General features: G+C 48.1%; 4 protein-coding genes across 9 annotated transcripts in view; 1 reads left to right on the top strand and 3 right to left on the bottom strand.

Moving 5' to 3' along the window:
* LOC137355983 (autophagy-related protein 2 homolog A-like) overlaps positions 1 to 48,435 on the bottom strand; it is a 109,149-nt gene extending 60,714 nt beyond the window's left edge. Inside the window, 14 exon segments of the mRNA XM_068021686.1 lie at positions 2,038 to 2,214; positions 2,966 to 3,064; positions 4,184 to 4,343; positions 9,449 to 9,728; positions 10,508 to 10,592; positions 12,108 to 12,259; positions 12,797 to 12,958; positions 14,323 to 14,419; positions 15,649 to 15,843; positions 16,288 to 16,474; positions 23,402 to 23,504; positions 24,817 to 24,966; positions 27,423 to 27,585; positions 48,127 to 48,435. Coding sequence (XP_067877787.1) covers positions 2,038 to 2,214; positions 2,966 to 3,064; positions 4,184 to 4,343; positions 9,449 to 9,728; positions 10,508 to 10,592; positions 12,108 to 12,259; positions 12,797 to 12,958; positions 14,323 to 14,419; positions 15,649 to 15,843; positions 16,288 to 16,474; positions 23,402 to 23,504; positions 24,817 to 24,966; positions 27,423 to 27,585; positions 48,127 to 48,294 — 2,178 coding nt within the window. The 5' untranslated portion in view covers positions 48,295 to 48,435.
* A 56,357-nt stretch (positions 48,436 to 104,792) lies between these two features.
* Positions 104,793 to 194,394, bottom strand: nxf1b (nuclear RNA export factor 1b). 4 transcript variants are annotated; one of them, XM_068021487.1, is made up of 22 exons: positions 194,163 to 194,394; positions 173,380 to 173,478; positions 160,734 to 160,929; positions 144,357 to 144,501; positions 142,669 to 142,752; positions 139,989 to 140,093; positions 139,360 to 139,440; positions 137,893 to 137,962; positions 136,419 to 136,507; positions 135,965 to 136,072; positions 133,015 to 133,124; positions 129,642 to 129,678; positions 129,139 to 129,207; positions 126,518 to 126,573; positions 123,161 to 123,268; positions 121,851 to 121,909; positions 117,553 to 117,668; positions 111,777 to 111,819; positions 111,606 to 111,678; positions 111,044 to 111,229; positions 105,791 to 105,851; positions 104,793 to 105,134 (listed from the first exon to the last, which is right to left on the bottom strand). In XM_068021487.1, exons 1-22 carry the CDS (start codon positions 194,188 to 194,190, stop codon positions 105,090 to 105,092), a joined length of 1,968 nt encoding a protein of 655 aa, XP_067877588.1. In that variant the 5' UTR covers positions 194,191 to 194,394; the 3' UTR covers positions 104,793 to 105,089. The 4 variants fall into 4 exon arrangements, with proteins under 4 accessions (XP_067877588.1, XP_067877589.1, XP_067877590.1 ...); XM_068021488.1 differs by having other exon boundaries at positions 111,044 to 111,226; XM_068021489.1 differs by lacking the exon at positions 173,380 to 173,478.
* A 1,027-nt stretch (positions 194,395 to 195,421) lies between these two features.
* LOC137355982 (protein RD3-like) lies at positions 195,422 to 241,589 on the top strand. The gene is made up of 3 exons (XM_068021685.1): positions 195,422 to 195,491; positions 233,944 to 234,261; positions 241,298 to 241,589. The coding sequence occupies exons 2-3, from the start codon at positions 233,966 to 233,968 to the stop codon at positions 241,587 to 241,589; spliced, it is 588 nt and encodes a 195-aa protein (XP_067877786.1). The 5' UTR covers positions 195,422 to 195,491; positions 233,944 to 233,965.
* Positions 241,590 to 276,274: 34,685 nt separating this feature from the next.
* stx5a (syntaxin 5A) overlaps positions 276,275 to 288,358 on the bottom strand; it is a 61,206-nt gene continuing 49,122 nt past the window's right edge. For 2 of the 3 annotated variants that reach the window (XM_068021734.1, XM_068021732.1), the window contains exons 5-11: positions 287,317 to 287,387; positions 286,353 to 286,469; positions 285,739 to 285,795; positions 284,028 to 284,112; positions 281,722 to 281,822; positions 280,802 to 280,923; positions 278,020 to 280,156 (exon numbers count right to left, since the gene is read on the bottom strand). In XM_068021734.1, the coding sequence (XP_067877835.1) occupies positions 279,997 to 280,156; positions 280,802 to 280,923; positions 281,722 to 281,822; positions 284,028 to 284,112; positions 285,739 to 285,795; positions 286,353 to 286,469; positions 287,317 to 287,387 (713 nt within the window). In that variant the 3' untranslated portion in view covers positions 278,020 to 279,996. Of the gene's footprint in view, positions 277,778 to 278,019; positions 280,157 to 280,801; positions 280,924 to 281,721; positions 281,823 to 284,027; positions 284,113 to 285,738; positions 285,796 to 286,352; positions 286,470 to 287,316; positions 287,388 to 288,358 lie in introns of those variants that run through there. The other variant, XM_068021733.1, reaches the window with a different exon arrangement.

Below are 288,358 nucleotides of genomic sequence, written 5' to 3'. Positions count from 1 at the left end.
TGAAGGTTCACTCGACTAATTCAGGGGATGAAGGGCTTCTCTTGTGAAGAAAAGTTGAACAGGCTGGGCCTATACCCCCATTGGAGTTTAGAAGAATGAGAGGTGATCTTATTGAAACATATAAGTTCCCGAGGGGACTCGATAGAGTGGATACCGGGAGGATGTTTCCTCTTGTGGGGGGAGACTAGAAGTGGAATCACAGTTTAAAAATAAGAAGTCTCGCTTTTAAGACGGAGATGAGGAGAAATGTAATTTCTCAAAGGGTGATGAGTCTGTGAATTCTCTTCCACAGACAGCAGTGGAGGCTGGGTCATTGAATTCATTCAAGGCTGAGTTAGACAGATTTTTGATCGACAAGGGAGTCCAGGGTTATGGGGGGGCAGACAGGAAAGTGGCGTTGAGACCACAACCAGATCAGCCATGATCTTATCAACTGGCGGAGCAGACTCGAAGGGCTGAATGGCCTACTCCTGCTCCCAAGATCAAGAAAGATTGGCCATGTGGTAGATAGCGAGGAGGATAGCTGCAGGCTGCAGGACGATATCGATGGACTGGTCAGGTGGGCAGAAAAGTGGCAAACGGAATTTAACCCAGAGAAGTGTCAGATAATGCATTTGAGGAGGTCAAACAAAGCAAAGGAATACACAATTAATGGGAGAATACTGAGAGGCGTGGAGGAAGTGAGGGATCTTGTAGCGCAGGTCAACAGATCCCTGAAGGTAGCAGGACAGTTCGATAAGGTGGTTAAGTAAGCAAATGGAATCCTTTCCTTTATTAGCAGAAGAACAGAATATAAGAATGGGGAGGTTATGCTGGAACCATATAAATCATTAGTTAGGCCACAACTTGAGTACTGTGAGCAGTTCTGGTCACCTCATTACAGAAAGGATGTAACTGCACTAGAGAGGGGTACAGAGGAGAGTTACAAGGATGTTGTCAGGACTGGAAAAATGCAGCTATGAGGAAAGACTGGATAGGCTGGGGTTGTTTTCCTAGACACAGAGAAGGCTAAGGTGAGATCTGATTGAAATGTACAAAATTTTGAGGGGCCTGGATAGAGTGGAAGTGAAGGGTCCATTTACCTGAGCAGAGGGGTCAGTGACTCGGGGGCACAGATTTAAAGTGATTGGTAGAAGGATTAGAGGGAGATGAGAAACGTTTTTCACCCAGAGGGTGGTGGGGGTCTGGAACTCACTGCCTGAAAGGGTGGTAGAGGCAGTAAACCTCATTTCATTTAAAAGGTACCTGGATGTGCACCTCAAGTGCCGTAATCTGCAGAGCTACAGACCAAATGCTGGAAAATAGGATCTGGCTGGTGGCCTTTTTTTTTTTACGGTCAGCTCAGACACGATGGGCCAAGTAGCCTCTTTTTGTGCTGTAAACTTTCAATGATTCTATTCTATGATTCCAAGTCCTATGTTCCTAAGGGAGCTTTACTCTGTATCTAACCCTGTGCCATACCTGCCCTGGGAGTGATTGATGGGGACAGTGTAGAGGGAGCTTTACTCTGTATCTAACCCCGTGCTGTACCTGTCCTGGGAGTGCTTGATGGGGACAGTGTAGAGGGAGCTTTACTCTGTATCTAACCCCCGTGCTGTACCTGTCCTGGGAGTATTTGATGGGGACAGTGTAGAGGGAGCTTTACTCTGTATCTAACCCCCGTGCTGTACCTGCCCTGGGAGTGTTTGATGGGGGACAGTGTAGAGGGAGCTTTACTCTGTATCTAACCCCCGTGCTGTACCTGTCCTGGGAGTGTTTGATGGGGACAGTGTAGAGGGAGCTTTACTCTGTATCTAACCCCCGTGCTGTACCTGTCCTGGGAGTGATTGATGGGGACAGTGTAGAGGGAGCTTTACTCTGTATCTAACCCCCGTGCTGTACCTGTCCTGGGAGTGTTTGATGTGGACACTGAGTGCCAGCAATGACATTTTGATGGACAGAATCAGATGAGCAGATGATGTGCTGATAACTACAGAATCAGAAGGTGCGGTTCACCCACTGACTTCAGGACAAAGCCCGGACCGGTGTTCATCTCACCAGCGTTTGCTCCGATGGCCTCCTTTGCACCGCCGGAAGCTCCTGCCCTTCCGCTGGCCGGGGGTTGAGCAGGAAGTCCGCTCTGTCCAGGAAGCCGAGGTCGATGTCCATGTGGGCCTCCTGGAGCTCGATCAGCAGCTCAGCACTTCGCTTCACGCTAGGTTTCCGGCGGCTGCCCTGAGGGGAACCCAGACACAGTCAGCGACGCGTCACAGATACCAAGCCTGCGTCCCTCCGCCTCCCCCCACCCAACCCCTCCCCAGCCTCTCTCCAGAAACACCTCTCGTTCTCTCGGCTTCAGCATCCTTCCCTACTAACTCGATTACCCTTTGCAGAAATAAATTCTCCCAGCTTCCCGTCTTACTCCGAGCTTACCCCCCCACCCCCCCCCCCCCAATACATATAATTTATTGGATATCATCCGTGGCTGAGTTGGTCGCACTCTCGCTTCCGAGTTGAAGATCGTGGATTCAAGCCCCATTTTAGAGGGAAAAAAACCACGGCTGACATCGACAGTGTCGGTACCGAGGGTAGGGCTGCACTGTCGGAGGTGCCGTCTTTCAGACGTGACGTTAAACCGAGGCCCCCGTCTGTCCTCTTAGGCGGATGTAACAGATTTCACGACCACTACCGGAAGGAGAGAAGGGGGGGGGGGGGAGTTCTCCCCGGAGTCCTGGGCTCAATATTTATCCCTCAACCAACGTCACCAGAACAGATTAGCTGGTCATTATCACGTTGCTTTTTTCTGTGTGGGATCTTGCTGTGCAGCGGTTGACTGCGCATTTCCTACATTACAACGGTGACTGCACTTCAAAAGTACTGCATTGGCTGTAAAACGTTTTGTGGCATCTATATAAGCGCAAGTCTGTCTTATTTTCAAATCAGCAGCTCGATGCTGGAAATCCCCGAAAGCTTGCTTCGACGTTACCTTGGCTGCAGTCCTCTGGGTCAGTCTGTAATGGATCTGGGCGCAGGGGCCCGTGCTGGACCCACACGCTAAGGGGGAGGCCTTCCTGAACATCAGCAGCTGGATAAGAAAGAAGAGGGAGAGGGTCAGGATAGGAGGTACAGATGGGAACATAGGCAATTGGAGCAGGAGTAGGCCATTCGGCCCCTCGAGCCTGCTCCACCATTCAACCAAATCATGGCTGATCTACTCCAATGTCAGGGGAAACATCCTCCCTGCATCGACCCTGTCGAGCCCTGTAAGAATTTTGCACGCTTCAATGAGATCACCTCTCATTCTTCTAAACTCTAGAGAATACAGGCCCAGTCTCCTCATAGGACAATCCCACCATCCCTGGAAACCATCTGGTGAACCTTCGTTGCACTCCCTCAATGACAATTATATCCTTCCTTAGGTAAGGAGACAAAAACTGTACACAATACTCCAGCTGGGGTCTCACCAAGGCTCTAGACAATTGCAGCAAGACTTCTTTACTCCTGACTGACGTGAGTGAAGACCAGAAATCCTGCTGGACGTCGGCTGGCGGTGGGGGAGGGAAGCAAATCCCTTGAGGTGCGATGCTTCCACAGTCGATTAGCCTATCAACACACCCTGTATGAGTAATGGATTTTGAAGGACGGTCAGTGCAAACTGTAACCCTTCGGGACGGGAAGGTGTGGGGGAGATGGAGGAGGGAGGGTCAAGGCGGTGCGTAGATGTCCTCTTTCAGACCACACTGCCAGGAGGAGGTAGTTGGAGCGGAGATGTGCAGGACTAACTCAGGGCAACTCCCAACGGGGACGGAACACATGCTGGAGAATATATCCGCTCGCTTTTGTCGTTTTTAAATAACAGTTAAGGCAGGGATCATGGTTAAACAACATGAGTAGATAGCATTGAAAAAGGACAATGCGACAGGATATTGATAAGGTAAAGAATGAGCTACAAACCCAGCCCAGTGTCCCAGCTGCGTGTCTTAGAGTGAGCCTGAGGGCCTCCCGTTAACTATTAACGGCGTGTCTGACCGAGCTCACATGGGCTTTGATTAATAAAATGTCAAATAGACGTCTCATGTGTTAATTAGGACCCAGAACTCAACACACTGTGTATTTCACTATTGACCGAATTTAATAAAAGGCGTGAGCCAGACAGACTGTCAAGCTCCTGAGTGATGGAGAACGGTCAGAGGATGCCACTCACCTCCGTGTACTCGGCCGCCCGCCGCCCGGCCGCAGGTCCCGGTTGGGGCCACAGGCACTCCAGGATCTCCAGCGTGCCGAAGCAGGCGTCCGCACTCAGCAGCTGCACACCTCCGCCCACCTTCTGCTCGCACGTCAGCAGCACTGCACTGCCCGTTAACCTGGGGGGGAGGGGGCACAGACAGTGACATCGAGAGCGTTAGCCATGAAGGTCAAACCCTCCAGGTACAACAACAACTTGCATTTACACAGAGCCGTTAAGGTCGCAAAATACGCCCCAAGGCACGTCACGTCACGGGAGCACGCTCGCCAACGGCCCACGTAGCGAACAAAAGCTCGATCGACGAGGCAGGTTTTAAGGACCGTCTTAAAAGGAGGCGGAGGGGTTCAGGGAGGGAGCGCCACAACTTCGGGCCTCAGGCAGCTGAAGGCACGGCCGCTAATGGTGCAGCAGTTAGAATCGGGGATGCGCAAGAGGCCGGAATTGGAGGGGTGCTGAGATCTCGGAGGGTTGTGGGGCTGGAAGAGGTTACAGAGATAGGGAGGGGGGGGGGGGAGCCGAGGCCATGGAGAGATTGGTGTTACCAGATATCAAGGAGTTACAGATGCAGTGTTTCCACATGGGAACAAACAACATAGGGACATAGGATTAGGAGGTGTAGGCCATTCAGCCCTTCGAGTCTGCTCCCCCATTCGATAAGATCATGGCTGATCTGGTTGTGGTCTCAACTCCATTTTCCTGTCTGCCCCCCATAACTCTTGACTCCACGGTCTATCAAAAATCTATCTAACTCAGCCTCGAACAAATTCAATGACCCAGCCCCCACTGCTTTCTGGGGAAGACAATTCCACAGACTAACTCTTTGAGAAAAAACATTTCTCCTCATCTCCATGTTAAAAGGGAGACCTCTTATTCTTAAACTGTGTCCCTGCGTTCTAGTCTCCCCCACAAGAGGAAACATTCTCCCGGTATCCACTCTATCAAATCCCTCAGGATCTTATGTTTCAATAAGATCACCTCTCATTCTTCTAAACTCCAACGGGTATAGAACTATAGAAACATTGAAAAATTACGGCACAGGAGGCCATTCAACCCATCGTGTCTATGCCGGCCGAAAGAGAGCCACCCAATCTAATCCCACCTTCCAGCACCTGGTCCATAGCCTTGCAGGTTACAGCACCTCAGGTGCATGTCCAGGTACCTTTTAAAAGAATTGAGGGTTTCTGCCTCCACCACCATTCCTGGCAGTGAATTCCAGACACCCACCACCCTCTGGGTGAAAAAGTTTTTCCTCATGTCCCCTCTAATCCTTCTACCAATCACCTTAAATCTGGGCCCCATGGTAATTGACCTCACCGCTAGGGGAAACAGGTCCTTCCTGTCTGCTCTATCTAGGCCCCTCATAATTTTGTAAACCTCTATTAAGTCACCCCTCAACCTCCTCTGTTCTAAGGAAAACAACCCTCGCCTATCCAATCTTTCCTCATAGCTGCAACTTTCAAGCCCTGGCAACATTCTTGTAAATCTCCTCTGTACTCTCTCCAGAGCGATTATGTCCTTTCTGTAATGTGGTGACCGGAACTGTACGCAATACTCCAACTGTGGCCAAACCAGCATTTTATACAGTTCCAGCCTTACATCCCTGCTTATGGATTCTATACCTCAGCCAATAAAGGAAAGCATTCCATATGCCTTCTTCACCACTCTATCTACCTGTCCTGCCACCTTCAGGGACCTGTGGACATGCACTTCAAAAGGTCTCTCACTTCCTCTACCCCTCTCAATATCCTCCCGTTTATTGTGTATTCCCTCGCTTTGATTGCCCTCCCCAAGTGCATTACCTCACACTTTTCTGGATTGAATTCCATTTGCCACTTTTGCGCCCACTCAACCAAACCATTGATATCATTCTGGAGTCTACAGCTATCCTCATCACTATCACCTACACGGCCAATTCTTGTGTCATCAGCAAACTTCCCAATCATGCCTCCCACATTTAAGTCCAAATCATTAATATATACCACAAACGGCAAGGGACCCAACACTGAGCCCTGTGGTACGCCACTGGAAACAGCTTTCCATTCACAAAAACAATTCAAATATCACCATCTGCTATGGTGGGATTCAAACCCATGTCCCCAAGGGTTCAGAGTGGGCCTCTAGATTACTAGTCCAGTGACATTACCACTATGCCACCGCCTCCCTATAGGCCCAACCTGTTCAACCTTTCTTCATAAGATAAGCCCTTCATCGCCTGAATTAGTCGAGTGAACCTTCTTTGATCTGCTTCTAATACAATTATATTCTTTTTCAAACAAGGAGACCAAAACTGTACACAGTACGCCAGGTGTGGTCTCACCAAGGTACTGTACAGCTGCAGTAAAATGTCCCCACTTTTACACTCAATTCCCCTTTGCAATAAAGGCCAACAATCCATTTGCCTTCCTAATCACTTGCTGTACCTGCATACTAATCTTTTATGATTCATGTACCAGACCACTCAGATCCCTCCACAACACCGAGTTCTGCAATCTCTCTCCATTTAAATAATATACAGATTTTCTATTCTTCCTGCCAAAGTGGACAAGTTCACACTTTCCCACATGATACTCCACCTGCCAAATTGTTGCCCACTCACTGAACCTACCTATACCCTTTTGTAGACTCTTTACCTCCTCTTGACAACTTGCTTTCCTTCCTATCTTGGTGTCATCAGAAAATTTAGCAACCATACATTCACTCCCTTCATCCAAGTCATTGATATAAATTGTAAATAGTTTGAGGCCCCATCACTGCTCCCTGTGGCACTCCACTAGCTTGCCAACCCGAAAAAGACCCATTTACCCCGACTCTCCACTTTCTGTTCGCTAACCAGTCCTTTATCCATGCTAATAGGTTAGCCCTACACCATGTGCTCCTATCTTTGATGATTCTACTAACCTTTGATGTGGCACCTTAGCAAATTGCTTTCGGAAATTCAAGTACACCACATCTACAGATTCACCTTGCTTGTTACTTCCTCGAAAAACTCTAATAAATTAGTTAAACACGACTGCCCTTTCACAAAGCCATGTTGGCTCTTTCTGATCCCATTATGATGTTCTAAGTATCCTGCTATAACCTCCTTAATAATGGATTCTAGCAATTTCCCGATGACAGAATTTAGGCTAACTGGCCTATAGTTTCCTACTTTCTGTCTCCCTCCTTTCTTGAATAAAAGTGTTACATTTTCTGTTCTCCAAACCTCTGGGACCCTTCTGGAATCTAAGGAATTTTGGAAGATTATAACCAAAGCCTCTACTATCTCTGCAGTCACATGTTTTAAGACCCTACGATGCAGTCCATCTGGTCCTGGGGACTTGTCAGCCTTTCATTCTAATAGTTTTCCCAGCACCTTTTTCCTAGTGATGGTGATTCTTTTAAGTTCCTCCTTCCCTTTCACCTCTTGATTTTCAAGTATCTTTGGGAGGTTTTCTCTGTCTTCTACAGTGAAAACAGACACAAAATACCTGTTCAACACCTCCACCATTTCCATGTTTTCCATGATCAATTCTCCAGGCTCACCCTCTGGAGGACTAACACTAGCTTTAGTTACTCTTTTCCTATTTAAATACTTGTAGAAACTCTTACTATCTGTTTTTATATTACTAGCTGGTTTTCTCTCATAGTCTGCTTTGTCCCTCAATTATGTTTTCACCTTTCTTTATTGGTTCTTAAAATCTGTCCAATCTTCTGATCAACCACTAATCTTTGCAGCTGTGTACAGTGTTTTGTTTAATTTGATACTTCCTTATTTATCCACAGATGATGCATCCTTCTCAAAGAAACTTTCTTTCTCACTGGGATAAATCTTTGCTGAGATTAGTTAAATATCTCCTTAAAAGTCTGCCCCTGCATCTCCGCTGTCCTACCTTTTAACCTAGTTTCCCAGTTCACTTTAGCTAGCTCTGCCTTCATACCCTTGTAATTGCCTTTATTTAGGGTACAACATTAGTCTTAAACCCACACATCTCCCTTTCAAACTGAACCTGAAATTCTATCCTGTTATGATCACTGTAGCCTCGAGGCTCCTTTACCATGAGGTCATTAATTAATCCTGTCTCATTGCACATTACCAGGTCTAGAACAGCCTGCTTCCTAGGGTTGGCGCTCGAACATACTGCTCTAAGAAACTGTCCCGAATGCATTCTATGAACATATTTTCCAGGCTACCTTTGCCAATCTGATTTATCCAATCTACGTGTAGATTAACGTCACCCATGACTATTGCGGTACCTTTCTTACACGCCCCATTTATTTCTTCCTGTATACTCTGTCCAACAGCGTAGCAACTGTTGAGGGGGGGGGGCCTATAAACTACTCCCACAAGTGCCCTCTTACCTTTCCTATTTCTTAGTGCTACCCAAGTTGAGGCTCCATCTTGTTTTTCTGTCATCTCTCGCCACTGTACTAATGACATTCTGAATTAACAAAGCTACCCCACCTTTTCCTCGCTTCAATATTCAGGTCCCAGCCTTGGTCACTTTGCAACCATGTCTCTGTAATGGCCATCAGGTCATGTATATTTATTTCTATCTGTGCTAACATTTCATCCATTTTGTTATGAATGCTGCACGCAATCCAGAGATTATTACCTTTGAGGTTCTGCATTTTAATTTAGCCCCTAGCTGCTCATACTCCCTAAGCAGAACCTCTTTCCTCGTCCTATCCATGTCATTGGTACCCACATGGACCACTAGAGCTGAGGTTAACAAGTGTCTTAAGAGCAGGCTTCAGGATTACGGAGGGTTATGATAAGAGAAACAGCAAGAGATTGTTTCCACTGGTCAGTCAGGTAATAAAGAGATGGGAGCGAGCAGGTGTAGGGTGAGACTGGGTGGGATAGCAAAGGCTGTGGGGAGTGAGGGGAAGAGTGGGATTAGACTGGGTGGGATATTAAAAGGTACAGGGAGTGAGTGGGAGTGTGGGATACGATTGAGTGGGATATGAATGAGTGGGACATGCAGTCCTTGTGGGCTGAATGGTCTATTTGTGCATAGGAGCCACTGGAGAAAGTTAAAGAGCAGGGAGGCTGGTGAAATTGGTCCTCTCTAACCAAGGAGAGGCTGGGACAGCTGTAACATCCCAATATTTGTCCTGGCTACGTCAGGTGCTGAGGGACTGAGCGTGAGGCTTTCCTGGTGTCAGCAGCTCAATGATCTGTCACCGTTACAACTGCTGCAAAGTTTTAATGCGGTGAATTAACAAAGTCTCCCCGGCCCGTACCTTAAGTTATTGTGGAGGCAGGCCTTCTCAAACTGGCCCCTCAAGTGGGCAAAGTCTCGCCCCCCGAAGATGCTGTCCTTGAAGTACGCCAGCTCGGCGAAGTAGTGGCTGGCAGCTGTGTGGAAGCAGGTCCCGGTCCCGGACAGGGGGTCTGACGGTGCAGGGGGCTGCGCCAGCTTTGGATCCAGGTGTAGCACTGTGGCTGTCAGACCTCCGAGGGTTAGCCTCAGCAGGAGCTCAGCCTTCACGCTGTCCAGGGACGGAGGCGGCTGGGACTTACCTGGCAGGAGTACAGTCAACAGGTTTAGACAGTCGGGGGATGATGACCCCACTCCTGGCCCCCCACAACCACTTAAAAAGGTCCAACCGCTACACCAGATGACCCCGCATCATCTCACCATCACCCTCAGTTCCATGTCTCACCAGGATTGCCTTCAATTGCTGTTTGGAGAAAGGTCACCCCCCCCGCACTCCCCATAAACACTTGACTTCAAATCAGACAGGCTTCAGCCCATTGTGTCCAGACTAGCTCACTGCAAGAGCCCAAACTAATCCTACTGCCCCACGCTCTCTCCCCATATCCCTGTATCAATCCCAAACTAATCCCACTGCCCCACGCTCTCTGACCACAGCCCTGTATCAATCCCAAACTAATCCCACTGCCCCGCTCTCTCCCCGTAGCCCTGTATCAATCCCAAACTAATCCCACTGCCCCACTCTCTCCCCATAGCCCAGTATCAATCCCAAACTAATCCCACTGCCCTTCTCTGTCCCCATAGCCCTGTATCAATCCCAAACTAATCCCACTGCCCCACTCTCTCCCCATAGCCCAGTATCAATCCCAAACTAATCCCACTGCCCCACTCTCTCCCCATAGCCCAGTATCAATCCCAAACTAATCCCACTGCCCTTCTCTCTCCCCATAGCCCTGTATCAATCCCAAACTAATCCCACCGCCCTTCTCTCTCCCCATAGCCCTGTATCAATCCCAAACTAATCCCACTGCCCCGCTCTCTCCCCATAGCCCTGTATCAATCCCAAACCCCAGCTCTTACTAACCTTGCTGTCTGTGTATGGACTGTAAACTGGGGAGAGTGGTGGGGAACAAGGGGCTCCCATAGCGACGCGGGCTGTTCATCAGGAGCTGGAGGATATTAAAAGAGAAACAAGTCAGTACAACAGTGCCTGGAATGTGTGACTAAGACGTACAAAGCAGGACGGTCGCAGGTCTCACCCGGCTCTGCGCAGAATTAACTGAGGCAGCGGGTGCCTCAGTGCCTTTAACACAGGCTTGGGGATTGACTTGGGCTTGTCCTGGTCTGATCAGCTCAGCATCACAACCGTATCTGAGCCACACACCAAGCACTCGAGAAAGGCTTCAATGCAACAAAAACAACAGGACAATTCCACTCATTTCACACACGTACACAGTTCCTGAAGCAAACCCCTACAGAGTGGCAAACAGTACAGAAACCAGGGCCGGAAATACAAAGGTGGCTCAGTGGGTAACATACCCGCCTCTGAATCAGAAGCTCAAGGGTTCGAGTCCCACTCCAGCGACTTGAATATAACCCAAGCTGACACTCACGGTACAGTACTGAGGGAGTGCTACGCTGTTGGAGATCCTTCTATCGAAGGAGGACATAAAAGATCCCAAATTTTGAAAACTGGCTGTGGCGTTTCCAACATTACGCTAGTGACCACACTTCAAAAGTACTTCATTAACTGCGAACCACTTTGGGATGTCCTTTTGAGGACGTTATCTTGTTATCATAAAATTAAGTACAGTGCAGTCCTGTTCACGTTCTCAGTTTCCCCATGCACAGCACCCGGACATCACCGTGCAAGTCGCCCCCTCAAAGACGCCTCGCGCGCACCACTCCGCGGGAAAATACAAGGGTAGCGCGCACAACGCAAAGAAACGGTTGCCCCTGCAACCCCCACCCTGTGCTCAGGTGGACGAGGAGTCTGTATGTAATATTACTGACCCTTTACTCCCTCGCACAGAGAATTGGCCAAGGATCAATAATGGTGACAGGCAAACTACTTTTTCCAGATCCAGTTTTTCCATTCCACAGTCCTCGTCTCCAACCATACTGTTTATTCACTGTGGATCGGTGGAAAGAGGCAAGAAGAGTCTTTCCATAAATGAAAATAAGTTAAAAGAGAAAAAAAAAAACACGGAGACAAGGTGAAGCTAGGACAGCACCAAGTTTACATTGGTTAGACCACACTTGCAGTTACTGTGCCCAGTTCTGGTCTCCATATTATAAACAGGTTATGCAGGCGCTGGAGACAGTGCAAAATAGATTTACAAGCAGATACCAGAACAGAGAGGTTACACCCATCAAGGCTGGGGCTCCTTATTCTAGAAAAGAGAAGGCTGAGGGGTGGCCTGTTTCTATACTATACGACTCTCTGCTCCTCCAATTCGCATCCCTGATTTTCATCGCTCCACCACTGACGGCCGTGCCTTCAGCTGCCTGGGCCCTAAGCTCTGGTCTTTTCTCTCTAAACCGCTCCTGAAACTCTTTGGCCAAGCTTTTTTTTTTTCCCACCTGCCCTAATATCTCCTCACGGTGTCGATTTCTGTGGACTGGCCCGTGGATGTTTGTGCGGTGGAAAGGCTGCTATATAAATGCGAGGTGTTGTTACTTACGCCTGCCCCCAGCGAGGGGGGCTGTGGAGAACAGCTGCTGTAGTCGCTGCGCATCGAGCTTTCCAGGTCCACGTCTGACAGCTCGCTCGCGGACTGCACGGAGGCCACACTGCTGGTCATTGCAGCCATGGAGTAAAACATCTCCGAAGGCACTGGCGACGGGAACACGACATTTACAACACGAGGTTAGACAGCAGGCTCACGCGGCCCCATCCGCGCTACGTTGGCCAATCACAGCCAGATCGGCGGCTCCCACTGGTTCCAGCGGGGACTCGGTTGGGGGGCTGTGCGGGCGTGGAGGTGGAGGCGGGATAAGCTGGCAAAATTCCAGCTTCCGATTATCCGGCAATTCTGGGGCACGAACGGGACTGGGATCGAGCGCCATGCAGCCCGCGGTCAAGCGGCCTGCAGACGCAGCGGAAAAGCGCTCCCGCCCGTGGCGGGCGCAGGAAGCAGTCAGCTGTCGAAGGCAGGGGATTTTAATGTCCGACTGGGGTTCGTCAACACCCTGAACCCCCTCCGACCGCCCCCCCCCTCCCCTCCCCTCCCTCAAGGTGGGCGGGGGCCTTGCGGCGCGCTTCTCCCAATCGCCGCTCTGCCCCGTTCATCCACCTCGGTTCGTAAAAGCTGGCTGATCCAAACCGTGGCGCCAGAGCACACAAAAAAAAAAACCAAAGACGGCTCCTTACCCCCGTTCTCCGCGCCTGCAAACGAGTCCAGCTCTTGTCCCTTGGGGTGCCCCAGGCTCTGGCCTGAGTGAAGCTGCTTGTTGAGGTCCTGCTCAATCAGTTTGAAGTCCTCGGGGTCCAGTGGCCGACTCTTGCTCAACTTCTCCTTCAGCCCGTTCACTTCTGCGTCAGGCCGAGAGCAGGCGGGAGGGGTGGGGGGGGGGGTGTGGGGAATTTTAAAAAACATGCGTTACACACCACACGGCATGGCGGCAGGACGTCGAGCCAGAACAACGAGCCAAGGAGTCTGGAGGGGCTCAATCCCCACTCGGTGCCGAATGAGCAGAGAGTCTGCAGCCGTGGTTCAGTGGGTCTCTCTGCCCTCTCGCCCGAGACAGGAGGTCCTGGGTTCGAGCCCCACAATCCAGGCCGAGACTGTCGGTGCAGTACAGAGGGATTGTACTGCATTGCCTCTACTTGAGGGCCCGGGCCAATATTTATCCCTCAACTGGCTGTGAAGCACTTTGGGACGTGAAAGGCGCAAGATAAACTTAAGTCTTATTACCAACTAGCCTCAGTGTCACTGGCCTAGGGAGAGACATTAATGCTGGGGTCCTCTCTCCCGATTGCCAGCCTCCTGCAGTAAAGTGCACGCGTGTGGACACTATGAATTGGGCTCGGACAAAGATACCGTACGTTCACTTGAGTAGAAAATGGAAAATGCTACATTGGTGATGCAGGAAGCACTCTTCCAAGGTTGAGGGAGCTTTACTCTGTATCTAACCTTGTGCTGTACCTGTCCTGGGAGTGTTTGATGGGGACAGTGTAGAGGGAGCTTTACTCTGTATCTAACCCCCGTGCTGTACCTGTCCTGGGAGTGTTTGATGGGGACAGTGTAGAGGGAGCTTTACTCTGTATCTAACCCTGTGCTGTACCTGTCCTGGGAGTGTTTGATGGGGACAGTGTAGAGGGAGCTTTACTCTGTATCTAACCCCCGTACTGTACCTGCCCTGGGAGCGTTTGATGGGGACAGTGTAGAGGGAGCTTTACTCTGTATCTAACCCCCGTGCTGTACCTGCCCTGGGAGTGTCAGTACCTGAGTGCAAGATTTCCAGTCAACATTACTAAGGTAACAAGTAGAGGAGTTGTCAATGTAGGGAAATTCCACTAACAATAATTAGCCTTTCAACTAAGCATACTGCAGACGTCATGAGAAATCCCCAAGTATGTGGATGAAAACCTACACAGACTGAACAAAAAAGTCTCTTCTGACTGCAGGATACCCGGCCGACTTAATGCTTTCCCAGAGCCAGGAGATCGCAGAGCGAGACTCGGGCTGTGAGTGGGCTCGCTCAAGGATACCTCCCAATTGCTGAGATCGCCAAGAACTCCAGCAACGAGGCAGCCACATTTGGCGGGACATAAACGCCCGATATTTTCACAGGCGGATGGTTTTTTAATATCGGGAAACATCCGCATACTTTCAGCGTTCCTTTCAGTCATTGTTGAGGGAAATCTCTGGAACCCTGATTGCACGAGGAGCTCACCTGAGAGATTAAGTGCACTGAATAAATCAGCCAGGTTGAAGATCTGCTGTGGGCTCAGGAACAGGTGTAGTGACCCCATCTTCCCATCTAATTCCAACTGGAGGGAAAACACAGCAGTCAGCACAGGTCAAAGGAACAAACAGAACCATTATTTCACTGCTCCCTCGTCCTGCAATATTTTAAGGAACCAAGGAGGGAGTTCAGATACAGATCAGCCATAAACTAACTGAATGACGGAACAACTCGAGGGGCTGAATGGCCTCCTCCTGTTCCTGTGACATCAGATCTTTTGATGCAAGTCGAGTTACATCACGTCTACAGCACAGAAATAGGCCATTCGGCCCAACTGCTCCATGCTGGTTTTTATGCTGCACACGAGCCTCCTCCCACCCCCTCCTCATCTCCCCCGATCAACATCTCCTTCTATTCCTTTCTCCCTCATGTGTTCACCCAGTTTGCCCTGAAATGCATCGATACTATTCACCTCGACCACTCTTACATCATCTTATATTTATGACCTCGAGGCTTAGTCCCTCCCCACAAGTGGAAAGAAGTCAACACCTACCCTACCAAACTCTAACGATCCTGAAGACCACCATTAGGCCACGATCAGCCTTCTCTTCCTCGAGGAAGGAGCCCCAGCCTGTGCAGGCTTTCCAGATCATTGTATCCTTTTTCCGTTCTGATTCACTGAGCAGGCTGTGTTAAAGCCAGATCAGGGTAAACCCACAATTTCTATCCGGTCAACACTTCATACATTGAGTACAACAAGGGACCGAGTGTACAACATAATAGTTTTTTTCTCCTCTGATGCACTTACACCCCATGGCATTAGGCACTTTTATTGTGGGCTCAGTGCCGCAGCCAGCTAATTAAAACCAGCACACAGCCCAAAGGGACTCCGCCTTTGGTTACAGACGCCCATAGTAGGGGTGGAACGCCCCCAACTCCAGGGTAGCCGCAGTTACCGAACCCTTTCTGGCTGTACAGTTCCAGAGGCCTCAAGTGCCTTTCAGGGGAAGGAACCTGCCATCAGTGTTGGACGACACAGTCGAATCTTAATGCCCTCGGGGCAAAAGGTGCAGCTTCTCTGACAAAGCGACACTAACCTGCCCTTAAAGGCTGACTTGCCTTCCATGACATGACTTGCATTTATTACCGATCGTAAAAAAAAAACCTACTGAAGAAATGGGGAATTCTCAGGTTGTGAAATGCGACGTGGAAGTTTCTTTTTCTTGAAGGACGCCCCAGCTGCTCGTGGGGCAAGGGGGCACAGAACCGCACTCCCCCCACCCACCCCCCAACTTCCCCACCCCCGCCATTCACCTTAGGCCCAGGGAGAGCGTCGTTTTGCTTGAGTTTCACCGTCATCTCCATGCACCCCGTGCAGCTGCCGATCTGCGTCGGGGGCGAAGGTGCCGCCGCGGAGCTCCCCCCTGCAGTCCTGCTGCTCGTTTCAGGAAAAGAAGTCGATTCTCCGGCAGACGATCCCATTTGCCGCGGGGCGACGACCGACACATTCTACGTTTCCAAAAAAAAAGAAAGTTTTAAAAAGGAGGAGAAAGCGCTTCTGGCAAACGCGGGTCAATCTTGCCCACGGAATCTACCTCACGAGAAGCCAGCGGCCCTTTAATTCAAGGGAGCGTTTGCCACATAAGCTTGGGGGGAATAAAAAGCACAGGGAGGTATCATAAACCTTCACGGTCCCGGGAGAATGCACAAGACCCCGGACATCGCCTCTTCAATTGCCCTGGCCAATATTTATCCTGCTGAGCATTCTTGTGGGATCTTGCTGTGTGCACACTGCCGTGCCTCCAACATCAATGGCTTGCGTGTCATAAATCTTTGAATGCCTCTACACCCGTAACTTTATGTTAGTAAGACCTAGCTTTCCCCTTGTTGGTTCCTGGTGCCCAGGGGAGTGGGGTTTCTTTGTTTCTCCAGGGCCCCAATGAAGATCCTTACCTGCGGGATAGGCGGCGAGGCCTGGGGTTCCCTACGCTGCTCCTGGATCTCCTCGTAATGCAGCAGCACCCCGGAAAACTGCAGCACTTTGTGAACGAACGCGGGAGGTTGGTGGATGTCGATGGGAATGGGGTCTCTCTTCGAGATGCTGCCCGAGTCCTTCACAGCTTCGTCACAGTACTCCAACCTGCCAACCCCGTTACAGAAACAGACACAGAAACATTTCATAGTTTTCAAATTCATTTTGCACTCATTAATCTGCAGAACAGAACTCTTTCCATTTCAAGCACCCAGTGCCAGCATCAAACACTCCCAGGACAGGTATAACACAGGGTTAGATACAGAGTAAAACTCCCTCCACGCTGTCCCCATCAAACACTCCCAGGACAGGTACAGCACGGGGGTTAGATACAGAGTAAAACTCCCTCCACGCTGTCCCCATCAAACACTCCCAGGACAGGTATAGCACGGGGGTTAGATACAGAGTAAAGCTCCCTCTACACTGTCCCCATCAAACACTCCCAGGACAGATACAGCACGGGGATTGGCTGGGCAATTTGGAACACTTCCTGCCAGCAATCAGGGGGAGCAGCTGCACCTGCACTGCAGCAACTGGGGAGAGGAGACTGGAGTAATTGGAGAAAGTGGAGAGAGGTGAATACAGAGTGGAGAGAAACCATAAAGGAAGGCTGCAATTGTTTTGGAGAGGTGGGTGTCAGGGCACCTGAAGAACTCTTAAGTTTGGACTGTTTGGGGGAGGGAGAAGAGGCCGGAAGACTTGGGTGGGGCTGCCAAATCCAGTAGGGGGCCCCTGTATTTATATTTGCACACAGGGAGCTCCCTCCCCACCCCAACTGCCTGCTCGGGACAGCTGGAGTTGCCCGGGTGAAGACTGTCTTGTTAAAAGCAGAAGAGGAGAGTACCGGGCGGCTCCAGCCATTCCGGGCGAAGAAGTCTCCCCCAACTGGAAGACAACAAACAGTTTTGGACTAATTGTTACAAATGTGCTCCAACTGGCAGTTGGATCGAACATCCTTTTCAGCCTTTCTCTCCCTTCCTCCACTCAGTCACCTCAGTCACCTATCCTCCCCTTTTCCTTTACCTTCCTACCCCTATCCTCCTCTATTCCCACTCCACTTTGTTTACAGTTTGTTTGTTTTTTGTTTCAATTGTGTAAATTTGCTTTGTTTCTTGGGGGTGGACGTGGCTCTTAGACCCCATGGCAAGCCCTCCTTCGCCGGTGGCGGGGCCTTCCCGTACATATGCTGCTGCGGCTGCACCTGTTGCCCCGTCACCGTTTGCTTTATTAACATCGAAGCATGGAGTCAAGAGCTACGTCCACCCGAACATGACTATAGAGGCATGCGTGAAAGCAATGGCCGAGGTTGTCGGCCCTTCGGCCATTGTTGCAGCCTCTAAAATGTATGGGAAGGCAGTGTTATTCCTGAGGACCAAGCGGGCGGTGTCCCTGGCTCTGAGCAAGGGGCTCACCGTGGGCGGAACCTTTCTGCCAGTGGACCCCCTGGTGGGCCACTGCGCAAAGGCTCATTCTATCCAATGTCCCGCCCTTCATTCCTGGTGAACTCCTCCTTCCCCACCATCTGGGGGAGGTAAAGAGGGGGCTCACCCCAGTTCCGCTCGGTCTTCGGGAGAACAGCCTCCGACACGTGTACTCCTTTCGCCGCCAGTTATTCATGCAGCTGGCGCGGGAGGAGGTGACAGAGGGCCACTTTAATGTAGAGTTCCAGGGGACGGCCTACCGCGTCTTCTGGAGCTTGGATGGGGTGCGGTGCCATGTCTGTAAGGGGGTGGGGCATGTTCGTAAGAACTGCCCCAACCTCCCGGCTGCCAACTCCAACTCGGCCCAGGGTGGCGCCGCTGCACCTCCTCCCACCCCCCCTACACCTCCACCAGATACCATTCAGTCGGTACCGGAGGCTGTGGTTTTCAAGGCCTCTGGCAGGGAGGGGGGTGACCGTCCAAATGGAAGGAAGGAGGGGAGGAGAAATAAACATCGAGAGGCGCGTCCCCTGGACACCGTGACACTACCCGAGTCTGAGCTCAGCACAAAGCCCGATCTCGGGGAGTCAACTTGCCCCAGGGCTGGGCTCAGGCCCAGGGTGAATAAAAAAAAAGAGTGCGGAGGCCTCTGATGACATGGAGGTCTCTGAGCCTCTGCAACCAACTGGGAAAAAGAGAAGGCACCCCTCCACAGAGGTGACAAGGGGCCCTGAGGCGCAGGGTCCATCTGTTGGAGGGGAGCTGTCTCCTGTTTCGGGTCCCCAGGTTTCCCCTACCGCCACCACCAAGGCGACAAAGTCTGGGCAGGAGCTCCCTATTCCTCAGGATGGAGTGGAGGGGGAGACACCTGTACATGTGGCCCCTCCAGGGGAAGCCAGTGGAGCCCTGCTTGTTGTGGGGGAGCCTGGGGATGCCGCCCATTCCGCCACTGCCACTGGGTCGGGTGCCCTGAGTAGAGGGGAGGGTGGGGCCCCAAAGGGTCGGCCCTCCCAGCCGGAGTCCACCACCAACCAGGACACACCCAACCCGGTTGGAACCGAGAATGCTGCCCCATCTGCTGGGCCTGTGGGTGCTGGCGGAGCGGGAGATGGCCTCCTCTCTCCGTCTCCGGTCTTGGCTCCGGCTGGATTTCCGCAGTCGGGAACTTCTGTCTCCCCTGGACCACGCATTGGCCTGGGGACGGAGGTGGAGGGGGGTCCTGGGCTGCTGGTACCCACAGGCTCCAGTTTCACAATAGAACCCAGAGAGGACTCCTGCGCGATCAATCCTGGGGGTGGGATCGTGACGGAGGCGGGATCAGCTGGCGCGGCCGGGACATGCGCCCCACAGTGTGTGGTGGATGTGTCGGCCGTTGGCGGTGACGACCCGAAGGAGGATGGGGATTTGGTGTGGGGCACGGAGGATGATCTTGATTCCATCGCCAGTGAGGTGGTGGAGTCCCTCGTGCCTCCCACCGAATCTCCTCTCATCCCCACGGCGGAACTCTGGGATTTCCTTGCGGCTTGCAGGGGTTGCCGCGATAAAGTTCAGCTGGCCCTCGGCCATTGGTCGAATCTGGCGCTGATCAGACAGTCCGTCCGGGCCGCCCTGAAGAAAGCGGGCAAGCGCGCGGGCGTGAAACTGGTTGAGAGGCGCCGTTTTAATGTGTTCCTCAATGGGTTGCTGGGGGAGTGGAGGGCCAGGTGCACTTCCACTCCCTCCTCACAGTGAGCTGTTGGTGACGGGTTTTAAGTACCTTTGACATGAAGATAACCATAGCCAGCCTCAACATCAACGGCAGCAGGGGGTCTCACCGCAGATTTCACAATCTCTCAGTCCTTAGGGAAGGGAGATGCGCGGTGAGCTTTCTGCAGGAAACCCACACCGTCCCGGGAGACGAAGCCACCTGGCTTCTGGAGTGGCAGGGTGGGGTCTACATGAGTCACCTCACCCCTATTTCTAGTGGGGTGGCTATCTTGTTGGCCCCGACTTTTCAGCCGGAGATCTTGGGGGTCAAGGAGCTAGTGCCGGGCCGCTTGCTCCACCTTGCCGTTCGCCTGGGTAGCGTGCCGCTCCACTTTGTGAATGTGTACGTGCCCAGGCCCGGCGCGTTGCAAGCGCGCTTCATTGAAGAAGTGTCCGCTCTCTTGAGCTCCATCGATAGCAGCGAGCGCATCATCCTCGGGGGGGATTTTAACTGCACCCTCGAGGTGGGGGAATCGCTCCGGTCCCCAGCGCGGCCAAGCGTCGGTGGAGAAGTTGAGGGGACTGATCAGCTCCCTTAACTTGGTGGACGTCTGGCAGAATCTCCATCCCGACTCCAGCGCCTTCACGTGGAGGTCTGGAGGAGGGGGGTCGCGAATCGACCGCCTCTACATTTCGCAGGCGTACGTCTCCCGCGTCTCGGCAGCCTCCATGCGGCTGGTGCCGTGCTCGGACCACCACCTGGTGTGGGCGGAGTTTACTCCGCTCCGCACGCGGGCGGGGTCCGCGTACTGGCACTTTAACAACTGGCTGCTGGAGGACGAGCGATTTCGGGACTCGTTCTGTCGATTCTGGGCCGACTGGAGAAGGAAGCAGGGGGGCTTCGCCTCCTTGAGGCTATGGTGGGATGTGGGCAAGACTCACATCCGCGTCTTCTGTCAGGAGTACGCGAAGGGGTCGACCAAGAGGCGGGAAACCGAGATCGGGCGCCTTGAGAGGGAGGTGCTCGACTTGGAGTCCCGCCTCGGTCATGCCGTCGTGGACCCGGCCCTGTGGCAGGCGCACAAAGAGAAGAAGGGCGCGCTGAGGGACCTGCAGCTCATAGGGTCCCGAGGCGCGTACGTGAGGTCGCAGATCCAGATCCTGGAAGATTTGGACTGCGCCTCACCCTTCTACTCGCTGGAAAAATGGCGGGGGGTCCGTAAGCAGCTCGTCGAGCTGCTGGCCGACGACGGATCCTCCATCACGGATCCGGAGGGAATGGGCCTCCTGGTCCGTACTTATTACAGTGCGTTGTTCTCTCCGGATCCGTCCAGCGAGGATGCGCGCAGAGTTTTGTGGGAGGACCTGCTGCAGGTCAGCCCGGAGGGCGCCGAAGGGCTGGAGGCTCCATTCACATTGGCGGAGTTGACTGGCGCCCTCCACCAGCTCTCGAGGGGCAAATCCCCAGGACTGGATGGGTTGTCCGTGGAGTTCCTCAGGGCGTTCTGGGACGTCCTGGGGGACGATTACGCACGGGTCCTGGGGGAAAGCCTGGTGACCGGGGAGATGCCCCTCTCGTGGCGCAGGGCAGTCACCGGCCTGCTGCCGAAGAGGGGCGATCTCCGCCTGCTTAAAAACTGGCGTCCGGTCTCCCTCCTCAGCACGGATTATAAAATCTTTGCCCGGACTATGCCTACCCACCAGGGCTCCGTGCTGGCCCACATGATCCACCCCTACCAGTCCTACACGGTCCCGGGCCGGTCCATCCAGGACAACATCCACCTGGTCCGGGACCTGATCCATCTTTCCCAGAGGACTGGTCAGTCGGTCGCCTTTCTCTCCCTCGATCAGGAGAAGGCATTCGACAGGGTGGATCACGATTACCTTTTCGGAACTCTGCACGCTTTCGGACTCGGGCTGCATTTTGTGGCCCGGATCAGACTTTTATACGCCGCCGCAGAGTGTCTAGTCAAAGTTAACGAGTCCTTGACGGCGCCCCTTCGCTTTGGGAGAGGAGTGCGTCAGGGATGCCCCATGTCCGGCCAATTGTATACCATCTGCGTGGAGCCCTTCCTGTGCCTGCTTCGCAGTAGGTTGACGGGATTGGCTCTGCGCGAGCCGGCCATGCGGGTCGTCCTCTCGGCTTATGCCGACGACGTGCTCCTCGCAATCACAGATCCCGTTGACTTGCGGAGGATGCGCGACTGCCAGCAGACCTTTTCTGCTGCGTCCTCCGCGAGGATCAATTGGGAGAAATGTTCCGGACTCCTGGTTGGTCAGTGGCGGGTGGACTCCCTGCCGGAGGAGATGACACCTTTTGCGTGGAGCACCACGCACCTCCTCTATCTGGGAGTCCACCTTAGCCCCGCTGAGGAAGCCTGGCCGGCAAACTGGCAGGAGTTGGAGGCGAAAGTCACTGCTCGGCTGGGGCGCTGGACAGGACTGCTCCGAGTGCTTTCCTACAGGGGCCGAGCGCTGGCCATAAACCAACTGGTGGCCTCCATGTTGTGGTACCGGTTGGTCACTTTGGCCCCGCCCGCTGTATTTGCCACCAAGATCCAGAAGAAACTCGTCTATTTCTTCTGGGGCAAGAGGAAACACTGGGTCTCTGCCGCGGTCCTGAGTGTCCCGATCAAGGAGGGCGGTCAGTCGCTGGTGTGCGTCCGCACCCAGGCTGCGACTCTCCGCCTTCGGACCCTGCAGAGATACTTGTACGTCGAGCGTTCTCCCAGATGGTGTGCGCTGGCGACGTATTCTTTCTGCCAGTGTCACTGCCTTCAAGACGACACGCAGCTCCCGGTGGAGTCCGTTAGCCGTGCTTCTCTGAGGGAGTTGCCTGTCTTTTACCAGGATCTATTCCGAGTCTGGAACATGGTCGCCTCCAGTCAGGGCGCTCCCCCGCCGGCGGAGGAGAGCGCCTCTGCTGTCCGGGCGGCCGACTCCGGGGACAGTCCGGCGGGTGGAGGAGTAGCCGAAACCCCCGGGACGCCCCTCACTGCGGGTGGCGAGGGGGCTCGGGAGTGCGGGGCGATCCCGGCTGAGCTGACCCCCGCTCGGCCGGAACTGCTCATCGGACCCAGGCCCCGAAACCCTCCTCGGGAGCCGGTCCCGCACAACCCGAGCCGCCTCTCGGAAATGCCCTCCGTGCCATTCCAATCGGCGCGGAGGGGTTTCCTGTACGGGCTGCTCCTGCACACTCTCCGCTTCCTCGCCCTCGTCAGCCGGCCGGACACGCCCTGGCGGTCCGCGTTGCCATCTGGCGGCGAGGGGCAACCCCGATGGAGGTCTCTATACGCGGGAGTCTTCCCCCTTTACATCGGGGACCTGGGATGGAGGGTGCTGCACAGAGCAGTCCCGTGCAATAGACTTTTAAGTAGGTTCGCGGACTCCCAGGCCGCCTGTACTTTCTGTGGCCTGGACGAGTCCGTGTTCCACGTTTATACGGAGTGTGCGAGGTTGCAGCCCCTCTTTGAGTATTTGAAGGGGCTGCTCCTCAAATTCTGGCTGCACTTCAGTCCTACGCTCCTGATCTTTGGGCACCCGGTGCGGAGGGAGGATCTCCTTGTCGTTCTGCTCCTGGGCCTGGCCAAGGTGGCAATTCACAGGTCCAGGTTGCGGGCCAACAGGGGTTCCGTCCTCCCCGATTGCCTGCCCCTCTTCCGCGGTTACGTTCGCGCCCGGGTGCCCCTGGAGAAGGAGCACGCGGTGTCCGCCGGTCCGCTTGAGGCCTTCCGCGACCGGCAGGCACCGCAGGGACTGGAGTGCATCATTGATGCCGAAAATGGCATTTTAATTTGAGTTTTTTGTTTATTTCTGTTTTTAATAAAGTTATTTTAAAACTGTAAAAAAAAACGGTATCCTATCCAGTTGCTGAAAATCCATTCAGAAACGTCATTCCCTCCAATACTGGAATAGTCGATTTACTGACCTTTTAATGTGCACTTCCAGGGCAACTCCAGTCCTGGAGCCGTCAGGAGTGTGTTCCACCCGAACTATTGTGTCGAGGAATGTTACTTTTATCCTCCGCAAAACTGTTTAATCAAAAGAAGAATTGACAAAGCTGATTTAGTAATAAAACTTACCACACAGAGTAACAATACTGTCTAACTGACAGCTTCGAGTCTTAGAGTGGGACTAACGCTCCAATGATTGTACTGAGAGAGTGCTGCACTGTCAGAGGTGCCATCTTTCAGATGAGATGCCCAGCCGAGGCCTCGACTGGTCTATTAGGTGAATGTAAAAGATTCAGTAGCACCATACGGAGAAGAGCAGGAGCTATCTGTGGTGTTCTGGGCCAATATTTCTCCAACCACGATCACTAAACCAGATGGTCTGGTCATTATCACACTGCTGTTTGTGGGAGCTTTCTGTGCCTGTAACCCTTTACTATCCCACCCAGACTAATCCCACTCTCCTGCTCACTCCCCTTTGATGCTCTTCTTTTTCAGTAATCTAATTCCCTGGTAATGGTGGTGGTATATCGTAGCTGAATGAGGAAAGAGGCGACACCCGCCCATCTGAGTTGGGACCTTGCCAAGATTCCCCGGGTACACTGGCAGAATATGCCACCACGGCCGGCCACTCACTTCTCACCACCCCAGCCCCCGTCATCTGTCACCCGATAGGAATTTCTGTCTGGCAAGCAAGATGTCCCCAGCCGAAGGGAAACTGATCCAACGTGGGAGAGGTTCATCGTGGCCGTGGGCCCTGTAGCTCGCGAGGCTCCCGATCTATCAGCTGTGCCAAGTCTAACGTCCATCACCTCACCTGGAGTTGTGCAGTCAGGGAGGATCCCAACCTCTCGCGTCTCAGCCCCCGGCTCAGTGGAATTCCTCTCTCGCCTCCGAGGCAGAAGGACGTGCGTTTTCGAGCCCCACTCCAGAAACCTGAGCTCATAATCCAGGCCGACAGCCCCCTGTGCCAGTACTGAGGGAGCGCCGCACTGTCGGAGGTGTTTCGGATGAGACATTAAACCAAGGTTCCGTCTGCCCTCTCAGGTGGATGTAAAAGACTCAACAGCCACTATTGGAGGTAGAGTGAGAGCGGGGTGGGGGGGGTGGGGGGGATTCTCCCCAGTGTCCTGAGGCCAATATTTATCCCTCAACCAACATCAGTAAAACAGATAATGTAGTCATTATCACACTGCTGTTTGTGGTAGCTTGCTGTGCGCAAATTAGCTGCCGTGTTTCCGACACTGCAACAGGAACTACAAAGACACCTAACTGGCTGGAAAAGGCTTTGCGACATCCTGCAAGTTCTTTCTTCCACAGTTGGGAACCTGTGGGGGTTGGGGGATGGGGTCAAATAAACGGAACCCCAAACAATGAGCTTTCCAATGCTTACCCGTTTCTATGGTCTGTGCAAACATCTCGAGCCCCTCCAGAGGCTGGGTGGGCTCCTCCGGCTCCTCGGCCTGCTCCTTCAGGCACTCCTTTGCCAGCTGCATGCTGGTTGTCATGCATGACGACCAGCTGGGAGACTCCGTCCCTGGGGCTGCACGGCAGAGAGTTAGCAACAAAAGTTAGCAACGCCCCGAGAGGCGCCTTCCGCAACACGCAACCAAAGGCAAGACACTGCGGATGCTGGAAATCCAAAATACGCAGAACGAACAGCACGGAACAAGCCATTTGACCCATACCGAGGAGGGTAGAAATCGGAAACGCTGCCCCGAATGTACAGCACAGAACTCCATTTACCCGTCAATGCTCTCCATCCCTCGATACCCTCACCCAACAAAAATCTATCCATCTCACTTTTAACATTTTTAATTGACCCACCGCCGGTCTCGGCAGCTTTTTGGCGGGAGAGCGTTCCAGAGACTCCCCTTTGCGTGAAGAGGTGCTTCCCAATTTCCTGAATGGCTCTGGTGAATGTGACGGCTGAGCTCAATCCCCCTTTCCACACGTCCGCGTATACAGGGAGGGCGGGGAGGCTGAGGGACAGCTAAGATCAGGGACCAAGCGCCGCACCAGGAGCAGGGTGTGTTTACTCTTGGAACCTTCGGAGGTTTGGGTGGGACTGTGTGTGGCTGCGGGGGGGGGGGGGGGGGGGGAAGAGAGGCAGGCTGTATAACGACTGCTGAATGTATTGCACACGTGGTAGCCACTGATGAGAGTTACTCAGGATTATATTGATGCTACTTCACAGACCAGTCAGCATCTGTGAAGAGAAAAGGCTCTTTTCTTGAGAAAAGGGAAACCGAAGGGGTGAGCCGAGAAAGCTCTTTAAAATTATGAAGGAATTTGACAGGGTCAACATAAAGAAAATGTCTCCACTTGCGGACAAGACCAGAACTAGGAGCCATCAATATAAACTTCTTTACCCAGAGAGAGGGGAGAATGTGGAACTCGCTACCACGGGGGGTGGGTTGGTAGGATTAGTATCAATGCCTTTAAGGGGCAGCTGGATAAACACATGAGGAGGAAATGAATACAAGGTTATGTTGATAGATGAGATAAAGTAGGGTGCTGGTTATATCTGGAGGACTAGAATACAGGGGGGTAGAAGTCAGGCTTCAGCTATACAAAGCCCTGGTTAGACCACACCTGGAGTTACTGGGAGCAGTTCTGGGCACCGCACCTTAGCAAGGATATACTGGCCTTGGATGGAGTGCAGTGTAGATTGACCAGAATCATACCTGGACTCCAAGGGTTAAATTACGAGGAGAGATTACACAAACTAGGATTGTATTCCCTGGAATTTAGAAGGTTAAGGGGAGATTTGATCAAGGTTTCCAAAGATATTAAGGGGAACTGATAGGGTCGATAGAGAGAAACGATTTCCGCTGGTTGGGGAGTCCAGGACTAGGGGGGCAGAGTCTAAAAATGAGAGCCAGTCCTTTCAGGAGTGAAATGAAGAAACACTTCCACACACAAAGGGTGGGAGAAGTTTGGAACTCTCTTCCACAAACGGCAATCGATGCTGGATCAATTGTTAATGTTAAATCGGAGATTGATAGATTTTTGTATTAAGGGATATGGGGCAAAGATGGGTATATGGAGTTAGATCACAGATCAGCCATGATCTCATTGAATAGCGGAACAAGCGCAAGGGGCTGAATGGCCTCCTGTTCCTATATTCGTAGGAGACTCCGATGGAGCATTAACACCAACATAGATCAGATGGACCGAATGGCCTGTGTCAGTGCTGTAAACTCGATGTATTCCTCAGGACTGAACACACTGCGCCGCACATCTTTGCTCAGTCAGGCGCCCGACACCTGTGTAAAACCCAATGGCACATTTAACCCGTCTGCAAACCAAACCAGTGGGAAACGGGCAAGAGTCTCAGTTTACCAGATACAGTGGGCATACTCTCAGACAGCCCAGAGAGCTCAGGTGAAGGGTAAACCACGGCTGAGGCTCGGGTGAGCGACTGCTGGAATTTAAGCAGGCCAAACTGCACGGGCGGCCGGTGACACGTGAGCGGGGATGCTTCGCAGCGGCCCTCTCCCCGACTGGCAGTGAACCACACCGAGCGCAACCTTGGGAGTCCCGACTTGACCACGAGTTGTGCTTACGATCCTCGCCAACACCCACCACCCACCCACCCCACCACCATCAGATCCTGTCTACCACAAACCGTCCACTAACACTTCCGTTACATTGCTGTGACCACTGACTGAACAATCCCAGCTCCCAGTGGCTGGCCTAAGTCTTTAATAAGCAAGGTTTGACTTCCATCTCTTCGATCAGATCTCGGGAGTCAGCCCTCACGCATCCACCCCCACCCCCCCCTCCTCCATCTCTCTCTTCCCCAAAGGAGGGGTATTAGACACCAGAACAGATTCGAGTGCTTGTTCTTAGGAGGCAGTGACTAGGAGCACCTTGACAGAATCACAACCTACCAGGAACGTGGGGGGCGGGGGGGGGGGGGGGGGTGGGGGGGTTTGTCCGGCCACCGTTTCCTCCCTGGTCCCTTGTTTTATTGTATCTCGGGCTGTCACTCACCGAAGCAATACTTGGGCCTGCACGTCACCTGCAGGCCCGTCACTTCCACGGTGCAGTTCTCAGTGATCAGGGCAGACCAGGGGATGGTCACCGAGATGCTGCTGATGAAGCCGTCTGTGATCTCCAGTGGCGCGCCGAGCGAGTCCAAGAATTCATTCAAAGACTGCAGAGCAAAGAGAGCACCTGTTACAGCAAGGGCAGAAGTCGCATTTATCAACGCCTTTAACAGAGTGAAAACATCCCAAAGCACTTCACAGAATCGGACAACATTTGACACTGAACCACATGAGCAGATATTAGGGACAGGCGACCGAAAGCTCGGTCAAAGAGGTCGATTTTAAGGAGCATCTTAAAGGAGGAGAGAGAGAGGCGGAGAGAGAGAGAGAGGGGCGGAGAGGTTTAGGGAGGGAATTCCAGAGCTTAGGGCGCCCAGGCAGCTGAAGGCACGGCCGCCAATGGTGGAGCGATGGGAATCGGGATGGACAAGAGGGCGGAATTGGAGGAGCGCAGAGATCTCGGAGGGTTGTGGGGGCTGGAGGAGGTGACAGAGATAGGGAGGGGCGAGGCAGTGGATAATTTGAACACAAGGATGCTTTATCGTGTTCAGGGTGCATGCCCGATGACCAGAGGAGCTACTGTAATTGGTTAACACCCTGCAATGCTGAGCACAACCACTCCCTTTCCAAAGGCACCCTCCATTTGTCGGCAGGCTCGTCGACCATGAGGAGAATGACAGCAAAGCCAGGTCATACGGACAGACACCTGCATACATGCCCCTTCCAGCAGAGCAGACTACATGGTGGTCGGGAGCTGGCGCCCAGGCTCCTGCTGCAACTGTGCTTCCACTCACTCCTCCAATACCCAAGGACACTAAGCCAAAGAATATGATCCCAACAGCTGCCCTGACCAAAACCAGTTCACTCAGCAAAGATCAGGAGCCCGACCTCGGACTGTCCGGTCTGCTTGGCTCTGTGCCACACCAGGTAGGGCATTTCGAGTCATAGAGTTATACAGCACAGAAACAGGCCCTTCGGCCCATCGTGTCTGTGCCAGCCATCAAGCACCTATCTATTCCAATTTCATTTTCCAGCACTTGGCCCGTAGCCTTGTATGCTATGGCATTTCAAGTGCTCATCTAAATACTTCTTAAATGTTGTGAGGGTTCCTGCCTCTACCACCCCTTCAGGCAGTGCGTTCCAGATTTCAACCACCCTCTGGGTGAAAATTATTTCCTCAAATCCCCTCTAAACCTCCTGTCCTTTCCCTTAAATCTATGCCCCCTGGTTATTGACCCCCCCGCTAAGGGAAAAAGTTTCTTCCTATCTACCCTATCAATGCCCCTCATAATTTTGTATACCTCAATCAGGTCCCCCCTCAGCCTTCTCAGCTCCAAGGAAAACAACCCTAGCCTATCCAGTCTCTCTTCATAGCTGAAATGCTCCAGCCCAGACAACATCCTGGTGAATCTCCTCTGCACCCTCTCCAGTGCAATCACATCCTTCCTATAGTATGGTGACCAGAACTGTACACAATAGTCCAGCTGTGGCCTAACTAGTGTTTTATACAGCTCCATCATAACCTCCCTGCTCTAATATTCTATGCCTCGGCTAATAAAGACAAGTATCCCATATGCCTTCCTAACCACCTTATCTATCTGTGCTGCTGCCTTCAGTCATCTATGGACAAGTACATCAAGGTCCCCTGGACTTCCTATGGTCCTACCATCCATTGTATATTCCCTTGCCTTGTTAGTCCTCCCAAAATGCATCACCTCACACTTCTCAGGATTAAATTCCATTTGCCACTGCTCCGCCCATCTTACCAGCCATGCTATATCGTCCTGTAATTTAAGGCTTTCCTCCTCACTATTTACGACAGCACCAATTTTCGTGTCATCTGCAAACTTACAGATCATACCTCCTTCACGTTTAAATCATTAATGTACACTACAAACAGCCAGGGTCCCAGCACCGATCCCTGCGGTACACCACTGGTCACAGGCTTCCACTCGCAAAAACAACCCTCGACCATCACCCTCTGCCTCCTGCTACTGAGCCAATTTTGGATCCAATTTGCCAAATTGCCCTGGATCCCATGGGCTCTTACCCTTCTTGACCAATCTCCCATGCGGGACCTTATCAAAAGCCTTACTGAGGTCCATGTAGACTACATCGACTGCTTTACCCTCATCTACACATCCAGTCACCTCCTCGAAAAATTCAATCAAGTTGTCCATTTGACAAATGCATGTTGTCTATCCCTGATTAATCCTGCCTCTCCAATTGGAGATTAATCCTGCCCTTCAGAACTTTTTCCAATAGTTTCCCTACCACTGATGTTAGACTCACTGACCTGTAATTAGCTGGTTTATCCCTGCTACCCTTCTTGAATAATGGTACCACATTCGCTGTCCTCCAGTCCTCTGGTACCTCTCCTGTGGCCAGAGAGGATTTGAAAATTTGTGTCAGAGCCCCTGCTATCTCGTCCCTTGCCTCACATAACAGCCATGGCCTGGGGATTGATCCACTTTTAAGCCCGTTTAAACAGCTAATGCTTCCTTCCTTTCAATGCTAATATGTTCAAGTATATCACAATTCCCCCTCCCGACCCAGGTAGGGTATTTAGCTGTCAAATCAGCAGGACAGGTCATGAGGGTGGGGTTGGTAAGAACAAAAAGTTGACACGGATAGTAGATAAGCAAGGGAATAGAGGGAAGTAAATCTGGAGCATTACTTTAGATAAGGAGAGGACAACTGAGGGGACAGAGGTTCAAAATAGTAATTTCACAAGTGAGGGAACACAGGTTCAAAATAATAATTTCACAAGTGAGGGAACACAGGTTCAAAATAGTAATTTCACAAGTGAGGGAACACAGGTTCAAACCAGTAACTACACAACTGAGGGAACACAGGTTCAAAATAGTAATTTCACAAGTGAGGGAACACAGGTTCAAAATAGTAATTTCACAACTGAGGGAACACAGGTTCAAACCAGTAACGACACGACTGAGGGAACACAGGTTCAAACCAGTAACTACACAACTGAGGGAACACAGGTTCAAAATAGTAACTACACGACTGAGGGAACACAGGTTCAAAATAGTAACTACACAACTGAGGGAACACAGGTTCAAAATAGTAACTACACGACTGAGGGAACACAGGTTCAAACCAGTAACTACACAACTGAGGGAACACAGGTTCAAACCAGTAACGACACGACTGAGGGAACACAGGTTCAAACCAGTAACTACACGACTGAGGGAACACAGGTTCAAAATAGTAACTACACAACTGAGGGAACACAGGTTCAAAATAGTAACTACACGACTGAGGGAACACAGGTTCAAACCAGTAACTACACAACTGAGGGAACACAGGTTCAAACCAGTAACTACACAACTGAGGGAACACAGGTTCAAAATAGTAACTACACGACTGAGGGAACACAGGTTCAAAATAGTAACTACACGACTGAGGGAACACAGGTTCAAACCAGTAACTACACGACTGAGGGAACACAGGTTCAAAATAGTAACTACACGACTGAGGGAACACAGGTTCAAAATAGTAACTACACAACTGAGGGAACACAGGTTCAAAATAGTAACTACACGACTGAGGGAACACAGGTTCAAAATAGTAACTACACAACTGAGGGGACACAGGTTCAAACCAGTAACTACACGACTGAGGGAACACAGGTTCAAAATAGTAACTACACAACTGAGGGGACACAGGTTCAAACCAGTAACTACACAACTGAGGGGACACAGGTTCAAACCAGTAACAACACGACTGAGGGAACACAGGTTCAAAATAGTAACTACACAACTGAGGGAACACAGGTTCAAAATAGTAACTACACGACTGAGGGAACACAGGTTCAAAATAGTAACTACACGACTGAGGGAACACAGATTCAAACCAGTAACTACACAACTGAGGGGACACAGGTTCAAACCAGTAACTACACAACTGAGGGAACACAGGTTCAAAATAGTAACGACACAACTGAGGGAACACAGGTTCAAACCAGTAACTACACAACTGAGGGAACACAGGTTCAAAATAGTAACTACACGACTGAGGGAACACAGGTTCAAACCAGTAACTACACAACTGAGGGAACACAGGTTCAAAATAGTAACGACACAACTGAGGGAACACAGGTTCAAACCAGTAACTACACAACTGAGGGGACACAGGTTCAAACCAGTAACTACACAACTGAGGGAACACAGGTTCAAAATAGTAACTACACAACTGAGGGAACACAGGTTCAAAATAGTAACTACACGACTGAGGGAACACAGGTTCAAACCAGTAACTACACAACTGAGGGAACACAGGTTCAAAATAGTAACGACACAACTGAGGGAACACAGGTTCAAACCAGTAACTACACAACTGAGGGGACACAGGTTCAAACCAGTAACTACACAACTGAGGGAACACAGGTTCAAAATAGTAACTACACAACTGAGGGAACACAGGTTCAAAATAGTAACAACACAACTGAGGGAACACAGGTTCAAAATAGCAACTACACGACTGAGGGAACACAGGTTCAAACCAGTAACTACACAACTGAGGGAACACAGGTTCAAACCAGTAACTACACAACTGAGGGAACACAGGTTCAAAATAGTAACTACACGACTGAGGGAACACAGGTTCAAAATAGTAACTACACAACTGAGGGGACACAGGTTCAAACCAGTAACTACACAACTGAGGGGACACAGGTTCAAACCAGTAACAACACGACTGAGGGAACACAGGTTCAAAATAGTAACTACACAACTGAGGGAACACAGGTTCAAAATAGTAACTACACGACTGAGGGAACACAGGTTCAAAATAGTAACTACACGACTGAGGGAACACAGGTTCAAACCAGTAACTACACAACTGAGGGGACACAGGTTCAAACCAGTAACTACACAACTGAGGGAACACAGGTTCAAAATAGTAACGACACAACTGAGGGAACACAGGTTCAAAATAGTAACTACACAACTGAGGGGACACAGGTTCAAACCAGTAACGACACAACTGAGGGAACACAGGTTCAAAATAGTAACTACACAACTGAGGGAACACAGGTTCAAAATAGCAACTACACAACTGAGGGAACACAGGTTCAAACCAGTAACTACACAACTGAGGGAACACAGGTTCAAAATAGTAACTACACAACTGAGGGAACACAGGTTCAAACCAGTAACTACACAACTGAGGGAACACAGGTTCAAACCAGTAACTACACAACTGAGGGGACACAGGTTCAAAATAGTAACAACACAACTGAGGGAACACAGGTTCAAAATAGCAACTACACAACTGAGGGAACACAGGTTCAAACCAGTAACTACACAACTGAGGGAACACAGGTTCAAAATAGTAACAACACAACTGAGGGAACACAGGTTCAAAATAGTAACTACACAACTGAGGGAACACAGGTTCAAAATAGTAACTACACAACAGAGGGAACACAGGTTCAAAATAGTAACTACACAACTGAGGGAACACAGGTTCAAACCAGTAACTACAGAACTGAGGGAACACAGGTTCAAACCAGTAACTACACAACTGAGGGAACACAGGTTCAAAATAGTAACGACACAACTGAGGGAACACAGGTTCAAAATAGTAACTACACAACTGAGGGAACACAGGTTCAAAATAGTAACTACACAACTGAGGGAACACAGGTTCAAACCAGTAACTACACAACTGAGGGAACACAGGTTCAAAATAGTAACGACACAACTGAGGGAACACAGGTTCAAAATAGTAACTACACAACTGAGGGAACACAGGTTCAAACTAGTAACTACACGACTGAGGGAACACAGGTTCAAACCAGTAACTACACGACTGAGGGAACACAGGTTCAAACCAGTAACTACACGACTGAGGGAACACAGGTTCAAACCAGTAACTACACGACTGAGGGAACACAGGTTCAAACCAGTAACTACACGACTGAGGGAACACAGGTTCAAACCAGTAACTACACGACTGAGGGAACACAGGTTCAAACCAGTAACTACACAACTGAGGGAACACAGGTTCAAACCAGTAACTACACAACTGAGGGAACACAGGTTCAAAATAGTAACTACACAACTGAGGAACCCAGGTTCAAACCAGTAACTACACAACTGAGGGAACACAGGTTCAAAATAGTAACTACACAACTGAGGAACCCAGGTTCAAACCAGTAACTACACAACTGAGGGAACACAGGTTCAAAATAGTAACTACACAACTGAGGAACCCAGGTTCAAACCAGTAACTACACAACTGAGGGAACACAGGTTCAAACCAGTAACTACACAACTGAGGGAACACAGGTTCAAACCAGTAACTACACAACTGAGGGAACACAGGTTCAAAATAGTAACTACACAACTGAGGGAACACAGGTTCAAACCAGTAACTACACAACTGAGGGAACACAGGTTCAAAATAGTAACTACACAACTGAGGAACCCAGGTTCAAACCAGTAACTACACAACTGAGGGAACACAGGTTCAAACCAGTAACTACACAACTGAGGGAACACAGGTTCAAAATAGTAACTACACAACTGAGGGAACACAGGTTCAAACCAGTAACTACACAACAGAGGGGACACAGGTTCAAAATAGTAACTACACAACTGAGGGAACACAGGTTCAAAATAGTAACTACACAACTGAGGGAACACAGGTTCAAACCAGTAACTACACAACTGAGGGAACACAGGTTCAAAATAGTAACTACACAACTGAGGGAACACAGGTTCAAACCAGTAACTACACAACTGAGGGAACACAGGTTCAAACCAGTAACTACACAACTGAGGGAACACAGGTTCAAAATAGTAACTACACAACTGAGGGAACACAGGTTCAAACCAGTAACTACACAACTGAGGGAACACAGGTTCAAACCAGTAACTACACAACTGAGGGAACACAGGTTCAAACCAGTAACTACACAACTGAGGGAACACAGGTTCAAACCAGTAACTACACAACTGAGGGAACACAGGTTCAAACCAGTAACTACACGACTGAGGGAACACAGGTTCAAACCAGTAACTACACAACTGAGGGAACACAGGTTCAAACCAGTAACTACACGACTGAAATCAGGATGTGGTTGTTCATATTAAAATAAAAGCAAAATACTGCGGATGCTGGAAATCTGAAATAAAAACAAGAAATGCTGGAATCACTCAGCAGGTCTGGCAGCAACTGTGGAAAGAGAAGCAGAGTTAACGTTTCGACGTTTCAGGTCAGTGACCCTCTGATGAAGGGTCACTGACCCGAAACGTTAACTCTGCTTCTCTTTCCACAGTTGCTGCCAGACCTGCTGAGTGATTCCTGCATTTCTTGTTTTTATTTGTGGTTGTTCACACCCTGAATGTGAACAATAGATATGTCGAGGGATCTCCCAGATAGAGCAGTGGGGGCAAAAAACTCAGGATCATTTTAGCACCATCAGATATAATGAGTGGAGTGTAAGGCTGCTCTGGGTGGTCTCAGATGTGCCGACCCATTTTGATTCAGTTCCTATCCTTCCCGACCACGCTTGGGGCGGAATTCTGTTGCATAGACAGCAGTTGGCCACAGAAGGCTATTCGACTGGAAGGTTCGTCGCTGCTGAGCTCAATCTCGCCCTGTGCCCCCTTGTGTAAAGGTCAGGATCCTTCCCCCGCTCCCCCCCCCCGCCCAATACCCCACCCACCCGCCAGCCACTCACTCCACTCCAGCTGAGGTCAGTTCACCCATCCCGGCTGGGACTGGAAGTGCGTCAGATTTGGTTGTGTATTTTGTCACTGACCCACTGGACGGGGGGGATGGATGGGGTTTGGGAAAGAGAGGGGGGGTGGGGTGTGGGGTCAGTACACCAGCTCCAACATCAGTCCTAATTATTTCTCTCCCTCGGAAGATGCGTTCAAGGGTTGATGTGGCTGCAGCTGCCGAGCACATGTTCCACATGCCTGACAGTTCAGGATTCAGGAATGCGTGTAAACATCACGCAGAGTGCCTGACCAAAGCTAAGGTTGGGAGGGAGGGGGAGGGGTAGAGGGAGGGGGGGGGGGGGTGGAGTGGACGTCACAGCCCACACACGAGCAAACATCATATGGTCTCCTCAAACTGAGCCAAGTCAACCTCCGGAGCCGAGGCTGTCACTACCCAAGCAGCAGAGAGAGCAAAACAAGGTTACATCACCCAACCACCTGCACCGTGACCCAAGCAGTGATTCAGTGCAGCTAAAGTGGAGCGGTGGAGCGAGACTCAAACCAACAAACTTGCGACTCAGAGGGGAGAGCTGCTAACCAATGAGCCACAGCTAATGAGCGACGAGTCTGGGCAACTGTGCGTTGGTGGGCTATTTGACCGCGGAGGCATCACCGCTGAGCCCACCCGCTCCGCGCGCACTCACTTCAGGACACTGTCACCGGAGAGCGATCAGGGAACAGAGACCCTGGCTGAATCATTCCCAATCCCTGCCCGTGCGTGGGCGGGAGGGAAAATTAACTGACGCCAACCAGAACAGGGAGAAAAACTGGGATCTTCCTCGGGTTGGCACGCACCCACCAAGCCCCAGGGAAGGACCTTCGGACAGCTCAGGTCCGAACCTCAGGGAAAACCTCCTCTGCCAGGTTAAACTGGTGTGGGGCAGAGGTCACTCAACAGCCTTTAAGATCATTAGTTTGACAGAAGACATTGTCCCGGCCCTCGCAAATATTGACTTTTTTGTAACTTACCTACCGACTGAAAACTAATCTTGTAATGACTGTTTAATTCTCTCCCTGCCCCCACCCTCCCCAGTCTGAGCCACAAACACAACGGAGGTTTCATCTTCACCGTAAATATAGATCAACAACGGCACAGGGGCACAGCAACAACTGAAGCCAGGTTTGGCAAAGGATTCACTGGCTGGGGGGGGGGGGGCGAGAGCAGATAAAAGAGCAAGGCTGACTACAGCCTGCGGGCAGGGTTCATTACCTTGCTCTCTGAGACAGGAAGTGCTGAATGCAGGCACAGCTAAGCAACAGATGAACAAGCATTAGACTTTTCAAAAGACAAGTTTCAAACTGTTGACGAGCTACCTCACTAGCAGTCAAAGAACAAAGAACAGTCCAGCACAGGAACAGGCCATTCGGCCCTCCAAGCCTGCGCCGATCTTGATGCCTGCCGAAACTAAAACCTTCTGGACTTCGGGGGTCCGTATCCCTCTATTCCCCCCATCCTATTCATATATTTATCAAGATGCCTCTTAAACGTCGCTATCGTACCTGCTTCCACCACCTCCCCAGGCAGCAAGTTCCAGGCACTCACCACCCTCAGTGTAAAGAACTTGCCTCGCACATCCCCACTAAACTTTGCCCCTCGCACCTTAAACCTATGTCCCCCAGTAACTGACTCTTCCACCCTGGGAAAAAGCTTCTGACTATCCACTCTGTCCATGCCGTTCATAACTTTGTAAACCTCTATCATGTCACCCCTCCACCTCCGACATTCCAGTGAAAACAATCCGAGTTTATCCAACCTCTCCTCATAGCTAATGCCCTCCAGACCAGGCAACATCCTGGTCAACCTCCTCTGTACCCTCTCCAAAGCCTCCACGCCCTTCTGGTAGTGTGGCGACCAGAATTGCACGCAATATTCTAAGTGCGGCCTAACTAAAGTTCTGTACAGCTGCAACATGACTTGCCAATTTTTATACTCTATGCCCTGACCGATGAAGGCAAGCATGCCGTATGCCTTCTTGACTACCTTATCCACCTGCGTTGCCACTTTCAGTGACCTGTGGACCTGTACGCCCAGATCTCTCTGCCTGTCAATACTCCTAAGGGTTCTGCCATTTACTGTATACCTCCCACCTGCATTAGACCTTCCAAAATGCATTACCTCACATTTGTCCAGATTAAACTCCATCTGCCATTTCTCCGCCCAAGTCTTCAACCGATCTATATCCTGCTGTATCCTCTGACAATCCTCATCACTATCCGCAACTCCACCAACCTTTGTGTCGTCCGCAAACTTACTAATCAGACCAGCTACATTTTCCTCCAAATCATTTCTATATACTACAAACAGCAAAGGTCCCAGCACTGATCCCTGCGGAACACCACTAGTCACATCCCTCCATTCAGAAAAACACCCATCCACTGTTACCCTCTGTCTTCCATGACCGAGCCAGTTCTGTATCCATCTTGCCAGCTCACCTCTGATCCCGTGTGACTTCACCTTTTGTACCAGTCTGCCATGTCTTGTCAAAGGCTTTACTGAAGTCCATATAGATAACATCCACTGCCCTTCCTTCATCAATCATCTTCGTCACTTCCTCAAAAAACTCAATCAAATTAGTAAGACACTACCTCCCCTTCACAAAACCAAGCTGCCTCTCGCTAATAAGTTTGTTTGTTTCCAAATGGGAGTAAATCCTGTCCCGAAGAATCCTCTCTAATAGTTTCCCTACCACTGACGTAAGGCTCACCGGCCTATAATTTCCTGGATTATCCTTGCTACCCTTCTTAAACAAAGGTACAACATTGGCTATTCTCCAGTCATCTGGGACCTCACCTGTAGCCAATGAGGATGCAAAGATTTCTGTCAAGGCCCCAGCAATTTCTTCCCTTGCCTCCCTCAGTATTCTGGGGCAGATCCCATCAGGCCCTGGGGACTTATCTACCTTAATGCTTTGCAAGACACCCAACACCACCTCCTTTTTGATAATGAGATGACTGAGACTATCTGCACACCCTTCCCTAGGCTCATCATCCACCAAGTCCTTCTCTTTGGTGAATACTGATGCAAAGTACTCATTTAGCACCTCGCCCATTTCCTCTGGCTCCACACATAGATTCCCATCTCTGTCCTTGAGTGGGCCAACCCTTTCCATGGTTACCCTCTTGCTCTTTATATATGTATAAAAAGCCTTGGGATTTTCCTTAATACTGTTTGCCAATGACTTTTCATGACCCCTTTTAGCCCTCCTGACCCCTTGCTTAAGTTCCTTCCTACTCTCTTTATATTCCTCAAGGGCTTCGTCTGTTGCTAGCCTTCCAGCCCTTACAAAAGCTCCAAACTCTCCGACTCAAGGTGCCTCGCACACACACACAAAATAAAAAGAGGGGAACGGGCGGCTGCGAGTCCCTCGCTGAGGGATTCAGCCCCAACGACCTCGGCTTCGGGAGTGTCAGCGAGCTGCGATGCGGAGATGGGACAGTTCTGCACCAGTCAGGGCTGGCCGAAGACTATTCTAAGGTGTCAGCCGCGACTGAACTTGACTCTGAGGCAGAAGGTTATGGCTCCAGGGACCTGAGCAGAAAGTCCAGGCCTGACACTCCCAAGTGCAGCGCTGAGTAAAAAAATTCCACAGCCACTATTGGAAGGAGAGCAGGAGGTGGGAGTTCTCCCCGGTGTCCTGGGGCCAATATTTATCCCCCACCCAACATCACTGAAAACAGATGATCTGGTCAATATCACATTGCAGTTTGTGGGAGCTTGCTGTGCGCAAATTATCGTGTTTCCCACATTACAATAATGACCAGTTAAAGCTGTTTTTGTGATAATGATATAATTCGCATATCAGAGCCAAGGAAAGCAGTCAGTGAAGATTCAGTGGAAGAGAGAGGGTCCGGGGTGGGGAGAAGCGGAGCACATGGTTCAAAATTAATGAAAGATTGTTTTCAAGGGCTAGCGAAAGGGTCACAAGGCTAAGACACATCACAAGATGATTGAAGGGGAAGAGGAAATGGTTTCACTCCAAGAGTTAACAGAAGAGGGAATGCTTCATAAGGGTGTGGGTGAGACAGAGATTAGAATATCACTGAAGAGGGAGTGGATAATGATTTTAAAAGGAAAATTGGAAAGGGGGATTAGCGTAGATGGACCCAGTTATCAGCTGAATGGCCTTGAGGTGCAATTTCCACATCCTTTCTCTCCCCAGACAGGGTCAAAATTCTCCCCAGCCCAATTATACTGTCCGTTGTGGTATTATTCCCTAATCACAGCTTTCCCGTGTACTGCTCTGACCCCCAACTCAATCCCGAATCCATCTCACCTCCACAATATTGACCCTACCTCAAGTCCCACTGTATCCCAGTTTTTAACATCAACAGACCTGTCCCCACCAGTAATGTTCCCCAGTGTTATACAGTGACAGACCTGTCACCACCAGTACTGTATCCCAGTGTTATACAGAGACAGACCTGTCACCACCAGTACTGTACGCCAGTGTTATACAGTGACAGACCAGTCCCAAGTACTGTACCCCAGTGTTAGACAGTGACAGACCAGTCCTCACAAGTACTGTACCCCAGTGTTATACAGTGACAGACCTGTCACCACCAGTACTGTACCCCAGTGTTATACAGTGACAGACCTGTCACCACCAGTACTGTACCCCAGTGTTATACAGTGACAGACCAGTCCCCACAAGTACTGTACCCCCGTGTTATACAGTGACAGACCTGTCCTCACCAGTACTGTACCCCAGTGTTATACAGTGACAGACCTGTCCTCACCAGTACTGTACCCCAGTGTGATACAGTGACAGACCAGTCCCCACAAGTACTGTACCCCAGTGTTATACAGTGACAGACCTGTCCTCACCAGTACTGTACCCCAGTGTTACACAGTGACAGACCTGTCCTCACCGGTACTGTACGCCAGTGTTATACAGTGACAGACCAGTCCCCACAAGTACTGTACCCCAGTGTTATACAGTGACAGACCTGTCCTCACCAGTACTATACCCCAGTGTTATACAGTGACAGACCTGTCCTCACCAGTACTGTACCCCAGTGTTACACAGTGACAGACCTGTCCTCACCAGTACTGTACCCGTGTTATACAGTGACAGACCTGTCCTCACCGGTACTGTACGCCAGTGTTATACAGTGACAGACCTGTCCCAAGTACTGTACCCCAGTATTATACAGTGACAGACCTGTCCTCACCAGTACTGTACCCCAGTGTCATACAGTGACAGACCTGTCCTCACCAGTACTGTACCCCAGTGTTATACAGTGACAGACCTGTCCTCACCAGTACTGTACCCCAGTGTTATACAGTGACAGACCTGTCCTCACCAGTACTGTACCCCAGTGTTATACAGTGACAGACCAGTCCCCACAAGTACTGTACCCCAATGTTATACAGTGACAGACCTGTCCTCACCAGTACTGTACCCCAGTGTTATACAGTGACAGACCAGTCCCAAGTACTGTACGCCAGTGTTATACAGTGACAGACCTTTACCCACCAGTACAGTACCCCAGTGTCAGACAATGACAGACCTGTCCACACCAGTACTGTACCCCAGTGTTGTCAAGTGACAGACCTGTCCCCACCAGTACTGTACCCCAGTGTTATACAGTGACAGACCTGTCCTCACCAGTACTGTACGCCAGTGTTATACAGTGACAGACCTGTCCCAAGTACTGTACCCCAGTGTTATACAGTGACAGACCTGTCCTCACCAGTACTGTACCCCAGTGTTATACAGTGACAGACCAGTCCCCACAAGTACTGTACCCCAGTGTTATACAGTGACAGACCTGTCCCCACCAGTACTGTCCCCCAGTGTTATACAGTGACAGACCAGTCCCAAGTACTGTACCCCAGTATTATACAGTGACAGACCTGTCCTCACCAGTACTGTACCCCAGTGTCATACAATGACAGACCTGTCCCCACCAGTACTGTAACCCAATGTTATACAGTGACAGACCTGTCCCCACCAGTACTGTACCCCAGTGACATCGTGACAGACCAGTACCCACCAGTACTGTACCCATTATACAGTAACAGACCTGTCCCCACAAGTACTGTACCCCAGTGTTATACAGTGACAGACCTGTCCTCACCAGTACTGTACCCCAATGTTATACAGTGACAGACCTGCCCCCACCAGTACTGTACCCCAGTGTTATACACTGACAGACCTGTCCCCACCTGTACTGTACCAGTGTTATACAGTGACAAACCTGTACCCACCAGTACTGTACCTCAGTGTTATACAGTGACAGACCTGTACCCACCAGTACTGCACCCAGTGTCATACAATGACAGTCCAGTACCCACCAGTACTGTACCCCAGTGTTATAAAGTGACAGACTTGTCCCCACCAGTACTGTACCCCAGTGTTATAAAGTGACAGACCTGTCCCCACCAGTACTGTACCAGTGTTATGCAGTGACAGACCTGTACCCAACAGTACTGTACCAGTGTTACACAGTGACAGACTTGTCCCCACCAGTACTGTACCCCAGTGTTATAAAGTGACAGACCTGTCCCCACCAGTACTGTACCAGTGTTATGCAGTGACAGACCTGTACCCAACAGTACTGTACCAGTGTTACACAGTGACAGACCTGTCCCCACCAGTACTGTACTCCAGTGTTATAAAGTGACAGACCTGTCCCCACCAGTACTGTACCCCAGTGTTATACAGTGACAGACCTGTACCCACCAGTACTGTACCCCAGTGCTACAGTGACAGACCTGTCCCCCCCCAGTATGGTACCCCAGTGTTATACAGTGACAGACCTGTCCCCACCAGTACTGTACCCCAGTGTTATAAAGTGACAGACCTGTCCCCACCAGTACTGTACTCCAGTGTTATAAAGTGACAGACCTGTCCCCACCAGTACTGTACCCCAGTGTTATACAGTGACAGACCTGTACCCACCAGTACTGTACCCCAGTGCTACAGTGACAGACCTGTCCCCCCCAGTATGGTACCCCAGTGTTATACAGTGACAGACCTGTCCCCACCAGTACTGTACCCCAGTGTTATAAAGTGACAGACCTGTACCCACCAGTACTCTACCCCAGTGTTGTACAGTGACAGACCTGTACCCAACAGTACTGTACTCCAGTGCTACAGTGACAGACCTGTCCCGCCCAGTACGGTACCCCAGTGTTATACAGTGACAGACCTGTACAAAACTTCAATCAAAACCACCAAAAAACATATAGTCAAGATCACACTGCTGCTTGTGGGATCTTGCTGTGCCCAATGGTCTGCAACATTTCCCACAACAGTGAGGATACTTCAAAAATACTTCATTGGCTTCATGGAAGTCACATGAGAAGTGCAACATGTTATCTACCCTCCTCTCCCCTAGCTTCTCCTCGCCATCCGACCCATTTCTGCTGTGCACGAGGAATGCAGTTGAAATTCGACTGGGTCGTGCACCACCCGGTGATACGGTACAGCAAAGCCGAACGTGACTCAGCTATTGCCGTCCCGGCAGAGCTCGGGAAAAACACACACTCCCGGCTGTAGCCGTTTGTCCAGTCCCGTCCCTCTGCTCCTGAGAGACCCTGCCCTCTCTCAGCGGGATACCGACCGGACACTCATCTCGAAACGGACCCAGTTTCACAACACCTTCACCTCGACGTGCTGGAGAACAAAGAACAAACTAGATCTTCCTTCGCGCCTTTCCGCACCTCGGGACATCCCAAAGTGCTTCACGCCCAACCAAGTACCTTTTGAAGTGTAGTGACTGTTGTAACGTGGGAAACGCGGCAGCCAAATTGCGCACAGCAAGATCCCACCAACAGCAAAGTGATAAATGGCTACATAATCTGTTGCAATGAAGCTGGGGGATAAATGTGGGTCCCAGGACACTGGGGAGAACCCAGTGAAACAGCAAAATAATAATAAATTATCTGCATTGAATAATGCATCCCATCAATTTATGTACATCTGCATGTCTGTATCCATATTTATTAGTTTATAACTTACATTAATCTATTGGTAAATCTGCCGATTGACATAAATAATTTATATTTATGAGATATTAAATTGTTTATTCATTCAGATATCTACTTTCAATTTAATTTACTTCCAGTAAAAATTGTGTTTATCAATTGATCTTTAAATTAAGATATTTATTACCTAGTGTTTATTAATTTCTGCAAAATTGATTTGTTTAACTACTATTTACATGTTATTCTATGACCTGATTAATTCACCTTTTGTTTTATTTGCTGTAAATTCATATCCCGAATTTACCTAATATAGTAGGCTGATTAATTCACCTAATTTCATAGAATCATCGGATTGCAGCCTGTCAAGTCTTACTCTCCCAGTGCCACTCCCCTGCATTTTCCCCCCTAACCCTACAAATTCTTTCACCAGATAATTATAAAATTCCCTTTTGGAAGCCCACCCACGTTCTCAGGCAGCGCATTCCAGATCCTAACCATTTGCAGAAACGTTTTTCCTCGTGTCGCCACTATTTCTTTTGCCCAATCACTTCAAGTCGGTGCCCTCCAGCTCTTGATCCTTCCACCAATGGGAACAGTTTCTCCCTATCTACACGGCCAAGACCCCTCATGATTTTGACCTCCTCTCCTCGAAGGAGAACAGCCCCAAGTTCTCCAATCTATCCACGTAACTGAAGTTCCTCACTCCGGAACCATTCTCATGAATATTTTCTCTCCAATGCCTTCACATCCTTCTGAAAGTGTGGCGCCCAGAATTGAACGCAACAGTCCAGTTGAGGCTAAACCAGGGTTTCTCACAGGCTCATCACAATTTCCTTGCTTTTGTACTCTATGCCTCTATTTAATAAAGCCCGGGATCCTGTAAGCCTTATTGAACACGTTCTGAACCTGCCCTGCCAGCTTCACTGATTTGTGCACATATTACCCCTGGATCCCTCTGCCCCTGCACCCCATTTATAATTGTGCCCTTTATTTTATATTGCCTCTCCTCGTTCTCCCTACCAACATGCATCACTTTCACAGTTCTCTGCATTAAATTTCATCTGCCAGTCGTCTGCCCATTCTACCAGCCTGTCGATGTCCTCTTGATTTGAGGAATGCATCTATTGATTATTGATCTGTGAACTGACTGATTATTGATCTGTGAACTGACTGATGATTGATCTGTGAACTGACTGATGATTGATCTGTGAACTGACTGATGATTGATCTGTGAACTGACTGATGATTGATCTGTGAACTGACTGATGATTGATCTGTGAACTGACTGATTATTGATCTGTGAACTGACTGATGATTGATCTGTGAACTGACTGATGATTGATCTGTGAACTGACTGATGATTGATCTGTGAACTGACTGATGATTGATCTGTGAACTGACTGATGATTGATCTGTGAACTGACTGATTATTGATCTGTGAACTGACTGATTATTGATCTGTGAACTGACTGATTATTGATCTGTGAACTGACTGATTATTGATCAGTGAACTGACTGATGATTGATCTGTGAACTGACTGATGATTGATCTGTGAACTGACTGATGATTGATCTGTGAACTGACTGATGATTGATCTGTGAACTGACTGATGATTGATCTGTGAACTGACTGATGATTGATCTGTGAACTGACTGATTATTGATCTGTGAACTGACTGATTATTGATCTGTGAACTGACTGATTATTGATCTGTGAACTGACTGATGATTGATCTGTGAACTGACTGATTATTGATCTGTGAACTGACTGATTATTGATCTGTGAACTGACTGATTATTGATCTGTGAACTGACTGATTATTGATCTGTGAACTGACTGATTATTGATCTGTGAACTGACTGATTATTGATCTGTGAACTGACTGATTATTGATCAGTGAACTGACTGATGATTGATCTGTGAACTGACTGATGATTGATCTGTGAACTGACTGATTATTGATCTGTGAACTGACTGATTATTGATCTGTGAACTGACTGATTATTGAACTGTGAACTGACTGATTATTGAACTGTGAACTGACTGATTATTGATCTGTGAACTGACTGATTATTGATCAGTGAACTGACTGATTATTGATCAGTGAACTGACTGATGATTGATCTGTGAACTGACTGATGATTGATCTGTGAACTGACTGATTATTGATCTGTGAACTGACTGATTATTGATCTGTGAACTGACTGATGATTGATCTGTGAACTGACTGATTATTGATCTGTGAACTGACTGATTATTGATCTGTGAACTGACTGATTATTGATCTGTGAACTGACTGATTATTGATCTGTGAACTGACTGATTATTGATCAGTGAACTGACTGATGATTGATCTGTGAACTGACTGATGATTGATCTGTGAACTGACTGATGATTGATCTGTGAACTGACTGATTATTGATCTGTGAACTGACTGATTATTGATCTGTGAACTGACTGATGATTGATCTGTGAACTGACTGATTATTGATCTGTGAACTGACTGATTATTGATCTGTGAACTGACTGATTATTGATCTGTGAACTGACTGATTATTGATCTGTGAACTGACTGATGATTGATCTGTGAACTGACTGATGATTGATCTGTGAACTGACTGATGATTGATCTGTGAACTGACTGATGATTGATCTGTGAACTGACTGATGATTGATCTGTGAACTGACTGATTATTGATCTGTGAACTGACTGATTATTGATCTGTGAACTGACTGATTATTGATCTGTGAACTGACTGATTATTGATTTGTGAACTGACTGATTATTGATCTGTGAACTGACTGATGATTGATCTGTGAACTGACTGATGATTGATCTGTGAACTGACTGATTATTGATTTGTGAACTGACTGATGATTGATCTGTGAACTGACTGATGATTGATCTGTGAACTGACTGATGATTGATCTGTGAACTGACTGATTATTGATCTGTGAACTGACTGATTATTGATCTGTGAACTGACTGATGATTGATCTGTGAACTGACTGATGATTGATCTGTGAACTGACTGATTATTGATCTGTGAACTGACTGATTATTGATCTGTGAACTGACTGATTATTGATCTGTGAACTGACTGATGATTGATCTGTGAACTGACTGATGATTGATCTGTGAACTGACTGATGATTGATCTGTGAACTGACTGATTATTGATCTGTGAACTGACTGATTATTGATCTGTGAACTGACTGATTATTGATCTGTGAACTGACTGATGATTGATCTGTGAACTGACTGATGATTGATCTGTGAACTGACTGATGATTGATCTGTGAACTGACTGATTATTGATCTGTGAACTGACTGATGATTGATCTGTGAACTGACTGATTATTTATCTGTGAACTGACTGATGATTGATCTGTGAACTGACTGATGATTGATCTGTGAACTGACTGATGATTGATCTGTGAACTGACTGATGATTGATCTGTGAACTGACTGATGATTGATCTGTGAACTGACTGATGATTGATCTGTGAACTGACTGATGATTGATCTGTGAACTGACTGATGATTGATCTGTGAACTGACTGATGATTGATCTGTGAACTGACTGATGATTGATCTGTGAACTGACTGATGATTGATCTGTGAACTGACTGATGATTGATCTGTGAACTGACTGATTATTGATCTGTGAACTGACTGATGATTGATCTGTGAACTGACTGATGATTGATCTGTGAACTGACTGATGATTGATTTGTGAACTGACTGATTATTGATCTGTGAACTGACTGATTATTGATCTGTGACCTGACTGATTATTGATCTGTGAACTGACTGATTATTGATCTGTGAACTGACTGATTATTGATCTGTGAACTGACTGATTATTGATCTGTGAACTGACTGATTATTGATCTGTGAACTGACTGATTATTAATCTGTGAACTGACTGATGATTGATCTGTGAACTGACTGATGATTGATCTGTGAACTGACTGATGATTGATCTGTGAACTGACTGATGATTGATCTGTGAACTGACTGATTTTTGATCTGTGAACTGACTGATTATTGATCTGTGAACTGACTGATGATTGATCTGTGAACTGACTGATTATTGATCTGTGAACTGACTGATTATTGATCTGTGAACTGACTGATGATTGATCTGTGAACTGACTGATTATTGATCTGTGAACTGACTGATGATTGATCTGTGAACTGACTGATGATTGATCTGTGAACTGACTGATGATTGATCTGTGAACTGACTGATTATTGATCTGTGAACTGACTGATGATTGATCTGTGAACTGACTGATGATTGATCTGTGAACTGACTGATTATTGATCTGTGAACTGACTGATGATTGATCTGTGAACTGACTGATGATTGATCTGTGAACTGACTGATGATTGATCTGTGAACTGACTGATTATTGAACTGTGAACTGACTGATGATTGATCTGTGAACTGACTGATTATTGATCTGTGAACTGACTGATTATTGATCTGTGAACTGACTGATGATTGATCTGTGAACTGACTGATGATTGATCTGTGAACTGACTGATTATTGATCTGTGAACTGACTGATGATTGATCTGTGAACTGACTGATGATTGATCTGTGAACTGACTGATGATTGATCTGTGAACTGACTGATGATTGATCTGTGAACTGACTGATGATTGATCTGTGAACTGACTGATGATTGATCTGTGAACTGACTGATTATTGATCTGTGAACTGACTGATGATTGATCTGTGAACTGACTGATTATTGATCTGTGAACTGACTGATGATTGATCTGTGAACTGACTGATTATTGATCTGTGAACTGACTGATGATTGATCTGTGAACTGACTGATGATTGATCTGTGAACTGACTGATTATTGATCTGTGAACTGACTGATTATTGATCTGTGAACTGTCTGCTTTCTCTATTATCTAGTCCTGTTCCTCCATGCAGTGCCTCTTACCCAGACATCGAGCTGGACATCCCTGAGGCGGCCGCTGCCGTTGTACAGGTCCAGGCTCAGCTGCTCCAGGGTCAGCCTCTCCTCCAACAAGTGGCCCAGGTAATGCTGCAGCAGGTAGCGGCAGGCCCGCTTCTTGATGGAGCTCGACCAGGGGAAAAACCATGACATCTTAGCAAGTGGCCCCGGGCCACCACCAGCATCCCCCGCCGACCGCTCATCCACCGAGCGCGGCCACCGGTTAGAGTGTAAACAAGCGGCGCCCACTCCACACCGCCGCCATTGCCCTCACTGCTGCTCTGAGCCCTCCTCCCAGCCGCGCAGGCGCACTGCCCTGCATCCGGATGGGCGGGGCCGGCGACATTCGCTGCTCCCCCTGCTGCTCTGGAGGTTGAATGGCAACCACTGGTTAATTATAGGCACCCGCGCCCCCTGCTGCTCTGGAGGTTGAATGGCAACCACTGGTTAATTATAGGCACCCGCGCCCCCTGCTGCTCTGGAGGTTGAATGGCAACCACTGGTTAATTATAGGCACCCGCGCCCCCTGCTGCTCTGGAGGTTGAATGGCAACCACTGGTTAATTATAGGCACCCGCGCCCCCTGCTGCTCTGGAGGGTTCATGTACTGCAACCACTGGTTCACAGAGAGACAATGATAGAGAGGGCTGCACTGTCAGAGGGTCAGTACTGAGAGAGTGCTGCACTGTCGGAGGGTCAGTACTGAGGGAGTGCTGCACTGTCGGAGGGTCAGTACTGAGGGAGTGCTGCACTGTCGGAGGGTCAGTACTGAGGGAGTGCCGCACTGTCAGAGGGTCAGTACTGAGGGAGTGCTGCACTGTCGGAGGGTCAGTATTGAGAGAGTGATGCACTGTGGGAGAGTCAGTACTAGGAGAGTGCTGCACTGTCGGAGGGTCAGTACTGAGGGAGTGCCGCACTGTCAGAGGGTCAGTACTGAGGGAGTGCTGCACTGTCGGAGGGTCAGTATTGAGGGAGTGCTGCACTGTCGGAGGGTCAGTACTGAGGGAGTGCTGCACTGTCGGAGGGTCAGTACTGAGGGAGTGCTGCACTGTCGGAGGGTCAGTACTAAGGGAGTGCTGCACTGTGGGAGAGTCAGTACTGAGAGAGTGCTGCACTGTCGGAGGGTCAGTATTGAGGGAGTGCTGCACTGTCAGAGGGTCAGTACTGAGGGAGTGCTGCACTGTCGGAGGGTCAGTACTGAGGGAGTGCCGCACTGTCGGAGGGTCAGTATTGAGAGAGTGCTGCACTGTCGGAGGGTCAGTACTGAGGGAGTGCCGCACTGTCGGAGGGTCAGTATTGAGGGAGTGCTGCACTGTCGGAGGGTCAGTACTAAGGGAGTGCTGCACTGTGGGAGAGTCAGTACTGAGAGAGTGCTGCACTGTCGGAGGGTCAGTATTGAGGGAGTGCTGCACTGTCGGAGGGTCAGTACTGAGGGAGTGATGCACTGTGGGAGAGTCAGTACTGAGAGAGTGCTGCACTGTCGGAGGGTCAGTACTGAGAGAGTGCTGCACTGTCGGAGGGTCAGTACTGAGGGAGTGCTGCACTGTCGGAGGGTCAGTACTGAGGGAGTGCCGCACTGTCGGAGGGTCAGTACTGAGGGAGTGCTGCACTGTCGGAGGGTCAGTACTGAGGGAGTGCCGCACTGTCGGAGGGTCAGTACTGAGGGAGTGCTGCACTGTCGGAGGGTCAGTACTGAGGGAGTGCTGCACTGTCAGAGGGTCAGTACTGAGGGAGTGCTGCAACTTAAGCAAGGAGTCAGGAGGGCTAAAAGGGGTCGTGAAAAGTCATTGGCAAACAGGATTAAGGAAAATCCCAAGGCTTTTTATATGTATATAAAGAGTAAGAGGGTAACTAGGGAAAGGGTTGGCTCACTCAAGGACAGAGAAGGGAATCTATGTGGGGAGCCAGAGGAAATGGGCGAGGTACTAAATGAGTACTTTGCATCAGTATTCACCAAAGAGAAGGACTTGGTGGATGATGAGCCTAGGGAAGGGAGTGTAGATAGTCTCAGTCATCTCATTATCAAAAAGGAGGTGGTGTTGGGTGTCTTGCAAAGCATTAAGATAGATAAGTCCCCAGGGCCTGATGGGATCTACCCCAGAATACTGAGGGAGGCAAGGGAAGAAATTGCTGGGGCCCTGACAGAAACCTTTGCATCCTCATTGGTTACAGGTGAGGTCCCAGAGGACTGGAGAATAGCCAATGTTGTACCTTTGTTTAAGAAGGGTAGCAAGGATAATCCAGGGAATTATAGGCCGGTGAGCCTTACGTCAGTGGTTGGGAAATTATTAGAGAGGATTCTTCGGGACAGGATTTACTACCATTTGGAAACAAACGAACTTATTAGTGAGAGGCAGCATGGTTTTGTGAAGGGGAGGTCGTGTCTCACTAATTTGATTGAGTTTTTTGAGGATGTGACAATGATGATTGATGAAGGAAGGGCAGTGGATGTGAAGGGCGGCGCAGTGGTTAGCACCGCAGCCTCACAGCTCCAGCGACCCAGGTTCAATTCTGGGTACTGCCTGTGTGGAGTTTGCAAGTTCTCCCTGTGTCTGCGTGGGTTTCCTCCGGGTGCTCCAGTTTCCTCCCACATGCCAAAGACTTGCAGGTTGATAGGTAAATTGGCCATTATAAATTGCCCCTAGTAGAAATGTGGTAGGAATATGGGATTAGTGTAGGATTAGTATATATGGGTGGTTGATGGTCGGCACAGACTCGGTGGGCCGAAGGGCCTGTTTCAGTGCTGTATCTCTGAACTGAACTTATCCATATGGACTTCAGTAAAGCCTTTGACAAGGTCCCTCATGGCAGACTGGTACAAAAGGTGAAGTCACACGGGATCAGAGGTGAGCTGGCAAGATGGATACAGAACTGGCTCAGTCATCGAAGACAGAGGGTAACAGTGGAAGGGTGCTTTTCTGAATGGAGGGATGTGACTAGTGGTGTTCCACAGGGATCAGTGCTGGGACCTTTGCTGTTTGTAGTATATATAAATGATTTGGAGGAAAATGTAGCTGGTCTGATTGGTAAGTTTGCGGACGACACAAAGGTTGGTGGAGTTGCGGATAATGATGAGGATTGTCAGAGGATACAGCAGGATATAGATCGGTTGAAGACTTGGGCAGAGAAATGGCAGATGGAGTTTAATCCGGACAAATGTGAGGTAATGCATTTTGGAAGATCTAATGCAGGTGGGAAGTATACAGTAAATGGCAGAACCCTTAGGAGTATTGACAGGCAGAGAGATCTGGGCGTACAGGTCCACAGGTCACTGAAAGTGGCAACGCAGGTGGATAAGGTAGTCAAGAAGGCATATGGCATGCTTGCCTTCATCGGTCGGGGCATAGGGTATAAAAATTGGCAAGTCATGTTGCAGCTGTACAGAACTTTAGTTAGGCCACACTTAGAATATTGCGTGCAATTCTGGTCGCCACACTACCAGAAGGGTGTGGAGGCTTTGGAGAGGGTACAGAGGAGGTTTACCAGGATGTTGCTTGGTCTGGAGGGCATTAGCTATGAGGAGAGGTTGGATAAACTCGGATTGTTTTCACTGGAACGACGGAGGTGGAGGGGCAACATGATAGAGGTTTACAAAGTTATAAGCGGCATGGACAGAGTGGATAGTCAGAAGCTTTTTCCCAGGGTGGAAGAGTCAGTTACTGGGGGACATAGGTTTAAGGTGAGAGGGGCAAAGTTTAGTGGGGATGTGCGAGGCAAGTTCTTTACACAGAGGGTGGTGAGTGCCTGGAACTTGTTGCCTGGGGAGGTGGTGGAAGCAGGTACGATAGCGACGTTTAAGAGGCATCTTGACAAATACATGAATAGGAAGGGAATAGAGGGATACGGACCCCGGAAGTGCAGAAGGTTTTAGTTTCGGCAGGCATCAAGATTGGCGCAGGCTTGGAGGGCCGAATGGCCTGTTCCTGTGCTGAAATGTTCTTTGTCTGTTCTTCGTCGGAGGGTCAGTACTGAGTGAGTGCTGCACTGTTGGAGGGTCAGTACTGAGGGAGTGTTGCACTGTCGGAGGGTCAGTACTGAGGGAGTGTTGCACTGTCGGAGGGTCAGTACTGAGGGAGTGCTGCACTGTCAGAGGGTCAGTACTGAGGGAGTGCTGCACTGTCAGAGGGTCAGTACTGAGGGAGTGCTGCACTGTCGGAGGGTCAGTACTGAGGGAGTGCTGCACTGTCAGAGGGTCAGTACTGAGGGAGTGCTGCACTGTCGGAGGGTCAGTACTGAGGGAGTGTTGCACTGTCGGAGGGTCAGTACTGAGGGAGTGCTGCACTGTCAGAGGGTCAGTACTGAGGGAGTGCTGCACTGTCGGAGGGTCAGTACTGAGGGAGTGCTGCACTGTCAGAGGGTCAGTACTGAGGGAGTGCTGCACTGTCAGAGGGTCAGTACTGAGGGAGTGTTGCACTGTCGGAGGGTCAGTACTGAGGGAGTGCTGCACTGTCAGAGGGTCAGTACTGAGGGAGTGTTGCACTGTCGGAGGGTCAGTACTGAGGGAGTGCTGCACTGTCAGAGGGTCAGTACTGAGGGAGTGCTGCACTGTCGGAGGGTCAGTACTGAGGGAGTGTTGCACTGTCGGAGGGTCAGTACTGAGGGAGTGCTGCACTGTCAGAGGGTCAGTACTGAGGGAGTGCTGCACTGTCGGAGGGTCAGTACTGAGGGAGTGCTGCCCTGTCGGAGGGTCAGTACTGAGGGAGTGCTGCCCTGTCGGAGGATCAATAGCGTCTCTCCCACACACACCGATTACTGGCTGTTGGCTCACAGGTAACATTAGCATCTCAGGGCCTTCAAGATTTAGTAGTTAGTGTGCGTGTGGGGAAGGAATGCTATAATTAGCCTCAGAACCCCTGGGATGATGCCACCCAGTGATCACCTTTAGGCAGGTGCGTGAGGGGCAGCAGCTGGCTCTGCTGTGACGCTCCCCATGGCTGATTAGCCCGGCAAGTCCTGAAGAATGGGCATTTGTGGATTGTCACCCTCACACTTGTGGAACGAGGGTCAGGGGAAGAGAAGGGAAACAAGGCAGGCGACAGGAGAAAAACGACACCGGCTTCAGTTGCGTCTGCACATTTTAATTCACCTCCTTTGCTGAATAAATGTGTACAGTTAACCCTAGCCCTGTCAGCAGGGCACATCCCGGGCTGAGGAAAGTTCAATCAATTCATCACCTTTCACCCATCCCGCAGCAACACCACCCCCGCCCCCCCCCCCCCCCCCCCACACCCACCGACAGTCTCAAGCATCATATTGTGCATCCAATAAATACCAGCCAGCTTCACGACCCCAGCTTTGATATTCAGCTGTGTCTGTTTTACTATCACTGTTCCCGTCTCTTGTCTGTCTCGCTCACACAGTGCAGCGCAGTCCTTGAAGCCTGTGTCAGCCCCGATTTAAGATTAATTTGGGTCGCAAACCATTCACGTCAGTTTTTTCTGCACGCGTAAAGGACGGTGTGTTCTGCTGAACACGAATTCGACATCAGCCAGAGTATGACTACGTTGTTTTATACTCGAATCATAAATTATTTTTTCACAATCATTCACTTTTCTCTCTCGTCAATGCTTCTATCCTCCTCTGCGACGTGCAGCTTGCGGAGGAGCTCCTCATCCAATCGGCAATTCATGTGTCAGCCTGGACAGAGAGGGTCAGATATTCAACTGTGGCAGGCATCGCCACCCAACCCAATCCTTTCCCCCACCAGACACCACATACTCTTTCCAACAGGAGTCACTGGCGCAAGGACCTCAGGCCGATTTCCAATACCTCCCCACCACCCAACTCTCCCGCCCGCCCGCCCCCCCCCACCCACCAAAATCCAGGGTCCTGAGGCCAATCACCACCCTGAGGCCTCGAAACAGTCTATAATTTTATATCTCGAATAAACAGCTGCTGCTTTAAGGGGACAGGATGGACCCTGAGGGTCAGGAGACAGAAGTCGCCTTTGTTTGGCCACAACCTATTAAAAGGGGGGGGTCAGCACGGTGCAGGTTGCACACAGGCACTTAGCCGCACGCTGACCTGTGCCTTTAATTAAAGGGGGCAACGCCAAAGCCAGCACTGGTGGAACTGTGCAGGTAGGTGTTGCAGGCTCAAAGGGCCGACTGGCCTACTCCTGCCCCTATTTTCTATGTTGCACCGGGCGCGGTCCCACGCAATAATAGAAAAAAGGTTTTCTAATCACACCTTCGGCCTTCTCAAGTCAGGATGATGAGATGATGATGATGAGAGATACAGCACTGAAACAGGCCCTTCGGCCCACCGAGTCTGTGCCGACCATCAACCACCCATTTATACTAATCCTACACTACCATATTCCTACCAAACATCCCCACCTGTCTCTATATTTCCCTACCACCTACCTATACTAGTGACAATTTATAATGGCCAATTTACCCATCAACCTGCAAGTCTTTTGGCTTGTGGGAGGAAACCGGAGCACCCGGAGAAAACCCACGCAGACACAGGGAGAACTTGCAAACTCCACACAGGCAGTACCCAGAATCGAACCCGGGTGGGTGACCGTCTCTAACTAGGCTGGGCAGCCGCGAAACAGAACGCGAGGTGGCAATGCAACTCCACAGCTCGAGACCCGCCTGAAATACAAACTGCTCCTTAAATGGGGCAAAATAGGTGGAGCCAGGAGTCAAGGGTCAACACAGCCGGCGGTAAGCCAGCGAGGGGATCACCGCTTGTGACGAGAGACGTTACCAGTAATTTCCTTTTCCTTAAAAAAATTAAATATTAAATAAATAAGTAGCTGCACACGACTGGCAACGAGGGTCGTCGCTAAAACCTTTGCCAATGAACAGGCAGGCAGCCATTTTGAATTCTAAAATGGCGGCTCTGAATGGCGGTCTGACCGCCCAGCTGTCTGAGCTGCCCAAAACCACGCGTAGCTCCACCTTCGTGCGGCTGCTCTCCGCTCCCCCCAACTCCCACCTCCCCTCCCCCCCCCCCCCCCCCAACCCTTTAGCTACCCTGCGCTCTTCCACTGTTCCCCCACTCCCGATGCCTGGGGAGCCAAGCAGCAGCAGGGCTCACCATTTAGGCTTCTCGCTCTTGCCAGTATACCTCCCCCGCTGAGGTACCGGTCCCTGGTGCCTGTGTCTCCATCAAACACTCCCAGGACAGGTACAGCACGGGGTTAGATACAGAGCAAAGCTCCACATTACATTACAATTGAACAAGTCCCTTTCTTCTCCCAAATGTGCGTGCAAGACATCTCACGGAGGCGATGCTTCTCTTATAACGCCACAAAAACTAAAAGAACGGATGCTTGTTCCATTTCAAGAGGGTTGCGTGCTCTGTGTCGGAGACTAGCCGTGGTAGATCAGTAAGAAAGCAAAGTCCGGCACCAGGCAACTGCGTGTCAAGATGATGCAGGTGAATAATGTCCGCATGGTGCTTCTCAGAGAGATTTGGTTTGTTGTCCGCCCCTTTCAGCAGCCCAGTTCACCTGGGGAGGGGTTATCCTTCCTGTGGGAAGTTACAGGTTCTGCGAGAGATCTAGGAGGTATTGGTTACCCAGGTCCATGTTGAAATCAGCAACAGTGAAATCGACCTCGATCTCGTCCACCGGGTATCGAGCGGGCGCGCCCACGCTCGGGGAGCCCGCCACGCAGCACCAGTGGCCATGCGCCAGCGGCGCCTCCAAGCCTGCACCGTACCCGACCGCGCAGCTCGGTGCAAAAGCGTCACATTCCAGCTTCAGGCTCTGTGGAGCAGGAGGGCAGTGGGAACCGACCACTGGGCAATGGCCCACCGGGAGGGCATTGGGTCTGTGCATCACGTCTGCCAGGGGCCGCCGGGTACTGCCAGTGCAGGGCCCCTGGTTGGGCGCCGGGGCGGCAGTGTTGGGGTAGTGCAAGGTGCCCGTGGGCAGCTGGGTCTCGAAGGCGTTGCTTGTCGTGGGTCGCCCCCGCTGGTGGCTGCCCGCGGACTGCCTGCTGTAGCGGGCTCTCCGATTCTGGAACCAAACCTGTCGGAAGAGAAACAGACATGAAATTGGCAGGAGGCCCGTGACCTGTGACCTCGCCCATTTCCACCGCCTGCCTCAGCTCATCGACCTCTGAAACCCTCATCCAGGCCTTCGTTACCTCTGGACTCGGCCACTGCAATTCACTCCCGGCCGGCCTCCCACATTCTGCCCTCCACACACTCCAGCTCATCCAAGACACTGCTTTCCCCGTCCCTAACCCGTACCGAGTCTCGTTCGCCCGTCACCCCCCTGTGCTCGCTGACCGACACTGGGCTCCCAGTCCAGCAGCACCTCGATTTCAAAACACTCATCCCTGTTTTCAAACCCCTCCATGGCCTCACCCAGGGGCAGGGGGGTTATTATCGACTGGACGGGATGTAAACGGGATTTCCACCGATCTGCAGCAGTCTGTGGGTAGGATCCAAGGAAATACCCACTATGTTCGGGGCAGAGTTTCAGGGTACACTTATCCAACCGACCCTTCCCCATTCCAATCCTCCCCCCACCCAACGACTAGCCCTTTCTATATCCGGCAGTCCTCCAGCCCCTCTGCCTGGCTGGCGTTAGTCTCGCCCCAGTCACCACCCTTCATCTGAGCCACTTCGAGCCCCCAGCGCAGAGATCTGAGCCCCAAAACCCAGGCCAATGCTCCCGGTGCCAGTACCGAGGGAGTGCTGCAGTGTCGGAGGTGCCATCTTTCGGGATGAGATATTAAACCCGAGGCCACACCCCCCCAGCCCCCGTCTGCCCTCTGCTGGCAGGATGTAAAAAAAACGCGGCCACTATCGGAAGAAGAGCAGGGGTACTGGAGGGGGGTGGAGTTCTCTCCGGAGTCCTGGGGCCCATTATTTACCCCCTCAACCAGATTATCCGGTCACTATCATTGATGCATGTGGGATCTTGCTGTGTGCCAACTGCCGCAGTTCCTGAATTACAACAGTGACTGCACTTCATTGGCTGCAAACTGCGATAGGATGTCCAGGAGGGGGTGAAGGGCGCTACCGAAATGCAGGTCTTGCTTGGCGGTTGGCGAGGAGGCGAAGAGGCAACTGAAATAGTGATGCCCATTACAGGACTATGGGGGTCCTCTGGTGGGGGCGGCTCCTGCTCCCCGATCACAATCCAATGACGCGTTTCGGGCAGTCGGAGCTCAGGATGGGGCTTGGCAGCAACAATGGCCCCTGGTGGTTTCCTAACTCACTGCCACTCACACTGGGAGAATGGATCCGAGAAAAACTTCAGTTCCCTGGATATTTAGAGAAGCTGGGGAAGGTTGAGAAATTTGTTCGAGGTGTTCAAAATCATGAGGGAGCTGGACGGAGTAGGTAGGGAGAAACTGTTCCCATTGGCGGAAGGATCCGGAACCAGAGGTGATTGTGAAAAGGCAACACGAGGAAAATCTTTTCAGGAAATGGTTAGGATCTGGAATGCACTACCTGAGAGTCATAGAGTTATACAGCACAGAAACAGGCCCTTCGGCCCACTGCGTCCATGCTGACCATAATGCCTATCTATACTAATCCCACCTACCTGCATTAATTCCATATCCCTCTATGCCTTGCTCATTCAAGTACCCGTCCAGATGCCTCTTAAATGTTGCTACTGTTCCTGCCTCCACCACCTCCTCAGACAGCTCATTCCAGATACCCACTATTCTTTGTGTGAAAAATCTACCCCTTTGATCCCCTTTAAACCTCCTCCCTCTCACCTTAAATCTATGCCCTCTAGTTTTAGTCACCCCTACCATGGGAAACAGACTCTGGCTATCTACCCTATCTATGCCTCTCATAATTCTATATACCTCTATCATGTCCCCTCTCAGCCTCCTTCGCTCCAGGGTAAACAGACCCAGCCTATCCAATCTCTCTTTATAACACAAGCCCTCCAAACCAGGCATGATCCGTGTGAATCTTTTCTGCACCCTCTCTAGCTTAATCACATCTTTCCTGCAGTGCGGCGACCAGAACTGCACACAGTACTCCAAATGCGGCCTAACCAACGTTATGTACAACTGTAACATGACGTCCCAACTCTTGTACTCAATGCCTCAGCCGATGAAGGCAAGCATGCCATACTCCTTCTTCACCACCCTGTCTACCTGTGTTACCACTTTCAGGGAACTATGTACTTGCACCCCAAGGTCTCTCTGCTCAACAGCACTCCCCAGGGCCCTGCCATTCACTGGATATGTCCTGTGACGTCGGGTGAAGGCAGATTCAATCAAGGCTTTCAAAAGAGAACTGGATAATTCGCCGGAGAGAGAAACTTTGCAGGGCTACGGGGAAAAGGAGGGGGAGTGGGATTAAGTGAGTTACCCTTGCAGAGAGCCGGCACAGACAGGAAGGGCCGAGTGGCCTCTTTCTCTGTTGTAACCGTTGTATGAATCTTTGATTCCATGTATGGTCAGAGAGGGAGCAAATAGCCAAAATATTCCAAAGGGAAGACGAGACTGGTAAATCCGTCACCCCCACGGATGCTGCAGTGCCGGTGTGAATCTCAAGTGACTCTGTCACTGCCCAGGAGTGAACTCGGAGAAAGCCCGAATGATTAAAATCTGATTAAAGTCAAAGCAGGGCTGTTAGACACTCAGCATTATAGACTGAGAGATCACACAGACTGTCCCAGAACACACTGCCCAATACACACTGTCCACACTGAGTACACACTGACCAATACACACTGTCCACACTGAGGACACACTGACCAATACACACAGTCCACACTGAGGACACACTGACCAATACACACTGTCCACACTGAGTACACACTGACCAATACACACTGTCCACACTGAGGACACACTGACCAATACACACAGTCCACACTGAGGACACACTGACCAATACACACTGTCCACACTGAGGACACACTGACCAATACACACTGTCCACACTGAGGACACACTGACCAATACACACTGTCCACACTGAGGACACACTGACCAATACACACTGTCCACACTGAGGACACACTGACCAATACACACTGTCCCCACTCAGGATACACTGACCAATACACACTGTCCAAACTGAGGACACACTGACCAATACACACTGTCCCCACTCAGGATACACTGACCACTACACACTGTCCACACTGAGGACACACTGACCAATACACACTGTCCCCACTCAGGATACACTGACCAATACACACTGTCCCCACTCAGGATACACTGACCAATACACACTGTCCACACTGAGGATACACTGACCAACACACACTGTCCACACTGAGTACACACTGACCAATACACACTGTCCACACTCAGGATACACTGACCAATACACACTGTCCCCACTCAGGATACACTGACCAATACACACTGTCCACACTGAGGACACACTGACCAATACACACTGTCCCCACTGAGGACACACTGACCAATACACACTGTCCCCACACAGGATACACTGACCAATACACACTGTCCACACTGAGGACACACTGACCAATACACACTGTCCCCACTCAGGATACACTGACCAATACACACTGTCCCCACTCAGGATACACTGACCAATACACACTGTCCACACTGAGGACACACTGACCAATACACACTGTCACCACTCAGGATACACTGACCAATACACACTGTCACCACTCAGGATACACTGACCAATACACTCTGTCCACACTGAGGACACACTGACCAATACACACTGTCCACACTGACCAATACACACTGTCCCCACTCAGGATACACTGACCAATACACACTGTCCCCACTCAGGATACACTGACCAATACACACTGTCCACACTGAGGACCCACTGACCAATACACACTGTCCACACTGAGGACACACTGACCAATACACACTGTCCACACTGAGGACACACTGACCAATACACACTGTCCACACTGAGGACACACTGACCAATACACACTGACCAATACACACTGTCCACACTGAGGACACACTGACCAATACACACTGTCCACACTGAGGACACACTGACCAATACACACTGTCCACACTCAGGACACACTGACCAATACACACTGTCCACACTGAGGACACACTGACCAATACACACTGTCCACACTGAGGACACACTGACCAATACACACTGTCCACACTCAGGATACACTGACCAATACACACTGTCCACACTGAGGACACACTGACCAATACACACTGTCCACACTGAGGACACACTGACCAATACACACTGTCCACACTGAGGACACACTGACCAATACACACTGTCCACACTGAGCACACACTGACCAATACACACTGTCCACACTGAGCACACACTGACCAATACACACTGTCCACACTGAGCACACACTGACCAACACACACTGTCCACACTGAGGACACACTGACCAACACACACTGTCCACACTGAGTACACAATGACCAACACACACTGTCCACACTGAGTACACACTGACCAACACACACTGTCCACACTGAGGACACAGTGACCAATACACACTGTCCACACTGAGGACACACTGACCAATACACACTGTCCACACTGACCAATACACACTGTCCACACTGACCAATACACACTGTCCACACTGAGGACACACTGACCAATACACACTGTCCACACTGAGGACACACTGACCAATACACACTGTCCACACTGACCAATACACACTGTCCACACTGACCAATACACACTGTCCACACTCAGGATACACTGACCAATACACACTGTCCACACTCAGGACACACTGACCAATACACACTGTCCACACTGAGGACACACTGACCAATACACACTGTCCACACTCAGGACACACTGACCAATACACACTGTCCACACTGACCAATACACACTGTCCACACTGAGGATACACTGACCAATACACACTGTCCACACTGAGGACACACTGACCACACTGAGTACACACTGACCAACACACACTGTCCACACTGAGGACACACTGACCAACACACACTGTCCACACTGAGGACACACTGACCAATACACACTGTCCACACTGAGGACACACTGACCAATACACACTGTCCACACTGAGTACACACTGACCAATACACACTGTCCACACTGAGGACACACTGACCAATACACACTGTCCACACTGAGGACACACTGACCAATACACACTGTCCACACTGAGTACACACTGACCAATACACACTGTCCACACTGAGGACACACTGACCAATACACACTGTCCACTCTGAGGACACACTGACCAATACACACTGTCCACACTGACCAATACACACTGTCCACACTGACCAATACACACTGTCCACACTGAGGACCCACTGACCAATACACACTGTCCACACTGAGGACCCACTGACCAATACACACTGTCCACACTGACCAATACACACTGTCCACACTGAGGACACACTGACCAATAAAACTGTCCACACTGAGGACACACTGACCAATACACACTGTCCACACTGAGGACACACTGACCAATACACACTGTCCACACTGAGGACAAACTGACCAATACACACTGTCCACACTGAGGACACACTGACCAATACACACTGTCCACACTGAGGACAAACTGACCAATACACACTGTCCACACTGAGGACACACTGACCAATACACACTGTCCACACTGAGGACAAACTGACCAATACACACTGTCCACACTGAGGACACACTGACCAATACACACTGTCCACACTGAGGACAAACTGACCAATACACACTGTCCACACTGAGGACACACTGACCAATACACACTGTCCACACTGAGGACACACTGACCAATACACACTGTCCACACTGAGGATACACTGACCAATACACACTGTCCACACTGAGGACAAACTGACCAATACACACTGTCCACACTGAGGACACACTGACCAATACACACTGTCCACACTGAGGATACACTGACCAATACACACTGTCCACATTGAGGACACACTGACCAATACACACTGTCCACACTGAGGAAACACAGACCAATACACACTGTCCACACTGAGTACACACTGACCAATACACACTGTCCACACTGAGGACACACTGACCAATACACACATGCCACACTGAGGACACACTGACCAATACACACTGTTCACACTGAGGACACACTGACCAATACACACTGTCCACACTGAGGACACACTGACCAATACACACTGTCCACACTGAGGACACACTGACCAATACACACTGTCCCCACTCAGGATACACTGACCAATACACACTGTCCCCACTCAGGATACACTGACCAATACACACTGTCCACACTGAGGATACACTGACCAACACACACTGTCCACACTGAGTACACACTGACCAATACACAATGTCCACACTCAGGATACACTGACCAATACACACTGTCCCCACTCAGGATACACTGACCAATACACACTGTCCACACTGAGGACACACTGACCAATACACACTGTCCCCACTCAGGATACACTGACCAATACACACTGTCCCCACTGAGGACACACTGACCAATACACACTGTCCCCACTCAGGATACACTGACCAATACACACTGTCCCCACTCAGGATACACTGACCAATACACACTGTCCACACTGAGGACACACTGACCAATACACACTGTCCCCACTCAGGACACACTGACCAATACACACTGTCCCCACTCAGGATACACTGACCAATACACACTGTCCACACTGAGGACACACTGACCAATACACACTGTCACCACTCAGGATACACTGACCAATACACACTGTCACCACTCAGGATACACTGACCAATACACACTGTCCACACTGAGGACACACTGACCAATACACACTGTCCACACTGACCAATACACACTGTCCCCACTCAGGATACACTGACCAATACACACTGTCCCCACTCAGGATACACTGACCAATACACACTGTCCACACTGAGTACACACTGACCAATACACATTGTCCACACTGAGGACCCACTGACCAATACACACTGTCCACACTGAGGACACACTGACCAATACACACTGTCCACACTGAGGACACACTGACCAATACACACTGACCAATACACACTGTCCACACTGAGGACACACTGACCAATACACACTGTCCACACTGAGGACACACTGACCAATACACACTGTCCACACTCAGGATACACTGACCAATACACACTGTCCACACTGAGGACACACTGACCAATACACACTGTCCACACTGAGGACACACTGACCAATACACACTGTCCACACTGAGGACACACTGACCAATACACACTGTCCACACTGAGGACACACTGACCAATACACACTGTCCACACTGAGTACACACTGACCAACACACACTGTCCACACTGAGGACACACTGACCAATACACACTGTCCACACTCAGGATACACTGACCAATACACACTGTCCACACTGAGGACACACTGACCAATACACACTGTCCACACTGAGGACACACTGACCAATACACACTGTCCACACTGAGGACACACTGACCAATACACACTGTCCACACTGAGCACACACTGACCAATACACACTGTCCACACTGAGCACACACTGACCAACACACACTGTCCACACTGAGGACACACTGACCAACACACACTGTCCACACTGAGTACACACTGACCAATATACACTGTCCACACTGAGTACACACTGACCAACACACACTGTCCACACTGAGGACACAGTGACCAATACACACTGTCCACACTGAGGACACACTGACCAACACACACTGTCCACACTGACCAATACACACTGTCCACACTGACCAATACACACTGTCCACACTGAGGACACAGTGACCAATACACACTGTCCACACTGAGGACACACTGACCAATACACACTGTCCACACTGAGGACACACTGACCAATACACACTGTCCACACTGAGGACACACTGACCAATACACACTGTCCACACTGACCAATACACACTGTCCACACTCAGGACACACTGACCAATACACACTGTCCACACTGAGGACACACTGACCAATACACACTGTCCACACTGACCAATACACACTGTCCACACTCAGGATACACTGACCAATACACACTGTCCACACTCAGGACACACTGACCAATACACACTGTCCACACTCAGGACACACTGACCAATACACACTGTCCACACTCAGGACACACTGACCAATACACACTGTCCACACTGACCAATACACACTGTCCACACTGAGGATACACTGACCAATACACACTGTCCACACTGAGGACACACTGACCACACTGAGTACACACTGACCAACACACACTGTCCACACTGAGGACACACTGACCAATACACACTGTCCACACTGAGGACACACTGACCAATACACACTGTCCACACTGAGGACACACTGACCAATACACACTGTCCACACTGAGGACACACTGACCAATACACACTGTCCACACTGAGGACACACTGACCAATACACACTGTCCACACTGAGGACACACTGACCAATACACACTGTCCACACTGAGGACACACTGACCAATACACACTGTCCACACTGAGTACACACTGACCAATACACACTGTCCACACTGAGGACACACTGACCAATACACACTGTCCACACTGAGGACACACTGACCAATACACACTGTCCACACTGAGGACCCACTGACCAATACACACTGTCCACACTGAGGACCCACTGACCAATACACACTGTCGACACTGACCAATACACACTGTCCACACTGAGGACCCACTGACCAATACACACTGTCGACACTGACCAATACACACTGTCCACACTGAGGACACACTGACCAATAAAACTGTCCACACTGAGGACACACTGACCAATACACACTGTCCACACTGAGGACCCTCTGACCAATACACACTGTCCACACTGAGGACCCTCTGACCAATACACACTGTCCACACTGAGGACCCTCTGACCAATACACACTGTCCACACTGAGGACCCTCTGACCAATACACACTGTCCACACTGAGGACACACTGACCAATAAAACTGTCCACACTGAGGACACACTGACCAATACACACTGTCCACACTGAGGACCCTCTGACCAATACACACTGTCCACACTCAGGATACACTGACCAATACACACTGTCCACACTCAGGATACACTGACCAATACACACTGTCCACACTCAGGATACACTGACCAATACACACTGTCCACACTCAGGACACACTGACCAATACACACTGAGGACACACTGTCCACACTGAGGACACACTGTCCACACTGAGGACACACTGACCAATACACACTGTCCACACTGAGGACACACTGACCAATACACACTGTCCACACTGAGGACACACTGACCAATACACACTGTCCACACTGAGGACACACTGACCAATACACACAGTCCACACTGAGGACACACTGACCAATACACACTGTCCACACTGAGGACACACTGACCAATACACACTGTCCCCACTCAGGATACACTGACCAATACACACTGTCCAAACTGAGGACACACTGACCAATACACACTGTCCACACTGAGGACACACTGACCAATACACACTGTCCACACTGAGGACACACTGACCAATACACACTGTCCACACTGAGGACACACTGACCAATACACACTGTCCCCACTCAGGATACACTGACCACTACACACTGTCCACACTGAGGACACACTGACCAATACACACTGTCCCCACTCAGGATACACTGACCAATACACACTGTCCCCACTCAGGATACACTGACCAACACACACTGTCCACACTGAGTACACACTGACCAATACACACTGTCCACACTCAGGATACACTGACCAATACACACTGTCCCCACTCAGGATACACTGACCAATACACACTGTCCACACTGAGGACACACTGACCAATACACACTGTCCCCACTCAGGATACACTGACCAATACACACTGTCCCCACTGAGGACACACTGACCAATACACACTGTCCCCACTCAGGATACACTGACCAATACACACTGTCCCCACTCAGGATACACTGACCAATACACACTGTCCCCACTCAGGATACACTGACCAATACACACTGTCCACACTGAGGACACACTGACCAATACACACTGTCCACACTGACCAATACACACTGTCCCCACTCAGGATACACTGACCAATACACACTGTCCCCACTCAGGATACACTGACCAATACACACTGTCCACACTGAGTACACACTGACCAATACACACTGTCCACACTGAGGACCCACTGACCAATACACACTGTCCACACTGAGGACACACTGACCAATACACACTGTCCACACTGAGGACACACTGACCAATACACACTGTCCACACTGAGGACACACTGACCAATACACACTGTCCACACTGAGGACACACTGACCAATACACACTGACCAATACACACTGTCCACACTGAGGACACACTGACCAATACACACTGTCCACACTGAGGACACACTGACCAATACACACTGTCCACACTGAGGACACACTGACCAATACACACTGTCCACACTGAGGACACACTGACCAATACACACTGTCCACACTGAGGACACACTGACCAATACACACTGTCCACACTGAGTACACACTGACCAACACACACTGTCCACACTGAGGACACACTGCCCAATACACACTGTCCACACTCAGGACACACTGACCAATACACACTGTCCACACTGAGGACACACTGACCAATACACACTGTCCACACTGAGCACACATTGACCAACACACACTGTCCACACTGAGGACACACTGACCAACACACACTGTCCACACTGAGTACACAATGACCAACACACACTGTCCACACTGAGTACACACTGACCAACACACACTGTCCACACTGAGGACACAGTGACCAATACACACTGTCCACACTGAGGACACACTGACCAACACACACTGTCCACACTGACCAATACACACTGTCCACACTGACCAATACACACTGTCCACACTGAGGACACACTGACCAATACACACTGTCCACACTGAGGACACACTGACCAATACACACTGTCCAGACTGAGTACACACTGACCAATACACACTGTCCACACTGAGGACACACTGTCCACACTGAGGACACACTGACCAATACACACTGTCCACACTGACCAATACACACTGTCCACACTGACCAATACACACTGACCAATACACACTGTCCACACTGACCAATACACACTGTCCACACTGAGGTAACACTGACCAATACACACTGTCCACACTGACCAATACACACTGTCCACACTCAGGACACACTGACCAATACACACTGTCCAGACTGAGGACACACTGACCAATACACACTGTCCACACTGACCAATACACACTGTCCACACTCAGGATACACTGACCAATACACACTGTCCACACTCAGGACACACTGACCAATACACACTGTCCACACTGAGGACACACTGACCAATACACACTGTCCACACTCAGGACACACTGACCAATACACACTGTCCACACTGACCAATACACACTGTCCACACTGAGGATACACTGACCAATACACACTGTCCACACTGAGGACACACTGACCACACTGAGTACACACTGACCAACACACACTGTCCACACTGAGGACACACTGACCAATACACACTGTCCACACTGAGGACACACTGACCAATACACACTGTCCACACTGAGGACACACTGACCAATACACACTGTCCACACTGAGTACACACTGACCAATACACACTGTCCACACTGAGGACACACTGACCAATACACACTGTCCAAACTGAGGACACACTGACCAATACACACTGTCCACACTGAGTACACACTGACCAATACACACTGTCCACACTGAGTACACACTGACCAATACACACTGTCCACACTGAGGACACACTGACCAATACACACTGTCCACACTGAGGACACACTGACCAATACACACTGTCCACACTGACCAATACACACTGTCCACACTGAGGACACACTGACCAATACACACTGTCCACACTGAGGACCCACTGACCAATACACACTGTCGACACTGACCAATACACACTGTCCACACTGAGGACACACTGACCAATAAAACTGTCCACACTGAGGACACACTGACCAACACACACTGTCCACACTGAGGACACACTGACCAATACACACTGTCCACACTGACCAATACACACTGTCCACACTGAGGACACACTGACCAACACACACTGTCCACACTGAGGACCCTCTGACCAATACACACTGTCCACACTGAGGACCCTCTGACCAATACACACTGTCCACACTGAGGATACACAGACCAATACACACTGTCCACACTGAGGACACACTGACCAATAAAACTGTCCACACTGAGGACACACTGACCAATACACACTGTCCACACTGAGGACCCTCTGACCAATACACACTGTCCACACTCAGGATACACTGACCAATACACACTGTCCACACTCAGGATACACGGACCAATACACACTGTCCACACTCAGGACACACTGACCAATACACACTGTCCACACTGAGGACACACTGTCCACACTGAGGACACACTGTCCACACTGAGGACACACTGACCAATACACACTGTCCACACTGAGGACACACTGACCAATACACACTGTCCACACTGAGGACAAACTGACCAATACACACTGTCCACACTGAGGACACACTGACCAATACACACTGTCCACACTGAGGATACACTGACCAATACACACTGTCCACATTGAGGACACACTGACCAATACACACTGTCCACACTGAGGACACACTGACCAATACACACTGTCCACACTGAGGACACACTGACCAATACACACTGTCCACACTGAGGACACACTGACCAATACACACTGTCCACACTGAGTACACACTGACCAATACACACTGTCCACACTGAGGACACACTGACCAATACACACTGTCCACACTGAGGACACACTGACCAATACACACTGTCCACACTGAGGACCCTCTGATCAATACACACTGTCCACACTGAGGACACACTGACCAATACACACTGTCCACACTGAGGACACACTGACCAATACACACTGTCCACACTGAGGACACACTGACCAATACACACTGACCAATACACACTGTCCACACTGAGGACACACTGACCAATACACACTGTCCACACTGAGGACACACTGACCAATACACACTGTCCACACTGAGGACACACTGACCAATACACACTGTCCACACTGAGGACACACTGACCAATACACACTGTCCACACTCAGGATACACTGACCAATACACACTGTCCACACTGAGGACACACTGACCAATACACACTGTCCACACTGAGGACACACTGACCAATACACACTGTCCACACTGACCAACACACACTGTCCACACTGAGTACACACTGACCAATACACACTGTCCACACTGAGGACACAGTGACCAATACACACTGTCCACACTGAGGACACACTGACCAATACACACTGTCCACACTGAGGACACACTGACCAATACACACTGTCCACACTGAGGACACACTGACCAATACACACTGTCCACACTGAGGAAACACTGACCAACACACATTGTCCACACTGAGGAAACACTGACCAATACACACTGTCCACACTGAGTACACACTGACCAATACACACTGTCCACACTGAGTACACACTGACCAATACACACTGTCCACATTGAGGACACACTGACCAATACACACTGTCCACACTGAGGACACACTGACCAATACACACTGTCCACACTGAGGACACACTGACCAATACACACTGTCCACACTGAGGACACACTGACCAATACACACTGTCCACACTGAGGACACACTGGCCAATACACACTGTCCACACTGACCAATACACACTGTCCACACTCAGGATACACTGACCAATACACACTGAGGACACACTGACCAATACACACTGTCCACACTCAGGATACACTGACCAATACACACTGTCCACACTGAGGACCCTCTGACCAATACACACTGTCCACACTGAGGACCCTCTGACCAATACACACTGTCCACACTGAGGACACACTGACCAATAAACACTGTCCACACTGAGGACACACTGACCAATACACACTGTCCACACTGACCAATACACACTGTCCACACTGAGGACCCTCTGACCAATACACACTGTCCACACTGAGGACCCACTGACCAATACACACTGTCCACACTGAGTACACACTGACCAATACACACTGTCCACACTGAGGACCCACTGACCAATACACACTGTCCACACTGAGTACACACTGACCAATACACACTGTCCACACTGAGGACCCACTGACCAATACACACTGTCCACACTGAGGACACACTGACCAATACACACTGTCCACACTGAGTACACACTGACCAATACACACTGTCCACACTGAGGACACACTGACCAATACACACTGTCCACACTGAGGACACACTGACCAATACACACTGTCCACACTGAGGACCCTCTGACCAATACACACTGTCCACACTGAAGACCCTCTGACCAATACACACTGTCCACACTGAGGACCCTCTGACCAATAAACACTGTCCACACTGAGGTAACACTGACCAATACACACTGTCCACACTGCGGATGCACTGACCAATACACACTGTCCACACTGAGGTCCCTCTGACCAATACACACTGTCCACACTGAGGACCCACTGACCAATACACACTGTCCACACTGAGTACACACTGACCAATACACACTGTCCACACTGAGGACCCACTGACCAATACACACTGTCCACACTGAGGACCCACTGACCAATACACACTGTCCACACTGAGGACCCACTGACCAATACACACTGTCCACACTGAGTACACACTGACCAATACACACTGTCCACACTGAGGACACACTGACCAATACACACTGTCCACACTGCGGATCCACTGACCAATACACACTGTCCACACTGAGGACCCTCTGACCAATACACACTGTCCACACTGCGGATCCACTGACCAATACACACTGTCCACACTGAGGACCCTCTGACCAATACACACTGTCCACACTGAGGACCCACTGACCAATACACACTGTCCACACTGAGTACACACTGACCAATACACACTGTCCACACTGAGGACCCACTGACCAATACACATTGTCCACACTGAGGATACACTGACCAATACACACTGTCCACACTGCGGATCCACTGACCAATACACACTGTCCACACTGAGGACCCTCTGACCAATACACACTGTCCACACTGAGGATACACTGACCAATACACACTGTCCACACTGCGGATCCACTGACCAATACACACTGTCCACACTGAGTACACACTGACCAATACACACTGTCCACACTGAGGACCCTCTGACCAATACACACTGTCCACACTGAGGACCCTCTGACCAATAAACACTGTCCACACTGAGGTAACACTGATCAATACACACTGTCGACACTGAGGACACTCTGACCAATACACACTGTCCACACTGAGTACACACTGACCAATACACACTGTCCACACTGAGGACCCACTGACCAATACACACTGACCAATACACACTGTCGACACTGAGGACACTCTGACCAATACACACTGTCCACACTGAGGACCCACTGACCAATACACACTGTCGACACTGAGGACACTCTGACCAATACACACTGTCCACACTGAGTACACACTGACCAATACACACTGTCGACACTGAGTACACACTGACCAATACACACTGTCCACACTGAGGACACACTGACCAATACACACTGTCGACACTGAGGACACTCTGACCAATACACACTGTCCACACTGAGGACACACTGACCAATACACACTGTCCACACTGAGGACACAGTGACCAATATACACTGTCCACACTGAGGACACACTGACCAATACACACTGTCCACACTGAGGACCCACTGACCAATACACACTGTCCACACTGAGTACACACTGACCAATACACACTGTCCACACTGAGTACACACTGACCAATACACACTGTCCACACTGAGGACACACTGACCAATAAAACTGTCCACACTGAGGACACACTGACCAATACACACTGTCCACACTGAGGACCCTCTGACCAATACACACTGTCCACACTCAGGATACACTGACCAATACACACTGTCCACACTCAGGATACACGGACCAATACACACTGTCCACACTCAGGACACACTGACCAATACACACTGTCCACACTGAGGACACACTGTCCACACTGAGGACACACTGTCCACACTGAGGACACACTGACCAATACACACTGTCCACACTGAGGACACACTGACCAATACACACTGTCCACACTGAGGACAAACTGACCAATACACACTGTCCACACTGAGGACACACTGACCAATACACACTGTCCACACTGAGGATACACTGACCAATACACACTGTCCACATTGAGGACACACTGACCAATACACACTGTCCACACTGAGGACACACTGACCAATACACACTGTCCACACTGAGGACACACTGACCAATACACACTGTCCACACTGAGGACACACTGACCAATACACACTGTCCACACTGAGTACACACTGACCAATACACACTGTCCACACTGAGGACACACTGACCAATACACACTGTCCACACTGAGGACACACTGACCAATACACACTGTCCACACTGAGGACCCTCTGATCAATACACACTGTCCACACTGAGGACACACTGACCAATACACACTGTCCACACTGAGGACACACTGACCAATACACACTGTCCACACTGAGGACACACTGACCAATACACACTGACCAATACACACTGTCCACACTGAGGACACACTGACCAATACACACTGTCCACACTGAGGACACACTGACCAATACACACTGTCCACACTGAGGACACACTGACCAATACACACTGTCCACACTGAGGACACACTGACCAATACACACTGTCCACACTCAGGATACACTGACCAATACACACTGTCCACACTGAGGACACACTGACCAATACACACTGTCCACACTGAGGACACACTGACCAATACACACTGTCCACACTGACCAACACACACTGTCCACACTGAGTACACACTGACCAATACACACTGTCCACACTGAGGACACAGTGACCAATACACACTGTCCACACTGAGGACACACTGACCAATACACACTGTCCACACTGAGGACACACTGACCAATACACACTGTCCACACTGAGGACACACTGACCAATACACACTGTCCACACTGAGGAAACACTGACCAACACACATTGTCCACACTGAGGAAACACTGACCAATACACACTGTCCACACTGAGTACACACTGACCAATACACACTGTCCACACTGAGTACACACTGACCAATACACACTGTCCACATTGAGGACACACTGACCAATACACACTGTCCACACTGAGGACACACTGACCAATACACACTGTCCACACTGAGGACACACTGACCAATACACACTGTCCACACTGAGGACACACTGACCAATACACACTGTCCACACTGAGGACACACTGGCCAATACACACTGTCCACACTGACCAATACACACTGTCCACACTCAGGATACACTGACCAATACACACTGAGGACACACTGACCAATACACACTGTCCACACTCAGGATACACTGACCAATACACACTGTCCACACTGAGGACCCTCTGACCAATACACACTGTCCACACTGAGGACCCTCTGACCAATACACACTGTCCACACTGAGGACACACTGACCAATAAACACTGTCCACACTGAGGACACACTGACCAATACACACTGTCCACACTGACCAATACACACTGTCCACACTGAGGACCCTCTGACCAATACACACTGTCCACACTGAGGACCCACTGACCAATACACACTGTCCACACTGAGTACACACTGACCAATACACACTGTCCACACTGAGGACCCACTGACCAATACACACTGTCCACACTGAGTACACACTGACCAATACACACTGTCCACACTGAGGACCCACTGACCAATACACACTGTCCACACTGAGGACACACTGACCAATACACACTGTCCACACTGAGTACACACTGACCAATACACACTGTCCACACTGAGGACACACTGACCAATACACACTGTCCACACTGAGGACACACTGACCAATACACACTGTCCACACTGAGGACCCTCTGACCAATACACACTGTCCACACTGAAGACCCTCTGACCAATACACACTGTCCACACTGAGGACCCTCTGACCAATAAACACTGTCCACACTGAGGTAACACTGACCAATACACACTGTCCACACTGCGGATGCACTGACCAATACACACTGTCCACACTGAGGTCCCTCTGACCAATACACACTGTCCACACTGAGGACCCACTGACCAATACACACTGTCCACACTGAGTACACACTGACCAATACACACTGTCCACACTGAGGACCCACTGACCAATACACACTGTCCACACTGAGGACCCACTGACCAATACACACTGTCCACACTGAGGACCCACTGACCAATACACACTGTCCACACTGAGTACACACTGACCAATACACACTGTCCACACTGAGGACACACTGACCAATACACACTGTCCACACTGCGGATCCACTGACCAATACACACTGTCCACACTGAGGACCCTCTGACCAATACACACTGTCCACACTGCGGATCCACTGACCAATACACACTGTCCACACTGAGGACCCTCTGACCAATACACACTGTCCACACTGAGGACCCACTGACCAATACACACTGTCCACACTGAGTACACACTGACCAATACACACTGTCCACACTGAGGACCCACTGACCAATACACATTGTCCACACTGAGGATACACTGACCAATACACACTGTCCACACTGCGGATCCACTGACCAATACACACTGTCCACACTGAGGACCCTCTGACCAATACACACTGTCCACACTGAGGATACACTGACCAATACACACTGTCCACACTGCGGATCCACTGACCAATACACACTGTCCACACTGAGTACACACTGACCAATACACACTGTCCACACTGAGGACCCTCTGACCAATACACACTGTCCACACTGAGGACCCTCTGACCAATAAACACTGTCCACACTGAGGTAACACTGATCAATACACACTGTCGACACTGAGGACACTCTGACCAATACACACTGTCCACACTGAGTACACACTGACCAATACACACTGTCCACACTGAGGACCCACTGACCAATACACACTGACCAATACACACTGTCGACACTGAGGACACTCTGACCAATACACACTGTCCACACTGAGGACCCACTGACCAATACACACTGTCGACACTGAGGACACTCTGACCAATACACACTGTCCACACTGAGTACACACTGACCAATACACACTGTCGACACTGAGTACACACTGACCAATACACACTGTCCACACTGAGGACACACTGACCAATACACACTGTCGACACTGAGGACACTCTGACCAATACACACTGTCCACACTGAGGACACACTGACCAATACACACTGTCCACACTGAGGACACAGTGACCAATATACACTGTCCACACTGAGGACACACTGACCAATACACACTGTCCACACTGAGGACCCACTGACCAATACACACTGTCCACACTGAGTACACACTGACCAATACACACTGTCCACACTGAGTACACACTGACCAATACACACTGTCCACATTGAGGACACACTGACCAATACACACTGTCCACACTGAGGACACACTGACCAATACACACTGTCCACACTGAGCACACACTGACCAATACACACTGTCCACACTGAGGACCCTCTGACCAATACACACTGAGGACACACTGACCAATACACACTGTCCACACTGAGGACACACAGACCAATACACACTGTCCACACTGAGGACACACTGACCAATACACACTGAGGACACACTGATCAATACACACTGAGGACACACTGTCCACACTGAGGACACACTGATCAATACACACTGACCAATACACACTGTCCACACTGAGGACACACTGATCAATACACACTGTCCACACTGAGGACCCACTGACCAATACACACTGTCCACACTGAGGATACACTGACCAATACACACTGTCCACACTGAGGACACACTGACCAATACACACTGTCCACACTGAGGACACACTGACCAATACACACTGTCCCCACTGAGGACACACTGATCAATACACACTGTCCCCACTGAGGACACACTGACCAATAAACACTGTCCACACTGAGGACCCACTGACCAATACACACTGTCCACACTGAGGATACACTGACCAATACACACTGTCCACACTGAGTACACACTGACCAATACACACTGTCCACACTGAGGACCCTCTGACCAATACACACTGTCCACACTGAGGACACACTGACAAATACACACTGTCCACACTGAGGACCCACTGACCAATACACACTGTCCACACTGAGGACAAACTGACCAATACACACTGTCCACACTGAGGACAAACTGACCAATACACACTGTCCACACTGAGGATACACTGACCAATACACACTGTCCACACTGAGGATACACTGACCAATACACACTGTCCACACTGAGGACCCACTGACCAATACACACTGTCCACACTGAGGACACACTGACAAATACACACTGTCCACACTGAGGACCCACTGACCAATACACACTGTCCACACTGAGGATACACTGACCAATACACACTGTCCACACTGAGGACCCACTGACCAATACACACTGTCCACACTGAGGACACACTGACAAATACACACTGTCCACACTGAGGACCCACTGACCAATACACACTGTCCACACTGAGGATACACTGACCAATACACACTGTCCACACTGAGGACCCACTGACCAATACACACTGTCCACACTGAGGACCCACTGACCAATACACACTGTCCACACTGAGGACACACTGACCAATACACACTGTCCACACTGAGGATACACTGACCAATACACACTGTCCACACTGAGGACACACTGACCAATACACTCTGTCCACACTGAGGATACACTGACCAATACACACTGTCCACACTGAGGACACACTGACCAATCCACACTGAGGACACACTGACCAATACACACTGTCCACACTGAGTACACACTGACCAATACACACTGTCCACACTGAGGACACGCTGACCAATAAACACTGTCCACACTGAGGACACGCTGACCAATATACACTGTCCACACTGAGGACACACTGACCAATACACACTGTCCACCCTGAGGACACACTGACCAATACACACTGTCCACACTGACCAATACACACTGTCCACACTGAGGATACACTGACCAATACACACTGTCCACACTGACCAATACACACTGTCCACACTGAGGACACACTGACCAATATACACTGTCCACACTGAGGACCCACTGACCAATACACACTGTCCACACTGAGGATACACTGACCAATACACACTGTCCACACTGAGGACCCACTGACCAATACACACTGTCCACACTGAGGACACACTGACAAATACACACTGTCCACACTGAGGACCCACTGACCAATACACACTGTCCACACTGAGGATACACTGACCAATACACACTGTCCACACTGAGGACCCACTGACCAATACACACTGTCCACACTGAGGACCCACTGACCAATACACACTGTCCACACTGAGGACCCACTGACCAATACACACTGTCCACACTGAGGATACACTGACCAATACACACTGTCCACACTGAGGACCCACTGACCAATACACACTGTCCACACTGAGGACACACTGACAAATACACACTGTCCACACTGAGGACCCACTGACCAATACACACTGTCCACACTGAGGATACACTGACCAATACACACTGTCCACACTGAGGACCCACTGACCAATACACACTGTCCACACTGAGGACCCACTGACCAATACACACTGTCCACACTGAGGACACACTGACCAATACACACTGTCCACACTGAGGATACACTGACCAATACACACTGTCCACACTGAGGACACACTGACCAATACACTCTGTCCACACTGAGGATACACTGACCAATACACACTGTCCACACTGAGGACACACTGACCAATCCACACTGAGGACACACTGACCAATACACACTGTCCACACTGAGGACACACTGACCAATACACACTGTCCACCCTGAGGACACACTGACCAATACACACTGTCCACACTGACCAATACACACTGTCCACACTGAGGATACACTGACCAATACACACTGTCCACACTGACCAATACACACTGTCCACACTGAGTACACACTGACCAATAAACACTGTCCCCACTGAGGACACACTGACCAATACACACTGTCCACACTGAGGACACACTGACCAATACACACTGTCCACACTGAGGACACACTGACCAATACACACTGTCCACACTGAGGACACACTGACCAATATACACTGTCCACACTGAGGACACACTGACCAATATACACTGTCCACACTGAGGACACACTGACCAATACACACTGTCCACCCTGAGGACACACTGACCAATACACACTGTCCACACTGACCAATACACACTGTCCACACTGAGGATACACTGACCAATACACACTGTCCACACTGACCAATACACACTGTCCACACTGAGTACACACTGACCAATAAACACTGTCCCCACTGAGGACACACTGACCAATACACACTGTCCACACTGAGGACACACTGACCAATACACACTGTCCACACTGAGGACACACTGACCAATACACACTGTCCACACTGAGGACACACTGACCAATATACACTGTCCACACTGAGGACACACTGACCAATACACACTGTCCACACTGAGGATACACTGACCAATACACACTGTCCACACTGAGGATACACTGACCAATACACACTGTCCACCCTGAGGACACACTGACCAATACACACTGTCCACACTGAGTACACACTGACCAATACACACTGTCCACACTGAGTACACACTGACCAATACACACTGTCCACACTGAGGACCCACTGACCAATCCACACTGAGGACACACTGACCAATACACACTGTCCACACTGAGGACCCACTGACCAATACACACTGACCAATCCACCCTGTCCACACTGAGGACACACTGACCAATACACACTGTCCACACTGAGGACACACTGACCAATACACACTGGACACACTGACCAATACACACTGTCCACACTGAGGACACACTGACCAATACACACTGTCCACACTGAGGACACACTGACCAATAAACACTGTCCCCACTGAGGACACACTGACCAATATACACTGTCCACACTGAGGACCCACTGACCAATACACACTGTCCACACTGAGGACACACTGACCAATACACACTGTCCACACTGAGGATACACTGACCAATACACACTGTCCACCCTGAGGACACACTGACCAATACACACTGTCCACACTGAGTACACACTGACCAATATACACTGTCCACACTGAGGACACACTGACCAATACACACTGAGGACCCACTGACCAATACACACTGTCCACACTGAGGATACACTGACCAATACACACTGTCCACCCTGAGGACACACTGACCAATACACACTGTCCACACTGAGTACACACTGACCAATACACACTGTCCACACTGAGTACACACTGACCAATACACACTGTCCACACTGAGGACCCACTGACCAATACACACTGTCCACACTGAGGACACACTGACCAATACACACTGTCCACACTGAGGACCCACTGACCAATACACACTGTCCACATGAGGACCCTCTGACCAATACACACTGTCCACACTGAGGACCCTCTGACCAATACACACTGTGCACACTGAGGACACACTGACCAATACACACTGTCCACACTGAGGACACACTGACCAATACACACTGTCCACACTGAGGACCCACTGACCAATACACACTGTCCACACTGAGGACCCTCTGACCAATACACACTGTCCACACAGGACACACTGACCAATACACACTGTCCACACTGACCAATACACACTGTCCACACTGAGGACCCTCTCACCAATACACACTGTCCACACTGAGGACACACTGACCAATACACACTGTCCACACTGAAGACCCACTGACCAATACACACTGTCCACACTGAGGACCCTCTGACCAATACACACTGTCCACACTGACCAATACACACTGTCCACACTGAGGACCCTCTGACCAATACACACTGTCCACACTGAGGACCCTCTGACCAATAAACACTGTCCACACTGAGGAAACACTGACCAATACACACTGTCCACACTGAGGACACACTGACCAATACACACTGTACACACTGACCAATACACACTGTCCACACTGAGGACACACTGACCAATAAACACTGTCCCCACTGAGGACACACTGACCAATACACACTGTCCACACTGAGGACACACTGACCAATACACACTGTCCACACTGAGGACCCTCTGACCAATACACACTGTCCACACTGACCAATACACACTGTCCACACTGAGGACCCTCTGACCAATACACACTGTCCACACTGAGGACCCTCTGACCAATAAACACTGTCCACACTGAGGAAACACTGACCAATACACACTGTCCACACTGAGGACACACTGACCAATACACACTGTCCACACTGAGTACACACTGACCAATACACACTGTCCACACTGAGGACACACTGACCAATAAACACTGTCCCCACTGAGGACACACTGACCAATACACACTGTCCACACTGAGGACACACTGACCAATACACACTGTCCACACTGAGGACACACTGACCAATACACACTGTCCCCACTCAGGATACACTGACCAATACACACTGTCCACACTGAGGATACACTGACCAGTAGACACTGTCCACACTGAGTACACACTGACCAATACACACTGTCCACACTGAGGATACACTGACCAATACACACTGTCCACACTGAGGACACACTGACCAATACACACTGTCCACACTGAGGACACACTGACCAATACACACTGTCCACACTGACCATACTGAGTACACACTGACCACACTGAGGACCCTCTGTGCAATAACAACAGTTTGAATTTATATAGCAGCTTTAATGTCTTATAATGTCCCGAACAGAGGCACTATAAAACAACATGTAACTCCGAGTTACATAAGGAGATATTAGGGACAGGTGACCAAAAACCCAGTCAAAGAGGTCGTTTTTAAGGAGGAGAGAGAGAGGCGGAGAGGTTTCGGGAGGGAATTCCGGAGCTCAGGGCCCCCCAGGCAGCTGAAGTCTTGTCCGCCAATGGTGGAGCGATGGGAATCGGGGGATGGACAAGAGGGCGGAATGGGTGGAGCGCAGAGATCTCGGAGGGTTGCAGAGATAGGGATGGGGGTTAGGCCGTGTAGGCAGTTGAAAACAAGGATGAGAATTTTAAAATCGAGGACCGGGAGCCAGTGTAGATCAGCGAGCACGGGAGGGTGGGTGATGGGTGAACGGGAGCAAGTTCGGACACAGTAGGGGGGGGGCAGCAGAGTTTGGATGCACTGAAGTTTACAGAGGTTGGAATGTGGGAGGCCATCCAGCAGTTTAGTTTAGAGATACAAAACTGAAACAGGCCCTTCGGCCCACCGAGTCTGTGCCGACCATCAACCACCCATTTATACTAATCCTACACTAATCCCATATTCCTACCACATCCCCACCTGTCCCTATATTTCCCTACCACCTACCTATACTAGTGACAATTTATAATGGCCAATTTACCTATCAACCTGCTAGTCTTTTTGGCTGTGGGAGGAAACTGGAGCACCCGGAGAAAACCCACGCGGACACAGGGAGAACTTGCAAACTCCACACAGGCAGTACCCAGAATCGAACCCGGGTCGCTGGAGCTGTGAGGCTGCGGTGCTAAGCACTGCGCCACTGTGCGTTGGTCCAGCCAGGTCGAGAGGCAACAAAGGCACGGATGAGGGTTTCAGCTGATGAGCTGGGGCAAGGGGCGGAGACGGGAGATGTTACAGACGCACAAGCGGGCAGTGTTAGCGATGGCATCGATATGTGGTTGGAAGCTCTCCTTGGCTCCACTATGGCACCAAGACGGCCCACAACGAGGGAGCTTCTGATTGCTGGGACTCAGTGCCACGTTGGGTGGCGTATTCATCCGCTGAGCCAACAGGGCAACATGAGAAATCGGAGCAGGAGGAGGCCATTCGGCCCCTCGAGCCTGCTCCGCCATTCGATCTGATCGTGGCTGATCTTGGGCCTCAACTGCACTTTCCCGCCCGCTCCCCATATCCTTCGATTCCCGGAGAGACCGAAAAGCCGTGAATCTACTCAACAGCGGAGCATCTACAAACCACTGGAGTCACAACCCTCCGAGCTAAGAGATTTCTCAGTCCTAAATGATCGGTCCTGTATCATGAGACTGTGCCCCCTGTGTTCTAGATTCACCAGCCGGGGACTGAGGGGGGGGAGACAATCTATCAGTGTCTACCCTGTCAAACCCCCTTCAGAATCTTGTATGTTTCAATGAGATCACCCCTCATTCTTCTAAACTCCAGAATACTGGCCCAGTTTACTCAACCTCTCATCAAGGGACAACCCCCTCGTCCCAGGAACTGATCTAGTGAAGCTTCGCTCTACTGCCTCCAGGGCAAGGAGATCCTTCCTTTCATATGGAGACCAAAGACCTGGATGTGTAACCAATGTAATGCTGGGACTGGTCGTCAAGGGTCACTGAGCGGGGGGTGAAAGGCCGTAGGGTCAGCACTGAGTTTGTAATCATGCTCTTATCTAAAGGCTGGAGATCTCCTTACGATAATCCGGGCATCATCAACATTGAGGGCTTTGGATAGAGTTTCCCGTGTCCAGACGTTGGGATATTTACAGACCGCGTAGGCTTTCTCCAGAAGGTTCTTCTGCCAGCTGTTGTACTTGGTCCGCTTGCGTCTCCGGGGCCCGTTAACTGCGGCCTGCGGAGAGGCCATGAGGGCGGCTTCTAGAACAAGACAGGAGTGTCACGGTCAAGGGGAGGCTCACAGGTACATGCCAGCGTGGAGCGCAAATGCAGCACTGATCAGCCCACCCTCCGGCACGTACTCACTCCATTGAACCCCCTCAATCCCACACTCACTCCATTGAACCCCCTCAATCCCACACTCACTCCATTGAACCCCCTCAATCCCACACTCACTCCATTAAACCCCCTCAATCCCTCACTCACTCCAGTAAACCCCCTCAATCCCTCACTCACTCCATTAAACCCCCTCAATCTCACACTCACTCCATTAAACCCCCTCAATCCCACACTCACTCCATTAAACCCCCTCAATCCCACACTCACTCCATTAAACCCCCTCAATCCCTCACTCACTCCATTAAACCCCCTCAATCTCACACTCACCCAATGAAACCCCCTCAATCCCACACTCACTTCATTAAACCCCCTCAATCTCACACTCACTCCATTAAACCCCCTCAATCCCACGCTCACTCCATTAAACCCCCTCAATCTCACACTCACTCCATTAAACCTCCTCAATCCCACACTCACTCCATTAAACCCCCTCAATCTCACACTCACTCCATTAAACCCCCTCAATCCCACACTCACTCCATTAAACCCCCTCAATCCCACACTCACTCCATTAAACCCCCTCAATCTCACACTCACTCCATTAAACCCCCTCAATCCCACACTCACTCCATTAAACCCCCTCAATCTCACACTCACTCCATTAAACCCCCTCAATCCCACACTCACTCCATTAAACCCCCTCAATCCCACACTTACTCCATTAAACCCCCTCAATCCCACACTCACTCCATTAAACTCCCTCAATCCCACACTCACCCCATTAAACTCCTCAATGCCTCACTCACCCCATTAAACTCCCTCAATCCCACACTCACTCCATTAAACCCCCTCAATCTCACACTCACTCCATTAAACCCCCTCAATCCCACACTCACTCCATTAAACCCCCTCAATCTCACACTCACTCCATTAAACCCCCTCAATCTCACACTCACTCCATTAAACCCCCTCAATCCCACACTCACTCCATTAAACCCGCTCAATCTCACACTCACTCCATTAAACCCCCTCAATCCCACACTCACTCCATTAAACCCCCTCAATCCCACACTTACTCCATTAAACCCCCTCAATCCCACACTCACTCCATTAAACCCCCTCAATCTCACACTCACTCCATTAAACCCCCTCAATCCCACACTCACTCCATTAAACCCCCTCAATCTCACACTCACTCCATTAAACCCCCTCAATCTCACACTCACTCCATTAAACCCCCTCAATCCCACACTCACTCCATTAAACCCGCTCAATCTCACACTCACTCCATTAAACCCCCTCAATCCCACACTCACTCCATTAAACCTCCTCAATCCCACACTTACTCCATTAAACCCCCTCAATCTCACACTCACTCCATTAAACCCCCTCAATCCCACACTCACTCCATTAAACCCGCTCAATCTCACACTCACTCCATTAAACCCCCTCAATCCCACACTCACTCCATTAAACCCCCTCAATCCCACACTTACTCCATTAAACCCCCTCAATCCCACACTCACTCCATTAAACCCCCTCAATCCCACACTCACTCCATTAAACCCCCTCAATCTCACACTCACTCCATTAAACCCCCTCAATCCCACACTCACTCCATTAAACCCCCTCAATCCCACACTTACTCCATTAAACCCCCTCAATCCCACACTCACTCCATTAAACCCCCTCAATCCCTCACTCACCCCATTCAAACCCCTCAATCCCACACTCACACCATTCAACCTCCTCCATCCCTCACTCACCCCATTAAACCCCTCAATCTAACACTCACCCCATTAAACCCCTCAATCTAACACTCATTCCATTAAACCCCCTCAATCCCACTCACTCCGTTAAACCCCCTCAATCCCACACTCACCTCATTAAACCCCCTCAATCCCACTCACTCCATTAAACCCCCTCAATCCCTCACTCACCCCATTAAACCCCTCAATCTAACACTCACCCCATTAAACCCCTCAATCTAACACTCACCCCATTAAACCCCTCAATCTAACACTCACTCCATTAAACCCCCTCAATCCCACTCACTCCATTAAACCCCCTCAATCCCACACTCACCTCATTAAACCCCCTCAATCCCACACTCACCCCATTAAACCCCCTCAATCCCACACTCACCCCATTAAACCCCCTCAATCCCACACTCACCCCATTAAACCCCCTCAATCCCACTCACCCCATTAAACCCCCTCAATCACACTCACCTCATTAAACCCCCTCAATCCCACTCACCCCATTAAACCCCCTCAATCACACTCACCCCATTAAACCCCCTCAATCACACTCACCTCATTAAACCCCCTCAATCCCACTCACCCCATTAAACCCCCTCAATCCCACACTCACCCCATTAAACCCCCTCAATCCCACTCACCCCATTAAACCCCCTCAATCACACTCACCTCATTAAACCCCCTCAATCCCACTCACTCCATTAAACCCCCTCAATCCCACACTCACCTCATTAAACCCCCTCAAATCCCACACTTACTCCATTAAACCCCCTCAATCCCACACTCACTCCATTAAACCCCCTCAATCCCTCACTCACCCCATTCAAACCCCTCAATCCCACACTCATCCCATTTAACCCCCTCAATCACTCACCCCATTAAACCCCCTCAATCCCTCACTCACCCCATTAAACCCCTCAATCTAACACTCACCCCATTAAACCCCTCAATCTAACACTCACTCCATTAAACCCCCTCAATCCCACTCACTCCATTAAACCCCCTCAATCTAACACTCACTCCATTAAACCCCCTCAATCCCACTCACTCCATTAAACCCCCTCAATCCCACACTCACTCCATTAAACCCTCTCAATCCCACACTCACTCCATTAAACCCCCTCAATCCCTCACTCACCCCATTCAAACCCCTCAATCCCACACTCACACCATTCAACCCCCTCCATCCCACACTCATCCCATTTAACCCCCTCAATCACTCACCCCATTAAACCCCCTCAATCCCTCACTCACCCCATTAAACCCCTCAATCTAACACTCACCCCATTAAACCCCTCAATCTAACACTCACTCCATTAAACCCCCTCAATCCCACTCACTCCATTAAACCCCCTCAATCCCACACTCACCTCATTAAACCCCCTCAATCCCACACTCACCCCATTAAACCCCCTCAATCCCACACTCACCCCATTAAACCCCCTCAATCCCACACTCACCCCATTAAACCCCCTCAATCCCACTCACCCCATTAAACCCCCTCAATCACACTCACCTCATTAAACCCCCTCAATCCCACCCACCCCATTAAACCCCCTCAATCACACTCACCCCATTAAACCCCCTCAATCCCACACTCACCCCATTAAACCCCCTCAATCCCACTCACCCCATTAAACCCCCTCAATCACACTCACCTCATTAAACCCCCTCAATCCCACTCACCCCATTAAACCCCCTCAATCCCACACTCACCTCATTAAACCCCCTCAATCCCACACTTACTCCATTAAACCCCCTCAATCCCACACTCACTCCATTAAACCCCCTCAATCCCTCACTCACACCATTCAAACCCCTCAATCCCACACTCATCCCATTTAACCCCCTCAATCACTCACCCCATTAAACCCCCTCAATCCCTCACTCACCCCATTAAACCCCTCAATCTAACACTCACCCCATTAAACCCCTCAATCTAACACTCACTCCATTAAACCCCCTCAATCCCACTCACTCCATTAAACCCCCTCAATCCCACACTCACCTCATTAAACCCCCTCAATCCCACACTCACCCCATTAAACCCCCTCAATCCCACTCACCCCATTAAACCCCCTCAATCACACTCACCTCATTAAACCCCCTCAATCACACTCACCTCATTAAACCCCCTCAATCCCACTCACCCCATTAAACCCCCTCAATCCCACACTCACCCCATTAAACCCCCTCAATCCCACTCACCCCATTAAACCCCCTCAATCACACTCACCTCATTAAACCCCCTCAATCCCACTCACCCCATTAAACCCCCTCAATCCCACACTCACCTCATTAAACCCCCTCAATCCCACTCACCCCATTAAACCCCCTCAATCCCACACTCACCTCATTAAACCCCCTCAATCCCACTCACCCCATTAAACCCCCTCAATCACACTCACCCCATTAAACCCCCTCAATCCCACACTCACCCGATTAAACCCCCTCAATCCCACACTCACCCGATTAAACCCCCTCAATCCCACTCACCCCATTAAACCCCCTCAATCACACTCACCTCATTAAACCCCCTCAATCCCACTCACCCCATTAAACCCCCTCAATCCCACACTCACCCGATTAAACCCCCTCAATCCCACTCACCCCATTAAACCCCCTCAATCTCACACTCACTCCATTAAACCCCCTCAATCCCACACTCACCCGATTAAACCCCCTCAATCCCACTCACCCCATTAAACCCCCTCAATCCCACACTCACCCCATTAAACCCCCTCAATCTCACACTCACTCCATTGAACCCCCTCAATCCCACACTCACTCCATTAAACCCCCTCAATCCCACACTCACCTCATTAAACCCCCTCAATCCCACACTCACCCCATTAAACCCCCTCAATCTCACACTCACTCCATTGAACCCCCTCAATCCCACACTCACCCGATTAAACCCCCTCAATCCCACTCACTCCATTAAACCCCCTCAATCCCGCACTCACTCCATTAAACCCCCTCAATCCCACGCTCACTCCATTAAACCCCCTCAATCCCGCACTCACTCCATTAAACCCCCTCAATCCCACACTCACCCGATTAAACCCCCTCAATCCCACTCACTCCATTAAACCCCCTCAATCCCACACTCACCCGATTAAACCCCCTCAATCCCGCACTCACTCCATTAAACCCCCTCAATCCCACTCACTCCATTAAACCCCCTCAATCCCGCACTCACTCCATTAAACCCCCTCAATCCCACACTCACCCGATTAAACCCCCTCAATCCCACTCACTCCATTAAACCCCCTCAATCCCTAACTCACTCCATTAAACCCCCTCAATCCCACGCTCACTCCATTAAACCCCCTCAATCCCACTCACTCCATTAAACCCCCTCAATCCCTAACTCACTCCATTAAACCCCCTCAATCCCACGCTCACTCCATTAAACCCCCTCAATCCCACACTCACCCGATTAAACCCCCTCAATCCCACTCACTCCATTAAACCCCCTCAATCCCTAACTCACTCCATTAAACCCCCTCAATCCCACACTCACCCGATTAAACCCCCTCAATCCCACTCACTCCATTAAACCCCCTCAATCCCTAACTCACTCCATTAAACCCCCTCAATCCCACTCACTCCATTAAACCCCCTCAATCCCTAACTCACTCCATTAAACCCCCTCAATCCCACGCTCACTCCATTAACCCCCCCCCCCCCCCCCCCTCCCCGGGACAGGACAGGGGTTGGGAAGGTGGTGAAGTTGGGAGTTGCAGTGAGGGAAGAGAGACGGAGACGGGAGAGACAGCGAGAAAGCGAGATGGAAGGAGAGAGGAAGAGAGACAGAATGGGGAGAGAAACACAGAGTTGGGGGGGGGGGTGGTGGAAGAGAGAGAGAGACAGACAGAGAGCGGGGTGGGGGGAGAAGAGAGAGAGAGGGAGCAAAGAGACAGAGTGGGGGAGAGAGACAGACAGAGAGCGGGGGTGGGGTGGGGGAAGAGAGAGAGAGGGAGGCAATGAGACCCTAAATGGGAGAGAGAGAGAGAGACAGAGCGGGGAGAAAGAGAGAGAGAGGGAGAGGTACAAACTTCAGGGAGTAAACTGAGTCTCAGGCTGGAGTCTGAAACTAACCCAAAAACTTCATGGAAACGGCCTGGAAACTCACTGAAAGTGACTCGGTATAACTCAAAGCCAGCACCCAAACATTTTCTTTTTTGGGGGGGGGATGTGAAGGGAGGGGAAAAGAGACCATTTCACACATTTTAACTTTAAAGCTAAAAGCATCATCCTTCCAGGCAGAAAAAAAACCAGGAGGCTGATCTCAACTCACCCATCAGCGCTATCCCTTCCTCCCTTTCTCTCTCCTGCCTCTGGTTGGGGACATTGTCCAACATCCTGTCCTGGAGAGGGTTGGTGAATCGGAGTGACTGCATTCTCTGGCCTCCCTGTGTCTGTGACTCACACCTGTTACAGAATCCCCAGCATGTCTTCTTTATATGGGGAGTCAGGACAGGGACTCCCAACAAGCCAGGACTTGATGTACTGGTGACTCTGTCCCCTCCCCTTTGTCGCACCTTGTGGGTCTAATCCACAATGAGAGACAAACAGTCCTGAGCCAGAGAGAGAGAGAGAGAGAGAATTTCATTCATGAGAAATTAGACACAGTAGTCGAGAGCCACACTGGAGAGGGTTCCTTTAATGTGCTCTGTTACAGAATGAATGTTCCCTCTCTGTTTTAATCATAGGATGGTTCCAGCACAGAAAGAGGCCCTTCAGCCCGTCGCGTCCGTGCTAGCTCTCAACAAGAGCAACTCACCCTCATCCCAATCCCCCACCATTCCCCCACAGCCCTGCAAATTCCCTCTCTTCAGATATTTATCCAATTCCCTGTTGAAGGTCTCGATTGAACCTGCCTCCACCACGCTCTCAGGCCGTGCGTTCTAGATCACTGCGTGAAAGTTTTTCCTCATGTTGCCATTACTTCTTTCACCAATCGCCTTAAATCTGCACCCTCTGGTTCTCGACCCTTCCGCCAATGGGAACAGTTTCTCTCTCTCTACTCTCTCCAGACCCCTCCTGATTCTGAACACCTCGATCAAATCTCCTCTCAACCTTCTCTTCTCCAAGGAGAACAGCCCCAGCTTCTCCAATCTATCCACGTAACTGAAGTCCCTCATCCCTGGAACCATTCTCATGAATCTTTTCTGCAGCCTTACCATCCTTTTGAAAGTGCGGTGCCCAGAATTGGACACAGTACTCCAGTTGCGGTCAAACCAGTGTTTTATGAAGGTTTATTATTACTTCTTTTATTATTTTTCCCAAGATTTATTAACTAGAATGGGGCCAGGAATGAGGGTCTTCAGTTAATGTGGAGAGGCTGGAGTAGCTGGGATTGTTCTGCTTAGAGCAGAGAGGCTAAAGGGGAGATTTAATCGAGGTATTCAAAATGTAACAAAAAGTTTTGAGTGAGTAAATAAGGGAGGGACGGAGGAGAGAGAGAGAGAGATGGAGAGGGAGAGAGAGAGAGAGAGACAGAGGGAGAGAGAGAGACAGGGAGAGAGAGTGAGAGAGAGACAGAGACAGAGAGAAAAGACAGAAAGAAAGACAGGGAGAGAGACACAGAGGGAGAGCGAGAGGGGAGAGAGAGAAAGGGAGAGAGAGAGACAGAAAGAGAGAGAGAAAGACAGGGAGAGAGAGAGACAGAAAGAGAGAGAGAGACAGAGAGAGAGAGAAAGACAGGGAGAGAGAGAGAGACTGAGGGAGAGAGAGAGAGGGGGGGAGAGAGAGTGAGATAGAGAGACAGAGAGAGAGTCAGAGAGAGAGACAGAGAGAGACAGAGAAGAGAGACAGAGAGAAAGACGGAGAGAAGCAGAGAGACAGAGACAGAGAGAGACACAGAGACAGAGAGAGACAGGGAGAGAGGCAGAGAGACAGAGACAGGGAGAAAGACAGGGAGAGAGAGAAAGAGACTAGGAGAGAGACAGAGAGAAAGACAGGGAGAGAGACACAGAGACAGAGACAGAGAGAAAGACAGGGAGAGAGAGAGACTAGGAGAGAGACAAAGACAGGGAGAGAGACACAGAGACAGAGAGAGACAGGGAGAGAGGCAGAGAGACAGAGACAGGGAGAAAGACAGGGAGAGAGAGAAAGAGACTAGGAGAGAGACAGAGAGAGACAGAGACAGAGAGAAAGACAGGGAGAGAGACACAGAGACAGAGACAGAGAGAAAGACAGGGAGAGAGAGAGACTAGGAGAGAGACAGAGACAAAGACAGGGAGAGAGACACAGAGACAGAGAGAAAGACAGGGAGAGAGAGAAAGAGACTAGGAGAGAGACAGAGACAGAGAGAAAGACAGGGAGAGAGACACAGAGACAGAGACAGAGAGAAAGACAGGGAGAGAGAGAGACTAGGAGAGAGACAGAGACAAAGACAGGGAGAGAGACACAGAGACAGAGACAGAGAGAAAGACAGGGAGAGAGAGAGACTAGGAGAGAGACAAAGACAGGGAGAGAGACACAGAGACAGAGAGAGACAGGGAGAGAGGCAGAGAGACAGAGACAGGGAGAAAGACAGGGAGAGAGAGAAAGAGACTAGGAGAGAGACAGAGAGAGACAGAGACAGAGAGAAAGACAGGGAGAGAGACAGAGAGACACAGAGACAGAGAGAAAGACAGGGAGAGAGAGAAAGAGACTAGGAGAGAGACAGAGAGAGAGACACACACACAAAGAGAGTGAGAAAGGGAGAGAGTGAAGAGAAACAGTAAGATGTAGCAGAAAGAGAGGTGAAAGTTGGAGTGGGGACAGAGCAGCAATGTGGACAGATGAGGACGGGAATCAAGCTGTGAATGTTTACAGGAACTGATCCTCTCCCCAGTCTGGATCGAGGTGGTATTTTACTCATCTTCCTCCTCCGAATAAAGAAACATCCCAAAGTGCTCTAAAGGGGTCAGTGCAATCCCAGGGCACAGAACAGGAAGATCCCAGCCTGAGAGTCAGCTGATCTGCACAGAGGAGGGGAGGTTGTGGTGGATCAGGTTCTACAATGGGCCTCAGAAGCCCTTGATTAGGGGGTCAAGCTCGGGGTCCCACTTCCGATCACTGTCTGGTGGTTCGCTGTAGGACAGTGTGCGTGTGTGTGTGTGTGTGTGTTTTGTTTGTCATATCATCCCCTCGACATTCCTGCCTCAGCTCATCCGCTGCTGAAACATTTGGTTCCTCCAATATACTCCTGACCTCCAGCTTTGTCTGACTGTGTTTCAGTGAAGGGTCGCAGAAACCTCCTCTAAGCTAACATAAAAACACGTTGTAGCCTCATGTGTCCGACTGTGCAGCACTCCCTCAGTGATGCAATGGGAGCACTGGCCTGGATTATAGTTTGAGTCGAAGAATCCTCAGAGGCAGCCCCATCTCTAACCTTTGGCTCCAAAGCGGGTAGGTGTTAATAACTATCCTTCCCACAAGTAGATATTGCTAGTTAATGACAGCAGGCTGACAGACGCAGCCAGGAGTTCAGACTGTCTGTCCCTAGCTCAGTCTCTGTGCTTGTCTCGCTTGCAAGCCAATTATTTTCACCCCTCAGCTTTCCTTCCTGAAGGTACGCCTTGGCTTTCAGACTTGCTGGAGTGTGGGGTGCGTTGTTACTTTACCCCTTGTGGCAACCCAGTTAGCGTTAGTGGGCTATTCGACTGTGTAGGGCATCGGCCGAGCCCGATCCCCTTTGCAGTGTCAACACACACAGACTTTTCCAGTGGAGGTTATTGGACAAGACTCCCCTCCCCTCCACCCACGGCATTGTCGTTACGAGAAGCCATGAGTCGTCGTAAAGCAACACCCTCCTCCCCCACTACCCGAACCACCCCAGCCAGTTGAGATGTGCAGACTCATGAATGGGATCTGGGGATCATTCTGGCCTGGGTGACATGGCTGTTCATCCTCCGAGGGTTTGGACACAGTAAGTAAAGAGAAACTGCTTCCAGTGGTTGAAGGGTCAATAACCAGAGGGCACAGATTGAAGGCAACAGGCAGAGGAACCAGAGGCGACAGGCGGAGAAACTGGTTAACGCAAAGCATGGTCGGATTTGGAATGCGCTGCCTGATAGGGTGGTTCGGACAGATTCAATAGGAGCCTTCAAAAGGGAATTGGATAAATACTCGATGGAGAAAAGATTGCAGGAATAGCGGGAAAGTGGGGTTACTGTTGGAGAGGGCTGGCGCAGATCTGATGGGCCGAATGGCCTCTTCCTGTGCAGTGCTATTCGATAATAAAACATGCAGTCACGCAGTCCAACAGTCAGCTGAAAGATTAAAGAGGGACTGGATGGAAAGGGGGTGAGAGCTGTTTACGCAGAGGTCGGGTGTCATGGGGGCGAATAAATGTGGACCCAAAGAAGAGGGAATGTAACAATGGGCAGCCTCACTACAATGGGGCGTGAGATAAGACAGACTGGTGGGACTCCTTGATAAGGTGTCTAATCAGTTTAAGTGCAGGGGAAGACTCTTACACAGGATTATCTCAGAAAAAAAAGGAGCGGTTTCCGAAATGGAGCCGTTGCTCAGAAACCCATGTCCCTTGGCGACTGTGGGAGGTGGGCAATCATTCGCCTTGTTCCCCTCACTGCTCTCCCAACTCCCCCCACCCCCCCAAACATTGTAGTTCTCCAGCACCCTCCATAAACTTCAGCTCACCCAAATCTCTGGTGCCTGTATCTTAACTCACGCCAGGTCCCGTTCACCCACCACCCCACTGTGCTCGCTGACCTACATTGGGCTCCCAGTCCAGCCGATGCCTCGGATTTAAAAATTTTCATCTTCGGTTTTTCAAATCTCTCCAAGGCCTCACCCCCCTTCCCTATCTCTGTAACCTCCTCCAAACCGACAAGCCTCCGAAACAAAAGGAAACCGGAGATGCACACAGGCCAGAGTTGGATGAACGCAAAGATCTGGGAGGTCTGCAGGAGGTTACAGAGATAGGAAGGGGCGAGGCCACAGAGAGATTTGAAAACAAAGATGAGAATTTTTAAATCGAGTTGTCGGACTGGGAGCCAATGTAGGTCAGCGAGCACCCGGGGTGTTGGGTGAACGGGACTTGGTGCAAGTTAGGAGACGGGCAGGAGAGTTTTGGATGACCTCAAGTTTAGGGAGGGTAGAATGTGGGAGACTGACCAGCAGTGCGTTGGAATAGTCAAGTCTAGAGGTAACAAAGGCATGTTAGCTTGAGCTGACTAAGGGTAAAAAGGACCAACGTGAACAGACACGTTTTGACATTATTTTACCCTCAGATTTCTTAGCTTTGAAAAGTCAACGGCACACAGCATAAATCAGAAAGTGGAGACACCAGACTCAAGTCCCAGTGTAAACAAGTCTCAAAAATACAAGGAGGTGTGAATGGGCCTTTGAAACACAAGTCTGAAGAGAACAATGTGATCTCCAGCACAAAACCAACAGAGGAATAAAGCCCAATGCAGATGCAAATGTGGACATCCTCAGCGGCTAATCTGCTGTTAATTGTATCAGTTAATGATTAGAGATGCACAATCTGGTCTGTATTACTGCAAATAAATGGTAAGAAGTATCTGACTCATTCTTTTTTCGGCCTCTATTGCTGTTCATCAATGATGGATTTTCAGTTGTGCCCAAGGCAGACCCGAGTTGGCCATTCCACAGTAGCATGTCCCTCTGAAAACTCTGCTGCCCGTGTCCTAACTCGCACCAAGTCCCACTGACCCATTACACCTGCTGCGTTCGCTGACCTACATTGACTCCCAGTCCTGCTACGCCTTGATTATAACAGTCGCATCCTTGTTTTCAAATCCCTCCATGGCCTCGTCCCTCCCTTTCTCTGTAATCTCCTCCAGCCTCACAACCCTCCGAGATCTCTGCGCTCCTAATCCTGGCCTGCGTACCCCCGATTTTAATCACTCCACCATTGGCAGCCGTGCCTTCAGCTGCCTGGGCCCTAGGCTCTGGAATTCTCTCCATAAATCCCTCTCTCCTCCTTTAAGATGCTTCTTAAAACCAACCTCTTTGGCCAAACTTTTGGTCACCTGTCCTAATATCTCATCTGACTCAGTGATGAATTTTGTTTGATTACATTCCTGCGAAGCACCTGGAGACATTTTACTATGTTTAAGGTTGTTGTGTAAGGTTAGCAGTTGGCGTGTGACAATCAGTATCAGTGCCCCAGAAGAGCAAAAGAAATCAACCAAGGTTCCTGCCACTGGACAGTAATCTTTGCTTGAAATTGCCCTCAATTCTGACCTCATCTAACAGTCACACAGTAGGGGTAAAGCCATGGCTCAGTGGGCGCTGCACTTTCTACTCGTCTCGGAGTCAGAAGGGCGTGGATTCAAGACCCACCCCAGAAACGTAAACCCATAATCCAGGTTGACACTCCCAGTGCGAGAGGTGCCGTCTTTCGGATGATGTTAAAACGAGGGCCCCGTCCGCACTCGCTGGTCGATGTGCACAAACCTACAGCCACAACCGGAAGAGCAGCAGTGGAGTCCCCTACCCCAGAAAAGTATCCCTTAACCAACATCACTAAAACAGATGAACCGGTCACAGCTGTTTGTTGTGCTCAAATCTGCTGCCGCATTTTCACAACGGCACTGCAAAAAGTACTTCGCTGGCTGTAGAGCACTTTGAGACTTCCTGGATTCTTACTCTCTAACGGGCTCGGAGCCCCGGATGCTTTATCCATACCCGAAACCACTGAGCCCTATTTCAGTATCCCAGCCATCATCCTGGCTGCAATCAGCTAACTCAGCACAAAATGGGGCTTGAGCCTGGGCCCACCCTGCTCAGTTTGGCTTGACTATTCCCGTGACCAACTCAGAGCCCCAGAGGAGCCTTTGCCAAGCTAACCAACCGTGGAAGGCACGACAAATAAACCTGATACCGTCCTCAACTGCATTTCAACCTGCATTAATGGGATGAGAGTAGGGTCTTCCCTGTCTATTGACACCCTCAACAAACTGTAGTCATCCAATTGCCAACGCCGCTGAGAAATGCTAACAATACAGAACAGGGTTGGACAATGCAATTTAACCCTCAAAAGGTTAATAACTGCAGTTGTGTGATTGAGACACCGCCATTTCTCTCACCAGTCTCCCTTAATAACTGAGTTTAAGAAAACGTTTTAATGCTTGGCAGGGTAGGGGAGATGAGACCATTATTGCTATTACAGAGACTTGGTTGAGGGAAGGACAGGATTGGCAGCTAAATGTTCCAGGATTTAGAAGCTTCAGGCGGGATAGAGGGGGATGTAAAAGGGGTGGGGGAGTTGCATTACTGGTTAAGGAGAATACCACAGCTGTACTGCAGGAGGACACCTCGGCGGGTTCGTGCAGTGAGGCAATATGGGTGGAGCTCAGGAATAGGAAGGGAGCAGTCACGATGTTGGGGGTTTTCTACAGGCCTCCCAACAGCCAGCGGGAGGTAGAGGAGCAGATATGTATACAGCTTTTGGAAAGATGTAAAGGTAACAGGGTTGTAGTGGTGGGTGATTTTAACTTCCCCTATATTGACTGGGACTCACTTGCTGCTTGGGGCTTGGATGGGGCAGAATTTGTACGGAGCATCCCGTAGGGCTTCTTGAAACAATATGGAGATAGTCCAACTAGGGATGGGGCCATACTGGACCAGGTATTGGGGAATGAGCCCGGCCAGGTGGTCGAAGTTTCAGTAGGGGAGCATTTCGGGAGCAGTGACCATAATTTCGTAAGTTTTAAGGTACTTGTGAATAAGGATAAGAGTAGTCCTCGGATGAAGCTGCTATATTGGGGGAAGGCTAATTTTAACAATATTAGGCAGGAACTGAAGAATTTAGATTGGGGGCGGCTGTTTTGAGGGTAAATCAACATCTGACATGTGGGAGTCTTTCAAACGTCAGTTGATTAGAATCCAGGACCAGCATGTTCCTGTGTGGAAGAAGGATAAGTTTGGCAAGTTTCAGGAACCTTGGATAACGCGGGATATTGTGAGCCTAGTCAAAAAGAAAAAGGAAGCATTCGTAAGGGCTGAAAGGCTAGGAACAGATGAATCCCTTGAGGAATATAAAGACAGTAGGAAGGAACGTAAGCAAGGAGTCAGGAGGGCTAAAAGGAGTCATGAAAAGTCATTGGCAAAAAGGATTAAGAAAAATCCCAAGGCTTTTTATATGTATATAAAGAGCAAGAGGGTAACTAGGGAAAGGGTTGACGCACTCAAGGACAGAGAAGGGAATCTATGTGTGGAGCCAGAGGAAATGGGTGAGTACTTTGCATCAGTATTCACCAAAGAGAAGGACTTGGTGAATGATGAGCCTAGGGAAGGGAGTGTAGATAGTCTCAGTCATCTCATTATCAAAAAGGAGGTGGTGTTGGGTGTCTTGCAAAGCATTAAGATAGATAAGTCCCCAGGGCCTGATGGGATCTACCCCAGAATACTGAGGGAGGCAAGGGAAGAAATTGCTGGGGCCTTGACAGAAATCTTTGCATCCTCATTGGTTACAGGTGAGGTCCCAGAGGACTGGAGAATAGCCAATGTTGTACCTTTGTTTAAGAAGGGTAGCAAGGATAATCCAAAAAATTATAGGCCAGTGAGCCTTACGTCAGTGGTAGGGAAATTATTAGAGAGGATTCTTCTGGACAGGATTTACTACCATTTGGAAACAAACAAACTTATTAGCGAGAGGCAGCATGGTTTTGTGAAGGGGAGGTCGTGTCTCACTCATTTGATTGAGTTTTTTGAGGAAGTGACGAAGATGATTGATGAAGGAAGGGCAGTGGATGTTATCTATATGGACTTCAGTAAAGCCTTTGACAAGGTCCCTCTTGGCAGACTGGTACAAAAGGTGAAGTCACACGGGATCAGAGGTGAGCTGGCAAGATGGATACAAAACAGGCTCTGTCATAGAAGACAGAGGGTAGCAGTGGAAGGGTGCTTTTCTGAATGGAGGGATGTGACTAGTGGTGTTCCACAGGGATCAGTGCTGGGACCTTTGCTGTTTGTAGTATATACAAATGATTTGGAGGACAATGTAGCTGGTCTGATTAGTAAATTTGCGGACGACACAAAGGTTGGTGGAGTTGCGGATAGTGATGAGGATTGTCAGAGGATACAGCAGGATATAGATCGGTTGGAGACTTGGGCGGAGAAATGGCAGATGGAGTTTAATCCGGACAAATGTGAGGTAATGCCTTTTGGAAGGTCTAATGCAGGTGGGAAGTATACAGTAAATGGCAGATCCCATAGGAGTATTGACAGGCAGAGAGATCTGGGCGTACAGGTCCACAGGTCACTGAAAGTGGCAACGCAGGTGGATAAGGTAGTCAAGAAGGCATATGGCATGCTTGCCTTCATCGGTCGGGGCATAGAGTATAAAAATTGGCAAGTCATGTTGCAGCTGTACAGAACCTTAGTTAGGCCACACTTAGAATATTGCGTGCAATTCTGGTCGCCACACTACCAGAAGGACGTGGAGGCTTTGGAGAGGGTACAGAAGAGGTTTATCAGGATGTTGCTTGGTCTGGAGGGCATTAGCTATGAGGAGAGGTTGGATAAACTCGGATTGTTTTCACTGGAATGTCGGAGGTGGAGGGGTGACATGATAGAGGTTTACAAAGTTATGAACGGCATGGACAGAGTGGATAGTCAGAAGCTTTTTCCCAGGGTGGAAGAGTCAGTTACTGGGGGACATAGGTTTAAGGTGAGAGGGGCAAAATTTAGAAGGGATGTGCGAGGCAAGTTCTTTACACAGAGGGTGGTGAGTGCCTGGAACTTGCTGCCGGGGCAGGTAGTGGAAGCAGGTACGATAGCGACGTTTAAGAGGCATCTTGACAAATACATGAATAGGATGGGAATAGAGGAATACGGTTCCCGGACGTGCAGAAGGTTTTAGTTTAGGCAGGCATCAAGATCGGCGCAGGCTTGGAGGGCCGAATGGCCTGTTCCTGTGCTGTACTGTTCTTTGTTCTTTATTATATTTAAAAGACAGGTAGATGTTAATGTGAATGTTAGGGAACTAGAGAGATGTGCTAGTTAGAAGGTTAAAACTAGAGGGGTGGCCTTTGAAGGGAGAGCTAGGACCTGAGATCTGACTGGCCATTTCATTTAGGTCTCTTAGAACCATCACTAGTACTTTCAGCGCATCATGTGGCAAGAGTTCAAACACAGCTCCCATAGTAAACAAAAAGCTCAATCGGACTGTACTATAACCATGTTACACAGCCAAGAGAGCTTGATAGGATCATGCTGTACCCAACTTAATACACAGCCAAGACAGCTCCATCAGACCATGCAGTGGCCATCGTGCCATCCAGCTCCCATGTCCCAGGTGTCTGCTGATATTAACGCTGCCGTAAGGGTGGTCATAACCCCCAAAAACACCAGAAAGATCTTCTGATCTTGTACAAAAATAAATCCAGTCTTAAGTAATGTCAGAAAAAAAACTTTTATTTACAAACTAATCACCCTTAATATTTGCTTTCCAAAGTCAGGAGAAAATTACAATGTAGTAAAAGGTAGTTTTACAGTATGTGGTCATGGAGAGCTGGTCATTGATGGAACAAGAGCCAAGTTTCAAAATACTACATCCAATAACCATCGAGCTTTTAACATTTCACATCAAGATGCCCAAACACAAACATGAATTCTCAAATAAAAATAAGGACACACACTGGACTGTTACATTAAAGACTGCATTTTCAGTCAATTAAAAAGGGGTGTGCGAAATTTCAGCAAAACTCACGCAGTGGTCTGAAACTGGGGAAGTGTCTGACACACTGTGGGAACAGCAGCAAACTGAAGATGGAAGGTGAACAGCAGGAAGCTCACAACAGGATATCACAGAACATTGGCGGCATGCTCAGGAGGATGTTATGGGAGGCACAGCTGAGTTTTGTTAAGAATCACTACTCAAGCAACTCTCAAATTCCCATGCCAACCATGACCTCGATGGAGAGACAACTTCAAAAGTGATTCGGGAAGATCAGCAAATGATTTTAAAAGAAGTCCGCAATGGGGGAATGAAGGGTCCAACTGCAAAGTTCCACCAATAGTTGATAATTACACACACCACTCAATCTTCATCTTCAATTCACTGGAAACGAGTTAAGGATCCAACTGAATCAGCACAGTGTGGAAGTTGATGAACCCGGTCACGTCCTGTGATCTTTTAAACAGTAACCTGTACGAGGCTATTCCTATGCCTACAGCTGTAGGAGACGGTAAACATTTTCTATTTTTCATGCTCCCACAGAGATGTAACTCCAATCTCTGCTTCCAGTAACTGTCACCTTCCATCATAAAGAAAATGCATTCAATGAACCTTTTAACTTTCTTTTTGGGGGGGGGGGGGTGCATGGAGGAAAGCATACATCGCGCAAATGAGAAAACCACAAAACTGAGGAGTCAAAATATGAGCAAAACCCAACAGTACTACAAGACTCTGGCAGCAACCTTCCTCTCCTCCACAGATCAATTGTCAGCGGGTGGTTTTCAAGCTATTCCAGAGTGTTTTGGTGAAAGACTCTGGTAATTAATTAAATGACATACCAGGAAGAACTGAAGTATGAAAACAAACCAGGGATGATGCAGTAGTACAAAGCATAAGAGCACCAGCATATAGTGAAATAGGGCAGGTTGAAGCCACCCTCCATTCAGCTCCCCATGTGAGCCAGGTCACATTGCGAGACACCAAGCAGAGACTGTGGCATCTCCCAGAGTGACTAAGGGATGGAGGTGGTAATCCATGGTTGGATCAGTCCCCGGCAACCTCTAGCAGTTCATGCCTCAGCATGGCACAGATAGCAGCCTGCTGCTGCCCTCTAAACTGCAAGGTGTCAAGGCCAGGCAGGGAAAGAAAAAAAAAATAGAAATATGTGGGAAACCTAATCCCAATATAACTCCTGCCCACCACTCCATGGGAAAGATAATAAATCACACAACAGTCCAATGTATGTCGCCTACACAGTACACAATAACAGGCACCATCCATTCCATTCTGCTGGCTAACAGGCACCAAAAGTGGTGTTTTTCTTTGATTCTCTCTTCCCCCAACCCCTGCTGCAATTTTTAAAGTTACTTCTATTTGAAGTCACTCCGTGCAGTGTACACCTCCCTGATCAAAGCAATAGCAAGAAGCCTGCTCCCAGACATCTGCCAATCTCGCTCTGTATCCAGATGAGGTAGGGGAAGGGGGAGAGGGGAAGGGGGAGGCACTAGGATTTCCTTTCACAGCTCCGGGTTAGACCTCCGCTTGCCACATCCCCAATGGAAATTGCAAAGATGGTGCATGGCGGAATCGCAGGCCCCAACACACCCGAGAAAGGACACCAGTCCACTGGTGACATGCCATCGAAAGTCTGCCGACGAGGGTGGAGACACACTGGCTGAAGTGAGTCTAGCGTGGAGCCTGATGTAGAAGAAATATTCACACAGTAAACGTGTATTGCACTACTTTATCAGGTGAACAAAAAGAGGGACTGCTTTGAGAATATAGTGTCACTTCCTGTTGCATTGGGCTTGCATTTCAGGGTATATGGATACAAGATCTCTCGGTTTGAGCACTCTGGCCTCGACCAAGAAAAATTCCAACTTCCAAACCATTTCCGAGACTTTCAATCATCTCTGGAGGTAACGGTAGGTAATAAATTACAAATGGTGAATGCTACATCTGAACAAGATTTTCTGCAAGATGACTGTGTTGCTTCCTAGCTTTCTTACCCTTTTTGAGGCACAAGTACTGAATCTAGCAGTTGAGGTTAACGCCATCCTTCAACCACTGAAGAACATTCACAGTAGAAACCTTCTGCAGAGGAGTTAAGAAATAAAGTTGCAGGCTACTTCTCTCACTCAACAAACAGTTACGACATGAGGAGAACGCACTGCCTATGAGCCGATGTGTGATAGATGGCATGAACCCACGGACAATAGATTTTTAAAAAAATACAAGAAGCCTTCTGTTCTTCACAATGATGAGAGCAGAAAGGAAGCAGGAATCACTCAGGTGACTCAGCAGTCTGAGGGCAAATATCTACATGGCAAAGGGAGGAGGGGTGGCTAGGCAAATGGCAAATGTTTGAATATGGGCTTTTTCTCGCCTGCTAATTGTCAAAATAATATGATAACCATTTAACCAACAGGAGGGAATGCACATAATATCCACAATCAACACAGTCAATGGTTTGTCATTCTCAAAGTATGTTCCAAGCTGGAAATGTTGTGGTCCAAACCTTCCCCATTCACAGATGGCAAGGACCTGCTCTGAACCAATAAGGAGTGCAGGCACAGAAACTTTTTTTTTGGTATACAATTCACACAAAGCATCAACAACTGCGTCAGGCTCTGTGGAACCCAACAGAAACTGGGCAGTGCCAATCACAACACGAAAGCTCTGAACTATGTACACAAGACTGTGTGCATTCTATTCATTTCATGGGATGGGAGAACAAATCTAATGTACAACTAGTAAGCCATCCTCTGTCCAGCCAGGTACAATATGAAACATATGGTTATGTTTCTACTTCTTCTGTTTAATAATTCACTCATATTACACAGTTGATTGAGTATTGATAGTAACATTTTCACTGCAGCGTTGAGATCTGAGCAAGCAGCGGCTGGTAGTTTCAACTTCTATTTGCAAGAGATGGTTGACCACTGTGCCAAAGCAGATCAAAGTAAGTGCTGGATGCAACCTATTAATCTCTGTGCCACATAAGAAAATCAGCTGCTAATGCAATGGCCAGAACATGGGTGAGCTTTTCCATTCTTGGTTCTCCCATAGATAAATAACCCTTTGGAGATATAGTACAACACGCAAAACATTCCTTTTGGGGCAGAGTGTGAAAAGTATTAGGTGTTACAGTAATTGTGCCTTTCAGAAGTATATTTTCATTTGGAAACAGCTCATTAACAGGAACATACCATTTCGTGGATAAGCATCAGTCAGAAGATTTGTTAACAAACCTTCAACCAAATCAAGTCTTTTTAGATTTTCTGTGATTATGCAAAGAGAAACTGTACCACTGACCAATAACTTTCATCAGCACCTGGGAAACACAATGTCCTGGTATTGGGATGATGCATTCCACATTTCTTTCATAAGCATGGAAAGGCTGTTACAAGTGACGCAATCTCACTATGTTCATTAGTAGCTCCAGATATCAGACTGTCGCGCACGCACACACATACACAGTTTAACACCAAAAGAATTTCCACAACCCAACCAGTCAGGCGATGGAAATGACGAGAACTGCAAAAGAATGAACCCCATCAATAGTTCTTGGAACAAAAGGTGTTACAAGATGTCCTGTGGAAACTTGCTAATGTAGCAGTTTGACAATACACCGGTTGCACTGTTAAGCTGAAGATGCTGCTGATTTATGCTCTCCCCACTTCAATGTCACTCAGCTGTAGTGCCCCCATTGCCTCCTATGATTGAATAAATGACCGACATTCGCCATCCAGGGATTGGAGGCATTGGTTCAAGGTACTAGTATCAGAGGGCTGTCGGCACCAGTGGTATTGATCACTGTCAGTAAAGGAAAGGGGGGGGGGGGGCGGGATTTGCAGCGAAGGCACATACAGGACTAGCAGTCTTAGATTGAAAAATCTAACCTGAGTGACATTGAAGTGGGGAGAGCATAAGTCAGAATGGCTCAGATATGTCAGGGACGATGGGGAACAGAAATGCAATGGACCTGGTCTGAGAATAAGGGACGAGAGGAGGGAAAACACAGTCTAACTTGTTGCAACTTAGTGTGTTTTGTTTTAAAAGCATGCACCCAAATTTTACAATTTCGATGGGCCCTTTTATAGGTGGGTCAACCAGCAGCTTAAGTTCACTTTCTCATCTGCTCTTCAGCCTGGCTTCTGCGTCACCCCACCACCTCAACAATAAAGGAAAAGGATTAAATGTTGGAAATTTGAACCAGTTCTAGCCAGGGGCTAGATCAAGGATGCCACTTGTAGAAGTGAGCTTGAAAGATGGTAATTGTGTGTTTGAAAACTTTTTCATTACTGTGAATAAAAGGAGCAAAAAAAACAAGGCTTTCAAGATTAATAAAGGAAATGAAGTAAAAGCTGAGATAGTCCGATTATTGGGAGTGACCAGTTTCTGCTCGTTTTGCACCCTCCATAACTCCCTCCCACAAAACAGGTCTGAAGTTTGGGGTCCCCTGGACTTTGTGTCTCTCTCTCAGTTCGCACAAAGAAAACCTTCCGACTGATTGGCTACTCGATCAAAAGTGCAATGAGAGCCCGTCTGTGCCGGATTGGAACACTGAAGAGCCTGGAATTAAAGCTTAGAGAATAAGTATGCTCAAAATGCTCAAATGACTATTTTTAAAAAAAAATTCTTTGGGGGAAAATGCATGGGCAGTTTATCAACGACTGGTTTGTTTGTGTAAAAATTATGTCAGCAGTACAAGAGCCTAAATTAGGCTGGATACTTCGGTCAGTCTGAAGTTAAGATGCTGTGCTGCTTTTTTTTTTCAATGTGATGGTTTTCCTTTCCACTTTATGCACAGGTTCAAACTGACCAGAGACAGCTCAGCAGTTCAGGCAAAGCCTGTTTTGGTTTGGGACTGGGCAATCCAGTGCTGGCGATTTTCGTAACGGAAAGTGGGCAAAGAGTACAGTTTTCAATGGCTGCCTTTAAAAAGATAAAGTCTTGGGACTAGGGTAGAGGATAGCAGCTCCAATTTAGTCAAAGCCCAAAGAGTTGCAGCTTGACTGAGAACAAGAATGGGCACTGCGTTCATTTGATCACCTCCACTCACCAAAGTTACTGGACGACCCAGCAAGCTCAGTCTCCTGAATGAACCAACTCTGGAAAGTCCATCATCGGCCCATGCGGAAAAGAAGATTTATACTTCCATATTACTCATGAAGTTCAACAAACTGTTTCTCCCCCCACCCCCCACCCTACTAAAAAACCTATTTCAAAAACACTGGTACAACATAGACTATACACAGAAATCAAAAAAAAAAAATTACATGGGACCTCAAAGACAACTATGCAGTCCGGCTTAGAAATGCCAACTGCAGTGCATTAGTTTTAAAAATCATGTGTCCTGGTGGCAAGAAAAGTTCACATTATATTCAACGAATAATGATTTATACTGGTTTTTAGCTTTTTAAAAAAAAAAAATCCAGAGTTCCTGCTGCAAAGGCTTTAAATCCTTGGATCTGAAGGGGTAGTGTAATGCTTGCTTTCTTCATAGCTGCTTCACGAACGCTATTTCAGGAATTTTTCCTTCGGCCTGGAAAAAACCACAGTTAAAACCACAAAAAAAAGTGTAATGAATAATTGAGGAGACTCTGTTCACAGGTGCCACTGCTCAGAAAAACAGCGTCACAATCATACAGTGACTCAAGAATTGTCTCTTTTTTCTATTGCCCTCTGGCACTTTCCAGAGCTTCTATTTTCCTCAGCCAGGAGGGCTTCTTCTGCCCCATTGACTACCTACCGGGTTATGCATTGCACCATGCCATCGCAAGCTGTATCTTCACTATCAACTGAGTGGCTTGCCAGAGAATGTGGGAAATCACCTGTGAGAACTGGGCACTGCTGAAGGTTCAGAAGCAGCCTTTCCACAGCTCAAATCCCTGAAAAGCGGTGCACAGTCTTAAGGATCAGTGAGTTAGTCACCGGAGGGACCTTTAAGGTAAAATTACTGCTCCAGTAACATGTGACATAGAAGTGAAAGAAAAAGGAATCATCTCACCCAAAGGGAAAAAAAATTCTACACATTCTGTAAGCAGGAGAAACTTCTCAGGCATGGGGGTTGGAGAAACTAAATTAAACCCTAGGTTTTACCTTCGAAATGGCTCAACCGGATTATCCCACTGGACACGAAAATGTTTTCAGGAGGTTTTGGTCTCCAATTCGGCAGCTCAAACATTTTAATAAACTAACCTTAAGCTGTGTGAAGATTAGCGCAGCTTGATTGAAGTCCCATTCGTTGTCTTGCAGGCACCTAGAGAAACAGAAGAAAACAAGATTTTGGGGTCCAGTAATGGGAAGATGAGGGAGCAGGAGTGGAGAAAACACTCAAGACACAGGTATTGGCCAGGTGCAGCCTTCCACAGCATACGGGGCAAACAAAAAGTGATTGTAGGATCAACAGGAGACCATTCAGCCTCTAGAGTCAGTTCTGTCAGTCATTCAGTGAGATCACAGCTACTCTATATCTTAACTCCATCAACCCATCTTTACTCCATATCCCTTAATACACTTGACTCGCAAAAACCTTAGCAATCACAGGTTTAATATTATTAACAGAGCATTGACTGCTTTTTGTCAGAGTGTAGCGTGTTCCACACTTCTGCCACCCTTTGCCACACTGGCCTGGCCCCTTGTCCTGGACTCCTCCACCAGCTGAAAAAATTTCTTTATCTACCCTACCAATTCCTTTCAAAATCCTGGAAACCTCAAACACATCACCCCTTAACCTTCCATATCCAGGGAATACAAGCCTAGTTCATATAATATATAAAAACAAGTAGTGCTGGAAATACTCAGCAGGTCTGGCAGCATCTGTGGAGAGAGAAGCAGAGTTAACGTTTCAGCTCAGTGACCCTTCATCATCTTGTTTTTATTTCAGATTTCCAGCATCTGCAGTATTTTGCTTTTATCTGACGTTACATAATCTCTCCTCATAGTTTAACCCTTAGAACCCTGTGAACATTTTTGTGAATCTGCACAGCACTCCTTCCAAGACCCAATATGTTCTTTCTAAGGTGTGGTGCCCAGAACTGTACACAGTAGTCTAGATGTGGTCTAATCAGGGCTTTGTATAGTTGTGGCAAAACTTTCTCCCTTTGATATTCCAGTCCTCTAGATGTAAAGACTAATATTCCATTAGATTTTTTGATTTTTTTTTGGACCTAGCCACTACATTTTTGTGATCTGTTAACATGGGCCCCTAAATCTTTTTGGACCTCCATTCCTAGCTCTTCACCATTTAAAAAAATACTCGAATCTATCCTTTTTTGGTCCAAAATGCATCACTTCACACTTAACTGTGCTGAAATCCGTCTGCCACGGTTTTGTTTATTCAGTTAATCTATCAATTTCTCTTTGCAATTTTATGCTCGCATCTAACTACTCACTATACGACAATTTTGGTGTCATCGGCAAATTTGTACATATGGCTCCCTATTGTCATTATTAAATATAGTTGATAGTTGAGGTCCCAGCACAGATTTTTGTGGGACAGCACGAGCCATATCCCTTCAATTCGAGTACATAACCATTATTATTTATTCTGTTCTCTACTGCCTAACCAATCTCCTAATCAGGTCAATAACTTTGCCTTCAATTCACAGCTTTAATTTCACCTTTCAGATTCTCTCCAATGCAAAACATGCTCTGTGATCTAAAGATCTTTTATTATGACCAGGCACCTTAAACCCAGGCTCTGAATTTCAATCCACATGGAAATATGCCTTGATTTTGGCAGGCAGGTCGACTAAACAGCTATTTATATTATTGAAAGCACTGTAGTCAGCTAACTCATCCATAGGAATAACATGATTCTCAGGGATTTTATATAGTTTTACAGCACAGGAACATTTGGACCAACAGATCTATGCCAGTGTTAATGCTGCACACAAGCCTCCTCTTCCTATTAGCATATCTTTCCCTCATATATTTATCTGGTTTCCCCTTAAATGCATCTATACTATTCAACTCAACCACTCTCTATGGTAGCAAGTTCCACATTCTCACCACTTTCTGGATAAAGAAATTTCTCCTGAATTTCTTATTGGATTTATTAGTGACTATCTTATATTTATGGCCCCTAGTTTGGACTCCCTCCAAAGTGGAAACATCATCTTTACACCTAACCTAGTGAACCCATTCATAGACCTCAATAAAGTCACCGCTCAATTTTCCCTTTTCTAAAGAAAGGGGCCCCCAGCCTCTTTTTATTTATCCTGGTGGTTGTTAGATTATCTTCTTTTTTTTAGATATACAGCACTGAAACAGGCCCTTCAGCCCAACGAGTCTGTGCCGACCATCAACCACCCATCTATACTAATCCCATATTCTTACCACATCCCCACCTGTCCCTACATTTGGGGCAATTTATAATGGCCAATTTACCTACCAACCTGCAAGTCTTTTGGCTTGTGGGAGGAAACCGGAGCACCCGGAGAAAACCCACGCAGACACAGGGAGAACTTGCAAACTCCACACAGGCAGTACCCAGAATTCCTTTAGTAACAGTAACTAACATCTTGCCAATTCACCTCTACCCTACCCTACATTCACCTCAAGCCATAGCTGCCCCATTGGGCTGTCTATCTCACTGTGTTGCCTACTGCCATTTTCCCCTTGTACCCTGGCCTTTCAGGACACAGATCTACTGTTGCTCCACTCCCACTCTTCACTTCACTCCACTCCTGGGTCATTAGCTCCCTCCCAGCCTGGCATCCTACTTGATGCCATCCTTCGAAGTAGCGACTCCATGTCCTGGCTTGCAGCACTCTGGGCCTAACCCCATCACAAACAGCCCCACCTTCAGCCTGCAACAAGCAAGGCTGCTGGAGATTCAATAGTTTTTACTGACATTAAGCTGGCTAGGTTCAGCAGCCCTCAATGAACTGGGTGGATGTCCAACATGGATGGGGATTAGCTGAGATAGCTCCCCTTGTTATACAAAAGCCTAGAAGAGTCAGGTGATAAGGTTAGGCAAGTAACAGCAAACACAAAACCCAGTATCTATCAACTGCAGAGATACCAGTGAGACGGGTTTCATTCACGTGGGTGCCGATTCTGAACTCTTACTTCAAAGACTTCAAAGTGGCAAATGGAGGTCAGATCTTGGCTGATTTTACACCCAGTAAATTATTAGACATATTAAGTCTAATTTGTTTCAGTTTAAAATGTAATCTATATTGATTACGCTCAAGATAAGCAAAGCCTCATTCACTTTAAAGAGGTTTATGATTGGTCTCATTCTTTTTATCGCTTCCTGATGTTGACAGTTCTGCACTGGCCTGGGTAAGGATGAGCTTTGGGGAACAAGATCTGTTCTTCTCTGTTTAGGAGCATAAAGACCTGCAGTAACAAGCTTTCAATCCACATTATCTGCTTGAGGCTCGCATGTGGGCACTTTCTCTACTTCCACTGTGAAGGACCTGTTAGTGACAAGGGTCAACTGCTGGGTTATTCCCAGCTCACCGACACTAACTGCAAAGCCCAGGACACCCATTTCTATTTGTGCTGGGGTTTCTTTCTCACAGGCTAATTGTGTTTGAATTTCATGGTTCTGGAGGTTCAGAAAAGACTGCTGGCACTGTTGCCTCATTTGTAGATAAATGCTAAATCAGCACAGCTAGACTGATTATTCCACAGCTTCAGATATACCTGAATTAATTAAAACATTGATTTAAAGTTTATATGCAGCTCATGGTAAACTTTATATGTGACTCAAAACAATATGCATAAAACTTCTCAAGATACCAGAAATCAGAGTGCTGAAAAACTCCAAAGCTTTAAAATGCATTTCCCTCTTCTGTCTGATTGAAAAGGACAATTAACAGTACAATAACATTGTTTCTTTCAATCACTGTGCTAGCCACTCCTGACTCAGCACTAAAAATAATACAGTAGTTGTTTACTTCAGCCTCCTGCTTCAGTGAAGTGTACTAGACAGTGGTTGAAGGCGCAATTTGTCCTAAATGGTGCAATTTACACCTCTGCACAGCAGTACTTCAAGGGATTATCCCTGTCTGCTAGAGAAACAGGATGTGCAAATGACAACGTTGCAGAGGATGATAACTGGAGACTTAATTTAAGTAGCTGTCACTGCAGCAAAACCCTGAATCATGAGATACAAAAGCAAAATACTGTGGGTGCTGGAAATAAAAACGGAAAATGCTGGAAACACTCAGCACGACAGACAGCATCTGTAGAGAGAGAAAGAGAGTTACTGTTTCAGGTCAATGACCTTTCATCAGAACTCCCAGGCTGTACTAACTAAATAGATAAAAACAAGAAATGCTGGAACCACTCAGCAGGTCTGGCAGCATCTGTGAAAAGAGAAGCAGAGTTAACATTTCGGGTCAGTGACCCTTCTTCGGAACAGATGCTGCCAGACCTGCTGAGTGGTTCCAGCATTTCTTGTTTTTATTTCAGATTTCCAGCATCCGCAGTATTTTTCTTTTACTAACTAAATAGATTTTAACCCACTGGAGGCTGGTGTGCGGAAAGGAGTAAAAACATCTGCCAAGAGTTGCCATTCCTGATTGCTATTTCAACACTTGCTGGAATGTGCATCACTCTGGGGGAGTGTGAATGGGATCTGGCAGATTCCCCCGACGGAAAAATATTCAACTGAAGGTGAACATAACATGTTTTCCTCAAGTGCTACACGAGTTTCACAATCTGTTAAATGGAGAGGCTCAGTGAACAGATCCAAGTTTTGAAACCTTAAGCATTAAACAATTTCATTCTTTTTATTCCAGTCACGGTCATAGATCTAACAGCAGAGAGAGAAGTCATTTGGCCTGTTGTGCCTGTGGTGCCCAATTTAGTCCCATACAACAGCTTTCTCCCCATCACTCTGCAAATTAGTCCTCTTCACATACATGTCCAATTGCCATTTGAAAGTTCATGCGGAATCTGATTCCACTATCCTTTCAGGTAGTACGTTCGCAATCTTAATAGTTTCCTGTGTGAAAAAATTTCTCATTTTCCCCCCTAATTCTTTTGCCAATTATTTAAAATCTGTCTCCACTGGTAATCAACTTGCCAGAGGAAACAGTTTTTCCCTACTAGCTCTGACAAAACACCTCAACATTTTTAGCAGCTCTATTAAATCTCCCCTAACCTTCTAAGGAGAACAAATCCATGATTCTCTAGTCTCGCTACCTAGTACCATTCTAGTAAACTCCTCTGTACCCTTTCCAAGGCTTTGATATCATTCCTAAAGTGTGGTGCCCAAACTGGACACAATATTCCAGTTGGGGCCTAACTATAACATTGTAGGACGCAGTGAACAATTTGACAATACAAAATAAATGGTTAAAAGTGACTAATGTCTAAACTGATCTTAAACAAGAGCTTAGTTTCCTCTTATATAAACAGAGAAACTGAAGTCAGAAGTCAAACAAAGCAGACAGAAGGGCCTGGAGCTCCCTCACGAACTGTAACACTCACTTTTGTGACCATTCTATGTTCATGCCTGACTGCAGTGAGAAAGCCTGCAGCATTTCCTGCTGCGGAGCAGTGAGCGTGGGCACCGGACTGCTCGATGGCGTGGGCGCTGGGGTCACAAAAGCTTTGCGGATCTCCTCGGTGGTGGCATTCCTGATGAACAGCTGGTCATTCACAATGCACAGCCTGCTTAAAGGAACAAGGAGGGGAAACAACCCATTAGTACCAAAACAAGAAAGCTGTGACTTAGCATCTACATTTACTCCCTTATTAAAAGCATCAATATTGAAAATCAAATCTAAAAAAAGAACAGAAAATAGTGGAAATGCAGCAGGAACAGGAAAGGTATGTGTTCTGGCTGGAGAACTCACTTCTAATGAAGGTGATGTCACTTGTAGCATGAAGCCACATTTGATCTCTCCTGAAAGCTCACCACACTGCTGTTTACTTCCAGCATGTTCTGCTTTTATTTTTGTATTGCTTCTCCCCTTTAAGCCAATTGTACCCTAGGTTCAGTAAGCATGTGCTAGCTCAGAAAATACAAATTTAAATGGAAAAAACTTACCCTGCGTTCCCAGCAGGCACAGCAATGAACACTCTTGAGAAAGCCCTCACAGACTCCCTGGATTTACTATCGACTGAGGGAAAATTAAGGTTTTTAAAAGGGTTACTTGCCAAGAGCTTGAATAAAAAGTTCTTTTTAAACTTAACTCTTAAATTTATTAAGTTTGCATACCTTCTTTGAAAACTCCATGTACAGTAAAACAGAGCAATGTATTCTGAAACAGAAACCAAAGGTTAATATATTACATACTATGTTACATGGACCAGCTGTGGCTCAGTGGTAGCATTCTCTCACCTCGGAGTCAGACAGTTGTAGGTTCAAGTCCCATTCCAGAGAGTTGGATACAAAATCTAGGCTGACACTCACAGCACCCATACTGAGGGAGTGCTATACTGTCTGTACTGTACTGTGCTATCTTTCCAATGAGACATTAAACTGAGGCCCCATCTGCCCTTTCAGGTGGGTGTAAAAGATCACACTGGCCACTATTGGAAGAACAGCAGAGGGGTTCTCCCCAGTGTCCTACAGCCAATATTTATTCCTTAACCAACATAAGTAAAAACAAATGATTGGGTCATTTATCACATTGCTGCTTGTGGAGCTTGCTGTGTGCAAATTGGCTGCCACATTCCCTACATTACAACAGTGACTATACTTTAAAAGTACTTCACTGACTGTAAAGCATTGAGATGTCATGATAGTCTCTGTGTCTTGCTTTCTTTACATAGCATTTAGAGTACTGAATACTGTGAATTATTAAATGCAGTCAGACATCGCGTTAAAGGCCTGCTACCCAACGACATGTGTCTGGTTTGGGTCAGGTCAGGTCGCACTTCCGGGTCCAGCATTCGGGCTCGGGTCGGGTCGGGCCGGATCGGACTCACTCCATCACCACCTCAGGTAAGTGACTTTAATGTTAATTTACTTTTTGGACTTTAAAAATGGTTTTGCTACAGTTATTTTAAGCTTGTGCAGGTAAGGAACAAAGTGAAAAACGGAAGGTAAGTTAACTAATGGTGGGGTTGGGTCGGGCGCGGGAAAAAATGGAAGGACTGGGGCCGGGTTGGGCTCGGATGGGGTTCTGTTGGGCTCGGGTCGAGTCTCATTTGCAGACCCGAGCAGGCCTTTACATCGTGTCACAATACAAATGAAGTGCATCATCTGCAGCCCAGGGAAATATTGAGCCATATAGACCAGACAGTCCCAGGGGCTCTCTGGCAAGGTAGCAGATATCAAGACAGAATGGTAGTTTTGACAGGAGTTACATGTCAGTGCCCCCCAGGCTACGAGGAAAAGATTAACAGGAACAGTAGCAGAGTGGCAATGTTACTGCACAAGTATTCCAGAGGTCCAGACTAATGCTCCAGAGATGAGAGTTCAAATCCTACCATAGCAGCTGGTGGAATTTAAATTTAATTTATAAAAATCAGTAATGGTGACCATGAAACTACCGGATTGTTGTAAAAACTCATCTGGTTCACGAATGTCCTTTAAAGAAATCCACCATCCTTCGTCTGGCCAACATGCAACTCCAGACCCACAGCTATGTGGTTGACTCTTAACTGTCCTCTGAAATGGCCTAGCAAGCCACTCAGTTGTAGCAAACCGTGACAGAAGAGTCAAATAAGATTAAAACCGGATGGACCACCCAGGATCTACCTAGGCACCAGAAACAACAAAGGCACACCCTGCCCAGTCGACCCTGCAAAGCCATCCTCACAAACATCTAGGGATTTGTGCCAAAATTGGGGGAGCTATCCCACAGACTAATCAAGCAACAGCCTGACAGAGTCATACTCTTCCGAATTATACCCAACAGCCCAGATTCCTCCATCACCATCCCAGAGGTTGCGGCACAGTGCTGTACAGTCAGGAGGGAGTGGCCTTGGGAGCCCTCAACGTGGAGTTCAGACCCCATGAGGTCTCATGGCATCAGGTCAAACATGGACAAGGAAACCTCCTGCTGATTACCACCTACAGCCCTCCCTCAGCTAATGAATCAGTGCTCCATGTTGAACATCACCTGGAAGAAGCACTGAGGGTAGTAGGACCCAGAATGTACTCTGGGTGGGCGAGTTTTGATGTTCAACACTACGAGTGGCTCGGTAGCACCACAACTGACTGTGCTGGCTGAGACTTGAAGGACCTATCTACCAGGCTGGGCCTGCAGCAGGTTGTGAGAGAAAAACAAGACGGAAAATCCTACTTGACCTCGCTGTCACTGATTTACCTGTTGCAGTTACATCTGACCATAACAGTAGGAGTGACCAGCCCACCTTGAGATGAAGTTCCGCCTTCACAACAAGGATTCCCTCCATCGTGTTGTTTGGCACTACCACCGTGCTAAATAGGATACTTTCAGAACAGATCTAGCAGCTCAAAACTTGGCATTCATGAGGCGCTGTAGGCCATCAGCAGCAGCAGGATTATTTTCAACCACAACCTGTAATCCCATGGCCTGGCATATCCCTCACTCTGCCATTACCATGAAGCCAGGGGACCAACTATGATTCAATAAGGAGTGCAGGAGAGCATGCCAGGAGCAGCGCCAGACATATCTAACAATGAGGTGCCAACCTGGTGAAGCTACAACACAGGAGTACATGCATGCCAAACAGTGGAAGCAGCATGCTATAGACAGAGCTAAGTGATCTCACAAGCAACTGATCAGATCAAAGCTCTGTAGTCCGGCCACATCCAGTCATGAATGGTGGTGGATATTTATCCAGAGGAAGCTCCACTAACATACCCAACCTCAATAATGGCGGAGCTCAGAACATCAGTGCTAAAGACGAGGCTGAAGCATTTGCGACCATCTTAAGTGCTAAGTGGATAATCCATCACGGCTTCCTCTTGAGGTCCCCAGCATCACAGATGCCAGTTGTCAGCCAATTCGATTCACTCCACGTTAGATCAAGAAACAACTGAAAGCACTGGATATAGCAAAGGCTACTGGCCGCTGACAACATCCTGGTTGTAGTACTGAAGATTTGTGTTCCAGAATTTGCCGCGCCTCTAGCCAAGCTAGTACTGTCACAGCACTGGCATCTACCCGGTAATGTGGAAAATTGCCCAGGTATGTCCTATCCACAAAAAACAGGACAAATCCAATCTGGCCAAATACTGCCCCATCAGTATACTCTCGATCATTAACAAAGTGATAGAAGATGTTGTTGACATTGCTATCAAGCAGCACTTAACTCACCAATAACCTGCACACTGATACTCTGTTTGGGTTCTGCCAGGGCCACTCAGCTCCAGACCTCATTACAGCCTTGATCCAAATATGGAAGAGAGAGCTGAATTCAAGAGGTGAGATGAGAGTGACTGCCCTTGACAGAGTGTGGCATCAAGGAGCCCTAGCAAAATTCAAGTCAATGGGAATCAGGAGGAAAACTCTCCACTGGTTGGAGTCATATCGAGCGCAAAGGAAGATGATTGTGATTGTTGGAGGCCAATCATCTCAGCCCAGGACATCGCTGCAGGAATTCCTCAGGGTAATGTCCTACGCCCAACCATCTTCAGCTGCTTCATTAATAGCCTTCCCTCCATCATAAGGTCAGAAGTGGGGAAGTTTGTTGATGACTGCACAGTGTTCAGTACCACTTGCAACTCCTCAGGCACATAAGTCTGTGTTCACATGCAGCAAGACCTGAACATATTTCAGACTTGGGCTGATAAGTGGCAAGTAACATTTGTGCCACACAAGTGCCAGGCAATGACCATCTGCAACAATAGAGATTCTAACCAACTCCCCATGACATTCAAAGGCGTTACCATTGCTGAATCCCCCACCATCAACATCTGGGGGTTACCAGTGTCCAGAAACTTAACTGAGTCGCCATATAAATACTGTGGCAACAAGAGCAGGTCAGAGGTTAGGAATTCTGCAGCGAATAACTCACCTCCTGACTCCCCAAAGCCATTTCACCATCTACGGGGCACTAGTCAGGAGTGTGATGAAATAATCTCCACTTGCCTGGATGAGTGCAGCTCCAAGAACACTCAAGAAGCTCGACATCATCCAAGACAAAGCAGCCCGCTTGATCTGCACCCCATCCTCCACCTTAAGCATTCATTCCCTCCACCACCGGCACATAGTGGCTGCAGCGTATACCACCTACAAGGCGCACTGCAGAAACTCGCCAAGGCTCCGTCGACAACACCTTCCAAACCCGTGACCTCTACCACCTAGAAGTAGTAGGGCAACAGATTCACGCAAACACCACCAGCTGTAGGTTCTCCTCCAGGTCACACACCACCCTGACTTGGAATTATATTGCTGTTCCTTCACTGTCACTGGGTCAAAAACCTGGAACTCCCTCACAGCACTCTGGGTGTACTGACACCACGTGGACTGCAGCAGTTCAAGTAGGTTGCTCACCAACACCTTGTCAAAGGCAGTTAAGGATGGGTAACAAATTATAAATGAATTTTTAAAAATTAAGCCAAGTTGGATCGTTGCACTTCACTGGAAAGGGAAATGTCAGCAGGATGAGGGAGGGCAGGGTGATACTTGGGCTGTACAAGTTCTCAGCTAGGAAAAAAACAGACCGGAGAGTTTATAAAATAACCTCATTCTCCAACTGCAGCATAAGCCATGCCATGTATTCCTAATCAATACATCCACGTCACTATCACTTTTGTAGCAAAACACAAAGCGACCTATTCTCTCGTAGAACATTTCATAAAATTCACAGCTGATCAAAAACTTAACCAAAACGCAGACAAAGCACAAAAAATGAAATAAAATTGCCAAAGATGAGGGAGAGGCAAGCAAAAGGAAGATGTGCAAAACAAGCAGAAGAAAAAGAAACCCAAACAGGAGACACAGAGTGTGCTCCTGTTAAATCACACAGCAATTCCTTCATCGCTGGGCCAACATCCTGGAACTCCCTGCCTAATAGCACTGTGGTAGCACCTTCACCACATGGACTGCAGCAATTCAAGGAAAAGGCCTACCACCACCTTCTCAAGAGCCAACTCGGGATAGACAGGGATGCCTACATTCCAAGAATTTCTTAAAAAGAGAAATAGGATGTGGATCTGCATTCTAGACAACAAAGGTAAGCAAACAATGGCCGCTTTGTGAGGGTATTTCCGATTTTTGCTTCTACCAACAGCTTTCGGTCAAATGAGCATTCTTGTTGAATCACATCCACTTCAATTATAAAAGAACATGAAAAATAGTGTAAATATAGAGCAGAAAGGGGCTCCTCAGTCAGTAAATAGATCACAAATGCTGGTTATGGGTTTGTTGCAACAAGGTAAAACAGGGAAAGGGCAGGTTTGGGGCTGATGGGAAGCCTTTTCTCACATGGAGAGTGAGCAATACCTGGAATGGGTTCCGTATGGGGGAGTGGAGGCAAAAACTGGAACCACTCGAGACAGGGAAACTAAGTTTCTATTAGTTTGATTAGCTTCTTGTCCATAATTATCTTCGTGCCAACCCAGTGAGCGACTGATTCATACAGAGCAGCAGAATCCCAGGTTTGATTCCCAGTCTGTGCAGTTACCTGCTCTCAGCCAGGGCAGTCGCTGACCTCAATTCTGAGTTAGGGTAGAGGGGAAGAAAAAAATCAGGGGCTCCTATTCCCGATCACTATTCCATGAATATTGCTGGAACGCTCATTTGGTGAGACAGGACCAGGCTCAGATGTGAGGCAGCTAGAAGTCAAACAGCTCATGACACTCAATACATCTACTAACTTATGCCAACGGCCACTCAGTTACAACATCAACCCCCATGTAACCATATCGCAGCAGGACTGAACACCTCCAGGAAGGAGGGAAGAGAAAGGTAACAGAAGATTCTGATCCACATCCTTTGGAAGAGGGGTAGTTTTGGAATGCACTGGAGAGCAGCTGATTTCATCTCAGTTAATGCCAGTGAATAGATTAAAGATTTCCCAGGGAACTTATACAGAACAAGCAGCTTTTCACTTACTGTTTGTGTGCTTACATCCACCACAAAGGAGGCTATGTCATGTTGTGTCTTTGGGAGCTCGTTGAGAAAGGCTACAACATTTAGTCTGGTGTGCTTCAGCAGCTTTGCCCGAAGTGCTAGGGACAAAAAAAGGGGAGAGAAAATTAATTGAAAGCTATATCAGTTATACCTAAAGGAGGGGGTCCAGCTGGAATTACAGAATAACGTGCACTAATTCTTGAGTTATGCAGGTCACACTTGATCTAAGGTGTATTCTGTACAGACACAGTGCCTCCAAGGTTTATAATTACAGTTCTGTATCAAGCAGCAGCCTGCCACATACTCCAGCAAAAGCACACAGCCTTTTGGCAGCAATTACAGTGAACTTGAAAGTAAGGACATAGAAACTGTTACAGAAAGCACAATTCTCACTGCCTTCAGTAAAGGAGAAGTTTTGTTTTGCACTTTAAAATGAAGTTTTTGAAATACATCCTCTTCCTGGTAATCTTATACCGACTCTCCCTGTGCAGCAAACTCAAAGTTCCCAAAGTGGCATGACTGCAATCAGGATTTCAGGGGAGAACAGCACACCTTAGCACTGTATGGTGGAGCATTGCACATATGGAGTTTGCTTTCCAGTCAAGATTTACAGGATGTAGATTAGTCAGAATATTCAGTCCCAAGAGATAGGGTCAGAGGCTGCACTACCACATTAGAGAACAAGTATCTTCCACTCTGCATCTCACTGCTCTCTACTGCTGCGAGGAGATTCTTTCTAAGCATCATCAAATGGAAGCTTTTTAGAAAAAGACTACCAAGAACATGCCTCTAGTGTGACAGTTAGATCAGCTCGGTGGCACACACCTGCATAATGCCAAGGAACACTATGGCCTTAGCGAGTAACTTTCAATGAAAATGACAACCCTAATTTCTGCAGGTGTCTGGACTCAGCAAATGGGAGCTTGCACCAAAACACCACATAGGAAAGTACAGGCCTGAGGGAAAAAAACTCTACAGTGCACCCAGCTGCTCCCAAAAACTCAGTGTCAGCTGCGGCTCGGTCAGTAGCACTCTCGCCTCAGTCACAAGTCCCACACCAAGGCTTGAACACAAAAATCAAGGATGACAGCCCAGTGGAGCGTTGAGAGAGAGTGCTGCACTGTCGGAGGTGCTGTCGTTCTGCTTGCTTGGGTGGATTTAAAAGATCCCGCGGCCAGTAGGGGAATTATCCCCGGTGTCCTGGCCAATAGTTATCACTCAATCAACCAGCACAAAACAAATTATCTGGTCATCATCATATTGCCGTTTGTGGCAGCTTGCTGTGCACAAATTGGTTGCAGCGTTTCCTGCATTACAACAGTGGCTACACTTCAAAAAGTACTTAATTGGCTGTAAAGCACTTTTGGACGCCCAGTGGTCATGGAAGGCGCTATATAAATGTAAGTCTTACTTTTGTTCTTCTTATAGCCACAATCTTCCATTCCTTCAGATATCTATCTCTCAGTTAAACATTTTCACACTCTTTAACAGTCTATTCCACACATTCATCATCCTCTGCATTAAATATTTAAAATCTAAACTGTCTATGCACCTTTCCTTCATCTAAGTGGGACCCCCATGGCACCTGAATCCAGAGACTGTGGCAATTTCATAGTACAGTGGTTCAATTTATTGATTCCTTCAAGGGTCTTGATCACCTCCCTTCAGCATTCTCTTCTCCAGAGAAAACCAGACTCTTCACCCTCAGAGTTCAGGCACTATAAGCAAGGTATCAGGTAGTTGCTCTTTCTTGCCACGCCCTCCCCCACCCCCATCAATGCCTGGATATCCTTGCGGTAGCACCCAGTACTGCAAGTGGGAGCTCCACAAATAACCAATCTTAACAGCGTTGACATAAAGGATGCAGGAAGAAAGTTCCTTGACTTGAACCACTGCGCAGCCTGGCTGCAGGCACACAAAGCAGTTTGCACAGCGTTTTGAAACCATTTAATCAAAAAGCCCTGCATGCACAGTCTGTTTATTTGCTTTTAAGACATGAGTCTGAAGGACTTTGCCCTAGTTGCTCTGCATCATGGAGCTGCTACGCTATATCACATAGGCAATTGGCTGGAAAAAACTCACCAAGTCCAATGGTGCAACTGAACCAAAATGAACAGCCACTAATTGAGATATTTAACTGCAAGCTCATGATTTAACCTCCACAGATATTTGTTCAGTGACCTCACAACATGAGGGTAGGCAATTCTGACTGATGATATAAGCAGCCACTACTTAAACAATATATTAATGAGTAAAATAATATCCTTAAACCTAATTCGGAATTCTCTACAAGGCTTTTATTTCTAAAAGGAGCCGTGGCACTGTTATTTAAAATAACAGATGCAACAGTACAATGTATTGGAGTCCAGATGCTAAGTAGCATAGACAGGTATTCCCCAGGATCAATCCTGCCAGCAGAGCGCGGGGCCGTGGGAACACCGGACGCAGGGGAGAGGGGTTGCAGGAAGACCAGGTGCTGAAGGCTGATACAGGTAAAGGGGAAGACCTGATAGTAATCACCCACCCAGCTTCTCAGTTCAGAGCGGTGAAAGAAAGGGGTAGAAAAATTGCAACTTTTCTATTCTACCTATTTCTTCATCCCATTTTAAAGACATTGACTTCTCACTCAGATGCGTTCAAGAGGCACTGGTATCCTCCACTATTCCAGTGCAATGCTAGTCCGTCAGCGCAGTCAATTTAAAATTCTCCTCTTCTACTCTCTCCAGCCCCGGTGGATTTACTTCCTCTACCCCATCCTTTGGTCCTCTGATTCTAGCCTCCTGTGAATCTTTTTCCTCCCCATTTATTGGCAGCAGCATTTCCAGTCACCTGCTCTCAAGAACCCCTTCGCCTCCCTCCTCTCTCCCCCTCTAAAAACCTGCTCACTGACACTCCTCCTCAACTCTCTTCCCTGGGCTTGGCATTTTCTGATTACTATTTTGTAAAGTGCATTGATATATCTTGTAAATTGAAGGCACTATACAAGAGCAAGTTTCTGTTTTAAGCAAATGTAAGGCTGTTCAACTATGGAGGGCATGACAGTGGAGCCTTATCACACCTTTATCCCACATACACAGCACACTAGATAGTCGATTGGAAACTAGACTAATTTTCATCTCCTTAAACCAAATGTAGCCCATTCCTTCCCAAGAGATTAATAATCTCTCCAAAGACCAGGCAAATCTGGGACCTTCCTACCTTTTATGACTCAGGGAGGAAGCACAAATAACAAAATCAATTACCTCAACGGGTAAGTGATGCAGTATTGAGCCTTAGACTGTACTGTTTGAGACTGGATCCCCTGGGCTGTATGGAGTTAGCTGATCTTACCCAGGGTGGCTACAATTGGTCTCAATGCACTGCAACAAGGAGGCAGAAAAACAAGAGTCACCAGAGTTCTCGTGTCTCATCGCTGTCAGGGACCCTGAGTGCAAAGTACCTGTGTGATTACCGGATAAGTAAAGGATTGCGATACCCTAATGGTGGAAGAGCCTGCAACATTCACACAAGGACGGCCACTTTAGCAAGGAAGCAAAGACTGGTCTGAGTCAGCATTTTCCGGGGAGCCAGAGTGAAGAAAAAACTTGAAGCTTTTTCAACTTTTCCCTCATCAAAGGATAGATTATTCTATCATGGGTAGAGTAGGCAGATAAGATTGCTGTTAATAGAGTACAAATATATCCTGTAAGGCACAGATTCCATCAAAAACAATGCAACATTTCAAAATACAGAGGCTGGGGTTTGGAAAGTGACGTGAGATACAGCAGTTAATATGAAACCCAAGTTTAGAGTAGGTACAAGTGGATGGACATGCTATACAATAGGCATTTGCATCCTTGTGCTGGACTTTATCATCTGCTGCCTTGATAATCTAGGTGCTCTGAAGCTAAATGACTCAAAAAAGAAACCATACATTGAAAGAAGACATGATGCAAAGTTGACCTTAAGATTTTTTCCTAAAAGTGTTATTTTGTTTACAACTTCATTCCTACATTAGCCACATGATCAGTCCCAAGAATCTAAACCAGAACTTGTCTAATTCAAATAGGGCCATTGTTAATTGCCTAAACAAAGCCTTAACAGTTTGTCATCTGTGCCAGCTCTTTGCTGCAGCTGTCTAACACTGATCCGACAGGAGGTTTCATTATTTAAAATCACAAACCAAGATGGACTCAAAACTGAAAATGTTTTCCTACGCTAACTGATTTGTATTTCATTTTTCACAACAGAGGGGCCAAAACAACGAGTGCATTTGAGAACAAAAGTAGCATTTCACTTACTTGGGTCCTTGAGTTTCCTCACATTTCTACTTTCCTTGAAATACTCTCCCAAACTGCTCCTGTTTGGACACAACAAATTATTTTCAGGACATTGAAGTGCAGCTCATGCAAGATGAGAGATAATAATTGCCCTAAGTTCTTTTCTTCACAATACCACAGTAGCAATATGTGGCACAAGACAACTGTAATTTAAAAACCAGCCGTTCCTTCATTTGAGAATCTTTACATTCTCCTCTCCTCCTCTTTAATCTCCATTTACTACTGTGGTGCACACTAGGTTTTGAGAATGTCAATGTTCCACACGACCTTTCTTTAAATGCCCTTCTTCACACAGTGTTGGGTGAGATAGGCAGTTTTAGCGTTCCCACATCAGCAACCAGTGCTCATTGCCCTAACATGATGGGTTTAAGTTCAGTGACTTGCCATATGATCCCAGAAAGGTCCAGCACTGGCTGGCACAGTACATTGGCACACCACAGTACCACGCAGCTTCTTTCCCCTCCCGCCCAAGATGTCACATTCAGCCCAGTCGAGGGGTTAGAGGATGCAGCTTTGCCAGGATCTTGTCTCTTGTTCGTGAAGCTGTGGACAAGTGATTGAAAAACTGACAATTGCAAATAGCTCAGCGAGTCTATCCAGAGAGAAAAAGAGGTGTCAGGTTCGAACAATGTGTGACCATTGATCAAACTTTGCAGAAACTGGCTGATCAATAGATGTCCTGAGGCAACCCACTTTCAATTGTTCGTCCCTACACCATGCAAAGGTGCCCAGCAAACCCCCTCCCCACCTGTGCAGAGGGTCTCAGCCCCTCCACACCACCCCCCCTGCACAGGTGCCCGCCCCTACCCCAACCCTGGGGAAAGGTGCCAGGTCCCTTCCCTCTCCTGCGCGGAGGTGCCCTGTCCCTTCTCCCCTTCCAGAGGTGCCCCGTCCCTTCTCCTCTCCTGTGAAGGGGTGCTTGGCCCCATTTCCTCCTCTGTGTGGAACTGCTTGGTCCTTTCTCCCCTGCGACGAGATACTCAGCCTTTTCCCCCTTCCAATAAGGGCCAGTGCCTAATCTCCCCCTCCTTCCACCCCATGTAGTAATGCTTGGCCTCTCTCTCTCCTCCACTACCCCCCCATGTCCACACCTCCTCATGTGAGGAGATGCCTGGCTTTTGCTTAACACCTGTCAGGTATTGTTTAACTGAAATTGGGAACTGTGTGTGTTGGTGATGGGATCACAAACCCTCCCCTCCCCATGGTACATCCCAGCACAATGTGCATAAATTCATTTTCACAGGAAAATACTTTACTTGATGTTAACAAACCTGGCAGGGTTCTGTGGAGAAAAGGGAATACTCAGTGAGCAGCAGGCTGTATCGTGGTAGGCATCCAGCAGCCCTTGCCTGTCTGTTGAATCATAAACTGAGTAGTATCTGCAAGGTAAGGAGAACAAAATAAAGGAGAGGAAAACATGGCCTTCCCCCTTGGTAGGTCAGCTTGGGTAGGGTTAGGAATGAGGCTGCAGTCCTGTGTTCACAGAATCACAGAATTCCTACAGTGCAGAAGGCGGCCAATCAGCTCATCACGTTCACACTGGCGATCCGAAAGAGCAATTCACTTAGTGCCATTCCCTCGCCTTCTCCCCGTCACCCTGCACATTCTTCCTTTTCAAATAACAGTCTAATTCCCTTCTGAATGCTTCAATTGAGCCCGCCTCCACCAAACTCTCAGGCAGCGCATTCCAGACCTTAACCATTTGCTGCGTGAAAATGTTTTTCCTCATGTCGCTTTTACTTCTTTTAACAATTACTTTAAATCTGTGCTCTCTCGTTCTCGATCCTTTCACGAGGGAACAGTTGCTCGGTCTTCTCTGTCCAGAACCCTCATGATTTTGAAAACCTTTATCAAATCATCTCTCAGCCTTCTCTTCTCCAATGAAAACAGTCCTAACTTCTCCAATCTATCTTCATAATTGAAGTTCCGCATCCCTGGAATCATTCTCGTGAATCTTTTCTGTACTCTTTCTCCAATGTCCTCACATCTTTCCTAAAGCGCGGTGTCCAGAACTGGATGCAATACTCCAGCTGAGGCCGAACTAGTGTCTTATACAAGTTCAACATAACTTCTTTGTTCTTGGACTCTATGCCCCTATTATTAAAGCCGAGGATACTGTATGCTTTATTAATCGCTCTCTCAACTTGTCCCGCCATCTTCAATGACTTATGCACATATATACCCAGGTCCCTCTGCTCCTGCACCCCCTTCAGAATTGTATCCTTTATTTTATATTCTCTCTCCATGTTCTTCCTACTAGATTCAGTTCACATTTCTCTGCATTGAACCTCATCTGCCACCTGTCTACCCATTCCACCAACTTGTCCACATCCTTTTGAAGTTCTACACTATTCTCCTCACAGTTCACAATGCTTCCATATTTCATATCATCCACAAACTTTGAAATTGTGCCCTGTACATCAAGATCTAGGTCCCTAATATATATCAGGAAAAGTAAGGGTCCCAACACTGACCCCTGGAGAACTCCACTACAAACTTTCTTCCAGCCAGCAAAACATCCATTAACCACCACTCTTGGTTTCCTGTCATTTAACCAGTTCCATATCTACGTTGCTACCATCCCTTTTATTTCATGAGCTATAACTTTGCTCACAAGTCTGTTATGCGACACTGTATCAAACGCCTTTTGAAAGTCCATGTACACCACATCAACAGCATTGCCCTCAACAACCCTCTCTGTTACCTCATCAAAAAGCTCCAGCAAGTTAAACATGATTTTTCTTCAAGAAATCCATGCTGGCTTTAATTAACCCGCATTTATCCATCGGACTATTAATCTTGTCCCAAATTATTGTTTCTAGAAATTTCCACACCACTGTCGTTAAACTTAAGGGAGATGGTGGCGTACTGGTAATGGCACTGAACTAGTAATCTAGAGGCCCGGGATAATGCCCCGGGTTCACAGGTTCAAATTCCACCCTGACAGCTGGAGAAATTTAAATTCAATTAATTAATAAATCTGGAATTGAAAGCTTATCTCAGTAATGGTGCCATGAAACTATGCTGCCTCAGCTGTTTCTTGATCTAAAATGAGGCGCTAAATTAATGTGAAACATGAGGCAGTCTCGTCTGCAGACTCCTTTACACCAGGAACTTGTCGACAGACTTTTTAAACTGACAGACCAATCAACTTTTGAGCACAGAAACATCTTTGGTACATTTCAAGCCAGCTTTATACATTAGCAAGACATATAAATCCAAAAATTTGTTTCAAAAAACCTCTAATTCCTGGGAATATTTAATCCCTTATTACTTCCATGAGAGGGGAAGACAGATCATCTGCTGAAATCTTTTCTAGTGCACACATGACTACACATCTAGCTTTGAACTCAATAGTTTCTTATTGGCAGTGGTTGCTCAGTAATTCTCCAGGCTGGAAACCCAGTTTTGGATAACAACTTGGATAAATACAGCACCTTTAATGTAATAAAGCACCAAAAAATGCTTTACAAGGGCATTATGAAAACAAAATTCGACAACATGCCATACAAGGAGATATTAGGGCAGATAACCAAAAGCTTGGACAAAGAGGTAGCTTTTAAAGAGCGCCTTGTAGGAGGAATGAGAGGCAGAGAGGGAATTCCAGAGCTTAGGGCACATACAGTTGAAGGCACGGCCACCAATGGTGGAGGGATGAAAATTGGGGATGCACATCTGGCCAGAATTGAAGGAGTGCAGAGACCTCAAAGGAACATAGGGCTGGGGGAGATTACAGGAAGAGGGTGAGTCCACGGAGGGATTTAAAAACAAAGATGCCAATTTAAAATCGAGGCATTGTCCAGCTGGCAGTCAATGTAGTCAGTGAGCACAGGCATGACAAATGAATGGGACTTGGAGTCCGGTTAGGAGAGTGTTGGAATAATCAAGTCTAGTGGTAGTAAAGAGTGGATGAGGGTTTCAGCAGCAGATGTATCAGGCAGGGGTAAAGCCTGGCGATGTCATGGAGGTAGAAGTAGACATAGACTGGGCAAAATGTGAGAGAAATTTAGTCGGTGTCACCTTGTAAATGACCACTGGGAACTGCTAAAGTGCAAGCTGGGGGTGACCAGATCTTTAACTCGGAGGCCTTGGCTGAAGAAGAAAAGCTCGATGCACAAGCCAGCAACTTGTACCCAGGCACAAAATATAATGGGTCAGCAACACCCAGAGCACATGACTGGAATGAAATCTGGTTATACCTTGGTTCAGAAATACCAAAATAGATGTCACAACAGGGTCAGATGGACAAAGAGCTTTGTACAGAAAGCAGAACAAAAGATGAAGAAAATACAAAGCACACTCAAAATAGGTAACTTGGTTGTTGACCTTTACTGTTTTTAATATCAGATTTCTACAAGAGCTTTATTAAACCATGACTTTCTCTTGCTTGTGCTTAAACCTGGTTCCGAGAACAAGGTGAAACAGTTTCAATGCAACTTTTAATGCACCATTCCACCCAGTTCAAATCAAAGATTCAATGCTTCAGGCAACAACTGTCCTGAAATTGACAGAAAGAAGAGAATTAGGAACTTATCTGGCACTAAAAGAAAAACTTGATAAACAGGAACATTTATCAAATGTACATCAAAGTTTACCACAGATACATATGACAGCCCATGGGTACTTACTGCTGAATGAAACGTGATACGAGCACCTTGATTTCATCTGTACCAAAGTAACTAGCCTGTTAAAGGGAAACAAACAGCAGCTTAAAGACCACATTGATACTGTGCCCAGCGCTAATAATCACCAAGACTCTTGCAGAATCGACAACTGTGATTTGAAGACACCTTGCTGAAAAAAACTTGCATTATCACAGCACTTTTTATTTATTTGCAGCATGTTCCAAAGTGCTTTATGACCTATGTATTATTCCTGAAATACACATTGTTGTGTAGGCAAATAAGGCAGCTAATATGCACACAGTAAGATCCCAGAAACAACAAATGAATGATTAATCTGCTTTTTGATGGCATTGTTTGAGGAAACAATGTTGACCAGGACACTTGGAGAACTCCCTGCGCTAATTGTGCCATGGGATCCTTTACATCCATCCGACAGGGCAGACAACATATTTGAAAGAGTGCCCATCCGACAGCAGCGCTCCCTCAGTACTGCCCCTCCGACAGTGCAGCACTCCCTCAGTACTGACCCTCCGACACTACGGCACTCCCTCAGTACTGACCCTCCGACACTACGGCACTCCCTCAGTACTGACCCTCCGACACTACGGCACTCCCTCAGTACTGACCCTCCGACACTACGGCACTCCCTCAGTACTGACCCTCCAACAAGTGCAGCGCTCCCTCAGTACTGACCCTCCAACAGTGCAGCGCTCCCTCAGTACTGACCCTCCGATAGTGCAGCGCTCCCTCAGTACTGACCCTCCGACAGTGCAGCGCTCCCTCAGTACTGACCCTCCGACAGTGCAGCGCTCCCTCAGTGCTGACCCTCCGACAGTGCAGCGCTCCCTCAGTGCTGACCCTCCGACAGTGCAGCACTCCCTCAGTACTGACCCTCCGACAGTGCAGCGCTCCCTCAGTACTGCCCCTCCGACACTACGGCACTCCCTCAGTACTGACCCTCCGACAGTGCAGCGCTCCCTCAGTACTGACCCTCCGATAGTGCAGCGCTCCCTCAGTGCTGCACTGGCAGTGTCACTCTGGATTATGGGCTTGAACACACAACCTTCTGACTCAAAGAGAATGCTACTGACTGAGCTAAACTAAAGCTTCATTGTGAAGCATTCCGCTGCTTTTAGCAGCAGGGTAGGGAAGAATACCTGACAAAATAATTAAGCAAAACTAGAAGGACTGCAAGCTAAATAACAAATTTTTGGAATTCTATTTAAAAAAGGCTTACATTTACACAGCAACTTTCACATCGTTAGGATGCCACAAAGCACTTTATAGCCAATGATAGACTTTTGGTGTGTTATATTGTAGGAAATGTGGCAGCCAATTTGCAAACAGCAAGCTCCCACAAACAGCCATGTAATAATGACCAGATCTTCTGTTTCTAGTGTTGTTGGTTGAGGGATAAATATTGGCCCCAGGAAACTGGGAAGAACTCCCTGCTCTTCTTCAAACAGTGCCATGGGATCTTTCATGCCTACCCGATGAGGCAGGTGGTAAAGCCTGGCTACCCGACCCGAACCTGACCAAACCCAATGTGTCGGATTCGGGTTGGGTCGGCTCTGTATTTGGTGACCAGCATTCGGGCTCGGGTCGGGTTGGGCTGGACTGTACGGTTTTGTTTTGGTTTTTTTTTGTTTCAAAAATATGTTTGTTATTGTCGGGTCGTGCATTTAAAAAAAAATTGAAGGACTCAGGCCGGGTCGGGTTTTAATTTTATACCTGAGCCAGGCTTTAGCAGACAGGGTTCTGGATTAATGTCTCATCCAAAATGACACCTCTAACAGTGCAGCATCCCCTCAGTATTACACTGAACTGTCAGTCTAGATTTTGTGCTCAAGACTCTGGAGTGGGGCTCAAACTCTGGCTTCTAGAAAACGGAGTACATTTCAACAAGACACAGCATTGTTGGAAAATCTTACCAAAAAAAAAACACAGAAATTCGGCACAACCATCTGACATTTACCCTCCACATAAGCAAACAGTTGCAATCGCATTTACCCACTCTGTTCCAATAACCTGGTGTCTCCTTTTTCTTCATCCACCTATCCAATCAGATCTTAAATGCTGACTGTTTCTGTCTCAATAACTATGGAAGTCAATTCCACAGCCTCAAGTTTCTCCTGACCTCTGCTCTAAATCTCTTCCATCAATGGCCCCTCAACCACTGGAAACAATCTGCTATCTACCCCGCAACACTTTTCATAATGTGGAAGACTTCTTTCAAATCGCCCCACAATCAGTATTATTCTAATAAGGCCACAATATTCAAGTCTTTCTTCATATTTGTATTTCCTCATACCAGGCAGCATCTGCATTGTACCTTCTCTAAAGCCTCAATATTGCTCCGAGACTGTGAAGCCTAACACTGCACACAGTACTTTACTGAGGCCTTATTAAATAGGATTAGTGTTACATCTTGGCTTTTATATACTATACCCGTGATAAAGTCTATAATTCCATTATCATCTTCTTGCTCTACCTAGTCAGCCAGAGGTGCAGTGAATCTGTATCCCCAAATCTCCTTAATCTTCTACAACAGAGTCTACTTTAGCTGAAGATAACCAGTAACATGCACCATCTGTCTCTATCAAAGCAGTCTATTCACACCATACCTTGCATGAAGGAAGTGTGGTTGGTGTCTCAACATCAAAGGAAATTGGAGGAGGGAGCTCATGGCCGTCCTATAGATAGAAAACCAGGAGAGAATCAGGAGAACCCGAGATAGTAATACAACACAGAACTGTACGCTTTAAATATACCTTCCCATTACCAACCCACCCAAAGCTATCTAAAAAAATCTAATGAATTTTACATTGACTTTGTAAATGGGCCCAAGATCCTTTCTATGTTGTCTGTGAGCCCGCAACTGCTGCATTTAAAATTTAATTACAGTCCAACATTACTAAATTGGAATCAACAGTGCAAGTGGCTGAAGTGTCAATATCCAGGGTAAAAGCTCAGCCTGGACATGAAAATCAGCCCCTTACACTGCAGCAAAATCCTTCCATGTTTGACTTGTTAGCTCTTCGCTCAACTCCCAGCTTTTCAACCCCGACTCTCAGGAATACTTCAAACCCTGCATTAGTCTAGAGAAACCCACAAGTGATGTACTCACCAGTCTGAGTAACTTTGGAAATTTTTCCCTGACAGCACTGTCAAATATTGCGAAGAGGGAGAGAGGTGAAACAAACAAAAGGTAACAGCGTGAGAAAACTTTCACGGATGCATGACCAATAGAGTGGCCCCAAAGTTGAATCCTCCTCCGCCTCCCCACAACACACCCCATGCCCCATGAGCCGCATATACCGAACGACTGATTAAAACAAAACCTGTCTATTTATCAAACCTTTACTGAGCTAACCAATGTTAAACATGGATGCGCGAGACCACAGAAGTTCCTTCCAAGTCATGAGAGGTTTTTCAACCAGTTCCTCAACCAGGAAAGGCACCTCAAAAATAGGCAGAATCTATTTCAATTGTTTTTTTGGGGCGGGGGGAGGACACGTGGAGAATGCCCCTTACATCAAATTAATTTATAGGGAAGTTCTTAATAACTGTGATCATTCCAGTTAATTAATCCTGGGCTCAACTCAATGTTTTGAAATAGAACCACCAAACTAACAAAAGATTTAAAGATCTTGACTAGTGCTGCCTTTAAAACTGATGGGACATCTGATTTTTCCGCAAGTCATTTACTACAGTTAAAATAAAGGCCATTTAAACCTCTGGATCTTCTTGCAAAAACCTAAAACCACGTTCTACTTCCACGCATAAAGGCTTTGTCCTTGCTTGGCATCCTGTAACAGGTTAATCTAACAGCGTGAAACAATAGTCAGCTGATGTCAATTGTTTGAACATAATTCTGTCCGTCATCCGAACAGTAGATCCAAGACAGCTCTATTAGATTATCCACTTACATCTGGGGTAGGTTTCCCGCTAGGCAGCGTTTAGTCAGCAGACTTGCCTTTTTTAATTGTTTCAGCAGCACTATTTTGCACAGTAGTTTGCGCAACTGTACAATTCCCTTTTAAGAAAATCTGCAATGGGATATGGAAGCTATTTTTTTTAAAAAGAGATACAGCTCCTGGATTTCTCACAAATCATCCAATCAGAACACTGATTTTCTTCTTCACAGTGGCAGGTTGCACATGCTGGAGCTCAGGGTCAATGTTTCAGTGGAGGAGCAGACAGGGTCTAGGGTGTATTATTCGAAGCGATTCTGCTGCTTTGGGTCTGGACATCCATCCATTAAATACATATATTTATGTATATGTGCTATATATTAATGCATCATCTATAAAAATCAATGTTTTAAAATATTGCAAAAATTACACATTAGAAGTTTTTATATCAACAATTAAGCCTGTTGTGACAGTAAGCTTTTTGTTGGTCTATTTAGGCCATATTAAAAATGACTTCCAAAACCTCAAATTCGCTAAGCAATCTGCAGCACATTAACGTAAATTACTCCTGGCTGCATGGAAGTAAAGAGTCTCTACACATACACTTGCAAACTTTCAGAGTGATCAGCAAATTTAACTACAACACATTGTTTTCAGCATTGAATCTCACTATTTTCATCTGGCTCTGGTTAATTAAAAGTAGCAGACTCAGATTTTTTTTTAAACAAATGCATGGAATGGCTAAATTATATCACCCATTTTAATGCTGGGGAGTTTATGTCGACTTGGAGCCATTCCACCTGCAATCACAAACCCCATTCCAGCAGCTACAATGAACACCAACAGCCTGAAATTCAATTCACTTGCCAAATGAAAACACAACAAACTAGCTTCACAGTCATCAGTTCAGGTAAATAATAGTAAAGTTAAGTCTTGGATGCATGTAATTTTTACAAATTAGACCAACTAAAAGCAGAACTGCCCTCAATCTCTCTCATATTCAGTTCCGTCTACTTACCAAGCTATCACTCACCTGCAGAGGCGACATTTAACAGGATCAATGTTGGGGAAAAGAGATACCAACACTATGGTTAGTTGGGATTGGGTGGGGAGAAGGATTAAACCAATGTGATATCATGGAGGTGCTAGTTACCAACTCCGCCTAAGTTACTACTGCACATCAGGAGTGATTAAAAATTAAAAATTAGTTGGTGAATCTAAATTTAAAAACACAAAAAAGGTCTCAAAAAGGGACAGAGCAACATAACAAGCAAAAAGACAGTGAAAGAGTGAGAGAACACGAACAAAGGCAAAGTGAGATAATAAGGAAGAAGTTAAAGAGGATGAGGGTAGAACGGAGATCTGTTGTCCAACGCACATCTAGTTATCCAATTACCAATATTAACATTGGTCATACTGAATTACATTAAAATGTTTTATGTAAGCAATTACTGATGTTTTGCACCAAATTAATTGTGATATGCCTCAATGAGCTCTTCCTCCTTCTCAAAGGCAGATTTGTTTTTAAATTGTCTCCAACAGACTATACTTTAGCCTGCCCACAAACTTGGTATTTGACTTTGTCAAAAAAAAAACAAGGTTGTATGCAATGTGCAAACTGTATAATTTTCCTCCCATCAAGTTGCATTGCCAGGCAAAACTCTCCGACCAAACTCTCCCAAGTCAGATGCAAAAGCCAAGAATCTGCCAAAGCCACATGACCACACATCACGATTCTGAAGGCCAATACACGGCTGTGCCTGTCTTAGGTTGCCCCTCTCCTGAGGAATCTTACCCGTCACTGGCTAACCAGCCTTCTTCATTGGCCAATAGGAGAAAACATGAACCCACTTCACAGATGCAAGGATCGACACAGACGATGGTTCAAGCCTTTTTTTTAATCCGTCGAAATACAACTGCTGTTGCAGACTTGCAACTCAAACTCTGAGGTAAAGTTACGGAAGAGTGGGCTTATTTGTGTAATCATTGGCTTTTGTGATCATTCAAGGCCTTTTAGGAATGCAAAGTGTTTGCTGAGAATCTTTGGGTAAACAACAACTTTGAGGCTTCAGACACATAGCATTTTGTATCCTCTGTAACTACAGCATCACAACACTCAATTTACTCGTTGTAAAGTTGAACAGGAAAAAAAAAGCACAGCTAAGGTGCGTTTGGACTGCAGTCCTCCCATTCTGATCCCCAAAAGGAGAACTATTAGAGATTAGTCCACATCCTTCACCACTAACAGATGTTATTTTGGAAAAGTTGTTAAAAATGGAAAAGACTTTTTAATAAAGAAAAGGTTCTTAGCTTGCACACAGACCTGTTGGGAAAAGTATTTAATTTGCATATAAAAAGTGTACATAACCACTTAGGTTATACATTTATACATGAAACACCTATATCACATCTAAATTAACTATATAAAAAGTAATGCTGAAATTCCCCAATATTACTGAAATTCCATGTAAAGAAATTAGTGAGAAATTAATTACTTTTAAATAGAAGTAAGTTAGGGAAAAATATATTGTGTTCCATTTGTGAGGCGCCCTGGAACAAAACCGGAGCAAGGGGTCCTCCACTGACCTGACGTACGTAGCCTGATCCCGGAAGCTGTCACAAAGAGGGTTCCCATCCAACCATAGCTCTTCCAGCTTGAAGCCTTTTATTTTATCCAGATCTCTTTCGGATTTTAGCTAGAGAGAGATTTATTTTGCATTGTTCTTTTAGGTGACCGCAATAATTTAATCTATATACTAAAAAAGCCACTACCTATGCTTCTTAAGCACAGTACTCAAATAGCTGTGCTACCTACGTGCTTGAAATTTCTTCAATTTGAGAAGTCAAAATTTTACAATAATAAATCTGTTAAGCTGAAGGATAGACAATGCTTAGTTTATCAATCCAAAATCCTTTCGAAGTATGTAACTCTACGATTCCACAATGCACAGCAATAGTGACAGACATGAATTCTCCTGTACACAGGTATGATAACAGCATAGCTGCACCCAGGAGTAACAGTGTATACTTTATCTTGTAGTTCACGTTTAGAAAAACTTCCAATGTCTTTTTCTATCAGTTTCTGAAATTTCAGCAACCTGAGTCGTTAAAATAACAGCAAATAAAAGGCAATGGTTAAAAACTGCAGCGACCACTGAACTTCAAAACTATCAGGGTATGTTTGAGGATCAGGAATTTAAACTGAAGTTACGATGCAGGAGACTGACCAGGTGGTACTTTAAGTTTGTCCATCATAATGCAAAGCTACTTATTAAAAGAATAAATTTTCAGGAGTTCCACTGATAAAGTGCTGTTGGAGTCAGCAGCAAAAGCTGTATTTGTACATTTGTAGGAAGTTCTGCTTCAGCAGCTTTGTAGCACAAGTCCAACACTGCTTTACTACAAATTAAAAGTGAATAGATATTAGCCTATCATGCTTAAATAATACTCTGAAACTGAGATTTACTCCAACCCACCCACTACCTTGACTCACACCGGGGGTATATCTCCAGTGCTGGAAGTCTACGGTTACATTGGCCAAGTGGCCATACCCATGCATCAGCCTGAACAGTATTGACAGGTTATTCAATTAGAGTCATCACAACCAGCCAACCAAGCACGTGCACATTCCAGGGGTCCCTGGAGAGCAATCAGATTTTGACCTCTCTCTTCAAGGAGCATGAAGGTCAATTGTAGAGCCCTTACTGTTGTTGCCAGTGGAGATCAGCTAACTCAGAATAGACCAGGGAACAAAGCATCAATTTTGCTGTCTGTGTGGGTCAGCTGCAGACTGCATTAACCATAATAGAGCAGCTATGCTGCATATTTTACTTCAGTCTGTAATCCAACTTTTATGATGCAGCTACACATGCCTCATCAGTCGAGATTAGAGGTTCCAAAACTAGGTCAGGCACCCACTTCAGCATGGGGTGGGGGTCAGTTGCAGCAGGGAGGGGAGGAGGAAGACAGGCTGGGATAAGAGAAAAGCATATGAGCCCAGCTGCTCAGTCCCCTCCAGCATCATGTTCTCAGTGTGCTTCCTCTTATTGACAGTGAGCAGCCCTCACCCCAGCCATCACCAGCTTTGTGGGCAAGAGTTTGAGAGTGTTATTTGGCACGATAGACTAGATTTTAGTTAGTACTCTGAAAGGTACTCAAAACCATAGCAGTTATACAACAACCATTGTACACAAAGGACTAGTCTTCTTTAAATAAAAGAAATTTTTTACAATGTAATACACCAATAAATGAAAACTGAAGGTGGCATATTTTGAAAAGCCCGGGTTTTCTGATTGGTGTTATTCAATGGCTGGATTCTCATGCTGATATTACAATTATCATAAGATCTAGGCTGATATTCAGTTTGAAACTTCATCACAAGTAACAGTTTGTTCTGCTTTGTCTTTTTAAAAATATTTTTAAATGATCTTCAATGTTAAACGTAACATTAATCATTGAACTCTTAACTCTGTGGTTGCAAACTGTTGCAAAGGACTGCAAAAGTCTGAGAGATCAGATTGACGTCTGGGTAGTATACAGTTACCCGCACTTTGACCCTTCCTAGTCTTCACCCCCATTTCAAGAAGAGTTGGGTAGAGATGATATTTTAAACTAATATAAAGTAGGTGTTGCTTATTCCAGGAAACAAAATTGCAAAAATGTAGCTGTCAACTTTTGCTGGGCTACTTGGCAGTCACACGTGACAAGCTCAATGAACTTACAAAGGTTAATATTTTCATTACAGACAAGTAGTTTTTCCCCGAAGTGTCTTTTGCTGTGGAGTAGGTATACGCTGCACCATAACGTAACTACACTCCTGATATTGTCTTCGGTCATTATGTACTGTGAAATGTTGGATCTAGAAGTTCAGGATATAATACCGGATGCCAATGTCTCTTTTTGCACAAAACTCAGTCGATACTTTTCGCCCAAAAGGTAGGCTAATGATTCAGAAGACTCTGTCGTAAAGGCCACGACTGAACCTGATTGATGCTACTGCTGACTTTTTTGAGAAAGAGAGTTTTAAAGTCATGCCTCGAACAATTCTTGCTATCAATTCAAAAACACTTTTGTAAATTGTCACAAACAGCTGTCAAGATATCTGCTTGCTTTGCCTCAACGCATTTGTGAGCAATTGTTTTTCTCTTGCTTATTTCCATCAAAAACATATTAGAAGCTTCTTGAACACAAAGTTGTTGTAGCTTGTCCAAATCAAACAGATTCTACAAAGCATTCTTACATTCAAGTTTATGCAGCAGGATGGTAGTGATGCTGTGCTACTAATGTTGCTTTCTGTTATAAGGAATAGGTTACATCAGCCCAAAAAATCTTGTTGGTCTAGGCAAAATAAAAATACTGTTTCTTAGAAGAGGGGAAGGGACAAGGGAGAATCAATGAATGAAAAGGGGTGGCAGGGGTGTAGTCAGTGATAAATGTTCAGGAACCTCTGCTCTAGGTGGTCTATAAATGTCAATCGTCACCAGCCACACAAGATACATAACTAAGCTCTTGGCCGGTACCACAAACTCATACTCACCTCATTTCTGGAAAGGTTCAAAATTTTCAAATTGGGAACTTTGGTAATCAGGTCTGCCAGGTCATCCAGCTTGTACAGCCGGTTATTGCCCAGGTTGAGAGAGAGCAGCTGCAAAACAGAACACGAGTTACAATGCCACTTTAAAATCATCTAAGAGACAATGAGACGTTAGCAGCATTCAAAAGAGCAGGGCTGACAGGCCTCTGCATCACTTGTTTTAATGAAATAATCAGCAACGGCCTGTTGGTTCTGTAAAAGAAATTATAGTATTACTAGACTTCCTTGCTAAACCATTACAAATGCTGCTGCCATGCTTACAAGGTAAACAAGTCTTGCAAAGATCTCCTTCACAGGATTTAGAAATGCCAGAAATTAGCTGCTTAAACATTTCCATCGTAATAGAAAATATAAAGATAAGCATCCCTCCTCTCAAAATCTATCTGCACCTGCGTACCTCTGGAATGTTTTCTTCTATTATTTTGATGACCACATTCATGGAATTCCTTCTGTTTAAGACCACTTCAATATTCTGGGAGATGAGATCTGAACAACCAAACAGAAGAGTTGCTAAGAATCAGAAGCAGCAATTATTACTAATCTATGGTCAATGTGCTATAAAGCTAATTGCTTCCCCAGTTTAATAGGCTGCAATATGTAAGTGTGTGCACCACCCAGCCACGTTGTGCCACCCAACTCAATTCCTTGTCTGTGCTGGGTTAGCTGATCTCAGCCTGCACAGCAATAGTGGTAGAACAAACAGCCCTCAGTTCCCTAGTCGCTGGGAGGGGCTGGCTGGGAGACAGGCAAATTTGGGAGGCTGGGAGGAAGCAGTGTCTCCTCTGGGCCCACAAACAGTGCTGTAAGGCACTTGCCTTTTCCACGAACACAAAAAGCAAAATACAGCACATGCTGGAAATCTGAAATAAAAATTTGCAGGGTTATCGACCTGAAATGTTAACTTTGTTTCTCTCTCCACAGATGCTGTCAGACCTGCTGAGTATGTCCAGCATTTTCTTACCTTCTCTAAGAAGCAGTTACATAGAAACATAGAAAATAGGAGCAGGAGTAGGCCATTTGGCCCTTCGAGCCTGCTCCGCCATTCATTATGATCATGGCTGATCATCCAACTCAGTAGCCTGTTCTGGCTTTCGCCCCATACCCTTTGATCCCTTTAGACCCAAGAGCTGTATTCTTGAAAACATACAATGTTTTGGCCTCAACTGCTTTCTGTTGTTCCGAGGCCTAGAAAACCCACCCAGCCAGAGTTAAACCCGGAAGATAGGTTAAGTATGAGGCACGCAGCCTCCCTGTAATATTTAAATGCTCAATTCTTCGCCTAGGGAGCAAGTTTTTTCGAGATGCAGCACTGAAACAGGCCCTTCGGCCCACCGAGTCTGTGCCGACCATCAACCACCCATTTATACTAATCCTACACTAATCCCATATTCCTACCACATCCCCACCTGTCCCTATATTCCCCTACCACCTACCTACACTAGGGGCAATTTATAATGGCCAATTTACCTATCAACCTGCAAGTCTTTGGTGGTGGGAGGAAACCGGAGCACCCGGCGAAAACCCACGCAGACACAGGGAGAACTTGCAAACTCCACACAGGCAGTACCCAGAATTGAACCCGGGTCACTGGAGCTGTGAGGCTGCGTTGCTAAGCACTGCGCCACTGTGCCGCCCATAAGTTGGTTGTTCACCTCTATTGAAACTGCAAGTGGGTGGGATGGAGTCAGGTTTGAGATTTCTTATATTTTAACATCCCAACTATTTTTTGGGGTTAAAAATTATTCCCCAAGTATGTCAAGTGGATTTCAACAGTATTTTATGTAAAATTTTCCCAATTATGCATGATGGTGTGAAGTTGCAACATATGAAACCCTTAAACAGATTAGGTAAAACAAACCCCAAATCCATACCTGGGTCACTGCGAACACTGTTTAAGTCTAGGGCCTGCTGTGATCCATCGTAACGCTTACTCATACACTGCTGCAAAATAAAGGGGGTTTAAGTAAAATAAAGAAACTGACACAGATAGTTTTCCAAAGTGATAAACTTATTGCTGAGCACAATTTAAAGTAACACCAGAAGCTGCTACACATCAGCCAAGAGTTACTGAGCTCTGGCTGAGTTGGAAAGCAAAACAACAAGCTTTTCCTCCAAAGGTGTCATCCTTGGCTAAGCAGCACCAGTCGTCTGAGTTTGAAGGTTCCTGTGTCACTGTAGGAATTAACCTACAATCTAAGCAGAACTCCAATGCGGTAATAAGAGATGAGACATTGTCAAGTGCCGTCATTTGGATGAGGCGCTAAACCGAGGCCACACCTTCCCCTTTGAAGACATCAATAGATACCATGCAACTATGCAAAGTGGAGTTGGGAATTTTCAGTGTGTCCTGCCAATTTGCATCCCTCAACCAAATACAAATTAGCCGTTCCCTTCCATACAAAGGGGATCACAGCTCTAACCCCTGTCACTGCTGTTTATGTACAGAATTAGCTGCCACGATTGCCTATAAAACAGTTATACTTCAAAAGCAATGCATTGGCTCTGCAGTGTTTTGATGGATGTGAATGATGCTGTACAAATGCAAGCTCTTTTCTTTATCTGCAAACCTTTGTTACTTTCTGCTACTTGATCCATGCAACTCCTCCCAGTCTGATCTACCAGATGTGTGTTACAACTGCATTAAAAAAAAATCACTGTTTATGGGGTGGGTTTGTCAGGTTAAAAAAAAAGCAATTCTTCCAGCAGAAACTATGGTGTTTTGTAAATTTGAATTTCAGCTTAACCATTTTCTAGCAAGAGCCGAAATGTATTTTTAAACAAAAATTTCACAGAATTTCACTTTTCAGTGACTCCATGCAAACTTTTCATAGAAAGACAGACATTTAAACCCTCAAGTCTATTCTACCAATTACATCATTGCTAATCCATATCAATTTCTCATTTCCCCTAGGATTGTTTTTTGCAAATTATCTTAAATCTGTGTCCTCTGGTTACCCACCCCCGTTAATGGAAACAGTTGCACCTTATCTATCAAAACTCTTCAGAATTTTGAACACCTCTATTAAATCCCCCCTTAACCTTTGCTGCTCTAAGGAGAACTCCAGCTTCTCAAGTCTCCATATAACTGAACTCACACATCCTGCATACCACTCTAGTAAACCTCCTCTGCACCCTCTGCAAGACCTAGAGATCCTTCTTAAAGTGTGGTGCCCAGGATTGGATAGAATGCTCTAGCTGAGGCCTAACCAGTGATTTATAAAGGTTTAAAATAATTTCCTTATCAGGTTGCTTACAAGTTTCCTTATTTCTGGATATCATATTGTGATACACTGCAAATTGCGTGTAGATAATCCTCAGCAGTCTGTGCATTCTCTTACCTTTATGTGCTCAATTTCCTCTAATTTGAGCTCATTTAAAATGGAAGATGGCGGCGGCGAGGGGTTTATTATGATTCCCACCTGCAGGAAAAGAAAATTTTTGTTCACAACAATCACTTATAGAATTCACTGCAGGTTTGTAATGGTAAAGTAAATGGGAAATAAGGAGTTCTCTGAAATGTTTTTCTTACTAAACCAATCACTTAGCACAGCACTGAGACAGATAGAGAGAGCCCAGCATTAGTCTCTGGAGTGTGCAAAGTAAGCTCATCTCAGCCACGGCAGCACGCGGGAAGCTGCAGGTGGCTTTGGGATCATCTAGAAGGAAGAAATGGCAGCTAGCGCTTCTACTTGTTGCAAACCAACGATGTAGACTGAGGACAGGATAGGACATGGCTGTGCTGACCTCCACGCTAGACTAGCCTACTGACACTCAACTGTGGGGTGGTGCTCAAATCAGTGCCAAATCTTGGGCTTTTCCGCTATGGTTCCACAAGAAGAAATCAGGATCTGCCAACCTCACTTCAGACAACACAGCATGCTTCTGTATGATCAGAAGGGACTGTCTTTTAACATGGGTAAAGTACATTACATCATTCTCACTGTCAGTAATATGCAAAACCATATACCCGGTACAAATCTTTGTCAACAATTCTTTTTGATAGCTGCTTTAATGCATTTGCCGTCGTAGAATCTTCGACGTAGAACACTGCCTTATTACCATCATAATGGAACTGTTGAAAGAAAATATTCAATTACTGTCCACTAGTGGTCAAGCCCAGTAAGTCTCAATTCCTAAAGTGCAGAAGAGAATACAAAGTAAATGAGTCATAAATGTCAAAATTGTTCAGCACTGAAGGCTATTTGGCCCATTGTGCCAGTTCTTGCTCCCACTTCCCCACAGCCCAGCAAATTTCTCTTTTTAAGTATATAGTTAATGGTCTTTTCTAATTATTAAATGTGCTTCCACCACACTTTCAGGTATGGCATTCAGATCATAAATTGCTGAGGCCTAATCAATGATTTCATAACTGATAACTTTCTTGCTCGTCCTGAACAACAAGCCCATTTTAAAAAGACTCAATTGAAAAGCCTTGAACATTGAGATTACTGTCAGGTGTAGTACATTGAAAAGTAAATTTCAATGCAGATTAGACACTTCACAGCCTTCAGTACATATACACACATTGCACATTATTTGAAATACATAAATGCGAAACTGGCCATCTCTAGGAACTTGTAAACCATACAAGTCTTTGTGCATTTAATTTAATTACATTCCAATCGCTACCCTGTTGCCTCAATGCAACACATGGCATGGTACTGAGCCATACAGACCAGAACGTTCCAGGTTCATTGTGCTCAGACAGCTAGATGGAGTATGGTAGAATGGGGAAATTCATCCAGATTACTGCCCTGTGACTGGTGCTGAAAAGTGAGCACATCTAGACATGAACGAGGACCCGACTAGGTTCAGCTGAAAGTTCCCACTTGCTCATTGGGCAAGGTACTGATGGGTTGCAGGCACCCAGGGAGCTTTACACCGGCAGAGTCATCTCTTGCATCAGAGAAAAAGGTTGGCAGAGGCAGCGGGGATTAGTAGAGAATGCTGCACTCTCGACCAGAGATGTTAATTTGCAGCCGTTAGGCCATTTTTTGCCTCCGGCCCTGGGGAGGTAAAAAAACAGGTAACTAACTATAGGCCAGTAGCTTGACGCCTGTCGTGGGGAAGGTGTTAGAATCAATCATTAAGGAAACTATAGCTGGGCACTTAGGTAAACTCAAGGTAATCGGGAATAGCCAGCATGGTTTTGTGAAAGGAAAGTCATGTTTAACCAATTTGTTGGGAGTTCTTGGAAGGATTGACATGCGCTGTGGATAAAGGGGAGCCCGTAGACGTACTTGAATTTCTTACTTGTAGACGTCTTGGATTTCCAGAAGGCATTCAACAAGGTGCCATATAAAAGGTTATTGTGCAAAGTAGGAGCTCATGGTGTAGGAGGTAACATATTAGCATGGATAGATGATTGGCTGGCTGGCAGAAAATAGAGTATGTGTAAATGAGTCCATTTCTGATTGGCAGGATGTGACAAGTGGAATCCTGCAGGGATCTGTACTGGAGCCTCAACTTTTTACAATTTATATCAATGACTGAGATGAAGGGAGCGATGGCATGGTAGCTAAATTTGCAACTGACACAAAGATAGTTAGGAAAGTATGTTGTGAAGAGGACATAAGGAGGTTGCAGGCCAATATAGATAAGTTGAGCGATAGGGCAAAAATCTGGCACATGGTGAATAATGTGGGAAAAAGCAGAGTATTGCTTAAACAGAGAACGACTACAGAATTCTGAGGTGCAGAGGGATCTAGTGCACGAGTCACAAAATGTTAGTATGCAGGTACAGCAAGTAATAAAGGCGGCTATACAGGGCATTGGTGAGACCACATCTGGAGTACTGTGTACAGTATTGGTCTCCTTATTTAAGGAAGGATGTAAATGCATTGGAAGCAGTTCAGAGAAGGTTTACTAGACTAATACCTGGAATGGGCGGGTTATCTTATAAGGAAAGGTTGGACAGGCTAGGCTTGTATCCGCTGGTGTTTAGAAGAGTAAGAGGCGACTTGATTGAAACATAAGACTCTGAGAGGTCTTGACAGGGTGGATGTGGAAAGGATGTTTCCTCTTGTGGGAGAATCTAAAAGTAAGGGTCACTGTTTAAAAATAAGGAGCAGTGTTGACCTATCAGCAACAAGGATTGGTGATGAACCAGTAGACTGGGCCCTGTCGACTGGCATTCGTCTGCTTTCTGATTCAGCAAAGTGTCTTGCATCTCTGAGCTTGTATTGGACAGTCCTGCAGGTGTTTCGGTAGGTATCATGCTTGGATAGTGATGACTTGTCATTGAGATAAGCCCGACAGAGATGATGTTTCTCCTCTAATAGTTTCTGGATCACTTCTTTTTTTTCTACATCACTCGCAAGCAGTCAAACTCAGCACAATATGCTTCCTGCTCCTCATCTGAAGACACCGACACTTGCTAGGATACCATGTACAATGATGGCGACATACTGTTGATCCATGTCAGGAATTAAGGTCAAGCTCAATCTATGTTCTGCCCAAACTTCCAAGCCACCCAGTTTCCGGCAGGAAATACTGAACAATGAACAGGAGTGAAAGTGCATGATATCTTCCATTCTTACTTATGCCTTTTACATGTAACTAACTGATGAGAAAAATCTAATTTTACTGGTATTATTCTCCTGACATTCTAGCTTGTTCTACATAATCACAACTGCCACGATTCCTACCTGGACAGGAGTAAAGGGAACACTGCACATATTATGTAAGTTTGATAAAAGCCAGGACTTTTCATATTTCTTTCCAAAGGGAATCTGATGAGAAAGCAAAAGTATTTAACCATTAGTCAGAGTCAACGTTTAACAAGATTCATTTTGAAACCCTTTTAAATTAACATTTACTTGCATAAATATAATAGTAAAATGGCACAAACACTTAAAATGGATTGCTATGTAATGCCAAAGTTTAAACTTTACTTAAAACATCAATTAATTAAATGTGGAACGAATACAGTAAGTTTATTGTTGAGTCACTTCTCTGATGGCTGAGTGGGTAAATGAACTTCACAGATGTTGTATATTGTGTATTAATTGTATGCACAAAGGTACCCAGCTTCATCCCTAGTCTGTGCTGCATTAACTGGATATAGGGTGCAACAATGGATCACAACATCACAAACATTTGGGGGTGGGGGGGGGAGGATGGGGGAACCGAGGAAATCATGCAGGATCCCCTCATACTTAATACGCCCATGTGCAAATGTTAAGTCAGTGCAGGATCAGACCCAAATAAAAAAGCCGATGACTATCTGGGCTTGCACCTTATTTTTATACATTCTCAGGATGTGAGCAATCACTGACAAGGCCAGCATTTACTGCTCATCCCTAGTAGACTGCAGCGCAAGGCACACTAAGTCACTTCAGAGAGCAGTTAAGAGTGAATCATGTTGGTGAGAGACTGAAGTCACATATCCAAAATTCGACAGCTTCCCATTCACATTTACTGAGGCTTTTTTTTTTACTTCCAGATTTTTAAAACTGAATTTAAATTCTCAAACTGCCACAGTAGAAGTAGAATAAAAGCAAAATACTGCAGATGCTGGAAATCTGAAATAAAAACAGGAAGTGCTGGAAATACTCAGGAGGTCAGGCATCTGTGTTTACAGATTTAGGTTACAGACCTAAAACATTAACTCTGCTTCTCTCTCCACAGATGCTGCCTGACCTGCTGAGTATTTCCAGCACTCTGTTTTTATTACAGTAGAAGTTCTCTGGATTATTTGCTAAAGCCTCTGGATTACCAACACAGTAACATAACTACTACACTACTGTACCCTGTAAAATGGAAAAATGGTCACTTGTAAAAGAGGTGCTCACAGAACTGCACCCCAACACAAGTCACTGTCCTTTAGGATTGGAAGGGATAAGGTTGAGAGATTACCACTCATATTTCAATACAATTCAGCAGGTCCAGTAGTGGAAGCTTTCCAGTGCTTGCCCAATAGAAACCAGGCTTGAATTTCGGGTCGGCAAGACTGATCCTTGCTGGCCCCTATTGAGTTAATTGTATTTCTTGGCATGGGGGGGGGGGGGGGGGGGTGGGGGCATCCCAACTTTGTTGGGAGTGAGGCAGCAGGGAGAGAAGACAGGTGCTGTCTGATGCAAACTACTGCAGCATTGTGGCTACAGGAAGATGCATGGCAGCAAGCAGTCTGCAAGTGCACAGAGTTGGAAAAAAGAGCTCTCCGCTGGAAGATCAAAACTGTTACATTACAACTTCTCAAAGGAAGGCGATTTACAGAAAAAAGGTATCATTTTGCCTAGATTCTCATAGATGCACACACATCCACGTAGCAGTCAAGTTTCAAATGTACATAACAGAAAAACAAAAACAGGGAACTCCCAAAATAAGGACCTACAATGATTTTAAACCAGTTTCGCCGTGTATTGGTACTTGCACTCCTCTCTGAATTTTGCTTCACGGTAACCTGAATGCTCGAGGGCCCTCCATCGCGATCATGCCAGCTATCCGGTCGACGAGGTGGTCTTGAGCCATAAGGCATGCTGAGGATTAAAATAGGGATTAAAAAGTCACAACATGCAGGACTAAACATTTAAAATCAGCTTTGTTGGAGATTGCTTACTATATCACAATACCATTACACAAATACAGAAAGCTTCAGAAAATAGGGAAATGAGCACTGCACAGTGCTCAATAGATTACTGATGAATTCTGAGCTGCTCAGTTTATATCTCAATTACAGAGCAGAATAACACTGGTAAGAATCAGAGCAATAGCTGAAACATACTCACTGTACCACAGGGTGTATTTATATTAGCAGTGCACTGTTAGTGGGCTTTCCTTGGCTCATCTATCACTCTCACCTTGGAGTCAGAAGATCGTAGGTTCAAGTCCTACTCCAGAGACCTGAACCTATAATCTAGACGAACACTTCCAGCACAGCACTGAGGGAGCGCTGTATTGTTGGAGGTCTCATCTTTTGGATGAGAAGTTAAAACAGGATGTCAATTTACACTGGTGGGCCTGATTTGACATCCTGGCACGTGGTGTGGACCACATTCAGCACAAGTTACTTGGATACACTGGGGTAGAAATTGGTATGCATCTTTGCCAAACTTTTGGGCGTGTGACTTGGAGGGGAATTTGCAGGTGATAGTGTTCCCATGCATCTGCTGCCCTTGTTCTTCTAGATGGTAGAGGTCACAGGTTTGTAAGAAGCTGTCGAAGGAGGCTTGGTGAGTTGCTGCAGAGTTTCTTGTAGATGGTACACACTCCCTCTACCACCAGCACACAGTGGCATGAGTGAATTTTTAAGGTAGCGGATGGGGTATCGATCAAGTGGGCTGCTCGTCTTGGGTGGTTTTGAGCTTCTTGTTGGAGCTGCACTCATCCAGGCAAGTGGCAAGTATTCCATCACACTCCTGACTTATGCGTTGTAAATGGCAGACAGTGTTTGGCTGGAGGTTACTCATCGCAGAATTCCCAGCCTCTGACCTGCTCTTGTAGCTGGTCCAGTTAGTTTCTGGTGGGGGAATTCAGCGATGCCATTGACCATCAAGGGGAGATGATTAGAAACTTGCTGACTTACATTGGCTCCTAGTCAAGCAAAGTCTCAATTTTAAAATTCTCTTATTTTCAACTCTTTCCATGGCCTCGACCCTCCCTCCCTCTGTTATCTCCTCTAGTCCCACAAGCCTCATATCTGGAAACATAGAAAATAGTAGGCCATTCTGCCCTTCGAGTCTGCTCCGCCATTCATCACGATCATGGCTGATCATCCAACTTAGTAACCTGGTCCCGCTTTCCCCCCATATCCTTTGATCCCTTTCGCCCCAATAACAGTCAGTCTGGAGTCACATGTAGGTCAGACCAGGTAAGGACGGCAGATTTCCTTCCCTAACAGGCATTAGTGAACCAGATGGGTTTTTACAACAATTGACAATGGTTTCGTGGCCATCATGAGACTCGCTTTTAATTCCAAATTTTAGTAATTGAACTTCAATTCAACCTTCAGCTGTGGTGGGATTCGAACCCATGTCCCCAGAGCAATACCCTGGGTCTCTGTTTCAGTGATAATACCACTACGCCATCACATCCGCCTGCCTAATTCTAATCTCATCTAATCTCTTATGCACCCTACTTTTAATCGCTTCACCATTGGTGGTTCTGCCTTCAGTTACCAAGGCCCGAAGCTCAGGAATTCCCTCCCTAAACCTCACTGCCTCTCAACATCTCGATCCTATAAGACACTCCTTAAAACCTACCTTTTGACCAAGCTACTAGCCATTTATTGTAATATCGCATGTCAAATTTTGCTTTATAATGCCACTGTGAAGCACCTTGGGAGGTTTTAAAGGCACTCGCTGAAACCCTCATCAATGCTTTGTCACCTCCAGATTCAACTATTTTAATGCACTTTTGGCTGGCCTCCCATTCTCCAACCTCCAAAAACTTGATGTCATGCAAAACTCTGCTGCCCATTACCTATCCTGCACCAATTCCCGCTCAACCAACACCTCTGTGCCCGCTGACCTACAGCGGTTCCAGTCCCCCAACGCCTTCATTTTTTAAATTCTCAATCTTGGTATTTAAATCACTCCATGGTTTCATCCCTCCCTATCTCTGTTCCTTCCTCCAACCCCATAACCCTCTGAGAATTCTGTGTTCCTCCAGCTCTGGCCTCTTGTGCATCTCCCACCATTGGTGATTGTGCCTTCAGTCATCCATGCCCACAAGCTTGAATTTCCTCTCCATCTCTCTTCTCCTTTTGACTTTTTAAACCTTTTAGTCACTTCCCCTTTTGCAGCGGCGTTGATTCCTTCCCCCCCCCCCAACACCGACTACACTTTTGTTAAATTCCTTAGGGTGTATTTCTGTGTTGCTAATGGTGTTGGGTGTGCTATTTGCAGGGCCCTAGAGCTCTTCATACTTGCAATGTCAGCACAGTCAGTTCAGCAGTGAGGACACTACCCACATAATACTTTCTATAGGCATCTAGCCACCCGGCAAATGGCAAAATTAAAAATTCCAGGAACCTGTGTGTACATATTATACCAGTAAGCTTGTGGGTCATCGGGTCTGGATCATGGTTAACCCCACACGGCTGAGATGCTTAGCTACTAACTGGACCTTGTGCTAGTAAGGCCACTGCTCTAAATAGACAAATCCAGGTAATTGTAGCTATTTATAGCAGGCTGATGGCAGAGGACAGTTATAGCTGCTCTAGCTGAGTAACTGACCTTTTTTTTAATCCTGGTATTATTCTGCATCAATTAACAGATTGTAAAACAGGCACATATCACTAGTCTTATTGTACTGCAGTGTTGTAACTACTGAGACAAGAAAGAATTTCCAGTTTTTAGCACATTTGACTTCCTGAAAACATTCCAAAGTATTTCACAACTAGTGAATTGCTGTTTTTGAAGTGTTGTCATCTGTTATGGTAAGCTGGTAATCAGTTCGAACATAACAATTGAGAGGAATAACCAGGCAATCTGTTTGAGGTGGTGTTGGTTGGGGGGGAAAAAACTGACTTGCATTTATATAGCGCCTTTCACCACCTTGGGACATCCCAACACGCTTTACAGTCAATTAAGTACTTCTGATGTGTAGTCACTGTCGTAATATAGAAAACGTGACTGCCACTTTGCACACGACCTCCCAGAAACAGCAATGTGACAATGACCAGATGATCGCTTTCTGATGTTGGCTGAGGCCTAGGATACTAGGAGGGACTCACCTGATCATTCCCCAACAGTGTGATGGGATCTTTTACATCCCTCTGAGAGGGCGCATGGGGCCTCAGTTTAAAGTCTCGTCCAGAAGATGGCACCTCCAACAGTGCAGAGTTCCCTCAGTAGCATACTGAAGCCTAGATTTTTCTACTCAAATCTCTGGAGTGGGACTTGAACCTACAACATCTGACTCAAGACGAGAGATCTAGCCACCAAACCACAGCTGACAGAATAAAGTGGAGTAGTTGGGGAAGGGGTGGGGGGGGGGGGGGGGAGGGGGAATTGGAGGCTTGGAATTTTTATACATGGGAATGGAAGTCTCGTTATTTTGTCTAGGAGCTGGCATTTTTGCATAACTGAATACATTCCACTCACTGGGTTCGACCCATTTTCATCCACAACTTTAAAAGTTTAGATGTCACCAATCTTACAGAAACCCAGAACTGTGCTTGGTCTCCAAAACAAACTACCAAGACCCATGTGAGGAGAGTCTAGTTGTTTGCTAAGAATTGCATTTGCTCAGTGCAGGGACACAGCCATGCACTTTTTAAAAAATTCATTCTTGGGAACTGGGTGTTGCTGGCAAGGACAGCATTCATTGTCCATCCCCAATTGCCCTCGTGAAGGTTGTGGTGAGCTGCCAACTTGAACCGCTGCAGTTCACAATGCTGTTAGGGAAGGGGTTCCAGGATTTTGACTCAGCGACAGTGAAGGAACAGAGATATAGTTCCAAGTCAGGATGGTGGATGCCTTGGAGGGGAACTTGCAGGTGTTGGTGTTCCCATGCGTCTGCTGCCCTTGATCTTCTTGGAAGATGCTGTCAAAGGAGCCATGGCAAGCAGCTGCAGCGCATCTTGTAGATGGTACACACTACAGCCGCAGTGCACCGGTGGTGGAGAGGGTGAGTCTTTTAGGTGATAGATGGGGTGCCAATCAAGCAGGCAGCTTTGTCCTGGATGGTGTCAGGCTTCTCAAGTGTTGTTGGAGCTGCACGCATCCAGGCAAATGGAGAGTATTCCATCATACACCTGATTATGCTTTGCATATAGTGGACAGGCTTTGGGGAATCAGGAGATGAGTTACTCGCCACAGAATTCTCAGCCTCTGACCTGGTCTTGTAGTCACAGCATTTATGTGACTGGTCTAGTTAAGCCCAAGCTTGAGCACTGACCAGATCTTCCTGGAAGTCGGTATGGACTGCTTCATTAACTGTGGAGTTGCAAATGGTGCAACATAAACCTAGCTCTTCTGGCACCTGAGTGTGAATCTGTTCAGTGGTTTACAGGTCTGCATTGCATTTAATAACTTGACTCAGGAGGTCATGAATTAGCACTTCATTATGGAGTTTCAGAGATCTCTCAAACCCACACATGGTTTCCCTCTGGTACAACATGGTCAACTGTATTGGAATTGAGCATGAAACTGTATATTTTTGAATTCAAGTGACGCAGCAGGGAACGAGCTGAAGGAACGAGCAAGCAGACGGGCATGGGAGGGAGCAGCGAAGAGAAACGGTGGGGAGCGAGCAGCCGAGGCGGGGAAGCTGCAAAGCTGGGAGCAAGTGGCTTTGGGGGGGGGGAGGGGGAGTGAAGAGAGCAGGGTACTCTTGGGGTGGGATGGAGGCGGCAATTGCAGCCATTGAGGGGGTTTGCGCGTAATTAATTTTTTGTGTCAAATTGAGTTCTGATGAAAGGTCACTCATCTGAAACATTAACTCTGCTTCTCTCTCCACAGATGCTGCCAGACCTGTTGAGTAATTCCAGCACTTTGTTTTATTTCAGATTTCCAGCATCCACAATATTTTGCTTTTATTATCCCTACTTTTATATTCTATTCCCCTTGCAATAAACAACAACATTCTATTTGCCTTCCTAATCACTTGCTGTATCTGCATACAGATTTTGGTGATTTATGTACCAGGATACCCAGATCCCTCTGTACTCAGAATACTGCAATCTTTCTCCATTTAAATAATATGCTGCTTTACTATTCTTCTTCCCAAAGTGGAAGAGTTCACATTTTCCCACATTATAGACCATTTGCCAAATTCCTGCCCACTCACTTAACCTATCTATATCCCTTTGCAGACGCCTAATGTCCTCTTCACAACTTACTTTCCTACCTATCTTTGTGCCATCAGCAAATTTAGCTACCATACATTCGGTCCCTTCATCCAAGTCATTGTTATAAATTGTAAATAGTTAAGATCCCAACACTGATCCCTGTGGCACTCCATTAGTTACAGCTTGCCAACCCGAAAAATAACATTGCAGAATTTATCCCTACACTCTGCTTCCTATTAGCCAGCCAGTCCTTTACCCCTGCTAAATGTCACCCCCTATACCATGAACTCTTATTTTACTAGTAACCTTTGATGTGGCACCTTGTCAAATGCCTTCTGGAAACCCAAGCACACCACATCCATATGTTCCCCCTTATCCACGTTGTTTGGTACGTTGTCAAAGAACGCCAATAAATTAGTCAAACATGATTTTCCTTTCATAAAATGATGTTGACTCTACCTGATTACATTGAGATTTTTTAAGTGCCCCGCTATAACCTCCTTATTTCACAGATTCTAGCATTTTCCCTATGACAGATGTTAAACTAACTGGCCTGCAGTTTCCTGCTTCTGTCTCTCTCTCCTTTCATGAATAGATGAGTCACATTTGCTATCTTTCAATCTGATTGGACCTTTCCAGAATCTGGGGAATTTTGGAAAATTAAAACCAATGCATCTTAAACTTCTTTTAAGACCCTAGGATGAAGCCCATCAGGACCTGGGGACTTGTCAGCTTTTAGTTCTATTTTTTTCAGTACCCTTTCCCTGGTAATTGTAAATATTTTAAGTTCCTTCCTCCCTCCCCTTCACCTTCTCATTCACAATTATTTCTGGGATGTTATTTGTATCCTCTACAGTGAAGACAGATGCAAAATATCTTCAATATGTTCAATTCATCCGCCATCTCCTTATTTTCCATTATTAATTCCCCAGATTCACTCTCTAGAGGACCAATGCTTACTTTACTTACTCTTTTCCTTTTAAATACCTGTAGAAACTCTTACTATCTGTTTTTATATTTCTAGCTAACTTTCTCTCGTACGCTATTTTCTCCCTTATTAACCTTTTAGTCATTCTTTGCTGTTTTTACATTCTGCCCAATCTTCTGACCTGCCACTCACCTTTGCAGAATTATACGCTTTTTCTTTTAATTTGCTACTATCTTTAACTTCCTTAGTTAGCCACGGATGGAGCGTCCTTCCCTTAGAGTCTCACGGCTATAAACTGAGAGAGGGGAATATGCAGCGAGACCTGGGTGTTCTCGTACACCAGTCGCTGAAGGTAAGCATGCAGGTGCAACAGGCAGTAAAAAAAGGCAAATGGTATGTTGACCTTTATAGCAAGAGGACTCGAGTACAGAAGTCTTGCTGCAATTATACAGGGCCTTGGTGAGGTCACACCTGGAATATTGTGTGCAGTTTTGGTCTCCTTTTCTGAGGAAGGATGTTCTTGCTATGGAGGGAGTGCAGCGAAGGTTTACCAGACTGATTCCTGGGATGGCAGGACTGACGTTTGAGAAGAGATTGAGTCGGTTAGGATTATATTCGCTGGAGTTCAGAAGAGTGAGGGGGGATCTCATAGAAACCTATAAAATTCTAACAGGACTTGACAGGGTAGATGCAGGAAGGATGTTCCCAATGGTGGGGGAGTCCAGAACCAGGGGTCATAGTCTAAGGATACGGGGTAAACCTTTCAGGACTGAGATGAGGAGAAATTTCTTCACCCAGAGAATGGTGAGCCTGTGGAATTCACTACCACAGAAAGCAGTTGAGGTCAAAACATTATATGTTTTCAAAAGGAGTTAGATAGAGCTCTTGGATCTAAAGGGATCAAAGGGTATGGGATGAAAGCCGGAACAGGCTACTGAGTTGGATGATCAGCCATGATCATAATGAATGGCGGAGCAGGCTCGAAGGGCCGAATGGCCTACTCCTGCTCCTATTTTCTATGTTTCTTTCTCACTGGAATGCATCTTATCTGAGTATTCTGAAATATCTCCTTAAATGTCTGCTTTAGCCAGCTCTGCCTTCATGCCTTCATAATTGCCCTTATTTAAATGTAAAACACTAGTCTTAGATTCACCCATTTCTCTCTCAAACTGAATGTATGTGAATTGTAGTCTATCATTGGAGGTTATAACCGCTGCAGAACACAGATGCAAGCATGTAATAAAAGCAAAATACTGCGGATGCTGGAAATCTGAAATAAAAACAAGAAATGCTGAAAATACTTAGCAGGTCTGGCAGCATCTGTGGAGAGAGAAGCAGAGCTAACGTTTCAGATCAGTGACCCTTTTTCAGAACAGAACAGATGCAAGCAATTGTGACAAGCAGAGCAAACGTTTCTTGAGAACTCAGATTTCTGGCAACTTTTCCAGGCGTCTGTATCACAAGTTTACTCCAACTTAGCCTGGATGATATGAGCAAGCTGAAGAGCTGCATGTTTGCAACCAAGGAGATCTCAGCTCAATGACAGATAAGGCTTGTAGTAAACATTATAGTCCAGCTTTCTGGACAGTTATTTACTTCTTGAAGCTAAAGATGACAATTCTTATTAGCCAGCTATGTCTACTAGAATGATTTGGTAGCTCTGGACAAGATAACTTGTGAAAACAATGCTCCAGCTTGCAGCAAGTATATGACACTGAGACTGGACACTCGCATGAGCCTAACTGAATTCAAGAGATATTCCACAATGTCAGGAACCCAAACATCACTGAAAATACAGAAACACACCTTTGACCATGCTAAACATCAGAAAAGCAACTAGAACATATAAAATGCCTTTAATATAATAAAGTGTCCCAAAACACTTCAAAGAGACAAAGGTTACAATTCCATTAAATAAGGTGGCACAAGTTAACAAATTTGCTGTGAAGTAAAACTAGCTACTCCGATAGCAGACTACTACAATAGCGATGGCAAAACAGCCTCTCATTCAGTGAAGTTTCCATAAGTTCCTTAAGCAATGGGCAGGAGGGATGACAGGTAATCCCCATGGTCCAAATTCCACCATTTTACAATCTTACTTCATTTCCACTCAAATTATTCAAAATAAGTAGGAAGTATCTCGTCTTGATGCTCCAGCCATCATGAGTATGGGCCAGGCTTGATGAACCAGAAGGTCTTTCCTGTCCATCATTTCTGCATGTTTCTATCAGAACGAGGACCAATTTCTTAGAATTGACCGATAATCCAAACTCATTTGGGAATTTTCTAGATCATGCGCCTGAATATTTCAAGTTTGCTTCTTCTTGATAGAGTAATCACATGGATGAGTGGACCATGAATTTCACCTGCCATGGTTTAAACATTTTCTCCCTATTCATGTTTTCAGGAGAGTGAGTATATTTATATCTGATTTGGCAATCTGCCGACAATCCTTTTAAGTCTATTACAGAACCTGTACAATTTAGAATTGGCCTCCGATAAACTGGTGATAATATTTCCACATTTGGACTCAACCTGGAAACAGTTGGCAGTACTCTTGGTCTGGATATTACATGGTTAAGACTGGATGGAGGAGATTGGTGCTGCCAACACCTCACTAAATCAGCATAAATGTTACAGCTGTAATATTGCTCAAGGGCAGGAAATAAATAAGCAGGGAATAACTGGTGAAGGACAAACCAAGAATAAGACAAAGCGAGACAACAATGGAAGAGCTAGCAGCCAAGTTGCTTAGGTGGAATGGGAAGTGAGATAAGAGAGCCATTCGTCTGGTTTTAAATAGGGCAGTCTAAGTGGAGGCCTGATTTCCTAGTAATTGGAAAAACCAGACAGCGAAAGTTGTTTAATTGATGCATTGAAAGAAATGTGCTGCCAAACATACATACACGAAGTGGAAATATGTAAATTTGGCAGAATCATCACAGCTAGGCTGTGCATTCCAGCACTCAACAGCAGCTGTTTCTTATACCAACCCACATATACCCATGCAACATTTTTGCATATTTTTTTTTTATTCATTCATGGGATGTGGGAAATCACTGGCAAGGCCACTATTTGTTGCCCACCCCTAATTACCCTTTACAACTGAGTGGCTTACTGGGCCATTTCAGAGGGCACTTAAGAGTCAACCACATGGCTGTGGGTCTCGAATCACATGTAGGCCAGCCAAGTAAGGATGGCAGATTTCCTTCCCTAAAGGACATGAGTGAACCAAATGGGTTTTTACAACAATTGACGATAGTTTCACGGCACCATTACTGAGACTAGCTTTCAATTCCATATTTTTAATGAATTTAAATTCCACCAGCTGCCGTGTTGGGATTTGAACCCATGTCCCCAGGACATTATCCTTAGTCTGTGAATTACTTCCATGACATTACCACTACAACACCATCTCCCATAAAGACACCATGCCGTCCAAGACAAGGCAAGATTGGACAGGCAGGCTTGGGTTGTTTTCTTTGGAACATAGGAAGCTGAGGGGAGATTTAATTGAGGTGTGCAAAATGAGATAGAATGGACAGTAGGAATCTATATTCCTTAGCAGAGAGATCAGCACTCAGGGGCACTGATTTAAAGTAAGTTGCAAAGGATCAGAAGGGATTTGAGGAGAAATTTTCTCACTCAGAAGGTGGTGGGGGTCTGGAACTCACTGCCTGAAAAAGTGGTAGAGGCAGAAACCCTCAACGTATTTAAAAAGTACTTGGCTATGCACTTGAAGTGCCAAAACTTTCAGGGCTACGGAACCTGAGCTAGAAAGTGGTATTAGGCTGGACAGTCTTTTTCTTGGCCTGCATACATGGTTAAATGGCCTCCTTCTGTACCATAGGTTTCTATATTTCGAAGATCCAAAAGCCTAAAAGGTTAAAAAACCAAAATACTGCTGCTGCTGGAAATCTGAAATAAAAACAAAACAAAATGCTGGAAACGTTTCAGATCAATGACCTTCCATTTAATTGAAAAGGGAAAGATCATGCAAGTTCAACCCCTTGAATTGTTAAAGTACAATCAGATTCACAAAAAGGCAGAATGTTCAAAATAAGCTCATTGCAACAGCAGTGAACCTCAATTAAAAAAATACCCAACGCAAGTGTTACACTACTGGTAGCCATTCAATGGAACAATGCAGATTAACTCTTTTGAGTGAGGAATATCTTTTGGAACTTGCACGTTTGTTAACTGCCAAATACAATTTTTCTTGTCGATGGATAAGGAGATGGCAGATGAATTGAACAGGTATTTCATTATAGAGGAGACAAGTAACATCCCAGTATTAGCTGTAAGTCAGGAAATGGAAGGGAGGGCGGAACTCAAGAAAATTACAATCACCAGGGAAGTGGTACTGAACAAATTGTTGGAACTGAGGGCTGACAAATTCCCCCAGGTCCTGATGGACTTCATCCTAGGGTCTTAAAAGAAGTGGCTAGCGAGATAGTTGATGCGTTAGTTTTAATTTTTCAAAATACCCTAGATTTGGGGAAGGTTCCATTAGATTGGAAAATAGCAAATGTAACTTCTTTATTCAAAAAGGAAGGGAGACACAAAGCAGGGAACTACAGGCCAGTTAGCTTAACATCTGTCTTGGGGAAAATGTTAGAAGCTATTATTAAAGATGTTATAGCAGGGCGCCTAGAAAAATTCATGGTAATCAGGCTGAGTCAACATGGTTTTGTTGAAGGGAAATCATGTTTAACCAATTTATTGGAGTTCTTTGAGGGAGTTACATGTGCTGTGGATGAAGGGGAACTGGTGGATGTATTGTGCTTAGATTACCAGAAGGCATTTGATAAGGTGCCACATCAAAGGTTATTTTAAAAAATAAAAGCTCACAGTGTAGGGGATAATATATTGGTATGGACAGAAGATTGGCTAGCTAACAGGAAACAGAGAGTAGGCAGAAATGGATCATTTTCTGGTTGGCAAGATGTAACGAGTGGGAGGTAGAAAAGTAGATTGTGAAGAGAACATAAGGAGGCTACAAAGGGATATGGATAAGTTAAGTGAGTGGGCAAAAACCTGGCAGATGGAGTATAATGTGGGAAAATGCAAAGTTGTCCATTTTGGCAGGAAGAATAACAAAGAAACATATTATCTAAATGGTGAGAGATTGCAGAGCTCTGAGATGCAGAGGGATCTGGGTGTCCTAGTGCATGAATCGCAAAAGGTACAGCACGTTTTCAGGAAAGCTAATAGAATGTTATCGCTTATCGCGAAGGGAATCGAATACAAAAGTAGGTAGTTATGCTTCAGCTATACAGGGCATTGGTGAGACCACATCTGGAGTACTATGTACAGTATTGGTCTCCTTATTTATTTCCTAGCCTGTATCAGCTGGAATTTAGAAGAGTAAGAGACCACTTGATTGAAACATAAAAGATCCTGCGAGGTCTTGCCAGGGTAGATGTGGAACAGATGCTTCCCCTTGTGTGAGAATCTAGAACCAGGGGTCACTGTTTAAAAATAAGGGGTCGCCCATTCAAGGCAGAGTTGAGGAGAATTTTTTTCTCTTAGATGGTCATGAGTCTTTGGAATTCTCTTTCTCAAAAGGAGGTTGAAGCAGAGTCATTGAATATTTTTTAAGGCAGAGTAGACAGATTCTTGATAAGCAACGGGATGAAAGGTTGTCGGGGGTGGTTGCTAATATGGAGAAATCAGTTCAGCCATGAACTTACTGAATGGCGGAGCAGGGTCGAGGGGCCTACTCCTACTTCTAATTCGTATGCTCATATGAAAGGTAATCCACCTGAAAGATCAACTTACTTTCTTTCTGCACAGATGCTGCCTGTCCGGCTGAGAATTTCCACCATTTTCTGTTTTTATTTTAGCCTGAAGGTTGGAAATTTTTTTTTCAAGTTTTTTTTTAAAGAATATGAGCAGGGAGGTTATGGTAGAATTGTGTAAAACACTAGTTAGACTGCAGGTCACTGCATACAATTCTAGTCAGTGCATGACAGGAAAGATGAGATCATACAAGACAGGATACAGAGGAGATTTACAAGGGTATTGTCAGGACTGGGGAATTTTAGCTATGAAGAAAGATTGGATAGGCTGGGGTGGGAACAGAGGAGGCTGAGGGGAGATTTATTTATTTTTTTTATTTATTTAGAGATACAGCACTGAAACAGGCCCTTCAGCCCACCGAGTCAGTGCCGACCAACAACTACCCATTTATACTAACCCTACAGTAATCCCATACCTACCTACACTAGGGGTAATTTATAATGGCCAATTTACCTATCACCTGCAAGTCTTTGGCGGTGGGAGGAAACCGGAGCACCCGGCGAAAACCCACGCAGTCACAGGGAGAACTTGCAAACTCCGCACAGGCAGTACCCAGAATTGAACCCGGGTCCCTGGAGCTGTGAGGCTGCGATGCTAACCACTGCGCCACTGTGCCACCCAAAGGGGTTAACAGAGGGATTAACACTTTAATGGAATTTGATGGGATATATCTGAATGGCCTTCTATAAATGCAAGTTCATTCTATCCATTTTCTTATTCCTTACTTTTGTTTCTTAAAACAATCAAAACTCCCTTAATTTTTTTGGATTTACAATTACTTTAACAATATATTAAACTAATTGGAAGCACATAGGAATAGTGAAGAAAATGTTTTTTTGAATATCTATGATACTTCATACAGAAAACTGGCATCCTTTGTAAATGGATATGTTGAGATCTGTGCTTGCCAATGTTTACTCACTAGTCCTCAGCGAAGCAAATACTTTTGATTTGACTCCCCTGAAGAATGAACTTACATAAAAAATAGGAGCAGGAGTAGGCCATTCGGCCCTTCGAGCCTGCTCCGCCATTCATTATGATCATGGCTGAACATCCAACTCGGTAACCTGTTCCCGCTGTCTGCCATGTGGAATGATGCACACTCAATATTTAAACCATGTGCTTGGTTAAATTTTTCTGGATAAGTTAGACATATTGTTTCATTCATCCCAACTGTCAGCTTTTTCATAAGAGCATTACAAGCAGGGGCAGTAGTAGGCCATATGACCCTTCCTGCCCACTCTGCCTTTTAATAAGATCATGGCTAATCTTCAACCTCATCTCTGCTTTCCCGCCCTATCCCCATATCCCTTGATTCCCCTACAGTCCAAAAATCTCTTGATCTCAGCCTTGAATATACTCAATGACTGAACATCTACAGTCCTCTGGGGTAGAAAATTCCAAGGATCCACAACCGTCTGAGTGAAGAAATTTCTCCTCATCCCAGTCCAAAATGGCTAAACCCTTATCCCGAGACTATGCCCCCTAGTTCTAATTGAGGTGTATAAAATTATGACCAGCCTAGACAAAGTGGATAGGAAGGACCCATCACCCTAGCACAGAGGCCAATAACCAGTGGGGGGTGGGGTGGGGGCGCACATAGGTTTAAAATAATTGGTAGAAAAATTAGGGACGGGTTGAGGAGAAATTTTCTAGGACAGGGTTGGGGGGAGGTCTGGAACTCACTACCTGAAAGAGCGGTAGAGGCAGAAGCCGTCATTAGATTAAAAAGAGAGACTTGGACATACACTTAAGGTGGCGCAACCTACAGGGCTATGGACCAAGAGTTGGAAAGTGGCATTAGACCAGATAGCTCTTTTTCAACCGGTACATACACAATGGGCTGAATAGTCTCCTTCTGTGCCGTAAATTTCTATAATTCTTGGACAACCTCTATCTAATAGATAACCAATGCGACATGGAGGTCAACTCTTCCTGCTCATGTCCCCATCCAGTTTTGGTAAAAGAAAGAGATTGAGTGAAGTTGTACGTTTGTGTAGATTCTTCACCAACTTCCTCCTAAAAATCTTAAATAGTAAATTTTCTTGTGAGCAAGAAAACTTAGATTTATATAATACCTCAGGCCATCCCAAAGAATTTTTAGCCAATGCATAACATCTGAAATACAATCACACTGATGTGGCAAAAACAGCAGCATAGCAAAGTGTACCCTTTAAATTCTACTGCTGTTAAATTATTCATTTTTCTACCAAATCAGCAAACTCCAAGAGTTGTGCTAAACTGATGAATCACTCGTGACTCTTAGAAGATCAGGCCCTCTCTCCTTACTCAACAAACGTTCAATTGTTCTCTTGAAAATCAGCTTATTCAAAATGCTATCTGTTCACATTAGCACCTCCTTACCCACAATCTCATGCTATTAAAATCAGCCATTGTTCCCAATGACCATTAATGCAAGAGTCTGGAAGTCAGAAATATTTCAGAATCATGTTGCCTTTGCATACCAGAGTGCATTTCCGTTATAAATGTAACTTGGTCAAAACTATCAAGATCAGTGAATATGTGAACAGTTGGCATTTAGGCAGACAATCTTAAAAAAAAAACAATGTGCAGACTTGGATGTTACATTTCCTTTCCAGCTGTGGCATCAGCAGCAGCCTGTGTTTGGTAGTGGAAAGATCCACCAGAGTAAATGGATTCTGCATGTACTACCCTGACAGCACTGCCTAATGTCTGAACTGAAGCATACAGATCAGGAATATAGGAACAGGCCCTCGAATGTGCTGCCCCATTCATTCAGATGATTAATCTGTCTTTAAGCTCCATTTACCCACCGTTGCTCCATATGCCTGGATACCCTTAACCAACAAAAATCCATTGTTCTCAGTCTTGAGCATTTCAATTGTCCCAGCATCAACAATTTTTTGGGAAAGTTCCAGATTTCCACCTCCCTTTGTGTGAAAGAGTGTTTCCTGTTTTCAATGGCCTAGTACTAATTTTAAGGCTAAGGATAGTCCCAAGTTTACTCCCCAGACTGTGCTGAGGTAGGTATCAATAGGACTGTATTAACTGATCTCCCCCTTGAAGGAACAAGATCAGTCTAGATGTCTTTGGTGCTTTTCCTGGAAAGTAGGCACATGCTTATGTTAGCTGAGGAGAGAGGTGGGCTTGATTTAATGCCTCCACCCACACCCTATCAAACAGCCATCTAGGTTCCACCTGAAGACTGGCTACTCAGGTGAAGTATGTTAGAACTGCCAAGATTTGTGCAGCCAAATCCTAGCAAGAGTGAGCACCTCTGGAGACAAGACAGGAAGACAACTGGGAGAAAATAAAAGGAACTGCACTGTATGTGCACAGAATGATGTATGGCTAGAGAGAGAGAATGAAAGCCAGAGGGATGTAAAAGGAACAGAAGTGTATCATTAACTTTTTTTTTTATTTAGAGATACAGCACTGAAACCGGCCCTTCGGCCCACCGAGTCTGTGCCGACCAACAACCACCCATTTATACTAAGCCTGCACTAATCCCATATTCCCTACCACCTACCTACAGTAGGGGCAATTTATAATGGCCAATTTACCTACCAACCTGAAAGTCTTTGGCTGTGGGAGGAAACCGGAGCACCCGGCAAAAACCCACACGGTCACAGGGAGAACTTGCAAACTCCGCACAGGCAGTACCCAGAATCGAACCCGGGTCCCTGGAGCTGTGAGGCTGCGGTGCTAACCACTGCGCCACCCTATCGGAGATGGGGTTTGGTAGGATTGGAATTTTAGCTTTAATTTTGATTTATTATGGTACCAGAAGTTGTGAATAGCGTCTGCTCACAATGATACATTAACGTCATAGCAATCCTAGTACAAATATATATTACCACAAATAAACCAAAGCTTCTTAGTCCTCAAACATGGGAAAAAAAGTCTAGTGAAAATCTGCAAAATAAAATGTTTCCAGGGTTCGTACTAAGCTGAAAACAATTCCTTTATTGAATGAAAGCAAAATACTGCGGATGCTGGAAATCTGAAATAAAAACAAGAAATGCTGGAATCACTCAGCAGGTCTGGCAGCATCTGTGGAAAGAGAAGCACAGTTAACGTTTCGGGTCAGTGACCCTTCATCGGAACGCATGATGCCTGATGCACGATGAAGGGTCACTGACCCGAAACGTTAACTCTGCTTCTCTTTCCACAGATGCTGCCAGACCTGCTGAGTGATTCCAGCATTTCTTGTCCTTTATTGAATGCATCATTAACAGCATAACACTGTGCAGGTTGCTACTTACAATCGTGATCTTGGTGAGTCATGATCATTCATAGTCACATCGCCATCATCATCCTCGAACCGTGAGCGTGGATTGCACCCTCCACCGCCTCGATTCCTTGATTTGTGATTTCCCTCACTGTACATCTTCCCCCGGAATGGACCACGCCCTTTCTTTTTCCGAACGGGAAAACCACCCCCAACTCGGTCATCATGTTCTGGAAAAAAAAGTAACATTTTTAAATATGAATCAGGCAAGTGACCATGAAAAATTATTAGTCACAATGTTAGGTTGTTGTTAACTAGAAAGAAATACTTCTAAATTAAGTCACTTTAGGAGAAACCATTTTGGCATTCTCGATCAATAGAACTTCTCCTGAAATACTTAGAAAGGAAAGGTCACCAGTTCAACGCTCTAGAGTACAATTGATTTAAATAAGGTTACCTGCGGCTCCCCTGATGGGCCAGTGAATAAAGGCCAGAGACCCAAGTCATGGGCTTGGTCCCAATCTGTGTTGAATAGCTGATCTCAACTGGGGCAGTGCATCAGATTCTACAATTGGCAGCAATGCTTCTTTCTAGGTTAAGGATGGGAATATCAGGAAGATTTCTGCTCCTGGTCTGTTAGTTAATGACTGTTAGAAAATGAATTTTGTGTCAGCATCAGGCAAACACAGGAAAGATAAAAGCAAAACACTGCAGATGCTGGAAATCTGAAATAAAAACAAAAAGAGTTGGAAAATACTCAGCAGGTCTGGCAGCATCTGTGGAGAGAGAAGCAAAGTAAGCATTTCAGGTCAGTGACCTTGCATCATAACTTGTGATGAATGAGAGTGTGTTCTGATGAAAGATCACTGACCTGAAATGTTAACTTTGCTTCTCGCTCCATAGATGCTGCCAGATCTGCTGAGTATTTCCCAACTCTTTTTGTTTTTGTTAAAGACGGGAAAGAGCCTGGCTGTGATTACCTCAACATCGGCCTATCTCTGGGTTTACATGTGAAAAGTGGTCACTTGGCATTGGAAGGCATACATGGAACTAAAATTCAACCAAGAGTCAGAAAGTCTTCATGAAAGGAAAGCATGAATTGCAGAGGCAGTGGTGTAGTGGTAATGTCACTGGACTAGTAATCCAAAGCCCAGGCTAATGCTCTGGGGACATGGGTTCGAATCCCATCACGGCAGATGGTGAAATTTGATATCAATTAATTAATAAATCTGGATTTAAAAGGCTAGTCTAATGGTGATTATGAAAACATTGTCGACTGTAAAAACCCATCTGGTTCACTAATGTCTTTTAGTGGGAAATCTGCCATCCTTACCTGGTCTGTGACTCCAGCCCTACAGCAATTTCATGACTAAAAATAAATGCCCTCTGAATTGGCCTAGCAAGTCACTCAGTTGGAAAACCGCTAGTACTGTTGATGCACCTACACCCCAAGGACTGCAGTGGTTCAAGAAGGCAGCTCACCACCACATTTTCAAGGGCAATTAGGGATGGGCAATAAATGCTGGCCTAGCCAGCAACACTCACATCACACAAACGAAGAGAAACAAATTTGCTGTGGAGGAAGATCAGCAAACAAAAAGTGTAATCATATTAGTTTAAATACCAATATGCTAATCAGGTCTAGTGACAAGTATAATTTATAAGTAATAAATACAGTTACACAGCACTCTCCTTAGCCAATGTGTTGGACCAGGGGATGGAGACATGGACTAATGTGCACACGTGATTCCAGTGCTACATAAATGTCCAGCAGAGGCCAGTATCACCTATCAGTTTGTATGCATTCTAGCAGCTAGTTAGAAACTGCTTTTAAATTGTGCTAAGACCTAAGATGGTGCCAGCAACCAACACCTTGATCTGGAAATAAAGCTGTCAGGGTTTAAGACTAGCAGTTGGAAAGATGTAGAAAAAAAAAACTAGCATGGATTAATATAAATTATATAAAAGCAGCTACACAGGGAGTTCTCCAGACCATTCTTTCAGTAAAAAAGATATTGTGTGGGGAAATTTCAAGAGGAAAAACATACATTTAGGGGAACTACCAATTCAGGCACAAAAATAAGACAGTACTATTTGATGCCGCAAGTCAGTCACAGTAAAGAATAAAAACTTGCTTGAACAATTATGGAGCCGACTGAAGTGAACTGATATCTTTGAAAGGTTCGCAATATTTTGCAACTGCTATAAATCTTGGGATTTCAAATTAATACCAGTTGATTATCTCTATATACACTACTAAAGTCAATCCTCAAAATGAAAACTATATACCTTCATTCTTTACACATGCCCACCATTAAGATTAGAGTTATTCAGACGGCTGAACTTTTTGTGTTTTTAGATGGGAATAAAGGTCAGCCAGGCCTCAGCCGGAGCACTATATCCTCTGCCTTGCCAGCCTGGTCCTCCTTATCCTTCTAGTGGTCACCCATTCCCTCCCTGCCAACAAGGCTGTGGGTTCAGAGCCTATTCCAGAGATCAGCTCACATAATCTGGGCCATCACTTGGCTGCAGTACAGAGGGAGTGTTGCACTGGGGCTCAGTCTTTCAGAAGAGATGTTAAATCAAGGTTCTGTCCACCTTCATCAGGTAGACATAAAAAAAAATCCTGTAATACTATCTGAAGCGAAGCAGGAGTTCTCCTGATGTTCCAGTCAATATTTATCCCTCAACCAAAATCACTGATTAACAAATCTTTTAATTCACTGCAGCTTGCTGTGTACAAATTGGCTGCTGCATTTCCCTACATTGCAATAGTGATTACACTTCAAAAGTAGCTCGCTAGCTTTGAAGTACTTTGGTAACAATGGAAAACATGAAAGGAGCTACACAAGTGTAAGTTCGTCCTTTCTTTACCAAAGGATTTTTGGTCTGTAGGTTCCTCAAAGTCTGGTGCTTTGAAACAACTGCACCAATTGCAATTTGCTGTGGACAGTGACAGTGGCAGCAATCCCTTGTAGGGGAAGAAAGGAGAAAGTAGTCCTGGGACAGAAACAGAAATGGATGATGTAGGATGGCATTGCAGTCTGGTTAACTTTATGAAAAAGTTCTACCAGCTTCAATACCATACTTAGTAATCATCTACTTCATGGAGAAAGAGAACAGAATGGTAAGGGATCCCTAGTACAATCCATTGGACATCGTTGGAAGGATGTTCGTGGGCAGCAGGCAAGGTTGGCATGTTAGTATGACCTCTTCTACAGCTGACTAACCAGTCAACACTCACTGAGGAAGAACTTTTTATGTAGTAAAGGGTTGCCTGCACCACATGGGAAATCCTGAACTCTTCTCGTGGTCTGGACAACCACAAGTGCATAAAGCGTCGCCAGTTGGAGTAGCTCAAGCTCCAGGTTTCAAAGCTTCCGCAGCAGCTGGAGTCACTATGGGGCATCCACAAGACCGAGAGCTTCAAGGATGACATATTTCTGGAGGTGGTCACACTGCAGCTTAATAATGTGCAGGCAGGTAGGGAATGGGTGACCCCTAGAAGGACGAGGACCACCAGGCAGGAAAGGCAGGCATCTCATAAGTGCATCTTGCTCTCCAATCAGTATTCACTTCTGAATACTGGTGAGAGTGATGCTTCCTCTGGGAAATGCAGGCAGAGTCAAGAACAAGGCACCATGGGTGACTCAGCTGGAGGGGGTGGAATAAGAGTGGAAGAGCAATAGCGGTAGGCGATTCAATAGTGAGGGGAACAGACAGGCACTTCTGCAGCTGGAGACGTGGATCCAAGATGGTACGTTGCCTCCCTAGTGCCAGGGTAAAGTATGTCATTAAGGGAATGCAGGAAATTCTGAGGAGGGGGAAGGTGAACAGCCAGAGGTCATGGTCCATATCTGCACCAATGACATAGGCAGAAAGAGGGATGAGGTCCTGCAGACAGTGTTTTGGGAGCTAGGAGAGAGATTGAAAAACAGGTCCTCAAAAGGTAGTAATTTCCAGATTACTCCCAATGCCACATGCTGGTGAGTACAGAAATAGGAAGATAGAGCTGATGACTACGTGGCTGGAGAGATGCTGCAGGAGGAAGGGCTTTAAATTCCTGAAACATTGGGACCATTTCTTGGGGAGATAGGACCTGTACAAGCTGGTTGGGTTGCACCTCAACAGGGCCAGGACCAAGATCCGCACAGGGATTTTGTTAGTGCTGTTGGAGAGGGTTTAAACTAGCTTGACCGGGGGGTGGAGTGTGAACCCGAGTAGATTCAGAAGGCAGAGAAGTTGGAAATGGAAGGCAAAAAATTAGTAAGCATGTTTGGAAGGCAGAGGAAACAAAGGCTAGAAAACAGACAAGGGAGCTTGGCAGTGCTGAATGGTATATACTTCAATGCAAGAAGTCTAGGCAATGAGGTAGATGAGCTGACAGCACAGATTGGCACGTGGGATAGTGATATTATAGCTATTACTGAGACATGGCTGAAAGGAGGGCAGGAATGGCAGTTCAACGTTCCTGGTTACAAGGTGTTCAGACAAGATAGAGGGGCAGGGGGATTAAAAAGAGTCGGGGTCACCATATTGATTGAAGAAACAATTATAGATGTGAGGAGGGATGATATGGTATAAGGAGCATCAAATGAAGCCATATGGGTTGAACAGAAGAACAAAAAAGGGGCAATCATACTACTGGGAGTGTACTACAGACCCCCAAACAATCAAAGGGAGATAGAAGAGTAAATATGTAGTGCAAAAACAATAGGGAATTAAGAGTGAGGGATTCAACTAGCCCCATTAACTGGGATAGAATTAGTATGAAAGGGGCAGAGAGGGCAAGATTCTTAAAATGCATTCAGGAGAACGTTTTTAAGCCAGTACGTAGCAAGCCCTACAAGACAGAATGCAGTTCTGGACTTCGTTTTAGGGAATGAAGCTGGGCAGGTGGCAGGGATATCAGTTAGGGAGCACTTTGGTGGAAGTGATCATAATTCAGTAGGATTTAGGGTATTTATGGAAAAGGATAAAGATGGACCAGGAATAAGAGTTCTCGATTACAGGAAAGCTAATTTCACTAAGCTGGGATGCCAGATCAGTGGGAGGCATTCAAGGAAGAGATAGTGAGGGTTCAGAGCAAGAATGCTCCCTTAAAGAAAAATGGTGGCACTAACAAATCTAGAGCCACCTGGATAGCAAGGGGCTTAAAGGAAAGGATAAAGAAATAAAGGGAAGCTTATGACAGACACCGAGGGCTCAATACCGCAGGAAACAGAGTATAAAAAGAGTAGGGGTGAAATTAAAATGGAAATCAGGAAAGCAAAGAGAGGGCATGAAAAAATATTGACAAGTTAAAATCAAGGAAAACACAAGATTTTAAAATAAATACATAACAAGCAAGAGGATAACTAAAGAGTAGGGGCTCTCAGGGACCATATGGGTAACCTGTGTATGGAATTCTTTGCATCTGTTTTCATAAAAGGGCAATATAGACATTGCAATCAAGGATAGGGAGTGTGAAATATTAGATCAGAGTGAGTGAGAGTGAGAGTGTGTGAGTGAGAGTGAGAGTGAGAGTGAGAGTGTGAGTGTGAGTGTGAGTGAGAGTGAGAGTGTGAGTGTGAGTGTGAGTGTGAGTGAGAGTGTGAGTGTGAGTGAGAGTGTGAGTGTGAGTGTGAGTGTGAGAGAGTGAGAGTGAGTGAGTGAGAGTGAGAGAAAATTCAGGGATTTAACATCTTTGAAAATGGAAAGATCCCCAGGCCCTGACAAAATGTATTCTAGGCTGTTAAAGGAAGCAAGAGAGGAAAATAGTAGAGGCTTTGACCACCATTTTCAAATCCTCTCTGGCTACAGGTGTGGTGCTGGAGGACTGGAGGACAGCTAACACTGTACCATTGTTTAAAAAGGAGGGAAAAGGAATAAACTGAGTAATTACAGGCCAGTCAGCCTAACATCGGTGGTGGGAAAATTATTGGAACAAATTCTGAGGGACAGGATAAATCTTCATTTGGAAAGACACAGATTAATCAAAGACAGTCAGCACAAGCTTAAGGGAAGATCGTGTCTGACTAACACGATTGAATTTTTTGAGGAGGTAACAGGAGCTTAAAGGAGAGGATAAAGAATGATGTTAACTATATGTATTTTAGCAAGGCTTTTGATAAGGTCCAACATGGCAGACTGGTCACGAAAGTAAAAGCCCAAGGCAAAGTGAAAAGTTGCATCCAAAACTTACTCAGAGGCAGAAAGCAAAGGGTAATGGTCGATGGGTATTTTTGTGACTGGAAGGCTGTTTCCAGTGGGGTTCCACAAGGCTCAGTACTAGACCCCTTGTTTTTCTGGTATATATCAATGATTTGGTCCTGATTGTAGGACGTACAATTAAGAAGTTTGCAGATGATACAAACATTGGCCATGTGGTTGATAATGAAGAAGAAAGCTATAGACTGCAGGAAGGTATCAATAGACTGGACAAGGGAGCAGAAGAGTGGCAAATGGAGTTCAATCCAGAGAAGCTCGAGGTAATGCATATGGGTAAGACTAACAAGGCAACAGAATACACAATAAATGGGAGGATACTGACAAGTATAGAGGAACAGAGGGACTTTGGAGTGCAGATCCACAGATCCCTGAAGATGGCTGGACAGGTAGATAAGGTGGTCACAAAACCATACGGGATACTTGTATTCTATTCCTTGGCTAATAAAGGCAAGAGCTGGGAGGCTATGCTGCAACTCTATAAAACACTAGTTAAGCCACAGCTAGAATACTGTTGAACACACACTATAGGAAAGATGTGATTGTACTAGAAAGGGTACAGAGGAGATCTACGAGGATGTTTCCTGGACTGGAGAATTTTAGTTAAGAAAGATTAGACAGGCTGGGGTTGTCTGCTTTGGAATAGAGGGGAGACCTAATTGAAGTGTATAAAATTAGGAGGGGTCTAGATAGAGTGGATAGGAAGGCCCTATTCCCCTTGTTGGGGGTCCAAAACCAGGGGCATAGATTTAGGTTAAGAGGTAGGAGATTTAGAGGGGATTCGAGGGGACATTTTTCACCCAGAGGGTGGTGGGGGTCTGGAACTCACTGCCCGAAAGGGTGGTAGAGGCAGAAACCCTCAATATTCAAAAAGTACTTGGACGTGCACTTGAAGTGCCGTAACCTACAAGGCTACAGACCAAGGGCTAGAAAGTGGGATTAGGCTGGATGGCTATTTGTCAGCCAATGAGGGCACACTAGGCCGAATGGCTTCCCCTCTGCGCTGTAAATTTCTACAATTTTATGATTTTATCCCAGTGCTTAAGGAACAGCACACCAGTATGACTTAGCACCTCCAAAAGAGGTGGAGCAAGGGACAAAATTGAAGCAAAAAAAACTCTGGTTTCTCATAATAGGGACCAGATGTTGTAGGATTAGAATGTGTTCAATTATACTACACAGTTACTTTTAAGAGGTAGTTACAATATTTTATTCCTTAAAGTTGGGAATGGTCCAGTAAGTAGAAAAGTGAATTCCTCTGTACTGAAAACACAACCTCCACAGTTTGAGGGCAATAGCATTTTACCTTGCCTACTACTGTGTTTTGTTTGAAGTCAGATGGCAAAATAAAGAGAAGTATTTCTCTGATGGTTAGAAGCCAGGTTTTGCAAAGTTGAGAGCTGTGGTTTGATTAGAATTTGAGCCTCGTGAATTTTTTCAAATTCTGGCCAATTTTCTTCTCCCTCCTGCCTTGCTAGGATGGTTTCACAGCCAGTCTCCAGTCCCCAAGTGGCCATTCTTCTTCACCCCTCCCCATCTTCGTAACTTCTTCCAGCCTTACAACCCTCTGAGATCTGCGTTTCTTTAATTCTGGCGTCTTGTGCATCCTCGATTTTAACTGCTCCACCATTGGCAGCTGTGCCTTCAGCTTCCTCGGCCCTAAACTCTGGAATTCCCTTTCCTCGGCCTTTCTACCACTTACTCCTCCTTTAATACGTTCCTTAAATCTTACATCTTTGACTAAGCTTTTGGTCACCTACCTTAACATGTGACTGCGTTAATAATGCTTGAAAGTCACTGCATAAATGCAAGTTGTTGTTGTGAATATATGTCAGTGAGCTATTTGGCTGTGGGCAACAGCACAGCCAAGCCCAGTTCTAATTTCATGACATCCACAAATGCAACTTTCTAGCAGAGATTACTGGACAGCAATCAGCAGCAGTGCTATGTTTCCTCACCTATAACCAACCGTTATAGTTCTGTTATCTTGTCTCAGACGAGTAAACAATAGCAATTCGACCAGAGACCTTTTGCCATAAATGACCTAGCTACATATTGCCTGTAACAACTGGGCCACTGAGGGAGTCTAGAATTCTGGCTGTTGCCAATGGTAATGAGAGTTTGTTCAATACTCTATGATGGATCAGCAACTGCTGAATCACAGCTCCCAGAATTTTCATTGTCAAGATTAACCATGGAAGCTTACAGAAGAAACAGACCATTGTAGCTGTGCCAGCTCTTTGCTAGAACCATCAAGCTGTATCTTCCTCAAATACATGCATCATGGCCCACAATGGAAGACACCACCAAGGCTTTTAGAGAGGATTATATGGCATATATGGCACAGAAACAGGGCATTTGACCCAACCAGTCCATGCCACTGTTTATACTTCACACGAGCCTCTGCCTGTCTTTCCTCATCTATCAGCATAACCCTCTACTCCCTTTTCCCATATATGCTTGTCTAGCCTCCCCTTAAATGCATCTAATCTTTTCATCTCAACCACTCCGTGACAGCAAGTTTCATATTCTCACCACTCTCTGGGTAAAGAAGTTTCTTCTGAATTCCCTGAAGACATCTATTCGGTCACCCCTCAGCCTCTTTTTTCGAGAAAAAGCAGCCAACCTGTTCATCCTTTCCTAATCTGTCTATCCTAAAAAAAGGCACATTAGCCAGTAGTCGTTGGCTGTTCCTCGATTCAAGGACGACGTCTACTCAAGGTCGCGAATTTCTGCCATGGGTCTTCAGGTGACTGAACAGACCGATTCTCAACCCGTAAATTTTTGGGCACATGGGACAGGACGTCCCACAAGGTAGTGGGATCCGGAGTGCAGGATTTGCTTCCTTTTCTTTCCTTAATCTGAAACATGGGGTCACAGTCTCAGGATAAGGGCCATTTTGGACTGAGATGAGGAAAAAGTTCTTCACTCAAAAGGGTTGTGAATCTTTGGAATTCTCTACCCCAGAGGGTTATGGATGCTCCATCATTAAATACATTTAAGGCTGGGATAGACAGATTTTTGGTCTCGCAGGGGATCAAGGGATATGGGGAGCAGGCAGGAAAGTGGATTTGAAGCCCAAGATCAGCCATGATCATACTGAATGGCAGAGCAGGCTCGATGGGCAATATAGTCTACTCCTGCTCTTATTTCTTGTGCTCTTGCACAAGACTCAAAGTATGATGCAGCTCGATGGATAAGTTGCCATTTTGAACAACTGGTAGCAAGCTCCTCCCAGTCATTAATGTCAATGCTGCCACCCTTCAAAGAGAGCTCCAGAGTGTCTTTGAAGCGCTTTCTTTGTCCTCCCCAGAAGAGTGGCCATTTGAGAGTTGAGAAAACAGGACCTGGTGAAGGAGACTATTTTCAACCATCCGGACAGTGTCCAGTCCATTGAAGTTGGTTTTGCAGGAGTTTTGCCTGAATTCTTGTGGAGCTGGCTTCAGGAAGAATGCTAGTGTTTGTTCAATGGTCCTCCCATTGAATCCGGAGGATGCGCTGGAGGCATTGCTGATGGAATTCCTCTCGCACTCTTTATCTGTCGCTGATGCACAGTACAGGGCTCACTGCAGTACAGGAGTGTGACGACAACAACTGCTCTGTACACTCGGACTTTTGTTGACTTGCGGAGGTCTTTGTTGTCAAACACTTGCTGCTGTAGTTTGTAGAAGGCTGAGCTGGCGCAGCTGATCCAGTGTTGGATCTCTTTGTCAATGATGGCCTTTTGAGAAAGGTGGCTGCCAAGGTATGGAAGTGCTCAACATATTCCTTCAACAAATATGCAAGGCGGAATATTTGACTGACCAGGAGTGGTTTGATTATAGGAGCTTTGTTTTGGCAACATTCAAGGACAGGCCAAGTCTCTTGTATGCAGAATTGATCGAGAGGGGCTTGCAAATCTGGTGGAGTGGGCAACAACACTTTAGCTGTCCGCAAACTGTAGATCATGTATGTCTATGGTGGTCAGTTTAATTTTGGCACAAGGCGACTGAGGTTAAAGAGCTTTCCATCTAGGCGGTATTTAATACTCATACCAGAGGGCAGCTGATCTTTGATGAGGTGAATAGACACTGTCAGGTAGATTGCAATTAGTATGGGGGCTATCACACAGCCTTGCTTGACCCCAGTCTGGATTTTGAAGGCATTTGTTTCAGAGCTCCCATTTAAGACGGTTGGAGTCATATCATCATGGAGCAATTGCAGGATTGTGCTCAAGCCAGTAGTGATCAAGTGATGTCAAGTTTGAGTTTTATAAGTCATTGGAGAAAGAAAAGTCTGAGGAGCATCAAGATTTAAATGCTGGAAAAGGAGTTGGGAAACAGTGCAATGAGGCTGAATAGAAAGGATAGTAGTATGCTTTGTAACCCGAGAGCAACAAAAATGCGATTCAGAGGCACAGTGGCGCAGTGGTTAGCACCGCAGCCTCACAGCTCCAGCGACCCGGGTTCAATTCTGGGTACTGCCTGTGTGGAGTTTGCAAGTTCTCCCTGTGTCTGCGTGGGTTTCCTCCGGGTGCTCCGGTTTCCTCCTACATGCCAAAGACTTGCAGGTTGATAGGTAAATTGGCCATTATAAATTGCCCCTAGTATAGGTAGGTGGTAGGGAAATATAGGGACAGGTGGGGATGTGGTACGAATATGGAATTAGTGTAGGATTAGTATAAATGGGTGGTTGATGGTCAGCACAGACTCGGTGGGCTGAAGGGCCTGTTTCAGTGCTGTATCTCTAAATAAATATGTACGCGTAGATAGATGGAGACTAGAAATAGAAGTGAGAGTCCATAAGATAGTTACATTCAGAAAGATTTGTGTCACATCAAGTCAAAGATTTGACAGAGGTTGTGCCAGTGACAAGTGACCAAATCCCAAAGGTGCATAATAGCAGACAACACAACTGCCAGTGGAATGGATTAAGCCACAACTCACAAGGTGATGGATAATGCGAGAGTTGATAGAAGCTTCCACAATTTGAGAAAATACAGATCGAAGGGCAATAGGACAAAAGCTGAAAGGGATTATACTTCTTAGGGATGGATGAACATGAGCTAATATCCAAGAAGGAAAAATGTAACTGCACGAGAGAGGGTACAAAGGAAATTTACAAGGATATTGCCAGGACTAGAAAAATGCAGTTACGAGGAAAAATTGGATAGGCTGGGGTTGTTCTCCTTGGAACAGAGGAGGCTGAGGAGAGATCTGATTGAAATGTACGAAATTGAGGAGCCTGGATAGAGTGGATGTGTAGGGCTTATTTACCTTAGCAGAGAGGTCAATGACTAGAGGGCATAGACTTAAAGTGATTGCTGGAAAAATTAGAGGGGAGATGAGGAAAACTTTTTCCACCCAGAGGGTGGTGGCGGTCTGGAACTCACTGCCCAAAAGGGTAGTAGAGGCAGAAACCCTCAATGGGCCAAGTGGCCTCTTTCTGTGCCTTAAACTTTCTATGATTCTATGATGGACTGGCTGCAAGAGATACAGGAAATAAGTTCAGAGGAACATATCTAAAATAGCATGAGGGATGATTTTGACATTAGAGATTTTACTGTTTCCCAGGATCCAACAAACTTGGCAGGAATTTTTTTTTTTTTAAAAGATCTTTGTCATAATGGGAGAATAGAACTGAGCAACAGATGAAATTTCTTTATCAAGATCAGGCTTGGAGGAAGGCTCTTCCTGCCATTTAATCTCATCCTTTCAGATCACCAGGATCAAATTTAAAGATAAGTGAACCGGAAAGGTCTTTTCCTCCTACATGAGCTAGCAAATGTACACTGGGCTGAAGGCGGCTGGAAAGGAGGATTCATAAAGATGAGAAAGGATTTTGGCAAGGTACCAGAATTGGTTGCTGGAGGGGCAGAAAGACAGCCAAAAACATTACTCATAAATATAGCTGTGTTTGACAGCTGCAAATGGAGAAGTATGAGCAAGATGGAGGACAGAGCTGGACTGAGCTTAAAAATACTTTAGACTGAATTAAACAATATGTAAGATTTGTGGTAATTGAGGGTTTTAGTCACATTGAAATACCAAGCTTTGTCATGTATCCTGTAAAGGTTATATACCCCTTGCCAAATTGCACTTCACATTTTCTTGATCAGAAAAACTGACTTGAAAACTGAACAAAATAAAATACACTTTTAGTGTAGACAACAACCAGTTTGGTGGATAGAGTTCTGACAGACATCAACAGATTTTGAAGTAGAAGATGCAACAGGATATCAGAGTTAAGATACAGGTGAAGTTTGGAATTGGAGAAAGAAATGCAATCTATTTTGCTTTTCAGCTTCAAAAAGTGGCCATAATCGCTCTTTCCTACCAGGGGGTGGAATTTTTCAGCCGCATAGCTCAACCCTCAAGAGAGCAACTCAAAATCAGTCTATTAGAGCTGGAGGTGGCAAGCTGTGTAAGCCAACAGGGTGTACAACCCTTCCTAACCTATTTTCATGTGGTAATCTGTCTTTCCCTCCCTCTTACCTCTAGATCTGTCTCTTTTTCTCAGTCTCCAACTCCATCTTCCTTTCTTTCTTCCTTCCCCCAGGAATCCATTATGCACGATCCCTGATCGCTGGGGGGCTGAACAGAGTCAGGGAAGCAATTTAGTGTCAAATAATTCAGGTTTGGTTCAGGCTTGAATGGGACGTACTTACTAACAAGAGGATGCTTTAATTTTTTTCCTCCAAAATATAGTTTATTCATAAAAATCAGTAAAAAAAATACATTACCAGTTTCAAACAGCACCAAGTCAAAAAATACAAACAGTGCAAAGGAGGTCCGTTTGCTTCATTACAATCATGAGTTGTCTCACAACCCTTCCATTTCACATTTGTCATGCCAATTACATTTTTACATTTTACAGCAAATGAAAATTTTCCCCGATACAGTTCGAGGGGTTTCCCATAGATCCAGCCCCTCGGTTCAGCTTGGTGGGGGCACCTTACACTGTGGTCTTCCCCCATTGAGCCTTTGCTGTGGCTGCCCCAAGCTTTAGTGCGTCCCTCAGCACGTAGTCCTGGACCTTGGAATGTGCTAGTCTGCAACATTCAGTCGTGGACAACTCTTTGCACTGGAAAACCAGCAAGTTTCAGGCAGACCAAAGGGCGTCTTTCACTGAATTGATAGTCCTCCAGCAGCAGTTGATGTTTGTCTCAGTGTGCGTCCCTGGGAACAGCCCGTAGAGCACAGACTCCTGTGTTACAGAGCTGCTTGGGATGAACCTCGACAAAAACCACTGCATCTCTTTCCACACCTGCTTTGCAAAGACACATTCCAGGAGGAGGTGGGCAACTGTATCTTCCCCATCACAGCCAACGCGGGGGCATTGCGCGGAGGGGGCGAGATTTCAGGCGTGCAGGAAGGATCTGACGGGGAGGGCTCTTCTCACCACCAGCCAAGCTACATCTTGGTGCTTGTTTGAAAGTTCTGGTGATGAGGCATTCCGCCAAATGACTGTGGCGCTCTGCTCGGGGAACCATCCGACAGGATCCACCATCTCCTTTTCCCGTAGGGCCTTGAGGACATTCCGTGCAGACCACTGCCTGATGGATCGGTGGTCAAAGGTGTTTTCCCGCAGAAACTGCTCCACAAAGGATAGGTGGTACGGCACGGTCCAACTGCATGGAGCATTCCGCGGCAATGTGACCAGGCCCATCCTTTGCAACACCGGGGACAGATAGAACGTCAGCACGTAGTGACACTTGGAGTTTGCGTACTGGAGGTCTACACACAGCTTGATGCAGCCGCACACAAAGGTGGTCATCAGGATGAGGGCCACGTTGGGTACATTTTTCCCGCCCTTATCCAGAGGTTTGAACATCGTGTCCCTTCGGACCCGGTCCATTTTGGATCCCCAGATGAAGCGGAAAATGGCTCGGGTGACCGTCACAGCGCAGGAGTGGGGTATGGGCCAGACCTGCGACACGTACAGCAACAACATGAGCGACTCGCACCTGATGACCAGGTTCTTACCCACAATGGAGAGAGATCGCTGCCCCCACATGCTCAACTTTTGTTGTACCTTGGCTACTCGCTCCTCCCAGGTTTTGGTGCATGCCCCGGCCCTTCCGAACCATATCCCCAGCACCTTCAGGTAGTCTGACCTGACGGAGAAGGGGACAAAGGATCGGTCAGCCCAGTTCCCAAAGAACATGGCCTCGCTCTTGCCGTGGTTAACTTTGGCTCCCGAGGCCAGGTCGCACTGGTCGCAGATGCTCATCAGTCTGCGCACAGACAGCAGATCTGAACAGAAGACGGCGACGTCATCCATGTACAGGGAGGTTTTGAACTGAGTGCCTCCAATGCCTGGGATTGTCACCCCTCTTATGCTCGCATCCTTCCTAATAGACTCAGCAAAGGGTTCAATACAGCAAACAAACAAGACCGGGGAGAGAGGACAACCCTGTCTGACTCCAGATTGGATCGGGAAACTTTCCGATTCCCACCCATTGATTGAAACTGCGCTACTGATATTTATGTAGAGCAGTTTGATCCAATTGCAGATTCCCTCCCCAAACCCCATTTTGGAAAGCACGTCCATCATGTAGGTGTGCGATATCCTGTCAAAAGCCTTCTCCTGGTCCAGGCTGATGAGGCAGGTGTCCACCCTCCTGTCCTCTACATAGGCGATCGTATCCCTGAGTAGCGCGAGACTATCAGAGATCTTCCTGCCGGGTACAGTGCAGGGCTGATCAGGGTGGATCACCAACTCCATAGCAGACTTGACTCGACTGGCTATGACTTTGGACAGAATCTTGTAGTCAACATTAAGCAGTGAGATGGGCCGCCAATTTCTGATTTCTGCCCTCTCCCCCTTCCGCTTGTAGATGAGGGTGATGATGCCTTACCTCATGGATTCTGACATGCTGCCGGCCAGGAGCATACTCTCGTATACTTCCGGGCCGACCCAGTCCCACAGGGCCGAGCACAACTCGACCGGTAAGCCGTCGCTTCTGGGAGTTTTACTCGTCTTGAAGGACTCGAAGGCCTTTGTCAGCTCGTCCAGAGTTAGCGGCTTGTCCAGTCTCTCGCTCGTGCTGTCCTCTAAGACCTCTGTGATGGATGACAGGAAGGACTGGGAGGCTCTGCTGTCTGTGGGCTTCGCGTCATACAGCCCAGCATAAAAGGATTTGCTGATCCTTAGTATGTCGGACTGCGAAGACGTCACCGAGCCATCCTCTTCCTTCAGGCTGCTGATAACAGAACTCTCTCTGTGTACCTTTTGGAAGAAGTAACGCGAGCACGTCTCATCCTGCTCGATGGAGCGGACTCTGGACCGGAAGATGATCTTGGAGGCCTCCGTGGCAAAGAGCGAGGCCTGCTGGCTCTTCACCTCTTGGAGGTCCTCCTTGACCTCAACCTCCATCGACTGCAGCCGGAGCAGATTTTGCATACTTTTCTGGAGTCGGGACATTTCCCTCTCTCTCGCCCTGTGAACCCCTTTGTGGATAAAGAACCTCTTGATGTTCTCCTTGATTGAGTCTCCAGTTCACTGGTGGGAAGCGAAGAGGGGTTTCACGGTCCTCCAACCTTTGTAAACAGGAAGTCAATCCTGGAACGGACAGACCCGTCTGATCTTGACCATGTGTATCTGCGCTGCACTCCGTCTGCAGGTTTGCTGAAGACGTCGTGCAGTTTGGCTTCTTTAACTGTTTCTATTAGGAATCTGGACGTAGTGTCCAGTTTGCTGTCGTCTCTGCCGGATCGTCCAGCCGCATCGATGATGCAGTTGAAGTCACCGCCTAGGATGACCGGCCTGGACGTCGCCTGCAGCAGTGGGAGCTGCTGGAAGACGGTCAGCCGCTCGCTGCGTTGTACCGGGGCGTACACGTTGATCAACCGGAGCGGAGCGTTGTTGTACATTACATCTGCGACGAGGAGGCAACCGCCCACCACCTCCTTAACTTTGGAGATGGTGAAGTTACCTCCCCGCAGCAGAATACCCAGGCCGGAGGAACGGCAATCATTACCCCCCGACCAGATCGATGGCCCATGGGACTACCATCGCGACCACTGCCTGTAGGTGCTGAGGTGTGGTATTCCACACTCCTGCAGAAACAGGAGGTCGGCTTTGACCTTGGCGAGGTAATCCAAGGTTGAAACACATCACGCAGTAGATTTAATACTACGCACATTAATGGAAGCAATCCTTACACCCATTTTTTTTAAAGTTAGTTGTTGCTTCCCATACCATTTCTCCTTGCTAGTCCCAGTCCTTCGGGATGTTCCTGCATACCCATCGTGTGCGCAAGCTGTTTCACATTAGTTGGGCTCAGAAACCCCTCCTGGTTTTTCATGCAGGGCTTGTTCCGCTGGGGTAACATCAGGGGGGGGGGGTCTTGTAGGTAGCAAGGATTGGGTTGTCCTCTGCTGCTTCCCTCTGTTCCCCCTCGAAAACATCACTGCTCCCGGCTTCCCGGAGCTGAGGTGCGCCAGACGTGTCTTTGCTCTCGGTGTCCCGGAGCTGGGATGCGTTGGCCACGTCGTTCCGTGTGGCGCTTTGGGGTTGGGGCACGCCGGGCCCATCACAGCTTCCAGTGCCCGGGGGCTGGGATGCTTTATCCTCCATCTCCTTGGAGTTCAGCCGCCTCTTTTGAAGGGGCCGTCGTTCCAGCATTTCCCCGTCCAGTGAAGAGGAGCTGCTGTAGTCTGTCTCAGAAGGTAGCCTCCTCTTGCCACTGGTTTGGGTGCTGGCCTGTTCCGCTTTTGGAGGTTTTTTCTTTGTGGTTTTCCTTTGTACCACTTGCCACTGACCTGTTTGTCCATCTGCTGCCTCCTCCTCCATTGATTCTGTCTGTGGAGGAGGGGTTTCCGGGTGCAGGGTAGGTTCTGGGTCGCTGATTTCAGCTGCCTCCCCTTTCTTCTCCTTCTCAGGTTGAAGTTCCTCACTGCGGAGAAGGTTGCTCGTTTCCTTTCGAACACCGGACGCCTTCGTCGAACCTTCTCCCGGCCTTTCCTTGGACCTTGCCGCCTGAGCATAACTGAGGCAGCGTTTGGGGCAGGTTTTGTAGAGGTGGCCTGCCGCACCGCACAAGTTGCAACACTTAGTCTGCTTACAGTCCTTGGTCTGATGGCCTTCCTCCTTGCAGTTCTTGCAAACAACCGTGCTGCAGTTTGCTGCCACGTGACCAGATTTGCCACAGGTGCGGCAAACTCTGGGCTGCCCAGCGTAGAGCAAGAAGCCTCGACTTCCCCCGATAGCGAAGCTGGAGGGAGGGTGGATGATGGCTCCACTGGCATCGACCTTCAAGGTCACCTTGACCTGACGCTTGCTGGTCCAAATCCCAAAGAGATCCTTGACATCAGTGCTGCTGCCGGCCACCTCGACGTACCTGGCGAGAAAGGTGAGTACATCCACCACTGGAACATGGGGGTTGTAGAGGTGAATCGTCACCACCCGGTCCCGTTGTGACGGAAGCGTGAAGAGCGGCTCCGCTGTGAGGATCGACAGTGGCGCCCGGTCCCCTTTCTCCTTGAACGCCTTCAGGAACTTGATGCACCCCGCCACGTTCCGGAACGTCACGTCGAAGTATCCACTGCTGGGGAAATCCTGCAGGCAGAAGATGTCCGTAGCTTGATGTCTGATGCTTTAATGCAGTCCTGCTGTGAATTGTCCATATGGTTATTTTAAAACAATCTGATTCAGAGTTGAGATCCACATGTAGGAGTAACCACCTTTGACTTTGAAGTGCACCATGTTGTTAGGCCATGAGGAACACTGTTGCAGCTGCTACATTGCTCCTTACAGTATCACTGCCATGGATATTACAGTGAAACCCACTTAAGTAAGGTCCCCCCACCAAGCTGAACTGGATCCATGGGAAACCCCTCAACTGTATCCAGAAAATATTTGTTTTGCTGCAAAATGTACATAGCATGTAAAATGAAATGAAAGGGTTGTGAGGCAACTCACTCCTGCATTGAAGGAAACTGATCTCTTTTGCACTCTTTGTATTGTTTGACTTTGTGCTTTTTGGAACTGTTTTGCAATGTATTTTTTACAGTTTTTTTATGAATAAAGTATATTTTGGAAATAAAAAAATAAAAGCCACTTAAGATCAACTCTGACAAGACAGAATCCAATTTAAGGTGCAACGATTTCCATGTGCAGAAAAATAATAGGTCTTTTTTAAGATTGGGTGGGGCAAGGTAAAAACCTTTAAATCAACTTAAAAAAGGAAAGGTGTTAATAAGAGTTGTTCTGTATAGCCAGCAACACTGAATCACAATTCAAATCTATCCCATTTACTAAGTGACCATTATTGGAAATAAAATCCAATTTGTAAATTGCAAATCAATTCTGATTTAGCAAACCTAAGTAAATTCAATATTCTTTCAATAAATGCTCTGCTCAAGCTGTATGGTGTCAGTGCTGGGCAATGGAACACTTCTCCCACAATTTTCATTACCCAGCGCTAGCAACAAGCTGCAGGAGGCATCTTCTTCATATTTTTTTAGATTAGAGATACAAAACTGAAACAGGCCCTTCGGCCCACCGAGTCTGTGCCGAACATCAACATCATTTATACTAATCCTACACTAATCCCATATTCCTACCAAACATGCTGGATTCACTCAGCAGGTCTGGCAGCATGTGTGGAAAGAGAAGCAGAGTTAACGTTTCGGGTCAGTGACCCTTCTTCGGAACTGACCCGAAACGTTAACTCTGCTTCTCTTTCCACACATGCTGCCAGACCTGCTGAGTGAATCCAGCATTTCTTGTTTTTGTTTCAGATTTCCAGCATCCGCAGTATTTTGCTTTTATTCCTACCAAACATCCCCACCTGTCCCTATATTTCCCTACCACCTACCTATACTAGTGACAATTTATAATGGCCAATTTACCTATCAACCTGCAAGTCTTTTGGCTTGAGGGAGGAAACTGGAGGACCCGGAGAAAACCCACGCAGACACAGGGAGAACTTGCAAACTCCACACAGGCAGTACCCGGAATCGAACCCGGGTCCCTGGAGCTGTGAGGCTGCGGTGCTAACCACTGCGCCACTGTACCGCCCTAAATATTGCATAGATTGGGAGCAGAAAGATCTTCCATAATCACTACAAGAAATCTTTGTCAGATTTCGCTATTCATTCAATCAGGTGTAGAAAACCCTGAGAACAAATGCATGAATATTAATTGAGAATATAAAAACAAAATAACTATCAAGAGAGCAAGTTAGGAGAGGAGTATGTAGCTGCCTGATAATGATTACACTATCATGCTGGAACATGTACTCTCGACATTTGAAACAAAAACAAGAAATGCTGGATTCCAGCATTTCTTGTTTTTGTTTCAGATTTCCAGCATCCGCAGTATTTTGCTTTTACTCGACATTTTATAGCTAATGAACCCTACACACTTTGTATGGAACATAGAAACATAGCAGGAGTAGGCCATGCAGCCCATCAAACCTGCCCCTTCATTCAAGATGAGCATGGCTGATCATCCACTTCAATGCCTTTTTCTCACACTATCCTCATATCCCCTTGTCATTTGCATTTAGAAATCTGTCAATCTCTGCTTTAAACATACTCAATGACTGAGCTTCCACAGCCCTCTGAGGTAGAGAATTCCAAAGATTCACAACCCTCGGAGTAAAGACATTTCTCCTCATCCCAGTCCTAAGTGGTTTCCCCTTATTTTGAAATTGTGTCCCCTGGTTTGAGACTCCCCAACCAGGGTAAACATCTTAGCTGCATCTAACCTGTCTATCCCTTTAAGTATTTTGTAGGTTTCAAGTAGATCACCTCTCATTCTTCAAAACTCTAGAGAATACCGGCCCAGTTTCCCCAATCTCCCTTCACTGAACAGTCCCACCATCCCGGGAATAAGTCTGATGAACCTTTGTTGCACTCCCTCTATGGCAATAATATCCTTCCTAAGTTAAAGGGACCAAAACTGAACAAAGTACTCCAAATGCGGACTAACCAAGGTTCTATACAATTGAAGCAAGACTTCACTACTCCTGCATTCAAATCCTCTTGTGAAAAAGGCCAACATACCATTAGCCTTCCTAATTGCTTGCTGCAGCTGCATGTTAGCTTTCAGGGACTTATTGACAAGGACACCCAGGTCCCTTTGTACATCTACACTTTCTAATCTCTTACTATTTAAGAAATACTCTGCACATCTGTTTCTCCTACCAAAGTGGATAACCTCACATTTTTTCCACATTATATTCCATCTGCCGCATTCTTGCCCACTCACTAAGTTTGTCCAAATCCCCTTGAGGCCGCTTTGCATCTTCCTCACAACACACATTCCCACCTAGTTTTGCGTCATCCGCAAACTTGGAAATATTACATTCAATCCCCACATCCAAATCATTGATATATATTGTGAACAGTTGGGGCCCAAGCACTGATCCCTCCGGTATCCTACTAGTCACAGCCTGCCAACACGAGAATGGCCCATTTATTTCTACTGTCTGCTTTCTGCCTGTTAACCAATCGTTAATCCATGCCAGTATATTACCTCCTATCCAATGTGCTTTAATTTTACTAACCAACCTCCTGTTGGGGACTTCATCAAAAGCCTTCTGAAAATCCAAGTATACCACGTCCACCGACTCCCCTTTATCAACTCTGTTAGTAACATCCTCAAAAAACTCCAACAGGTTTGTCCAACATGATTTCCCATTCATAAATCAACACCTACAAATCACAATTGACCAGCCCTTTCCTGCTTTTATTTCCATGACTTTGACCAAGCAAGCCTCTCTGCAGGAGAGCAGCAAGCAGCTGCCATTTTAGACATTTTCACAGCAATTAATCCCACATACGCATCTAATCAGTAGCCTTAAAAGGGGCAGGCAATGTTAGCATTAAACACAACCGAACTATAGACCAAAAATTATCCGTGGCCAAGATAATTTAAAAAAGACTAATTTTCCTCTTATGTTGGTCTCAGATTGGTACCTGACCACAATTGAGACCAGGGAATCACAACCTCTCACTACACCATGGACCCCATTGTGAAGAAATCTGAGGTGAATCAGCAAAGTGCCAAATATAGGGTCTCAGTTACTAAGCACATTGTTGAACCAGCAATTTAATAAATACAGTACAAAGTTTTTTTTTTAAATGCTGACATTGTCAGTTAGAGCTTTGTGGGATAATGTGCTGCAAAGTGGAATCTCACGCACATCAATTTTAGATGATGAATTACAGAAAAGTTGTTCATCCTCCCTGTATTAGAAGCTAACCAGTACTCTGTGCTGGTAGCCTGTATTTATGGTTTAACTGGCTCAACTCCAATGGTAGAGCCAGCTGCACACTCGAGGGCTCCTGTCCCCAAGACAACTCATACCAAAGCTCTCTGGACATGTGTACACGCCCTAGTGCACCTATCAGTCAAACAGAACCAATCAGTTTTGATGAAGGGAGCTACATTTCAAACATGTGTCCGCCTATTCTCTTTACAGATGCTAACAGATCTGCTGCATATATCTAGCATTTTCTGAAATTTGCAGGGCTTTCTCAGCCAAGTGTTTAAGGTCTTTTGTTGAGCACAGTTTTATGTATGTTATTTGTGTTTAAGTCAACCACAGGTAATAGATTCTGCCAGCAACCTCATAACATTCTTTAAATTTAGTCCCTTCAATATCTTGCTTGGGCTCTACAAAGGATCCTTTCATTTATCTTTGTTCATTTCAGACATCTGTAATTCATTACATGAAAATGAGGTGCCCATTTGACAAATACATTGTCCAATGTGAAACTGAGATAGACAGACAAGGAAACGCCCAGATTTCACCCTGGTCTGTGTGGAACGCAGCTGTACATCAGAAGCAACATGTTTCCTTGAAAGGAGTACACTTTGAAATTTGGGACTCTTCCTGGAATTTTCCTTTAATGTCTTAAGTTACAAGTTCTGGATTAGTTTCATTCCACGCAGATATGTCACAAATCCAACACTGCTTCAAGTCCGACATCATGTGACACCTTCAACACAAAAAGGCTGTTCCTTTTATGCTAGAGATGTACAATATATCCCCAAAATAGTGAATTTATCTACAATACAATATATAGGTTCAAAAGGTGCATGTAACCTTTTTGAGCTTTATTTGGGGCCCTTATAATCTATACCCCTCTACTAGCAAGAGGTAATCATTGCACCTCGTATAATTTGTCAATATTTATCTCAACTTTATCTATCATAATATTTTAAGATAATAGGAGAAAAACTATTTTGCTGGTTGGGCAGTCTAGGATTAGGGGACAGAGTCTAAAAGTCAGGGGCCAGGCCTTTCAGGAATGAAATTAGAAAACACTTCTACACACAAAGGATGGTAAAAGTTTGGAACTCACTTCCACAAAAGGCAATTGATGCCAGATCAATTGTTAATTTTACAGCAGCTTATTTTTAAGCATCCTCTCATGCTGTATACCAGGTTATCCAGAGAAGCAAGGGAGGAATTTAGTTGAGGCTCTGACCACCATTTTCCAATCCTCTCTGGCTATAGGCATGGTGCTGGTGGACTACATTGCTCCGTTTACAAAGTGAGAAAGGAATAGACTTAATAATTACAGGCCAGCCGGTGGTGGGAAAATTATTGGAAACATTTCTGAGGGACAGTATAAATCGTCACTTAGAAAGGCACTGATTAATCAATGACAGTAAATTTAAGGGAAGGTCATACCTGCCTAACTGGACTGAATTTTTGGAGAAGGTAACAAGGAGAGTCAATGAGTGAAGCACATTTGATGTAGTCTTCATGGATTTTAGCAAGGTTTTTGATAAAGGTTCCACATGGCAGACTGGCCAGAATAGGTCAAAGCCCCTGGGATCCAAAAGAAAGTGGTGTCGGATCCAAAATTGGCTCAGTGCCAGGAGGCAAAGGTCAACGAATGCTTTTGTGACTGGAAGGTTGTTTGCAACGGGGTTCTGCAGGGCTCAGTTCGAGGCCCCTTGCTTTTGAGGTACTATATCAATGATTTAGACTTAACTGTGGGAGGCATCATCAAGAAGTTTGCAGATGAAATAAAAATTGATTATGTGGTTGATAGTGAGGAAGCTGTAGACTGCAGGAAAATATCAATGGACTGGTCAAGTGGGTAGAAAAGTGGCAAATGGAATTCAATCCGGAGAAGTGCAAGATAATGCATTTGGGGAGGGCCAACAGGGCAAGGAAATAAATGGCCGAGTTCTGAACAGAGGAATCCTGAAGTGCATGCCCACAGACCCCTGAAGGTAGCAGGACAGGTAGGTAAGGCACTTAAGGCATACTGGATACTTTATAAGCAAGACATAGAATACAAGAGCCGGGAGGTTATGCTGGCACTGTATAAAACAGTAGTTAGACCCCATCTAGAGTAGTGCATACAGATCTGCTTACCACATTGCAGCAAGGATGTGATCGCACTAGAGAGGGCACAGAGATTTAGGAGAATGTTGCCAGGACTGGAGAATTCTAGCAAAGAACAAGGCTGCAGTTGTTTTCTTGGACCGAGGAGGCGGAGGGCAGATTTAATTGAGGTGTGTAAAGTTATGAGGGACTTAAGAGTGGATAGGAAGGACCTATTTCCAGTCACAGAGGGGTCAATATCCAGGGGGCATAGATGTAATGTAATTGACAAAAGGATTAAAGGGCAGTTGAGAAATTTTATTTCACCCAGATGGTGGTGGGGGTCTGGAACTCACTACCTGAAAGGCTGGTAGAGGCAGAAACCCCCATCGTTTTTAAAAAGTAACTGGATATGCACTTGAAATGCTGTAACCTACAAGACTGAAAAGTGGGATTAAGCTGGATAGCTTGTTTTCAGTCTGCACAGGTACAATGGGCAGAATGGCCTCCTTCTGTGCTGAAAATTTCTATGACTTTTCAATGTTAGAGCTGGGAGGTCCAGCTGAAATAACCCAAGCAAATTTTTGCAGTACAACATGTAGCCACAATGTACTGATGGTGAAGGAAGTGAACAGTGACAGTGGTGTCAACTGAGTGTCAAGTTTATTGAGTATTATGAAACCGCATCCATCCACATGTGTGGTGCATAGTGCATCATTCTTCTAACTCAAGCTTTGTAGATGTCAAAGAGGATTTTTGGGTGAAGGAGTGGGTCAAGAGATTGCAGAGCATCCAGCCTCTGCCCTCCTTTTGTAGCTGGTCTGGTTAAGCTTCTAGTCAATGATGACATCTTAAGTTGTTGATAGAAAGCCACTCGTCAAGTGTGGTGCCAGTGCAGGTACAGAGAGATTGCCATTACCTGGCACCTATATATAACAAATGTTACCTGCCACTCGCCAGTACTCTGGTATATGTTATTCAACGCATACGTGCTCAACAGTAAGATATGATTGGCTCTTTGACCACAGAATGCATCAGAATCACACCCACTTGGAACCAGACGTCATTAGACAGTGATCAAGATTGGGAACCTTGACTGTCCCCTTCCTGGCCCACAGATGCTGAGGCCACTCAGAGACTCCACGGCTTCCCCAACCAAAGTTGGCTATCACAAACCTTAGACGTTCCTGGTCTGCATAGTGTTTTTGTATTCACTGGAAGTGGGCATCACTGGCAAGTTCAGAATTTATTGCCCATCCTTAATTGCCCTCGAGATACAACCAAGTGGCTTGCTGGGCCATTTCAGAGGGGAGTTAAGAGTCACCCATATTGCTGTGGATCTGGAGTCACATGCAGACCCAGACCGGGTAAGGACAGTAGATTTATTTCCCTAAAGGACATCAGTGAAGCAGATAGACGTTTTTAGTTTTAGTTCTGTCGTTTCCTGCTCACCATTACTATTACTAGCTTTTTATTCCAATACAGAAAGGATGTAATTGCACGAGAGAGGGTACAGAGGAGATTTACGAGGACGTTGCCAGGACTGGAAAAATGCAGCTATGAGGAAAGGTTGGATAGTCTGTGGTTATTCTCCTTGGACCAGGGGCAACTGAGGGGAGATCCAATTGAAATGTTCAAAATTGTGAGGAGCATGGATAGAGTGGATGTGAAGGGCCTATTTATATTAGCAGAGAGGTAAATGACTAGGGGGCATAGATTTAAAGTGATTGGTAGAAAGATTAGAGGGGAGATGAGGAAAGATTTTTTCACCTAGAGGGTGTTGAGGTTCTGGAACTCACTGCCTGAAAGTGTCTGGACATACACGTCAAGTGCCATAACCTTCAGGGCTAAGACCAAATGCAAGAAGGTGGGATTACAATGTGGGGGGGAGGGAGGGTGCTCGTTTTTTGGCCAGTGCAGACACAATGGGCCAAGTGGCCATTTTCTGTGCTGTAAACTTTCTATGATTCTCTTCCAGATTTATTTAATTAACTGAATTTAAAATTCCCAGCTGCCACAATGGGATTTGAACTAATAGAACATAGAACATAGAACATACAGCACAGAACAGGCCCTTCGGCCCACAATGTTGTGCCGATCCTTTGTCCTCTGTCAAGGACAATTTAATCTATACCCCATCATTCTCCTTTATCCATATACCTATCCAAAAGCCTTTTGAAAGTCCCTAAAGTTTCTGACTCAACAACTTCCCCGGGCAAGGCATTCCATGCCTCGACCACTCTCTGGGTAAAGAACCTTCCCCTGACATCCCCCTTATATCTCCCACCCTTCACCTTAAATTTATGACCCCTTGTAACGCTTTGCTCCACCCGGGGAAAAAGTTTCTGACTGTCTACCCTATCTATTCCCCTGATCATCTTATAAACCTCTATCATGTCACCCCTCATCCTTCTCCTTTCTAATGAGAAGAGGCCTAGAATGTTCAGCCTTTCCTCGTAAGACTTATTCTCCATAATCTCTCCAAATCATTAACATAACCACTATGTTACTGTACCCCGTAGTTTATATGAATTATTTACCTCAGTTATCAAGAAGCTTTAAAATTTTCACATTATGGTGCATTAGAAAGAGCAAAATGTGTACCTATATGATGATTAAACAGAGGCTGAAAGTGAGACGAGATGAAATATTTTAGAGTGTGTTAAAGAACTAAAATGTAACAAAATGCTTACTAAAAGTTACTAAACTGGTCTGAGTTTTGAAGAATCAGCACAAGTGTGCACAAGATGGTAAAGATTACACTGTGTAAGAATCTGTCAACCTGTGACATTTTAGTAAACTGCAGGAAGTACGGGACTACAGTGAACAGTATTCCTGTGCTGTTTATGTTTTTATTATAAGAGCACTGATTATACTTGGCAGTTATTCGAGTTATGAAAATTTCTGTCAAGGAGAAAAATATCAGTGATAAACTGCATAGGAATTCCATGAGGCCCAGAAAAATAGTCTTCTGTATCAATTTAAGAATGAGGCATTTTTATCTCTATCCTCAAACTTGCTCTTCCAATCTCACACCAACATCTGCAATCAAACTGATCTGAAGTTAGTATCAGAAGGTATTTGGCAAGATTGGTTTTCTCTCCCATCTTATGAAACAGACCTTAACAACTATGGGGCATTTTATTACATTAAGGACGATACAAAGTAGAGGCCTGCTACCCGACCCGAACATGCCGGGACCTGACGACATGTGTCGAGGTCGGGTCGGGCCCATCTTCAGGGTACGGCGTTCGGGCTCGGCTCGGGCCAGGCCGAGTCCAGGTCAGGTTGGGTGGGCCAGACACACACGGTAAGTGCTCTGCTAGTAACTACTGAAATTTTAAAAACTTAGCTGAGCTGGGAGTCCGCAATGAAACTGAGTCTGCACAGTGAGCGATGACGTCACTATGACATCATCGCGCACGCGCTGTAGCTTCTGGAGCTTCCCAGTCGGAAGGTAAGTAAAGGGATGGTCGGGTTCAGGTCAGGTTGGGCTCAGGGCAAAATCGGAGGGACTCAGGCCGGGTCGGGCTCGGGTTCAATCGGGTTCTTTTTTCTCGACCTGAGCAGGCCTCTACTACAAAGTACTTCACAGGAGCATAAGCAAACAAAATTTAACACTGAGCCACATAAGGAGAGTAGAGCAGATGACCAAACCCTTGGCCCAAAAGGTAGGTATGAAGGAGCGTGTTAACGGAGGAGAGAGGCGGAGAGGTTTAGGGAGGGAATTCCAGAGCTTAGGGCCCAGGCAGCTGAAGGCACAGCCACCAATGGTGGAGCAATGAAAATCAGTGATGTGAAAGAGGTCAGAATTGGAGGGGCTCAGAAACTGGAGCTGGAGATGGGTAAAGCTACAGTATTTAAAAAGCTCAACACCATCCAAGACAGTCTGCTCGATCCACTGTCACTTCCTCAAGATGGGCTACTCCTGGAAAGGTTCTGCTCTTCTCTCAGACAGGATTTCCATTTGTTTCTTTGACTTTGTTCCAGCTCTGATGAAAGGTCACAGAGCTGAAACGTTAACTGTTTCTCTCTCTCAAGATTCTGCTTGAGCTGCTGAGTATTTCCAGCACTTTCTGTTTTTACACCACTTTCACTGTACTCCCTCCACCCCAACCCACTGCAGCTGCAGGAGACACTGCAGCAACTTGCCTTACTTCAACAGCACTTCCCACAGTGACCTTGTGAGATATTGCTGCTGTTGAGAGAACACACGACCTTCCCTTCATGGGTAAAAGCAACTGAAGTCACTATCCTTCATTCCATCATACGCAGCACAGTTCCAACATGTTACTGCATCCAATAAATGATAAATTACATATCTAAATTCACTCATTTTTTTTATTCATTCATGGGATGTGGGCGTCACTGGCTAGGTCAGCATTTGTTGCCCATCCCTAATTGCCCTTGAGAAGGTGGCGGTGAGCTGCCTTCTTGAACCATTCCAGTCCATGTGAGGTAGGTATACCCACAGTGCTGTTAGGGAGGGAGTTCCAGGATTTTGACCCAGCAACAGTGAAGGAATGGCGATATAGTTCCAAGTCAGGATGGTGTGTGACTTGGAGGGGAACTTGCAGGTGGTGGTGTTCCCATGCATCTGCTGCCGTTGTCCTTCTAGTTGGTAGAGGTCGCAGGTTTATATTTACATACGATGACTTAGCTGGGAGGCAGCAGGCAACAATCAAGTTCAGGGTTCAAGTGTCAACATGGCTGTTATAATTGTCGTCAAACCCCTCAGATCACAATTTTAAATCACTTCCTGATATTTACTTGATGCCAAATGTCACATCACAATGGGTAACCCTACTGTGTAAAGAGTCCTGCACAATTAGAGAAAAATAACTTGTTAACTCTTCACTAGGAAGTTCTACTCAGTAAGTTTATACTTCTTTCCCCAGTGCAACTTGCAGGAATATTCTGATATAAAACAGATTCATTTATCCTGAGCACAAAACTGGTGACAAGTGTAAAGTGCACAATTGGACCAATGTTCAAACTGATTGATTACCATTCCCACTGGTCTAAACTGAGCATAGCTCGGGGGTACACCCAGCTATACCACACCATATTTCAATCTGTCAAAAGTTCAACTCACTTCCTGAACAGCTGTTAGTCTAGTGGAATCCACACATTTTGAACTACATGGATTATACACCAGCCACAAAACATTTGCCTGAAGTGGACTGGCTTCACTGTTATAGAACCATAGAACAATTATGGCACAGAAGGAGGCCATTCAGCCCGCCGTGTCCGTGCCAGCCGCAAAAACTAGCCGCCCAATCTAATCCCACCTTCCAACAACTGGTCCATAGCCTTGTAGGTTACAGCACTTCAAGTGCATGCCCATGTACCGCAGGGTCACCATTTTGCAGGCAGGCTGGTCTTGATTTCTCCAATTCATTATGCAGGCATCACAGATGAGACACAAGAGACCCTATTTTCTAATGATGCCAAAATATAAAATTACCTAAATGAAGCTCACAAACATGTTACAGTAACTTGTGCAGGTAGATTCTGCTGGATGCAAATCTCTAATGTATATTTTTAAAAATACAAATACACTAATGGATCTCCTGTGGCATTGCACACAGTGAGCAGGAGGACATATGTTCGGAGCTTAACAGCGGGTGCCAAGGACAACGTAACAGGAATTTAATGATCCTGTACTTGTTGGATCTTCGCTTTGATGGGGTAGTTTGGGGGGGGGGGGGGGGGGGGGGGGGGGATGTGGTAACGTGACTGAAGCACTTACTGGTAGTCTACCATATGCAAGCCTGTTGACATCAGATTGAAATATATGTTTATCATACAAAAACCCTACTGTTGGCACCTGCTGGGCTCTACACGTGCTCACTGCAAAGTTAGAAAATGTACATCACAGAAATAGGCCACTCAATCCAGGGAAAAGGGTGGTGTGGGGGGGGGGGGGGAAGGGAGAAACCCAGGGGCAAGGGGAAAAGGGATGGTGTGGGCAGTGGAAGGGAGAAACCCAGGGGCAAGGGGAAAAGGGATGGTGTGGGGGTGGAGGGAGGGAGGGAGGGAGGGAGGGAGGGGAGGGAGGGGAGGAGGGAGGGGAGGGAGGGAGGGAGGGAGGGGGGGAGGGAGGGAGGGAGGGAGGGAGGGAGGGGGGGAGGGAGGGGGGGAGGGAGGGGGGGGGAGGGGGGGGGGAGGGGGGGGGAGGGGGGGGGAGGGAGGGGGGAGGGAGGGGGGAGGGAGGGAGGGACAGAGAGGGAGGGGGGGAGGGACAGAGAGGGAGGGAGGGGGGGCAGAGAGGGAGGGAGGGAGGGGGGGCAGAGAGGGAGGGAGGGAGGGGGGGCAGAGAGGGAAGGGAGGGAGGGGGGCAGAGAGGGAGGGAGGGGGGCAGAGAGGGAGGGAGGGAGGGAGGGGGGGAGGGGAGGGGAGGGAGGGAGGGGGGGAGGGGAGGGAGGGAGGGGAGGAGGGAGGGAGGGAGGGGAGGGAGGGAGGGAGGGAGGGGAGGGAGGGAGGGAGGGAGGGGAGGAGGGAGGGGAGGGAGGGAGGGAGGGAGGGGAGGGAGGGGGGGGGAGATGGAGGGAGGGGGGGGTAGAGGGAGGGAGGGGGGGGGAGAGGAGGGAGGAGGGGGGGGGGAGAGGGAGGGAGGGGGGGGGGGAGAGGAGGGAGGGGGGGTGGGGGGGGGAGAGGGAGGGAGGGGGGGGGGGAGAGGGAGGGAGGGGGGGGGGAGAGGGAGGGAGGGGGGGGGAGAGGGAGGGAGGGGGGGGGGAGAGGGAGGGAGGGGGGGGGAGAGGGAGGGAGGGGGGGGGGGAGAGGGAGGGAGGGGGGGGGGGGGAGAGGGAGGGAGGGGGGGGGGGAGAGGGAGGGAGGGGGGGGTGGGGGAGAGGGAGGGAGGGGGGGGAGGGAGGGAGGGAGGGGGGGGGGGGAGGAGAGGGAGGGGGGGGGGAGAGGGAGGGAGGGGGGGGAGAGGGGAGGGGAGGGGGGAGAGGGGAGGAGGGAGGGAGGGGGAGGGGAGGGAGGGGGGGGGAGAGGGAGGGAGGGGGGGGAGAGGGAGGAGGGGGAGAGGGAGGGAGGGGGGAGAGGGAGGGAGGGAGGGGTGAGGGAGGGAGGGAGGGGGGAGAGGGAGGGAGGGGGGGGGGAGAGGGAGGGAGGGGGGGGGGGAGAGAGGGAGGGAGGGGGGGGGAGAGGGAGGGAGGGGGGGGGGGGAGAGGGAGGGAGGGGGGGGGGGAGAGGGAGGGAGGGGGGGGGGGAGAGGGAGGGAGGGGGGGGGGGGAGAGGGAGGGAGGGGGGGGGGGGAGAGGGAGGGAGGGGGGGGGGGGGGAGAGGGAGGGAGGGGGGGGGGGGGGGAGAGGAGGGAGGGGGGGGGGGAGGGAGGGGGGGGGGAGAGGGAGGAGGGGGGGGGAGAGGGAGGGGGGGGGAGAGGGAGGGGAGGGGGGAGAGGGAGGGAGGGGGGGAGTGGGAGGGAGGGGGGGGAGAGGGAGGGGTGGGGGGGGAGAGGGAGGGAGGGGGGGGAGAGGGAGGGAGGGGGGGAGAGGGAGGGAGGGGGGGGCTGAGGGAGGGAGGGGGGGGGGAGGGGGAGGGAGGGGGGGGGGGAGAGGGTGGGGGGGGGGGAGAGGGAGGGGGGGGGGGGAAGAGGGAGGGGGGGGGGGAAGAGGGAGGGGGGGGGAGAGGGAGGGAGGGGGAGAGGAGGAGGGAGGAGGGGGGGAGGGGAGGGGGGGAGAGGAGGGAGGGAGGGGGGGAGAGGGAGGGTAGGAGGGGGGGAGAGGGTGGGAGGGGGGGAGAGGGAGGAGGGGGGGAGAGGGGGGGGAGAGGGGAGGGAGGGAGGGGGGGGCGAGGAGGGAGGGATGGAGGGGGGAGAGGGAGGGAGGGTTGGGGGGGGGATGAGGAGGGAGGAGGGGGGGGAGAGGGAGGGAGGAGGGGGGGGGAGAGGGAGGGAGGAGGGAGAGGAGGGAGGGAGGGGAGAGGGAGGGAGGGAGGGGGGGGAGAGGGAGGGGGGAGGGGAGGGGGGGGGGAGGGTGGGGGGGGAGGAGGGGGGGAGAGGGAGGGAGGAGAGGAGGGAGGGTGGAGAGGGAGGGAGGAGGGGGGGGGAGAGGGAGGGAGGGAGGGGAGGGGTGGGAGAGGGAGGGAGGGAGGGAGGGGGGGGGAGAGGGAGGGAGGGAGGGATGGGAGGGGAGGGAGGGGGAGAGGGAGGGTAGGGAGGGGGGATGGGTGGGAGGGAGGAGGGAGGGAGGGAGGGATGGGAGGGTTGGAGGAGGGAGGAGGGAGGGAGGGGGAGGAGGGAGGGGAGGGAGGGAGGGGGGGGGGGAGAGGGAGGGAGGGAGGGAGGGGGGGGATGAGGGAGGGAGGGAGGGAGGGGGGGGGAGAGGGAGGGAGGGAGGGAGGTGGGGGTGAGGGGGGAGGGAGGGGGGGGGGAGAGGGAGGGAGGGAGGGAGGGGGGGAGAGGGAGGGGGGAGGGAGGGGGGGAGAGGGGGGAGGGGGGGGAGAGGGAGGAGGGGGGGGAGAGGGAGGGAGGGGGGGGAGAGGGAGGGAGGGGGGGGAGAGGGAGGGAGGGGGGTGAGGGGAGGGAGGGGGGGTGAGAGGGAGGGAGTGGGGGGGGAGAGGGAGGGGGGGGGGAGAGGGAGGGGGGGGGAGGGGAGGGGGGGGGGGTGAGGGGGGTGGGGGGAGTGGGAGGGGGGGGATGTGGAGGGGGGGAGAGGGAGGGGGGGGGAGAGGGAGGGGGGGGAGAGGGAGGGGGGGGAGAGGGAGGGGGGGGTGAGAGTGGGGGGGAGAGGAGGGGAGGGAGGGGGGGGAGAGGGAGGGTGGAGGGGGGGGAGAGGGAGGGGGGGGTGGGAGAGGGAGGGAGGGAGGGGGGGGGAGAGGGAGGGAGGGAGGGGGGGGGAGGTGGAGGGGGGGAGGAGGGAGGGGGGGGGAGAGGGAGGGAGGGAGGGGGGGGGAGAGGGAGGGAGGGAGGGGGGGGGAGAGGGAGGGAGGGAGGGGGGGGAGAGGGAGGGAGGGAGGGGGGGGGAGAGGGAGGGAGGGGGGGTGAGAGGGAGGGAGGGGGGGGGAGGAGGGAGGGAGGGGGGTGGGGTGGGGAGGAGGGAGGGATGGGGGGGGGGAGAGGGAGGGAGGGAGGGGGGGAGGGGAGGAGGGTGGGGGGGGGGAGAGGGAGGAGGGGGGGGGGAGAGGGAGGGAGGGTGAGGGGGGGGGAGAGGGAGGGGGGGGGAGAGGAGGGGGGGGAGGGGGAGGGGTGGGAGAGGGAGGGGGGGGAGAGGGAGGGGGGGGAGAGGGGGGGAGAGGGAGGGGGGGGAGAGGGAGGGGGGGGAGAGGGAGGGGGGGGAGAGGGAGGGGGGGGTGAGGGGAGTGGGGGGGGAGAGGGGGGGGGAGAGGGGGGGGGGAGGGGGGGGATGAGAGGGGGGGGGGAGGGGGGGGAGAGGGGGGGGGAGAGGGGGGGAGAGGGAGGGAGAGGGAGGGAGGGGGGGGAGGGAGGGGGGGGGGGGGAGAGGGAGGGAGGGAGGGAGAGGGAGGGAGGGAGGGAGGGGGGGGGTGGAGGGGGCAGTGGAAGGGAGAAACCCAGGGAAAAGGGATGGTGGGTACCAGGGTTGGCCAGGGAGAGGAGCGCCAAGGAAGCCCAAGGGAGATGAATCCAGGGGGAGGAGGGGTTAATCAGGGGGGAGATGCGAGGTGGAGGTGAAGGTGAACTGGGGGGGGGGGGGGGGGGGGTGAAGGTGAACCCAGGAGGGAGGGGCGAGACGAGGCAGGAATCCAGGGGGAGAGGGATGGGATGGGGGGGGGAGAGGGATGGGATGGGGGGGGGAGAGGGCAGGAAACCCTCCCGCCTGCGGAGAGTCTGAGAGGCGGGATGGTGAATACTAAAACCCGGGGACGCGGCCCAGAAACCGGGGCCTTCCCCTTCCCACCACCCCCCAACCACCCAAAAACACCGGGGCTGCCGATCACCGCCCCCCAACCCCACCCTTTAAACATTTAAATCCCTTCCATTCCCGGCCGTTAAACCGCCCCTCGCCTCACCGCTGTAGTGCCGACCGTCTTCCGACATCGCCCGCTCCCGGCCTCTAATCCTCTCGGGAACTGATACGTCAATATATCCCAGTTAACTGCGGTGAGAAATTTTGGGGGTAAAAATTGCGAATGTTTCATAAATAACGATCGGAAATCCTGAGATAAACTGTTTGCGACGCTCGCTTCGCTCGCTGACGGACAATCGGGCGCCCGCGCCGTCGCGCGCGTGTCACGTGCGCGTTCCCACGCCCCCGGCGTCAACTGGCACGCTGCCCACCGCCGCGTGCGTGCGTGCGCGTCGCCCGCTCGGTGGCATTCTGACTGTGCGTGCGCGTCAACAGGCACGCTGCTTGGTCTGCGCCAGCGTGTCCTCCCTCGCGGCCGTTGACGGAAAGAAGAGGGGGGGGGGGGGGGGGGCGGAGCTACTCCGCCCGCGCGTACGTGCGTGACTTCCGCCGCTTCCCCCTCTCTCCCTTTGTCCCGCCACCGCCGCTCCCATTGACCTTGCCCCGCCCCACGTGTGGGGGCGCGGCTTGCTGGCCTCACGTGGTGGGCCTGACCCCGTCTGCGGCCCCGCCCCCACCACACACACACACACACACACACACACCTTGTGTTGTTGTTGCAGCAATTTAAAGAGGCCGACACAATGTTAGTCTGTTGAAGGGAGAGGAGGCGCCCAGTGACAACTTGGTGTCAATAACGATGCCCCATTGCGGTTCACAACCAATGAAAGACTTTTTTTTTTGTAAAAAGCTGGTGCAATGTGGGAAACACAGTAGCCAATTGCGCACAGCAAGATCCCACAATGTGATAACGGATCATTTTTTTTGTTGAAGTGATGTTGGCTGAGGGATAAATATCACTTCTCTCCTCCCCCCCCCCCGCCCCCCCCAACTCTTTTTAAAATAGCAGTTGTGGGATATTTTACATCCGCCTTAGAGGGCAGGCCAGGCCTCGGTTTAATGTCTCGTCCGAAAGAAAATGTTTCTAACCCTAAATTAAGAGTTGATCTCACTGAGGCGCTTAAAATGATAGAGGGATTCAATCGAGCTGAGAGAAACTATTTCCTCTTGTGGGGGGGGGCGGTGGGGGAGTCCAGAACAAGGGGGTGATAGAGGCAGAAACATTTAAAAATACACTTGGATATGCACTTGCTGCAACCGACAGGGATACGGATCAAGAGGGATTAAACTGGCTCGTTCTTTGCTTTCAGATAGCACAGACACAATGGGCTGAATGGCCTCCGCCTGGGCTGTCAACCTTTCCAGCTTTCACAGCCTTCTCCTCCGAAGTCGATTTTGCCTGGTGGAAATAGGTGCTTTCGTTTAACAGAATGTAATTGATGTGTGTGTGTGTGTAGGAGGGGTACACAGAGAGAGAGAGAGAGAGAGCTTTGATGTTTATACCAGGCTGGATTACTGTGATTGGTACAAGATGCCGAGGGGGGGGGGGGGTGAGTGGGGGAGGAGCGGAGGGGGGTGGGTGGTTAGGCACAGTAGCATGCAATGTGACCGGAATGGCTCTTGAATCTTGCCGAGGTGAGACAAAGGAGGAGAAAAATAGCTCAGAGCTCCAGGAGGCAGCTAACCACTGCAGGCAGAGCGTTGCTAACAGCAAGGATCCCGCTCCCAGTTTTTGCGACAAGGACTGAACCCAGAAACATGACCTTCCAGCTATAGTGACAGAAGCCACGGCGCAGTCCTTCGCCCTGATGTTTGTTGTGCTGTCTGCTTTCTTTGTCTACTTCTGTGCAATCTTCTGGGCTTTCCACACTCCCCGGCTCACTGAGCAGAATCAGCCAGAGGACCAGCGGCACAGGAGATACCTGCAGGGGACAGTGAGGTTTGCATCCAACCCCTTGTATTCCTCTGCGGCTCTGGGAGACAGGGACCTCGAAAGGCTGGCTGGTCTCAAGCAGCAGAAGAGGGACCACTGCATGTTCAGCTATGTCACGGGCTGCGGCGAAACCTCCGAGATCCCCCGAGCCATTCCTGTCTAACTGCGGAGGAGGTGCTTAAAAGGGGCACATCAGTCGCTCCCAAAACCGGCGGACCCCACAATCAAGATCCCTTTCTCGGCAGGAACGGAGCTCATTGCAACAGCCTTCCCCCCCCACCCACCCTACACCACCCCTCCCCCCCCACACCATCCCTCCCCTGTTAACACTCAGACCATGATCATAGTGTATGATTACTGCTGCTTGTGAGGGTGGTGGGGGGGACAGTGCACGTGTTTGTTTGGGGAAGGGGTGTGGGTTACTGAGACACCTCGTGGCATGGTGAGAGTTGGAGAAGCAGTTTGATTCCCCCACCCCCTCAAACCCCGGGGCCCCGAGCCAACAGCTGATATCGGACAGATCAGTAAGTCAGCAAACGTGGGCTCAGCGCCCAGGCTAGAAGCAAGGGGTAGAATGCATCTGGATACCTCCAATAACATGTCCAGTGAGGCCATGCCAGGGCAGGATTGGGCTCAACGGCGATGCCTCACTCAGTCGAACAGCCAGGCAGCACTCACATGGCACTGAGCACAGGCTGGTATGAGAGGTCGATGGGGCACCAACCACAGCCACCAGTTCAATGATCCCATCATTTAGATCAGTGCGTGTGACACCTACCATCACGCATGACAAGGGCAATCATCAGGTGTCTTCTCTCTCTCTCTCTCTTTTTCTCAATCTGGTGAGTCACTCAGAGTGTGATGTCCCTATGTATGCATGCCCACGTGTGAAATCAGTTCCCTCACACTGCTTTGTTGAGTCAGTCCTCCAAAACTGCTTCCCCATTATGTCACCAGTACTCGATACCTGAACAAAATCCATAGATGCTCAGTGGCAGAATTGGAACAACACCACCCCCCCCTCACCATTGCCCTCCCCCACACTGCCTCCCCAGTATCGAGGGACAGAAACAGAGAGGTGAGTCATTAAAGAAGGAGTGTAAATAAGATCTCCGGGGGGGGGGTCACGTGACACTAAATACAGACTGGCCATCACTGCAACCTGATTTGGATCCTTTAGGTGACTGGGACAGCAGGCGGCAAATGCAGTTTAATAGGGGCAAAAGTAGAATCGTTAGCGATAACCAAAAGAGGGACTGAGTGTTAAATGTTGGGGTGGTGTGTGCTGATCAGCAAAGATTGGAGTGAGTGAGTTAGGAAACTATCAGCGTGGGCAACGAGTGGAAATAAGGTAGTGAGCCTCTTCAGCAGAGGGATGTTGGGGCAGGTCTCAAGAGGTTGTATTGTCGCTGTGTGAGATGTGGTTCGGATCCCATCTGGACGATTGTTTACAGTTCTGAGCACCTCATCACAGCAAGGATATGGTGAGTGGGTGAGTGAGGGATACGGTGAGTGGGTGGGTGAGGGATACGGTGAGTGGGTGAGTGAGGGATACGGTGAGTGGGTGAGTGAGGGGATACGGTGAGGTGGGTGGGGTGAGGGATATGGTGAGTGGGTGAGTGAGGGATACGGTGAGTGGGTGGGTGAGGGATATGGTGAGTGGGTGAGTGAGGGATACGGTGAGTGGGTGAGTGAGGGATACGGTGAGTGGGTGAGTGAGGGATACGGTGAGTGGGTGGGTGAGGGATACGGTGAGTGGGTGAGTGGGTGAGTGAGGGATACGGTGAGTGGGTGAGTGAGGGATACGGTGAGTGGGTGAGTGAGGGATACGGTGAGTGGGTGAGTGGGTGAGTGAGGGATACGGTGAGTGGGTGAGTGAGGGATACGGTGAGTGAGGGATACGGTGAGTGGGTGAGTGAGGATACGGTGAGTGGGTGAGTGAGGGATACGGTGAGTGGGTGGGTGAGGGATACGGTGAGTGGGTGAGTGGGTGAGTGAGGGATACGGTGAGTGGGTGAGTGAGGGATACGGTGAGTGGGTGAGTGAGGGATACGGTGAGTGGGTGAGTGGGTGAGTGAGGGATACGGTGAGTGGGTGAGTGAGGGATACGGTGAGTGAGGGATACGGTGAGTGGGTGAGTGAGGGATACAGTGAGTGGGTGAGTGAGGGATACGGTGAGTGGGTGAGTGAGGGATACGGTGAGTGGGTGAGTGGGTGAGTGAGGGATACGGTGAGTGGGTGAGTGAGGGATACGGTGAGCGGGTGTGAGTGAGGGATACGGTGAGTGGGTGAGTGAGGGATACAGTGAGTGAGGGATACGGTGAGTGGGTGAGTGAGGGATACGGTGAGTGGGTGAGTGAGGGATACGGTGAGTGGGTGAGTGAGGGATACGGTGAGTGGGTGAGTGAGGGATACGGTGAGTGGGTGAGTGAGGGATACGGTGAGTGGGTGAGTGAGGGATACGGTGAGTGGGTGAGTGAGGGATACGGTGAGTGGGTGAGTGAGGGATACGGTGAGTGGTGAGTGAAGGATACGGTGAGTGGGTGAGTGAGGGATACGGTGAGTGGGTGAGTGAGGGATACGGTGAGTGGGTGAGTGAGGGATACGGTGAGTGGGTGAGTGAGGGATACGGTGAGTGGGTGAGTGAGGGATACGGTGAGTGGGTGAGTGAGGGATACGGTGTGAGTGAGGGATACGGTGAGTGGGTGAGTGAGGGATACGGTGAGTGGGTGAGTGAGGGATACGGTGAGTGGGTGAGTGAGGGATACGGTGAGTGGGTGACTGAGGGATACGGTGAGTGGGTGAGTGAGGGATACGGTGAGTGGGTGAGTGAGGGATACGGTGAGTGGGTGAGTGAGGGATACGGTGAGTGGGTGAGTGAGGGATACGGTGAGTGGGTGACTGAGGGATACGGTGAGTGGGTGAGTGAGGGATACGGTGAGTGGGTGAGTGAGGGATACGGTGAGTGGGTGAGTGAGGGATACGGTGAGTGGGTGGGGGAGGGATACGGTGAGCGGGTGAGTGAGGGATACGGTGAGCGGGTGGGTGAGGGATACGGTGAGTGGGTGAGTGAGGGATACGGTGAGTGGGTGAGTGAGGGATACGGTGAGTGGGTGAGTGAGGGATACGGTGAGTGGGTGAGTGAGGGATACGGTGAGTGGGTGAGTGAGGGATACGGTGAGTGGGTGAGTGAGGGATACGGTGAGTGGGTGAGTGAGGGATACGGTGAGTGGGTGAGTGAGGGATACGGTGAGTGGGTGACTGAGGGATACGGTGAGCGGGTGAGTGAGGGATACAGTGAGTGGGTGAGTGAGGGATACAGTGAGGTGGGTGAGTGAGGGATACGGTGAGTGGGTGGGGGAGGGATATGGTGAGTGGGTGAGTGAGGGATACAGTGAGTGGGTGAGTGAGGGATACGGTGAGTGGGTGGGTGAGGGATATGGTGAGCGGGTGAGTGAGGGCTACGGTGAGTGTGTGAGTGAGGGATACAGTGAGTGGGTGGGTGAGGGATATGGTGAGCGGGTGAGTGAGGGATACGGTGAGTGGTTGAGTGAGGGATACAGTGAGTGGGTGACTGAGGATACGGTGAGCGGTGTGAGTGAGGGATACAGTGAGTGGGTGAGTGAGGGATACGGTGAGTGGGTGGGTGAGGGATACGGTGAGTGGGTGAGTGAGGGATACGGTGAGTGGGTGAGTGAGGGATACGGTGAGTGGGTGGGTGAGGGATATGGTGAGTGGGTGAGTGAGGGATACGGTGAGTGGGTGGGTGAGGGATATGGTGAGTGGGTGAGTGAGGGATACGGTGAGTGGGTGAGTGAGGGATACGGTGAGTGGGTGAGTGAGGGATACGGTGAGTGGGTGGGTGAGGGATACGGTGAGTGGGTGAGTGGGTGAGTGAGGGATACGGTGAGTGGGTGAGTGAGGGATACGGTGAGTGGGTGAGTTGAGGGATACGGTGAGTGGGTGAGTGGGTGAGTGAGGGATACGATGAGTGGGTGAGTGAGGGATACGGTGAGTGAGGGATACGGTGAGTGAGTGAGTGAGGGATACGGTGAGTGGGTGAGTGAGGGATACGGTGAGTGGGTGGGTGAGGGATACGGTGAGTGGGTGAGTGGGTGAGTGAGGGATACGGTGAGTGGGTGAGTGAGGGATACGGTGAGTGGGTGAGTGAGGGATACGGTGAGTGGTGTGAGTGGGTGAGTGAGGGATACGGTGAGTGGGTGAGTGAGGGATACGGTGAGTGAGGATACGGTGAGTGGAGTGAGTGAGGGATACAGTGAGTGGGTGAGTGAGGGATACGGTGAGTGGGTGAGTGAGGGATACGGTGAGTGGGTGAGTGGGTGAGTGAGGGATACGGTGAGTGGGTGAGTGAGGGATACGGTGAGTGGGTGAGTGAGGGATACGGTGAGTGGGTGAGTGAGGGATACAGTGAGTGAGGGATACGGTGAGTGGGTGAGTGAGGGATACGGTGAGTGGGTGAGTGAGGGATACGGTGAGTGGGTGAGTGAGGGATACGGTGAGTGGGTGAGTGAGGGATACGGTGAGTGGGTGAGTGAGGGATACGGTGAGTGGGTGAGTGAGGGATACGGTGAGTGGGTGAGTGAGGGATACGGTGAGTGGTGAGTGAAGGATACGGTGAGTGGGTGAGTGAGGGATACGGTGAGTGGGTGAGTGAGGGATACGGTGAGTGGGTGAGTGAGGGATACGGTGAGTGGGTGAGTGAGGGATACGGTGAGTGGGTGAGTGAGGGATACGGTGAGTGGGTGAGTGAGGGATACGGTGAGTGAGGGATACGGTGAGTGGGTGAGTGAGGGATACGGTGAGTGGGTGAGTGAGGGATACGGTGAGTGGGTGAGTGAGGGATACGGTGAGTGGGTGACTGAGGGATACGGTGAGTGGGTGAGTGAGGGATACGGTGAGTGGGTGAGTGAGGGATACGGTGAGTGGGTGAGTGAGGGATACGGTGAGTGGGTGACTGAGGGATACGGTGAGTGGGTGACTGAGGGATACGGTGAGTGGGTGAGTGAGGGATACGGTGAGTGGGTGAGTGAGGGATACGGTGAGTGGGTGAGTGAGGGATACGGTGAGTGGGTGGGGGAGGGATACGGTGAGCGGGTGAGTGAGGGATACGGTGAGCGGGTGGGTGAGGGATACGGTGAGTGGGTGAGTGAGGGATACGGTGAGTGGGTGAGTGAGGGATACGGTGAGTGGGTGAGTGAGGGATACGGTGAGTGGGTGAGTGAGGGATACGGTGAGTGGGTGAGTGAGGGATACGGTGAGTGGGTGAGTGAGGGATACGGTGAGTGGGTGAGTGAGGGATACGGTGAGTGGGTGAGTGAGGGATACGGTGAGTGGGTGACTGAGGGATACGGTGAGCGGGTGAGTGAGGGATACAGTGAGTGGGTGAGTGAGGGATACAGTGAGTGGGTGAGTGAGGGATACGGTGAGTGGGTGGGGGAGGGATATGGTGAGTGGGTGAGTGAGGGATACAGTGAGTGGGTGAGTGAGGGATACGGTGAGTGGGTGGGTGAGGGATATGGTGAGCGGGTGAGTGAGGGCTACGGTGAGTGTGTGAGTGAGGGATACAGTGAGTGGGTGGGTGAGGGATATGGTGAGCGGGTGAGTGAGGGATACGGTGAGTGGTTGAGTGAGGGATACAGTGAGTGGGTGACTGAGGGATACGGTGAGCGGGTGAGTGAGGGATACAGTGAGTGGGTGAGTGAGGGATACGGTGAGTGGGTGAGTGAGGGATACAGTGAGTGGGTGACTGAGGGATACAGTGAGTGGGTGAGTGAGGGATACGGTGAGTGGGTGAGTGAGGGATACGGTGAGTGGGTGAGTGAGGGATACGGTGAGTGAGGGATACGGTGAGTGGGTGAGTGAGGGATACGGTGAGTGGGTGAGTGAGGGATACGGTGAGTGGGTGGGTGAGGGATACGGTGAGTGGGTGACTGAGGGATATGGTGAATTAGTGGTTACATAGAAACATACATAGAAAATAGGAGCAGGAGTAGGCCATTCGGCCCTTCGAGCCTGCTCCACCATTCATTATGATCATGGCTGATCATCCAACTCAGTAACCTGTTCCCGCTTTCTCCCCATACCCTTTGATCCCTTTAGACCCAAGAGCTCTATCTAACTCCTTCTTGAAAACATACAATGTTTTGGCCTCAACTGCTTTCTGTGGTCGCGAATTCCACAGGCTCACCACTCTCTGGGTGAAGAAATTTCTCCTCATCTCAGTCCTGAAAGGTTTACCCTGTATCCTTAGACATGACCCCTGGTTCTGGACTCCCCCACCATCGGGAACATCCTTCCTGTATCTACCCTGTCAAGTCCTGTTAGAATTTTATAGGTTTCTATGAGATCCCCCCTCACTCGTCTGAACTCCAGCAAATATAATCCTAACCGACTCAATCTCTCCTCATACGTCAGTCCCACCATCCCAGGAATCAGTCTGGTAAACCTTCGCTGCACTCCCTCCAAAGCAAGAACATCCTTCCTCAGATAAGGAGACCAAAACTGCACACAATATTCCAGGTGTGGCCTCACCAAGGCCCTGTATAATTGCAGCAAGACATCCCTGCTCCTGTACTCGAATCCTCTCGCTATGAAGGCCAACATACCATTTGCCTTTTTTACCGCCTGTTGCACCTGCATGCTTACCTTCAGCGACTGGTGTACAAGAACACCCAGGTCTCGCTGCATATTCCCCTCTCTCAGTTTATAACCGTTCAGATAATAATCTGCCTTCCTGTTTTTGCTACCGAAGTGGATAACCTCACATTTATCCACATTATACTGCATCTGCCATGCATTTGCCCACTCACTCAACTTGTCCACATCACCCTGTAGCCTCTCTGCATCCTCCTCACAACTCACCCTCCCACCCAGTTTTGTGTCATCTGCAAATTTGGAGATATTACATTTAGTTCCCTCATCTAAATCATTAATGTATATTATGAATAGCTGGGGTCCTAGCACCGATCCCTGCGGTACCCCACGAGTCACTGCCTGCCATTCGGAACAAGACCCGTTTATTCCTACTATTTGATTCCTGTCTGCCAACCAATTTTCTATCCATCGCAATACACTACCCCCAATCCCATGCTCTTTAATTATACATGCTAATCTCTTATGTGGGACTTTGTCGAAAGCCTTCTGAAAGTCCAAATAAACCACATCCACTGGCTCCCCCTCATCAACTCTACTAGTTACATCCTCGAAGAATTCTAGTAGATTTGTCAAGCATGATTTCCCTTTCGTAAATCCATGCTGACTCTGCCCGATTCTACCACTGTTCAAGTGCTCTGCTATAAAATCTTTGATAATGGACTCTGGAATTTTCCCCACTACCGACGTCAGGCTGACTGGTCTATAATTCCCTGTTTTCTCTCGACCTCCCCTTTTAGTGGTTGAGGGATATGGCGAGATAGTGAATGAGGGTTATGGTGAGTTAGTGGTTGAGGGATACGTGAGTTAGTGGTTGAGGGATACGTGAGTTAGTGGTTGAGGGATAGCAGTGGTAATCTTCCCAAGGGTGGGTCCTCTGCTCAGTCCCCCACACCTCCCAGTCCTGTGCTTTCCTCTTCTGTCGCTCGTAAGAGCCTCCCTTTTATAACACCCATGAGAAATGAGCAGTATGACTGGGGAAAATGTACTTGAGGTGGTTTCCCGTTACCCTCCTCATGAGTGCTTTAAAGGAAACACAAGACCACTTCCCGAAGGTTCCTCCTCCTGTAAGCAGCTGTCATTACTTGAGGCTCTAGCTCTTCCACCATGACCAACTCGCTGGTTCTGCCGTTGGTTGTGGCTCATAACCCTGAGCATGGGTCCTTTATCTGAGGCTTCAGTGAGCTCTCCGCAACTGTACTAATGACAAATAACTTTTTAAGGTACAATCTCAACTCAGAGAAGCAGGGAGGATGCTGCAGTCCACTTCGCGTTCCCGGACTCTGGCTGTGTAAAACCAGTGTCGCTGCCCTCCTCCTTGACGACAGACGATGACGGCCTCCACAGTCGAACAGCCCACTTAGCATTCAACGGCCAAGACTGGAAAATGACGAGCGCACAAGTTGGACGGGAGCCCAGAGACCCGCTGCCTTTCAAGAGAGGGGCAGAAAGGACGTGAAACCTAATAACATTTATTGCGAATTGAACGCGAGTCAGCTTAGTCGGAGAAGGTGCAGAAAGGTGATGTCCAAAACAAAAATGACGGTTCCCTCGAAAATCCCGAGAACGTGGGAGAAGAAATCGGGATGGTGTGGACTGAGGGAAGCTCAAAGCTCCTGATCACTATCCAGTGACCCTAACACTGCCTCTCTCCCTGCTCCCCCCCCCCCCCCAGGACTGCAAACTGTGTAAGGACAGGACTGGAGTCAGCTGTGATGCCCGTTGCGTGCCAATAACCTGCCACCTCGGGGGAGATAGAGGAGGGGAGAATCAATCAGGGCCAAATTGTGCTTGCAGCAGCTGACAGTGTTTTAAAAAGAAATTTAAAATAAATATTTAGCGTTAATAGTTGTGCATTTCCACTGTGAGACCTCTTGTCGCTCGGAGCTAATTATATGAGGCCGTTTGTCAGATCAAGTCATTATTAAACAAAAGTGGGAACAAAATTACTGGCATTAGAAGTTAAGAAATGGAAGGACGCTGTTTAATGGCGCAACAGGATATGTGTCCCGTCCTGTGGGTCCCCCAATGGTGAATTCCCTTTGAGGTGAATGATTGGGAGGCGAGCCTATTCTAACTATGGAATAGTCACGGGGATGGAAGGTGGGTGTAGGAGAGTAAGTGAACAGAGGGCACCAGCTGAGTTGGGGGGGTGGGGGCGGGGGGGGGGTTCATGGGGGATGGACCACCAACATGGTTCCGACAGATTGGGAAGGTCCTGAAGCCAGTTTTGTATCCTGTTAATGAGGCAGTTTCACAGCTGACAGGTGCTGACATCAGAAATGGCGGTTTCCCAATGACAGATGGTGGACAATCCTGGTCTAGACTCACACAGGAAAGCAGCCTCTTACAGTGCATTTCTCTGAAGCTAGGCAGGGAGAGGTGAGTGTGAGCTTGGGAGAGCAGGGGCATGACCTGATGGGGTTTATAGGCTGGGGAAAAGCTGGTTAGGGTTTGGGGCCTGGGAGGGGGAGGGGGAGGGGGAGGGGGGGGGGGGGTGCGGGTTAGTCCATCATGTCTGACATCAGACATTCCCACCTGGTTTGATTGACAGCTGTCAAATGGAGTTGATATCCTGCATCATTGAGTTTCACTCCCCTTCAATAAATGACACAGTCAATGATTGATCTGGTTTTGTGACCACGCTCACTGAGGGTTCTGATGGCAGATCGAGGAGAGTCGAGGGCCTCTGACCTTGGCACTCAGTTCTCAGAGTGCTGATTCCAAGTGTCAGCCATGGCCCGGTGGATCTCTCTCTCTCTCTTCTGAGTCAGGAGGCTGTGGGTTCAACCCACCCTCCAGGTTGCCTGTGCTGGGGTGCGCCAAGGGCTGCTGCGTACAGAGAAACCACAGGCGTCGGGGTCTGATAGGAAGGTGCCGACGTCGTTCAGAGCCGACCAGTGGACTGGCCTGATGTTGAATTTCAGGAGTGGGAACACGCTGAGCTTGACACTTTGCAGAATCTCGCTGGGTCCACATCAGCATTGTGGGTAGAGAGCGGCAGATTTGCACAAATAAACTATTGCCCATCTCTGCCCCCTGCCTCAGCTCATCTGCTGAAACTCTCATCCATACCTCCATTCTCAACTATTCCAATTGGGCTCCCGCCGTCCTCTCAGCTTTCACCTCCGTAAACTCCAGCTCATCCAAAACTCTGCTGCCACCCCCCCCCCCCCACCATGTCCTAACTCGCGGCGAGTCCCGTTCATCCATCACCCCCCCTCCCTGTGCTCGCTGACCTACACTGGCTCCCGGTCCGGTAACGTTTCCATTTAAAAATTCTCATCCTTGTTTACAAATCCCTACACGGCCCTCGCCCCCCTCCCTATCTCTGTCACCTCCTCCAGCCCCCACAACCCTCCGAGATCTCTGCGCTCCTCCAATTCCGCCCTCTTGCGCATCCCCCGATTCCCATCGCTCCACCATTGGCGGCCGTGCCTTCAGCTGCCTGGGGGGCCCTGAGCTCTGGAATTCCCTCCCTAAACCTCTCCGCCTCTCTCTCTCCGCCTTTAAGACGCTCCTTAAAAACCGACCTCTTTGACTGTCATCGATCATATCTCTTTATGTGACTGGGTTTGTCTGATAGTCGCTCCTGGCTGTATAGACAGGTCGTTGTTGAGAATCACACAGTATCTAAAGGCTGGCTTTCTCTCTCCCTCCCTTTCTGTCTCTCTCTTTACTGATCTCCGGAAGCACAGCTTCTTATGAAACAAGCTTCGTGTTCACTGGGTCTGTTTCTCCAAATATAACTGCTGAATATTAATTTTTATTATCCTATTATACGTAACTATTGTTAGCATTTAAGTAAGTCTCTCAGGGAGGGTGTGAGGGGGGGGTAATCCTGACTTAAGTAAACTGTCGGCTGCTCAGCAAAGATGGGTGATCCTTTGTGTAGGAGCTATCTTTGTTTAAATTGTTCCACAATGTGTTTAACTGTCTTACCCGGATTAGCCAGGCCGTAGAAATAGAAACAACAAAAGGAATTTGAGAGGAGAGGGGGTAGAGATGGGACTGTCAGTGCATGCACTACCCCTGATCAAACTGGGACACAGACTGTCCAGGGTTACAAGGTCAGGCCATGGCTCGGTCGGTGTCTCTCTCTCTCTCTGTCTCTTGCCTCTGAGTCAGAAATCGGTGGCTTTGCACCCCACTCTGGAGACTTGAGCCCCGTGAACCAGGCCGACACTCCCAGTGCCAGTATCGAGGGAGCACTGCATTGTCTTTCAGATGAGACGTCTTTCCACGTTTCCTACATTACAACAGTGACGACACTGCGAAAGTCCTCCATTGGCTGTGAAGCACCTTGGGATGGTCCGGAGGTCAGGAAAGGCGCTATAGAAATGCAAGGCTTGTTTCTCTTTCGGTTACTGAATGGAGATGGCCTGAAAGGGGTTAATGAAAAGTGAACGGAATGTGGCGGGAATATCAGTGTCGTGGAGCCTCCACCTCCCTATCTCCGTCACCTCCTCCAGCCCCCACAACCCTCCGAGATCTCTGCGCTCCTCCAATTCCGGCCTCTCGAGCATCCCCCGATTCCCATCGCCCCACCATTGGCGGCCGTGCCGTCCACTGCCTGGGGGGCCCCCCCGAGCTCTGGAATTCCCTCCCTAAACCTCTCCGCCTCTCTCTCAATCTCTCCTCCTTAAAACTGACCTCTTTGACCGAGCTTTTGGTCGCCTGTCCTTAATATCTCCTTATGTGGCTCGGGGTCAAATTTTGTTTGTTAGCGGCTTCTGTGAAACATGTTGGGACATTTTGCTATGTTAGAGACACTTTATGAATGTAAGGTGTTAGTTGATGCTGTGCTAGTTTAGGAATATGTGAGCTTATGCACATAATTCAATGCAGTGATGCATTAACAAATGCTATATCTACCACCCCCCACCCCCCACTCAAGCTCACACAAGTCCGAGGGGATGGTTTGTACTGACACAGGTATAACCATTGGGATTAGTAATTTAATACCTGATTATCTTGTCAATACGTGGGAGGGAGGGGACCAGGGGCATTGAGTTTAGTGAGCAGACACTCGCCGAGGGCACAGAGAGCAGAGACTCGAATCACCAGCGCTCAGCCAAGGTGAGTCCCTGTTTACCCGCTTTAATGCCATCAAAGATCTGCTGCCAAGCTGGCACCTTCTGTACCAATATAGAAGGTCCAGTCACTATTCGGAGCCTGTTGGGGAACTGGGCAGGTATCTCGTTGTGGGCGTCCATTCTGATCTGCGGCAGCGACGGTGGGGATTAACCCCTTAAAGACTGGAGCCAGGGAGCGTTAGTTCATCAGCTATTTGCAACTATTTTCTGTTCCCTCTTTCGATGTAAACTACTCGCACGTCTGAAAGGAGGGCGTTACAATGAAGGTATCAGAGAGAGAGAGAGAGAGAGATCCTTTTACTGAGGGTGGGGTATCACAGAGAAGGAGCTGGAACTGAGAGTCGCACAAAGTTCTTCTTGACTGAATTCTGCGAGACAAAATCCTTAAGTCGGGAATTTGGTACGTGTGGGAATTCGGTGCAGTGAGGGAGAAGGTGCTGTTCTGCTCTTTCACAGAACAAGCAGTGACCCGAGAGAGAGGGAGCCGGAGACAGTGAGACCTGAGAGCTGAAGCCCAGAGGCATTAATTAGGTGAGCAGGAGGGGGGGGTGGGAGGGTGGGTGAGTTTTAAGGCTTTATTTTCCTTTCTAAACTTGGCCCGTGGTTTAAACTGGTACTGGGGAGGGATAAGTATTGTATTAAATTTGTAGCTTAATTCAGTAAACTAATTACTATAACTACAAATTATCATTCAGTGATATTTCTAAACTTGAAACCTAATTAGTGTGGACAAGAGCAGGGAGGATGAGCAAACTGACCACAGCATCGTGGAACAGGGGGTCATTCAAGTGAGGGGGGGGGGGTGGGGGGTGGGGGGGAGTTAAAAGGAATGTAGTAATAGGGAACAGCATAGTTAGGGGGATGGACGCTGTTCTCCACAGCGTGAGTCCTGAAGGCAGTGTTGCCTACCCAGTGCCAGGGTTGAGGACATCTCCTTGGGGTTGGAAAGGAACCTGGAGTGGAAAGGGTGAGGATCCAATTGTCATGGTCCGTGTGGGTACCAACGATTTAGGTCGGACTAGGAAAGAGGTTCTGCTGAGGGAGTATGAGCAGCCAGGGGCTAAATTAAAAAGCAGAACCACAAATCTTTGGTTTACTGCCTGAGCCACGAGCAAATTGGAGTAGGGTAAATAAGATTAGAGAGTTAAATTGATGGCTCAAAGATTGGCATGGGAGAAATGCATTTCGATTCATGGGGCACTGGCACCAGTACCAGAGAAAGTGGGAGCTGTACCGTTGGGTGAGACGTCACCTGAACTGCGCTGGGACCAGTGTCCTGGCAAATCAAATAACTAGGGCTATAGAGAGGGCTTTAGACTAAATAGTGGGTGAGGGGGTTCAGGTGAGGGGAAATTTAGAAAGTTAACGAGAAAGAACAAGGCATTAGTGGAGGGCAGCGATACGAGAAATGATAACCAGAGTGTGACAGGAAGCGACAGAAAGTACAAACAGAAGAGTTCTCCAGCAAATAAGGTCAGAGGAGGGAAAATGGTAAAAAGACAGAATTAAAGGCTCTTTATCTGAACGCACGCAGCATTTATAACAAGATGGATGAATTGATAGCACAACTAGAAATAAATGAGTATGATATGATAGCCATTACAGAGACATGGTTGCAAGATGACCAAGGCTGGGAACTAAATATTCAAGGGTATTTGACATTTTGGAAGGATAGGAAGAAAGGAAAAGGAGGTGGGGTAGCTCCGTTAATAAAGGATGAGATCGGTACAGTAGTGAGAAATGATCTTGGCTCTGAAGATCAAAATGTATAATCAGTTTGGGTGGAGATAAGAAATAGCAAAGGAAAGTTTATAAGCCCCCCCAACAGTAGCTACACTGTAGGTCAGAATATAAATCAATAAATAAAGGGGGCTTGTGGGAAAGGTACTACAATAATCATGGGTGATTTTAATCTTCATATAGATTGGACTAATCAACTTGGCCAAAGTAGCCTGGAGGTTGAGTTCATAGAGTGTATTAGGGACAGTTTCTTAGAACAATATGTTCTGGAACCAACCCGGGAGCAGGTCATTTTAGACCTGGTAATGTTTAATGAGATAAGATTAATAAATGTAAAGGATAATAAAGAATCCTCTAGGCAAGAGTGATCATAACATGACATAATTTCACATTCAGTTGAGGGTGAGAATTTTGGGTCTGAAACTAGTGTCTTAAACTTAAATAAAGGCAATAACAAGGGTATGAAGACAGAGTTGGCCAAAGTGGACTGGGAAAATAAGTTAAAAGATAAGATCGTAGAGAAGCAGTGGCAGACATTTAAGGATATATTTCATAACTCTCAGCAAAGATATATTCCATTGAGAAAGAAAGACTCTATGAGAAGGATGTACCATCTGTGGCTAACTAAGGAAGTTAAGGATGGTATCAAATTGAAAGAAAAGGCGTACAATGCTGCAGAGATTAGTGGAAGGTCAGAAGATTGGGAACATTTTAGAAACCAGCAAAAGATGACTAAAAAATAAAGAGTGAGAAATTAGAGTATGAGAGTAAACTAGTAAGAAATATAATAACAGACAGTAAAATCTTCTACAAATATATAAAAAGGAAGAGAGTAGCTAAAGTAAACGTTAGTCCCTTAGAGGGTGAGACTGGGGAATTAATAATGGGAAACGAGGATATGGCAGAGACTTTAAACAAAGTATTTTGTATCTGTCTTCATGGTAGAAAATACAAAAAGCATCCCAAGAATAGCAGAATAGAAGCAAAAGGGAGGGAGGGAGGAACTTAAAATAATCACTATCACTAAAGAAAAAGTACTAGGCAAATTAATGGGATTTTAAGGCTGACAAGTCCCCTGTACCCTTAACTCCACTTTCCTGCCTGCCACCACCACCCCCCCCCCCAACTCCCCTCCACTTCCATAACCCTCGACTCCCTTGTAGATCAAAAATCAGTCTAACTCAGCCTTGAATATATTCAATGACCCAGCCTCCACTGCTCTCTGGGGAAGAGAATTCCAAAGATTAACAACCCTCAGAGAGAAGAAATTCCTCCTCATCTCTGTCTTAAATGGGAGACCCCCTCATTCTGAAACTGTGCCCCCAGTTCTAGATTCCCTCATGAGGGGAAACACCCTCTCAGCATCCACCCTCTCAAGCCCCCTCACAATCTGATATGTTTCAATAAGATCACCTCTCATTCTTCTAAACTCCAATGAGTATAGACCCAACCTGCTCAACCTTTCCTCACAAGACAACCCCTTCATCCCTGGAATCAGCCTAGTGAACCTTCTCTGAACTGCTTCCAATGCAAGTATATCCCTCCTTAAGTAAGGAAACCAAAACTGTACACAGTACTCTAGGTACGGTCCCACCAACGCCCTGTACAGTTGTAGCAAGACTTCCCTACTTTTACATTCCACCCCTCTTGCAAAAAATGCCAACATTCCATTTGCCTTCCTAATTACTTGCTGTACCTGCATGCTGACTTTTTGTGATTCATGTACAAGGACACCCAGATCCCTCTGTACTGCAGCATTCTGCATTCTCTCTCCATTTAAATAATATTTTGCTTTTCTATTCTTCCTGTCAAAGTGGGAAATCTCACATTTTCCCACATTATGCTCCATCTGCCAAACTTTTGCCCACTCACTTAACCTATCAATATCTCTTTGCAGACACTTTGTGTCCCCCTCACAACTTGCTTTCCTATCTATCTTTGTATCGTCTGTATATTTGGCTACAATACACTCGGTCCCTTCATCAAAGTCATTATCATAGATTGTAAATAGTTGAGCCCCTGTGGCACTCCACCAGTTACAGTTTGCCAACCTGAAAATGCCCCATTTATCCCAACTCTCTGTTTCCTGTTAGTTAGCCAATACTCTATCCATGCTAATATATTACCCACAACACCATGAGCTGCTATTTTGCGTAGCAACCTTTTATGCGGCACCTTATCAAATGCTTTTGGAATTCCAAATACATTACATCTACTGGTTCCCCTTTATCCACCTTGCTTGTTACTTCCTCAAAGAACTCCAATAAATTTGTCAAACACGATTTCCCTTTCATAAAACTATGTTGACTCTGCCTCATTGCATTGTGATTTTCAAAATATCTTGCTATTACTTCCTTCATGATGGATTCCAGCATTTTCCCTGTAACAGGTGTTAGGCTCACTGGCCTACAGTTTCCGGCTTTCTGTTTCCCTCTTCTCCTGAATAGAGGTGTTACATTTACAGTTTTCCCATCTGCTGGGACGTTCCCAAAATTTGGGAATTTTGCAAGATTAAAATCAATGCAACCATTATCTTTGCAGCCACTTTTTTCACAATCAGATCAGTGAGGATCTTATTGAATGCTGGAGCAGACGTGAAGGGCTGAATACGTAAACTGCACCAAATTCTTAAGTTCTTGTACAGAGGGTGGGGTGTAACAGAGAAAGTGCTATTACTGACAGTCTATACTGAGGGTGGAATATGTAACAAAGAGAGTGTTATAACTGAAAGTCTATACTGAGTGCGGGGCGGGTAACAGAGAGTGTTCTAACTGAAAGTCTATACTGATGGTAGGGTGTGTAACAGAGAGAGTGTGCGAACTGAAAGTCTATACTGAGGGTGGGCTGTGTAACAGAGACAGTATGCTAACTGAAAGTCTATACTGAGGGTGGGGTGTGTAACAGAGACAGTGTTATAACTGAGAGTCTATACTGAGGGTGGAGTGTGTAACAGAGAGAGTGTTATTAATGAGAGTTTATACTGAGGGTGGAATATGTAACAGAGTGAGTGTTCTAACTGAAAGTCTATACTGAGGGTAGGCTGTGTAACAGAGACAGTGTGCTAACTGAAAGTCTATACTGAGGGTGGGGTGTGTAACAGAGACAGTGTGCTAACTGAAAGTCAATACTGAGGGTGGTGTGTGTAACAGAGAGAGTGTTATAACTGAAAGTCTATACTGAGGATGGTGTGTATAACAGAGAGAGTGTTCTAACTGAAAGTCTATACTGAGGGTGGGGTGTGTAACAGAGACAGTGTGCTAACTGAAAATCTATACTGAGGCTAGGGTGTGTAACAGAGAGAGTGTAATAACTGACAGTCTATACTGAGGATGGTGTGTATAACAGAGAGAGTGTTCTAACTGAATGTTGATACTGAGGGTGGGGTGTATAACAGAGAGAGTGTTCTAACTGAAAGTCTATACTGAGGGTGGGGTGTGTAACAGAGACAGTGTGCTAACTGAAAGTCTATACTGAGGGTGGGGTGTGTAACAGAGACAGTGTGCTAACTGAAAGTCTATACTGAGGCTAGGGTGTGTAACAGAGAGAGTGTTATAACTGAGAGTCTGTACTGAGGGTGGAATATGAAAGAGAGAGAGTGTTGTAACTGAAAATCTATGCTTAGGGTGGGGTGTGTAACAGAGAGAGTGTTATAACTGAGAGTCTGGACTGAGGGTGACATGTGAGAGAGAGAGGCTAATAACTGAGCATCCATACTGTGGGTATAATGTGTAACAGAGAGAGAGTGTTATAACTGAGAGTCTGTACTGAGGGTGGAATATGAAAGAGAGAGAGTGTTGTAACTGAAAATCTATGCTTAGGGTGGGGTGTGTAACAGAGAGAGTGTTATAACTGAGAGTCTGGACTGAGGGTGACATGTGAGAGAGAGAGGCTAATAACTGAGCATCCATACTGTGGGTATAATGTGTAACAGAGAGAGAGTGTTATAACTGAGAGTCTGTACTGAGGGTGACATGTGAGAGAGAGAGGCTAATAACTGAGCATCCATACTGTGGGTATAATGTGTAACAGAGAGAGAGTGTTATAACTGAGAGTCTGTACTGAGGGTGACATGTGAGAGAGAGAGGCTAATAACTGAGCATCCATACTGTGGGTATAATGTGTAACAGAGAGTGTGTTATAACTGAGAGTCTATCCTGAGGGTATAGGGTGTAACAAAGAGAGTGTTATAACTGAGAGTCTATACTGGGGGTAGAGTGTGTAACAGAGACAGTGTTATAACTGAGAGTCTATACTGAGGGTAGAGTTTGTAACAGAGACAGTGTTCTAACTGAAAGTCTATACTGAGGGTGGGGTGTGTAACAGAGAGAGTGTTCTCACTGAAAGGCTATACTGAGGCTAGGGTGTGTAACAGAGAGAGTGTTCTAACTGAGAGTCAATACTGAGCGTGGAATATGTAACAGAGTGAGTTTTCTAACTGAGAGTCTGTACTGAGGGTGGAATATGTAACAGAGTGAGTGTTCTAACTGAGAGTCCATGCTGAGGGAGGTGTGTGTAACAGAGAGTGTGTTCTAACAGAGTCTATACTGAGGGTGAGGTGTGTAACAGAGAGAGTGTTCTAACTGAAAGTCGATACTGAGGGTGGGGTGTGTGGAGCAGATAGAGTGTTATAACTGAGAGTCTGCACTGAGGGTGGGGTGTGTAACAGATGGAGTGTTCTAACTGAAAGTCTATACTGAGGATGGTGTGTATAACAGAGAGAGTGTTCCTTCTGAGAGTCTGTACTGAGGGTGGGGTGTGTAACTGAGAGTCTATACTGAGGATGGTGTGTAACAGAGAGAGTGTTCTAACTGAGAGTCTGTACTGAGGGTGGAATATGAAACAGAGAGAGTGTTGTAACTGAAAATCTATGCTTAGGGTGGGGTGTGTAACAGAGAGAGTGTTATAACTGAGAGTCTGTACTGAGGGTGACATGTGAGAGAGAGAGGCTAATAACTGAGCATCCATACTGTGGGTATAATGTGTAACAGAGAGAGAGTGTTATAACTGAGACTCTATCCTGAGGGTATAGTGTGTAACAAAGAGAGTGTAATAACTGAGAGTCTATACTGAGGTTGGAATATGGAGCAGAGTGAGTGTTATGAATGAAAGTCTACACTTAGGGTGGGGTGTGTAACAGAGAGACTGTTATAACTGAGAGTCGATACTGAGGGTGAGGTGTGTAACAGAGAGTGTGCTATAACTGAGAGTCTATACTGAGGGTATAGTGTGAAACTGAGAGTCTATACTGAGGGTGGAATATGTAACTGAGTGAGTGTTTTAACTGAAAGTCTGTACTGAGAGTGAGGTGTGTAACAGAGAGAGTGTTCTAACTGAGAGTCTACACTCAGGGTGGGGTGTGCAACAGAGAGAGTGTTATAACTGAGATTCGAATATGTAACAGAGTGAGTGTTTTAACTGTATTTCTAGAGTAAAGGTGGGGTTTGCAATAGAGAGAGTATTCTAACTGAAATTCTATACTGAGGGTGGGGTGTGAGGGAGAGTGTGTTATAACTGAGTCTATACTGAGTGTGGGATATTAAACAGAGTGAGTGTTCTAACAGAGTCTGTACTGATGGTATAGTGTGTAACAGAGAGAGTGTTACAACTGAAAGTCTATACTGAGGATGGTGTGTAACAGAGTGAGTGTTACAACTGAGAGTCTATACTGAGGGTGGAATATGTAACAGAGAGAGTGTTTTAACTGAAAGTCTGTACTGAGAGTGAGGTGTGTAACAGAGAGAATGTTATAACTGAGAGTCTATACTGCGGGTGGAATATGTAACAGAGAGAGTGTTTTAACTGAAAGTCTGTACTGAGAGTGAGGTGTGTAACAGAGAGAGTGTTATAACTGAGACTCTATACTGCGGGTGGAATATGTAACAGAGAGAGTGTTTTAACTGAAAGTCTGTACTGAGAGTGGGGTGTGTAACGGACAGAGTGTGAGAACTGAAAGTGAATACTGAGGGTGGGGTGTGAGGGAGACAGTGTTGTAACTGAGAGTCTGTACTGCGGGTGGAATATGTAACAGAGAGAGTGTTATAACTGAAAGTCTATGCTGTGGGTGGGGTGCGAGAGAGAGAGTGTAATAACTGAGAGTCCAGACTGAGGGTGGAATATGTCACAGAGAGAGTGTTTTAACTGAAAGCCTATACTGAGGATGGTTTGTGCAACAGAGAGATTGTTCGAACTGATAGTCTATATTGAGGGCGGGGTGTGAAACAGAGAGAGTTATAACTGAAAGTCTGTACTGAGGATATAGTGTGCAAGAGAGAGAGTGTTATAACTGAGAGTCTATACTGAGTGTGAGGTGTGTAACAGAGAGAGTGTTATAACTGAAAGTCTATACTGAGGGTGGGGTGTGTAACAGAGTGAGTGTTATAACTGAAAGTCTATACTGAGGGTGGGGTGTGTAACAGAGAGAGTTATAACTGAAAGTCTATACTGAGGGTGGGGTGTGTAACAGAGAGAGTGTTATAACTGAAAGTCTATACTGAGGGTGGGGTGTGTAACAGAGAGAGTTATAACTGAAAGTCTATACTGAGGGTGGGGTGTGTAACAGAGAGAGTTATAACTGAAAGTCTATACTGAGGGTGGGGTGTGTAACAGAGAGAGTGTTATAACTGAAAGTCTATACTGAGGGTGGGGTGTGTAACAGAGAGAGTTATAACTGAAAGTCTGTACTGAGGATATAGTGTGCAAGAGAGAGAGTGTTATAACTGAAAGTCTATACTGAGTGTGAGGTGTGTAACAGAGAGAGTGTTATAACTGAAAGTCTATACTGAGGGTGGGGTGTGTAACAGAGTGAGTGTTATAACTGAAAGTCTATACTGAGGGTGGGGTGTGTAACAGAGAGAGTGTTATAACTGAAAGTCTATACTGAGGGTGGGGTGTGTAACAGAGAGAGTGTTATAACTGAAAGTCTATACTGAGGGTGGGGTGCGTAACAGAGTGAGTGTTATAACTGAAAGTCTGTACTGAGGATATAGTGTGCAAGAGAGAGAGTGTTATAACTGAGACTCTACACTGAATGTGAGGTGTGTAACAGAGAGAGTGTTATAACTGAGAGTCTGTACTGAGGGTGGGGTGTAACAGAGAGAGTGTTATAACTGAGAGTCTGTACTGAGGGTGGTGTGTAACAGAGAGAGTGTTATAACTGAGAATCTGTACTGAGGGTGGGGTGTGTAATTGAGAGAATGTTATAACTGAAAGTCTATACTGAGGATGGTGTGTAACAGAGAGAGTGTTATAACTGAAAGTCTATACTGAGGATGGTGTGTAACAGAGTGAGTGTTATAACTGAGAGTCTGTACTGAGGGTGGTGTGTAACAGAGAGAGTGTTATAACTGAGAGTCTGTACTGAGGGTGGGGTGTGTAATTGAGAGAATGTTATAACTGAAAGTCGATACTGAGGATGGTGTGTAACAGAGTGAGTGTTATAACTGAGAGTCTGTACTGAGGGTGGTGTGTAACAGAGAGAGTGTTATAACTGAAAGTCTATACTGAGGATGGTGTGTAACAGAGTGAGTGTTAAAACTGAGAGTCTATACTGAGGATGGGGTGTGTAACAGAGAGAGTGTTATAACTGAAAGTCAATACTGAGGGTGGGGTGTGTAACAGAGTGAGTGTTATAACTGAGAGTCTGCACTGAGGATGGTGTGTAACAGAGAGAGTGTTATAACTGAAAGTCTATACTGAGGGTGGGGTGTGTAACAGAGTGAGTGTTATAACTGGGAGTCTATACTGAGGGTGAGGTGTGTAACAGAGAGAGTGTTATAACTGGGAGTCTATACTGAGGGTGGGGTGTGTGACAGAGAGAGTGTTATAACTGGGAGTCTATACTGAGGGTGAGGTGTGTAACAGAGAGAGTGTTATAACTGGGAGTCTATACTGAGGGTGAGGTGTGTAACAGAGTGTTATAACTGGGAGTCTATACTGAGGGTGGGGTGTGTGACAGAGAGAGTGTTGTAACTGAGAGTCTATACTGAGGGTGAAGTGTGTAATTGAGAGAGTGTTATAACTGGGAGTCTATACTGAGGGTGGGGTGTGTAACAGAGAGAGTGTTATAACTGGGAGTCTATACTGAGGGTGAGGTGTGTAACAGAGAGAGTGTTATAACTGGGAGTCTATACTGAGGGTGAGGTGTGTGACAGAGAGAGTGTTATAACTGAGAGTCTATACTGAGGGTGAGGTGTGTAACAGAGAGAGTGTTATAACTGGGAGTCTATACTGAGGGTGGGGTGTGTAACAGAGAGAGTGTTATAACTGGGAGTCTATACTGAGGGTGAAGTGTGTAATTGAGAGAGTGTTATAACTGAGAGTAGGTCGATACTGCGGGTGGAATGTTTAACAGAGTGAGTCTTCTAACGGAGAGTCTAGAGTAAGGGTGGGGTGTGCAACAGAGAGAGTGTTACAACTGTGAGTCTCTCCTGAGGGTATAGTGTGTAACAAAGAGTGTGTTAGAACTGAGAGTCGATGCTGAGGGTGGAATATGTAACAGAGAGAGTGTTATAACTGAGAGTCTATACTGAGGGTGAGGTGTGTAACAGAGAGAGTGTTATAACTGGGAGTCTATACTGAGGGTGAGGTGTGTAACAGAGAGAGTGTTATAACTGGGAGTCTATACTGAGGGTGAGGTGTGTAACAGAGAGAGTGTTATAACTGGGAGTCCATACTGAGGGTGGGGTGTGTGACAGAGAGAGTGTTATAACTGAGAGTCTATACTGAGGGTGAGGTGTGTAACAGAGAGAGTGTTATAACTGAGAGTCTATACTGAGGGTGAGGTGTGTAACAGAGAGACTGTTGTAACTGAGAGTCTATACTGAGGGTGGGGTGTGTGACAGAGAGAGTGTTATAACTGAGAGTCTATACTGAGGGTGAGTTGTGTAACAGAGAGAGTGTTGTAACTGAGAGTCTATACTGAGGGTGGGGTGTGTGACAGAGAGAGTGTTATAACTGAGAGTCTATACTGAGGGTGAGGTGTGTAACAGAGAGAGTGTTATAACTGAGAGTCTATACTGAGGGTGAGGTGTGTAACAGAGAGAGTGTTATAACTGGGAGTCTATACTGAGGGTGAGGTGTGTAACAGAGAGAGTGTTATAACTGGGAGTCTATACTGAGGGTGAGGTGTGTAACAGAGAGAGTGTTGTAACTGAGAGTCTATACTGAGGGTGAGGTGTGTAACAGAGAGAGTGTTAGAACTGAGAGTCTATACTGAGGGTGAGGTGTGTAACAGAGAGAGTGTTGTAACTGAGAGTCTATACCGAGGGTATAGTGTAGAACAGAGAGAGTGTTGTAACTGAGAGTCTATACTGAGGGTATAGTGTATAACAGAGAGAGTGTTGTAACTGAGAGTCTATACTGAGGGTATAGTGTATAACAGAGAGAGTGTTGTAACTGAGAGTCTATACTGAGGGTGTAGTGTATAACAGAGAGAGTGTTGTAACTGAGAGTCTATACCGAGGGTATAGTGTATAACAGAGAGAGTGTAATAACTAAGAGTCTATACTGAGGGTATAGTGTATAACAGAGAGAGTGTTGTAACTGAGAGTCTATACTGAGGGTATAGTGTATAACAGAGAGAGTGTTGTAACTGAGAGTCTATACTGAGGGTATAGTGTATAACAGAGAGAGTGTTGTAACTGAGAGTCTATACTGAGGGTATAGTGTTTAACAGAGAGAGTGTAATAACTAAGAGTCTATACTGAGGGTATAGTGTATAACAGAGAGAGTGTTGTAACTGAGAGTCTATACTGAGGGTATAGTGTATAACAGAGAGAGTGTTATAACTGAGAGTCTGGACTGAGGGTGACATGTGAGAGAGAGAGGCTAATAACTGAGCATCCATACTGTGGGTATAATGTGTAACAGAGAGAGAGTGTTATAACTGAGAGTCTGTACTGAGGGTGACATGTGAGAGAGAGAGGCTAATAACTGAGCATCCATACTGTGGGTATAATGTGTAACAGAGAGAGAGTGTTATAACTGAGAGTCTGTACTGAGGATGACATGTGAGAGAGAGAGGCTAATAACTGAGCATCCATACTGTGGGTATAATGTGTAACAGAGAGTGTGTTATAACTGAGAGTCTATCCTGAGGGTATAGGGTGTAACAAAGAGAGTGTTATAACTGAGAGTCTATACTGGGGGTAGAGTGTGTAACAGAGACAGTGTTATAACTGAGAGTCTATACTGAGGGTAGAGTTTGTAACAGAGACAGTGTTCTAACTGAAAGTCTATACTGAGGGTGGGGTGTGTAACAGAGAGAGTGTTCTCACTGAAAGGCTATACTGAGGCTAGGGTGTGTAACAGAGAGAGTGTTCTAACTGAGAGTCAATACTGAGCGTGGAATATGTAACAGAGTGAGTTTTCTAACTGAGAGTCTGTACTGAGGGTGGAATATGTAACAGAGTGAGTGTTCTAACTGAGAGTCCATGCTGAGGGAGGTGTGTGTAACAGAGAGTGTGTTCTAACAGAGTCTATACTGAGGGTGAGGTGTGTAACAGAGAGAGTGTTCTAACTGAAAGTCGATACTGAGGGTGGGGTGTGTGGAGCAGATAGAGTGTTATAACTGAGAGTCTGCACTGAGGGTGGGGTGTGTAACAGATGGAGTGTTCTAACTGAAAGTCTATACTGAGGATGGTGTGTATAACAGAGAGAGTGTTCCTTCTGAGAGTCTGTACTGAGGGTGGGGTGTGTAACTGAGAGTCTATACTGAGGATGGTGTGTAACAGAGAGAGTGTTCTAACTGAGAGTCTGTACTGAGGGTGGAATATGAAACAGAGAGAGTGTTGTAACTGAAAATCTATGCTTAGGGTGGGGTGTGTAACAGAGAGAGTGTTATAACTGAGAGTCTGTACTGAGGGTGACATGTGAGAGAGAGAGGCTAATAACTGAGCATCCATACTGTGGGTATAATGTGTAACAGAGAGAGAGTGTTATAACTGAGACTCTATCCTGAGGGTATAGTGTGTAACAAAGAGAGTGTAATAACTGAGAGTCTATACTGAGGTTGGAATATGGAGCAGAGTGAGTGTTATGAATGAAAGTCTACACTTAGGGTGGGGTGTGTAACAGAGAGACTGTTATAACTGAGAGTCTATACTGAGGGTGGGGTGTGCAACAGAGAGAGTGTTATAACTTAAAGTCGATACTGAGGGTGAGGTGTGTAACAGAGAGTGTGCTATAACTGAGAGTCTATACTGAGGGTATAGTGTGAAACTGAGAGTCTATACTGAGGGTGGAATATGTAACTGAGTGAGTGTTTTAACTGAAAGTCTGTACTGAGAGTGAGGTGTGTAACAGAGAGAGTGTTCTAACTGAGAGTCTACACTCAGGGTGGGGTGTGCAACAGAGAGAGTGTTATAACTGAGATTCGAATATGTAACAGAGTGAGTGTTTTAACTGTATTTCTAGAGTAAAGGTGGGGTTTGCAATAGAGAGAGTATTCTAACTGAAATTCTATACTGAGGGTGGGGTGTGAGGGAGAGTGTGTTATAACTGAGTCTATACTGAGTGTGGGATATTAAACAGAGTGAGTGTTCTAACAGAGTCTGTACTGATGGTATAGTGTGTAACAGAGAGAGTGTTACAACTGAAAGTCTATACTGAGGATGGTGTGTAACAGAGTGAGTGTTACAACTGAGAGTCTATACTGAGGTTGGAATATGTAACAGAGAGAGTGTTTTAACTGAAAGTCTGTACTGAGAGTGAGGTGTGTAACAGAGAGAGTGTTATAACTGAGAGTCTATACTGCGGGTGGAATATGTAACAGAGAGAGTGTTTTAACTGAAAGTCTGTACTGAGAGTGAGGTGTGTAACAGAGAGAGTGTTATAACTGAGAGTCTATACTGCGGGTGGAATATGTAACAGAGAGAGTGTTTTAACTGAAAGTCTGTACTGAGAGTGAGGTGTGTAACAGAGAGAGTGTTATAACTGAGACTCTATACTGCGGGTGGAATATGTAACAGAGAGAGTGTTTTAACTGAAAGTCTGTACTGAGAGTGGGGTGTGTGACAGAGTGAGTGTTTTCACTGAAAGTCTATACTGAGGGTGGGGTGTGTAACGGACAGAGTGTGAGAACTGAAAGTGAATACTGAGGGTGGGGTGTGAGGGAGACAGTGTTGTAACTGAGAGTCTGTACTGCGGGTGGAATATGTAACAGAGAGAGTGTTATAACTGAAAGTCTATGCTGAGGGTGGGGTGCGAGAGAGAGAGTGTAATAACTGAGAGTCCAGACTGAGGGTGGAATATGTCACAGAGAGAGTGTTTTAACTGAAAGCCTATACTGAGGATGGTTTGTGCAACAGAGAGATTGTTCGAACTGAGAGTCTATACTGAGGGCGGGGTGTGAAACAGAGAGAGTTATAACTGAAAGTCTGTACTGAGGATATAGTGTGCAAGAGAGAGAGTGTTATAACTGAGAGTCTATACTGAGTGTGAGGTGTGTAACAGAGAGAGTGTTATAACTGAAAGTCTATACTGAGGATGGTGTGTAACAGAGAGAGTGTTATAACTGAAAGTCTATACTGAGGGTGGGGTGTGTAACAGAGTGAGTGTTATAACTGAAAGTCTATACTGAGGGTGGGGTGTGTAACAGAGTGAGTGTTATAACTGAAGGTCTGTACTGAGGATATAGTGTGCAAGAGAGAGAGTGTTATAACTGAGAGTCTACACTGAGTGTGAGGTGTGTAACAGAGAGAGTGTTATAACTGAGAGTCTGTACTGAGGGTGGGGTGTGTAATTGAGAGAATGTTATAACTGAAAGTCTATACTGAGGATGGTGTGTAACAGAGAGAGAATTATAACTGAGAGTCTGTACTGAGGGTGGTGTGTAACAGAGAGAGTGTTATAACTGAGAGTCTGTACTGAGGGTGGGGTGTGTAATTGAGAGAATGTTATAACTGAAAGTCTATACTGAGGATGGTGTGTAACAGAGAGAGTGTTATAACTGAAAGTCTATACTGAGGATGGTGTGTAACAGAGTGAGTGTTATAACTGAGAGTCTGTACTGAGGGTGGTGTGTAACAGAGAGAGTGTTATAACTGAGAGTCTGTACTGAGGGTGGGGTGTAACAGAGAGAGTGTTATAACTGAAAGTCTATACTGAGGGTGGGGTGTGTAACAGAGTGAGTGTTATAACTGAGAGTCTGTACTGAGGGTGGGGTGTAACAGAGAGAGTGTTATAACTGGGAGGCTATACTGAGGGTGAGGTGTGTAACAGAGAGAGTGTTATAACTGGGAGTCTATACTGAGGGTGAAGTGTGTAATTGAGAGAGTGTTATAACTGGGAGTCTATACTGAGGGTGGGGTGTGTGACAGAGAGAGTGTTATAACTGAGAGTCTATACTGAGGGTGAGGTGTGTAACAGAGGGAGTGTTATAACTGGGAGTCTATACTGAGGGTGAGGTGTGTAACAGAGAGAGTGTTATAACTGAGAGTCTATACTGAGGGTGAGGTGTGTAACAGAGAGAGTGTTATAACTGGGAGTCTATACTGAGGGTGAGGTGTGTAACAGAGAGAGTGTTATAACTGGGGGTCTATACTGAGGGTGGGGTGTGTAACAGAGAGAGTGTTATAACTGGGAGTCTATACTGAGGGTGGGGTGTGTGACAGAGAGAGTGTTATAACTGAGAGTCTATACTGAGGGTGAGGTGTGTAACAGAGAGAGTGTTATAACTGGGAGTCTATACTGAGGGTGAGGTGTGTAATTGAGAGAATGTTATAACTGAAAGTCTATACTGAGGATGGTGTGTAACAGAGTGAGTGTTATAACTGAGAGTCTGTACTGAGGGTGGTGTGTAACAGAGAGAGTGTTATAACTGAAAGTCTATACTGAGGATGGTGTGTAACAGAGTGAGTGTTATAACTGAGAGTCTATACTGAGGATGGGGTGTGTAACAGAGAGAGTGTTATAACTGAAAGTCAATACTGAGGGTGGGGTGTGTAACAGAGTGAGTGTTATAACTGAGAGTCTGTACTGAGGATGGTGTGTAACAGAGAGAGTGTTATAACTGAAAGTCTATACTGAGGGTGGGGTGTGTAACAGAGTGAGTGTTATAACTAGGAGTCTATACTGAGGGTGAGGTGTGTAACAGAGAGAATGTTATAACTGGGAGTCTATACTGAGGGTGAGGTGTGTAACAGAGTGTTATAACTGGGAGTCTATACTGAGGGTGGGGTGTGTGACAGAGAGAGTGTTATAACTGGGAGTCTATACTGAGGGTGAGGTGTGTAACAGAGAGAGTGTTATAACTGGGGGTCTATACTGAGGGTAAGGTGTGTAACAGAGAGAGTGTTATAACTGGGAGTCTATACTGAGGGTGGGGTGTGTAACAGAGAGAGTGTTATAACTGGGAGTCTATACTGAGGGTGAGGTGTGTAACAGAGAGAGTGTTATAACTGGGAGTCTATACTGAGGGTGGGGTGTGTGACAGAGAGAGTGTTATAACTGGGAGTCTATACTGAGGGTGAGGTGTGTAACAGAGAGAGTGTTATAACTGGGGGTCTATACTGAGGGTGGGGTGTGTAACAGAGAGAGTGTTATAACTGGGAGTCTATACTGAGGGTGGGGTGTGTGACAGAGAGAGTGTTATAACTGAGAGTCTATACTGAGGGTGAGGTGTGTAACAGAGAGAGTGTTATAACTGGGAGTCTATACTGAGGGTGAGGTGTGTAACAGAGAGAGTGTTATAACTGGGAGTCTATACTGAGGGTGAGGTGTGTAACAGAGAGAGTGTTATAACTGGGAGTCTATACTGAGGGTGAAGTGTGTAATTGAGAGAGTGTTATAACTGGGAGTCTATACTGAGGGTGGGGTGTGTGACAGAGAGAGTGTTATAACTGAGAGTCTATACTGAGGGTGAGGTGTGTAACAGAGAGAGTGTTATAACTGGGAGTCTATACTGAGGGTGAGGTGTGTAACAGAGACAGTGTTCTAACTGAAAGTCTATACTGAGGGTGGGGTGTGTAACAGAGAGAGTGTTCTCACTGAAAGGCTATACTGAGGCTAGGGTGTGTAACAGAGAGAGTGTTCTAACTGAGAGTCAATACTGAGCGTGGAATATGTAACAGAGTGAGTTTTCTAACTGAGAGTCTGTACTGAGGGTGGAATATGTAACAGAGTGAGTGTTCTAACTGAGAGTCCATGCTGAGGGAGGTGTGTGTAACAGAGAGTGTGTTCTAACAGAGTCTATACTGAGGGTGAGGTGTGTAACAGAGAGAGTGTTATAACTGGGAGTCTATACTGAGGGTGAGGTGTGTAACAGAGAGAGTGTTATAACTGGGAGTCTATACTGAGGATGGTGTGTAACAGAATGAGTGTTATAACTGAGAGTCTGTACTGAGGGTGGGGTGTGTAATTGAGAGAATGTTATAACTGAAAGTCTATACTGAGGATGGTGTGTAACAGAGTGAGTGTTATAACTGAGAGTCTGTACTGAGGGTGGTGTGTAACAGAGAGAGTGTTATAACTGAAAGTCTATACTGAGGATGGTGTGTAACAGAGTGAGTGTTATAACTGAGAGTCTATACTGAGGATGGGGTGTGTAACAGAGAGAGTGTTATAACTGAAAGTCAATACTGAGGGTGGGGTGTGTAACAGAGTGAGTGTTATAACTGAGAGTCTGTCCTGAGGATGGTGTGTAACAGAGAGAGTGTTATAACTGAAAGTCTATACTGAGGGTGGGGTGTGTAACAGAGTGAGTGTTATAACTGGGAGTCTATACTGAGGGTGAGGTGTGTAACAGAGAGAATGTTATAACTGGGAGTCCATACTGAGGGTGAGGTGTGTAACAGAGTGTTATAACTGGGAGTCTATACTGAGGGTGGGGTGTGTGACAGAGAGAGTGTTATAACTGGGAGTCTATACTGAGGTTGAGGTGTGTAACAGAGAGAGTGTTATAACTGGGAGTCTATACTGAGGGTGAGGTGTGTGACAGAGAGAGTGTTATAACTGAGAGTCTATACTGAGGGTGAAGTGTGTAATTGAGAGAGTGTTATAACTGGGAGTCTATACTGAGGGTGGGGTGTGTAACAGAGAGAGTGTTATAACTGGGAGTCTATACTGAGGGTGAGGTGTGTAACAGAGAGAGTGTTATAACTGGGAGTCTATACTGAGGGTGAGGTGTGTAACAGAGAGAGTGTTATAACTGGGAGTCTATACTGAGGGTGAAGTGTGTAATTGAGAGAGTGTTATAACTGGGAGTCTATACTGAGGGTGGGGTGTGTGACAGAGAGAGTGTTATAACTGAGAGTCTATACTGAGGGTGAGGTGTGTGACAGAGAGAGTGTTATAACTGATAGTCTATACTGAGGGTGAGGTGTGTAACAGAGAGAGTGTTATAACTGGGAGTCTATACTGAGGGTGGGGTGTGTAACAGAGAGAGTGTTATAACTGGGAGTCTATACTGAGGGTGGGGTGTGTGACAGAGAGAGTGTTATAACTGAGAGTCTATACTGAGGGTGAGGTGTGTAACAGAGAGAGTGTTATAACTGGGAGTCTATACTGAGGGTGAGGTGTGTAACAGAGAGAGTGTTATAACTGGGAGTCTATACTGAGGGTGGGGTGTGTAACAGAGAGAGTGTTATAACTGGGAGTCTATACTGAGGGTGGGGTGTGTAACAGAGAGAGTGTTATAACTGGGAGTCTATACTGAGGGTGAGGTGTGTAACAGAGAGAGTGTTATAACTGGGAGTCTATACTAAGGGTCAAGTGTGTAATTGAGAGAGTGTTATAACTGGGAGTCTATACTGAGGGTGGGGTGTGTGACAGAGAGAGTGTTATAACTGAGAGTCTATACTGAGGGTGAGGTGTGTGACAGAGAGAGTGTTATAACTGATAGTCTATACTGAGGGTGAGGTGTGTAACAGAGAGAGTGTTATAACTGGGAGTCTATACTGAGGGTGGGGTGTGTAACAGAGAGAGTGTTATAACTGGGAGTCTATACTGAGGGTGGGGTGTGTGACAGAGAGAGTGTTATAACTGAGAGTCTATACTGAGGGTGGGGTGTGTGACAGAGAGAGTGTTATAACTGAGAGTCTATACTGAGGGTGAGGTGTGTAACAGAGAGAGTGTTATAACTGGGAGTCTATACTGAGGGTGAGGTGTGTAACAGAGAGAGTGTTATAACTGGGAGTCTATACTGAGGGTGAGGTGTGTAACAGAGAGAGTGTTATAACTGGGAGTCTATACTGAGGGTGAGGTGTGTAACAGAGAGAGTGTTATAACTGGGAGTCTATACTGAGGGTGAGGTGTGTAACAGAGTGTTATAACTGGGAGTCTATACTGAGGGTGGGGTGTGTGACAGAGAGAGTGTTATAACTGGGAGTCTATACTGAGGGTGAGGTGTGTAACAGAGTGTTATAACTGGGAGTCTATACTGAGGGTGAAGTGTGTAATTGAGAGAGTGTTATAACTGAGAGTCTATACTGAGGGTGAAGTGTGTAATTGAGAGAGTGTTATAACTGGGAGTCTATACTGAGGGTGGGGTGTGTAACAGAGAGAGTGTTATAACTGGGAGTCTATACTGAGGGTGAGGTGTGTAACAGAGAGATTGTTATAACTGGGAGTCTATGCTGAGGGTGAGGTGTGTGACAGAGAGAGTGTTATAACTGAGAGTCTATACTGAGGGTGAGGTGTGTAACAGAGAGAGTGTTATAACTGGGAGTCTATACTGAGGGTGGGGTGTGTGACAGAGAGAGTGTTATAACTGGGAGTCTATACTGAGGGTGAAGTGTGTAATTGAGAGAGTGTCATAACTGAGAGTCGGTCGATACTGCGGGTGGAATGTTTAACAGAGTGAATCTTCTAACGGAGAGTCTGGAGTAAGGGTGGGCTGTGCAAAAGAGAGAGTGTTACAACTGTGAGTCTCTCCTGAGGGTATAGTGTGTAACAAAGAGTGTGTTAGAACTGAGAGTCGATACTGAGGGTGGAATATGTAACAGAGAGAGTGTTATAACTGAGAGTCTATACTGAGGGTGAGGTGTGTAACAGAGAGAGTGTTATAACTGGGAGTCTATACTGAGGGTGAGGTGTGTAACAGAGAGAGTGTTATAACTGGGAGTCTATACTGAGGGTGAGGTGTGTAACAGAGAGAGTGTTATAACTGGGAGTCCATACTGAGGGTGGGGTGTGTGACAGAGAGAGTGTTATAACTGAGAGTCTATACTGAGGGTGAGGTGTGTAACAGAGAGAGTGTTATAACTGAGAGTCTATACTGAGGGTGAGGTGTGTAACAGAGAGAGTGTTGTAACTGAGAGTCTATACTGAGGGTGGGGTGTGTGACAGAGAGAGTGTTATAACTGAGAGTCTATACTGAGGGTGAGGTGTGTAACAGAGAGAGTGTTGTAACTGAGAGTCTATACTGAGGGTGGGGTGTGTGACAGAGAGAGCGTTATAACTGAGAGTCTATACTGAGGGTGAGGTGTGTCACAGAGAGAGTGTTATAACTGGGAGTCTATACTGAGGGTGGGGTGTGTGACAGAGAGAGTGTTATAACTGAGAGTCTATACTGAGGGTGAGGTGTGTAACAGAGAGAGTGTTGTAACTGAGAGTCTATACTGAGGGTGAGGTGTGTAACAGAGAGAGTGTTAGAACTGAGAGTCTATACTGAGGGTGAGGTGTGTAACAGAGAGAGTGTTGTAACTGAGAGTCTATACTGAGGGTGAGGTGTGTAACAGAGAGAGTGTTAGAACTGAGAGTCTATACTGAGGGTGAGGTGTGTAACAGAGAGAGTGTTGTAACTGAGAGTCTATCCTGAGGGTGAGGTGTGTAACAGAGAGAGTGTTGTAACTGAGAGTCTGTACCAAGGGTATAGTGTAGAACAGAGAGAGTGTTGTAGCTGAGAGTCTATACTGAGGGTATAGTGTATAACAGAGAGAGTGTTGTAACTGAGAGTCTATACTGAGGGTATAGTGTATAACAGAGAGAGTGTTGTAACTGAGAGTCTATACTGAGGGTGAGGTGTGTAACAGAGAGAGTGTTGTAACTGAGAGTCTATACTGAGGGTGGGGTGTGTGACAGAGAGAGTGTTATAACTGAGAGTCTATACTGAGGGTGAGGTGTGTAACAGAGAGAGTGTTGTAACTGAGAGTCTATACTGAGGGTGAGGTGTGTAACAGAGAGAGTGTTGTAACTGAGAGTCTATACTGAGGGTATAGTGTATAACAGAGAGAGTGTTGTAACTGAGAGTCTATACTGAGGGTATAGTGTATAACAGAGAGAGTGTTGTAACTGAGAGTCTATACTGAGGGTGAGGTGTGTAACAGAGAGAGTGTTGTAACTGAGAGTCTATACTGAGGGTGGGGTGTGTGACAGAGAGAGTGTTATAACTGAGAGTCTATACTGAGGGTGAGGTGTGTAACAGAGAGAGTGTAATAACTAAGAGTCTATACTGAGGGTATAGTGTATAACAGAGAGTGTGTTGTAACTGAGAGTCTATACTGAGGGTATAGTGTATAACAGAGAGAGTGTTGTAACTGAGAGTCTGTACTGAGGGTATAGTGTATAACAGAGAGAGTGTAATAACTAAGAGTCTATACTGAGGGTATAGTGTATAACAGAGAGAGTGTTGTAACTGAGAGTCTATACTGAGGGTATAGTGTATAACAGAGAGAGTGTAATAACTGAGAGTCTATACTGAGGGTGAGGTGTGTAACAGAGAGAGTGTAATAACTAAGAGTCTATACTGAGGGTATAGTGTATAACAGAGAGAATGTTGTAACTGGGAGTCTATACTGAGGGTGAGGTGTGTAACAGAGAGAGTGTAATAACTGAGAGTCTATACTGAGGGTGAGGTGTGTAACAGAGAGAGTGTTGTAACTGAGAGTCTATACTGAGGGTGGGGTGTGTGACAGAGAGAGTGTTATAACTGAGAGTCTATACTGAGGGTGAGGTGTGTAACAGAGAGAGTGTTGTAACTGAGAGTCTATACTGAGGGTGAGGTGTGTAACAGAGAGAGTGTTAGAACTGAGAGTCTATACTGAGGGTGAGGTGTGTAACAGAGAGAGTGTTGTAACTGAGAGTCTATACTGAGGGTGAGGTGTGTAACAGAGAGAGTGTTAGAACTGAGAGTCTATACTGAGGGTGAGGTGTGTAACAGAGAGAGTGTTGTAACTGAGAGTCTATACTGAGGGTGAGGTGTGTAACAGAGAGAGTGTTGTAACTGAGAGTCTGTACCAAGGGTATAGTGTAGAACAGAGAGAGTGTTGTAGCTGAGAGTCTATACTGAGGGTATAGTGTATAACAGAGAGAGTGTTGTAACTGAGAGTCTATACTGAGGGTATAGTGTATAACAGAGAGAGTGTTGTAACTGAGAATCTATCCTGAGGGTGAGGTGTGTAACAGAGAGAGTGTTGTAACTGAGAGTCTATACTGAGGGTGGGGTGTGTGACAGAGAGAGTGTTATAACTGAGAGTCTATACTGAGGGTGAGGTGTGTAACAGAGAGAGTGTTGTAACTGAGAGTCTATACTGAGGGTGAGGTGTGTAAAAGAGAGAGTGTTGTAACTGAGAGTCTATACTGAGGGTATAGTGTATAACAGAGAGAGTGTTGTAACTGAGAGTCTATACTGAGGGTATAGTGTATAACAGAGAGAGTGTTGTAACTGAGAGTCTATACTGAGGGTATAGTGTATAACAGAGAGAGTGTTGTAACTGAGAGTCTATACCGAGGGTATAGTGTATAACAGAGAGAGTGTAATAACTAAGAGTCTATACTGAGGGTATAGTGTATAACAGAGAGTGTGTTGTAACTGAGAGTCTATACTGAGGGTATAGTGTATAACAGAGAGTGTGTTGTAACTGAGAGTCTATACTGAGGGTATAGTGTATAACAGAGAGAGTGTTGTAACTGAGAGTCTATACTGAGGGTATAGTGTATAACAGAGAGAGTGTTGTAACTGAGAGTCTATACCGAGGGTATAGTGTATAACAGAGAGAGTGTTGTAACTGAGAGTCTATACTGAGGGTATAGTGTATAACAGAGAGAGTGTAATAACTAAGAGTCTATACTGAGGGTATAGTGTATAACAGAGAGAGTGTTGTAACTGAGAGTCTATACCGAGGGTATAGTGTATAACAGAGAGAGTGTTGTAACTGAGAGTCTATACTGAGGGTAGAGTGTATAACAGAGAGAGTGTTGTAACTAAGAGTCTATACTGAGGGTAGAGTGTATAACAGAGAGAGTGTTGTAACTGAGAGTCTATACTGAGGGTATAGTGTATAACAGAGAGAGTGTTATAACTGAGAGTCTATACTGAGGGTATAGTGTATAACAGAGAGAGTGTTGTAACTAAGAGTCTATACTGAGGGTAGAGTGTATAACAGAGAGAGTGTTGTAACTGAGAGTCTATACTGAGGGTATAGTGTATAACAGAGAGAGTGTTGTAACTGAGAGTCTATACCGAGGGTATAGTGTATAACAGAGAGAGTGTTGTAACTGAGAGTCTATACTGAGGGTATAGTGTATAACAGAGAGAGTGTTGTAACTGAGAGTCTATACTGAGGGTATAGTGTATAACAGAGAGAGTGTTGTAACTGAGAGTCTATACCGAGGGTATAGTGTATAACAGAGAGAGTGTTGTAACTGAGAGTCTATACTGAGGGTATAGTGTATAACAGAGAGAGTGTTGTAACTGAGAGTCTATACTGAGGGTATAGTGTATAACAGAGAGAGTGTAATAACTGAGAGTCTATACTGAGGGTATAGTGTATAACAGAGAGAGTGTTGTAACTGAGAGTCTATACTGAGGGTATAGTGTATAACAGAGAGAGTGTTGTAACTGAGAGTCTATACTGAGGGTATAGTGTATAACAGAGAGAGTGTTGTAACTGAGAGTCTATACTGAGGGTATAGTGTATAACAGAGAGAGTGTAATAACTAAGAGTCTATACTGAGGGTATAGTGTATAACAGAGAGAGTGTTGTAACTGAGAGTCTATACTGAGGGTGAGGTGTGTAACAGAGAGAGTGTAATAACTAAGAGTCTATACTGAGGGTATAGTGTATAACAGAGAGAATGTTGTAACTGGGAGTCTATACTGAGGGTGAGGTGTGTAACAGAGAGAGTGTAATAACTGAGAGTCTATACTGAGGGTGAGGTGTGTAACAGAGAGAGTGTAATAACTAAGAGTCTATACTGAGGGTATAGTGTATAACAGAGAGAATGTTGTAACTGAGAGTCTATACTGAGGGTATAGTGTGTAACAGAGAGAGTGTTATAACTGAGAGTCTATACTGAGGGTATAGTGTATAACAGAGATAGTGTAATAACTAAGAGTCTATACTGAGGGTATAGTGTATAACAGAGAGAGTGTTGTAACTGAGAGTCTATACTGAGGGTATAGTGTATAACTGAGAGTCTATACTGAGGGTATAGTGTATAACAGAGAGAGTGTTGTAACTGAGAGTCTATACCGAGGGTATAGTGTATAACAGAGAGAGTGTTGTAACTGAGAGTCTATACTGAGGGTATAGTGTATAACTGAGAGTCTATACTGAGGGTATAGTGTATAACAGAGAGAGTGTTGTAACTGAGAGTCTATACCGAGGGTATAGTGTATAACAGAGAGAGTGTTGTAACTGAGAGTCTATACTGAGGGTATAGTGTATAACAGAGAGAGTGTTGTAACTGAGAGTCTATACTGAGGGTATAGTGTATAACTGAGAGTCTATACTGAGGGTATAGTGTATAACAGAGAGAGTGTTGTAACTGAGAGTCTATACTGAGGGTATAGTGTATAACTGAGAGTCTATACTGAGGGTATAGTGTATAACAGAGAGAGTGTTGTAACTGAGAGTCTATACCGAGGGTATAGTGTATAACAGAGAGAGTGTTGTAACTGAGAGTCTATACTGAGGGTATAGTGTATAACAGAGAGAGTGTTGTAACTGAGAGTCTATACTGAGGGTATAGTGTGTGACAGAGAGAGTGTAATAACTAAGAGTCTATACTGAGATGAGGGGGCTTGTTCGAGATGCTGCGGGGCGTTACAATCTTGTGGACAATTTGTGTCTGTTGTGTTCGTGCCTGAACTTTGAAAGCGAGGCGTCCGAGAACTATCAGGAGCCTCATGGTGATCTGCGTGACTGAGCCAAAGCCATGGTGGAATGCCTGTCATTAAATTAGATCAAAACTGCCCTCAGGACAGTTCCTGAACTGACAAGTTCACTCTCCAAGTCATTTAGTCCGACCTAACTGGGATAAATCTAAATTTGCAGTCTGTATGAACTTTCCGGATTGTACAAGGCACGTAGTGTGTGTTGTGTGTTTTACACACAGCTTCTTTTTCAAGCCTTGTTTGTGGCCTTTTGGTGCGTTTACTGTCATATTGTGGCTAGTGTCAACTGTGGCTTAGTGATTCTCTCACTCAGTACTGAGGGAGTGCTGCACTGTCAGAGGAGCAGTACTGAGGGAATGCTGCACTGTCGGAGGGTCAGTACTGAAGGAGCACTGCACTGTCAGAGGGTCAGTACTGAGGGAGTGCTGCACTGTCAGAGGGTCAGTACTGTGGGACTGCTGCACTGCCGGAGGATCAGTACTGAGGGAGTGCTGCACTGTCAGAGGGTCAGTACTGAGGGAGTGCTGCACTGTCAGAGGGTCAGTACTAAGGGAGTGCTGCACTGCCGGAGGATCAGTACTGAGGGAGTGCTGCACTGCCGGAGAGCAGTGTTGAGGGAGTGCTGCACTGTCAGAGGGTCAGTACTGGGGGAGTGCTGCACTGTCAGAGGGTCAGTACTGAGGGAGTGCTGCACTGTCAGAGGGTCAGTACTGTGGGACTGCTGCACTGCCGGAGGATCAGTACTGAGGGAGTGCTGCACTGTCAGAGGGTCAGTACTGAGGGAGTGCTGCACTGTCAGAGGGTCAGTACTGAGGGAGTGCTGCACTGTCAGAGGGTCAGTACTGAGGGAGTGCTGCACTGTCAGAGGGTCAGTACTGAGGGAGTGCTGCACTGTCAGAGGGTCAGTACTGTGGGAGTGCTGCACTGCCGGAGGAGCAGTACTGAGGGAGCGCCGAGCTGTCGGAGGTGCCATCTTCCAGATAAGACATTAAACCTGGGCCCTATCAGGTGGATGTAAAAGATCCCACGGCCTCTATTGGAAGAAGAGCAGGGGGTGGGGGGAGTTCTCCCTGGTGTCCTGAGGCCAATATTTGTCTCTCTCTCACTAAAACAGATTATGAGGTCACAGCCTGCATCCTTCTTTGTGCAAAGCAGTGAATTCATTCAAGTGCAGCTCTGAGCTGGTTATCACAACTGCCAGTTGAGAGGAGGACCTTCTGCCCATCGTGACTGTGCCAGCCCCTTGAATTTGTTCCACTTTCTCCATCGCCTTGCCAGCGGGGGCATGTCCTGTCCTCCCCTACCCCCGACAGGCCAGACCGAGATAAGGACAGGTTTCTTGTGTTGCAGTCACCAGCCTGCTACTGACGCTCTTCCTCTCCCTTTCCAGTAGCTGCCCCTTCCTCCTCGCCATGTTCCTCTCGTCCCTCTTCAACCGGAATGACGACTGCTCCAGCCTCGCGCCCCGCAGCGAGGAGGAGCTGGTCACCAACACCCTCACGCTGGAGCTCAGCTCGCAGCTCAAGCGGGCCGAGAAGCTGTACCGGGAACGGCAAGCGGAGGGCAAGAAACTGAAGCAGGGCGTGGACTACACGTGGCTCATGGAACAACCCAGATTCTGCTACCAGATCCCTGCCGGGGAGCAGCTGAAGCTGGAGGAACTGTGCTCCAAGATCAAGCCCTCCCAATGTGGACCTCTCATACTTAGGTAGGAAAACGTCCTTCAAACCCTGGCCTCCCTTTGTTCAATTTTGAAAAGCGTAGATGAGCGGAGAGATCTTGGTGTCCATTTATCTGTTACAAAGGGATTGAGTATAAGAATAAACAATTCTTATTGCAACTGTATAAGGCCTTGGTGAACATACGAATGTACGAATTAGGAGCAAGAGTCGGCCCCTTGAGCCTACTTTGCCATTCAATAAAATCATGACTGATCTGACCTCACATTCCTGCCTACCCCCGATAACCTTTCACCCCCTTGTGTATCAAGAATCTATCTACCTCTGCCTTAAAAATATCCAAAGACGCCACTTCCACCGCCTTTCGAGGAAGAGAATTCCAAAGATTCACGACCCTCGGAGAGAAAAAATTTCTCCTCATCTCTGTCTGAAATGGGCGACCCCCTATTTTTAAACAGTGACCCCTAGTTCTAGATTCTCCCACAAGGGGAAACATCCTTTCCACATCCACCCTGTCAAGACCCCCTCAGGGTCTTTGGAATTCTCTATCCCAGAGGGCTATGGATGCTCGGTCGGTGAGTATATTCAAGACTGAGATTTTTGGGAATTAAGGGATAGTGCGGGAAAGTGGCGTTGAGGTCGAAGATCGGCTCTGATCTTACTGAGTGGTGGGGCAGGCTTGAGGGGCTGAATGGCCTACTCCTGCTCCTACTTTTTTATGTTCTTATATACAAGTGCTTACAGCTGGCAGAACAAGTTGAGAAGGTGGTTCAAAAGGTATGTGCATTACTTGGGCTTATAAATAGGGAAACAGAATATAAAAGCAAAGAGATTATCGGGAGGACTTCATTGGAACAGGAGGAGGCCAGTCAGCCCCTCGAGCCTGTCCCGCCATTCCATGAGATCGTGACTGATCTGTGATCTAACTCCATATACCCACCTTTACCCCATATCCCTTAATACATCTGGTTAACAACAAATCACCAATCTCCGATTTAACATTAACAACTGATCCAGCACCGATTGCCGTTTGTGGAAGAGAGTTCCAAACTTCTACCACCCTTTGTGTGTGGAAGTGTTTCCTCATTTCACTCCTGAAAGGTCTGGCTCTCATTTTTAGACTCTGCCCCCCTCATCCTCGACTCACCAACCAGTGGAAATCGTTTCTCTCTATCGACCCTATCAGTTCCCCTTAATATCTGGAAAACTTTGATCAAAATCACCCCTAATCTTCGAAATTCCAGGGAATACAAGCCTAGTTTGTGTAATCTCTCCTTGTAATTTAACCCTTGGAGTCCAGGTATCATTCTGGTCAATCTACACTGCACTCCCTCCAAGGCCAGTATATCCTTGCTAAGGTGTGGTGCCCAGATCTGCTCCCAGTAACTCCAGGTGTGGTCTAACCAGGACTTTGTATAGCTGAAGCCTGACTTCTATCCCCTTGTATTCTAGTTCTCGAGATATGAAGGCCAACATTCCTTTAGCCTTTTTGATTATTTTCTGTACCTGTCATTTTAATGATCTGTATACCTGGACCCGACAAGTCTCTTTGGATCTTCACTGTATCTGCTTTTCACATTTAGAATGACCCTGTTCTGTCATTTTTTTAGGTTCAAAGTGGGTGACCTCACATTTCCCCACATTGAAATCCATTTGCCACAGATTTTCCTATTCACGTCATCTATCAATATCTCCTTGTAATTGTATTCTTCCATCTGCACTGCTGACAATGCCACCTATCTTTGTGTCATCGACAAATTTGGATATGTGATTCTCTATCCCATCATCTAAGTTGTTGATAAATCCAGTGAGTAGTTGAGGTCCCAACACAGATCCTTGCGGTACACCGCTGGTCACATCCTGCCAATTAGAGTAACCACCCATTATCCCTGCTCTCTGTCTCCTGTCGCTCAGCCAGTTTCCCTAATCAGGTCTTTAATTTGCCTTCAATTCCATGAGCTTCAACTGGAGCAAAGAGTCTCTTATGCGGGACTTTATCAAATGCCTTCAGGAAGTCCGTTTCAATAACATCTACAGACATTTCCCTGTCCACTACTTCAGTCACCTCTTCAGAAAATTCTATCAGATTTCGTCAGGCATGACCTTCCCTTTACAAATCCATGCTGGCTCTCTCCGATCAGCTGAAAATTTTCAAGGTGTTCAGTCACCCTATCCTTAATTATAGTAAATTCCCGACAACAGATGTTAGGCTAATTGGTCTGCAATTCCCTGTTTTCCCTCTCTCGCCTTTCTTAAATAGCAGAGTGACATGAGCAATTTTCCAATCTGAGGGAATGGTTCCTGAATCAAGAGAACTTTGGAAGATTTTAGTTAAGCACCTGCATCTACTTTCTTTAATATCCTTGGATGAAAAATCATCTGGGCCTGGGGATTTGTCGCTTCATTACAGTGACCTTGTTTATGCTAATTTTATTGGGTCGCTGTCCCTGATTCAGTGATAGTTTGCTTGGGATGTCTAGCAAGCTGACCTCTTCCTCTACTGGAAATACTGATGCAATTAATTATTCAGCATATCCGCCATTTCCTTATTTTCATTTACAATTATGACTGTTATCAGTTTTCGAGGAGCACACATTGTTCCTGAGCACCCTCTTTTTCCAACTGCAATTGTAAAACGTTTTGTGTTAATTTCGATATTCCTTGCACGTTTTTTTTCACACTCCCTTTTTGTCGCTCGTGCTTTGTCCCCTTTCGCTGTTTTTTTTGTATCTTCCCCATGCGCATTTTTGTACGCTTTTTCTTTCAGGTTTTTTTTTGTTGTTGTCTCTTTCCCCTTGAGTCGCCTTTTTTGGCAAGTGGAGCACTTGCCTTTTCGGGGGAGAAAGCGGTTCTGTATCACAAATTCTATTTTTGAACACTTCCCATTGATCATCTGCCGTTGTACCCGTTCAGGGATTTGCCCAGTTTAAATCAAGGGACACCCTTGAGAAATTCATTACCCTTCTGATATCTGCTAGTCTGCTTATCCCCAATTATATGAAAGTTTAAATCCCCTCCCCATTAAACCCACTCTGCCTTTGCTACGTGCTTGTCTAACCTCGTAACGTTTATACAAGTTACCATTTCACAGCTGCTACGAGGGGGCATGTGCCCAACACCCGCCACAGTGTTAAATCCCTTTCTATTTCTTAATTCTACCCAGAAAGTCTCTACTGCCTGCTTACCTCTCATTATATCCTCTCTTATCACTGATTTCATCTGTTAATCATTCAGGCTACTCCTCCCGCTTTACCAGTTTCCTGATCTTTCCCGTAGACCTGATAACCTGGTGTATTTTGGCTCCTGAGTCCTCACCATCTTGCAGACATGTCCACCAGGTTTAATTTGTGCCTACCATTCATTCAATTTCTTCCTTATACCCCAAGTGTTGGTATAAAGGACGCTTGTTTGGGCCACACACTCGTATCCGTGCTTCTGCCCTAATGTTTTACTGACACATCTCTCATTTCTCTCTCCTAGTTTGATTGCTTTATACCTTTCAGTTTTCCCTTTACCCTGCAGTGTCTGAAGCACAACTTCTGACTGTTGCTCTACTCTCTTCCCTATTGGTTGGTTTTCAAACTATTATCTATCATAGCTTTAGAGCTCCCACTTACTTATGTATAGTCCTTGTGACCATCTTATTTCTCCTTTCTGCCAGCCCACTGCAGGTGGAACCCACCCCAATGGTTCAGTTCCTTCCTGTCCCAGTACTGGTGCTAGTGTCCCATGACATCAAACTCCTCGTTCCCACACCACTCCTTCAATCTCATTGCGAGTCTGTTTATCCCTGTGCCAATTTGCATGTGGCTCAGGTAATAATCCAGCGATTATAACCCTTGCGGTCCTGTCCTTTAATTTAGTTCCTAGTGCTCTCCAAACAGGACCTCTTGCCTACTCTTCCCCCATGTGGTTGGTCCCAACATGGATCGCAGTGACTGGAAAATCCCCCTCCCTCTGCAATATCCTTTCACCACGGTTTGAGATGTTCCTCACCCTGTCACCCTCACCTTCCCCTCCCAACACCTGCATTGAACAGCCTCCTGTTCCAAGGTGCTGTGGTCCACAACATGGCTGTCCTTCCTTATCCTCACAGGTAGAAAGTGCATTGTACCTGTTGGATAGGATCAATTTCTGTGGTTCCTCAGTCGCTATCTCACCCAAGTTGTTTTTATGCTCCACTTGGAAAGGTGGCGGGGAGCCGATTCCATAAATAATTTCCAAAGAGAGGATGAGGAATTGGCAAAAAGTGGGAGGTGGCACTTCCAAAGCGACAGCACAGACACAACGGGCCGAATGGCCTCTTTCTGTGGTATACGTTTCTCTGCGTTTATGATTCATTTTGGGGATGCGGGCGATGCTGCCAAGGCGGCGCCCCCCCCCCCCCCCCGGGAACCCAGCGACAGGAGGCCAGCGAGCCCCTCAAGCCAGTTCCGCCATTCACTTCGATTCCGAGCTACGAAATGGTCAGGCAGGAAGAGATTAGCTTGGCCCATCAAGACTGCCTCATGCTCATGATGGCTTGGAGCATCTCAACTAGACGCTCCCTGCTCTGGGAAATTCCACTCTGACTCCCTTCAGCTGATCAAAACCAGTCCAGGAATAGTTGTTACTTACTTTCCACACTCTTTTTAAAATTATGAAAGGTTTTGAGAGTCAATGCAAAGTGTTTCCACATGTGGGGAACAGCAAAACTAGGGACCATCAATATGAGATAGTCACTAATAAATCCAATGGGGAATTCAGGAGAAACTTCTGTCCCCAGAGAGTGGGGAGAATGTGGAACTCGCTACCACAGGGAGTGGTCGAGGTGAATAGTATCGATGCATTTAAGGGGAAGCTGGATAAACACATGAGGGAGAAAGGGATAGAAGGAGATGGTGACGGAATTAGATGAGGAAGGATGGGAGGAGACTCTAGTGGAACAGAAATGCCAGCATGGATTGGTTGGGCCGAATGGCCTGTTTCTATGCTGTAAATTCCATGTAGTTGCCTTCTACACAACGCAATCTCCGTTCCACTCATTGAGGGTGATGCACCCACCACCCATAATGTTCAGAATCACGAGGGAGTCCACGCAAAGTAGAGAGAGAGAGAGAGAGAGAAACTGTTCCCATTGGTGGAAGGGGGGGATCGAGAACAGGTTTAAGGTGATTGGAAAAAGAACTAAAAGCAACGCAAGGACAAGCTTTTTTTTTTAACACAGCCAATGTTTAGGATCTGGAATGCACTGCTTGAGAGCTTGTTGGAGACAAATTCAAGCGTGTGTTTCAATGAAGGAATTGGATGTGCACCTGAAGATTTGCAGGGCTAAGGGAATCGGGCGGGGGAGTGGGACTAGCTAAATTACTCTTGCAGTTGCCAGCGCAGGCTTGACCTATGGTGCGGTAACCTTTCTATGAATCTTTAACAGCCAGTAACACATTCCAGAGGCTCATTACACTCTTGGAAAAGTCGGACCAGCCAATATTTAACCTCGTGTAGTTTGAATGCAGGTCCCATGGTCCTTGCCAATCAGTGAAACTGGAATTATCTATAAATAGGCATGCTACCCAAACCTTTCATTATATTATAAACCTCTATCATTGCTGTAAAAAAAAAGACCCAACTCTTTCAGCCTGTCTGTGTAATTATAGAATCATTGAAAGTTTACGGCACAGAAAGAGACCACTTGGCCCATCGTGTCTGTGCTGGACTGGATAAAACTAGTTACCCTGAAAAAGTGGTGGTCGGCGTTCATCTTGAACAGTTTGTGTACAACCTGCCGTGTCTCTGGGCCATTTCAGAGGTGCAATCAACAGTCAGCCATTTTCTCCTCCGCTTCCCTCTCCTACGTTTTCCACCGATCTTTCCTTCCGATAATTGTCTCTGTCTACCTTCTGCTTTAATGATGTGACCGAGGAATTGTATCTTACTCTCTCTGATGTTATGCACTAATTTCATCATTTCTGCAGCCATTTCCAGCACTTGCTCATTATTCTGTCTGTGTAGGATATGGCGGACCATCTCCAATATGTCCACATCTCGAATGCATTCGGCTTATTTGTCTGTTTGTTGTCCATATCTACGAGGCACAGAACATAGATGACAGAATGTAAGACCTCCGCTTTCTTTTCCTAAGATTCAGGGTCAGTTTCTTCAATGTTAACAAGTCCTTCATTCTGACAAAGCCACTCTTGACTATCTCAATTCTCCTTTGGATCTCACGGTCACATCTCCCATCGTCTTTGATAACCTGCCCAAGGTATGTGAACCATTTCACTTGTTGCAGGACTTGTCCACTTACTTCAATTTTCACTTCCGGGGTTAGGTCCCTGCTTACCACCGGTGTCTTGGAGTTCTTCACATTCATTCTTAATCCATATTCCACACTCCCTACATTCACTTTGTTCGCAATTTCCTGTAGGGCCACTTCTGACTCCGCAATCAGTGCAGCGTCATCTGCATACCTCAAGTTGTTAGTGCTCAATATTACAACCTGGTAGACGTTCGACCTCTCTGAAGACAGCTTCAGTGTACAGGTTGAAGAGTTCTGGGAACATAACACATCCCTGCCGCACTCGTCGTTTGATCGGGAAACTGTCTGACGAGCCACTATCAAGTCGTATCACTGCTGATTGCTTCCAATATCGATTCTGAATTATCCTTTTATTATTTCTGTCAATTTCTAGTTTGTTTAAGCACGCCATTATTTTCTGATGGTTGACTCGATCAAATGCCTTCCCATCGTCTATAAAGCAAATATACACAGGGTTTTGTCCTTCCAGGTATCTTTCGATCACTACTCTCTAGTTAAAGATGCCCTCTCTTGCTCCTTTCTTTGGTCTGAATCCTATCATCTATCTCTGTTTCAATAGACTGGTCATTTCTTTCCAAAATGATTATTAAAATTATTTTTATCACATGGCTCTGAAGCAGCTAGGGCTTTTGGTTTCTTTATGAGCTTAATGAGCACTGACTGTATAAGATCCACAGCTATGAACGGGGGTTAGATACAGAGGAAAATGTTCCGGCAGCTGTTACAGAAATTTATTCCTGTTTTATTTCTGGGGTGGGCCCCTCCAGGTTTCGAAAGCTGGTCCAAGAGTTCGACGCTGAGGTCTACGAGATTCCCCGCATATTCCGCTTGACCCTGCTGGACTTCATCGAGCAGGAAGAGGAGGAGGAGGCAAGGAGGGTCCTGAGGCGGCAGCTGGAGAGCAAGCGGGGGAACAGTCTCTCGGTCCTCATCTTTAGGTCCCGACTGAAAATAAACGCCTTCCGCCACGAGGAGAGCATCCAGGAGGAGGGACCGGGGCCGATCCCAGCCCGCAGAGTGAGGAGCATGCCCGAGTTCAACCTCCAGGAGGACATTTAACCCTTTCGAGCCTCATGAAAACATGGCTTCAATTCCTCAGAGTACAAGGAACACTAGAAGGGTGGTCCAGCACATTGCTGGCTACCTTGTGTTGTCTCGACTGTGTGTGCGCGCGTGTGTGTGTTTTTTACTGTTGTCCTGTATGATTAGTGAGTCACAGGGCTGCTGAGAAGGGGTAGGGCTTCAAATTTGGTGAGTTATATATTACATAGAATTTACAGCACAGAAACAGGCCATTCGGCCCATCTGCTCCGTGCTGGTGTTTCTGCTCCACACAAGCCTCCTCCCAACCCCCCCTCTCCATCTCCTTCTATTCCTTTCTCCCTCATGTGTTTACCCAGCTTCCCCTTAAATGCATCGATACTATTCACCTCGACCACTCCCTGTGGTAGCGAGTTCCACATTCTCCCCACTCTCTGGGGAAAGGAGTTTCTCCTGAATTCCCCATTGGATTTATTTGGGACTATCTTATATTGATGGCGCATGAGAATCCTGATTTTTGATGTACTTAAGACATTTCCTTCGTGTTAGTGAAAAATTTAAGATGGGAATATTCTATTACAGAAGTATGCTTTAATCGAGTTGGAGGTAGTGCACACTATTTCGACCTTTCACAATTTATAGGAAGTTTGGGAGGGGGGGTGGTGGAGAAAAATCACAAGGCACGTCAAAAGTAGATCAATTTTAAATTTATATCTTCCCTATGACGACCCTTTCGTAATTTTAAAGACCTCGATCAGGTCACCACCGCACCCCCCCCCCCCCCCCCAGCCTGTTCAATCTTTCCTGATAACACTCATTTCTGGTGTCATCCTTGTAAATCATGGAGAAGGGAAAATAGTTGGAAGGCCCTTGGAATGAATGAGTGGAGAGTAAGTTTGGGGGTCCAGGTACACAGATCATTACAGAATACAGGTACAGAAAATAATCAAAAGGCTAATGGAATGCTGGCCTTTATATCTCAAGTCTAGAATACAAGGAGGTAGAAGTCATGCTTCAGCTATACAAAGTCCTGGTTAGACCACACCTGCAGTTACTGGGAGCAGTTCTGGGCACCACACCTTAGCAAGGATAGATTGGCCTTGGAGGGAGTGCAGTGTAGATTGACCAGAATGATACCTGGACTCCAAGGATTAAATTACAAGGAGAGATTACACCAACTAGGGCTGTATTCCCTGGAATTTCCGACACCTTCCAATTAGTCTGTGGCAGGCAGGCCAAGGACAGCCTGGTGGTACAGCTGGAATCAGTCCTCCGATTGGCTGGCAGCTCTTGGGAGGCGGGAGCTCGCCCCTTAAAGGGATGGCGTCCTCGATAGTGGGAGGTTAATTCACTGCCTGTTGATGAATTGCAACGGAGGTCCGACGGGGGGGGGGGGGGGGGGGGGGAGGGGGGGGGAGCGGGCCTGCCTTCCATCCCACCGCCAGAACAAAATTCAGCCCAATACTTCCATTGGCTGGGGAGTCTAGGACTCGGGGGCAGAGCCTAAAGATCAGAGCCAGATCTTTCAGGAGTGAAATGAGGAAACACTTCTACACACAAAGGGTGGTAGAAGTTTGGCACTCTCTTCCGCAAAAGGCAATCGATGCTGGATTTGAGACTGGTAGATTTTAGTGAGCCAAAGTATTAAGGGATACGGGTATATGAAGTTAGGTCACAGAACGGCCAATGATCTGATTGAATGGCAGGATAGGCTCGGGGGGGCTGAATGGCCTCCTGTCCCTATGTTCCCAGGAGATGGTTCGAGGAATGTCAATTTTAACACCATGAGGATAGAGAGAGGAGTTTGAGGTACTAGGACAGGGGGGAGAAGAAAGGTGGAGAGATGAGAAACAACATCTATCAGACAACAATCTTGTTCCTGTACCGTCTGGGAGTACAAGAGATTGTGGCTGAGCATGGGAGTCAGGTTCAAGTGTTGGATAGGGTTACAACACACCAGAGTGTTGAGACGCCCAAATTTACATTTATTTTCCATGCGAAATCTCAGAATAAGGGGTGGGCCATTTCAGACTGAGAAGAAGAAGCAATTTCTACACTCGGTGTGGTTGTGACTCTTCGGAATTCTCTACCCCAGAGGGCTGCGGCTGCTCAGTCATTGCGTATATTCAAGACTGAGATTGAGAGATGTCTCAAGGGAATCAAGGGATAAGGGAATCAGGCAGGAAGGTGGTACTGAGACCGGGGATGAGTCTTACTAAATGACGGAACAGGCTTGAGTGAGCCAGCTGACCTACTCCTGCTCCTATTTCTTACATTTTTAATCCTAGAATTTACAAATCGGAAAGCTTCCATCAGCTTCTCCAACTGGCCTCCTGTGACTTCGCAGTCAATCTACTACTTCAAACTCGTAGTGCCCCTATTTAAACCCATTTTCCTCGTGTATCAAATGACTTCGGTGTATTCGAGTCTTAAAGGACCCCAGGCTCACTCAAGCTTGTAATCCACGTCATTGTTTGTAACTGTTTTTAAAAAATCATGCACAGCTGTAAATTCAAATGAATCGTTCAATATTTAACAAGATGTGGGAATTCCAATGGTGTCTGTTTACTTCTTGTACAGTTTAATATTGAAAGGTGAACTTGCATTTTCCCCAGTGCTTTACAGCCATTGAAGTACTTTTGAAGTGCAGTACACTGTTTCAATGCAGGAAACTTGGCAGCCAATTTGCGCACAGCAAGCTCCCACAATAGCATTGTGATGACCAGAACCCACAAGCGAGATACAGTATGAGCTGTGGCTGCCACCAAGCAAAGGCTACAGACAGTAGAATTTATGGTGACACACCAGCCCTCCACACAAGGCATTGGGGTTTGGGGGTCTGGCGCAAAATCGACAATGTTGAGAGCAGCTCTTTCATTTTCATCCTCCACTCTGCACCCTCTCCTTACCCCCGTCCAGAACCCCACCCAAGTGGCCCATTCTCTTTAACCGAGACCAGATTTCCCCCTCTCCCCTCACCATTGCCCTCCCCTCCTCACTCTTGAGTTGTCTCAGGCCCCAAACAGAAGAAAAATGGGCCGCCCCATCACCCCATGTGTTGCCCCGGGGTTTACACGGCTTTCCCTGAGGACGGAGGGGCCAATGGTCGTTGTTGCACAACCAGAACTCTGCTGCCGGTATCCTAGTTTGCACCAAGTCACGCTCACCTACCACCCACTGTTCTCGCAGAAATACATCGGTAAAATTCTCATCCTCGTTTTCAAATCCCTCCATGGCGCTCGCTCCTCCCCCCTCCCTATCTCGGCCACCTCCTCCAGCCCCGATAACCCTCCGAGATTTCTGGCCTCTTGAGCATCCCCCGATTCCCATCGCTCCACCATTGGCGGCCCTGCCTTCAGCTGCCTGGGGCCCCGAGCTCTGGTATTCCCTCCCTAAACCTCTCCGCCTCTCTCTCTCTCCCCCTTTAAGGTGCTGCTTAAAACCTACCTCTTTTACGAAGCTTTTGGATTGCCTGCCTCTAATATCTCCTTTTGTGGCTTGGGGTCAAATTTTGTTTGATTACGCTCCTGTGAAGCACCCTGGGACATTTTACTATGATAAAGGCACTCGATAAATGCAAGTTATTGTTGTTGACTTGGCAACTGTGGAACCATTGAAAGTCAAGGGGAAATGGCTGGGGCTACCTCCTTGCTCGAGATGATTATTACATGGCACTTTAGTGGCGTCACTTGACAACCCAAGTCCGCAGTTCATCAAGTTCTGCTCAGAGATAATGGATCCCCTCACGGTTGCAGTCTCTCCTCTCCCATTTGGAATTGCCAGCCTTGTGGGTCGGGAAAAGACAGATTGGACTTCTCCTTTCCAAGGAACAGATCTGTGTTCTTACCCAGCTGGAAGGTTGTGCAACGGCCAATGGGTGAGGTTGCATCACTGTCAAGTAACTGACCAGCCCTTGGAACCAGGGGTTAGCTGCTAACGTTGAGCATCATCTACTAGCAGTGAAGGTCAAAATGCACACCATCAAACTTTACCAAGGCAAACACACTCATTAATAGCTGTCAGGACTGACCATCCCACCTCCACTTCTTCCCCAAGGTCCTAGAGTGCAACTATCTGCAAACTCTGCGACATCCCTCCCCTGCCTCACTCGAGTCTCTCCATTCCAGTTTTGTCCCCCAAGCTCAGGATCGAGACCCCCACCCCAAGTCCAAGTCTGTCCTCTACATTGTTATTTCACACTTTGGAGCATTCGAGAGCTTCTGCTACAGTGAATGGTGATGGGAGCGTCACGGAGTGGGACTGGTGGCTTGCGTTTATCTGCGAAGATGCACGCTCACACTTCCTTCCTCCACCCCCCCCGCACCCCCCCCCGACAACCCCCCCCACCACCACCACCGAGTCCATTTTCTGCTGCCAGTTATGATAACAGGGCACCTGCTCTTCTGGTGCTAATCACCAACAAGTCTGGTGACCCTTCATGGCTTGGACAGAGCCTACCACTGAGCTGGCATCTGACCCAACCAGGACACGAAGATGGGGGGGGGGGGGGGTGCGGGGGGAAGATGGTAGTTGCTGCTCAAGGTGGCAGCCGATTTGTTTGGCAGGCGGGGGGGGGGAGGGGAATGTGGACCCCAAGTGCCCCTGCTAATGGAGGGCAACTGGTATGAGGTACTCACACCGAGTTCCTGAAAGCTCCTCCATGCGAGGCCGGGAGGGGATATGGGAAGGACAGGCAGCGCTGGGATCCTCAGCGCTCCAGTGTGCAGTCACAACTCCTGTCCACGGGAAGGAGCTTCCTCGCGGGACCGAGAACAACTCGCTGGGAATGGCAGTGGCTTATGGAGGCTCTGTGGGTTGTTTGCGACCGGGTCCTGTGAGACCCAGAGTGAGGTTCAGCTTGGTCTGGGCGGGACGTGACTCTCCTGCGAAGGTAGAGAGCAGACCACTGATCCTTTCTCTCTCCAAAGTGGCACAATATAAGCTCAGGCGTCCAATTCAATGGCATCATCGTTGATTGGGTTGGTATGAGACATGCTCTGAGCGTTCCTACAAATACCGCAGCATTCCTGGCCACAGGATGTTACTAGCAGACTCAGCTGGGATCTAACAGGCTCAGTTGGTAGCACTCTTGCCTCAGAGAGTCAGGGGGGTTTGAGCCCTATAATCCAAGCTGACACTCCCAGTGCCGGTACTGAGGGAGTGCTGCACTGTCAGAGCTGCTGTCTTTTGGATGACACATTAAACCGAGGCCCCGTCTGCCCTCTCAGGGGGGAAGTAAATCTCGAGCTGATCCGTGAACTGTGGTGGGCGATCAAACAACTAGCAGGCTGGGGGAGGTGCCTTCGGAACGATGCCGGAAAAGTGCAAAAGACAAGGCTCAAGTGTTTGCCACCATCTTCAGCCAGTAGTGCCGAGTGGATGATCCATCTCGGCCTCCCCCTGAGGTCCTCACTATCACCGAAGCCAGTATTTCAAACACATCCTGTTCTTGTTTCACTCTTCGGCCAATTTGACTCACTCCACGCAATATCAAGAAATGATGGAGCGTACAGGAGAGTAAAGGCTATGGGTCCCAACAGCATCCTGGCTGTTGTGCTGAAGACCTGTGCTCCAGAACTAGCCGCGCCCCTAGCCAAGATGTTCTAGTACAGTTACAACGCTGGCATCTACCCGGCAACGTGGAAAATTGCCCAGGTACGCCCTGTCCACAAAAAGCAGGACAAATCCAATCTGGCTAATTACTGTTTTATCAGCTTACTCTCAATCAGCAAACTGTTGGAAGGAGTTGTTTACAGTGCGACAAGCCATCCCTACTCACCAATAACTTGCTCGCTGATGCTTGTTCTGGTTTCCGCCAGGGCCACCTGGCTCCAGACCTTAACAAAACCATGGACATCAGCTTAATTCCCAAGGTGAGGCAAGGGCCTTTGACATCATGGCACCAGGAAGCACCAGGAAGCACGAGTAAAACTGGAGCCAATGGGAATCAGGGAGAAAACTCTCCCCCTGCTGGAGTCATATCGAGCACAAGGAAGATGGCTGTGGAGGTCAATCATCTCAGCCCCAGCTGTAGGAGTTCCTCAGGCTAGTGTCCTAGACCCAACCATCTTCAGCTGCTTCATCAATGACCATCCCTCCATCATAAGGTCAGAAGTGGGGATGTTCGCTGATGATTGCACAATGTTCAGCACCATTCGCGACTCTTCAGACACTGAAGCAGTCCGTGCCCGCATGCAGCAAGACCTGGGCAACATTCAGGCTTGGGCTGATAAGTGGCAAGTAACATTCACGCCACACAAAAGTGCCAGGCAATGACCATCTCAAACAAGAGAATCGAACCATCTCCCCTCGATGTTCAATGGCATTACCATTGCTGAATCTCCCACTAGCAACATCCTGGGGTTACCATTGACCAGAAACTGAACTGAACCAGCCATGTAAATGCTGTGGCTACAAGAACAGGTGAGAGGCTGGGAATTCTGCAGTGAGTAACTCATATCCTCACTCCCCAGATCCCGTCTTACCATCTACAAGGCACAAGTCAGGAGTGTGATGGAATACTCTCCACTTGCCTGGATGGGTGCAGCTCCAACAACACTCAAGAAGCTCGACATCATCCAGGACAAAGCAGCCCACTTGATTAGCGCCCCATCCACCACCTTCAACATTCACTCCCTCCACCACCGACGCACAGTGGCAGCAGTGTGTACCATCTACAAGATGCACTGCAGCAACACACCAAAGCTCCTTCGACAGCACTTTCCAAACCCGCAACCTCTACCAACTAGAAGGACAAAGGCAGCAGACACATGGGAACACCACCACCTGCAAGATCCCCTCCAAGCCACACACCATCCTAACCTGGAATCGCCGTTCCTTCACTGTCGCTGAGTCAAAATCCTGGAACTCCCTCCCTAACAGCACTGAGGGTGTCCCTAACTCACACGGACTGCAGCGGTTCAAGAAGGCAGCTCACCAACCACCTTCTCAAGGGCAATTAGGGATGGGCAATAAATGCTGGCCTTGTCATTGACGTCAGATCCCAGGAACAAATAAAAAAAATCATTACCATTGCCGAAACCCCCATCATCAACCTCCTGAGGGCAGGGGTGGTGGGGGGGGGGGCACAATTGACAAGAAACTCAACTGGACCAACCAGATAAATATTGTGGCTACTAGAACAGGTCACAGGCTGGCTGTGCTCCTCTCCCTTTCTGTCCCCACTCTTGCCCCCTTCAATGAACTTGACAGAATTTTTTGGAGGGATGATTAACTTCATGAATGGTATGTAAGTATGATGTTAGAAATATGGACTTCCAGAAGGTGTTTGAAACAGTCCCTCATAACAGGCTGTTAGGTAAAGCTGATGGTCATGGAACTGAAAGTGAATTATTGACCTGGTTAGAAAATTAGCTGAGCAGCAGGAGACTAAAGTGTCAGGTTAATTGGCAGGATGTGACTAGTGGTGTCCCACATGGATCTGTGTTGGGGCCTCAATTATTCACCATGTTTATTAAATACTTAGATGTTGGGCTAGAAAGCCACAGATCCAGATTTGTTGATAACACAAAGATAGACAACATTGTAAGCAGTCTAGATGGAAACATAAAATTACAAAGAGATATTGACAGGCAAAACTGTGGCAAATGGATTTCAATGTGGGCAGATGTGAAGTTATCCAATTTGGACCCAAGACAGATAGAACAGGGCACTTTCTAAATGGTGAAAAGCAGATACAGTGAAGATCCAAAGAGATTTGGTGGGGAGTCCAGGTACACAGATCATTACAATGTTCTGAACAGGCGCAGCAAATAATCAAAACTGCAAATGGAATGCTGGCCTTTATATCTCGAGGACTAGACTACAAGGGGGTAGAACTCATGCTTCGGCTATACAAAGCCCTGGTTAGACCACACCTGGAGTTACTGCGAGCAGTACCACACCTTAGCAAGGATAGGGAGAAACTATTTCCGCCGGTTGGGGAGTCGAGGACTGGGGGGCAGAGTCTAAAAATTTGAGCCAGACCTTTCAGGAGTGAAATGAGGAAACACTTCCACACACAAAGGGTGGTAGAAGTTTGGAACTCTCTTCCACAAACGGCAATCGATGCTGGATCAATTGTTAATTTTCAATTGGAGATTGGTAGATTTTTGTTGACCAAAAGGTATTAAGGGATATGGGGCAAAGGTAGGTATATGGAGTTAGGTCAGCCATGATCTCATTGAATAGGCTCGAGGGGCCGAATGGCCTCCTCCGGTTCCTATATTCCCTGTCCCTTTTCTGCCCATTGCCCCTCTATTTGCATTGTCTCACTCTCCCCATTACCCCTCTTTCTCTCCTGCCCCTTTCTCCCTCATCACCTTGGTCCCCCTTCCTCTCCCTTTCCACCTCTTCGCCGCCCTCTCTTCCCCCTTCCTTCCACCTCCTTTTACTCTCCCCTGTCTGACTCTCTCTCTCCTCCACATTTCTCTCTCTCTCTCTCTATTTTACCCGTTCCCCTCAACCCTTCTTTCTTCCACCTTCTAATCACCATTCTCCTTCTCTTCCCTCTCTGGATTGCCCCTCCCTCCGCTTACCTCTCCCCATCCACCTCTCTGCCCCCATCTTCTTCCGCCTAACTCTCCTTCCATGTTCTCCACTCCCCTCTATTTCACATTCCCTTTCTCTCTCTTTTCCCTCTTTATCACATTCCCAATCTCCTCTTCCTTTTCTCTTTTCCCAATCCCCTTTCCGTTACCCTTCCTCTCATCTCTCTCCTTCCATACTCTGTCCCCTTCCTTCCCTCTCTCTCTCCTTCCCCACTCTGTCCCCTTCCTTCCCTCTCTCTCCTTCCCCACTCTGTCCCCTTCCTTCCCTCTCTCTCCTTCCCCACTCTGTCCCCTTCCTTCCCTCTCTCTCCTTCCCCACTCTGTCCCCTTCCTTCCCTCTCTCTCCTTCCCCACTCTGTCCCCTTCCTTCCCTCTCTCTCCTTCCCCACTCTGTCCCCTCCCTTCCCCCTCTCTCTCTCTCCTTCCCCACTCTGTCCGCTTCCTTTCCTCTCTCTCTCTCCTTCCCCAAACTGTCCCCTTCCTTCCCTCTCTCTCTCTCCTTCCCCACCCTGTCCCCTTCCTTTCTTCCCTCTCTCTCTCCTTCCCCACACTATCCCCTTCCTTCCCTCTCTCTCTCTCTCTCTCTCTCTCTCCTTTCCCTCTCTGTCCCCTTCCTTCCTTCCCTCTGTCCTTCCACACCCCGTCCCCTTCCTTCCCCCTCTCTCTCCTGCCCCACTCTGTCCCCTTCCTTCCTTCCCTCTCTCCTTCCCCACTCTGTCCCCTTCCTGCCCCTCCCTCTCTCTCCTTCCCCACTCCCACCCTTTCTTTCTCTCACCCTTGTCCCTATCGTTCCTTTTTTCTCCCACTCATTCTTTCTCAATCCCTTTTGCTCTCCTTTTCTCCTTCCTTCTCTCATTCCCCCTTTCCACTCTCCTACCCCATCCCTTGCCACTCTCCTTCACCATCTCATCCCCCACCTGCCCCTCTCCTTCCCCCTGTCCTACCCCCGCGCCCCCTCCAGCCCCTGTCCTACCCCTCCCTCCCCTCTCGCTCCCTCCTGCCCCCTCTCCTTCCCTCCCTCGTCCCCCACTTGCACCTCTCCTTCCCCCCCTCTTGCCCCTCTCCTTCCCTCCCTCGCCCCCCCACTTGCCCCTCACCTTCTCTCCCTCGCCCCCCACTTGCCCCTCTCCTTCCCTCCCTCGCCCCCCACTTGCCCCTCTCCTTCCCTCCCTCGCCCCCCACTTGCCCCTCTCCTTCCCTCCCTCGCCCCCCCACTTGCCCCTCTCCTTCCCTCCCTCGCCCCCCACTTGCCCCTCTCCTTCCCTCCCTCCCCCAACTTGCCCCTCCTTCCCTCCCCCCCTCCCCCCCTCCCCCAACTTGCCCCTCCTTCCCTCCCCCCCTCCCCCAACTTGTCCCTCCTTCCCTCCCCCCCCACTTGCCCCTCTCCTTAGCTCCCTCCCCCCACTTGCCCCTCTCCTTCCCTCCCTCCCCCCTCCTGCCCCCTCTCCTTCCCCCCCTCTTGCCCCTCCTGCACCCTCTCCTTCCCTCCCACTCCCCCTCCTGCCCCCTCTCCTTACCCCCCTCTTGCCCCTCCTGCACCCTCTCCTTCCCTCCCCCTCCCCCTCCTGCCCCCTCTCCTTCCCTCCCCCTCCCCCTCCTGCCCCCTCTCCCTCGTCCCCCACTTGCCCCTGTCCTTCCCTCCCTCGTTCCCCACTTGCCCCTCTCCTTCCCTCCCTCGTCCCCCACTTGCCCCTCTCCTTCCCTCCCTCCCCACTTGCCCCTCTCCTTCCCTCTCTCCCCACTTGCCCCTCCCCTTCCTCCCCACTTGCCCCTCCCCTTCCCTCCCCCCCATCTGCCCCTCTCCTTCGCTCCCTCCTCCTGTACTTGCCCCTCTTCTTCCCTCCCTCGCCCCCCACGCCCCTCTCCTTTCCTCCCTCCCCACTTGCCCCTCTCCTTCCCTCCTCCCGCACTTGCCCCTCTCCTTCCCTCCCTCCTCCCGCACTTGCCCCTCTCCTTCCCTCCCTCCTCCCCCACTTGCCCCTCTCCTTCCCTCCCTCCTCCCCCACTTGCCCCTCTCCTTCCCTCCCTCCTCCCCCACTTGCCCCTCTCCTTCCCTCCCTCCTCCCCACTTGCCCCTCTCCTTCCCTCCCTCCTCCCCCACTTGCCCCTCTCCTTCCCTCCCTCCTCCCCCACTTACCCCTCTCCTTCCCTCCATCCTCCCCCACTTACCCCTCTACTTCCCTCCCTCGCCCCCCACTTGCCCCTCACCTTCTCTCCCTCGCCCCCCACTTGCCCCTCTCCTTCCCTCCCTCGCCCCCACTTGCCCCTCTCCTTCCCTCCCTCCTCCCCCACTTGCCCCTCTCCTTCCCTCCCTCCTCCCCACTTGCCCCTCTCCTTCCCTCCCTCCTCCCCACTTGCCCCTCTCCTTCCCTCCCTCCTCCCGCACTTGCCCCTCTCCTTCCCTCCCTCCTCCCCCACTTGCCCCTCTCCTTCCCTCCCTCCTCCCCCACTTGCCCCTCTCCTTCCCTCCCTCCTCCCCCACTTGCCCCTCTCCTTCCCTCCCTCCTCCCCCACTTACCCCTCTCCTTCCCTCCCTCCTCCCCCACTTACCCCTCTCCTTCCCTCCCTCCTCCCCCACTTACCCCTCTCCTTCCCTCCCTCCTCCCCCACTTACCCCTCTCCTTCCCTCCCTCGCCCCCCACTTGCCCCTCACCTTCTCTCCCTCGCCCCCCACTTGCCCCTCTCCTTCCCTCCCTCGCCCCCCACTTGCCCCTCTCCTTCCCTCCCTCGCCCCCCACTTGCCCCTCTCCTTCCCTCCCTCGCCCCCCACTTGCCCCTCTCCTTCCCTCCCTCCCCCAACTTGCCCCTCCTTCCCTCCCCCCCCCCAACTTGTCCCTCCTTCCCTCCCCCCCCACTTGCCCCTCTCCTTCCCTCCCTCCCCCCCTCCTTCCCCCCCCTTGCCCCTCCTGCACCCTCTCCTTCCCTCCCACTCCCCCTCCTGCCCCCTCCTTACCCCCCTCTTGCCCCTCCTGCACCCTCTCCTTCCCTCCCCCTCCCCCTCCTGCCCCCTCTCCCTCGTCCCCCACTTGCCCCTCTCCTTCCCTCCCTCGTTCCCCACTTGCCCCTCTCCTTCCCTCCCTCGTTCCCCACTTGCCCCTCTCCTTCCCTCCCTCGTCCCCCACTTGCCCCTCTCCTTCCCTCCCTCGTCCCCCACTTGCCCCTCTCCTTCCCTCCCTCCCCATCTGCCCCTCTCCTTTGCTCCCTCCTCCTGTACTTGCCCCTCTTCTTCCCTCCCTCGCCCCCCACGCCCCTCTCCTTTCCTCCCTCCCCACTTGCCCCTCTCCTTCCCTCCTCCCGCACTTGCCCCTCTCCTTCCCTCCCTCCTCCCGCACTTGCCCCCCTCCTTCCCTCCCTCCTCCCCCACTTGCCCCTCTCCTTCCCTCCCTCCTCCCCCACTTGCCCCTCTCCTTCCCTCCCTCCTCCCCCACTTGCCCCTCTCCTTCCCTCCCTCCTCCCCCACTTGCCCCTCTCCTTCCCTCCCTCCTCCCCCACTTGCCCCTCTCCTTCCCTCCCTCCTCCCCCACTTACCCCTCTCCTTCCCTCCCTCCTCCCGCACTTGCCCCTCTCCTTCCCTCCCTCCTCCCGCACTTGCCCCTCTCCTTCCCTCCCTCCTCCCCCACTTGCCCCTCTCCTTCCCTCCCTCCTCCCCCACTTGCCCCTCTCCTTCCCTCCCTCCTCCCCCACTTGCCCCTCTCCTTCCCTCCCTCCTCCCCCACTTGCCCCTCTCCTTCCCTCCCTCCTCCCCCACTTGCCCCTCTCCTTCCCTCCCTCCTCCCCCACTTGCCCCTCTCCTTCCCTCCCTCCTCCCCCACTTGCCCCCCTCCTTCCCTCTCCCTCCCCCACTTGCCCCCCTCCTTCCCTCTCCCTCCCCACTTGCCCCCCTCCTTCCCTCTCCCTCCCCACTTGCCCCCCTCCTTCCCTCTCCCTCCCCACTTGCCCCCCTCCTTCCCTCTCCCTCCCCACTTGCCCCCCTCCTTCCCTCTCCCTCCCCACTTGCCCCCCTCCTTCCCTCTCCCTCCCCACTTGCCCCCCTCCTTCCCTCTCCCTCCCCACTTGCCCCCCTCCTTCCCTCTCCCTCCCCACTTGCCTCCCTCCTTCCCTCTCCCTCCCCACTTGCCTCCCTCCTTCCCTCTCCCTCCCCACTTGCCCCCCTCCTTCCCTCTCCCTCCCCACTTGCCCCCCTCCTTCCCTCTCCCTCCCCACTTGCCCCCTCCTTCCCTCTCCCTCCCCACTTGCCCCCCTCCTTCCCTCTCTCTCCCCACTTGCCCCCCTCCTTCCCTCTCTCTCCCCACTTGCCCCCCTCCTTCCCTCTCCCCACTTGCCCCCCTCCTTCCCTCTCTCTCCCCACTTGCCCCCTCCTTCCCTCTCTCTCCCCACTTGCCCCCTCCTTCCCTCTCTCTCCCCACTTGCCCCCCTCCTTCCCTCTCTCTCTTCCCCTCCTGCCCTCCTCCTTCCCTCTCTCTCTTCCCCCTCCTGCCCTCCTCCTTCCCTCTCTCTCTTCCCCCTCCTGCCCTCCTCCTTCCCTCTCTCTCCCTCCCCCGTTCCCTTGTTACGTTTGCCGGTGCTGCCCCGTCACAAGAGCGGAGCCAGAGCCGCGTTTCAGCCGCAAAGCAGCGGCTCAGCCCCCGCTCCGGCCGGACCCACGATGGGATGCGGAGCGACAAAGAAAAAGATTTCAGGTGGGTTCGGTACTAACAACCCACCTAATTAACCCCCCCCCCCCCACTCCCCAAACCGCACGGTTAATCCCTATTCCACAAACCCCAAACCTTGCATACGGATATTAAACCCCAAACTGCACAAAGGACCCCAAATCTGTGCAGTGAACCCAAATCCAGACAGTAAACCCCAAAACAATAAACCCCAAATCCAGACAGTTAAACCCCAAAACAATAAACCCCAAAACAAACCCCAAATCCAGACAGTTAAACCCCAAAACAATAAACCCCAAATCTAGGCAGTAAACCCCAAAACAATAAACCCCAAATCTAGACAGTTAAACCCCAAAACAATAAACCCCAAATCTAGACAGTTAAACCCCAAAACAATAAACCCCAAATCCAGACAGTTAAACCCCAAATCTAGACAGTTAAACCCCAAAACAATAAACCCCAAATCTCGGCAGTAAACCCCAAAACAATAAACCCCAAATCTAGGCAGTAAACCCCAAAACAATAAACCCCAAATCTAGACAGTTAAACCCCAAAACAATAAACCCCAAATCTAGACAGTTAAACCCCAAAACAATAAACCCCAAATCCAGACAGTTAAACCCCAAATCTAGACAGTTAAACCCCAAAACAATAAACCCCAAATCTCGGCAGTAAACCCCAAAACAATAAACCCCAAATCTAGGCAACAAACCCCAAAACAATAAACCCCAAATCTAGGCAACAAACCCCCAACCTCAATGACGCCCCCCCCCCCCAAAAAAAACTGGGCACTGAGCCCCAGTACTTGCACAGGATACCTAGTCTGGGTGATCAGCTATAACACATAAATACTGTGGCTACAAGAGCAGGTCAGAGGCTGGGAATTCTGCGGTGAGTAACTCACCTCCTGACTCCCCAAAGCCTGTCCACCATCTACAAGGTACAAGTCAGGAGTGTGATGGAATACTCTCCACTTGGCTGGATGGGTGCAGCTCCAACAACAATCAAGAAGCTCGACACCATCCAGGACAAAGCAGCCTGCTTGATTGGCACCCCATCCACCACCTTCAACATTCACTCCCTCCACGCACAGTGACAGCAGTGTGTACCATCTACAAGATGCACTGCAGCAACTCACCAAGGTTCCTTCCAAAGCACCTTCCAAACCCGCGACCTCTACCAACTAGAAGGACAAGGGCAGCAGACGCATGGGAACACACCACCTGCAAGTTCCGCTCCAAGTCACGTACCATCCTGTCTTGGAACTATATCGCCGTTCCTTCACTGTCACTGGGTCAAAATCCTGGAACTCCCTACCCTAACAGCACTGTGTGGCAGTCGAGTCTTCGTGCCATCGAAGCTGATAGGGTATTGGGTAGAACGGATTAATATATCTAGGACTTGTCGGTGAGATAATTGAGGTGAGAGCTGGAGCAGGTTAGCAAAAGGGACACCAGTGCAGGAACAAGGGTATGACTGAGAGCTGGGGGAAAGCGAATGAGGACCACACAGCAAGGGGGAGGAGCTGGAGGAAAGAAGAAATAGTTGCATTTACAACAAATCAGGATGTCTCAAAGTGGTTTACAGCCAATGAAATGTGATAATGACTTCATAACCTATTTCAGTGATGTTGGGTTGAGGGATAAATATTGGCCCCAGGACACCGGGGAGAACATCCCTGCCCACCCCCACTGCTCTTCTTCCAATAGCGGCCGTGGGATCTTTCACATCCACCCGAGAGTGTAGGTGGGACCTCTGTTTAAGATCTCTTTGCAAAAACAGCACCTCTGACAGTCCAGTGCTCCCTCAGTAGTTTTTAAAATTCTTTCATGGGATCTGGACGTCGCTGGCAAGGCCACCATTTGTTGCCCGTCCCTAATTGCCCTCAACAACTGAGTGGCTTGCTCGGTCATTTCAGAGGGCAGTTAAGAGTCAACCACATTGCTGTGGGTCTGGAGTCACATGTAGGCCAGACCGGGTAAGGACGGCAGATTTCCTTCCCTAAAGGACATTAGTGAACCAGATGGGTTTTTACAACAACCGATGATAGTTTAATGGCATAACTGGGACTAACTTTCAATTGCACAGTTGTATTAAATAATTGGAGTTATTAATTAATTGAATGAAATTTCACCAGCTAATGTGGTGTGATTTGAACCCATGCCCCTCTGAGGGCATTAGCCTGAACCTCTGGATTACTAGTTCAATGACATTACCATTACACCACCATCTCCCCTCTGAGCAGCAATGCCCCTCTGACAGTGCAGCACTCTCTCAGTACTGACCCTCCGACAGTGCAGCGCTCCCTCAGTACTGATCCTCTGACAGTGCAGCACTCCCTCAGTACTGACCCTCCGACAGTGCAGCGCTCCCTCGGTGCTGCCCCTCCGACAGTGCAGCGCTCCCTCAGTACTGACCCTCCGACAGTGCAGCACTCCCTCAGTACTGACCCTCCGACAGTGCAGCGCTCCCTCATTGTTGCCTCTCCTTCAGTGCAGCACAGGAAGTGTCGGCCTAGATTACGGCCTCAGTCTCTGATGGCAAGACTGTACCTCGAGCTCTGTCTGGGATACCAGGAGTGGGATGTGGCCGGTTTGGAGGGCAGGGGGAGAAGGGGGGGGGGGTGGGGGGAGGAGGTGGCATGGAACGAGCCAACACCAACCCTGGATTAAGGAGTGAAGGTAGGATTCCCGCTCCCGACTCCTCCATGTACATTGGCAGGATCAGACTGAGCTGCGAGTTCTACCGTGGACAAATAGCTGGCGACCCTCACTGATGTGCGGGGTTCGAGCCACCCAGCATGTAGAAGTCTACACGTTGGTCATCATGTGTTAACAGCTGTTCCTCTTTCCTCTGACCCCAGAGCCCGCTGAAGTAGGAAACGAGGAAGAGATTGAAGCCCCAGAAGGGCCTCTATCCCCAACGCCTTCGCTTCAACCCTCGGAGGAACAGAGTGTGCCCTCAGAGGACATCGTCTCTTCAGCTTCAAGCCTTGGCACGAAGCCCCGCCGGATATGCAAGATCATTAAGAAGGTCAAGAAAAAGAAACGGCACCCTCGACGGTCACCTCAACCCCAGCCACCCACCGACTGAAGCCAAGAGACCCACGTCAGGGTGAGAAACTGGGCACTGCGACGGGCATTAGGGAATAATCCAGGCATTGGGGTACAAATCACTGATCTCCCCCAATGCTCCAAGATCCCCAAACCCCTCAAGATACCAGTCCCAGATCCCTCGCCAATGCTTCTGCATAGTGGGAGCTCATTTTAAAATACTGCTGGGCCAGGGGAATCCATTCCTGGGCAGTTGGACCCCCCCCCTCAAGGACTCATCACTGGACTCCAGTGTGAGCCCTGCCTGGGCAAGGACAGCAGGATTTCTTCAATCCCTCAGCTTCGTGCCCACTTTAACTGAAACCAGTCTCTTGCCATTTAAAAAGATAGAAGATAACTGGTAAAAAAAAATAACCATGATCCAGGCCACCCCCCCCCCCCCCCCCCACTCCTGGTGCCGGTACTGAGGGAGCGCCGCAGTGTCTGAGGTGCCGTCTTTTGGATGGGGTGTTAAGCTGAGCTCCGTCTGCCCTCTCAGGTGGATGTAAAACATCCAACGGCTACTATTGGAAGGACAGCCGGGGGTTGGCGGGAGGGGCGGAGTTTTCCCTGGTGTCCTGGGGCTAATATTTATCCCTCAACCAACATCATTAAAGACAAACGGACAGGTCATTTCTCGCATTGTGATTTGTGGGATCTTGCTGTGCGGCAATATACTGCCATTCGTTTAAAAAACAAAGTAGGCAGCAGGTCCCTCACTTTGGGAAGGATGTCAAGGCCTTGGAGAGGGTGCGGAGGAGATTTACCAGAATGGGACCAGGGATGAGGGACTTCAGTTAACGTGGAGAGACTGGGAGAAGCTGGGGTTGTTCTTAGAGCAGAGAAGGTTAAGAGGAGATGTACCAGGGGGGCTGGCACTGGCACAATGGCCTCCTTGTGTATTGTATCATTCTATCACCCTACGAAGTGACTATACGTCAAATGTAATCGTCTGGGAATCACCCTGGGAATGTCTTGAGGCTTGAAAGGCTTTCTATCAGTGCAAGTCCGAAATACTTAACGTGAAACTGTTGTCCTTTAAAAAGAGCAGGATACAGAACCCACAGCCGAAGAGGGTGTGAAGGAGGAGGATGACGACGAAATCTGGGACTCAGTGGCGACGGTCAGCGACAGAACTGAGTCAAAGAGGAAACCGGACCAACAGGAATCTCCCAACAGGCAGAAGAGGTGGAAGCAAATGAGCATAGATTCTTAGGTTTAACCAGAAGAAAGGCTGCAGCTCAGTATCTCTCTGTAAAATTGATTTATTATCTCACTGGCGGAGCCACGGTTAACCCACACAGGACCTCGGGTCGCTTTCAGCTCCCGACAGCCCCCTCGCAGATTGTGCAAGACCGGGCTTTGCAGGATAAAACAAGTCCCCTCACACCAGCTGGGCCCCTCGGTCATTCCTTTCGATTTTCACAATCGGAGAGTAGAAGAGGCTGCCGTTCGGCCTATCTGGCCTGTCCCAGCTCTTTGAAAGAGCTATCCAATTAATTCCACTCCCTTGCACTTTCCCTGAAGCTCTCCAAAATTTTCCCCTTTAGAAGTCACTATTGAATCTGCTTCCACCGCCCTTTCAGGCAGCGCGTTCCAGATCACAACAGCTCGCTGCGTTAAAAAAAACATTCTCCTCATCTCCCCCCTCTCTGGTTCTTTTATCTTAAATCTGTGTCCCTCTGGTTACCGACTCTCCTGCCACTGGAAACAGTTTCTCCTGATTTACTCTATCAAAACCCCTCATGATTTTGAACACCTCTATTAAATCTCCTCTTAACCTTCTCTGCTCTGAGCAGAACAATCCCAGCTTCTCCAGTCTCTCTGCATAACTGAAGTACCTCATCCCTGGTCCCATTCCGGTAAATCTCCTCTGCACCCTCTCCAAGACCTGGACATCCTTCCTGAAGTATTGTGCTCAGAATTAAACACAATAGGTGGGATATTTATTCGAATGAGGGGGCAGGAACGGGGACGGGTGAGCGTACTGGTTTCCCGATGCAAAACCAGAAGGTTCAAAGTTTACACGGCCCCACCAAGAGACGGAGGAGCCAAACCGTCCGAGATCGCTAAATGGCCACCGAACGAGCTGGCTGTCAGCTCGGCGAGGGGCCAGTTTTGAATATTCTTTCGGAGGCACGGGGATCCACGCAGGGTCCGAACCACGACAGTGAGGAGAGGGAGGTGAAGCGTGTCTGGATCAGAGTGGCCTTAACGTCCCTGCCATCCTGACTGGTCACTGGCAACCGGTTGTACAGAGCCGGGAGAATTACCCGTCACATCTCCTCACTCTTGACAAAGGCATTTTGGAATCAGCAGGGGTGGGGGGGGGGGGGGGTTTGGTGTCGGTTTTGGGGTGGGTGGATGGACGGATCCCTCTGCTTAAGGGCCTCATGGGTTCATGAGGGGGGGGGGGATTCAGGAAGACTGCACATTCCAATAGAAAGGATGGAATGATTGACATAATAGGAAATGGGATTAAGCTACTCCACAATAGTGATGAGCAGCATCTGCAGGGAACAGAGGCAGACCCCTGGGCAAGAGGGGCGCAGGGGTCAGGAACAAGGGGCAGGAAGGCAATACCCTCAGCAGAGGGTCTACTGCCAAAGGAGAAGCTATCTTGGACATGTCGGAGCGTCACGTGTCGCAGAAGGCTATGCCTGTCCAGGCAGATGGTTGCTGACTGGCATGGCCTCATTGAGGGCCATCCGAGGGCTCACAGGAACCGTCGTCACAGCCTTCCCGTGGCTGTAAATGTCACAGTGGCCTTCCCCTTTTTTTTTTTTGCAACCGGCTCCTTCCAAGCAGCAGCACATCACTGCATCACTGAGGTGACGGACGCTCTGCTTGATGGGGGCAGGGGATTACATTGAATTCAAGTTGGAGAGCGGCTCTCAAGCTCAAAGGCCAGTGGGATTTACTTCCGTCACCCAGTTCCCTCAGGTGACGCTGACCAGTCAGGATGGCAGGGACGTTAAGGCCACTCTGATCCAGACACGCTTCACCTGAGCAATACACAGGACATTTGGAGAGGAGATTCTCCTTCATCTGTTAAGAACAAAAGTCAGCAACCTTCCAATGGCAAACACTGCAAGGCTCCAGCGACTCCCCCTTCCCCAGTGCACTCCTTTGCACTGCCAACCCTTATTTTCCCTTCCCCTACTTTTTGCCATTAAAAGACACACAAGTCTGCCAGGCACAAGTGACCCACGTAGTGACATTACCGACGTGTTGGCCTGCGCTCACGGACACACCTACAAGTGGCTCCCCCTGTGGCTGAAGATGAGGTGGAGGCAGACTGCTTGCTGGTGCCTTGCCTGGGACTGAGATGCCCGTGGCAGTCAGCGTCATCGTAGAGGTGCCGGTGGTGGGGAGGTACCTCCAAAGGCTGCTGCACCAGCATCACTTCAGGGGCATAAATCTGTAGATGCTTCACCCAACGGTGAGGCCGTGGAGCCGGATGATGATGACGGAGCCATGTGACACGTGTCCCCCCCCACCCCTCCTTTTCATGGCACCCTTGATCGCCGGAGGGGTGCAGCTGACATCCACTCCGTGCATCGTTGCGCCACTGACCGGTCAACACCACAGACTGCAGCATGCCTTCCATGCGTGTCAGTGCGCTGTTCCTGCATCCACTCTGAGCGAGGCCACTTTTGGCTCTCCGTGAGGTTGGCCACTCTCTCAACGGAGGAGCTCACCCACTCGAAGCCGAGGCAGTGCTGAGCATGTGGGATGAATGGACTCCTCCATTCTCGTCCCATGACTCTGCAGAGCCTCAGGGAACTCCGACGCTTAGGCACACCTCTCACGCTGGCTCCCTTGGTAAAGCCGCCTGTTCTCCATCCTCTGGGGGCGGGGGGGTCTGGCCACAGCTGTCTCCGCCTCTTCTCTCCCCCACCCCCCCCGTATCCTGCTCTGAAGAGGCGTGCCCTGTGCCACCATCTCCGGCGGAGGGTGTGTAAGATAGACGTGGCGGTGCAAGGTCCTAAGTGTTTTCCTCCTCTGATTCCTCCAGAACACGTTGGCGGCGTCTTGACGCCTCCCCCTCTGCTACTGGCTCCGTGGGAGATGTAGCAGAAGGTGATGACGAGAAATCAACCCAGTCAACAGATGCTTCAGCAGCAAACAATGAGATGACAGCTCATGCACGGAGAGGATTGCCACGCATCCCTGAGCCTGGAGATCTTTTCACCCTGGCTATGTTGGACTCCTGTCGCTCGGCCTCCAACGCCACTGTGGCTTCCGACTCTGGCCAGATCCTCAAAATGTGTTAGTGACGCAAGTTAGGGGCACCCACTGTCCGGGCGGGCCCTCTCGCTCTCCCTGGTGTGGTACTCCAGTTTGGCTTGCGAGGTGAAGAAAGGTCAGTGAAACGTTTCCTGCACTGGACCCAGTTCCTCCTCACCACTGCTCTGTTGCTGACCCCATGAGCCACCTCCAGCTATACCTTCTTGGTCAGCTTTACAGGCTCTCTCTCCTGCAGCCCCCTCAAGCGAGGCGTCAGATAAGCGGGGAGGGCCGCCCTCGCACGGGGGCCCTCCCCGCCCACTGCACAGCTTCGGCCTCCATTCTTCAGACAGACAGGAACCACAGCCATGGCTACTGCTTGCCCTTTAAGTCGGGCCCCTCTCGGCCCTGTCTCCGTCCTGCGCCCACCGCTACCGGGTGGCAAACCCGCCTCTGAGCCAGTTAACTGCAGACTTAAATCGCAATGCATGCGCGTTGCCGATGCAGTGCGGGGTCGTGACCCAGAAGTGAACACGACATCGGGGTCGCGACCTCGGAGAGGAAATCCCGCCCAATACTCCAGCTGGGACCTAACCAGTGCTTCACAAAAGTTTCGCTTAACTTCCTTGTTTTTGTACTCTATGCCTCTATAAATAAAGCCCAGGATCCTGTATTCACATTCTTCCTACCAATTGCATGACCTCACACGTCTCTTGTGTTAAACTGCGTCTGCCATGTGTCTGCCCATTTCCTCCTGAATTCTGTTACCATCATCGTTAACTACATTTCTGAGTTTCGTGTCATCGGCAAACTTTGAAGTTATGCTCTGTATTCCCAAGTCCAGGTCATTAATATATAATCAAAAAGAGCAGTGGTCCGAATACCAATCCCTGGGGAACACCACCTTCCCTACTGTCTAAAAAGAAACAGTTATTCACCACTACACTCTGCACCAGGCCACTGGGTGGTTCCAAACAATAAAGAGGCAAAATGTTAATGTACGTTTCACTGAACACAGACACGTCGCTCTGTCTGTTGCTTCTGCCTCCCACCCGTGCTATGAAGCAGTTCCTCAGTCAGATCCCGGTCCTGTATAATGTGTGCAAGGGCGAAATGCAGTTTGGTTTTTTAACTCTCCTGTTCCATTCATAACCCGCCCCAAGATGATTGCCCCCATGCAGTGATGACAGGACTGGATTCCCACCAGGAAATGTGCTGGTTACTGGGTGGGTTTAAGGTGTGAACTGGTACGGTGTTCCAGGGAGTGGGCCTTGTGCTGCTGTTCAGCCTGCCCCCTTCTCCTAATGGTGCTCCCGCTGTTGGGGGCTGGGTCCTCTGACGTGGCACGTTTTCCGAGACTGAGCAGTCTGGCACTGCCGATCAGCGCACCCCCACCCAATTTATTCAGTCACAATCCCATCACCTCAACCACAGGCTCGAGAGGCTGAGTGTCCCGCTCCTGTTTGCAACGTGCCTTATTAACATTCCCCACACCTTCTGTGGTCCCAGCATCTCCTGCAACACTGCTCCAGCCACAGTCCCAACACGTCACAGGTAGAGTGGCATGCTGCTTGCTACTCAACTCGTAATCTAGAGAACATGGGTTCAAATCCAGGCATGACAGTTTGAGAATCTGGAGAAAAATAAATCTGGAGATAAAATGCTGTCACCAGTAAAAGGGACAATGAACCTGTTGGATTGGCATAAAAACCCAATTGGTTCACTAATATCCTGTAGGGAAGGAAACCCTATATGTGACTATCTACATCTGGGCCTGTGTGTGATTCCAGTCTCACACCAAGATGGTTAATCCTAAATTTCTCTCTGCAATTCAGCTGTATCAAACCAATGGAACGTAATTGAAGAATAAAACTGGGTGGACTGCTAAACGTTTACCGAGGCAAGACAAGATAGGGGCACGTGCAGTCCAGTCAACTCTCACTGGGGGCTCTGTCAAAGTTGGGAGCACTGTTGGACAGACTAGTCAAGTCAGAGCCTGAAAGTGAGAGTGACTGACCTTTGACTTCAAGGCAGCATTGAACCAAGTGTGGTGCCATGGGAACCTAGTAAATCAATTGGAATCGGGGAGGGGGGGGGGGGGGGGCATCTCTGCACTTGCTGGGGTCACAGCTAGCACAAAGGAAGATGGTTGTGATTTTTGGAGGTCAATCATCTCAGCTCCAGGACATCACTGCAGGAGTTCCTCAGGGTAGTGTCCGAGGCCAAACCATCTTCAGCTACTTCATCAATGACCTTCCCTTCATCATAAGATCGGAAATGACGCTGTTGGCCGACGATTGCATAGTGTTCAATTCCATTCACAATTCCTCAGACAATGAAGCAGTCCGTGTCTGCCTGGAGCAAGACCTGGACATAGGAACAGGAGGAGGCCATTCAGCCTGTCCTGCCATTCAATGAGATCATGGCTGATCTGTGACATAACTCCATATACTCTCCTTTGCCCCATATCCCTTAATACCTTTGGTTATCAAAAATCTATTGTTCTAAGATTTAACATTAACAATTGATCCAGCATCGATTGCCGTTTGTGGAAGAGAGTTCCAAACCTCTACCACCCTTTGTGTGTAGGATTGTTTCCTCATTTCACTCCTGAAAGGTCTGGCTCTAATTTTTAGACTCTGCCCCCCTCATCCTCGACTCCCCAACCAGCGGAAATAGTTTCTATCGACCCCATCAGTTCCCCTTAATATCTTGAAAACTTTGATCAAATCACCCCTTAACCTTCTAAATTCCAGGGAATACAAGCCTAGTTGGTGTAATGTCTCCTCGTAATTTAACCCTTGGAGTCCAGGTATCGTTCTGGTAAATCTACACTGCACTCCCTCCAAGGCCAATCTATCCTTGCTAAGGTGTGGTGCCCAGAACTGCTCCCAGTAACTGCAGGTGTGGTCTAACCAGGGCTTTTGTATAGCTGAAGCCTGACGTCTAACCCCTTGTATTCTAGTCCTCGAGATATGAAGGCCAGCATTCCATTCCATCACCTCTTCAAAAAAGAACCTTCTTTCCCACAATACTTCTTCAGCCACGTGTTCACCTCCCTAATCTGTTTATCCCTGTGCCAGTTTGCATGTGGCTCAGGTAAAACTCCAGAGATTATAACCCTTGAGGGTCCTGTTCTGCAATTTAGCTCCTAGTTCCTGGCACTCTCCAAACAGGACGTGTTGCCTACGCTTTCCTATGCTGTTGGTCTCAACATGGATCACAACGACTGGATCATCCCCCTCGCTCTCCAATATCCTTTCAAGCCAGTTCGAGATGCTCCTCACCTTGGCACGAGGCAGACAACATATCACATGGCTCTCTCAATCCGCCTTACAAAGAATGCTGCCGTTCCCCCTAATTAGTGAATTCCCTACAACTACCACGTTAGGCTTCCCCTACTCCCTCCCCCATCGCACTTTGGACAGCCTCCCACTCCAAAGTGCCGTGGTCCGTGTTCTGGTTGTCCTTCTGGCAGTCTATTGTGCCTGTTGGACAGGATTAGTCATCTGGGTTCCCCACACTATCAGTTCTGAACCTGCACCCCTCTATATGGTGTGACTGAAGTCTGAAGCATACAATCCTTATACTTCTCTCCCCTTCCTTATGTGCAAGAATGTCTCCAGTTCGCACTCCAACTCAATGTCTCCAGCCAGAAAGAGTTGAGACGGAGACATTCACTACTTGCGTTCACTTGGGATAATCTTGCTGTCCACAAACTCCAGTCCAGACAGACAACCTGCTCTGAAATGTTTTAGTCTAGATTATTTATAACTACTTTTTAGTTAGTTGTAAGCTTTTCTCTTTTTCTACATATGAACTTGCGCTAAGCACTAAAACACTGGATACAATTTTAAATACTTACTGCCTCAAGATTACGAGTCACTACAAATGTTGGAAGCAAAAAGCAGCACCTCCTTACCCCTCTGCACTGAATTTCAACTCTCACCAACATCCAAGTGTGGGCTGATAATTGGCAATTAATATTAGCGCCATACATTGTCAGACAATGAATATTCAACAGCATTGCCACTGTTGAATTGTGCACCAACGGCATCCTGGCAGTCACCATTGAGCAGAAACTCAACAGGACCTGCCACATAAATGCAGCAGCTACCACAGTCAGTCTCAAGTTCGGTATTGTGCCGTGAATGCCTTCGCCTACAAGGCGCAAGTCAGGAATGTGATGGAATACTCTCCACTCGCCTGAATGGGTACAGCTTCAACAACACTCAAGAAGCTCGACACCATTCAGGACAAAGCAGCCCGCTTGATTGGCACCCCATCCACCACCTTCAACATTTACTCCCTCCACCGACGCACAGTGGCTGCAGTACCATCTATAAGATGCACTGCAGCAACTCACCAAGTTCTCCTTCAGCAGCACCTTCCAAACCCACGAGCTCTGCCAGACAGAAGGACAAGGGCAACAAAAACTCCTGGGAGCATCATCGTCTGCAAGACCCCCAACTGATACACCATCGCAAGTTGGACAAATGGTTGCTCCTTTAGCATTGCTGGGTCAAAATTCTGGAGCTGACAGCAACGCGGGAGTACCTTCACCCCACGGACTGCAGCTGATCAAGAAGGCAGCTCACCGCCACCTTCTGAAGTTGAACTAGGAATGGACAATCACTCCTGGCTTTGCCAGCCGCACCTGCATCCCAAGTATGCATTTTTAGAACAGAAAATCTCAGCATTTATTGCAATGTCCACACCTCCTGCAACAGTTGACATATAAGATTTTAATGGGAATATGACGAGGCTATTTAGCCCCTCGAACCCGATGAACTGGATCATGACTGATCTGCGGCCCAAGTCCGCATACCCGTCTTTGTCCTATATCTCTTAATGTCGTTAGTTTTAAATCTGAGGTTGATAGATTTTTGCTAACCAACAACTGATTTGGCATCAATTGCCACTTGGGGAAGACATTTCCAAACTTTTACCATCCTTTGCATAAAGAAATATTTCCTAATTTCTCTCCTGATAATCCTGGCTGTATTATACAGGCTATGTTCCCTAGTCCGAGACTTCCCAGCCTCTAGAAATAGCTTCCATTGTAAATATTTACTAAATAAAATACCTGCAAACCAAGTGTGACCATGAATCACAGTAATAGGAAGTATGCAGATACACAATTATCTATTTGTCAATCTCCCAGTGTTACAGTAAATCAGAAAATTCTATCCCTCTTGCATTGCTGTTTCTCTGTCTCTCCTGAACTCTCTTTTTTTACCTCTCCAATACCTTTTGTCCTTTTCTTTCTTCCAGGATGTGGGTTTGTTAGGGAAAATGTGGTGCCCCAACTCCACCCCTAATCATTAATGCTTTTCCCGACATTCACATTCCCCTTCCTCCCGTCAAACCCCTCGTACTCTTTCTCCTGCTCCACAGTTGCTCTCCTCACCCATAACCCTGCAATCCCCTCGCCCCCCCCCCCACTCACTCCCCCCATAGGGTGGGTGGTGAGACAAGAGGTCCCTCTCTCCCTCCTACACCACCTTCGTATCTGTTTACTTACAAGGGTCTTCGCTCAGGATCAAAATTCAACACTCCAAAACCAAATTCTAATTCTGATCGGGATAGGAATCGTCTGCCCATCTCTCGTTTTTTTTGCCTTTGCCTCTCTGTGTATCTGTTCGTTTCACAGGAGTAAGCAAGCAGCATTAACCCTTTCTGAACCAGCACCAAAAGCAGGCAGAGATAACTCACTGGCTTTTTTTTTTAAATTGAAGTGTCCTGAACAGACACAATTTCCTCTCAGCTCAGAATGGCAAACAAAATTTTCTCAAACTGTTTTGGGAGAATTGTGGGAACCCAGTGGTCTAATTGTGCAGGGGGATGACTTTACATGGGTGCGTCCTATGGAAGAGCATGCAAATGCAATATTTTGAGTTTGCTGCTGTTATTTGGATAGGCTAAGTTCATCAGTCCAGTGTCGCCAGCAGGGAACAAGACGCTAAGGGAGCACTGCTCTGAAAAAACAGTGTTGTAGCTCTATCCCAATCCGGTAATCCTTTCCAATGATGCTCCGCATGGGGAGGACAGGATTAGTGCATTTACTCGTCCCGGTATGATATCCCACAATGTGCACTACATAGTGGCTGGAGGGGTGGGTGAAACTAAATCATTTGCAGTGGAACAAATACACTTTCTGCTTCTGAATTTTTGTACAACGCGGGGAAGTTCTTCTCCGGGGATCGGCCTCAGTTAGTTCAGCTCGCCTCGTCAGTCCCAGGATCCTGACCGAGGTCTTTCGAGGCATCATTACCCCTTCTCTCCTTCATCGCACTCCTGTGGCTGCCGCTCGTCCACTACCTCCACCCATTTTCTCTGCCGCGTCAAGCAAGAGGTGACAGGTCTTAGAGAGACAAAAAAAAGAGTCGCACTCACTAACTACAATCAAGCCTCAGCACAGACTCACAACTGAGGTGTTGTTTGGCTCACTAACTTGAATTGCTGCAAGTGATAAAAAAAAACATTGCAGTGGAAGACCCATACCCAATCAGCACCCTTCACAATCTTAGGATGTCCCAAAGCAACGTTCAAAAAAATATTCACTCATGGGATGTGAACGATATTTGCAAGGCCAGCACTTATTGCCCATCCCTAATTGCTCGAGAAGGTGGTAGTGAGTTGCCTTCTTGTACCACTGCTGTCTATGTGGGGTAGGTACACCCACAGTGCTGTTAGGAAGGGACTTCCAGTATTTTGGCCCAGTGACAGTGAACGAACGGCCGATATAGTTCCAAGTCAGGATGGTGTGTGGCTTGGAGGGGAACTTGCAGGTGGTGGTGTTCCCATGCGTCTGCTGCCGTTGTCCTTCTAGGTGGTAGAGGTCGCGGGTTTTGAAGGTGCTGTAAATGGAGACTTGGTGAGTTGCTGCAGTGCATCTTGTAGATGGTACACACTGCTGCCACTGTGCGTCGGTGGTGGAGGGAGTGAATGTTTGTAGATGCGGTGTCAATCAAGCGGGCTGCTTTGGGGAGTCAGGAGGTGAGTTACTCGCTGCAGAATTTCCAGCCTCTTACCTGCAGTATTTCTATGGCTGGTCCAGTTCAGTTTCTGGTCAATGATGACCCCTAGGATGTTGATCATGGGGGATGCAGTGCTGGTAATGCCATTGAATGTCAAGGGGAGATGGTTAGATTCTCTCTTGTTGGAGATGGCCATTGCCTGGAGCACTTGTGTGCTGCGAATGTTACTTGCCACTTATCAGCCCAAGCCTGAATGCTGTCCACGTCTTGACGCATGTAGGCACAGACTGCTTCGGTGTCTGAGGAAATACGAATGGTGCTGAACATTGTGCAATCGACAGCGAACATCCCCACTTCTAACCTTATGATGGAGGGAAGGCCATTGATGAGGCAGCTGAAGATGGTTGTGCCTAGGACACTACCCGGAGGAGCTCAAGACATTTATGCATTGAAATCCATTAGCCAATTAGCACATTGTGTAAATTTATTAATGACTTCTGATCATTTGTTGCAATCTTCAGTGGTGATTATCAACCCGAAAGAGGGAGCTTTACTCTGTGGATAACCTGCATTCCGTCTCTCTAACTTCGTTTTTTTCCCTTTATTTCTGCTGAAGGCGGCCTTTATAGCCCAGGCCCCTTTTATTTTTTGTCGAGGGGGCCTTTATTCCCCACGCCCCCTTTATATGTATTTTAAATAAATACCTTTATTAAAAACAGATCAATAAAATAAAGTTCAAATTAAAATTCCATTCTCGGCCTGGACACTCCTGCTCCTTCTCCAGGGACACCCTGACGGGAATGTAACTTCGGAAGAGGGGCAGGCAATCGGGGAGGACGGACCCCCCGACGGCCCGCAACCTGGACCTGTGAATTGCCACCTTGGCCAGGCCCAGGAGCAGACCGACGAGGAGATCCTCCTCCCGGCCCAAGCCCCTCCGCACCGGGTGCCCAAAGATCAGGAGCGTGGGACTGAAGTGCAGCCAAAACTTGAGGAGCTGTCCCTTTAAATATGCAAACAGGGGCTGCAACCTCACACACTCCATATATACATGGAACACTGACTCGTCCAGGCCGCAGAAAGTACAGGCGGCCTGAGAGTCCGTGACCTGCTTAAAAGCCTATTGCACGAGACTGCCCTGTGCCGCACCCTCCACCCCGATGTAAAGGGGGAGATCTCCCGCGTAGATAGACCCCCACCGGGTCCCAAGGAGGCTTTCGGGGCCTGGGTCCGATGAGCAGTTCCGGCCGAGCAGGGGTCAGCTCGGCCAGGAGCGCTCCGCACTCCCGAGCCCCCTCAAAGAGGGGCATCCCGGGGGCTTCAGCCCGTCTGTCCCCGGAGCCGGCTGCCTGGATAGCCGAGGCGTTCTCCTCCACCGGCAGGGGGGCCCCCTGACTAGAGGCAACCATGTTCCAGACTCTGAATAGATCCCGGTAAAAGACAGGCAACTCTCAGAGAGGCGCAGCTAACCTTTTCCTCTGGGAGCTTCGTGTTGTCTTGAAGGCAGTGGCCCTGGTGCCAAAAGGTGTTTACTCCTGCGGCAAGAGGTCTACCTGCCAGTGACCCATCAGGAGTCCGGAACATTTCTCCCAATTGATCCTTGGAGGATGCAGCAGTAAAGGTCTGTTGGCACTCTCGCATCCTCTGCAAGTCAACGGGATCTGAGATAGTGAGGAGCACGTCATTGGCGTAAGCAGAGAGGACGGCCCTCATGCCCAGCACGCGCAGAGCCAAACCCACCAACCTCCTGCAAAGCAGGCACAGGAATGGCTCCACGCAGATGGTGTACAATTGGCCGGACATGGGGTATCCCTGACGTACTCCTCTCCTAAAGCGATGTGGCGCCGTCAAGGACCGGTTAACTTTAACCAGACACTCTGCGATGGAGTATAAAAGTCAGACCCGGGTAACAAAACTTGCCCGGGTCCGAATGTGCGCAGAGTCCCGAAAGGATATTCGTGATCCACCCTGTCAAACGCCTTCTCCTGATTGAGGGAGAGAAAGGCGACCGACTGACCAGTCCTCTGGGAAAGATGGATCAGGTCCCGGACCAGGTGGATGTTGTCCTGGATGAACCGGCCCGGGACCGTGTAGGACTGGTCAGGGTGGATCATGTGGGCCTGCACAGTGCCCACAGGTGGGTAGATATAGCCCGGGCAAAGATCTTATAATCCGTGCTGAGGAGGGAGACTGGATGCCAGTTCTTAAGCAGGCGGAGATCGCCCCTCTTCGGCAGCTGGACGATAACCACCCTGAACCACGAGGGGGACATCTCCCCAGTTGCCAAGGCTTTCCCCCAGGACGTCCAAGAACGCCCTGAGGAACTCCACGGTCGGCCCTTCCAGCCCCGGGTATTTGCCCCTCAAGAGCTGGTAGAGGGCACAGGTCAATGCGAGCGGAGCCTCCAGTCCTCTGGGCTGACCTCCCACAAAACTCTGCGCTCGTCCTTGCTGGACGGATCCTGGGAGAATAACATGCCATAATAAGTATGGACCAAGAGGCTTATTTGCTCCGGATCCATGAAGGAGGATCAGTCGTCGGCCAGCAGCTCAATAGCTGCTTATGGACCTGCTGTCATTTTTCCAGTGAGTAGAAGGATGCCAAGGCACGGTCCAAATCTTCCAGGATCTGGATCCGCGATCTCATGTATGTGCCTTGGGACTCTACATTCAGCTCGCCCTTCTTCTCTTTGTATGCCTGGCACAGGGCCGGGTCCATGACGGCCTGACTGAGATAGGACTCCAAGTCGAGCACCTCCCTAGCAGCTCTTGGTCAGCCCCTTCGCGTACTCTTGACAGAAGGCATGGGTGTGAGTCTTGTCCACATCCCACCATCGCCTCAAGGAGGGGAAGCCCCCCTGCTCCCTTCTCCAGTTGGCCCAGAATCGATGGAACGAGTTCAGGAATCGCTCGCCCTCCAGCAGCCGGTTGTTAAAACTGCCAGTACGTGGACTCCATCCACATGCGGAACAGAGTGAGCTCCACCCACACACCAGGTGGTGGTCCGAGCACGGCACCGGCTGCATGGAGATCGCAGAGATGCGGGAGATGCACGTCCACAAAATGTAGGGATGCTCGATTCGGGACTTTCCTCCTTCAGACCTCCAGGAGGTGGTGTTGGGAGTCGGGATGGAGATTCCACCAGACGTGCACCAAGTTGAGGGAGATGATCAGTTCCCTCGACTTCTCCACTGATGCTTGGCCACGCTGGGGACTGGAGCGATCCTTCACCTCGAGGGGTATAGTTAAAATCCCCCCCCCACCCCAGGATGATGCACTCAACACGATCGATAGAGCTCAAGAGAGCAGACACTTCTTTAAAGAAGCGGACTTACAACACGCCAGGCCTGGGTACAGACACATTCACAAAGTGGAGCGGCACACTACCCAGGTGAATGGCGACGTGGAGCAAGTGGTCTGACACGAGCTCCTTGACCCCCAAGATCTCCGGCTAAAAGGTCGAGGCCAACAAGATAGTCACCCCACTAGAAATAGGGGTGAGGTGACTCAGGTAATCCCCACCCTGCCACCCCAGGAGCCAGGTGGCTTCGTCTCCTGGAATGGTGTGGGTTTCCTGCAGAAACCTCACCACATATTTCCCTTCTCTGAGGACTGAGAGATTGTGAAATCTGCGGAGAGACCTCCTGCTGCAGTTGATGTTGGCTATGGTTATCTTCCTGTCAAAAGGTACTCAGAAACCAGTCACCAACTATGAGGAGGGAGTGGAAGTGCACCTCGCCTTCCACTCCCCCAGCAACTCAGAGAGGAACACTTTAAACCGGCAGCTCTCAACCAATTTCACGCCTGTGCCCTTCCCCGTCTTCTTGAGGGTGTCACCGACGGACTGGCTGGCCAGCTGAACTTGATCGGGGCAACTCCTGCATGCCTCGAGGAAGCCCCGGACTTCTGCAGTGGGGATGAGAGAAGAGTCAGTGGGAGGCACGAGGAAGTCCACCGCCTCACTGGCAATGGGTTCAAGGTCGTTTTCCATGCCCCACACCGAGTCCCCATCCTCCTCCGGGTCGTCATCGCCAGCGGCCGACACACCCACCACACGCTGTGGGGTGGTTCCATCTCCATCCTGATCCCACCCAGGATCAACGGTGGAGCAGTCCTCTCTGGGTTCTCCTGTGGAACTGAAGCCTATGGGCGCCAGCAGTTCAGGGCCCCCTTCCACCTCGGTCCCCAGGCCAGTGAGCAGCCCAGGGCAGATGGAAGTTCCCGACTCCGGAAATCCAGCCGGAGGCGGAGAGAGGAGGCCATCTCCTGCCTCGCCAGCGCCCACAGTCCAAGCAGAGGGGGCAGCATTTTCAACCATATCTGGGTCAGGTATGCCCTGGTCGAGAGTGGATTTTAGCTGGGATGGCCAACCCTTCGGGGCCTCGCCCTTCTCTCCACTCAGGGCACCCAACCCTGTGGCAGCTGGAAAGGCTCTTCCAGGAGCGTCCCCAGGCTCCCCCACCACAAGCAGGGCTCCACTTGCTCCCCCAGGAGGGGCTACATGTACAGGGGTCTCCCCCTCCCCTCCATCCTGAGAATTAGGGAGCTCCTGCCCAGGCTTTACAGCCTCGATGGTGGTGGTGACAGGGGGAACCTGGGGACCCGAAGCAGGAGACAGCTCCCCTCCAGCAGATGGGCCCTGCACCACCTCTGTGCCTTCTCCTCTTTTTCCCACTGGGGCACGGAAGCTCAGAGACCTCCACACCTTCCTTTTGTTTGGTTACCGTGGGCCTGAGCCCAGCCCTGGGGCAGGTGGGTTCCCCAGGATCGGACCTTTGGGCTGATCTCAGGCTCGGGTTGTTCCACAGTGTCCAGGGGACGCGCCTCTCGGTGTTTATGCTTTCTCCGAGTCTTCCTTCCACTCGTACGGGCAACCCCCTCCCCACATGTCCCCACTAATCCTTCTACCAATCACCTTAAATCTGTGCCCCCTGGTAATTGACCTCTCTGCTAGGGGATACAGGTCCTTCCTGTCTCCTCTATCTAGGCCCCTCAATTTTGTACACCTCTATTAAGTCACCCCTCAGCCTCCTCTGTTCTAAAGAAAACAACCCTAGCCTGTCCAATCTTTCCTCATAGCTGCAACTTTCGAGCCTTGGCAACATTCTTGTAAATTTCCTCTGCACTCTCTCCAGAGTAATTATGTCCTTTCTGTAATGTGGTGACCAGAACTGTACGCAATATTCCAACTGTGATCTAACCAGCGTTTTATATAATTCCAGCATTACATCCCTGCTTTTGGATTCTATACCTTGGTCAATAAAGGAAAGCATGCCATATGCCTTCTTCACCACTCTATCTACCTGTCCTGCCACCTTCAGGGACCTGTTGACACACACTCCAAGATTTCTCACTTCTTCTACCCCTCTCAATATCCTTCTGTTTATTGTGTACTCACTTGTTATATTTGCTCTCCCCAAGTATATTACCTCACACTTATCTGGATTGAATTCCATTTGCCACTTTTCTGCCCACTCAACCAAACCATTGATATCATTCCAGACTCTACAGCTATCCTCTTCACTATCACCTACACGGCCAATTTTTATGTCATCAGAAAATTCCCCAATCATGCCTCCCACATTTAAGTCCAAATCATTAATATATACCACAAACAGCAAGGGACCCAACACTGAGCCCTGCAGAACGCCACTGGAAACAGCTTTCCATTCACAAAAACATCCGTCGACTACTACCCTTTGTTTCCTCGCCCTGAGCCAATTCTGGATCCCACGGGCTTTCACTGTACTGACCAGTCTACCAAGTGGGACCTTGTCAAATGCCTTACTAAAATCCATGTAGACCACATCCGCTGCACTACCCTCATCAATCCTTCTTGTTACTTCCTCAAAAAACTCAATTAAGATACTTAGACATGACCTTCCCTTAACAAATCCATGCTGACTATCCCTGATTAATCTGTGCCTTTCTAAGTGGCAGTTTATTCTGTCCCTCAGAATAGATTCTAACAATTTATCCACCACTGAGGTCAGACTGACCAGCCTATAATTATTTGGTTTATCCCTCGCACCCTTTTTAAACAATGGTACAACGCTCGCAGACCTCCAATCGTCTGGTACCTCTCCAGTATCTAGTGAGGATTTGAAGATGATCCTCAGTGCATCCGCTTTTTCCTCCCTGGCTTCCTTTAACCACCTGGGATGCAATCCATCCAGCCCTGGCGATTTATCCACTTTCAAGGATGTCAGACACTCTATTACTTCCTGTTTCATTATACTTATCTGATATTTCACACTCCTCCTCTTTAATTACAATGTCTACATCAACTCTCTCCTTTGTGAAGGCAGAGACAAAAAACTCATTCAGAGCCCTGTCTACATCTTCTGCATCTACGCACAAGTTCCCTTGTACATCTCTGATAGGCCCCACCCTTTCCTTAGTTATCCTCTTGCTCTTAATGTACTGATAAAACATCTTTGGATTTTCCTTGATTTTACCTGCCAATAATTTTTCATGTCCTCCCTTTGCTTTTCTAATTTTTCTTTTTTACTTCACCCCTGCACTTTCTATACTCCTCTAGTCTTTCTAAAGTATTAAGATATTTATGATCATCATAAGCTTTCTTTATCTGTTTCAACTTACCCTGTATGCTTCTAGATAACCAGGGGGCTCTAGATTTGGCAGCACCACCCTTTGTCTTTGTGGGGACATGTCTACACTGTGCCTGTAGTATCTCGCTTTTGAATGCCTCCCACTGGTTTGCCACTGATTTTCCTTCAAGTAGCTGTATCGAGTGCACTTCCGCCAGGTCACCTCTCGGTTTCTTAAAATTTGCCTTCCCCCAATTTAGAACTTTTGCTCCTGTTTTGTCTTTGTCCTTTTCCATGATTATGCTAAAACTAACTGTATTATGGTCACTATCTCCAAAATGGTCACCCACTGCTACTTCCTCCACTTGCCCAGCTTCATTACTGAAGACTAAATCTAGAATTGTGCCCCCTCTCATTGGGCTTATTACGTGCTGGCTAAAAAAGCTCTGCTGAAAATAGTTCAAGAATTTTGTCCTGTCTGTGCCCTTCACACTGTTTGTATCCCAGTTGAAATCCCCAACTATTATTGCGCTATAGTTTTTTGCCCTCAGTTTTTGCCCGAGAATATCTGACAGAAAATCAGGAAAGCATCCCAGCCATCACCTTGATTCAAGCACATACTGCCAAAAATCCAGTTTTGAATTTGGGGATCCTAAAGATGCTTAACACAATGTTTTATTGGTGGAGGAGGGGGAAATAATCTTTGAGCCAAAATGAATACATTTTAGTTTTTCTTAAAATAAATTTAGTGCATATATTACAATAGTGCTATATCACAGAGATGCACTCCCAAGCAGAAAAATAGCAACATGAAGGGACTTTTCACACAGAATGAGACAGAACCAGTACTTTCCGCTCATCACCACCTGTGACTCCAGGCGCTCACTCAGCCCCTGTTGTTGAGCCTTGGAGTGGCAGGACGTGGAGGTGTCACCGTGTGCAAAGGCCACTATGTGGGATGGGCAGGGAAGTAGGAGTTAGTCCTTGAAGCTCAGAGGTTACACAGAGCACCCGCTACAGTACAGCACAGCACAGCATGGAGCTACACAGAACAGGAAGATCATAGGTTCCACCACTGGTGTAGGGACGCGACAATTTGCCATGGGAGGGAGGTTGGGGCCGGTGTGAGGGTTAGTGAGGAGAGTAGGGTTCCTGACTTTGATCAGAATGAAGGTGGAAAGTGCAAGTGTGTCAAGTGGAGACAGGGTTGGGTCACAGGTTAGGCAACAAGTCTACCCTCACTGAACAGCTGGTCAGAGGTTAGACTGTCGGAGGGCACCCCTGGAAAAAACACTCCAGAACGAGCTGTGTGTCTGTGACTGTGAGAGAGAGAGAGAGAGAGAAAACTGAAAGTGGTGGGATGGGGAAACGTGAACTCAATTAACACAGCTATACACTGACAATGCACAAAATGCAGGCAGAGATTCTGACTCTAACACTGCAAACGAGAGCAAGGACATCAGGGACCTGGGGTTGGGGGGGGGGTGGGTGGCAGGGAAGAATGGGGTCACCTTGCCGGAGCTGTGACCAGATGGCAGCAACTTAGAGATTTAGCAGAACAATGAAAAAAAAAGATAAACGAACTAATCTACAGATACGGACATACAGGCAATTTATGTACAGTTTTATACAGTTCCCACTAACCTGCTCCTGGGAAAAATACAAAGAGCAAAAAGGCTTCATTTACAGCAGGAGCGCCCGGGGAGATCCAGTATTATTTTTGGAGATTAGATGGTGCTGCATGTCCAGATCTTGCTGTCTGTCCCGGCCCGACTGAAAGACGAGCACCAGCCTGCACAGCGAGGAGTCGGTTTTTAATGCACAGAGTGTTCTCCAACCTATCAACCCACGTTGCCCCTGCCTCCCCCGATTCAGAAGCACAGTCCGCTCGTTTGAGAAGCGCAAGTCCCAGCTCTTTGGAAGACAGCGATGGTTTGTGACCGGGACGTTAGCAGGAGTAGTCACAGGTGCAGAGAGACGGAGGTTGCAAACGCGAGCTGTCCGAATCCCTTTTCTCTGTAACGCAAACGGCCGAAAGTCCTTTCTCAGTAAGCTGGCCGGCATTTGGTAAACGTTCCACTAACAATCAAGCACCTTTCCTGCAAGACTTGGAATAACTGCTACAACCAATGCAAAACAAGTGAGAATTATACCTGCAAGCACAGGAGCCTAGTTTAATAATAATTTGTTACATCTTAAGTTAAGAAATAATTACATTTTTTAAAAATCGAATTGATTAGAGCTTAAAAATAAAAGTCCTCTCCAAGAGTAATCAACTAATTCTTAAAGTGAACACCCGGACAGCCTTGATGCGGAGGGCATTCCCAATGACCCACGTGTTAGAGAGTGTTACGGCACTGCACTGGGTCCAAACACCTCTGTCCAGTGACCCCCCCCCCCACCCACCTCACCTCCCCGTATTCTCCCCCTATCCCCACGATCCAGGTCAGCTAAGGTCACGAGGGTGCTTGGTTAACAGTCTCCCCGATGGCCGCTTTGAAAAAGGAGCTGGATGGTAGGGGGTGGGAGTGGGTGTCAGTGCTCCTTCAGTAGGGGTGGGGTGAGTGGGGGCTAGGGGGAGAAACTAGGGTTGGCAGAGGGAGTTGGGGGATAGATATTGTGCGCGGTGGTTCGGCGAAGTGCAGCACACTTGGGGAAATACTTGAATCAGAGACAGCGCTCCCTGCTCAGGAGGGAAGCTTCACATTTGCAGAGGGATTCATTCAAACTTTACTGGGACTGCTTCAAACCGTGAGCTTGGGAGCACACAGTGATTGGAGGGTTCAAGGCTGATGGAAAATCAGCAGCCTGCGGAAAGACTCCTCATATATGGGATTAAGCAGCAACTCGAGGGGAGGGGGGGGGGGGGTACTTCCCCCACCTCCCCCCCCACCCCCGCCTTTCTCTTCTAATATCCACCCCTCCCCGTTCATTTCTCACCCCTCCTTGACTGCTGTGATGCTCTGGAACAGTTCAGAAGGAGCTGCCCACTGACATCTCCACAATACTGAATGTAGGCAAGCTGCAATAATATTCTGCTTCTGACTGAAAACACTGAAGAGGGACTGTCCCCGACTTTCGAGGCCCTGGCAGAATGAAATGTGATTGACTGTGGTTATGTAATCCATAACCCAATCACTTTAAAAAAAAAAAAAATTTTATTGGGTGAGGATAGACACTTTCCAGAATCATCCAGAACTTTCTCAGGACTCATTTTCTTGTATTTTGATGTCTCCTCGGCTAAGAGCTCTTTTATGCAAACTCCAACCTGTTACTGGGCAGTTACTGAGAGCTCGGGATGGGGATAAAAATCAGTCAAGGGTCAAGCTCCTTACTATCCAGTGACACACACCCTGCTCGGAAGCATGGGTTCGTCTGTGATGCCCTCCGGGGTGGAACAGCCGCTCACTGGGCTTCCATGTGGAGGACACTGGGTGAGGTAGGAGCCAGTTTCCCGTGCAATCGATGCCCAGCACCGGTCAGCGCTTCAGGGGAAGTGATGGGGGCAGGGAACAAAGTTCAAAGTTCAGACCTGGGGCATTCTGAGGTGTGGAGAGAAAGAGAGCAAAGAGACGAGCTTCACCCCAGAACTGACTCTAAACACCCAGCCCCAGTTACGATATCGTCCGTCAATGCGTGAAGGTTGGAGGTGGGCGGTTAAAAGGTCAAAACAAAAACACCAGCACAAACAGCTCCAGCTCTCGGCACGATGCGGACTGGGAGTCAGTCTGCATTAAACCTCAGGTGGCCCTGCCTACAGTCACTAGCTAAAACTTGGGCAACCCTTCAATGGCAAATCTGACCAGCAGCCACACGATCATGCTTTTAATTTAAAGAGGAGTCACTTAGCTGGTGAGGAACAGACAAAGGACATGGGGTGAGGGGAGGCACAAGTCAAAAAAAAAACAAACAGTCTGTTCGAAGGATGCGGCAAGTCTGTCTCTTTGGCTGGTAACCATTGTTTACAGTAACTTCCGGTGCCATCAACAGGTTTTGCAGACTGAAGATCCGGCAAAGCAGGGTGAAGAAAATGCTGGAACAATACAGCAGCGTCTCGAAATGTCCCACAGAGGGGTCGAGACCTCACAGGTTAACAGGCCCTTTCAGATACCCACGGGCCTGCTGTGCAGTTCCGGAATTTTCCGGTTTTGCTCCAGATGGGGGAAAAGGCTGGCAGTGGTGGTGATTGGCACTGCACCAGGCGGCAATGGCCGGATGCTGAAATCCGGAAGGGGATTGGGGGGGGGGGGGGGAGGGAAAGAGGGTGCGGTGGTTCGGGAGTCCGTTCAGATCTGCTCTTTGTGTTTTCGCAGCCTACGACGCCAAGTCCATGAAGGAGGAGAGCACCTCGGGAGGGGCCTGGGAGCTGGTTCTAGGCCAGGAACACCACGAACACGATGAAGAAAACAGCGAGAACGAGGAAGATCTTGATCATCAGCCAGCGGTTGGAGGTGACGGACTGGAAGTACTTCAGGATCTCAGAGTGGGCCGCCTCCACGTTCAGCTGCGTGTCCTCGACGTTGGCATCGATCCTGCGGGCAGGGAGGTGACAGTTTGGACGCGGCGACAGCAGCCAGACACGGCTCAGCGAAACGCGAGCACGCACCCCACCCCACCCCTCCCCTCCCCCCACCGCCCTCCGACAGTCTGAACAATCTCTTGGCCCGCCGTCCCTCCAACCACCTACCCTCGCTCCGCATCCCAAACGTCGGCCACCAAGCTCGATCCCGTGGGCCGTGCCGAGGCGGGAGCCTTGCCGGGGCTTTCCTGCCCCACCCCAATCTCAACCAGCAACTCCAGCTGGAAAACGCACATTTTGGAGGGGAGGGAGAAAGGAAATGGGGGAGTGGAGGGGCTTCAGGAACAAGCTTGGGTGCGACGCCCTTCATGGTCAAATAGCCCGATTTTCACATGAAGACTGGTCAAGTTTGGCAAGATGCTTCACCCTGTGGGGAAACCAGAGAGTCGGGGCAGAGGGTAGAAACTCATGAGGGAAAGGTAGCTCCAAATTCATGATGGGCTGAATGGCCTCTCTCGTGGTCCAAGATTCCAGATACCCAAACCAAGTCTTATCTGTGCCAACCCTCTGGGCCACCCAACTTTTACTCCGCATTGAACAGCACTCTGGGCCATCTGGTTGAGCTGACACCCTAACCCAATCACACCCCGCCCCTCACCTCTGTATGGTTTCCTCCTGCTCCTTAACCATGTGTGCGAGCTGTTGGAATATGGAGCCCAGTTCCACGATCGTAGCTTCAATATTCTGCATCGTGTCTGCTCTGCTCTGAATGTAGGAATCCTGAGGGAGGAAAGACGCCAAGTGACACAGGCTGCACTCTCAGTGCTCAATCCTACTAGAGAGGGGGGGTCCCAGGCGGTTGGTCATGGAGTGTGCGCCATGGAGGAGGGGGGGAAATCTTGCTTTGGTGGGCACCTCCCCCCTTTGACCCGGCCAGGCCCACTGCAGCCGAGGCGACTGGCAGCCTGACGGGCCTCCAGAGGAGCCTTGCAACGTGCTTTCTTGAACCCACTGCCCCCCAGCCCCCCCACTCAAGTACTACATGGCACTGTCCTGCTGGTACGGGTATGAATGGCCCAGGCTCGAACCCCACCGGGCTACCCAGAGCAAACTATTACATTCTCAGCGACACCAAGTGTTCTGTAGTGGCCAGATGGCTCTCACTACAGACAGCTTCAGGGCAGGAGTGACAGAAGGGCCCTGGCAGGAACCACCCCCCCACCCGGTGTGTGGTACCCAAGCTGAGCGGCCTGTGCCCATGTCGGCTGATCTCAGCGGGGACAGCAACAGGGGGCACTGCAACTGGCCTCAGTATCCTTCAGCGAGGGAGGGCACTGTGCTGCTGCTCAGTGACCCCGACGGGAATGTGCGTGCATCGGGGATCAGGTGGGACCGCGATGCCTACCAGAGTCGAATAACAAACTGTCAGGCCCACTGTCGGGGCCCACGCATGTAAACAGGCCAGCTGTGCAGCCAGTACTCAGGTAAAGGAGGGGTGGGGCGGGGGCGAGGGGTCGGTAGGGAGAAGGAAGAAATGTTTCTACCCTGGGGGCAGAGGCCAGGCCTGGGACTCCTTACCTGCTCGTCAATGAGCTGTAACTGCTGGCTGGTCTTAGTGTCCATGTCAATGGCAACATCCCCCGACCTGCGTGCATCGTCCTTCAGCAACACTGATCCTCCTGTGGACAGAGGCATACAGGGGTAGAGACATTAGCAAACAGTACGGGAGGGGTGGCCATGCAATCGTCGGGAAGCCATGGCAGGTGGGCAGGGGGGGTGCGCAAACATACTCCTGGGCATGGTGTTTTGCTCAACCCCAGCTCCCGAGCCAGTTCAGTGGAGAAGAGCTCGATGTGCAGAGGTTCCTGTTCCCCACAGGACGGGATGGGGCTGAGATACCTCTCTGTGGCACAGCAGCCACGTGGTAGTGGAAGATGCTGAGCACTGGTGCCCCCACCGATGCCCTGGGGTGGGTAGGGAGGGGGGGGGGGGGGGGGAGGGGAGAAAAGAATGACAGCAGCACAGGCCGCATCTCCTTGGAGCCGCATTCCCATAGGGAAGCGCAGAGTGCATGGGAGATGGATAAGTGCCACATTATTGCAACCAGACCCCATCCAGAGTAACTGTGTTCAGTTCCAGGCCCCGTACCTCAGGAAGGATATATTGGTCTTGGTGCTGTGCAGATTCACCAGAATGGTACCGGGGCTGAAAGGGTTAAATTCTGAGGACAGGTTGCACAGACTGGGCTTGTATTCGCTCGAGTGTAGAAGATTAAAGGGTGATTGGATTAAAATGTTGAAGATGATTAAAGAGATAGAGAGAAACATCTCTCCTCTGGTGGCGGAACAAAGGAGCAGGACCTTAAAATGAGAGCCAGGCCGCGCAGGGGTGATGTCAGGAACAGGAAAGCAGGATGAGGCCACTCAGCTAGATCATGGCTGATCTGTACCTTAACTCCATTCACCTGTTCTGGCTCCATATCTCTCTAAATCCTTGGCTAGCAAAAGTCTATCACTCGTGGATTTATCACTGAGCTAGCATCTACTGCTTTTTCTGGGAGGGTTTTACACCCTTTGCATGAAGGAGGGTTTCTTAACCTATAGGAATATAGGCACAGGAGCTTCTTCTACCACTCAATGAGATCATGGGGAACAAAGATCGCTGATTTAAAATTAACTGATCCAGCATCAATTGCCATTTGTGGAAGAGATTTCCAAATGTCTACAATCCTCTCCTCATTTCATTAGTCCTACAAACCAGTGGAAAGACAGTCGGTAGAGAGAAACGATCAATTCTCCTTAATATCTTGAGAACTTCAATCAAATCAGCCCTTCACCGTCGAAATCCCACCAAGTACAACCCATAGTTTGTGCAATAAAAACAGAAAATGCTGGAAATACTCAGCAAGTCTGGCAGCATGTGCAGAGAGAGAAACAAAGTTAACGTTTCAGGTCTGTGACCTTCCATCAGTTCAGAACTAGTCAAAAGTACAAGAAAGCAGTGCTTCATTCAAAAGCTGGGTACTGGAAATCTGGAGCTCTCTCCCCTGTAAACAAATTTCAGGTTGGGGGGAGTGATCTATTAAAACTTTCAAAACCAAGACGGATAGATTTTTCAGTTACGTAAGGGTATTAAAATGATACGGGATGCTGGGGATCTGGCCGGACATTAGATTAGATTAGAGATACAGCACTGAAACAGGCCCTTCGGCCCACCGAGTCTGTGCCGAACATCAGCCACCCATTTATACTAATCCTACACTAATCCGACATTCCTACCAAACATCCCCACCTGTTCCTATATTTCCCTACCACCTACCTATACTAGTGACAATTTATAATGGCCAATTTACCTATCAACCTGCAAGTCTTTTGGCTTGTGGGAGGAAACCGGAGCACCCGGAGGAAACCCACGCAGACACAGGGAGAACTTGCAAACTCCACACAGGCAGTACCAGGAATCGAACCCGGGTCCCTGGAGCTGTGAGGCTGCGGTGCTAACCACTGCGCCACTGTGCCGCCCATGGTTTGCAACTAGGCGCTACACATTCAACATGGGGAACTGAAACCAATTTGTTTCGCTCAAAGGCTTAGTTCCGGTCGTCCTCTCCCTCACCACCACAGCCAATAGTTTCCTGAAGTAATTGCCTCTTAAATTTGTCCGGCAGTAATCAAACGCCCTGTATCCAAATCAGTAAATGACAGTAACACTCATTTGCCCTGTAACCACACCAGCAAAGAACAGAGTGTGGCAATCCACTGTCCTGTTTCAGTAAATGAGTGTGTAACACACCACTATCCTGAAACTGCATCAGTAAAGGACAGGGTGAGACACTCCACTGTCCTGAAACTGGAATAGCTGGCAGTAAATGAGACAATGCTTACCGTAACCATTCGCAGCTGAAGGTGGGAGGCTCGACACTGTGGTATGGGAGAACTGCTCTCTCCTGTTCCTCTGCATTTTAAGATTCTGCAAATCAGGAAAACAACAACATATAAATCACAAGATGGAAATTACAACCCCCAAGATCACTCGTGCACATTTCATGTACAATCAATCCCGGTCCCACTCCATGTGCAATCCACTCCACAGCTGCTTTAACTCGGGCTCACGGTGACATGTGCTGCCTCCCTGAGACAGCACCGCTATGTCCAGCTCTCTGACTTGAGCAGCTCCCAGTGATCCATAGAGAACCAGATATACAAATCGAGTGCCTGGAGGCAAGCTCAGAGACATCCAAGTCCCCTGGGTTATGAGTTGGCAATGAGGCAGACAGCAGGCTCTATACCACCCATTTAATTCCCCTAAGCAGTAACTTTGGATCAGCACTTCCCGATTACAAGAGGTAACTAAACAGAAGGCCCGATACGACCTCTCGGTGACCCTTTATAGCCCTGACCTGCTGCTTGCAAGAGTCACTTCAGTGCCCCACTGCCACCTCAGTTGGCATGACAGACTGGCACCGGTTCTTGACAGTATGGCTTCAATCTGCACCAACCACTGCCCACATCCAAGGATGCAATACATCTAACACAGGGCAGGTACACAATGGAACCTCGGCGAGTTTCAGTCTGACACATACTTTATTTCACACTAAGAATCTCTTGAGTGACTGCCAAGACCCAGTGTCTGAGGGACCTGATAACAGCTGTCTGCGCACTGAGCCCAGTGTTATGCTGAAGTGTCTGTAAGCCTCTGCAATATTTACTTCAGTGTCCCTGCTTCCTGCTTTAAACGTTCCAGCCTTTCACTCCCTATCAGTGGGACTGCTAATGGGACGAGGTGATGGCTGGAGAGGATTAGTACAGGAAGGAAGGGCTGGACTGATTCACAGATAGGGATCAGAGATAAAGGATGCAGCTTAGTTTTACTGTGTATGGGCGCTTCTGCTCCAGTTAGTGGAGTTACCTGTTGAGTACACCGGATCAGAGTTGGGATAAGTCAATTACAAATCAGGAAACGGGAGAGATAGGACCCTCAGACCTTAACACCACAGATAAGAAATTTTAAAATTCCGCCCCTGCTCAGTGAAGGCACTGACGCATGCAGGGCTACGGTTCCACTGCTGTCTTCCCTCTGGCTTCTCAGCCAGCTGGCCATTCTTCATGTAGTAGCCTGGCAGAGCCATGTGACAGTGAGCAGGAAACCGAGACAAGCCTGATGCACACGTGCACATGGTCCAGTCGAGTCACTGTATAGCAATCAGGAATAGGAACCCACTGAGGTCAAATGCAGCATCCCCTTTCCCTGATGTGTTAATCGGTAGGAATCCCCTGCCCAAAAAACCATTGATAATTTTTGTTGGGCAAGCGCATTAAGGGTTGCAGAACCAAGGCGAGTCGATGGAGTTACGATACAGATCAACCATGATCGAACTGAATGGTAGAAGGGGTTTGAGGGGTTGAATGGCCTCCTCCCGTTGCTATGATTGGCAACTTGCATTCATTCTACCTTCCACCCGCATACCTTTCACACACCGAAAGCAGCCACGTCTTAGAGCGGCTTCTACCTCAGTCACACGGACACAGGCTGTAGGAGAATGATCTGCGCTTAGCTGGCGACTCACCAAGCTCTTAGAACTAAAGTTAGTGTTACCTCTGTCCTCACTTCAAGAACCGACTTGAAATCGTTCGACATGGAAGCCAGTCGGGACTGCGAAAGAAAAAGACAACATGTTAAAAACATCGGGGAAGAGCGTCGCCACGCTGTCCTGTAAATCAAAGCGGCCAGCACAGGAACTCTGGCGCGCTCAGGGCAAGTGGGATCGCACTGTGCTGTGACCTGGGCTAAGCACCACCTTCTCAGGGCATCAGCAATTAACAAGCCCCGTTTACAGAGTGTCCACTGACAGAGCAACGCATCGCTAGACACTGGAGCCTTGCCAGAAAATAAATCTGGCACTGAGCCACGTATTAGTGCAGGTGGTCAAAAAGCTTGGTCAAAGAGGTGGATTTTAAGGGAGTGTCTTATAGGAGGCAAGGCGGAGGGGATTAGGAAGGGGAATTCCAGAGCTTAGGGCCCAGGCAGCTGAAGGTATGTTCACCAGTGCTGGGAGTCAGTCTTGCCATCAACGTCCACATTGCAAGAATGAATTTTAATAAAAGGCCACGTTCACACTTGTAGGCTCACTAACAAAACCCATGGACACGAAGCAAACCACTGCCATTCAAACAGACTCGGGGACGAGTAGCTGGGGCGCGGGCTTTTACCTGCAGGGACACCACAATGGTGTTGGAATGTGTTTGTAAGTGTCGGCCATTCTGGCTCTCCTTGGCTCTGACGAAGTCTTGCAGCTGTGCAATCTGCTTGTTCAGGCTGTTTATATCCTGGAAAAGCCAAATTTCCATTCGGAAGCAAATTATAAGAGCAACTGGAACCTTTTAAGACGAAAACGTAGAAGCATACAGCTCATCGTACCCATACTGGCTCGCTGAAAGAGCTATCTAATTAATCCCACTCCCCTTGCTCTTTCCCCATAGCCCCCTTCACCTTCAAATCTTTATCCAATTCCTTTGTGAAAGTTACAATTGAATCTGCTTCCACCGCCCTTTCAGGCAGCGCGTTCCAGATCACAACTACTCGCTGTGAAAAATAAATTCTCATTTCGTCTTCCCCTTCACCACCACCCCCCCCCCCCCAGTTCTTTTGCCTATTATCTTAAATCTGCGTCCTCTGATTACTGAGGGCTATCAAGCTTACAACAGCTTTATCCTACACCCCCCCCACCTTCTCCAGTTATCAATCAGTCTGTGTGAAGAAGGGGCTCCTGACTGCAGTCCTGCAGATGCTGGCATCCCGGTTTGTCCCTGCGCTCTCATGAAAAAGGGAGTCAGGACGAGCTCCTTTTTAATTCCTCTCTGTATCGTGTATCCCTCTAGAAAGCTGGCTCGCATTTTAACCCCTTTTAAGGCCTGTCTAGGTTTTCTAAGTGTTGCCAATAACTTGGTCCCTCTGACACAGGAATGACAGACTTGCCTTCTACAACATCTTTCACGAGTGTAAGGCACCCTAAACTGCTCTGCAGTTGGTGATACTTCAATGGCTGCAAAGCACTTTGGAACATCCAGAGGTCCCACGTGAAAGGCGCTATAGAAATGCAAGGCCATCTTTCTTCAGGGGAGAAAACAGGCAGTTAAAAAAAAAAATGCAGTATTTCAGTTTAATCTGCCGAACCTGTTTGATGATGTACGTCAACTCCTCGATTTCAACAGCTTTGTCGTCGAACAGTGATTTCCGCTTTGCCACTATAACAAAAACAGTAGTCACCATCAGTACAGGTTAAAACCAACTACAACACAAGATCAAATCAGAACCTAATCCAGGGGCTCGGGCTTGGGGGAGTGGGGGGTTCAGGTGGTTTACATATACCCAATAATGACCCAGAGACCTAGGCCCATAATCCAAGTTGACACACCGAGTGCAGTACCGAGGGAGTGCTGCACTGTCGGAGCTGCCAGCTTTCAGTTGAGATGTTGAGCCAAGGCTCCCCACTGCTTAGGGTGCTACTGGAAAGGCAGTTTTTCATGCAAGAGGCAATTCTTTAGATAGGACTTTAAACGGTACCAGTGGCTGTTCCAGTGCAGCAGATATCACAGCCGACCCCAATTTTATTTGAAAGGGACATGTGCTATCTAGCAGAGATGGCGGCTGAGCCGGAACTCTGGCTGATTTACTTCCCTTCTCAAACCTTGGCATGTTGTCCTTTAGTGATTGTATGCAGACACCGAGCTAGGCCCAGCTAACAACACCGAGCAGGGACTGTAGCTGGAGCATTCGAGTCTGAACAGCTTGCTGCAGCTCAAGCCAACTGTACCACGCAGGGAGTTCTGTATCTAGAGATTAATCGCAACTTTCCAGCAGGCTCCGCAGAGCTTGTAGAATAACGTGCGCTTAAGGGAATTATGTAGAATTAAATCGGACTTTCAGCTTAGGAACAAGCCCTTTGGACCAATTGGTCTAGGCCAGTGTATAGGCTCTCATGAGCTTCCCCCATCCCTCTCACCCTATCAACATAACTTTATATTCCTTTCTCCTTCATCTGTTTATCTTGCTTCCCCTTAAATGCATCTATATTTTTTTAATATTCGTTCAAGGAATGTTGGCGTCACTGATAAGGCCATGTAAGATTATTAGGTTACTAAAAAGTTACGAACCAGAATACTCAGTTTATAATAGCTGGATTTTAACAAACAACTAATTTGTCATGAACTAACAT

Source organism: Heterodontus francisci, chromosome 44, assembly GCF_036365525.1.
Source record: "Heterodontus francisci isolate sHetFra1 chromosome 44, sHetFra1.hap1, whole genome shotgun sequence".
NCBI classification, from domain to species: domain Eukaryota; kingdom Metazoa; phylum Chordata; class Chondrichthyes; order Heterodontiformes; family Heterodontidae; genus Heterodontus; species Heterodontus francisci.
The sequence above is the reverse complement of the archived record's forward strand: the minus strand, read 5'-3'. Positions and strand labels throughout refer to the sequence as shown.

What these genes read in the sequence shown, in the direction of transcription:
- nxf1b (XM_068021487.1), bottom strand. Translation starts at nt 194,190, where the DNA reads ATGTCGGAAGACGGTCGGCACTACAGCG. An exon ending in TAGAAGAAAACATTCCAGAG is followed by an intron (nt 136,073 to 136,418) that starts GTACGCAGGTGC and finishes TCTGTTTTGCAG; the next exon opens with CTGCTCTCTCTCAACCTGGG. An exon ending in TCTCCACAGAACCCTGCCAG is followed by an intron (nt 121,910 to 123,160) that starts GTTTGTTAACAT and finishes GTGTCCAAACAG; the next exon opens with GAGCAGTTTGGGAGAGTATT.
- LOC137355982 (XM_068021685.1), top strand. Translation starts at nt 233,966, where the DNA reads ATGTTCCTCTCGTCCCTCTTCAACCGGAATGACGACTGCTCCAGCCTC. An exon ending in TGTGGACCTCTCATACTTAG is followed by an intron (nt 234,262 to 241,297) that starts GTAGGAAAACGT and finishes GGGCCCCTCCAG; the next exon opens with GTTTCGAAAGCTGGTCCAAG.